The following is a 280,187-nucleotide window of genomic DNA, read 5'->3' on the forward strand; positions in this document are numbered from 1 at the left end:
CTTCGGTGCTCTTGTGACTAAGGGAAATAAAAATAACAGATGGTGCACAGAAGTAGCACCCCCCCCCCTGCAAATCACACCTTAATAGTGGCTTCTCCTAAAAAATAAAATGTTTAATGGTAACTGACGGTATCTGCTCCGCTTAGCGTATATAGACAGAATGCTCTACAAGCTCAACTACGAACCTCTCCTTGTTCATGGTCAGCATGCAACCTGGAAGCTAGCCAGCTGCTCTCCAGAGTCTTTAAACAGGAGCAAGATGGCCAATTTGGGCATTTCCCCAAATATTACTGTGTGAGCCCATGGTATATGTTATTTGCTTTTTCTGCATGGATTCTCAGAAAATTAATCACATCCATATCCAAATAGAACTATATAAGCATATTGCAAAACCCAGTTCATTTTTCGAGCATCCTAAAACTTGAAATAAGGCCCTTATTGTCCCCTCCTTGTGTTACTGTTGGTAGCCAGGAATTTCTACTTCAGCATTAGAAGATGCGACATATCCCCTTTTCCCCCTAAGATCACATGGAGTAAAAAAACTCTTTAGGGGTTCACGTAGTATGATTTCTGAGGTGTATTATGATTACTAATGGGTCTGTTCAGAATACAGGCAAAATTCACAAACACTACAAAAAGAACGTTTGTAAAGGCTATAGCTATCAGGCAGTTTATTTCATCATCATCATCATCATCATCACTAATAAAAGCCTATCAGAAATACATTGGGCTCGATCTTCTGCTGAGCTGTTCCTCAGGGAAGGCTCTGCCAGGGTAGTAATTCATCAAACATAGAAAGGAAGAGGAGAGCAGGATTGCTCGTTTGCCCGGGTTAAAACTTGCACCAGGTCATGGAGCCCTGAGAATAGATACAAAGCATTTTGTGATTTATCCTACCATTGCTGGTTTTGTTTTCTAAGTTGTTATTTCAAAATGATTTAAGATTTTACAGAAAAGTGCAAAAATACTGCCAAGATAAAAATAATTTTCCATGTATACTTCACCCTTATTCTTCAAAGGTTAACATCTTGCATTTGTTTTATCTTTTTTTTTTTTGTACAGATAGAGATAGGAGGGTATAATTATGTGTTTTGTACCCTTGGCAGTAGGTTATAGACATGATGTTCCTTCATAACTAAATGCTGGAGCCTTGTCTGTCCTAAAACCTCGGGCATTCTCTGTAGAACCACAATACCGTTAAAATTAGGAAATTAACTCTGATACAGGTAAATTGGAGGAGTAAGTCTGATTCACAGAGATCATGTAAATTTTACCAATCCTCTCACATATGTCCTATGAAGGGAAAGGGAGGGGGAGGAATCTGGTTTAAGGGTCAGTCTAGGAGCACAAATTGTTGTTTGGTTTTCTTTTCTCTTTAGTCGCTTTTAATCTGGAATCTCCAGTCTGATGACCTTGACACTTGTGGAGAGTCCAGGCCATTTATTTTGAAAAACATCAACTTGCAGAGTCTGCTATTTGCTGGTGATTAGGTTCACACAACGTGTTTTGGGCAGGAGTCTTCAGGAGATTATTTCAGGAAATAAATACATGGTGTGCATTTGTCTAGTTACAGATAATACTAACCTTGAACACTGTGGTAGTCTCCACTGTAAGTTTTCTATATTTTTCCCTTTGTCTTGTGTGGAGTTACACTGAGACTATGTAATAATATCCTCTTTCTCATTCAATATCTGACCTGTCATTTCTTGCCTGAAACAGTGATTAATTACCACAGAGATCACCAAATGGTGATTTTTCTAATTTTGTCATTTCTTCTACATTTAATACTGTATGGAAGGGCTTTTTCTTCCTTGCACACTTATTTGCCTATTTGTATTAGAAGAAACATGAACTCTTCTTTTGTTCAGTGAGTCACAAGCCACTGCCATTGTTGTTTATTTTGCTGCAGACATTGTTCTGAGGTGCGCTTCTGTTTGAGGTGAGCAGACATGTCACCTGCCCTGCATTTGTCATTTTGGCAGCGCTGGAAAGGGTGCTTGGGAAGCGGGAGATGGGAGGCTCAGAGGGAATGAGCGACGGGAGCTTCGGGTGTGGAGAGCTAGCATGGATTTCAGCGACTCTGGGAAGGCGGAGTCTAGTGACTGGGAGGGCGGGGTCCCCAGGCAGAGCAGCGGCTATGGAAGCAGGGAGAGGTTGCAAACAAAGACAAACTGGGCTTTTTTTTTTTTTAAGATTTTATTTATTCATCTTAGAGTCAGGAGACAGAGAGAAAGACAGAGAGAGAGAAAGGGGGAGGAGCAGGAAGCATCAACTCCCATATGTGCCTTGACTAGGCAAGCCCGGGGTTTTGAACTGGTGACCTCAGCGTTCCAGGTCAGTTCTTTATCTACTGTGCCACCACAGGTCAGGCTTTTTTTTTTTTTTAGACAAGCTGAGCTTTAGACGGGTTGAGCGCAAACCTCCAAGGACACGTCACGTGGGAACTGCCAGGCACTTGAGAATCGAGACCCAGGGCACAGAGGGGCAGGAGTGGCCCGCCCTGGGAATCGTCCCAGATGGAGGCCTGGGAAGTCGGTGCACTCACTCACTCAGCAGGTCCAGAAAGCCAACCTAGGAGAGAGGAGGGCCAATTGTAGGGAATGGCTGCAATAAAAATGTCTGTGAGAGAGTAAGGGAAAGACCCTACTGAGAGTGAGAAGAGCAGAGAACTTTGTGAGAAGTCATCAAAACTGAGATTAAAAAAAATATTTTTTTTTTTTTTTCAAAAAGGAGGGAGTAGTAGGTGGAGCCAAGTTCTGGGCTTGCACAGAATGATGGATGAGATGAGGCCCAAACGTGACCACGAGGAAGTCGGTGTCCTGCTGGGAGACCTGTCTCAGTTTAACTTACAGGTGGGTAAGGTGACGTGAGGAAGAGATGATAGTACCTGCCATCCATAATGTTAGGGTTCAGCAGTGAAGGGAAGCACAGGCAAGAGGGGTTTTCTTTGCCTGGAGGCCGTAACCGTGGCTTTCGTCTAAAAGGCATGGAAGGGGGCAGGAGTGAGGATGCCAGTGGCTCTCCCCACCCTCCCGGGGACCCTGGAATCCATCCTGGGCCTTCCAGGCCTTGGCCTTTGCAAAGTAGGAAGTCTCAGCCTACTGGGAAGGTGGGAGAGGACGTGGGTGGAGTTCCAGAGAGGTCTCTGCGGGAAGGGTGACTGTGGGGGGAGGCTGGTGGCCACATGGAATACCAGGTTTCCCAGTGTGGTTGGGGTGAAAGAAGGAGGGTGGATCTGGAGAGTGCTGAGGAGTGGGAAATGACTCTCAGGTCATGGGAATTAAACAGCCTACGGACACTGCAGGGATATCCCTGTAGAGATGAGACTCTGATTGAGGACACACCAGGTTAATGATGGCTGAGCACATGGGTGCCCCGAACCCTTTCCGGATCAGAGAAGAGAAACACAAGGGGATGGGAGTGTTGTGAGTATGCTGAGCTCCTTAGAGAGCAGATGTCGAGGCCGGATTGACTGTGCAAGAGGCTGACCAGGAGGAAATGCCTGTGAAGGGTGGAGGGGGGACACAGAAGGTGGGAGAGCCTCAGACTGTCTGGGTTTGACCTCTGGGAAGGGGAAGAGGGGGAGGAAGGAGCATTGGCCAGGAAGACCCTCAGATCTCAGCGCGGTTCTTAGAGGTTCAGCCAGGCCAATGGGAAATCCCGGAGTCAAAGTTCCCTGCGAAGGGAGGGCCCCATCTTGCAGAATGAGCTGGATTTAGTATGCCAGCCACGGATAGTCATGCTGGAGTGGCCGCAGAAAGCACGGGGTGGGCCTGGGGTCCGTCCAGAGCACAGGCAGCTCCGTGTGCTGTGCGGCAGGGTGTCTGAGTGGCACCGTCTCAGGCTGCCAAAGGGGCCTGTGACACACTGTTTATTTTCCAATATCAATTCCCTGGGAGCAAGGCGGTCACCTGATCATGGTTCCCAGCAGAACTTCAAAGACAGGCCAGGCTGCCCACCTTGGCCTGTGGGGACTTGTAGCCTCTCGTCTTTGTGACATAGGGCAGGAAGCCGAGGCTCGTGCATGGGCCCTGTTTGAACAGCTCGTCAAAGCGAGAGAACTAGAGCTGAGACGACATCCAGGTAAGTCACCTCAGGACGGCTCCAGCTCCAGCTCGGGGGACCTCCAGGCACCGAAGTGAAGTGGAAGAAGCAGGTGGGAAGGGAGCACTCCCTGCAGAGGCGCTGCACCAGTGTGCTTATAGAGTAGGAACAGGAGTGCTAGTTTGTGAGAACGAGAGGAATAGGGGTTCAGTGAGAAAGCCAAGGTGGCAGCTCAAAGACAGGTGGAGAGAAAGGATTCTTTCTTACCCATTCTGTGCAGATCTTCGATGGGACTGAACGAGGCCCGTCTTCACTGGGGAGGCTGTTGCTTTACTCAGCGTACAGATCGTCTGTTCATGTGACCTGGAAACACCCTCACAGACACACCCAGAAACAATGTGTGAACCACACATCTGGGCTCCCCATGGCCTGTTCAAGGTGACACCGGGGTGTTGTCAGTTGAAGAGTCTAAGAACAAGATTGCTCTCCCTCCCAAAATCTCTCCAAGCCTCCCCACCCCCGTCATTCCCTTCCCCCCAGGCATGGCACCCCTGCCTGCCTTCTCCTAAATTCCAAGGGCCCTTCTGCTACCTCCGTGACTTCCTAAATACACTTTCTCTTATAATTTGGGAGATAAAAAAATCTAAGAACATAAAATAAGTGTCAGTTCTGTGAATCAGCTATTTAAATAAAAGGGTACCTCCTTCTGATGCTCCCACGAAGACAACTTCCTCTTGGTGGCTCACGCTCACGGAAGAAAAACCCTGGCTCACTCCCAAGCTTCCAGAACGACAAGGTCACCCAAGTGAGACCATCCATAAAGGCAAGGCAGTAAAAAAAGAGAGAGCGCTTCCCAATTTAACACTCAGCGACCCTAATGGACATAAAAGACGCATAGTCGGTCAGTCCACCCCTGTCCTGGGTCAGGAGAGCAGGCTCAGCTCCGGTGACACGTTACTGTCCTTCAAGGTCGAAGCCAAGGGCAAAGCCAAGAGACTTTCATTTTCAGCTCCTGGTTATGTCATTTTAGAACAAATTCAACTGCTATATCTCACTCAGCATTGGACTTCTCGATCGACGGCTCTGAACGCAATCGTTGCTCGTGTGATTTTTGTGCGCACAATGGCTGCGCAGCGAGCACACAGGCACTGCAGAACTGCGCTCTGGCTTGGCCCCTGCTCTCCATGGGGCCATGTTCAAAGACGTGCAGGCCTAACAGCCCCCCCCCCCATCACCTCCCAGGAGTTTGGATTTTTATGTTTTTAACAAGTGGGTACAAAGCTCTTTGGAAGCCCTTCAGTTGAGAAAGATTTAATTTTTGTTTAGAAGATTCTGTTTTCAAGTTTTTTTAAATATGATATTTTTAAACAGGAGACAATTACAGCTTTGTTGTTTATAAAGATAATAGAACTATGGCAACATTTCTTCCTATCTGTTTTTAAAATGTTCTTTTTCAAAAAGGAGTTATTTTCTCATCTTTTTTTTTTTTTGCAAACATACCTTTTCTTTGATAGCATAAATGGCTAAAAACAATTTTTTCCCCACTAAATGCAGTCAGGTAAGATTAAATATAATTATTTCAACTTCTAAAAGGGGCCCAGTGAAGGTTGTGCTACATGGGAAGGTTGATTTCTGCTATTTTCTCTTCATTTACCTGCTCTTGCTCTCTTGTTTCTGCCTTTGATCCCAGATTTCTTTGCAGGAAGAGACCACCTGTGCATTTCGTGCAGACTAGTTAGAGTGAGATAATCCATTCTATAAAGCCGTGCATGTGGGAACTTGCACGTGCTGAAAAGAAGTATATGAACAGCTGGTTGACACCCCCACGCACCCCCTAATTGCCCTGTACCCTCTCAGGATCCATCCTGTGCCAGACCTGACATGTGACCCACCATCTAAGAGGCAGATGATCTCCATAGTACATAGTCTCACGTATCGTATCATTGGCACCCTCCCCCTGGGGACCCGGCTTCATCATGGGGTCACTTGTGGACCCATCACAATGAGGCCAAGGAAATTTCAACTTTGCCTCATGCGGAGTTTAGATTCTTCAAATCCTTCAAGACAAACAAGTCCTTCCTCTTCCTAATACCTGCTCTCATAGCATAACCTGGGTGCATGGTTTTGCTAATCCAGCCTCTATCTCTTTATTCCACCCTACTCTCAACACCCCCCTCAGTCAGAGTGGGTGGCGGGGAATGGGGACACAAGAGGAGAAGAACGAAGTCTTGACCTGCCACAGTATCAGGGTCCAGCATGTAGCATGTGCTGCACACTGGGTTGTCATAGTGATACAATTTTGATCTTTTCTTGTGACTTCATTGGGTCCCACTTCATCGGTGGCCCACACAGAGTTGGACTGGGCCTGTGGGACCGGCTCTGGTGCGATGCTGTGAGTCTGTCTGTGGGGAGAGCAGGTTGAGTGGCTGGCAGGGCTATTCTTGGGTGCCGAGTACAGCTCTGAGCCCCCCACCCCCCACCCCGTGTCTCATTCAGTCTCTGGTGGGTTACAGGGAGAGCTCCAAGAGACGGGCCTGCAGAAGATACTCGATCCCCATGAGAATTTGCAGCCCAGCACGGCAGGGAGCTAACAACATCAAATACTTCTGACTGGGAGAGATGGAAGCAGCTGCTTCAGTTGTGATGTACACAATGGACACAGCATGGGGGCGGGCCTCAAAAACACTGGAGGGAAAAGTGTGTCTATGAAAAGTAACTTCAAATACCCCACAGAGAGCTCAAATGCCTCACAGGCAGAGAGTGTACTGATCATGGAAAAGTTGGGGTCAAGAGAGCAACTCTGTGGCGTAAAGTTTGAGTCCCAAAGGAAGTTGTGCTCATCTCATGATATGTCCCTCCTCCTGCTCCTCTCAAACCCCCAAAACCCCAAAACTTCATGGCCACACACTAGCTGGTTAGCTTGGTCAGTGAGAGTGTCGGCCAGAAACGCTATGGTTGAGGGTTCACTCCCTGTTCAGGGCACAACTAAGTGGAAAGACAAATAAATGCTCCCACCCCCCTTCCTTTCTCTGTTTTTCCAAAGGCAATTAATAAATAATTTTTTAAAAATGTTTAAAAAGAACCTCATGGCCGAGGTTACCATGTCCATTCCAAAATCACTTAATCCCATAAAAGTGGACGAGGAGGATAGATAATCCTGATTCAGACCTCGATATTAAATTAAGGCGTTTATTTCTAGACGAGTGTTTCAGTGAAGCTCAACCTTGTGACTTGTTATGTCCAAGGGTGATGAATAGGGCAGATGACATCATCACCATGCTACTTTGTGAATGGAAATCTACCCGGCAACTCAAGGCAAGATTACTCTGAACTGAATCAAGAATGAAAATGATGGTATAAGCCTATGATCATCATTTAATATTAATTGTACCAAAAGAGAGTTATTTTATGTAAGGATCACATTCATCTCTGGAGGGGATAAAAAGAATTTTCTTTTAAATAAATAATATTTAACAAGTAAATCTATCTGATAGTGACCCAGAGCTCCCTAATTGGTGTTGAAGGAATAATTTTTCCTAATTGGGCAACTGGTGGGAAGTTTATTATCCTCGGTCTGTTTTATAATGTTGATCTCTAGACTATAAAGCCCTAGTGGATGATGGCTGCACATTTTGTCCAGAGATTTAATGGCCTCCCCATCTGGTACAGTACAAAATAAGTAAGACATTTTGGAATCACTTGGGATGCTTTCAGCTGGACTTAACTGAAAGCTTACCTCAACCTGCCGCAGGCATTCGAGTTCTGTATTATCTTACATAACAAGCAGTCCAGAGTTGGGAAATTACCAAGTGGCTCTATCCCATCATCAAAGCCCAAGCTTTTTCTGTCATCGTACTCTCCTGAGATCAGCTTCTGCTCGGCAGCTAGCTCTTTCCTCACGGTTGTAGGATGGCAATTAGTACCTGGCATCCTGTGCAGAGATGTCCAAGTCCAATGGGTAGAGAGACTGTCTCTTCCCACGCATCTAGTGCAGTGGTCCCCAGCCCCTTGGCCGCGGACTGGTACCGGTCCATTTGGTACTGGTCCGCAGAGAACGAATAAATAACTTACATTATTTCTGTTTTATTTATATTTAAGTCTGAACGATGTTTTATTTTTAAAAAATGACCAGATTCCCTCTGTTACATCTGTCTAAGTCTCATTCTTGACGCTTGTCTCGGTCACGTGATACATTTATCTGTCCCACCCTAAAGGCCGGTCCGTGAAAATATTTTCTGACATTAAACCGGTCTGTGGCCCAAAAAAGGTTGGGGACCACTGAGCTAGAGGACGGCCGCAGGGGGCCCGTTTTCTCTTTCAGTGGCAGGACTGGGCACACCAAGGGGAACCTGAGATGCCAGGTGTGCTAAGAAGAGGGCATGGGTGGTTAATGTCGGTGCACTCTCCTCAGTCCTGCCAGCCAGAAGCAGTCAGCTCATTCTGACAGAGAGACGACATGCTGTGCTTTTAGATGACCCTGACTTCTTCCTCCCCTCGGCCCCATCTGAATGAGAGCTGCTCCCCACAACCCGAAATGCGCTTCTCTCACTCCAGCCTCTTCAAGTGCACTTGACCTTGGATTGACAGCACACTGAGTCCTTCTTTGCTTTACTGCTTTTTTTCTGCTCTATGTCCACATTCAACTGTCTCAGGTTCTAAGTTGCAGGAATGTAGGCAGTGGGTGTATGTCACTGTCACATTAAAGAGTCATGCGAAGCCCTAGGTATAATTATGCACTTTGTAGATTTCTACAAATAATGGTGGTGAGGGACCCTGACATCTGAAGCATAGAGTCATAATAATAATCATGACCACAGACTGGGATTCTTAATCTGGGGTTCATACACTTAGAAGAAAATCTATTGGGTTTTTTTTTACTGTCTCTAATTGAAATTTATTAATTTCTTCAATTATTAATATAGGCAACAAGCCACAGAAGTACCAGCTGTCTATGTGATACAGATTTGGAGGGCATAATGGTTAGTTTTATGTGTCAGCTGGGCTAGGTCATGGTACTCAGTTATTTAATCAAACGCTGGTCCAGGTGTTGCTGGGAAGGTGTTTGGTAGCTGGGATTAGCCTCTAAGATCAGTGGCCCTGAAGGAAAGGCATTTTTACCCTGGGTGGAGTGGCTGGTCATCATTCAATCAGTCATAAGGCCCTGAGAGCAGAAACAGGTTTCTCCGAATATAACAAATCTGGCCTCAAAGCTGCAGTGTTATCTGCAACTTAAGTTTCCAGCCTGTCCTAAGGATGTCAGACTTGTCAGCTCCACGACTGCATGAACCTGTTACTTAAAATAGATATGATGGAGAGAGAGAGAGCATACACACACACACTCCATTTCAGTCTCTCTTCTGAGGAACCCAGCCTGTCCCAGGTGCTGCTGAGACAGATACTGCATTGTTTCTGTGTCTCCAGAGAACGACTGGCTGAGCTCAGTGAGACTGCAGGGGGCGGGGAGGGATTGGTGGGGGGAGGAGGGGTGATCTGTGATGAGGGCAGAGAGGTGGGGAGTGGCCAGGCGACCTTGCCAATTCCGATTCCGCAGAACAAGAATCCACGAAAGAGATGATAAACAATGGGTTAAGCGAGGAAAGAAATCAAACACTAACTGATTTAAAAATTAAATTCGGTTTCTTGCCTATCAGATAGATATCCCGAAGGGTGACAACCCGCTTTTCTGGTGTGGCTGTGTACAAACCTGACTCTGAATCCCTGTGCCTGGAGAGAAAGGGCTCAGCCCCCCATGGAGAGGAACTGGATGATATCTCACAAATACTGTATGGGTATTTATCACCGGGTTCAGCATTACCAACTCAAGGCATTGACCCTGAAGATGTACCTTCATGCATATGAAGAACACAAAAGCTTATTATTCTTTGCATCATTTTTTGAAATAGCAAAATATTGGAAGTAACCCAAATGCTTATGTGTAGGAGATTGGCTAATAAACTCTAGTGCATGCACACAGCAGTGTTCCACAGAACTATTAAAGAAAGAAGGACTTCTGTGTACAAATATGAAATGATTTCTAAGCTATTGTGCTAAGTGAAAGCAAGGGGCAAACGAATACCAATAGAATGCCAACTTTCAAATAAGAAGAAAAGGAACATAGAGTGTGTGTATGTGTTTGCTTATTTTTGCAAAAAAAAAAAAATGCAGGCAAAAAGAAAAAGGCAGGAACTAAGGAAATGGTTTCTCTGAGATAATTGAAAATATATATATATTTGTCTCTGCCCCCAGTTCCTGGCACAGGGCTCCTTAAACTCTTGTAACTTTTTAAGTGATAAGAACACTAGGAGCATTTCTTGTTCTAAATATTGGTCTTTGATCTGTGTTCCTGACACAGGGGTCCTGAAACCCTTGCACTTTCCTGGGTGACAGGAGTGGGTTTTTTTTGTTCTAATGACAGTGTGTGGGCTCCTGGATGGCTCCCAGGCGAGGACTGGTCAGAGGAAAGACTGAGCTGTGATCCTGTGATCCAGGCTTGCGACTTGAGCTCCACCCCCATCTCCAGAGAAGAGGGAGGGGCTGGAGATGGAGTTAATAATGGGTTCTGCCTGTGTGGTGAAGCCTCCATGAAATCCCAAGGGTACAGGCTTGGGGAGCTTCTGGGTGGGTGAACACGTGGGGGGGTGGGGGAGTGGAGCCCAGAGAGGGCACGGGGAGCTCCGCCCCTGCCCACACACCCTTGTCTTATCAGTCTCTTTCCTCCTGGTGTTCACCTTCTCCTTTATCACGTCCTCTTATTATAAACCAGTAAACAGAAGTACGCTGCCTTCCTGAGCTCCGTGAGCCGCTCGAGCAGATTAATCAGACCTGAGGAGGGAGTTATGGGAACCTCCGATCTAGATATCCCAAGGACACCACCTTAAATCATTATGTTGATGAGGTTATGTTGATAAAGATTCAGACACAAGAAGTGGCTGGCATGTGGAAGGCCTTCATGAACTACACCTGGGAATGTTTAGTTTCAGCGGTCCGGGTTGTGTTTGGAATGTCCCCTGGGCGGCCATCACCAATGACCGTCTCCTGTGCCTCCTTCCATGCAAAAGGAAGTGCATTCGCTGGTTGGCTTTGGGTTCGGAGGCCAGACTTCTCTGGCCCACAAACGGGGATGCATGGCTGCCAACTGTGGATGGAGCCCAGAGCCAGAAAGGGCTCTGCAGCAGGTCCAGGTGGCTGTGCAGGCAGGGCCGCCACTGGGTCCACGGGGTCTGCAGAGTCTGTGATGTGAGGGCATCAGTGGTAGGAAAGGCTGTTTTGTGGCTTTTGTCACAAGCACCAGCCAGAAACCCACGAAGAAGGGCCCCTGGGGTTCTAACGCCGGCCATGCCATCTGTAGCAGAAACTTAGTACCTGGCGTGCTGCCAGGACCCTGCAGAGATGGAACACCTGACCGTGGGGGACCAAGCGACCGGCATCTGGAATTGCCTCTTGCGGGAACTCACAAACCCATAAGATGGAGCAAGCCAGCCCCACCTCTCATAAACTGGAAGAGATGCAACTAGGATTGAGCATGATCAGGGCCAGGGACATAAAGCAGGTGCTAAACACCCGGACTCCTATGACACCCACCGCTGTTGGACCAGGGGGCCCTCTCGGATGGAGGAGAAGGAACATCTGATTCTGGTCTATGGATAGGCCAGCTCCATCTGTGGGTGCACGCCAAGACAGAGGACAGCTGCTCTCCCACTGCACTCAGACATGACCCTCAGCAGTGATAAGGGGACATCGTCTCAATGAGCAGAGGTCTCATGGGTGATGGCTTGGCCGAGAGGATCAGTGGTGAGGGAGTCTGGAATAAAGGTGTGTGGATGGACATATGGAAGTGTGCACAGGAGTAAGGATTTTTAAATCACATCCTAATGTCCACCAGAGAGCACCCATTGCAGGAGACAACCAAGTAGACGAAATGATTTGGCAGGTCGATGTCAGCTGGTCTGTTTCCGAAGGCTAACCCCTGAAATGACCTAGCAGGAGTGACACTCCTGTAGCAGTGAGTATATCTAGTTCACACAGCTTGGCTTTTAAAATACTCATCTCCATTAAAAGGAAGCAAGGCCTCCTGGGAGAAACAGTTGATTCTAGATTTGGGACAGAAAAAGTTTAAGGTGAGGCATTCTCTCTCTCTCTCTCTCTCTCTCTCTCTCTCGAGCACGCCCACACCTTCTTTCTCAGGTGTGCACCTTTGCCTTCTCCTGAGCTCCAGGGGCTCTTCTTCTGCCTCTATAAGTTATTTCCTGCATCCACACTGTCCAGAGGGCTCATTTCTCCTACCTTTGTGACTTTATAAATAAACTTCTTGCATTAGAAAAAAGAAAAACAACAACAACAAAAAACCATGTACAACCTGAGCCCAGAATGCATTCTCATACCAAAAAAAAGGCAACAAAATGCCCAAAAGGTCACAGAAGCCAGCTTGAATGAGTTCTTACTGGCCAACCTTAGGATGATTTAAACATCAAATTGGATCATGATGCTAGTCAATGTTCTTCTTTAGAAAATGGGGTGAGGGAGAGAAGGGGAAGCCCTTATCTACAGAAGAATACAAGCTAATAGATGCAATAGAAATGATAAGTAGGAAAAAAATCACCATTTTTTCCCCTTTAACGTTGTAGCAGGGTCCCTCTTTTATGAACCCAGAAGAGGTTCGGCTCTGAGATGTGAGCCGGGCGCAAACTGGGTATTGGAGATGAGTTACTGAAAAGCCAGCGTTTCCTAAGTCATTATAACTATGGCTTAAGTTTTAGAAATAAGTAGTTTCTCCAGATAGGACAGAAATTATGATACCTTTGCACCTACATCACTTTCTTCCTGTTACATTCCCCTCTCCTTATTAACAACATTTCTTCCTTAGCAAGTCAAAGTCAAGGTGGAATCAACCACATAACCTTCCCAGTTCACCTGCTCCAAGGACAGTCTTGCCCTCCACCGGTATGCATCAGTTACACTTTACATACCCATTCTTCTAGCCTCCTGCTCCCCACGATCACAAGCAAGACCACCATGAATATCTTTGGACACAGCGTATCAGGGCCTTTTAAAAGGATTTCTCTGGGGTACACCAAGATAGACCTTTGGGTCACAGAGGGTACACCAGCTTTGAGCACACTCTCATCGTTTCCAGAATAAAACTCTCACCAGCGATGCACCATTACTCACCAAACCCTGGGATCATTCATCTTTATAGTTTAGATAACAGTATAGGTTCACATGGCACTCCATGAAAATTTTCCATTTCTCTGGTTCCTGGTGAATTTGGGAGTCCTTCAGCCTGCTTGCTGGATGCTGGGTTTTCTCTCTGGATTCATGTCCTATGCCTGTTTTTCAACTTTGTCCCCACTTTCATTTTCCCTTCAATTTGTGTTCACATTCCTTTGTTTTGTTTTTGACGTTGATGATTCATTGGTTTCAAATAGTGCAAATATCTTAGTCACCTGTCAACTAAAGTTACTTGAACCAAAATTGTAATTTAAAAAAAAATTTGATGTTTGGTATCCTTTTTTCATCATATTGTTTGTTGTTAGGATGTTGTTTAGAAGGCCTATCCCCAACTATATGTCACAAATACATTTTTCTATCTTTTCTTCTACTAGCTCTGTTGTTTACCTATAGTCTACCTAAATCTATGGATGAGATAGGAATACAGGTGTATACTTCTTTATATAATGAATTAGTATTCCCTACACCCCTGACAAAAGGCACTTTCATGTCTCCATTGTTGTGTAGTATAAATTTCACATATCAATTAACACACACAGACACACACACACACACACACAGTTTCACTGGCTTATTTGTTCCTGCTTCAGTATCATATTGTTTTCACTAAATGCTTTGATTTAGTCTGAATGTCTACTAAGACATACCCTCTGTTCTTTCCTCGGGTTTATTACAATGCCCGAGGTATTAGGTATTTGTGGACTTTTTTAGTCAATATATAAGTTGTAGTGAGTTTTTGAGTTCCTCATACTCTCAGCTGCATTTATTGGGGGAAGGAGCTGCATTGACTTTATACATTAAATATATAATTCATACTGTGCTAAACCGAAACATTGTGAGCTCAGTTATCTCATCACTTCCTCAAATCTTTTATATCCTTTAAAATTTTGTTTGTAAAGATTTATACAACCTTTGGTTATTCCCTCGTTCTTGCTGGTTTTGTTAATTGTGTCCTCTTTTCTAGTTTGAATTGGTTAATAAAGGTATTATACAGTATTTATACACTATAAAAATCCAGTATCACTGCATTGGAAAGGAAACTAATTTTTGTAATAGGTTCCTGTTTGTAAAATGAAGGCACTAAAACCACTGAGTGTGTGTGTGTGTGTGTGTGTGTGTGTGTGTGTGTGTGTGTCCTGCCACTGGAAATCCCACACCCAGTTCTGCTGTTCATTTCTACTGTATTCAGGGTCACCATCCCAGCTTTCTCTCCCCAGTATTAAATGATGTCCTTTTACAGAAACTAAAATGATATGAATTCTCATATAACCTTCATAGTTATATACTTTGAAAGCTTTCATTTCTTTTGTATCTTCTCAAGTTGACTTACTACTTAACTCAAAAGAGAGGGAATTTCAAGGTATTTTTTCGGCCACAAAGCACACTTCCTGATTTCAATATCTACTCACATTAGTGTCAGCTGCTAGGGAGACAATTAGTTTATATAAACTGAGATGAATTATAATTTGTTGTTTTTTGTAGGAATTACATTAAAGTAGGGAAAAAATGGCTTATGATAGTGTGAATGGGGCAGTAATTCAATTAGATGTTATTGAAGTGGGAGTTTAGGGGACAGAAAATATCATTAGAGTTTAATAAAAGGATACATTAGAGAATTACATCCTTGATGCATGGTACGAAGTAAACAAATTACACTATTTTTTCCTAATGGAAATGCTGACACTTTGATTTGTAACTTTGATTTTACTTAGTAGTACCATAAAAATTGCTATTGAGAATTGTATCTATTGCTGAGAAGTTTTAGTAACTTTAGAATAATAATTGAATGGTTTGGATGTCCAACATTTAAACTTGCTTGGAACAGAGGAAAAAAATTAGTTCCAGAATAATAAAATTGGGTATATGTGTGCTGCCTGAAATACATTTCTCCTGTGCCATTTACGTAAAGAAGGCTGGACACCTTTTGCTGTTGCTCACAATGTTGATTCTGCTTGGGAGAAATGCTAGAAACCTTTAGTCAGATTTATTGGGATTTATCATTTTAGTTTGCATGTTTATTAACTCACAAAAATATAGTCAATGCTATATAGGTTTGCTGTCTAGATAAGCTCTCTCCTAAGTTCTCTGTCTCAAAAATGTCTATCTTTCCAATAACTTGCACTTTATTACCAAGAAATTATACGACTATTTCCCCTTGTATTTTTATCATTGAGTCATAATATATAGTTTTTTATATATTCTGGATACAAATTCCTTGTCAAAGACGTGATTATAAAAATGTGCTCCCATTCTGTGGGTCATCTTTTCACTTCTGATGACATTGTTTGCAGTGGACATAAACTACTTTGCCACCTGGAGTTGAGCCCCAAAGACAATGCACGGGCCACCCCAATACCTACGAGGAGAACTAGAACGTGGAACAGCCCTCTTAATCCATAACTGCTGGAGGAGACAGAGAACAGCCTTAACCGAGGACACAGTGAGCGTTGTGGAGATTGAAGGACAGTACAAAACAAATTGCATTACACCTGTCTTTAAACTCCTTAAGTGGCTTCCTGTTGAATTTAGCATAAATTCTAAATGCCTTATCACAGACTACAACCTTGATACTCAAGTCCGAGGGCGAGGAACAGCGACATTATCACCTGGGGGTTGTTGAAAATGCAGAACCTCAGATTCTGTCCCAGACCTTTAATCCAAAACCGTATTTTAAAACGATTCACAGGTGAGTCATCTATGTATATATTAAAGCACAAGGGGCATTGGTATACATGATCATAAAAAGGTCATTTAAACTATGTGGTGGTAGTCAAGGTATTTATTTTAGCTTAGAAAAAAGTCACTATATGTTAGATGCAAGGCTTTAAATCCAAGAGTGAGCCCAGGTGGGTTGGCTCAAGTGGTAGAGTATTGGCTTGGTGTGTGGATGTCTTGGGTTCAATTCCCGGTCAGAGCACACAGGAGAAGCATCTGTTTCTCCACCCCTCTCCCTCTCACTTCTCTCTCTCTCTCTCTCTCTTCTCTTCTCCTGTAGCCATAGCTTGATTGAAGCTAGTTGGCCCTGGGGCGTTGAGGATGGCTCTGTGGTCTAACTAATGGCTCTGGTTGCAACAAAGCAACGGCCCCATCAGCATAACCCCCTAGTGGGCTTTCTGGGTTGGTCCCAGTTGAGGTATGTGTGAGAGTCTGTATCTGCCTTCCCTCCTCTCACTGAATAAAAAAATTAAATCCAAGAGTGAAATCCCGCTGGTACAATGCCTCAAAAACACCCACATGCTTTTCATCAGAATTTGCTATGCCCCCAGCCGAGTGGATTGTCTTACCAATTCTTTTGCATGGTAGCTTTCCTTGCCTTAGGGTCTCTACACGTACTGTCAGAATTGTGCCCAGAAAGCTACTCCTGTCCTTCACACAATTGAGTTATTCTCCTCTTTCTGATCTCTCTTCAGATGTCACCTCCTCCTTGGAGCGACCTTTCCTGATCTCCCTCCCCAAAGCCTCCCACTCTTTCACCACTTCTATCATAGGCTTTAGTACACTGTGTAAATTACTTATTAATGTTCAATTTTTTTATATGGAAATGACTGGACTCACAGGAAGTTGTAGGAATAGTACAGAGTGCGTTGTGTGCCTCTTACCCAGCTATCCCCCCAACAGCATCTCATATACAGTACATTGTTATAGCGCCCTAGAAGTTTTGTTGGCTTATTTCTTCTTCCTGATTGCTCTATGAAAAATTAAATCTGGTCATTCTCTACTCCATTCCCTTGTTTTCCTTCCTCTGTGTGTCCATATCTTCATACTCACTATCTGAAACTAATTCATTTGTTTCCTTGGGGGTTGCATGTTTCTACTCCTAGGTTGAGGAATTTGTTCACCATGGCGTAGCCAGCACCTACAAGAAGTCTACAATTGTTCATTAAAAGCATGTATTTGCTTAATAAATATCGATTCAATAAATGGATGGATGTAGGCAGAGGTCCAAGAGTAGTTGAGGAATATGTTACAACAATTAATTGTAGGTGACTAGTAGATAGATAAATGAGTTCCAGAGCAGCATAGTGTTTATAGTCAACAATATTGCATTATATACTTCAAAGTTTCTAAGAGACTAGATTTAAATGTTCCCCCTCAAAAAAAAAATGGATGATTATGTGCCGTGATAGAGGTGTTAGCTAAAGCTACCATGTCATGTTGCAGAACATAAACGTATCAAGTCAACACGTTGCATATCTTGAACTTACACAGCGTCAAATGAAGATACCCCCTCCAAATTAATTGTATAATTCAATATTTCTGATGACCACATTTTATTGTTGTTATATGTTGAATGGTGGGTGGGAAACATATAACTTCAGTTACCTTGTCTACAAGAAAATATTCAGGAAATACAGTAAATTGTACTTTAAAAATTTCTCAAGTTGATGGCATTATCCTTTGTTGATCTGTTTGATTAAACATGTGTGAAAGGTCTTCAGAATGAGGATGGTATATACCATACTTCTGTAAAAGAATTTTTTCTGGCAGATATTTTTTAGCTCTGCTTCTTTTAAATTGGACACAGGTGGCTACTTTTTGAAACTGTATCAAGAAGCTGCTTTATTCAGACAAAAAGGAAATAGGCAGATAGGGAAGAAAAAGCATTTCAAGGAACGTAACTATGGTGTGCATTGAAAATAGTGTTTCTTCCCCGCTTTGAGTTTTATCGCTACTGGTTGATTCCAGTGTCTCTACAACGATAGTTATTGATGGATGTTTTTGTTTCCATCTTTATTTTAATAAATTTTGAGCCAACGTCTGCACTTTGGATTTCATGGTAAACTTGAATGTATCAATAACATTTTCTACTTAAAGTTTCATTTAAAATCTTCTTGACTAAACCAATTTTCACAGTAAATACCACAGAGTGTGTGTACCTGTTATTTTATGCTATGTGCCATTGACTAGAAGCTTTACCTTTTGTCCAATTTAGTCTTTGACCAGTATGTTTTTCAAGTCAGCTTATTGGTTTTGGTTTCTTATTATTTCTCACACACACACACACACACACACACACGTATTTTTGCCTTTCAACTTTACTTTTATAATGTACATTATAGATGATTTCATATCTGGGCATTGATAGTTATCACATTTTTTTTCACTTTTCTACAAGATGTTTCGTAAGTTTTTAACTAGTTTTTTAGAATTGAACATTTTTAGGTTAACAATCTTTGAGTTTTATAAACAATGTAGCATGGATAGTTAGTATATTGGTATCTGTGTATGATTTATTCTAGAAGTGCTTTGTTAAAAGAAATGTGCACTTCAAGTTTAAAAAATGTATTGCTCTATTGCTCTCCATTGAGGCTAATTACATAATTCACATGCCTACCAGCAAGGTAAAAGAGTATCTTTTTTCCAAACCCTTTCTAACTCTGTGGTGATAGAATAATAGTTCTGCCTCTTATTTACAGTGATGGTTTCCTTAACTTATATTTAATTAAAAAAAAGGTTTTATACATAGATTATACCCATGTCAGCTTCCTGGTGTTCATGTACTATAATTATAAAAGATACAAGCGTTGTGGAAAATTGGGTGAAAGGTACACAAAACCACTCTGCAATCTCTCTCTTTTTTTTTTTTTTTTTTTGCCATTTCCTGTGAATCTATAATTATATCCAAGTAAAAAGTAAAAAGAACCCATAAAAAAAATCATTAGAGGACTTCCATCATTAGAGCAATTCTTATTGAGTCCTCTGGATGGAGACAGCGGCTTCTGTGGTCTCTTTTCCTGACGAGCTGGTGAAAAGTGAAAGCGGTGGGAGATGGAAGAGGGACTCAGTCTGGCGGTGATAATTAGTGAGTCCAGTGGAAGGTCAGAGAGTTTCACGATCTCCACAGTATCAGACACGTTTAGAATAGAAGGGCTTTTAAAACAAACAGTTCATTTTGATGACGCTGTCTGGTGCATCTCTGTAGGTGCAAAGTAGCTCTTGGTTACAGGGACAGAAAGGAAGTAGAGCCAGAAACTTTCTGATTCCAAGAGTCTCCTCAGGTGTTAGATGAGATCTGCAGTGAATTTCAGCCCCTCTCCCCTCTGAATCCTTTCCCCTAGCTCCAGGGCAATTTAGCTTAAGTTTTAGTTTTAATTTAGTTTTGTTTTCTTCATCTTTAGTGTTTATTTTATTGATTTTAGGGGGAAGGAAAGGAGGGGAAGAGAGAGAGACAGAATATCAATCTGTTGTTCCTGTATGTGCTCTGACGGGGGATCAAACCTGCAACCTCCGTGCTTCCATATGATGCTCTAACCAGACTTTTTACACAGGGGGCCAGTTCACTGTCCCTCAGACTGTTGGAGGGCTGCCACATACAGTGCTCCTCTCACTGACCACCAATGAAAGAGATGCCCCTTCCAGAAGTGCGGCGGGGGCTGGATAAATGGCCTCATGGGGCTGCATGCAGTCCACAGGCCATAGTTTGGGGACCCCTGCACCAATCGAGCTATCCAGCCAGAGGGAGTTTGGGTTTTGGTTTGAGGAAACAGAACCACATCCACATAATTTCTAGTGCAGAGAACTTATCCTGGGACAGTTTCCCTCTTGAACCGAGTTGTAGATGGAAGGTAGCAAATTCAAATCCCTGTGGGGGTCCGGGAGCCTTACTGGGGAACCAAGATGAAGAATGATGGGATCCTTCCAAGCTTTGAAGAGACTGTTGGAATTAATCTCTTTGTAGAACTGCAGACATAAACTCTAAAGAGTTCGTTCAGATACGGGTGGTAGGAGTGTCCTGGTGGCAAGTGGAAGAAACTAAGGCACGCAGGCAGGTGTACGCTCTCCTCCTCTCGGTTTCCACGCAGCCCGTCCGTAAACCACTTCTGCCTGGGCCTCCCTTTCCTTACATGCAATGAAGGCTAATATGGTACCTCGTGGGTTTAAACCTTTCCTGACTTTTCCACTTGCTTTCATGGGGTACGAGTGGCACTCTTGTGTGGAAAAAACGTTAGAGGAGGGCTTCAGCTCAGGAAGGACGTCCAAATAGAGATTTTGACACAGAACTCACGAGGTAGTTTACAAGAATATTTGAGAGCCTGAGCTTTGGAGCCACATAGCTTGGGTTCAAACCCTAGCTCTCCAGGTGGTAACTTATTTTAACCTCGTTATACCTGACTTTTTCATTTGTGAAACGAAAATCAACGTGGATAAGAATGTTTATTTCCCAGAGTGTGGGGAGGATTAAGTGCTTAGAACAGTGCCTGGCCCCTACTTAACACTGTTCGCAATTGCGTATCTGGTTGTCTTATGTTAAGGTGACCAATCATCCTCCTTTAGAGTGGACAGTCCTTCTTTTGTAAGTTCTGTCCTCCGTGGAAAAGTGTCCTCCTACACGTCCTCCTTTTTGATATTGTTAGACTCATCTGTAAATGTCCATATTCAATCGACACGGAGTCGATCCATTGCATGTGATGTGACATATTTGTAACTGAGTACTTTTTTCTTACAATTATTAAAAATTAATAGGCATGTAAGCATAATTACAATATAAATTATAAATGTTTTTATTATGCCTTTATATTATAGTGTATTACTGTTGCAATGAATAAAATGTTTCTTTTATTTACGATCCCCCCCCCCCCAAGCCAGAAACGGGGAGGCAGACAGACTCCCACACGCGCCCAACCGGGATCCACCCGGCACGCCCACCAGGGGGCAATGCTCTGCTCATCTTGGGGCGTCGCTCTGCCACTATCAGAGCCATTCTAGCGCCTGAGGCAGAGGCCACAGAGCCATCCTCAGCGCCCGGGTAAACTTTGCTCCAATGGAGCCTCGGCTGCGGGATGGGAAGAGAGAGACAGAGAAGAAGGAAAGGGGTAGGGGTGGAGAAGCAGATGGGCGCTTCTCCTCTGTGCCCTGGCCAGGAATCGAACCCCGGACTCTTGCACGCCAGGCCGACAATCTACCACTGAGCCAACCGGCCAGGGCCACGATATTTTCTTTAACTTATTTTTGTCCTTTTCACTGTAAAAAAGCTGGTCACCTTACTTACCTGCATACTGCACATCTAACCCTCAAGCAATCGGAAAGCTTCTGCACAGTCAAGACTCTTCTACCCTACTTTCCCTGCGCCTCGCGGTGCAGCCTCCGCCCCCCCGCCCCGGGAGAGGGTGCGGAGGGACGGGGCGCCGCCGATTCCTGGGCGGGGCTCCTCTGGCGTGACTCCGGGCGCCGGCGCCGTGACGTAGGACGGGACCCGTTGACGCAGCCGCAGTGCCGCCGGGCCGCATATCGGAGTCCCCGCCCCCATCCTCCACCGCCTCCCTCTGTGTCAGTCAGTGGTTTGGGCCGGGGCCGGACCTGAGGCGGCGGGGCCGGACCTCCGGCGGCGGCCCGGGTAGCGGGGTAGAAGCTGTTGGATCCGCGCTGCTGCCGCTGCCCAGGGCCCTGGGCGTCCTCCGATGAGAGGCCGGATGGTTCAGGGCCGTCCCAGCGGTCGCCCAGGTGAGTGGGGGCGGGACCGGGTTGGGCTGGGTTCCGGTGGGCAGCCGTGTATGTGTCCAGAGTCCCTGGACCTCGGCCGGCTGGGAGCTAGGGAGGTTGGCTTCTTCCGGGCCGCCTGCCGTGGCGTCCTCTCCTCTCCTAGGCTCGTGCCCTCCTTACCTGCGGCACGGGGCCTGCCGTCCGGGGCTCGGAGGGCAGCGTGCAGCCGGCCGTGCCGGGACCCGGGTCCGGTGGGGCCCGGGTGCGGGGCAGGCGTGGCGGGCAGCGACGCTCCCGGTGTGTGGCCCGGGCGGGAAGGACGCGCACCTGCAGCTGTGGCTGCCGCCGGGCCCGCGCCTGCTTGCGGGAGGTTGCGTGCTGCTAGGCGGAGGGTCTCCCGACCCCGGCGCGGGGGCCTCAGAATGCCCCCTCCCCTCCCCGGGCACGGCGTGTTTTGTGTTCTAAATTGTTGCGCGCTGAGTCTGCACTAAGGGAGAGTGCACATTGCAGCGGAAACGTTATCTTGGGCCGAGGGAGGTGGGAAGAAGTTGATTTTCCTCTTCAGAGCCTTAGCTGGATCCCGCCCTGCCCCTCTGACCACTGCCCCCCACCCCTCCAACCGCTACCCCACACCGCCAACCCCTTCGACCGGTACCCCACCCGCCCCTCCCCTCCGACCGCTACCCCACCCCACCCACCGCTGCTCCAGTCCCCGCCCACCCACTGTCCCTACCCCACCCATCACTGCCCCCCACCCCACCCATCACTGCCCCCCACCCCCGCCCACTCACTGCCCCCATCCCACCCACCACCGCTCCAATCCCCGCCAGCCCACTGCCCCTACCCCACCCCAACCACTGCCCTGTCCCACCGCTTTGGTCTTGATTTGACAGTGGAAAGTTAGGGACGCTTGTTGAAAGAGTTCTTGTAAATTTCCTCTGTAAGGAAATCGTGATATTGGAACTGTCCAGGCATCTAAGTTTCAAACGATTTCACGTGGCTGCTTTTGCCCTATTTAGGGCAATGAAGCTGATGTAGTCTAAGTTGACTGGGCAAAGTATGAAAAACAGATGAATCTACCAGAATATTTTATTTTATAAAACTATTGAGTGGTGCATATGTGCCTATATGAACTCATTGAATCATCATAACGATGCTATCATGGAAGGTCTATCATTGTTATAATTTTGTACGTTAAAAAAAACAACTCATCCAAAGTCAGAGCTGTGATTTTAAACCAGTTGATCTGGTTTGGGTTACAGCCCCTTAATGAGAGTACTTTACCATCGCCTAAGCACCTGAAGATATTGCAGGGTGCCATTCTTTTGATAAAAAAAACATGCTAGATGCTGGGAATAGGAAGGACGCTGAGCAGCGATTCTTGCCAGTGGAGACCCAGCAGTTTGTGAGAACTTTTTCAAGGCCACACTCAGAATGTTTTAAAGGTAGGTTTGACCTCTAGAACCCTCTAACAAAATAATGCTCTTTCCATAAGTACTGTAGCTTTGAAAAGTTTGGAAGGCCGTAGTTTGGAAATTGTGGTGTTATTCTAGATTTAGGCGTATTTCTTGTTTGGAAACTTTAAGGAAGGAAATGCAGTATAGAACTAACATTAAAGACTTTCATGCAGGTGTAATCAGATCATTGAATTTGAGGCCCTGGCCGGTTTGCTCAGTGGTAGAGCATCAGCCTGGGGTGCAGGAGTCCTGGGTTCGATTCCCGGCCAGGGCACACAGGAGAAGCGCCCATCTGTTCTCCACCCCTCCCCCTCTCCTTCCTCTCTCTCTCTCTCTTCCCCTCCTGCAGCCAAGGCTCCATTGGAGCAAAGATGGCCTGGGCGCTGAGGATGGTTCCATGGCCTCTGCCTCAGGCGCTAGAATGGCTCTGGTCGCAACAGAGCGATGGCCCGGATGGGCAGAGCATCGCCCCCTGGTGGGTGTGCCGGGTGGGTCCTTGTCCGGCGCATGTGGGAGTCTGTCTGACTGCCTCCCCGTTTTGAAAATGGTGAAACTACTGGAAAGCCAGAAAATCTTGTCTAATTGTTTTTTTTTTGTTTGTTTGTTTTTGTTAAGATGTAACACTGCAGATGGGCCTTCTGAAGATAAGGAGAAGGAAAAACAACATTGAAGAATCTGGGGGGAAAAAAACCAGGTAAGTGTTTTGGCTAAGTTAGGGGGAAAAAATCAAATTCCCAATTAAAACGCAGATAGAGGAAATATTCTGACTTTCTGCTTCAGTTGTGTTTTAATCTGCTTACTCTGTCAAGAAATGGGGTGGGGTGGTGGTGGTAGTGTGTAACTTGACCAGCCCATCATTTTAATTGACTTTGGAATTACTGATACCTGGCTGATGGTTGACTCATGTGCTGAGCTTGTGTATTGGGAAGAATAAGGCCTCGGAAAACTTGGGCTTGCTTCTCTATTGAGTGTCACTGGTCTCTTCTCTTTTTTGTATGCACATTGATCTGCCCATGTTATAAAGGCTTTTAAAAAGAAATGAAGAAAATTGACTTTGAGTTTGTTCTTAGAACACTGTGTGTGGTTGAACTCAAGTCTGTTTTTTACTGTGAGTGCTATGGAGAATAGAAGATATGGTTAAACATGATTGGGAAACATTTAATTTCTCTGATAAATATTGGATAAGTACCAGATATCAGGCATTATTTTGGGCTCCTAGTCATAGAGTAGTGGTCATCACAGCTCTGAAGAGTGCTAGAGGAGTGAATGTTTTTCTGGAAGGTAAGGTTTTTGTGAACTCATCCATTTTCTTGATCTTCTATGCAAGAATGTTTTTGGTTTATGTAAAAGACTAGGAAAGAGGCCCTCTGCAACCATATGGTAGATGCTTGTATTTGTAACAAACCTTTCATGTTATTTTAATTAATAAAGGAAGGACTCTTAGTACTACTTGAAGGTACAGTGGGAAAGTAGGGTTCTTACAGACTTCATTTGAGCAGACTGTTTTTCTTGATAAAGCTAGCGAGAGTTTCAAAATGTCATGGGAAGTTGAGAAAGTTAACTCTTCAATATGAGAAAATTTCAGGGACTCTCCTTGTGACAAAGGGAAGTGATGTGGTCAGATAGGCAGTCTGGATGATGAAGGGAGGTAGATGAGCTTGGTAGGTTGGTCAGGTAGAAGCGATTGTAATAACCCAGGTGGCAAAGAGAACCAAAAGGAAAGCAGTGCCAGTGGGGATTAAGGGATGGAGCTGGACTAGAGAGATGGAAAGAAGACAGAGCAGGCAGGATTTAGTGGGCTTGAGGGACAGTGGAGTCACGGCACTTCGTCGTCACTGTCACGTTCCAGCACGTGATCTCTAATAAAGACTTGGAGGGTTGATGAAATGGTATCTGGCTTGGGAAACTGAGTGGATGCAGGGACCATTTCTGAATGGGAATGGAAAAGCAATGGATTTGGGACACATTGGGAGGAGTAAGTCCATTTGGCAGCTATTATATTTGAGGCCTATGTGTTTTCCACCAAGAAGTGTCCGAGTTAAGAAGACCCATCCTGAGATATAAATCATGGACTCTCGGTTTATAGGTGGTAGTTAAAAGCAGTGAAAATGGATGAGATCACTCGGGGAGGACGTGCAGAGTGCCAGAAGAGAGGTGAGGATGGGCACATGAGCACTGCAGGGGCAGGTGGAAGAGAAGCAGGAGGCGGGGTGGGCAGGGAGCAGGAGAAAGTCAGGAGCGCCATGGAAGTCAGTGGAGAAACTGAGTCTGGTGAAGAGGAAAGAGTATTAGACATCTGTGAGACACCGAGAGAAATGAGGACCACACAGGTATGCACTGGACATGTCAGTAGGAAGTCGTTGAGCTGAGCAAGAGCAGTTATGTAGGTGGAGCCAGTTCACACTGGGGACGAGATGAAGGCATTGAAATACTTAATGTCATTTACTCTTTCAGAAAGGTTGGTTTTAAGTGGAATAGAGAGAGGGTAGGTAGCTAGAGATAGGTGTTTAAGAGAGAGGGCTTTTGTTATTATTTATTTATTATTATTATTTTTTTATTAAGTGAGAAGCAGGGAAGCAGAGAGATAGGCTCCTGCATGTGCCCCAACCAGGATCCACCTGGCAAGCCCTCTATGGCACAACGCTCTGCCCAACTGGGGGTGCTTCTCTGTTGCTTGGCAACTGAGCTATTTTACCACCTGAGGTTAGGCCATGGAGCTATCCTCAGTGCCCAGGGCCAGCTTGCTCAAACCATTTGAGCCATGGCTACTGGAGGGGAAGAGAGAGAGAGAAAGAAAAATAGGGTGGAGGGGGAGGGGTGTCAAAGCAGATGGTCACTTCTCCTGTGTGTCCTGACCAGGAATTGAACCTGTGACTTCCGCACGCCAGGCCGGCACTCTACTGTTGATCCAACCAGCCAGGGCCAGCTTTTGTTTTTTAAAGGTGTGAGTAATAGGAATGAATACATTTAATCTTTATTTGCTGAGGATAAAAATCCATGAGAAAGAAAATATGAGGATAATAGGATGAGGAAGAATAATTGGGAAAGCATGGTCACTGACCAAGCTAAAGGGAGGAAGGTCAAAAGTACTTTAGATAGACTTCTACTGAGACAAGAGAAGATAAGGTGATGATGATTACAGATACAGGTAAATTGGCAGGAGGCAGAGTAGAGGTCACTTCATAGAGTCCATGCAGGAGACACCCACATATGGTAGAAAGAGGAAATGGTTTGTTCATGGAATTGGTAGCCTTTTTGGTGTGGGCTTGCTGACTTCTGATCTTTTGGTAAGGAAGGGGAGAGAAGAATGCGGGTAGTTTAGTTTAAGCTGACAAGTATGAACCATCCAGGTAGAGATGCTTTGTAGATACCTTGCAAAATTACCTTTCTTGTACTTAGTGTTAGTTATCTATTGCTGAGTAACAAATTATCCCAAAACTCAGTGGCTTAAAACACTGTGTTTCAACTGCCAGTCTGCAGAGGGGTCCATCAGAAATTTTGTGTTATTCTGCAAAAGTTTACCACCCTGATGTTGTATGAAGATTGCAGAGCCAATGATCTCAATCGAATTTGCTTATGCTCTGGGTGATAGCTGCCTTAGTGGTCCCCAAAATAATTCTTCTATTTTCACCAGTCCCCATATGTAAAAAGGTTGAAAACCACTGGCTTAAAACGTTATCTCAAAGTTTCTGTGGGCTCAGAACTTGAGAGTCACCAAGCTGATTGCTTCTAGCTTCGGGTCTCTCCAGAGGCTGCAGCGAAGATTCCGGCTGGACCCTCTGTCACCTGGGGACTCAGTTGGGCTGGGGGATTTGCCTTCATGATGGTTCACTCAGATATCTGGTTGGGGGCTGGAGGCCTCACTCCAGACATGGACCTTTCTAGGCTTCTTTGTTCTAACAAGGCAGCTGGCTTACCCCAGAACAGATGATCTGGGAGAGAGGGCAGAGAGGATGCTGCGATGCCATCTGTGATCTCGTCACACGCCATGGCTTCCACCGTGTTCTTTCAGAATTGTGTCCAGAATAAATCCAGCCCACGTTTGGGAGGGGAATTAGTTAAGCTCTCCTTCTTGAAGGGAGGAAGGTCAAAGACTTTCAGACATATTTTAAAACTACCACATAACCCCTGTCAGGTGTCGATTTCTTTAGGGGGCAGAGCTCTTTCACAATATGTAGACGCAGCCTTTATGGCCAGGTGAGAAGAAGCAGGAAAGGGGGTGACAGTTCGGTCAGCTTGGCTCACTACACACTGTGGCCTATTTTGCTGCTAATCAGGTTCCATAACTGTGTTACTGCTGTGGTTACTTGAAAAAATTACTGCTGATCTTTGTCTTAATGGAGGATCCCTTTTTTTTATTTTATTTTATTTTATTTTTTTTCTGAAGCTGGAAACGGGGAGAGACAGTCAGACAGACTCCTGCATGCGCCCGACCGGGATCCACCCGGCACGCCCACCAGGGGGCGACTCTCTGCCCACCAGGGGCGATGCTCTGCCCCTCCAGGGCGTCGCTCTGCTGCGACCAGAGCCACTCTAGCGCCTGAGGGAGGCAGAGGCCACAGAGCCATCCCCAGCGCCTGGGCCATCTTTGCTCCAATGGAGCTTCGGCTGCGGGAGGGGAAGAGAGAGACAGAGAGGAAGGAGAGGGGGAGGGGATGGAGAAGCAGATGGGCACTTCTCCTGTGTGCCCTGGCCGGGAATCGAACCCGGGACCTCTGCACGCCAGGCCGACGCTCTACCACTGAGCCAACCGGCCAGGGCAATGGAGGATCCTTTTAGGAAGAGAATTGCCATAGTGGGCAAAATAGGAATTTATTCTTAGCCAAAACATAAATTTTGGATATATTCGTATTAGCTCCTAAAGAGAATCTAGAGTAGGGATAGTCAACCTTTTTATACCTCCCGCCCACTTTTGTATCTCTGTTAGTAGTAAAATTTTCTAACCGCCCACTGGTTCCACAGTAATGGTGATTTATAAAGTAGGGAAGTAACTTTACTTTATAAAATTTATAAAGTAGAGTTACAGTAAGTTAAAGCATATAATAATAATTACCAAGTACTTTATGTCAGATTTTCGCTAAGTTTGGCAGAATAAATCTTTATAAAACAACTTACTATAGTTAAATCTATCTTTTTATTTATACTTTTGATTGTGCCGCTACTGCCCATCATGAAAGCTGGAACGCCCACTAGTGGGCGGTAGGGACCGTGTTGACTACCACTGGTCTAGAGCTAGGAGGAGGGAACTCATTTTTCCTAGAAAAGAAATGGAAAACCAAGGGATGGTTACTGATTTCTGTGAACAGAAATGATGGGAGACTGCCAGACAAAGACTCTAGTCTAAAGCCAGGCAGTCTAGCTCGTGGCCCCAGGTCGGCCCTCAGCTGGGTGTGCTGTGCTCCTGCCACAGTTTTCTCATCTGGGGTGGGGGGGAGACTTGTAAGTGCGCAGTTACACTTGTGAGGGTTAGATGAGGAAGGACACGTGAAGTGTTTAGAACAGTGCACTGCATGGCAAGCTGGAAGAATGCTGGCCATTGCGGTGGCAGTCTATCTGAATGCAGAGCTACTTCCAGGGAATTAGCATTTCAAAGAGTAAGTTAACATCCACCAAAATGTGCCGAGTCTAGACTTGAAACTACTGACCTTATTGTACTTTGTCACTTTTTATGCATATTAAAGTATGTTTCTGTGTAGCTTCATATCCATTTAAAGTATTGTCAGATGTCATCAGTAGTATTGTATAGGTCATATCCCCATAAAACTCCCTGAAGCAGTCTTTCAGGTTTTTTTTTTTACATAAAAGTTCAGTTTCAATTGCAGCAGTATTCTCAGTTCATAGGAATTGGCTATTAAATGAATGTGTTGCCTGACCTGTGGTGGCGCAGTGGATAAAGTGTCGACCTGGAACTCTGAGGTCGCCGGTTCAAAGCCCTGCACTTGTCCGGTCAAGGCACATATGGGAGTTGATGCTTCCTGCTCCTCCCCCTTCTCTCTCTCTCTCTCTCTCTCTCTCTCTCTCTCCTCTCTAAAAAATGAATAAAAATAAAGATAAAAAAAAAAAAGTACCTTTAAAAAAAATGAATGTGTTCATCTCTCTGCATAGTCATTTGCTAATAAAATATGTTTTCTTTGAACTTAATGTGATGAGAGTGTTTGGTGAACACACCTGGCCAGTTTCCTGCTCCCTCTCTCCCCATATCCAAAGACCCTATTTGTTGGGTGGGGTGTTTGAAGATGTATTAGGGATGGTTTTCTGACTGAAGTGACTTATGGTAGAAGAAAGTAGCTTAAGGGCCAGATACAAACATGGAAATAGTTTTTTTTACAAGAAACCTTTAGAATTTTACTTGGCTAATGTTTTTTAGTGTTATGCTTTCTGGTATATTTCTAATCAAAGTGGAAGTGGTATGTTGAATTCTTGATTAAAAGAAACTTGCAGAGTGTGTTTACCAGCCAGTACAAAAAGCAAAACAAAACCCCACAATTAATCAATGTATGGGATGTAGGGGTGGGAAGATTAAATCTTTTCAGTTGCGTGATTTCTGCTGATGGCTGACTATGTTGAGGACTGTGCTGACATTAGTAACCAGTTCTGGTGGACTCTTAAGGGTGGGCGCTATTTACATATCATGGTTTCTTCTAGGTTTGCAGAAGTTGAAGTCAGTTCTTTTATCCTGTTAGTAGGTACGTTTTCTACAGCTTTTTATGAGATTTTTCTGTTTCAATGTGTGTTTAGGTGAACCAGCCTAAATTTCTGGTTATAAAAGTGAGGTTTGCTATATAGAGTAACATTTTTGTTGGGTAGTACGATTTCTTAGGTGTTATAAATTCTTCCATGTATAACATGAAGAGCCATTTTTGTGGCCTAGATTATGATATTAAAAAGTACATTTGTTCAGTTTGTCGATTTACAGTGTTTGAATCATCAGTCACTGTACTGAATACTCCTTCAACAGTAATTCCTGGTGACTAACTAGTATACTTTGTTATCTGATCTGTTTCTATGAATCATGCTCATTGGTATTTGCACAAGGATGTTATTTATGTTCATTTTGTGATTTCTGCTACCTAATACTTTTTGAATAAAATTCTGTTGCTTAGTTAACTAAATGTTTTTTCTCTTTATACTGTAATGAACGAGGCACGTTTAGTCATTATCTACAGCTATGCATTTTATTCTTTTAGCTTAAATCTTTTCTGTTTAACTGATTTTTTTAAAGAACGTTAATAGTAGCTTAGCTACCACTGTTATAACGAGTTTCTTATCAAGCACCGTGCTGTGAGTGTCATACTTGCTTTGTGTTTCTAAGGCCTTTCGCATCTCGGAAAGGAGGAGATGGCGTTTACACTTTGGAAACAGGTTCTGAGAGATGAGTGACTTGCTCCAGCTAGCTGTCTCAGTGAAGGAAAGGATGGGATAAAAGTGAGCTTTCCTTTTTTAAAAACAATCAAACAAGGGAGCTTTCCATTTCAAAAAAGGGCTTTGGCATGAAAGCCTGCTCTGATTCCAACTTACCAGATGATTTCTGTTATTTCTGATCGAATGTTATTTTACCACTTAATTTTATTGGGCTTTAGAGTTAGTGAATAGTGAAATTATGTTTGTCATCTATAGAACCCTCGGACTTGAAGGGACCTGGAATGACTTGTAGGTAGGATTATATTTAATCTGTTTGACCAGAGAGAATAATTGTCTATTTTGTTTGTTTAAATGACAGAATGGGACATTAGATAATTTTGCTTCCTGCACATAACTGCTGACCCTGGCAGAATTGTTAAGGAAACTTAAGTTTGCTTTTGTTGCCCACCCTCTCCTTTTTTTTTTTTTTTTTTGTATTCTTCTGAAGTTGGAAATGGGGAGGCAGTCAGACAGATTCCCGCATGCACCCGACCGGGATCCACCTGGCATGCCCACCAGGGGCGACGCTCTGCCCATCTGGGGCGTCGCTCTGTTGTGACCAGAGCCATTCTAGCACCTGAAGCAGAGGCCACAGAGCCATGCTCAGCGCCAGGGCCAACTTTGCTCCAGTGGAGCCCTGGCTGCGGGAGGGGAAGAGAGAGACAGAGAGGAAGGAGAGGGGGAGGGGTGGAGAAGCAGAGGGGCGCTTCTCCTGTGTGCCCTGGCCGGGAATCGAACCCGCAACTCCTGCACGCCAGGCCGATGCTCTACTACTGAGCCAACCGGCCAGGGCCGCCCACCCTCTCCTTTTAATTTTTTTTTTTTTTGTATTTTTTTTTTTTTTCTGAAGCTGGAAACGGGGAGAGACAGTCAGACAGACTCCTGCATGCGCCCGACCAGGATCCACCCGGCACGCCCACCAGGGGCGATGCTCTGCCCACCAGGGGGCGATGCTCTGCCCCTCCAGGGCGTCGCTCTGCTGCGACCAGAGCCACTCTAGCGTCTGGGGCAGAGGCCAAGGAGCCATCCCCAGCACCCGGGCCATCTTTGCTCCAATGGAGCCTTGGCTGCGGGAGGGGAAGAGAGAGACAGAGAGGAAGGAGGGGGCTGGGGTGGAGAAGCAAATGGGCACTTCTCCTGTGTGCCCTGGCCGGGAATCGAACCTGGGTCCCCCGCACACCAGGCCGACGCTCTACCACTGAGCCAACCGGCCAGGGCCACCCTCTCCTTTTTAAGGTTTACCCCATCTTCAGGAATCGTGGGACATGTATGATGTTCTTGGGTCTTGTTTGTTAATGAAAAAAGCTGTCTAATGAATTAATTTACTCTAATAATGCATGATAATAATCAATGGTAGCTATTATTGGCACACTCTAAAGTTGTATTTTAAGAGAGAATAGTGGTTAGGACTTTGTTTAAAGGAATGGATGGTGGAATTTTAGGTCTTGTATCCTGATGGGTAAAATTTCTTAGGCAGAGATTTTCAAATCACTGTGTTCTCAGCGGGGAACACCAGCCATTGTATACGGACGGTCCAGTACTATCTTAGATGTGCAAGTTTACATATTCCTTTCCTGTGAGATGTTCAGTTTTGGTAGGTACTTCTCTATTTTGTGTGCTTTATTTGCATAGCATCATAGACTCAGAAGGAGCATACCACACTCATTGGCTTTAGGACATCTGCCTGTAGGTTGGTGAGTGCTTGGACTATCTGAGCCATTGTAGAAATAGTTCAAAGGAATGAAACATTCTTAAAACTTCATTTTGGATAAAAATGTTGTTGTGTCCTGCCTTCCAGCCACCGCTCTTTGTGAACTGTGGAGATTTTATGTGCCCATTGCAAAGCATCTTAGTAACGCCCGAGTATCACCCATGGTAAAGGTGAATGTCCTGCTCCACCGAATCTTTCCTCCCTCTGCTCTCCCTTGGGGGGGCCACGCGTGGCTCTGCTGATGAAGTAATGTATACATATACACACACGTGTATGTGTATATGTATGGTGCATATAAGTGATGTACATAGTGCATAGTCTTTTCACTTGAATGTGAGTGGAACACTATATACCTGTTTCTCAGCCTGCTCTTCCGCTGCTCACACTGCCCATATCCTGGACGTTTCTCTGTCACCCCGTCCAGAGCTCTCGTTCTTTTGGAAAGGCTGCATATTCTTTCACAGAAAGAGTATATCATAATTTATGTAACTTTTTCCTATACTTTATATTTTTCCACTTTCTCTGTATGTAACATAATACTGGCGTGATGGTCCTTAGGAAAACATTTGTGCCTTGGTATTTCTGAGAAATCAAGTCCTAGACCTAAAATATCCAAATCAAGGTGGGTACAGCTGTATGGGGTCTGAAAAATTGTTCTTCTTGAAGACAGTGCGGTCCCAGCAGCACACTGAGTGCCTGTGCACCCTCCTGTTGTCGGTGTGGTTGTTTGCGGTCTTTCTAATTGTCACTTAGCTGCCTAGTGGGTGATGAGTGGTGGCTGTCCCCAGTTGCCGGTGATACTATCTTTGTGCATTTCCTGCTTCTGTATTTCATTTTCCTATCTGATTATTTGTAATTTTTGTATCAGTTTATAGCATGGCCCCATTTTTGAAGGACCAAGTGGAGAATGGAATTCTACTTCTAAAAGTCTGTTGATGCAAGTCTTATGTGTTAGGTGATTTTATTTCCTTAATGTCAGGGGAGAGAATTCAATAGCTGGAATATAGTATTTGAAAAGACTTTACAAGTAATTCATCTTGAAAAGTCTTCTTTTTAAGAAATAGTTCTTAAGATGGAGGTAGTAGGAATGTTAATTTCAGAAGTTAGACGACTCTCTGGTTTTGTCTGTGTTTGATTAAACTAGTTCACATTTCCATGCTTTTCTTTGTATGACACTAGAATAATAATAGCCAAATTCATTTTTCCTAATGTGGACAGCAGTTGTGAAATTAATACCATGGATTTTAGGAAGAATGAAGAAAATATACATGAATCATGAAAATATTGAGAGAGCATATCTTAAAACATCTAGATCAGTATTGTTTTCTCCGATAACAGATGAAAATGCCATCTAACATAATATTTGAGAACAGTGGTTGTGCTGTAGTCCCTCTCCTGTGCTGTGGATAACAAGGTGACGGACACAGCTGCTGCTGGTTGTTGTCCAGCAGGAGAGAGAGGCAGCACAGGCTAGATTCGGGTTTTTCATCTTTGGCAGGAAATCAAGGAAGCGAGGCTGTGCTCTTGTAATAAGTACACAATCTTGGTGTATCCTGACCCTGCTGGTGTTTACTTTGATCACTTAATTAACTGCCGGCTTTCTCAAAGTTTCTTTCCCCCCCTTTGCCATTAATAATGATTTTGGGGGGAGTTGTTTGAAATGATATGGATACTTATTACCCATCAAAATTTAATTGATTATTTCTATTGCTATAGACTCATCTGTTCCTTTTTGTTAAGTGGGTTGTAGCCCATTACTGTATTTTATTTTGATGTTTATATTGTCCCCGATTTTGCCAGTGGGGGCCTCTTCCAGCTGGTTTGCACCCTTTTGACATATGCCCATCATTCTCAAGTGCTTTCCTTTCTGGAGAACAGGACTCGTCGCGACTTTCCTTATGCTTGTTGTGGAATCAGCCATTTCTTCAAGGTGCCTGTTTCTTCTTAGTGGAAAATTGTTTTTAGAAGCAAAGTTCTCTGTTCATTTTTACGGGGGTGTGGCTGTTCTCAGGACCAACATATCCATACACATACATATCCACATATCCAGTTACAGCTATATTATTTCTATATCCTTTTATATTGCGACCATACCTCCAGTTCTTATGCAGCTTTAATATGAACTTTCTCCCTTTATGTTCCCTCCAGCAGGGGAAAGCATGGCTCCCACTGTCTCCGGTATAGTTGCCTCCTTGCTGGACCCCTACCCCACACCCTGCCTGGCTCTCTCAGACGTTGGCCCTCCTTCTCCTGCATCCCCACACTGTGCAGACTGCCTGCCTCCGTGGACCTCTCGTCTCTCTGGAGTCTGAGGCCGCTCCCTCTGGTCTGACCCCTGCACCAGCCCGCCTCCCCATGCAGATGCCTGTTGCTGTGCTCAGGCACCTGGAGCTGGACTTCTTCTCCTGCCCCTGTCCCCCATCGTGGATGCCCTCTCCCCTCCGCTCAGGTTCCAGCACGCCTTGTCTGACTGTGCACAAATGGCCTCCTCGTTCCATGGTGGCTGTGATAACCTGAGGTGCTGCCGCTGTGCCACCAGCCTCTGTGTCACAGGTGGATTCCCACTCTGCCCTGTCCGCCTCTGACACCCACTCCACTGTGAAACTCCTGCCCTCCCTTTTGCACACACAGACGCTGGCCTCGCTCTGCACACCTTGGGGCTTGTAGACTGAATCTGCAGGAGGGGAGGGGAAGAGGAAACAGTCTGGCCCTGAGGTGTCATTTGCTCTGTGAAGGTGAAGCAGTAGGTTCTCCTCTCAGTCTCCAGCTCCTCCCCACTGAGGACTTGGTGGTGTCCCCTTAGCAATGGGCTCAGCCCCAGGGTGGCCCCCGTGCCCTCAGATTGTGTCTGTGGGTGCTTTACCCTGGAGTGTCCACTTCTCACCTTAGGGCCTCTATTGTCTCACCCTTTACTTCTCTACTTGCTTACGGTATGTTCTCTCAACTGTTGAGCCCTCATCTGTTGGCTTCTCTTCGGGATTTCGCATTAACTAGAGTTGGGCATGAAAGCTGCGACATTGCGGTGTTGTGCCTTTGCACCCTGAACACCGCTTTCTGCATTCTCTTGGCTGCCAGCTGTTAAGGTGATGGGCGGTGGAGATTAAGAAGGAGACTCTAGGTCTTCTCAGTTTATAGATCACTTCCCCTTGGGTTTGATTCAATACAGATTCCCTTTTCACATGGCGAGCTGAATGCCAAGGCACATCCCCCGTGGAATGTCCCAGGAGGCTGTAGGTGATCTTTCATCCCGTGTTATGCTGGCGTTACATCTGTAAATGGTAAAAATAACGTGTGAAATAAGTATAGGTGTTATTTTGTAATATCCAAACCATCATATGTGGCTTTTTGGTTTTAGATTAGAGGGCCTGATCTGTGGTGGCACAGTGGATAGAGTGTCCACTTGAAATGCTGTGGTCGCCAGTTTGAAACCCTGTGCTTGCCCAGTCAAGGCACATACGACATAATCAGTGAACAGCAACCAAAGTGAAGCAACTATGAGTTGTTACTCCTTGTTATTCCCTTCCTCCTCTCTCTGTTAAATCAATAAAATCCTTAAAAAAGAAGATTAGAGGTCTTTTCAAAGTGTTTTCTCATTTTTAAAATTTTTATTTTATTTTTTATTTTAAAAAAATTAAAAAAGGAAGAAAAGGAAAGCTCGTGTAAAGTTAGCTCTGATGTTTTAAGTTGCTGGTTGATGGATTTTTTCAAAACTTTGAAAAATGTGAGAATATTTTTTCCCCAGTTTTATTGAGATATAATTGACATGTAACATTGTATTTTCTTGAGGGTGAAAAAGATCTTTGGAAAGACTTGCTTCTCTTTGGCCGTAATTCATAATTATGTACTTTTATAATGATGCATTTATTTCATTCGAGTATTATCTTCCTTCCTTCTGCTGGATTAGTCAAGTAGTCTGACTTGCAAGGTGCATCTCTTCCTATTGGAGTCTTGTTATAATTGATGTCTTTTTGTTCTGGTGTGTAGTTGAGGCTGAGTGGGAGTGTGTGAGGGCTCCCCCTTCTGGCCTCTTCACTCCATGTTAAATGGGGTTTCCCTTTTTTAATTTTCACAATACTTACTCTCTCCTTATTGTCGGGATAAATATCTTTGATTTTTTTTTTAGAATAATTATGTCTCTTTCATTTGTATCTAGAGTACAGCAACTGAATCTGAGTCCTACTCATACTTACAGTGGTGAAATAAGGCCATTAAAAATATCATCTGTCTTACATTTTATATAGAAATGAGAACATTTTGTTGTCTTTTTGCATTCTTATCATTGGAGACAAGAATGTGACTTAATAAACTTTTCGTATTTATTAGATTCACCTTCTTCCCTTTACACAATTTTCCTTGCAGATTGATAATTATCTGGTTCTAAGTTTAACCTTTGAACTCTTTTAGACCCTTAGATGCTGCTCTGGGAAAACTTCAGTAATGGATCAAAGGAAGAATGAGAGTATCGTCCCTAGTATCACCCAGCTGGAAGATTTTCTCACAGAACACAACTCCAATGTTGTTTGGCTCCTTGTTGGTAAGTAGACTATATTTTCTTACACATCACTATTTCTTATGGATGGATTAACAACTGCCAGATTTTAAGCAGTGGTTGACTGAAGGTGGAATGCTTAAAATACCATTTGTTTATTTTTTGGAAAGAAGATTTAATCTCTCTTTCCATGAATATTTGCTCTGGGAACTGCTCTGGACAGCTCCTGTTCTTAGGCTGCCTCCGGACTGATTTAGAGGAGAGAGGTGGAGGAGAAGAGGGCAGCACTTAGCTTTTCCCTTCCATGTCCAGGTCCCCCCACCACTACCCCATTCACCCCTCCCCCCCCCCCCCACACACACACTCATGCACTTTTGTTTGCTTTGCTGTAAAAGTGGTAAATCCTCATGGTGAAATAGAGTGTATATGCCTGATTAACCTCATTTCTTTCCTCACTCGGCAGTGGGCTCTACCAGTCATAACTTTTTTGTCTAATACTCCAAAAGTTTTCAAAGGTGCATACAAATAATACAAAAGAGCGTATAATTTAATTATACACAGAGACAGGGACAGAATGTGAGTGAATGAATGTGTGTGACCAAATGAAAGAGAGAAATCCTGAAACAATATCCAGGAAGGAGAGATTCCCGTAGGCCATTATTACCCAGGGAGTTTTTGTGGAAGGATAGTATTTGATTTGAATTATGGAATAGGAATGAAGAGGTAGAGAGAAGAACAGGAAGGGTCAGATGGGGTGAGAGAGGAAAGCAGGTGTTCTTTTCCTTTGATTGTGTTGGGCATTGAGGCTCACAGGGATCAGGCGGCTGGGTTCCAGGCAGCTTCTCCTGAGTGTGTGCCCGCGCCTCTCTTGACACCACGGGGCGGGGCGTGTGGTGGGATCTCTGGAGGAGGACTTGTCATTGATGAATGACCATTTAGACTTTATCTGTTTTTCTAATGAGTAAGAGTGAATAATTGTAAATTATCATTAATGAGAGCCAACATAAAAGTAAAATGAAATGCAAGATATTAGTATGAAATAGGACTACATTAAAGTAGCATTGACAATGACCTTTTAGTTTAATTAAGGGAAGAATTCTTCCTTAATTTCTGTCTGTCCCCTCTGCAGAATTTCTTTCTTCTGTTTTATACAGCTCCTTTCTCTAGGAAAGACAGCAGCAAGAACCAGTGATTGTTTAATGCTGCTGTCCTATTAGTGGCCTTCCGGTAGTGAAGGGGGCAGGACATGGTGCTGTGGGAAGGCCACGCCTCCTGGGTTAACAGGAGAAACACTCTCTCTCAGCAGATAACTCTTCTTTTTCTGAATGGCCCGCAACAAGCTGCTGTTGACACTGTGATTTAATGTAAAAGTTAATACAAAGTGACTTATTATCAAAATACTTTTTCAAAATTGTTCTAGAAACAATATTTATGTACAGATCATCGCACTTACTACATCAAAACTATTACCATCAACCTCAGCTACCCTGTGAAATGTTGTATCAGTAACTGCCTTGTTTTATCTACATTAAATATTTTTTAAAAAGTTAAGAACTTATTTTGATGTTGCTAAAAAGTTACACATGTTAAGTTGCTTTATGTTACTTTGTTCTAATTTAGAAAATAGTTATTCTTTTTAAGTGGATAAGTAAAAAAATTATCAGAAATTGCTTTTGTGTGTTTTACCTTTTGTATATTCATGCACTTATTTTTGGGGGGAATATTATAAATTTTATATGTGACTATAAATTTCATGACTAATGGTCAAATTTAGAATATCATTCTAGTGTATTCAGTAAAAGTAGGCATTCTTAAAAGGTTATTGTCTTATCAATTATGGAAAAATAGTATAAGATATTCTATTTAATATAGATAAGCCTTCAAGTGGGCCAAATTCCTACTTGTTTCCATTACTTTTTTAAAAAGCAGAGAGAGTTTATTAGTATAAAAGATCAATGACTTTTCTCTGACTTAGAAAAATCAATTTTCTTTCTTTTTATTTGATTTTAGCCTTTATAGAATAACTCAGGAATGTGCTTTTAGCCTAATAAAGGTACATGTTTTTCATACTATTCAGAATTATGGAATTTTTCATCCCAGAACATCTTTACATATGCTTAATAACTAAAACAGTGCACGTCAGAGAAAAAGGAAGCGAGTAAAGAAAAGCAGAGGGCTTTGATTGGTCCTATCAGAATCTTCTTTTCTGGCAAGTGACTAAAGGAAAGAATGAGGAAAGTTGGATTCAGTAGAACCAACCTCTGATTTTAAAACAAAAAGTATTAAATCGTAGGAGAGCATACTACGATATTATCATTTCTGAATGTGGTGATTTTTTACTAAGTTTTACTAAGATATTAAGGTGATTGAAAGTGATACCTTTCTGCATTTTTTTTCTCCCAACAGCTACCATTTTGTCCTGTGGATGGATTATTTATCTCACATATTATAATTCTCGGAATGTTGGTCTTATTTTAACATTGGTTCTTAACAGATTATACAAACATGGCTATATCCATATTGGTGAGTTTGAGTAATCCTGCATGTTTTTCTTCTGTATAATCTTGAGGTGTATAGTGTACATTTATATTTTATAAATAAGTAGTAGCTTTAAAAATTAACCTCTGTTTCATGGAGATTAAACTCATCTAACTGGAATTTCTCTCATGCGGCACTCTGTGACAGATTATGTCCTTTACCTCATTCTTATTTCTTAAAGTGTTTCCATAGTTACTTTCTGACTTTTTTGTGCTTATAAAATATGCACATGAAAGTAATTTTAAAAATATAGGCAAATAGAAATTTCTCACGATTCTACCATCCAGAGAAAATTCCTAATGCTCAATGAAGTATTTACTGACTCTTTTTTTTCTTTAAGTAACATGTACTCTAAAAATCTGTAATTTGAAATCTTCTTGTGTGTTTTCTTTTGTGGCCTGCTATTAATTATGTTTCTGACTACTTGTAAGTGGGAAGTTTGCAGGTAGAGAGAAGGGTATGTTAGGAAGCTACATGCTCTGGAAGATCCCAAACCAGTAGGATCAGGGGGGAGGGTGGACACCGAGGAGAACCATTCTAACCTTGACTGGAGCTGAGTAGCTCTCTCTCGGTGGGCATGATTAAGCGTCTCTCACACATAAATAGGTGTTCCATTAATTTGGGGCAGTGACTGTTTCCTGGAGTCCCCTGAATTAATGGAGGAAAATGGTGAATTAGTCACTGCTTAGGGTTTATTTAACATCTGTGTATAATTAAGGGAATTAGTCATATGAAGCAGCTATTAAAACTAATATCCACATACGGTTATTTAGTCGCTCATCCATAGTGATGAGACTTATGGTACTTTGTCAGCAAAGAATGATAGAAATTAGTAATGCTATAAGGATATCAGGGAGTCAGAAGAGAACATTTAATTATTGAATAAATGGAATGCTAAAATTATTTTAAGCGTTAAGGGCTCTACCATCTATCAAAACAATTACATTAATTTTTTTTTTTTTTTTTCTGTAACAGGGTCCTTCTCTTTCTCTGTTCTTTCTGGAAAAGTCATGGTTCGTGAAATCTATTACATTACAGAAGACATGTCTATTAGGTAAAAAGCAAAAACAAAAACAAAGAAGATAACAGAACCTACCTTAACAAAATATTGAAAAAAATTTCTGATTATGATATTTTATTTAGTATTACTTACCTCTTCAAATGAAACCATATATCAAATATCATTTTTTTCTCCCAGGAAATCAGGCCTGATGAATTAATGTTTTACAGTGTTTCTATTAGTGGGTTAATTTAACTAAGGTTTAGACTAGCAAAAAGTTTACCAATAGCAGCTTATAAAAAACAATAATCTCACTTTATTCCCAGATAAAAAATTGAGCCATTAAACTGCATGGTCATTTCTGTTGTAAAATTCATGGGTGTTGTTACATAAAATAAGGATCAGAGATGCTAGTAACCCTCACTAGTTAGGTCCTTATTAGCTAATAAGTTTTTAGAATTATTTTGCATCTGTCAACAACTCTAATTTTACTTTAAGAAGAAACATAAATCTGTAATAAGAAATGAGAATACGTAAAATATGTTCTTCTCTAAGCCTTGAAACGATAACTCTATTTTTGTAATTTTCTTAAAATTTGTTACTTATAGAGCATTTGAAAAATTTTGAATTATTTGAGAGATGTCAGGATTTGGCAACACTTATACTTCCCTTAAAACAGTAGAGGCACCTTTTTTGAGAGTCTAAAATTACTTCTAATTTAAAAGCAAAAAGCAGAAGTTAAGATGCTTATAAGTTCATCCTTTTGGAGCATGAGGTGATAAATCACTACAGAAAGGAAGGAGTATCTTTTAAGTTTCCCTTGGTGTGCTGATGTCCCCCTTTAAAGATTGGGCTTATTTGTATGTCGTTTTTACCCCATTAAAAGTGTTGCTAAAAGAACAAGTTCTTCTGCTTGCACTTCGTTTTCCTGTGGTGCGTAATCTGGAGTTATGTCTTACCTGGAGAGAGGAGTCTAACTTAGGCCTGTGCAAAGACTGTTCCTTTTCTAACTGGAAGTCTGAAACATTTAGCAATGCCAGTGTTCTGTTGAGAATTTTTAGTATTTCCTTATTCATTATCAATTGCCATTCTTTTATAATAACTAATTAAGAATCAAGTTAAGTAAACTGATACTTAAGTTTTCATTTTTGTAATTTATCTTGCTTAGAATTCAAGATGGATTTATCATTTTCCGGTGGTGGAAGATGTATAACCCAAAGCAGAAGCAGCATGGTGAGTTGATCAATCATGTAATCTGTTTTCATTTATGGGCATTGAAATATTTCCCATTTCTCTCTTTTTTTTTTTTTTTTTTGTATTTTTCTGAAGTTGGAAACAGGGAGGCAGTCAGACAGACTCCCGCATGCGCCCGACTGGGATCCACCCGGCACGCCCACCAGGGGGCGATGCTCTGCCCATCCGGGGCGTCGCTCTGTTGCAACCAGAGCCATTCTAGCACCTGAGGCAGAGGCCATGGAGCCATCCCCAGCGCCTGGGCCAACTTTCCTCCAATGGACCCTTGGCTGCGGGAGGGAAAGAGAAAGGCAGAGAGGAAGGAGAGGGGGAGGGGTGGAGAAGCAGATGGGCGCTTCTGTGTGCCCTGGCTGGGAATCGAACCTGGGACTCCTGCACGCCAGGCCAACGCTCTACCACTGAGCCAACTGGCCAGGGCCTTCACATTTCTTAATAGGTAAAAATATCTTTAAAAGCTTTGACTTTACAAAACTCTGATTTTTATCACCAGTTAGCGGAAAATCCTTTAACAGCTTTCCTCTTGCCTGGCTAGTTTGGTTTGCTTTAGCTGATTATTTATTCCAGGGCATCCTCAGTATGACCCTGAGCCATATTTCTACCTTACCTAGTGTTACATCAACTGGTCTGGCCCACAGTGGGGACAAATGATCTTCCTGGCACCCTGTGTAATCAATCATTCTACTAAGCTGCTATTCATTTAAGTTACTTTAGCTGTGAAAAAGGACTCGACAAAAACTTGGACTAAGAACTTTTGTGTGTTTATGTGTATGTTATTGGTATCTGTAGATCCAAAGGCAGAAACCAGATTGTACATCACAGTCAATGACTTTGAATTTCATGTCTACAATCGCTCGAATCTTTATGGACGTCTTCAAGAACTGTTTGGTTTGGAGCCAACAATAATCCCACCCAAGAAAGAGGATGATAAAACACGGGAAAATGGAAGAACAAAAACCCAGTCCAAAATCGAAAGGTTCGTTATCACACTTGAATTTTATTAATCTCCAACATGCAAACATTCACTTCTTGATTTCTGGTACATAGGAAAGTGATCGACTTTTGTATGTTATTAACCTCGTATCCTGTAATCTTGCTGTAATCACTTACTAGTTCTAAGAGGTTTTTTTGATCAATTCTTTCAGACTTTCTACATAGACAATTGCGTTATCTGCAAACAAAGAAAGTCTTATTACCCTGTTCCCTATCTCTCCCTCTTTTACTCCTTAGGTTAGTGCAATAGCCAGAACTTCCAAAATGGAAAAGAGTGGTGAGATAGGACAGCCTTGCTTGGTCCCTAATCTTAATGGGAAATTGTCTAGTTTCTCACCTTTATTGTGATGTTAACTGTAGGAATTGTTGATGAAGATGAGGAAGGTTTCCTCTATTCCTCGTTTATTGAGAGATATTAATCATGAATGGGTGTTAGATTTTGGCATATGCTTTTTCTGCATCTTGTGATAGGATCATTGGATTTTTTGGTTTTAGCCTGTAAATGTTAATTGATTTTTGAATGTTAAACAAGGCGACCTTGCATAGCTAGTAGTTTTTTTCTTTTTAAGTAGATGATGAAGACATTTATTCTCAATTAACTGTTTTATTGACCTGAGGTACTGGTGATACTGGGAATATGATAACTCTTCTGTTCTGAGGGAATTTATACCCAAGTTTGGGAGATGGAGCCATTAATGGGCAATGTTAGTGCAAGAAGTGCTGGCTCAGGGACAAGAATAGATTCGTGGGGACGCACCTGGAAGGGTCAGGAGGGCTGGACCTGAGGGGTGAGTGAGTCAGGGGAAGTGATGGTGAAGAGTCTTCTGTGGACGTGACATATTGCATGCCATGGGGAGGTTACTCACTGAAACTGCAGTGGATCAGTTGAGATGGGGATAAATTAGACTAAAATGGTTAGCAGCATCAGGGGGATTAGCCCTAGGTCAATAACACTGGTGTGATTGGAGGGAGGGAAGACCAGGTGGAAGGGTGTGGTAACAATTTATCACTGGGTTGATAGCAAGAGGAAGGCGGAGTGCACAGAGCAAGCCAGACGGAGGCAGGGGAAGCCTGAGACAGTGGTGGGTGGGATGGGAGGGTGGGGAAGAAGAATGATCAACAATGAACCCAGATTTCTAACCTAAGCCCCAGTCATGCCTCATCTGGGAACCTCCAGGGAAGGGGACGTGAGGGTGGCAGTGAGGTCTGCTTTGAACTTAGTTTTAAGCACTGAGGGTCTGAGGGTCACTTTTGTGGGGATGGCTTCAGAAGTGTGATTTGGGAGATAATGGGTTATTGCAGAGATATGCTTCAGGTTTTCATTAGAAATTCTTAGTGAATTGCTGTGACATTTTCATTTTTTCAATTCTGTGTACTTTGTATATGGCCAACTTCTTTTTTTTAACTCTTGGCCTGTCATTTTTATTTTATTGTGAGGACGTGATTTTGGCACAAAGTTGTGGGAACAGGGAAGGAAAAGGATCAGCTTAGTTGTCAGAAATGCTCAGAACAGCAGAAAACATCAAAGTAACTTGTACCTTGGTCATTTGTTTTAATAATTTTGGCTGCCTTTTAAAATGTCACACTGCCTGACCTGTGGTGGCGCAGTGGATCAAGCATAGACCTGGAATACTGAGGTCGCTGGTTCAAAACCCTGGGCTTGCCCAGTCAAGGCACATATGGGAGTTGATGCTTCCTGCTCCTCCCCCTTCTCTCTCTGTCTCTCTTCTCTAAAACGAATAAATAAATAAATTAATTAAAAATAAATAAATAAAATGTCACATTGTAGTGTAATGGGCACAATAGTAGATGTAACAACAGTCTTTCACAATTTTCACTTCTGATATTGAAGCTTGTCACTCTGAAAACGTAGTTTTGTTGTAGCTTGCCAACCTAAAAATTAACACATGATGGAGTTCACTGCATGAGACACTTTAGGGATGTCGCCTTCCGTTGATGGCCAGTTTCATTTGCTGCGGCTGTAGATAGATGTATTTGGAAAGGTGCAGCTGGTAGTATGTCTGTTTTGAGGAAGTCAACTGTATCCTTAGGTGGTTCAGTTTTTCTTATATATGTCAGTTTCTGATTTTCTTCTTAGAGTTAAAGTTAAAACTGAATCTCAGGACCCCACATCTTCGTGGAGATCACTTATTCCAGTCATAAAGGTCAATGTGAGCACAGTAAGTAATTTTACTACCATTAATATTTGGTGGGGTAATAACAGAACCTTTTGTTTCTGCAAGCATAATTTTCACTTAAGAATGTAATTTTGTAGGTATTTTTGGTTTCAGTTTTCATAAAATGTGAAATGATTGTTTTAACACCAATACCATTTTAGCACAAATTTATTAAACTTGAAAGACTTTATTCATAAGTGCTTAAAACACAGGTTTAAATGGATCAGTGCAGTAATAAAAGTACATATAGGGAAAAGCAGACAGATTTAGTTGTTGCTTGGAAGTGTTTGTTATTAGGTCAGCAAAGGAAAAAAATATAGCCTGAATGGTGTGGCATAATATCTCATCCTTTTTTAGGGACGCCTGGCCTTTGGAAATCATTACCAACCTCAGACCCTGTGTATCAACTTTGATGACGCTTTCTTAACCTACACTACAAAACCGCCTTCCAGTCATCTCGACCAGTTCATGCATATTGTGAAAGGAAAGCTTGAAAACGTTCGAGTGATGCTGGTTCCTAGTCCAAGATATGTTGGTCTTCAAAATGACGAGTAAGAAAGCCATATAACAATACCTCTATGTCTATTACAGATATTAATTAGACCTTTAGCATCCTTTTAACTTCTTTGTTACAAATTGGGCAATAATAGGTATCCTTCCCTATTAATTCAATTAGCAGTGTAGTCCTGCTTTGTAAGATAAGTGGAAAAGTTATGCACTGGTAAACTTTGATTTTAAAGACCTTTCTATAAGATTATAACTATAATTTTTTACCCTTTTCTTCTTCTTACTGTATTTGGGAAACTCATTATGGTCGATTAAGCCCTGATATCTGATGTTAGAAAAGACATATTACAGGGAAGTTTTTATTTACAGAGCTATGGATAAATAGTAAATTCAAATTCATTAGAGTAGAGCGCCATTTTGAGTTAATGAAAAGTTGCAAGTTGTATCAATTACTCTTGGACGACTGTGGGAGTTAGGATGGGGCTTGCTGGACATGCAGGTCCTGGTCAGTTTCCACCTAGCTGTGCAGATTGTTTTCTGTCCGTGCAGTCACCGCTTGCTTTCTGGAGACGGTGTCAGTGACGCGCTGCAGACTCACCCTGGTGGTGGTGGGGGGTGCTTCCATGCAAAGAACTGGGGTGCTGAGGGAGCCGCAGACACATAGCTCCCCTCTGGCTCCTGGCCACGTGCTCATGGTGGGGCCAGGGCTCTCCTAATCTCTTACAGTGTCTGTTCTTTTTGTGAGGACCCTCTATTGTTGAAGTCATGTGCCTTACTATTCAGATGATTCCACTGTGTCCCACTGTTTATCTTTGTGTATAAGCAACATAAAGTCTATGAGGTCGTGAGAGGCATGATTATTCCTTTTTAGTTCCTCTTTGTTGCTATTGGCTTTTGCGGGGCCAGAGGGACAGAGAGGTTTCCCTTTGGAGTGCCCAGGAGCTTGGGGGTCGGCCTGGTCTCGCTCTTCAGCATCATGGGCTTTGTTGATCATGTAATGCTACTTGCAGCTGAAAGTTTAATACTGCATGAATTAATAAATCTGGACTTTGTGGAAATTACTATAGAGATGAAAAAGTGCTCTGCTATTAATTTGTATAAAAAGATTTAAAATTGTATTTTTCAGTCTTCAAAAGTAAAGACTAAATGATGAGATTAAACATTAACCTTTAAGATTTAATACATTTTCAGCGGTAGAGCGTTGGCCTGGTGTGCAGGGGACCCGGGTTCGATTCCCGGCCAGGGCACACAGGAGAAGCGCCCATTTGCTTCTCCACCCCCCACCCCCCCTCCTTCCTCTCTGTCTCTCTCTTCCCCTCCCGCAGCGAGGCTCCATTGGAGCAAAGATGGCCCGGGCGCTGGGGATGGCTCCTTGGCCTCTGCCCCAGGCGCTAGAGTGGCTCTGGTCGCGGCACAGCGACGCCCCGGAGGGGCAGAGCACCGCCCCCTGGTGGGCAGAGCGGCGCCCCTGGTGGGCGTGCCGGGTGGATCCCGGTCGGGCGCATGCGGGAGTCTGTCTGACTGTCTCTCCCCGTTTCCAGCTTCAGAAAAAAAAAAAAAAAAAAAAAAAAAAAAAAAAAAAAGATTTAATACATTTTAAGAACAAGATTGCTGAGTCTGTGTGATTATATGAAGATTGAGAAGTTAATTTTGATGTGGAAGGAGGACCCTGTGTTTGACAAAGAGAAAAGTTGTTAAAGCAATGAAAAGTGAATAGTCTGTGGGAAAGTGATTGTAGAGAAACAGTCCAGAATTTGGGTTCAGTATGCTTGCTTTAAATTTGTTTCAAGTTGATCAACTAAACAATTTTGGAAATAGGTAATATAAAGTTGTTATTCATATAAAATGGTTCAATTTCAAGTTTCATTTTAAATTTAGTGTTGTAAATACAGAATATACTTCTTCTATTCTGATGAACATTGTTTTTTTATTGATTTAATTAAACCTTGCATTAAATTGATTTCTATTTTTCACAACTTAAAATGAAAAATGTGAAACAATTTTTTTTGGTATTTTTCCTTATTGAAATGATTTACTGAGTGGAAAAATGTCAGTACATTTTATTACTTAGTCTAATACAGAATACAGCTATGGCACAAGTTACTATCTGCGAAAAATGTCTTCCCTTTTCAAGACGCTACACTTGGTTGCCGTTTAGGGTTCTCTTCCTTTCTGCTTTCACCTGTCACCACCATCATTTAGAGAACCTTGACCATCACTCGGTACTCTGGAGATGTACTCAGTTTGTTTTGCCTCCTTGCAGACCCCCAAGACTGATGGGAGACGGCTTCGTGGTGATGCAGTCAAATGATGTTGACATCTACTACTACATGGATGAGCCAGGTAGGACTTTGTGAAACTGGGGCTCATAGCTGCAAACCTGCTGCTACTGTGAAGTGAGGTAGCTAATAATATTTTCTTTCTCCTATTTAGGATATGTTAAGCATCAGTAAATGATAAATGTGGGTGGAAGTCCTGACCTAAAAATTACCTGTGTCATTGTCACAAGTTGAATATGACTTTAGTATGTCAGACCAAAATGAAGCAATACTGTGATCTTTACTTGAAATTCTATTTTACAGTCCTGGCCGGTTGGCTCAGTGGTAGAGCATCGTCCTGGCGTGTGGAAGTCCCGCATTTGATTCCCAGTCAGGGCACATAGGAGAAGTGATCATTTGCTTCTCCACCCTTCCCTCTCTCTTTTCTCTCCTTCTTTCTCTCTCTTTCTCTCCCACAGCCATGGCTCAAATGGTTCGAACAAGTTGACCCTGGGTGTTGAGGATGGCTCCATGGCCTCACCTCAGGCACTGAAATAGTTCAGTTGACAAGCAACAGAGCAGCGGCCCCAGATGGGCAGAGCATCGCCCCGTTAGGGGGCTTGCTGGGTGGATCCCGGTCGGAGCGCAGTCGGGAGTCTGTCTCTCTGCCTCCCCACCTCTCACTTAATAAAAAAAAAGAAATTCCATTCTATCAACTATACCTCAAAAATTGTGAATGCAAATGACCATGAGTGAAAAACCTTTGAGAACATGGTGATGGTTGAAGGTAATTCATGTTAGCTTAGGAAAAGAATCAGCGTGTTAGACTTGAGGCCTACAGTTTCAGGGTTAAGATCCAGCTACAGTGCTTCTTGGATGGTTCCAATTTTATAAAAGTAATTAACCATTAGATTCCTAGCCCCTCCCTTTTTAAAATTTTTGATCTTTTTATACCTTTCAGGGGGGTTATGAAGTCATAGTATTTTAAAAATGAAACTAGGATGCTGTTTGCCCTTTTCCCCGATGTTGATTATGTACTGATGGTGTCAAACCAGCAGTGGGTGAATCGGTGGTGCTTTAGCACAAATGCAGGCAGTGGTTATAAACTATAGGGGGAATCCCTGGCTGTCACTGCCACACGTCACAGTGAAACAGATGCCAGCATCACTTTGTTTAAGCAGAAAAAATTATTTTGATCTAATCCTGGCCCTTAGTAAACTTTTTAATATTCAGTGTGGTAAAAGGGCAGATCCCCAGGCACTTGTGCTGTGTCCGAGGGTGCATGTGTGTTAGGGGAGCATATGCGTGATTCAGTGCCTTGCTGTACTGTGGGCTTTTCTCGTGGGACAAGAGTTTTACTTGAAAGAGTGCCCAGGGCCGAACTGTGGCTTTGAGTCCCTGTGAAAATTAGTATTTTGGAAAATTGGGGTCTGCAACTGTGAGTTTGGTGATTTTTCTGATGAGGCCACCAGTGATATTAACAAATGAAATTTTTAAAATGTTTAATAATGAAATATATTAATATTTGAAAAAATACGCATGTCTTAGTTAACACGTTTTCCAAATGACCCATGCATGATGTTACCAAGTCATGCTATGAGTAAAAGATTTATTTAGAGTGCAAGAGAGGTAGCAAATTTTAATGTGGCAGGGTATGGAAAGTTCAGTGATACAGTTTCAGATTCCACCTAGTAACTAAACTTTAAGAAACTACTGCTTGTTGAATTTTGGTCTAATGAAGACTATCCAGATTTAGCAGAACAAGCTATTAAAATACTCCTTTCTTTTCTATCCACCTGTTTGTATGAGGCCTGGTTTTCTTCAAATCTGTGCGCAGCAGACATAATGCAGAGCGGCTGTGAGAACTTACAGTAATTACATAATTAAACATTTTATTATGTCAACGTATAATGTGTTTGTTATTTTAAAATAAAGATGTTTGAAATTGCCCAATTTAAATTTTGAATATAATAAATATTGATAGAGATAATACAAAAATACCCACTTTGGGTTCCTAATAATTTTTAAGAGTGTAAGGTATTCCTGAGATCAAAAAATGTTTAGAACTGCTGATCTAAAGAACACACAATACAGTGTATAGAGAAGTGTTGTACAATCAGGGCCCCTGAAACTTGTGTTATCCAGTGTCACCCCAACCAATTCAATTAAAAAAATAATTTAAAAAGAAATTAAAAAATATAAGGAATCATTTTAATGGTTACTTTAAGTAACTTCCTATATTCTGTGATGTAGGGCTTGTTCCAGAAGAAACAGAAGAAGAAAATACTGAAGGGGAAATGAGCAGTGAGGATTGCAAGCTACAAGATCTACCTCCGTGTTGGGGGCTGGACATAGTTTGTGGCAAAGGAACTGATTTTAACTATGGGCCATGGGCCGACAGGCAGAGGTATGTGAGTAAATTACATTTCTGATAAATCTTTCAGATATATTGAGCTAACACTATAATTTTTATTAAAACTAGCTTAAGCCCTGGCCGGTTGGCTCAGTGGTAGAGTGGTAGAGCGTCAGCCTGGCGTGCAGAAGCCCCGGGTTCGATTCCCGGCCAGGGCACACAGGAGAGGCGCCCATCTGCTTCTCCACCCCTCTCCCTCTCCTTCCTCTCTGTCTCTCTCTTCCCCTCCCGCAGCCGAGGCTCCATTGGAGCAAAGATGGCCCGGGCGCTGAGGATGGCTCCTTGGCCTCTGCCCCAGGTGCTAGAGTGGCTCTGGTCGCAACAGAGCGATGGCCTGGAGGGGTAGAGCATCGCCCCCTGGTGGGCAGAGCGTCGCCCCCTGGTGGGCGTGCCAGATGGATCCCAGTCGGGCGCATGCGGGAGTTTGTCTGACTGTCTCTCCCCGTTTCCAGCTTCAGAAAAATACAAAAAAAAACAAAAAAACAAAACAAAAAAAAACTAGCTTAATATTTTTCTAAGCTCTTTTATTACAGAAGGTTAAGATATTCCTAGACATTTTAATCCAAATAATAACTTATTTGTAGAGAAATTGACTTCCGCAGGTTCACTGCCAAGGAGGAATTAATTGATTAGAAAAATAGTGAATGAACAGCACATTTATTGGTTCATTTTTCCTTTGGTGTTTAATCAACAAATATGCCAACGATTATTGGGTCTATGCTGATTCAAAGAGAAAAGACATAGTTTTGTTTTAGTGGAGGAAGAAAAAAAACAAAAGAATTTTATTGCATCCTATAATAGAGGTAAGTAAAAACTCTTGAAAAACTTAGAAAGGTACTGAATTGGTTTGCTAAGGCTTTCACAACAAAGTACCACAGACTGTGCAGCTTAAACAACAGAAATTTCTCACAGTCTGGAGGTTAGAATTCTTAGATTAAGGTGTTGGCCAGGCTGGTTCCTTCCAAGGCCAGAGAGAAGGGTGTGTCTGACGCCTCTCACCTTGGCTTGAAGATCGTTGTCTTTTCCCTGCGCCTTCCCATGGTCTGTTTTCCCGTTGGTGTATCTTGTGGGTCTCTGTCCAAATTTCCTCTTCTTAGAAGAACACTGGTCATATTAGATTAGGGCCTGCCCAAACCCCCTCATTCTAACTGAATTACCTCTGTAAAGACTCAGTCTTTAAATATGGCCAAATTTTGAGGTTAGCACTTCAGCATAAGAATATTTAGGGGGTACAATTAAGCCCGTAAAAGGTTCAGAAATCATATTAGAGATTAAAGGAGAAAAGAATTGGGGGAGGCTTTTTGGTAGAGGGAACATGTGAGTTGAGTTTTGAACCATTAGTAAGAGTCAGCCAGGGGAGGAAGAATTTTAAACAAAGAGAGGACTTTTACCAGTACAGATGAGGACACATCTAAATTTTTACGTAAATAGATGTGGCTTCAAGTTAGCTCAGCTCCACCATGGTAGAAAACTGTCTTTGGTCTTACTGAGAGGAAATTATAGTAGGTGTTTGTGACTTAATTTTTTTTCTATTTTGTCTGTTTGTTAAATAAGATAGCAGTGATAATATAAAGTTAAAATACTGATTTTGGTCCCTTATCAGAGGTCATTCTGTTGGAATAACACATCATTATTTTTCTGCCTTCTAATATAGAGATTGTTTATGGAAGTTCTTCTTCCCACCCGATTACCAAGTTCTGAAAGTTTCTGAAATTGCACAACCAGGAAGACCCAGACAGATCCTTGCCTTTGAACTGCGAATGAACATCATTGCAGATGCCACAATCGACTTGCTGTTTACCAAAAATAGGGTAATTATGGAAATAACATAGAGAAAGTGATGGTTAGAATTTGAATATTATTTTTCAGGGCATTTTTCTGGTGACTAGACCTGTGAGCTTCCTGCCACCCCAGTAGTTGTAAATACAATTTTGTTACTTTCGTTAGGTGCCAAGCAGTAGAAGGGAGTTAACTGATAATAATAAAAACATCTATACCATAGTCTGGTTCATGTTCTCCTTTATATCGGCCCAAATTGTTCTTATGTGTTTTAGGAATAAATTTGAATTTTTGGTCTTAGGAACTTTCCATAACTATTTAACATCACTGATGGTTACATTTTGTTTGTGGTCATAACTGAAAGGTAAAGATGGGGGAGTAATGACAAGGAGCATTTTATGTGAATCCCTTTCTCCTTTTGGTAGGAGACCAACGCTGTGCACGTCAATGTGGGCGCTGGCTCCTATCTGGAGATTAACATCCCCATGACGGTGGAGGAGAGCGGTAAGCAAGCCCCGAGGACCCTGTCTGCTCCCAGCACTCAGCAGGGAAATGACAGATGAGCGATAGTTTGTTAATTCCTGTGAACTAAAATGAATTCATGGGGCTTTTCCAGCTTTTTATTATCGAGAGTAAATATTACATAATTAAATTGTTTGTGCCCCTAAGGAGGGGAACATTTTTTAAAATCAGGTCGGCTTTTATCATTCCGTGTTCTCATTAAACCCTGTATCTCTCTTGTCAGAGTGAGCATAACTTGCTTTAGCGTGTTTTTCCTGTTTCTCCGTGAGAGCAGGTGCCACGTCTTTTTCTCGCTGTGTATTCTGGATGTGGGGCCCAGTACCTGGCTGGTGGTACATGGCAGTCGTTGACTGAGTGACCGATAGGCTTCGTTTGAGGTTAGAGTAGAAGATTGTAGTCAAGGGGTAAACTGATACGGTGACCAGCATAACTGTAAGAAAGGAGAAGTTCCAGATTTCAAATATAATAGCTATAGTTTCATCTCAGCTGAAATAATCTAATTCCTTATGCATTTGAAATTTGGATTCTTCAGCAAGTTAATCAACAGCATGTTTAAATACTTTGGGTTGAAAATTGACCAAAATATTACATAGCCGTCTTCATTTTCCTGCTCCTCGTCCTATATTACATTTGTAATTGAGAGCAATTAATATGAAATTCTGCTTTATTTATTCACTTCCTTGAGCATGCAGAGAATAACAACTTACTCGTATTTTTAAGTCACTAAGCAGCAGTGTTGCTGTTGCTCAGGAGAGAGTCATTTTTGTAGCATTCCTGGCCCTCTGTTCCTGTTCCTGTCACTTACTGTGCTGACTGTATGGGAAGAGAGCAGACAGAGAGGACTGCTTCCTTCACTTGCATGGAACAGAAGTGGCCGGTCGGCCTGCTCAGAGACTCACCTGATGCAGGGACCGCGTTGGCAGAGGGGGTCTTGCCCTGGAGCCCTGGGGCACTCGACTGAAGAATGAAACCTTGTTTTAGCTGGTTTTAAAGACGTGATCCTGAAAAGAGTTGCAGCCGATTCTCTAGGATGGCTGATCAGGGCAGTGAGCTGGAAGAAACCCGGTGGGGACAGCCTCAGTTACAGTCCATCCTGGGGAAAGGCAGGGCGGGGCCCGCAGCTGGGGCAGTACGGCTGCGGTTTACGCTGGCGCTCCACATGGGCCATTGGATCCGTACAGCAAAGTCACACAGCTCCTGGTGCATGGGGCGGGTCACCTTAGGGCTGGGGTCTTGAGCCCTCCGGTTAGGAGTGGTGGGCAGTGCCAAGCATGCTGGCTGTGCCTCTGGGTTAGCGAAGGGCCCACGGAGAGCCCAGCCAGGTCCTGGTGCAGGTGAGGGGCTTGTAAGGTGACTGTGTGAGGGGCAGTGGGCTTAGGTCTGAGACAGGAACTAAAGAGAACTCAAATACATATAAAACGCTTTTTCAGAGATTCAGGTGTTTGAAAAATACTGCCCAGAGCCGAACGCCTGGTAAAGTAGTAATCTGACTATAGCGTCAGTGCTCCTAGACGGGCAGACCGCCAGGAAGGAAGTGGAATCCTCTGAACTTGGGCGCTCTTGTTCAGAAAGGACTGCGTGGTTTGGTGTCACAGTCACTGTGTAAGGAAGAGCTGCTGTGCAGAAACTGGCAGTGCACAAGGACTGGTTGGAAATGATGAAAATGTGTCCGCTTGAGTCAGTGTGAGAAGAGAGAACATGAGAGCTGTTCTCAGTAGTTCAGACTGTCATTAGAGAACAGACTTGTCGCTTTGCACCAGACTGTGGGGTCACGACAGAGCTTTTCCTCCTTCAGAGGCGTGCAGAGAGAAAGGTCGCATGTTAGGGAGTGGGCCCCTCCCCATCTTTGGACTGTATTGAAATGGTGACTGATCATCATTCTTCAGGGAGTTCTTTTTTGGGGTGGTGGTGGGAGTTGTTTCCAGTCTAAATTTTAAAATTTTATATAAATTAAGTATAGATATATGTTCTTAATTTTCATGTTCTCAACTTATTAGGTTACACCCCGGCAATTAAAGGACAACTCTTACATGTTGATGCCACCACCAGCATGCAGTACCGGACCCTTTTAGAAGCAGAAATGTTGGCGGTAAGTTGGGAGTATGTGATGATATGCATAGGTGCATAAAATACAGATGACCAGGAAGCCACTGGATGGTCCGTCCCTTGTTCAGGCACCACCAGGGGCTCTCGGCCCTCTGGTGGGTGGAGGAGTAGGTTTCCTGTCCCAGGGACTCGCGGGCGTCGCTGCCGCGTTGCTCCGAGTGTGCGGGCTGAACAGCGGCAGTCAGATGTGCGGCTTTGGCCTTTCAAATGTGAACAGTAGTTTTAAAACTTCATATGGCTGGGCTAACTCTCTCCAATGTGGTAACTAAGACCTTTTTTTTTTTACTATGTTTTCTGGCCCCATTGGATTCTTTCTCCAGGTTTTTTACTTGATGTATAAGGTAAAAGGAACACAATCTTGATACCCTGGATTGCTCTTATTACAAATGCTCATGACCAAAATTTCAAATTGGGACTCAGTAATCAGGAAGATATGATTATTTTTTGTTAGCATCAACAGTAACAACAACAATAAAAGCCTCTTTGTGGAGTGGCTGGTATTTAGAGAGTATTCTTTCTTATAATATGATACCAATGGGTCTTTAATTGCTTTCTTAAACAAGTTGTTTACACATAATATATATGTAGATTAAGAGGAACATTTTGCAGTTGACCAAAATAGGTCCCTAAATTGACCACATTGAACACCATAAATATTTATTCATCCGGCCTAGTCAGCATTTTAGTGATTCCTGAACTATTGTTGATAAATACAGCTGTGCAGAATGCTAGTCCTGGTCAGGCAGCTCCTGCGTTTGCAGATGTGTCCAGCTTTGCAGGTGAAATACAGACCTGTGATGACCGTGCTGTCAGAAGGGTCCCATCAGGCCCTGGACCAGACCTGTGCATAAGTACGCGCCGTTCTGCACCCTCTGAGCCCGAAACCCTCGCTGACTGGGTGTGCATGCAGAGAGTGAAGGGTGTTGGCTGTTACTCTGTGAGTTTAGCTCAAATGCAGTATTGAAAATGTTAACCTGATTGTTCCTCAAGTTTTCCGACCATGTCATGGCTTAGTGTTTCAAGGAACCGGACTTAACCATGGGTACTGGCTTTGAGCCACAGCAATATTAAAATCTCGAAGGGACCTTCTGTCCCACTCAGTGGGAAAATAAGTATCAATTACTCACCGGTGTGTGAGGGTTTATTTCTACTGCTGTTCACACGTTTTAAGCTCTAACATGTTGACTTGACATTGGTTTCCAGTTCCACATCAATGCCAGCTACCCTCGAGTGTGGAACATGCCCCAGGCGTGGCAGTGTGAGCTGGAGGTGTATAAAGCCACCTACCACTTCATCTTTGCACAGAAGAACTTCTTCACAGGTGATGTTCTAATAAACACAAGTGCAGTGGATTCGTCACACTGAACTGCTTTCCGTTTAGCAAGTTTGGTTTTAGATTCAACATGGGGATTTGATGACACAATTCAGACTTTTCTTATTTTCACAACTTTTGGGCTAAGAATATTAAAGGAAAAATTTAAATATGGATATTTTGTGCTCTCTTCTTACCCAAAAATGGAAATTATGAATAGAAAATTGAGCTGCGAGGAAAGAAAAGAACCCAGCTTAGGCTGGTGCTTTGATTCGGTCTAGAGGGGAGTGTGGTGGAGAAGGAGAATTTGTGTTTTTCTCTTTATGATTTTGTTTTAATTATTATAATCCACAAACAGTCTATTCAGATAGTCAGATATGTTTATGTTGGGAGCTCTTACCTTCTCCTTTCCACTGGCCTGGATAGTTTAGTTGATGTTGTCATTAGTCAGAAACATTCCTTCATTTCTTGCAGCATATTATGATAGCTACACATATTTTATGAGTATGGGAACATGTGGTCTTTGTTTCTAGTAACATAAATATTACTGTATAAAAACAGGTAGCATTTATTGAGATGTCCTGTGACAAGTTTAGACAAACAGAGTTGGTCTGAGTTGCTAGGGTCAGTGACTCTCCCAGAGCACCTAATGTTGCTTGACTGATTGCTGCAGTTATCCCTCCATCTCCCGTCTCTCCATCCTCCCATCTCTCCATCCCCCCATCCCTCCAATCCCCCATCCTCCTCCCCCCTGTCGCATCCCCCAGTCCTATCCGCCTGACCCCCCATCGCCCTATCCCTCATCACCCTATCCCCCCATTGCCCTATTCTCCCCCTGTCCTCTTGTCCCTCCCTCCTTCCATCCCTTCCTCCTTCCACCCCTCCCTCCATCCCTCGTCATTGGAAAAGACATTTAAGAACAATTATTTGACTATAGACCCTGTGCTCTCTCTAAAGTATGATGATGATGTTGTTAAAGATGGTTAAGAGTTTTCCTTCAGCAGAGAGGATACCAAAAAGGGTATTTATTTTAGATAGGATGAATAGTTTGAGTAAAAGTGCCCATTCAGAAATCTTTATGAGAGAGAAAAGTGAGAAGATTGGCTTGGTGAATGATGAATTTGTATCGTGGAGCTGGGTAGTTCCAGAGATGGCTTTTGGGCATTTCTCAAGTGCTAGCCATTGTGCTAAAGAATACAGTTAGAAAGTAGGGCTGGAGTCTGGTCAGTTAGGGTAGATGGCGTGGAGAATTATGTATAGATATTCTAAGGCCTGATGAACCACTGTGATTGCTTGTTAAATGAGTAAAAATATATTTAAAGTAAAATTGATGAGTGGACTTCTTTCTCATTCACGGATCAGGTTAATAGCCATCTGCCTCATATTGTTGACATAATAAAACTCTGCATCTTATTAATTTTAATTTAAGTGATTATAACTTGATATTCAAGTATTATTAGAAATTCCCCTTAGTAAAATATCTTGCACAAGCTTCTATACATTGAAGCTAAATTTTAAATGGGTTCATATGATATTATATAAGATGAATTTGACTTCTGATTTCATTATTGAATTTAATATTTTTCAGTATAAATTTCCATTGACACTTAAAGAAAATGACTTTAAATATTTATTTTTAACTATTATTTTCATTAGAATATTTTTCATAACAAGAAACCCATTGTGGAGTGCCTCCCCTGTGGAGGTCACTGTGCTAAAACATCACACGTGCCATCCCAGTCACAATAAGTCTGTGAAGTTGGCCCCATTTTGTAAAAGAAAAAACCCATAGCATTTAAGACATTTGTTCAAGATTCAATAGCTAATAAAGTGAGAAAGCCAGAGTGTACACCAGGACTGTCTGGTGCCAACGCCCATGCTCTGACCGTCCTGCTTCCACCAGTTCCTCTCTCTCAATGCACACTTCTGATTCTGTACGTACAGCACTGTGCCAGGGCCTGTGGGTGTAGAGATGACCCTGCTGAGTGCCTCACACAGGGGACTGGCCATGGAGAGACCTCACTGCTGGGATTGAGCAGTGGGTATAAATGGTGGGAATACCAGAAGGACAAGGCAAGGACACCATTGTGATGGCCCAGGGCTGACATTCTCTGAAAAGACCTTTTATATGATGAGGTAGAAAAAAAATTAAGATAACCAAAGGATTAGCACACAAGGTATAGGAACATAGTTTTAAAAAGCTACAATGGGGCCCTGGCCAGCTGGCTCAGTGGTAGAGTGTCGGCTCGGCATGTGGAAGTCCCAGGTTCAATTTCCGGTCAGGGCACACAGGAGAAGTGCCCATCTTCCCTCTCTCCTTCCTCTCTGTCTCTCTCTTTCCCTCCTGCAGCCAAGGCTCCATTGGAGCAAAGTTGGCCCAGGCACTGAGGACAGCTCCATGGCCTCCGCCTCAAGTGCTAGAATGGCTCTGGTTGCAGCGGAGCAACACCCAGAGGGGCCGAGCACTGCCCCCTGGTGGGCATGCTGGGTGGACCCTAGTCAGGCGCATGCGGGAGTCTGTCTCTCTGTCTCTCTGTCTCTCTGTCTCCCTGCTTCTCAGTTTCGGGGGTGGGGGGGAGAGCTACAATGGAACCATACAAATCAGCAGTCGGCAAATATGATTGACTGTAAATTCTTAAAAGGCCACATCTGTGTTTTGTTCACTCACATCTAGAACAGAGTTTGACACACAATAGGCACTCTGGGTATTTGGGTATTTGTTTAATGAATAAAATAACATGAATAAATGGTCAACCCTATTGTAATTAAGAAAATTAAATGAGATGCCATCGTCTTATTGCCAGTAATTAAGCTGTACCCTCCTCCAACCCTCAAAAAAGATAGGGGAGAGAGAGAGGTAGAAAGAAATATACAGGAGAGGGTCCAATGAAATATATAGTCAAGCATAATTTCTGGTAGGAATATAGAGGATGGTGTAAAAATCTACACAGAAAAAAACTAGAAAGAAATGTATCCTCAGAGATGTGTGTTTTGGGCAAAATATCAGGTGCTGTTTTCTCTTTAATTTTCTAAGGTTTCTTTAAAAAATAATTTATGAAGTGCATACATTTTTTCTTATTTGGAACTGTGATTAGTCAGTGAACATCTGGCTGCTGTTAAATCATTTAACTATATCTTAATCACCTTTTAATATTTTAGTATAAAAGGTAAGTTATAAATGAAAAATTCCTTTTTGACTGGTGTTAGAATCTTTCCATTTTGTTTTCTGAATTTCAGTTAATTTTCATTTGTCTCCTATGCCGATGATTTTAGATTTAATTCAAGACTGGTCTAGTGATAGTGCTCCAGACATTTTTTCATTCGTTCCGTATACATGGAATTTTAAAATCATGTTTCATCAGTTTGAAATGATCTGGGCTGCTAATCAGCACAACTGGATCGACTGCTCCACAAAACAGCAGGAAAATGGTAAGAACTTGTTAAAAATCAGGGTAAGTGTTCTGTTCGTAAGACAAATACCAACAAATTGGCATTGATTTTATAGTTGTAATAGGTGCTGGAATTGCTCTTTTTTCCCTAATTTTGTAAGATTCTCAGAAGTATTATGGAGTTTGTGGTGGACTAATCGTATGGTCTATAATTTTGTTTACGTGTGTATTTAAGGCAATTTTATGTAAAACTCTGTTGAAGTAGAGAGTAAATTACCATTTTTTCCTTTTTCTGTAGTGTATCTGGCAGCCTGTGGGGAAACGCTGAATATCGACTTCTCCTTGCCATTCACGGACTTCGTTCCAGTCACATGTAGCACTAGGTTCTCCCTGAGGGTACGTGCCGTTGGATGCATTGTCTGTTCACGAGGCCTGTTAGTACGTTGGGTTTCCCCAAACCTGTCTTTACCCCCACCTCCAAATACAGCCCTCTGGCCGCCCTGAAGCAGGGTAGCTTTGCTCCACTGCCCACTAACTTCCATGCCACAGACTTGCCCTGGTTTCTTTGTTGCAGTTAACTGCAGTGTTCAGCTGTTCCCCTGCTCCTGGGAAGTTAAGCAATAAAGAAATAGCTCCCTGAGTTCCTTTCTACCCTCTGTGATTGATCTATGTCCTTCTAAGCACCCCCACTTGCTCTAATGTTTACTGTGTCTGTGGACTAGACTGTGTACTGCCCATTATGTCATTCCTCATTGAAACCATGAATTCGGGCAGTCGCTACAGATCCCTTCCTCCCTTTTCTCTGAAAGCCAGCTCTTATGCATTCAGACTTTTGTGGAACACCTACTTTTAGGGCATGGGCAATCAGTAGTAGTTGTTGTATTGATGAAGGTTACGGTGGTAAAAAAGAGCAACGACAATAAGAACAGCTCACAGCTGTTGATCGTTTTGTATATGCCGGACACTTTTCCATGCTTCTGTGTAGTCACTCATGGAATTCTCAGAGCAGCCCCCTAGAGGCAGGCATTGGTATTGTCCACCTTTATGGAGTAGGAAACGGAGGACCGAGTGGAGTCACTTGTCCTGTAGCTATCCAGTGGCCAGTGTAGCTATCGAGTGGCCAGGTGGAGTTTGAACCCAGGCGGCAGAGCTTAGGGCTCTGCTCTCTTGTGCACGCACTCTACTGCGCTGCCTGTCGGGAGCCAGGCATCAGGATGAAAAAGACGGGACAGCGGACAAGAGCAAAGCTGAACGAGGGTGCTTTCATACACACCAATTCAGAATTCCTAATCTGAGACTTATTAAAATCAAAAGAAACAATCATGTTTTAAAAATTAATAAAACTACAGAACATGTTCCCTCTGAGCTTGTATCAGTGAGACAGTTTTTTACTTTTATTTTTACTGAGTCACATGCAATATTCACTTATACCCACAGAGTGTCATCTTTTCACTGTTTTGTGGAAACAGTGCTATTTATTTCCCTGACCTTTTTCTTGACATTCTAATCAGAATTTAGTTTTAGTCAATGTTTTAAAATCTTATTCCAGTTATTTATGTGACTGCTCAATGTTAAATCTGCCTTTCAAAATTTATGGTTCCTTTCTTTTGAATTTATTCTCAAGATTATTATAGAGAGGTTTGGCTGTAAGTAGTAGCCTAACATGTTTTATGTACCTATTTTGATACTGTGGGTTATTATAAATTATTTTTTAGGGAGAAGATGTTGATCTTCATCTGTTTCTACCAGATTGCCACCCTAGTAAATATTCATTATTTATGCTAGTAAAGAATTGCCACCCAAATAAGATGACTCATGACTCTGGTCTTCCTGCTGAGTGTCAGAGCAGTCAGAAAACGGTTAAACCAAAATGGCGGAACCTTACTCAGGAGAAGTGAGTACACAACAGGAGTGATTTGAGTATTTTGTGTCTATATGTGGAGAAACTATTCTTCAGTGTCTTTCAAAGAAGAAGAATAAATTTGATTATTTGTACCTGTTGTTTGTGTACAATGACTAGAAACTTTATTTGTACTCTTACAGAGCTGGTTGGGTTGAGTGCTGGACTGTCCCAAGTGTTGTGCTTACGATCGATTATACATGGCACCCCATCTACCCACAGAGAGCAGACGAACAGCTGAAACAGTCATGTGAGTGCTTTTATACAATTTGTACTTTGAAACATCTGGTGCTATGATTGACAATCATCAAAATACAAGAAAGAAGAAAATGCATCTATTCTTTTGATGTACTTGTATACATTTAAAATCTTTTAAAGGCCCTGGCCGGTTGGCTCAGCGGTAGAGCGTCAGCCTGGCGTGCGGGGGACCCGGGTTTGATTCCCGGCCAGGGCACATAGGAGAAGCGCCCATTTGCTTCTCCACCCCCTCCTTCCTCTCTGTCTCTCTCTTCCCCTCCCGCAGCTGAGGCTCCATTGGAGCTAAGATGGCCCGGGCACTGGGGATGGCTCCTTGGCCTCTGCCCCAGGCGCTAGAGTGGCTCTGGTCACGGCAGAGCGACGCCCCAGAGGGGCAGAGCATCGCCCCCTGGTGGGCAGAGCATCGCCCCTGGTTTGCGTGCCGGATGGATCCTGGTTGGGCGCATGCGGGAGTCTGTCTGACTGTCTCTCCCCGTTTCCAGCTTCAGAAAAATAGAAAAAAAAAAAAAATCTTTTAAAGATTTTAGTATGATAATAGCTAACTTTTATTGAGCATTTACTTAATATCAAATACTAGGCCAAGCTGTTTTCTGGCTTACGTTATCTCATTTAATCCTTACGATATCTGTGAAATAGAGACTGTCATTCCTATTATTGTTGTATGAGTTGAGTTAATATGCTCAGAGGAAATAATTACATAGTTTTCTCCAGGTCTGCCAGTCTAGAAGCAGCAGAGCTGGAACATCAAACAAGATGTATGTCCATCTATATATTTACAGTACTTCATTCTGTGAAATGTTAGTTTCTTTAATGCATTTGATAACTATCAGTGTTACCCTGAAGTTTATATGCCTATAACTGGGGTCTAAAATTGATTTAGAGTCATGATATTTTCTTTGTATCTTTGTATTTTTCCAGTGATTTAAGTTTTAAACAATAGTTTCAAAACTGTTGTTATGTATGGAGCTTGATAAAACCACCCTGTATTTGAATAGTAGTTTATAGAAAACAGCTGTGCATTGATGCCCAAGTATAGTTAAAGCCTAATTGTGACCCAGATTTATATTGCAAATTTTTCAATGATTTGTGCAGTCTGATTTATGTATTTCTACACGTTTCTATGAAATTTATTCTGTTGTGTATTCTTAATTATTAGTCTTTCGGGTATATTTTCATTACATACAATAGGTATTATTTCAGAGTTAGTTGCTTTCTTTCTTTTTTTTATTATTTTTATTTTTTTATTGAGAGGCAGGGAGGCAGAGAGACAGACTCCTACATGTGCCCTGACTGAGATCTACCAGGTGATGCTCTGCTCATCTGGGAGCCATTGCTACATTGCTCAGCAACTGAGCTATTTTAGTACCAGAGGCGAGGCCATGGAGCCATCCTCAGTACCTGGGGACAACTTACTCGAACCATTGAAGGCATGGCTGCAAGAGGAGAAGAGAGAGATAAAGAAAGAGGGAGAGAGAGAGAAGGGGAGGGAAAGGGGTGAAGAAGCAGATGGGCGCTTCTCCTGTGTGCCCTGGCCGGGAATCAAACCCGGGACTTCCACACGCTGGGCCGACGCTCTACCACTGAGCCAACTGGCCAGGGCTGGTTAGTTGCTTTCGTATTTGCCAAATAGAATTTCTTTGTGATTAGTTCCTTGAAGAACTTCTAAGAGCCCTTTCCTTCTTTCAGTAGAGTCTTTGTTTCTATTCTATTCCAGTGTCAGAAATGGAAGAAACCATGCTGTCTGTGTTGAGGCCATCCCAGAAGACGACAGACAGAGTCGTTTCTTCCCCGACCACTTCTTCCCGCCCACCTGTCGATCCCTCAGAACTTCCCCCGGATAAGCTGCATGTAGAGATGGAACTTTCTCCTGATTCTCAGATTACCCTCTATGGGCCTCTGTTAAATGCCTTTTTGTGTATAAAGGTATGATCTGTGAAAGAGCTTGCATATTTTTAAACATACGGAAAGCAGTTAATATCTAATTGAAATTGAGACCATTTGCAATAGCCAGCTGGATCATATAAAGTGTGGAGAATATGTTATATTAAGTATTATATATGGAGTATATAGTACTAGACTCAATCACAAAATTGTTTATTAAAATTGTGTACTCAGTTCATCATGTTTTGAGCACTTAGCATGTTCTAGGAGTTGTGCTAGTCGCTAGAGACAGAGATGATTTAGCATGTGCTCTCAAGGAGAAAAGCCAGCGGGTTAAGCAGGACAGACGTGTGTGTATGTTAGCATATTGTGATCAATGCAGCAAATACAAGAGAACCTTTGGTTTGTGGGTAAGTGGTACCAGGAAAAGTCTACTTCAAGCAACTCCATTACAAGCAGACAACTTCATTTCAATGGTAAATAATAAGCAGAGATTTGTTTGAAGCTCCATCTTAAAAATTGAAGCAAATATATGAAAATAAATTCATTTCAGAGTATCACAAATTTAGGTTCTGGGGAAATAAGCACTTTTTGTTGGGCAAGGACTAAATCAAGTGTTGATTCATTTGGGTGTAATTTTTTTACTGAAGCAGTTTGATTACACAGTACAAGATGGATGTCTGTAGCATGATTGTGAAGAGAGGCTGTTTTAAGAACAATGTTTGAGGACTTCCAGATGTCTAGATGTCACTCTTATTCTTTTGTTATTCAATTCATAATTTTATAAAGTCCCCCACAAGTCATCAGTAATTCTTACTGAGTGACTCTTCCTTGTGGGTAACTGATCTAAGCCTTCCGGGTCCTCACTTACCTCAGGGAGCTCTCCCTGTGACTTGAGCTGTTAACCAATGAAACTTTCAGCAACTTCATGAAATTTTGCATTTTTCCAGGATTTTGCAAATGCACTTTGCTTTAGATTTTCACTGTACTGTTGGTTGTTGAGTGTATCTCGCAATCAGAGACTGACTGTCCCCGCCTCGGGGGTCGTGAGCAGCAGGGTTCTGTGTGCAAGTCTGGTTTTATCTGCTTCCTCACGCGCTTCCTACCGTGGGGTCAGGGCCGCAGCGGCCGGACGGTGAATGCTGAGCTGATGGAATCGGAGCGGTTAGTTCTGGGAAGGGCCCAGTGTGATCGGGCTGGTCAGGGAAGCACAGTCTAGCCGCAACTGGAGGAAGTGCTTGCTGAACAGGTTTTGAAGGAACCTAAAATCTCAGTATTTGAGTTATGGTATTCTATTTACTAAAACCTACTACATAAAGCATTAGACGATATAATTTTAGATAAAAGATGCAAGGAAAATGAGCTTAGTATTTGTGGAAACATATAGTTTCTGCTTGAGTTTAGAAGAGATTCCTAAAGGAGTAATTTGCAGATTCAAATGGAAGAAACACACATATACGCCTTTTTTTCTTTGATCTAAAATATTTTTCAAGTATTTCCTTCAGTATCTTATTTTCTACAGATTGCATGTGAATAACTATGTAATTTTCAAGTTACAGTTTCCCGGAAGAGGCTGAATTATAGTTCACCCTTGAACAACATGGGTTTGAATTGTGTGGGTCCACTTACACACGGATCTTTCTAAATAAATATACAGTTGGCTCTGCATATCCCTGGTTCTGGCATCTGTGGATTCAGTCAGCTACAGATCAAACTGTTTTTGATTTGCAGTTGGAAATTCGTGGTTGTGGAGGGCTCATGGCATGCATTGGTCTCTGTCCTTTTATACACATAAGGGACCGAGCATCTAGCGATTATGGTCCTTTTGGAGTTTGGGGGATGTTCTGGAGCCAGTCTTCTGTGGATACTGAAGAATGGCTATAGTTACATTTTTAGGGAATGAAAAATTCTACACAGGTTTTTAACTGTGTGGATTGGTACCCCTACCCCCCCTTGTGTTGTTCAAGGGCAGCTGTATATTTTAATATAAATGTACATATGATTCAGTTAGCAGGTTAGGGTTGTTATAATGGTATCAAATACTGCTAGAGAGATAGTATTCTGGATCAATTCTGCATTTTGCATTACAGTATGTACATCAGACCTCAATTTTTTAAAGATTTCATAGCAATATATATTCATTAAAAATATGAGAACTATAACAAGAATATAGAGAAAGAATTATTTGCCTTTATTTAAGACTTTGTTATAAATACTACTCCATCAGTGTAACCTTTGCCGATAGTCTATGTTTTGAGGCAGACTTTCCTGTGCATTAAAGATTTTATGTGTTTTAGTTTGTCAAAAATATGTTGCAATGCCTGACCTGCGGTGGCGCAGCAGGTAAAAGCGTCGACCTGGAACACTGAGGTCACTGGTTCGAGATCCTGGGCTTCCCTTGTCAAGGCACATATGGGAGTTGATGCTTTCTGCTCCTCCCTCCCTTCTCTCTCTGTCTCTCTCTCTCTCCTCTCTCTAAAATGAATAAATAAAATCTTTAAAAAAATATGTTGCACTAAAGATTGTATTAGTATTTGCATTCATCAATTAGTTCAGAACTTGTATGAAGTGTCTACTAAGACAAATTTTAAAATTTTAAGTTTTGAAATGTTTCAAATATCTAAATAAAGCATTATAGGCAAAAAAAAAATGTTCTAGCACAGTGGTTGGCAAACTCATTAGTCAACAGAGCCAAATATCAACAGTACAATGATTGAAATTTCTTTTGAGAGCCAAATGTTTTAAACTTAAACTATATAGGTAGGTACATTCCTTATTGAGGTAGCGCCCTCACGTGGTATTTTGTGGAAGAGCCATACTCAAGGGCCCAAAGAGCTGCTGTTTGTTTACTGCTGTTCTAGCACAGAGCTGTATGCTTTTTTGATTAGGAATATCTGGAACTCCTTAAGTTTCTTTGTTTTCTTTTTTCCTCCTTTTCATCCTCCTCCACCTTTACCTCACAGCAATGTTTGGAATTTATTTTTTTTTTAATTTAATTTTATTTTTGGGCAGAGTTAATTTAAAGATAGTTTAATTTGGCACGTTACACCATAAAATGGAAATGGAATTTTATGTGTATTTGTACATTAATCTTAAACCACCATAAAAGTTTGCCATAACACATTTTGCTTGCTTTTTACTTTGTTCAACCCTTTGGTAATTTTATTTTTTAGTGAATCTTTAAGAAATTGATTCTTACAGATGGAGTTTATATATAAAAAAACTTAAGTCTGACTGGTAGTGGCACTATGGATAGAGCATTGACCTGGGACTCTTAAGGTCCCAGGTTCAAAACCCCGAGGTTGCTGGCTTGAGTGCAGGCTCATCTGGCTTGAGTTCAGGCTCACTAGCTTGAACACAGGGTCATCAGCTTGAGCGTGGGATCATAGACATGACCCCATGGTACCTGGCTTGAGCCCAAAGGTTGCTGGCTTGAGAAAGGGGTCACTGGCTCGTTTTGAGCCCCCTGGTCAAGGCACATAGAGAAGCAATCACTGAACAACTAAAGTGACACAACTATGAGTTGATGCTTCTCATCTCTCTCCCTTTCTGTTTCTCTCTCTCTTGCTAAAAACAAACTAACAAATAAAAAATACTTAAATCAGGCATCCAACATTTAACATTAGGCTAGCTTTTTAAAGAAATTAGTACTGAATATTTTAAAATTTCATTTTATTGATATTTAGAAGGTACAAATGTGTTAACTCATAAAATACTAACATTTTATAACTTTAAAAATAGCCAATGACACATTTAATAAAAATTAGCAGATGTCCGCTACTATTTTGAGGATTCAGTGTTCCCCATAGAATTTCATATAAATTGTTTTTGTTTCAGATAATTAAGTGCAAATTAGTTTAGTAGCAAATTAAACATTAGACCCAAGAGGATTTTTTAAATTGTAATAATCTATAGGAATCTCATTTTTTTTTTAAATATTAAAAACTTTTGAGTGACTAGGAGACTACAAGGGGCTCTTTTTAAAATAAGAGATTTGTAAACTAAGATTAAAAAAAAATAGTTGAAATATGTATACCAGTGGTCCCCAACCCCCGGGCCGTGGACTGGTACTGGTCCCCAGAGAAAGAATAAATAACTTAATTATTTCTGTTTTATTTATATTTACATCTGAACGATGTTTTATTTTTTAAAAATGACCGAATTCCCTCTGTTACATCCGTCTAAGACTCACTCTTGATGCTTGTCTCATAAGTTTGACAATTATATTTAAAATACCACAATTTTTACGCCAGTCACATAATTTTATTTTGTGCGTTTATCCATCCCACCCTAAAGGCCGGTTCGTGAAAATATTTTCTGACCTTAAACCGGTCCGTAGCCCAAAAAAGGTTGGGAACCACTGATGTATACTGTATTTCAAATGACCCATGCTTAATTCTTGGTCTGTTGAAAGCTGATAAACGTGAGCAGCGTACCTTGTTATACTCAGATCAGGTGTGTGGCAGGAATGTGGGGCGGAGATGAGCAGGCCTCAAGGCCTTTTGCAGATAAAATCACCACAGCAGCTGTCCCATTTTGCTCCTGTCTCTGGACTCTGCACGCATCGCAGACCTCCCAAACCCAGGACCCAGTGGATTCTGAACACATGATCTAAAGGAGAACCACCACTCTAACTACCTCTAGGTTTTTATGTTGATTGAAATCAATTAGACTTATTTTTGGTTTTAGAGATTTAATACTGGGATATAGGATAAAAACCAATGTTTATTTACCTTATATATTTGCGCTTGTATGTGTTCGTGCTTCAGAGCTGTCTAATAAGTGCAAGGCAGAAACCGCGGGATGAACCAAAAACACAGGCTGGTGTGTTCCAAAAGGAAAGTTTATTTTAAAAATGCCTGAATCCAAGCATGCAGGCAGGCTGAGACCAGCAAAGTGTCAGCCCCAAGCTGAGCTGCAGGCGGGAGTGGTAGCTACAGGGGTTGTTGCAGGGTTTGCTGGCAGGGGTGCGTGTACCTAGGTCAGCTCAGATTAGCTATCGGGGGTTTCTGTGGCCTTGGTTACTGATCTAACAAGGGGAATTCTGCTGCAGAGACACAAGTTCTTTGATGTAGCACAGACTTGGTGTCCTTGATAAATTCTGAAGACACCAAGAGGTCAGTTTCCCAGGAACAGCTGGGGGCCTGAGTCTGTCACTAGGCTTTCACAAACAACTATTGTGATTTAAACTCCCCTGATGGTCAGGTCCCTCCTCAGTGCAAGCTTTCCCTGACATTCCTGCAAAGGTAAACTTTTTGCTATATTTCATAGTGAAGGCCAGGCAGCTTTTAGGAGAGAGAATAGAAAGCAAATTAACTACAGCCTTACAGTGGGAGATTAAAATGTTCTGTTTTTAGCCCAGGGAAGAAGTTGGGTGATGGGAATTTGAGTTTTACAGGAGCTGATTTAACCCGAACAATAAGGACAGTTACCAAAATATGAAGCAGGTCCCGAGTCGGACCCTTGTTGTTTAGGGGCAGGAAGCAGTGCAGAGGGAAAGCACCTGTTCTCTGTGACCAGTGGATTTGGGGATTTAGTAGTTCTGCCACTAATTAACTGAATGACCTGAGGCCCTCCAACATCCTGCCCAATAAAGAGATGTTAATTGACGTGATGTCCAGTGCCCTGGTCAGAAAATAAATGTCAATAACTAAAATGCAGAATTGTTTCTAATATTGAACACATATAGTTAACCGTGTTAACAGGATGATTTTAATTGTGAATATCACTGACAGATCAAATAGACAAAATTTAAATTCAGAATTAGTTTGACCAAGTGGTGGCACAGTGGATAGAGCGTCAGACTGGGACGTGGAGGACCCAGGTTTGAAATGCCGAGGTAGCCGGCTTGAGTAAGGGCTCATCTGGTTTGAGCACAGCTCACCAGCTTGAGCCCAAGGTCACTGGCTTGAGCAAGGGGTCACTCGATCTGCTATAACCCCACCCCCCCATCAAGGCACATATGAGAGAGCAACCAGTGAACAATTAAGGTGCCGCAACAAATTGTTGCTTCTCATCTCTTTCCCTTCCTGTTTATCTGTCCCTATCTGTCCCTCTCTCTGTCTCTCTCTGTCACACACATACAAAAAGTAGTAAGTTGAGAAGATACTTAGTTTACAAATTTTGGTCTTTAAAGTGAGAATTTATTGTTACAGACCTCTTGATAATAGTTTTCTTAATGTTTATAGGAAAACTACTTTGGGGAAGATGACATGTATATGGACTTTGAAGAGGTTGTTTCGAGTCCTGTTCTGTCACTGTCAACGTCGTCCAGCTCTGGGTGGACTGCTGTCGGAATGGAAAGTGACAGGAAGGAAAATGAAAGTTCAGCCAAGTCAATCCATCCGCTGTCCTTGCGTCCTTGGGACATTACTGTCCTTGTGAATTTGTACAGAGTTCACGGGCGTCTTCCTGTTGTAAGTATTTACATATCAACACGGTCTGGAGTACCCTGTGTGCTTCACCCAGCATAGGACCCTGTATGTGTTACACCATTATAAAAAAAAAAGAAATTCACATTTGGAAACTTCTGAATTTCTCCCTTTGTCTCCATAGAGCTCACTTGCTATTTTTTTTAGAATGTGGTGACCTGATCATTGATAATTGTACTATGTTTTCTCCTTTCACTTGAGTTTCTGCCTCGCTGCTCTGTGTGACTGCAGAGCACTTTGACTCAGAATTGAGGGGCTTTGTGGATAATCCGCCTGATGGGTGTTCTAGGGCTTTCCGTTTTCTTAGTCTTTATCTCCGACTCCAGGCCAGTTTGGGGCTTTAGGGTGCATCTGTTACAAAACCAAGATTCAGGCTTGACCCTGGAGGTTGAATTGTGTCCCCGGAGGTTTGGATCCAGGATTGAATCCTGAATCACTCTAAGGATGCATATGAGCCTGTCAGGAAACTTAGAACAGGACTGTATTTCCCACAGAACCAGGTCCCTGCCAGGCCCGGAGTCAGATGGCCCTGAGCCCTGTGCGGTATACTGCCTCCTTGTGAACCCAGGGTTGCTCAGCAGGGAAGTCACCTCTGGTGCTAGTGGACCTGATGTCCCTACTGGGGTACATATAACTCATGTTAGTCCATAAGCACTGTTTCTCTTTTTAAAAGTCAAAATTTCTTAATTATGTAAATATAATTATTATTTTCCTAAACTTACTTGGTCCCCCCCGTTCTCTGTACCCTGATGATGGTCTTTTATCTGACTTCAGCACGGAGCTGCCGATGGTCCTGAGTGCCCTGCAGTGTTCTTGGAAAGACTGTGCTTTGAAATGAAAAAGGGGTTTCGGGAGACCATGCTTCAGCTTGTCCTGTCGCCCCTGAATGTGTTTGTCAGTGACAACTACCAGGTAAGGTGAGAGTGAGTGTGGTAGAGATATAGAGGTTTCCTGTTACTTGTTAGGGAGTTAATACAACGTGTTAGCTGCAGTGCCCGGAGCACTGGGCCCTGTGAACCGGAGATGTTGCACTGAACCGCAGTGAGAAGTTTTGTGTGTGAGAGCTTTTCAAGAATCATTTTCATTTTCCTTTTCTTTCTGCCATTTCCTGTTTATGTAATTCCCAGTTATATTTTATATCTATTGTTTTTTGAAATGTTAAGAAATACTGTTGAACTTTCTCATTTATTTGTGGAAGGGAAAAATGTAGAAAATGTTGATGGATTCTGCTAAAAATCACAACCTAAGTATTGCTCATACCCAGTGCCACAAATCTTCAGAACAGGCGTATGTGCATGGCCAATGACTGATCCTTTTCACCCAACATCCCTACTTTGTTCATTCTTTCACAGTGTCCCTGGAGCTCTTTTGGAAGAGAACCAGTGATGTTTATCAAATGGTAGTCATTTACAACCTTGGGTAGATCATCACTTTATAATCATTATTTTTTAATGCCAAGTGGCTTTTTTTTTTTGCTACCACTACTTTAGGGCCCTTCCCTCCTTTTAGGCAGGTTGTGTGCTTTGGAAGTACGAATGGATTTGTACAAGGCCAAGTGAACATGTAAGTGGGAACGTGAATCTGATTCCCCAGATCATCAGGGGATGGTAACTTACTGTGGGTTCTGTGTAGTAGCTGATCATCTTATTTCAGTAGCATACCTCCTTTTTACTTTTTTTGCTATAAATTATTTTTTTTCTACATAGAATTTCATTTTCTTTTTTCACATATATATTTCACATAGCTGAGGTCACAGTAGCTGAAACCTAACACTGTCTGCTTGTTTTGCCACAGAATGTGCTTCCTTTATTATGAATCTTTCATTCAAAATAATAATAGACTCACAGGAAGTTGCAAAGTTAGTACAGAGAGTCCCCGTGTCATCTTCCCCCAGTTTCCTTCAGTTGACCTTTTACATAATTATAGTGCAGTGTCAAAGCCAGGAAGTCGACATGGGTGCAGCACGTGTGTGTCGCGGTATGTCTGCTCACCACATGTGGACTCCTGTGGCTGCCACAGCGGTCAGGCTGCAGGGCTGCTCTGTCACCACGAAGGCCTCACTCACATAGCACTCCTGTTGTAGCTGACCAGAGAAACCTTAACAGTGACTCTGTCCTTCTCTCTCTAATTAGCGGGTCATGAGCCTGGGTTGGTCTTTTCTCCGGGAGGAGAGCGTGTAGAGAGGAAGCCCACGTCCTTGTTTTCAGTCTGTTGAGGAAATTAATGAAGGTGAAAAGGCAGTGTCCCTGTGGCTGAGTGCTAGGGTCTCAGCTGAGTGCCTGCTTGCTTATGAGGACCTGATGGCCCTTCAGCATTTGCCTCAATCACTGTTCTCTTAAAAAGCTTGCCCAGATAGAAAAACATGCCATCGAGCTCCCGGTGAGAGCTCACATTGAGCGTAATGACTGCGTTATTGACAGGTCTCTACAGGGACGGGGTGCCAGGCGTGGTTTACCTGGGGCTAGAGAGGAGCAGGTGGAGTGGAGCGCTCGGGGCGCAGGGTGATGGGCGGCGTGGCTGCCGGCCGCTGCCCTGTGCTGTGCCCCTGACGACTGGGCCTGTCTGCTCCTTCGTTTGCTCTTCCTGAACTCACCTGCGTTTGTGGTGCGGGCTCATCCGTTCCTCAGCCCTCTTCTTCCTTTGTCTCCTTACTCCTCATGTCCTCTGTGGTGGCAGGCTTCCCATTTTTATGGTCTTCATGGTCTTTATTGTTCCCTGTTCTTTTCTTCTTTTTAATATTTTAATCTCATGATTTCTGTCTTCGCACAAGAGCTTGGCGTTCCTGCCCGTCAGAGCAGGAGTTCCTCCACTCAGAGATCTGCACCCCTTTGCCCTCTTGCTTTGTAGTTGGGCTCTCGTGGGTAGTGTCACTGCATATGCTTAGCTCAGACTGCTCTCTGAGTGACTGTGTGTTAGGAGCTTGTGGAGCCTGAAGCCCTATTTTCCAGATACGATAGCATGTTTTTACTGTCTGTCCCTCAGCAGAAACAACAGGAAATGATATGTGATTTTCATGTACTTCTTGCTGTCTGTTCTTGTTTTCAGCAGCGACCCCCTGTGGATGAAGTGCTCAGGGAAGGTCACATCAGCTTGTCAGGTCTGCAGCTGAGAGCACATGCCATGTTCTCAGCAGAAGGCCTCCCTCTGGGGAGTGACTCCCTGGAGTACGCCTGGCTGATTGATGTGCAGGCTGGCAGCCTCACAGCTAAGGTCACAGCACCACAGGTACGTCCAGTCCTCGTGCGCTGTCTCCTGCCTGCCCCCCCCCCCCCCCGCCTGCCCAGCAGCGTGTGTTTGCCCTGGGCATGTCCACTGCCTTCTGCTGATGGCTCTCTGTTCCTGGCCTCACAGCTCTCCCAGCAATGGGTGAGTCAGGTCTCACTTCTCTGAGCCCTGTCACCTGTCAAGTGTCATTTCATGGGTCTTTAAAGCATAATGCTTTAAAGAATTTCAGACTTTCTTTGGGAAAAACAGTCTGAGATGCATTACACACACAAACGTATAAATATTAAACCTATGTTAGTTGGTTCTCCACTGTGGGAACAATCTTCTTTTCCCAGAGCAGAGAATAATTTTCTACAACTTTGCTTTTTTGTGTATTTCTTAAGTAGGATTTGAAAGTAGCATTTATGAGATTAAGGGTTAGGTAGCATGGTGCTTTACTTGTCACGTCCCAAAGCAAGGTGACACCACTGCACCTGCCGTTAGTGATTGGCACTGGTTTAAAAAAATGAACATGGGTTTCCTTGTGAGCGAGCCTGGTTTGGAGTGCAGATTGTGAGCCTTTGGGTCAGTTCCCCTCCCTCCACCATCCGCCCCTCTGTGTGCTTGGAAGACTCGGAGGCCTTAGGGATTATCTAGTTCTAGAATGGAGCACTCAAATTCAGCTGAGTAGCCATTTTACCAAACATTTCACCTGCTGAGCCACATCTTTATGATAATATACATGCTTATCTCAGCATTTCAAAAGACTGGAACATGGCAGAAATGACCATATTCAATTTTAATTAAAAGTTACAGAGTGGATATGAAACATCTCGTTGAGAGGCAGGTAGTAGCATCAAAGTTAATAAAGACTGTAAGTACCTTCTATATTTGAAAAAAATTATTGGCAAACAGTGAAAGGTAAAATTGTAGAAATAGTAGGAAAATGAATGAACTGCAGAGGAATAGTTTATATAAAAATGGATGAAAATAAATATATAATGGAATGTATTAAAGTGGATGAGAAGAAGTATTCAGTGCTCTCCCTATTATCCACCATTTTCTGTCTCTACATTTACAAGTAAAAACTGAAGCACATAATAAAAACAGCTTGTTTTCTTACAAGCCATGCTAACCCTTCAGGACACAGGCCTTTAACCTGAGGATTGCTAGAGGCTCATGTGTTTATAAATTGCACTTAGAAGAGGAAACATTTTCTTCTGCAGCAGAATCTTGACCTCAGTGTTTCCTGGGAGGTTCATGATTCAACAAGTGCTTTTAATATTTATGCCATTCTTTGTATGTTTTTTTTTGTTTGTTTGTTTTTTTTTTTTTTTCTGAAGCTGGAAACGGGGAGAGACAGTCAGACAGACTCCCGCATGCGCCCGACCGGGATCCACCCGGCACGCCCACCATGGGGCGACGCTCTGCCCACCAGGGGGCGATGCTCTGCCCATCCTGGGCGTCACCATATTGAGACCAGAGCCACTCTAGCGCCTGGGGCAGAGGCCACAGAGCCATCCCCAGCGCCCGGGCCATCTTTGCTCCAATGGAGCCTTGGCTGCGGGAGGGGAAGAGAGAGACAGAGAGGAAAGTGCGGCAGAGGGGTGGAGAAGCAAATGGGCGCTTCTCCTGTGTGCCCTGGCCGGGAATCGAACCCGGGTCCTCCGCACGCTAGGCCGACGCTCTACCGCTGAGCCAACCGGCCAGGGCCCTTTGTATGTTTTAAAAGTGAAATTCATGTTTCCCAGGAGTTTAAATTATGTGCTTTTTAGGTGGGGATAACACTGAGTATACCCATGGGTTCAGTGTTTATCAACAACTCTAATCAGTTGTAGAACTAGGGGTTTTTAACTAAAGATTTGATGAAGAATTGATATATATTTACATAAACAAAAGTACTTTAATCTTCAAAATACCCAATTTCCCAAAATTGTAGTTTAATTAAGTACTCAGATTTCACACTAGAGCTTGGTTGATTATATGCTGAGGATTCTGATTAGTCGTATGGAAAGAAAGAGATAACCTTCAGGAAAAGTACTTGTTTTAGAAGTTGAACTTTTTAGTTGAAATGAGTTTTCACTTGGCATTGTATTTTGCCAATCACAAATGAAAAGGGTCACAAGCTTATCAGTGATGTCCAGGTGGAAAGACCCTGACTCTGGCTCACAAGTGACTATGCAGCAGCAGCAGGTGTAAGACGGAGGCGTTTGCGCTCTTTTGAGCTCTTCATGTTGTTGGTGAGTGTTTGAGCTCTGAGCACCTGTCCAGTGTGATGACACTACTGCCAACCTGTCATGTTCGTTTGCAGCTTGCCTGTCTGTTGGAGTGGGGGCAGACATTTGTTTTCCACGTGGTCTGTCGGGAGTATGAGCTGGAGAGGCCCAAGTCAGTAATACTGTGTCAGCACGGGATCAACCGGCGCTTCTGCGACTCCAAGGTGCGTCAACAAATAGATCAGCAGTGTTATAACATGTATGGATTTTTTTTAAAATGACGAATTGAGATATCAGCTTTAAAACAAATGCACATAGCCACGAAGTAAACACTATAGTTTGGTTTTTTTCACTTAATAAAACTATTTTTGCAAAATCATAGCCAGTTGTTATATAGTGGCAAATACCTAAAATACAAGGTAATTATTAAAACATGCATTCACAAATAGAGGTAAAAAAATTATATCTTCTCTCTGACACTTCTACTGTCGACACTCAAATCTTATTGCATTATTGCACCCAGCCTTGGGATCTGGCTGTGTATTTATATAGAGACTTAGAAATTAAAGCAGCAGGAAGTTAGATTCCTTGCACGACATTGTTGGAAAACCCCTCTCCTCTCCTGTGGTGTGACTAGTGATGGTGGCCATTTGCCAGGCCTCCTGACTTTACTTCCTATGTTCTCTCCCCACCATTGCATGACCTCAACTCAGGGTCATTACAGCACCTTCAAAACCAGGCACAGTGGGCCTGACCAGGCAGTGGTGTAGTGGATAGAACTTTGGCCTGCGACATAGAGGACCCAGTTTCGAAACCCTGAGATTGTTGGCTTGAGCGCGGGCTCATCCAACTTGAGTGCAGGGTCACTGGCTTGAGCCCAGAGTCGCTGGCTTGAGCAAGGAGTCACTGGAGCCTCCTGGTCAAGGCACCTATGAGAAAGCAGTCAATAAACAACTGAGGTGCTACAACTATGAATTGATGCTTCTTATCTCTCTCCCTTCCTTTCTGTCGGTCTGTCTTTGTCTTCTCGCTAAAAACAAAACAAAAAAACCAGGTGCAGTGCTGTGAAATGCAGACTGTTATTTTGTAGTCAGCACTGTTCCTTATGAATTTGGTGGTGGGGAGCAGGGAAGAAGTATGCTCATTTTAGAAAACCCTGAAAACATGGCAGTTTCAAAGGAGAAAAGTAACTTCCCCCAGTTCTCCAGCACAGAGATCACCATTGTTAACAACTTAGTTTTTCCATTTTCTTTCCTCAGGGTCTCTCCTCTCTTCCTTTCTTCTTTCTTTCACTATACAAACTATGCCTGTTTGCTAATGTGTACCATAAGGTGAGCGTAATTCATCCTGCTTTTAATTTTATGTCCGCCCCCCCCCCAAATCTATGATTTATGCTTATTTACCAACAATAAAGGAAACAGCTACAATTTTGATGATAAAAATTAGTTTTCTTGTTATGCGCACTTTACAAGCCTCAGGAAATCAGTTCCTTCATCATTTATCAGCCAGTCAATCTCTCCCAGAAAATTCACACAGGCTTAGAGGTGCCTGCTCCTTTCTTTTTTCTTTTTAGGCTCAAAGCTTTTATATTCCATTGAAAAATTTTAAAACTCAATTCTATTGAGGCATGATGTACATACAATAAATTCACCCTTTTTACATTGTACAGTTTGAGTTTTGACAAATGTGATGTATACTGGGTCACCATTAGCTCCAGCGAGGACCTGGAACATTTCTGTCCCCTTAGACAGTTCCTTCCTGTCCCTTTGCCATCAGCTGCTGTGCCATGCAACCGATATGCTTTGTCGTTTTAGATAAGTTTTTTTAGGTCCACTTTATGTAGAGGAAATATATTCTTACTGAGCATGGGCCACTGATAAGCAGTGACATGTTGGGGCCAGTACTTGCTCAGGGGGCTGTTTCCCCAAGAAGCTCCTTGAAGTGGGGTATGTATGTTTTGTCCATGCTAAACATGACCAAGTCTGTGTGTTCAGAGTAAAGCAAAATTAAATCTATGTGGCTGTCCTAGATATTATCATAAAACTTACAGTTGATATACTTGTGGGTGTGTGTAAAAACAAGTGTGTATGTGCATGTGTTTGCGTGTGTGTGTGTATAGAATACTCATGAAGAATATTACAACTTTAAATTAGTTCTTATAAATGTATAGCATTGACTCTTCCTTGAATTTCTGTAAGAAGTTACATTTTTTCCTGTATTTTTCTGAAGCCGGAAACGGGGAGAGACAATCAGACAGACTCCCGCATGCGCCCGACCGGGATCCACCCAGCATGCCCACCAGGGGGTGACGCTCTGCCCACCAGGGGGCGATGCTCTGCCCCTCCGGGGCGTCGTTCTGTTGCGACCAGAGCCACTCTAGCGCCTGGGGCAGAGGCCAAGGAGCCATCCCCAGCGCCCGGGCCATCTTTGCTCCAGTGGAGCCTCAGCTGCGGGAAGGGAAGAGAGAGACAGAGAGGAAGGAGAGGGGGAGGGGTGGAGAAGCAAATGGGCGCTTCTCCTGTGTTCTCCTGTGTGCCCTGGCCGGGAATTGAACCCGGGACTTCTGCACGCCAGGCCGACACTCTACCACTGAGCCAACTGGCCAGGGCCTATGAGTTCTTTTTAAACTTACTACTTGCCCCTTTTGAATGAAAATGGTACATGTTACTTATGATTGTTTTCTAATTGGTAGGTCTTTAATTGCTGATGATTTTGTTTACCATTATTAAAAAGTGAAATTTAACCTACCAATTTTGAAAAATACACACACGACCGGAACTATTCCATCTTTTTTCATTTTAGTTGAGTTGTATTCCTGGGCTGTGTCCAGCGTCAGATGACTTGAAATACACTATGACTCGTTTGGCTGTGGACGGAGCTGATGTTTACATTGTAGAACATGGCTGTGCCACGCACGTAAAGGTATGTAAAGGTTCATCTGGTTTCTGGCCAGTGTCGTTTTTTTTCCATTTTGCCAAACCAGACCTCTACCTTGCCTACTGCAACACATTTTTTATTTGCATCTCACCAAGTACAACAGAATGCTAAAAGCTAGCTTTCTACTTTTTACTCATTCATGTTCCCTTCCAGTCTTATTTATTTATTTTTTCTAGTCTTATTTGTTAAGGCACACCTTCCCTGACCTTCCACTCTAACTAGCCTAGCAGTATTGTACAGCAGAGGCACAGGCGAGAGCTTGCTTTGCAACAGGGAGTGGATCCCTGATGTTTCTCAAAATCGGATTTTGAATGCCTTTATGTTTTATACATTTGTGGCTCCTGCCTGGCCCCTGAAAACATTTGTTTGCCACCTCTGCTTCAGGAGTGACTGGTTAGAGTCCAGCTTTATTATGATCTGTGACTCCTTTCCTTATCACCCTCTGACTTTTTCCTCTTGTTTTCCTTTGGGCTTAATTTCTTTTCTTTTGTCTTTTTTTCAAAATTAAATGTTTTTATTCTGTTGCATTTGTTTTTTCTATTTCTCTTTCCCCTTTTTTCCTTTCCCTTTCTTTTTTTCAACTTGATATATTTCCCCATGTATAAGACGCACCCCTTTTCAAAAAATTTGGGGTCTACATACTAGGTGTCTTATACAGTGGTTGTAGTTTTTTTATTTGTATTTCCCAGTTTTTCACGCAGAGGAGGATTTATATGGATTTTATGATGAATAAGACTTGAGTTCAATTACTTTAATGTAATACATTTTTTTTTCAAATTTCGGGCCCCAAAATTAAGGTGCATCTTATACATGGGGAAATATGGTATTCTGTCATTTCCTCTAAGTTGCTGAAAAACTGCAGATACCAGAGTTTGGTCTCATTGTCTTTATTCCCCTTCAGATGGGTGCAATCCGAGTTGCAAACTGTAACCTCCACAACCAGTCGGTGGGGGAAGGGGTCAGCGCGGCCATTCAGGACTTGCAAGTGCGACAGTACATGGAGCAGTTGAACAGTCCCAGAACGGGGCTGCAGCCCACGGTCCTGCGGAGGGCCTGCTGGCTGGAGGCGGGCTCAGCCAGCCTGGGGCTGGTCACTGTGGATGTGGCCCTGGCGGCCGACCACCATGCCAAACATGAGGCACAGAGACTGTTCTTAGAAACTCATGATGCCAGGACGAAGAGGTAAGTGGAATTTAAGGGGAAAATCGCTAGATAACTGGAGGCAGTTCTGTTGGGAGCAGAGTAAGAGCATTCTAAATAAGACCTGCTATGACTGTGTCCCTGCGTGGTGACTCAGGGACCTTCAGCTTTGGGTGCCTTCGTGGATATCTGTTTCCGAGGAGTTTTGGGAGCAGGTGTATTCATTTCTGGATAAAACCAGAGAAGTTACTGACCACGTAGGCTATTAGTGTATTAGAATAGTGTTTCTGGAAAGTATAGTTTCCAAATCACAAGCACCAACATCTCCTTAGAACTTGTGAGACACGTGATCAGGCCTCCCAGTCCTCCGTCAGAATCAGGGGTGGGCCCTGGCTGTTTATAGTTTGTTTAATGAGCTGCCCAGGTGATCTCGTCAAGTTCAAGGGTGAGACCAGTCTTGGGTTATGTGGGGCTGAGGCAGAGAGCTGACCTCTGCCATGTAGCCCCCGTGGACATGTTTGTCTCAGGCACTTTTCACGTGTGATACCATTTCATCTTCACAACAATTTTGTTAGGTGTATCAGACCATGATTCTACAGGTGAGGAAACTTAGGCTCAGAAATCTCACTAGGCCCTGGCCTGTTGGCTCAGTGGTAGAGCATCAGCCCAGCATGTGGATGTCCTGGGTTCAATTCCTGGCCAGGGCACACAGGAGAAGCACCCATCTGCTTCTCCACCCTTCCCTCTCTCTCTTCTCTCTCTCCCTTTCTTCTCCTCCTGCAGCCATGGCTCAATCGGAGCAAGTTGGCCATGAGCACTGAGGATGGCTCCATGGCCTCTGCATCAGGTGCTAAGAAGAGTTCTGTTGCTGAGCAATGGAGCAATGCCCTAGATGGGCAGAGCATCGAACCCTAGTGGGCTGGCCTGATAGATCCCGATTGGGGCATATGTGGGAGTTCATCTGCCTCCCCTTCTCTCACTGAATTAAAACAAACAAACAAACAAACAAAAAACCCAAAATCTTAACTGGCTGTCCAAAGTCCTGGCGTTACTAAGTGGCACAGCTAGAAGCCCAGTTGGAGTTGGAACCCATGTCTGGGGGACTGCAGAGCTTGTATTCTATGAAGCTTTTGCTGTACAAATGAAGTAAAAATTGTGGAATAGATAAGGCCTTTTATTTTGATAGTGCTTTACAGTATTTTTGCTGAATGACTAAATCTTAACACTTTAAAGTAGATAAGTGATTTGAAATTGATAGCAGCTAATTAAAGCAATTCCCCAAACTCTCCCTCATCCTAAGGCCTTCTCACCTAGTTTTCCTCGGTCTCCCCTGCACTAATGTTCCACTTCTAACTTGGTACGTTCGTTCTAGCTCATCTTAAACATCTCAGATACTTCTTGTTGAAAGATTCCCATTTTCTTTGTCCTAACACCCTGTTCTGTACCTCACAGCACTTGCTGTAACTTACGCTTAGATATTCTAGTCTGTGGCCTGTGTCTGCCGCTGTGCTCAAAACTTCACACGAGTGAGACTTTGTGCCTAGGCACAGTGCTAGGCACATAGTAGATCGTCAAGAATCCAGGTGAGCCTGACCAGGCGGTGGCACAGTGGATAGAGCATCAGACTGGGATGCAGAGGACCCAGGTTTCAGACCCCGAGGTCGCCAGCTTGAGCGCAGGCTCATCTGGTTTGAGCAAAGCTCACCAGCTTGAACCCAAGGTCGCTGGCTCGAGCAAGGGGTTACTCGGTCTGCTGAAGGCCCACGGTCAAGGCACATATGAGAAAGCAATTAATTAACAACTAAGGTGTCACAACGAGAAACTGATGATTGATGCTTCTCATCTCTCTCCCTTCCTGTCTGTCTTTCCCTATCTATCCCTCTCTCTGACTCTCTCTCTCTGTCCCTGTAAAAAAAAAAAAAGAATCCAGGTGAATGAGTATGGAATGGAAATGGTAGTGCTGATTTTGTCGTCCTGTGAGGGCCCAGATGCAGTGAGATGATGCATGTGAAAAGGGGCCACAGCTGTAACTCAGATCTGTGTTACAGAACAGTTTTTAGGAAGGGTGGGGAGCTAATACTGCCAGATGTGTGTGGGGTTTTCTCCGGAGCCTGAGAATTCTGAATACATTTTCTCTATTGTCTCAATTCTCAATACTTCATTTAGAATACTTATTACAAAATTATTATAATTTTTTTCTCTAAAATGTAGCATAGTGCTTTAGTTTGGTTTTATTGAAAAATAATTTTTACTTACCTCATATTTATAACATTTGGGTGTATTAAATTGGCCATGTGAAATAGGCAATTTTATTGCTAAAAGTAATGGAATTATCTATTAAACATCCATACTAATAGTTTTGTCCATTTTTTAAATTAATGCTTAAAATTTTTAGTCCTTTTGAGAATATTTACTGTTGCTCTTGAACTGGATTTAAATTATTTTTAAATTTGCTTCTTCTTAGCTCTTTGGTTTTTCTTTTTCAATGTATGCTGTATCCTCTCTTATTATTCAAAAGACATACCACCGTAAAAATCAACCTTTGTGTTATCTTTTACGAATATTAACAGTGAATTTATATGTGACTGTATGTCAAAAAGTTTTTTTTTCTTAACAAGTTTGTGTTACGTTGCTGTTTCTCATTTGCTGTGTTGGGGGTTCTGTTCAGGCTGTGGTTTCTGTGGCCCGACGACACCCTGAGGAGTAAGAGGTGCAGGCACAGGTGTGGCTGTCTGGGTGGCTGCAGGTTCTTTGGTGGCACGGTGACGGGCCTGGACTTCTTCAAACTGGAGGAGCTGACCCCATCCAGCAGCTCTGCGTTCTCCAGCACGAGCACAGACTCCGACATGTACTACGGACAGTCTCTGCTGCAGCCAGGAGAGTGGATCGTCACCAAGGAGGTCCCCAAGGCTGCCGAGGGTAATGGTGTGTGTGTCCATCCGTTCTTCGTCCCCATCCTCCAGTTACTTCCTCCCGGTGCTGTTCCAGGGGAAGTTCTGCGTTGCTTTGTCCAGCTCAGGTTTTTGAGCTGTCTTGAGGTAGGATTTGATAATCTGCCTTTGTTTGGGAGGTGATTTAACTAAAGCCAGATAAGAAGTGAGTTTTTCAGATTTACGCAAGGCAAAAAGTACATCCACTATTCATCCAAGCTTATTCTAAGATTTCCTTCCATGTCATTATTTTTGTAGAAGCCAACTTCCAGAAGTACACTGTGGAATAGTTATGCTTCAAAGCAACAGTTGTTTTACCAGTTTTCTTTAATAGGGAAACCATCAATAGTAATATTTTTACTATTGCCCCCTTTTACAATAGTCTCCTTATCACTAAAATTGAACATGTCAAGAAGTGAAATGGGGTCTGTAGGATAGCCTGTAAGATAACTGCAAACGCATGCATTTGGTATGAGCAGTGAATGGTGTATTCATTATCTGTTAGATTTAGATTTATCTTGTCTCTTTTGTCTGAAGACTTCAGAAATGGATTTTCCTTTGGGCCTTTTAGTTGTATATTCCTACAATTAAGTGCGATGTTTACTGCTTAAGTTGCCATGCTGTCAGCAAGTGAAATGTAGAAAAGTCTTGATATTTCACCAATATTTAGCCTTTTCCTTTGTCCATTCAAAAACATTAGTTTAGCACTGCCTTTTGTGAGCAGACAGGTGAGAAGAGTCACTCTAAGAGCTTGTGGGGTTATTTACCATGTGCAAGGAGCTTTCAGTGGAACGAGCTGGCTTGTACATCAGGTCCCTGGTCAGGTGGGTTTTCACTGAATATTAAGTCAGATGTATATGAATTATTTTTAAGGTTTGGTTTCAGTAGTTTTGCTTGTAAGAGCAGATTATCTCATAAAACCAACACCAAAACTTCTTGATGTATATAGGGAAGAAAGTGACTAAGTACAGTTTTAACTTCAGAGCCTCCTTTTAATATTACTTTCTTATATTTGAGTAATTTTGTTTTCAAAGCTTTTCACAGGCATTTTCCCATTGAATCCCCATGGTACCATGTGAGTTGTATATCATCCCTGTTTATAGTGAAAAAATGGAGACTCCTCACCAGACGAAGGTGCATGAAGTCATTCAGCCAAGTGTACGGCTGAGCAGAAACTAGAATTGTCCCTCCTGCCCCCTCCCCCCATTTTGTAACGTCACAGGGCTCTTATCACAGGCCTGAGACCATGCTCCAGATTAAAGAAGACGTGACAACCAAAAATGCCACAATATATGACCTTAGATTGGATCCTATACTGGGAGGGCAAGAGTGCCTAAAGGACATCATGGGGTCAGTTGAGAAAGTTGGAGAGCACGTGGTGGATTAGCTGGCAGTGCTGTACAAATATTAAATTGATTACGTCCATGCCTACACAGTGGTTATATATTGTTCTTAGGAATTACTGAAAATTACTCTCAGATGGTTTGAAAAGTATTATGTATATTATATATACAGAGAGTAAATGGGGCAAAATGTTTAAAATAGGTAATTCAAGTGAAGACACATGGTGGCTTTGTGCTAGTCATGAAAGTTTTCTGTAAGTTTGAAAATTTTCAAGTAAAAAGTCAAAACAATTTACTGTCTGTGGACTCTGGGTTCACACTTAGGTGGATACTCCACTTTGTGAAGTTACATACCTGCGCTTTTAAAACATGATTGTACTTAAAAACGGAGTTGAATTGAGTTGCCGTGTTTTTCCTAAGTTGCTCATGGAACGACTGCACCACATGACCAAGTGTTGTTCGCTGGTGTAGGTGGTGTGAGCGGCACGAAGAGGAGGGACTGGGAAGGCAAGGCCGTGGGGACAGAGGCCGACAGGAAGGCCCAGCACCTGAGCCTGCAGGTCCCGCTACGCTGCCACAGCTCATCCTCGTCCTCGGACGACAACAGCAGCTCCAGTGCGGCCCAGCCCCTCCTGGCCGGGGACAAGGAGAGCCCCTCCTCTGTGGCTGAGGACCGTGTGCTTCCAAAGGAGTTCCTTCACGGGACAAAGAGGGAGGACAGCCAAGGGAGGTCAGTATTCAGGTGGTGTGGGAACCCGCCCCATGGGGTTGTAATTGCTTGAAATTGTGGCCAGAAGAACTTCTTTCCTCAACTCACCCACCAGAGGGAAGCTTTTCTTCTCCTGAACATGCTTTTAACTGTCCACTTGCTGTTGTTTTTTTTATTATAGAAATTATATATTCATTCCAGATGTTAGAAAAACACAGAAGAGTATAATGACAGGAAAGATTTCCTGTCATCTGACCCCTCAGAGTGAACCATTGTTAGGCATTATCCAAGACTGGTGAATATCTTTTGTCCTCTTCTTCCTATAATATATAGTTCCCGTTTCTTAAAACATGCCTTGCTCTTGACCGATGGCACATTTCAGACCCCACCCCTGCTCCCTGGCTGTGCCTTCTGGGGCTGTTTCCATGGCCTCCCGTTGTCAACCCTCTCCCCTTTCCTTCCCCTCCCAGCGGCTGTGTGTCCACAGTCGGGCGCTGTCCCCCAGGCTCCGTGCTGTGTCCCGTTCTCTGTGCTGTGCCCCATTCTCAGTGCTGTGCCCTGTTTTCTGTGCTGTGCTTTGTTCCTCACGCTGTGCCCTGTTCTCTTTCTTGCGCTGTGCCCCATTCTCCTTGCTGTGCCCTGTTCTCTGTTCTCCTCGCTGTGCCCTGTTCTCTATTCTCTGCACTGTGTCCTTTTCCTTGTGCTGTGCCCTGTTCTCTGTTCTCCGTGCTGTGTCCTGTTCTCCATGCTGTGCCCTGTTCTTTGTTCTCCGTGCTGTGCCCCGTTCTCCATGCTGTGCCCTGTTCTTTGTTCTCCGCGCTGTGCCCCGTTCTCCGTGCTGTGCTCTGTTCTCTGTTCTCCTCGCTGTGCCCTGTTCTCTATTCTCTGCACTGTGTCCTTTTCCTTGTGCTGTGCCCTGTTCTCTGTTCTCCGTGCTGTGTCCTGTTCTCCATGCTGTGCCCTGTTCTTTGTTCTCCGTGCTGTGCCCCGTTCTCCGTGCTGTGCTCTGTTCTCTGTTCTCCTCGCTGTGCCCTGTTCTCTATTCTCTGCACTGTGTCCTTTTCCTTGTGCTGTGCCCTGTTCTCTGTTCTCCGTGCTGTGTCCTGTTCTCCATGCTGTGCCCTGTTCTCTGTTCTCCGTGCTGTGTCCCGTTCTCCGTGCTGTGCCCTGTTCTTTGTTCTCCGTGCTGTGCCCCGTTCTCCGTGCTGTGCTCTGTTCTCTGTTCTCCTCGCTGTGCCCTGTTCTCTATTCTCTGCACTGTGTCCTTTTCCTTGTGCTGTGCCCTGTTCTCTGTTCTCCGTGCTGTGTCCTGTTCTCCATGCTGTGCCCTGTTCTTTGTTCTCCGTGCTGTGCCCCGTTCTCCGTTCTGTGCCCTGTTCTCTGTTCTCCGCGCTGTGCCCCGTTCTCCGTGCTGTGCCCTGTTCTCCATGTTGTGTCCTGTTCCCCGCGCTGTGTCGTTTCCCACTCTCTGCACTGCTTCTCCAACAGTCTCAGTCACTGTTTGACTTCAATTATGATTTATAGCTAATATCTTTAAACTGCAGCCAAAACCTTTGTCCCTGTAAGCCTGGTAACCTTCTTGGTCTATTTGGATGTTTCCCGGAGACCTTGGACTTGACGTGTGACCTTGTGCCTGTCACAGGCAGCTTGTTCTGCCTCTGCAAATGGCTCTTCTGCATCACTTGCCAAAGCTAGCAGTATTGGCGTTACCTGTTCTTTTTTCTCAACTTCAGGGCCCTTAGGTAATCAAAGGGGCCTGGTACATTTTCTTGGAAAAACTTGTAAAGGACATAAAAAGAACCTTGATGGATGCATTCATGTTCATGGGTTACAGATAGATTATATTCAGGGTTTCTTTAAGTTTTAAGCTTCCTCACTTTTGCTTTGGAACTATATGGGATATGAACACATTGTGTGGTTTTGTTATATTGTAGGGTTATTTTTTTTTGTAAAATTTTAGATGTTCATTTATTTGTAAAATGAATGATTAGAATCACTGAAGGGATTTATAAGTACTCCTGTTTATGCATATTTTCTGAGTAAATTATATGGTGTCCCATAAAGGTTAAGGGCTCTGCTCTCCATTTCAGTGTTCCTCCAGAAATCTCAGGAAGCAGCCCCATGTCTCCCAATACTCAGGAGATGTCGGCAGGGCAGTCACCACTGCGGTCGCCCCTGAAACGACAAGCCTCTGTGTGCTCCACCCGCCTGGGCAGCACCAAGAGTCTCACGGCTGCCTTTTACGGGGACAAGCAGACCGTTGCCGTTGGCGTGCAGTTCAGCAGCGATGTCTCACGAAGCGATGAGAACGTGCTGGACTCACCCAAGCAGAGAAGTTTCGGCTCTTTCCCCTACACGCCGTCGGCAGACTCGAACTCATTCCATCAGTATCGGTCGATGGACTCCAGCATGTCCATGGCTGACAGCGAAGCCTACTTCTCTGCCGCTGAGGAATTTGAGCCCATCAGTAGTGATGAAGGCCCTGGCACTTATCCCGGCAGAAAGAAGAAGAAAAAGCAAGCCCAGCAGATTGATTACAGCAGGGGCTCCATATATCACAGTGTGGAGGGGCCACTGACTGGCCATGGGGAAAGCACGCAGGACCCACGGGCGCTGCCCTTCAGGACTCATGCTTCCCAGGCCTCGTTTGTGTCTGCACTGGGTGGAGAAGAGGACGTCACAGAGCACTTGTATGTTGTGGAAGGCGAGAGAATGGTAGAGCGCGAGCAGATGACTTCTCAGCAACCAGCGATGGGCTCTTACCAGACTTACCTCACTCAGTTCCAGGTGATCAACTGGTCGGTGAAGCACCCAGCCAACAAAAGGACCTCCAAGTCCTCACTGCACCGTCCCCTTGACCTGGACACACCAAACAGTGAAGAGAGTTCATCGTCGTGCGAACAGCTATGTATTCCGACTTTTAAGGTATAAACCAAATCAGGAGTTTCCACTCATGTATTTATTTAGAAAAATAGATTTAGAAGATGTTATCAAAATTATTCTCATTTTAGCTACTTTCTGGAAGACAGATTTTCTGAAGTTAGGGCTTCCTGTGCAACAGGAGATCTCAGGGTTATTGATGAGAATTACAAAGGTTAGCGTATCAAATTGAGGGGTAGTTGTAGTCATCATGTTAATTAATGTAATGGGCTCTACATGCTATTCTAAAGATGAGGATCAAATCTCTGTGGAGCCATATTTTCTATGTCTTAAAAATAAATTTTGAAACTGCTTTTAATTCCTGACTGCTTCTGTGCTCACCCAGTCCCCTCACTGGATGTCTGAGGTCTTACAACTTGGCCTCCTCTGTAATCTATTCTTGATGGCTTCTTAAAGGAAAGCTAAAAATAAGCCAAAATAAATGTAGCCAGTATAAAAAGTACTTTTATAAAATTGTACATTTATAAGAGAAATAGTTATTTTAAAGCCCAAAATTATGGAACTGGTGACATAGACATACACACTTACTTAAATGTATGAATGTGTTCCTTCTGAATTTCTATGTTGTGTACCACTCTGTGCCCCACATTTATGTGCCTTTGTGAGGGGAGTGGCCATGAGCACATGGTTTAAGGGGTGGGAACAGACAATTCATAGATAAATAGAGGATTCTGTGATTACAAATTTAAGTCTTATGAAGATAATCAAAGGAGACAGGGATGAAGAATAACAGATGGTATCGACAAGGTAGTATTTAAATTGAAACTTAAAGGATGAGGAAGAGTTGAGGACGGGAAGGCCTAGGACTGCGGTGTTCAGGGCACAGGCATTGCCTTGCTGAACTGCTCAGTGAGCAGGAAACGTGGTGAGTTGGCAGAGACCTGCTCCTGCTGAGCTGGAGATGTGAACCAGGGGGGAGCGCAGCTAGCCATAGAGAGGGGCTTATTGTAATGTCGCTGGGAAACTCTCCAGAGCTTTAAGGAAGTCATGTCATCCCGCGTACTTTGGCTACTAAGTGGGGTTGTCCTTTAGCAAGAAAGGAAATGGGGTGACCACTTAGGAGGCTGTGGCAGCAGTCTGCAAGAGATGACAGGGGCATGGGCTTCCGTAATGATGGAGACTGGATAAATGGAGTTGAATATTCTTACAGATGTGTAGGTTTATGTATATGTGAACAATATAGATGGAAGGAAATGCAAACATTAGGGCTAATAGTTTAAAAAGTTTTGGTTTTAAGCTTATGCCTGTTTCTCTTCTTGCCTGAGATAAATTGCTCATGCTAAGATTCCAAAATGTTCTCTGTAATCCATGTGAAAATAGTGTGGTATATGAAATTTCCAGTATAAAATTGAATGGTACTTGTGCCGAATACTACCTGACAAGTTAGAATTAATTCAGGATTAATTCAGTGCTCCAAAAACTTGTATAATTTTGTTAACCGGTTTGATTGGCAGTCAAATGTCTGGAGAAACTAAGTCACGGAATTCATATCTTTAGATCACTTTAAAAATAGAACATAGGAAGTAAGAAAGTTATTTTTTTCCATTAACTCTTAAGTACTGGCTAACATCTAAAAGCATTAAGTTTGGTAGTTCAAGTACGTTACTTGTATTATTTATCTTTTACGGATATAAAATATGGTGTGTTTTTTTTGTAGTGTAATGTTTCCTTAGGTTCTTTCCACTTGAAAGTTGACTATGCTAGGAAAAGACTAAAATTAGCTTCAAAGCTGCATTTAAAAGCAACTCGGGAAAAAGGACTTTTGAAAGTCTTGCTTTCAGCTTTTACTTACTGCCGAGTGCTTGCAGCCCTGCCCTGGCTTTTGTCTGAATATACTGAAAATGAGACTGCCAAATACTTTTTGTGATTTTTCTCAATTTGCCAAATATTTATGCCTGTCAAAATTAATGAACAAGATAATCCAGATAGTCACAAATAATAGAGAATGATTAATGTTAGAGAATAATTAATTATTATTCTGCATAATATTATAGAATAATTAATGTTAATATTCTAGACTATCAATATCTTTTACTATTCTAGGTTATCAAGCAGGGGCTCACAGCTAATTCTTTACTCGACAGAGGACTGCAGCTTTCAGGATCAACCTTGAAGTAAGTAAACATTACATACTTTTAAAGTGTGTCTTTTTTTACATTGAATTTATTGGGGTGATACAGGTTAACAAATTATACAGGTTTTTGGAGCACCATTCTACAACACATCTCTGTAGTCTGTATTGTGTGTTTACCACCCTTCAAACTAAGTCTTCCTTCATCACGATCCATCCCTCCTCTACCCTCCACCACCTCCCCCTGATTGTGACTCTGTATTTGACTATAAAGAATGAACTAACCATTTGACTGTAGAATTTACTTTATATATAAATTACCCCAAATAATTCAACTGTCTGTCATGGTTTTGCCAATATTTGTAAGCAGTCAGTGACATTTCTTTTAGCCTACTATGCAAGCTGAACTTGGCATATCAAGACTGGGAGCTAACAAGAATTCAGAAATAGTAGTTTTCATATTTCGAAGAAGTTCTGTCAAGTAAATATCACAATTTTTTTTTTCATTTGATACATTAAGCATCTTTGGTCAGTTTGTACTTTAGTACCTCCATTGTCCTGTCTTTGAAAAGTATTTGGGACATTAAATGTCAATCCAAACTTTCAGTTGAAATAAATGTAGGTTTAAGTGCTCATGCATTATAAGGAAACTCCGACTTCTGTTCTTTTTCATGGTCTTTGTACATATACTTGGCTTGCTTCATTGTACAGAACACCATATACTCCTCTGGAAAAGAGAGCCGCTGAAACCACAGATGACGAAACAGTCACGGAGGAGTGGACCCTGGACCAGCCGGTCTCCCAGACCAGGACAACAGCCATTGTGGAGGTCAGAGGGGCCATCGACGTTGTTCTGACTCCCCTGGTGGCTGAAGCATTAGACAGGTATTGATTCTGTCTAAAACTCTAGCTCTTATTTTATAAAATGATAACTGTATGTTATATGACAGCGTGTATGATACAGGATCATAAGTAAGAATGTGGATGATGGCTGATTGAAGAAAAAGGAAGATACATTTTGAAAGGTCTGTGTTTCACTTAGTTTATCATTTGTTATTTTTTCAGCCCAAATAATTATATTGCAATGTTATTAGAATTATATTATAGTTTTCATTGTTTTTGCTTTTGGGCTGATGAGCATAAAATGATCCAACACCCAGTAACTAATTACTGTGTCTGATACTCTTACTACCATCCAGTTCCTGGAGGGATGAGGAGAATAATAGGTCTCTGTCCTTCAGGAAGCCTGTAGCTTATCTAGGGGGACAAACTGACATGAATTGAGTCTGGACGGGAATGTAATGGAACAGTTCTGCTGAAGTGTTCACCTGCCGTGTCTCTGCCACAGGTACATCGAGGCGATGGCGCACTACACAAGCACCAGGCACCCAGCCGCCATCGTGGATGACCTCCATGCCAAGGTCCTCAGGGAAGCTGTCCAGAACAGCAAGACCACCTTCTCAGAAAACGTGAGGACTCATCATACCGGAGAGTGTGGCACACTGAGTAGCTCCATGTGTACATGATTTTCAAACTTGAAACAATGGAGCACACTAAAATTGTACTGGTCATTTAAATTGGAACACATAGGCATTCTAAATATCCTTTATGGCCTCCTTGGCTCCATAAGAGAGGGCCTACAGAACCGTGCTATGGATTGAATGGTAGTCCAATCTTTATTAACATGTAGCTGTCCTTTTTCCTCTGGTTCAGAAGTAGCTTAATTCCCGTCCTTCCCGGGAGAGCTCTGGTCCTAAGTGAGGAAGCGTTCTGTAGGACGGCACACTTGTCTCTGGAGAACGCAAAGCTGTGTGCTGTGTCGGCTTTCCTCCATGATCAGACAATGTGTCTCAGTATTTTTTAGATTGTTTTTGTCACTTCACTGTGTCAAGTCACTGCGCTGTGGTGTGTGACTCTCTCCCTGTACCACGGTCCGAGCCGCACAGCCCTGTCGCAGCCGTCTCATCCGGGTGCTGCCATGGCGCCTCTGCACTTTCCAGCTGATCCGGGTCCTGGTGGGGGGGACCAGAGGTGAAGTGAGAGTGAGGCTGATTGTTCTTAGTGACCCAGTTGTTCCTGGTATATTGGTAGTTAGGGTAGAGGAGCACCAAATCTGCCCTCCAGCAAATAGAAGTTGGTGATCCTTAAAGAATACCTGTTATTGTTATGATCACCATTTTTCTGTTTCTCTGTAGGCTGGTTCCACTTCACTGTGTATCATTTCTCTCCACCCCAAAGCTGCCTGTCTGTTTCATAAGGTTTGGGCTCTAAGACAAGGGTGGTCGTGGACAGCAGGGGCACCCGGGCATGGAGGAGCAGAGGGACCGCAGGGCGCTGTGGTGGACTGTGTGAAGTGATGGGTTGTCTGTGTAATAATGCTGCTTCCGCTCTCTTCTAGTTATCTTCCAAACAAGATGTTAGAGCAGCAAAAACTGAGCCCCCTACTCTAGGAACGACCAACCAGGGACTGGCACAGACGAATCTGGTGAAGCAAGACAACGTGATGATTAAAGGTCTCCAGGCGAATGTCAGCATACCGAAGGTGACAGCTTAATAGTTTAAAAATCATCCTGAAGGAGGAGAACATTGCGGTGATTTTGTCCTTTGTATTCATTTTCCTCAGCGATCTAGTGTAAGAATCAATGTAATGTAAATAAGTTTACTTTAAGTAGAATATTGGGTAAGATATACTGAAATAATTCACATTTATCCAGTAAAAATTCAGTTACAATTATTTTGTGAGAGTCTTTATGTATAAGACTTCATAACCTCCGATACATATATATGCTATTCCTGACAGTTTTTTCATTTTTTGTATATCTTCTGTTTGATCATTTTCACTTTTCAGCTCTACTTTTATGCCATTTTCCATGTTAGGTGAACTTGTGTTTGTTGCAAGCATCAGTGGAAGAGTCTCCAAGCACAGCTCTCAGCAGAAGTGTGACTCACGTGTCCCTGGTCGCACTGTGCTTCGACAGAATTGCCACACAAGTTCGTATGAACAGGTAAGAAAGAGTTCATTCATTTGAGTCATGATTATCTTGTCATACGGAAAAGCAAGGCTTAGTCATTTTCTTACTACAGTTCTGAAAGTCCTAATGTTAAAACTCAAAACTGGTATTGGAATTTCAAATCTCACTGGAGGTATTTGAAAGTTTTTATATGTTCTATTTTTTAGTAAATACTGACAAATTTATTATTAGCATTGGTTAATTAAAGAAGTGGAATTTTTTAAACCACTTGTTAAATGTTTTTCCTGAACTATGTTTTTTGTGTTTTTTTCATTTGAATGTTAACCACCATGCTTGCTTGCTTTTCCATGAAGAGGCGTGGTTGAAGAGACATCAAACAGCACTGAGCCTGGCCGAACATCCCAGTTCGATAGGTATGTGCACGCCACGAAAATGCAGCCGCAGTCATCCGGGTCTCTCCGATCGAACGCCGGAGCAGAGAAAGGCAAAGAGATTGCCGCCAAGTTAAACATTCATCGGGTTCACGGGCAACTCAGGGGTCTCGATACAACAGGTAGGATTCTACAACAAATAGTTTTTTCTTTGACATGTATACATACAAGAAGACTTTGGCAAAATGAAACATTTCCTTTGAATATTGCTACAATTTGAGTCTTTTATAAGAAAGAGAAAAGTATTTCTGCATATATTGAACACATGGTATGTATTTCACTGTTCCTTACTCGCATTGGTTGCAGAATGGAAGGTAGACTGGTAGGGGAAGTAAGTGGTGTGGCCCCAAATGAGAGACCTGCCTGTTTCATGGTATCTGCTGCTCATTATACAACAGAGAGAACATGGTCTTTATAGCCTTTCTCACTTTTGTAAATCGTTCTGTTTGCACAACTTTGTTAAAAATTATCAATTATAATTCCCAAAGTAGAGAGTCAGGTGTGTAAAACACAGCAGCAGCAGGAGTGGTAGCCACGGTTGTACCTCTTCAAGTCCCTGGTGCGGGAAGAGATAGAACCAGACACGTCACCTACCAGGAAGTATTTTTGACTCAACTCCATGCCTCTGCTCATTTAGAGCCTTAAGTGATCTCAGATTGTCAGACATTCAGTCCAGAAAACAAGAGTTTCTAGTCTCACCTAAGATGATTGCCAGGCTGAAATCTTCGTGTGGGACAGGTGACCAGTGCTGAATGAACGAGTCATTTCCTTGCACTTGCTCACTGTCATGTTGGGCCTCTGCAGGTTGTACAAGTGCCATCTGCGTTCTGGGTCTGTGTGAGGCTTTCTCAAGGCTGCTCCGCCATCCTTGTGTTTGAGGCCAAAGCATTTGACCTGAGGATTTCAGATGAAGAGCTTATTCACGACTCCCCGAGCTCTGCAGTCTTAGCCCTGTTGCAGAAGACTGCACCTTGAGTGTAAAATACTTCCCTCAGCTCTGTAGTTTGCACTGGGAACCAGTGTGCATGTGGGTGTGGTACAGAGCATCAGCAGTAACTAAATATAATTTTGAAAGGCACATTATCTGGATAAAACTCATCAAAGACAAAACTCTCAAAAGAAATTTTAAGGAGATCGTTGTATAGAACTGTAGAGAAAAAATGTATATGTCTTTGCTTATATGTATATAAGATTGCTGTGAAAGGTTACTCAGTAATCTAATGACATTTGTCACCTATAGGGAGGGAAGTGTATGGCTAGGGGCTTTCATTATATACCCTTTTGTATTCTTTGGGACTTTACATGACTATATTACCTAATCTAAAGATTTAAATAAAATCGAACTTAAATCCTCACCTTATACCATATTTCAGAATAAGTTTATGGAATTAGATAAATGTAAAATAATTAAATAATGAGAAAACTACAGAAAAAATATAGGTGAATATTAACTCTCATTTCTAATTATAAATGCAAAGTATAGTAGTTTTAGGATGGAATATTATATAGCTATTAAAATAATACCTTGGGAAAAATTTTAATAACCTGAGGAAATTGTCATGGTTACTGTTGCATGAAAATTGGGAACCTTAAAAGCTGAGTTTGTAAAATCTCTAAAGGGCTAAAAGGAAACTTACTTCAAATGTAAACCAATTGTCTCTGGATTTTTTTATCTTCTTTTTTTTCCCCCTGCTTTTCTATATTCATTAGCTGTAATCAGAGAAATTTTAAGACATGAGGTAAAAAGTAAGAAAAAAAATGCCAGGAACTTGGGATGTTAATTTCCATATTGCATATTGTAAGTGATGGAATATGGCAATGTCCATGATGAATTATAGTTAAATAGACTGTGTTAGCATAAAGCAATCTTTTAGTAAGAGCTCTTATTTGTTTTTTGGAAAATAATGTTTTCCCTAAGGCAAGGTAATTAGAATAGTTTTTTCTTTTATAAAGTGATGAGAAATTATTTTAAAATAGTTTACCATGAAGCTGAATTATTCAGGAGCTTTTTTTTTTTTTTTTTTTTTTTTTATTCATTTTAGAGAGGAGAGGGAGAGACAGAGAGAGAGAGAGAGAGAAGAGACAGAGAGAAGGGGGGAGGAGCTGGAAGCATCAACTCCCATATGTGCCTTGACCAGGCAAGCCCAGGGTTTTGAACCGGCGACCTCTGCATTTCCAGGTCAATGCTTTATCCACTGCGCCACCACAGGTCAGGCCTCAGGAGCTTTTTAACTTTAGATTTTTAGAGTATCCTGTAATACTTCAGCAATGAATCTATCCTGTCTTTGGGCAATTATTTGTTAATTATGGAATCTTTTATCCCCCTTCAACATGATTCTGGTAATTGGTATAACATTAGGCAGCATTATTTTCAAAGTCACTTTGTTAATTTGTTTATTTTTTTGGACAGACTAAGATATCTTTTGAACACAACCACTGTGCCAAATGATTACACTATTCGTTCTTTAAAAAAAAAAAATCAAACCTCTGTCTTTACAAGGGGTGGATTTGTTCTCTTTGGGTAATAGATATCGGTACCTGTGCCATCACAGCCATTCCCTTTGAGAAGTCCAAAGTCTTGTTTACTCTGGAGGAGTTGGACGAGTTCACTTTTGTGGATGAGACTGATCAACAAGCCCTTCCAGACATGACTCGAATAGGTCCCAGCCAGGAAAAATGGGGCTGGATAATGTTTGAATGTGGACTTGAAAATTTAACCATAAAAGGTAGGGTATTTTTTTTTTTTAATTCTGCTTACAGGAAACAAATTGGCCCCACTTTCGAATGCTTGCGTCTTTGGAAACTGGATCTTTGATTAGCAGAACTTTGCCACATGGGATGAAAATGTTGCGCATCTTTTATTCAGTGAGACAGAGACTGACTTAAAATTCTATTTTTCTTTTTTTCTTCTTCTTCTTTTCCAAATGAGAGGAGGGGAGATAGAGAGACAGACTCCTGCATGTACCTTGACTGGGACCCATCTGGCAACCCCCGACTGGGGCCGATGCTCTGCCCATCTGGGGCCATGCTCTCAACCGAGCTATTTTTAGCGCCTGAGGTGGAGGCTCCATGGAGCCATCCTCAGTGCCTGGGGCCGATGAGTCGAACCAGTTGAGCCATGGCTATGGGAGGAGAAGAGAGAGAGAGAAGGAGAAGGAGAAGGATGGAGAATCAGATAGTTGCTTCTCCTGTGTGCCTGACTGGGAATTGAATCCGGGACATCCATATGCCTGGCCGATGCTCTACCAGTTAGCCAACCGGCCAAGGCCTATATTTGTTTTCTTTTACATTAGTGAGTAATATATCAAAATAGGAAGGCTGACTTGTGTCTAACACTTTTAGGTTTAGTCGTATTTACCAGTAGTTGTATATGCTTAAATTGCTTAATTGATAATCTAATCCTCTATCACTTTTACAAATAAGGGCACGATTTGGTGAGAATAAAAAAGATCTTTACGAGCTTTTATTTTATCTGTATAGATTTGGTAGAGCACATCACTGAGACACCGAGTGTTTTAACAACTACGTTTCTGTATTTGTATAGGAGGAAGACAGTCTGGTGCTGTTTTGTATAACACTTTGGGAATGATGGGCAAAGTGAGTGTCTCCGAAGGGGGTGGAGTTCTGACATCCAATAATTCTTCTGACTCCCCGACCGGCAGCGGCTATCACACCGACGTATCCGATGACGGGCTTCCTTGTGGTCGAGCCAGCCCTTCTTCAGACTTAAATGGACATTCTGTTTCCGATGAGCAGGTTGGTGAGTTTCTAATAATAATGCTTTGGAAAACAATGTAGAAAAACGTACCAACTCAGAATTAATTTCTCGAGTATATATGCTTGTCTTCCTATAGTTTGGATTTTGTTTGAATGGGAGTCAGGCATTTCGGTGATTACTCTTCTAGAGTATAATTTCTGTAGGCATTGTACATAGATGTGTTTATTTATAGCATAGTACCCCACATAATACCGGGTTTACATTAGCCACTTAATAATATTTGCTGAATTAATAGAACTTCAAACAAGCAGGCTTTGTTTTTATGTCTTTTGAAGGATTTTAGCAAGGTTTGTTTTTTAAATATTTAGTCTTGTTACCGCTAGTATTTTGTGTAAGTTCTAAATATCTTTGTCGCTACTGTCCATTTCAGTTAGAGGCTTGAAGAATACCTGAGGTGCCACTCATTTGTTATTTTCAGTGTGGTAGAATTTCATGGTGGTTAGTCCAGGATCAGCAGGAATGGAAATACTTAAAATTCTAGATGACAGAAGCTTTTTATCACTACCACTTGGTGACCAGGGACAGTACTTCCCCGCCTCTGTTTCCTCCTGGGCCACAGGTACACTGTGAGGACCGCGCTCCTGTGCAGTTGGGAAGATAGCAGGAGGCGGTGCCTATGCAGGGTTAGCTCAGTTTCTGCCCCAGGGCCGCAGGATCGGAGCTTGGTCAGTGTGCTCAGACATGTACGTGCGCGCAAACTGCTGATCCCTTGAAAATTAGACCAAATGAGGAGGAAAGAAACCACCTTTTAGGAAGGCCCATTAGATTATCATCAGATTTCTCAGCAGAAACTCTACAAGCTAGAAGAGAGTGGACCCCAATATTTAAAGTCCTGAAAGAGAGGAACTTTCAGCCACGAATACTATACCCATCAAAGCTATCCTTCAAATATGAAGGAGAAATAAAAACATTCACAGATACAGAAAAGATGAGGGAATTTATCATCAGAAAACCCCCACTCCAGGAATTACTAAAGGGGGTTCTCCAATCAGATACGAAGAACAAAAAAAAAACAGAGCCACAAGTAAAAGCTCCAAGAAGAACACAATAAAACCAAATTTAAACTGTGACAACAACAAAAAGAAAGGGGGGGAGAAGATGGAGATTAACAGTAGCAAAGGATGATGGAGTGCAAAAGTACTCACAAAATAGTTTGCTACAATGAACAGGGTAGGGACCCTTTTCATTACTCAAAGGTAACCACCACTGAAAAAACCACCACAGAAACACATGAGATAAAAAAGATAGCAACAGAGGAAAGATGTATGGAATACAACCAAATAAAAACAAAAGATAGAAAAACGAAAGAGAAGGATCAAACAAGACACAAAACTAACAGAAAGTAAGATATAAAATGGCAATAGGGAACTCACAAGTGTCAATAATTACACTAAATGTAAACAGATTAAACTCACCAATAAAAAGACACAGAGTAGCAGAATGGATTAAAAAAGAAAATCCAACTGTATGCTGCCTACAGGAAACTCATGTAAGTAACAAGGATAAAAACAAATTCAAAGTGAAAGGCTTGAAAACAATACTCCAAGCAAATAACATCCAAAAAAAAGCAGGCGTAGCAATACTCATATCGGATAATGCTGACTACGAGACAGGAAAAGTACTCAGAGACAAAAATGGCCATTTCATAATGGCTAAGGGGACACTGAATCAAGAAGACATAACAATTCTTAATATATATGCACCAAACCAAGGAGCACCAACATATATAAGACAGCTACTTATTGATCTTAAAACAAAAACTGACAAAAATACAATCATACTTGGAGACCTCAATACACCGCTGACGGCTCTAGATCGGTCATCCAAACAGAGAATCAACAAAGACATAGTGGCCTTAAACAAAACACTAGAGCACCTGGATATGACAGACATCTACAGGACATTTCATCCCAAAGTGACAGAGTATACATTTTTCTCCAGTGTACATGGATCATTCTCAAGAATTGACCATATGTTGGGCCACAAAAACAACATCAGCAAATTCAGAAAACTCGAAGTTGTACCAAGCATATTTTCTGATCAGAAAGCTTTGAAACTAGAATTCAACTGCAAAGAAGAGGAAAAAAATCCCACAAAAATGTGGAAACTAAACAACATACTTTTAAAAAATGAATGGATCAAAGAAGAAATAAGTGCAGAGATCAAAAGATATATACAGACTAATGAAAATGACAATATGACATATCAGAATCTATGGGATGCAGCAAAAGCAGTGATAAGAGGGAAGTTCATATCACTTCAGGCATATATGAACAAACAAGAGAGAGCCCAAGTGAACCACTTAACTTCACACCTTAAGGAACTAGAAAAAGAAGAACAAAGAAAACCCAAAACCAGCCAAAGAAAGGAGATAATAAAAATCACAGCAGAAATAAATGAATTAGAGAACAGAAAAACTATAGAAAAAATTAATAGAACAAGGAGCTGGTTCTTTGAAAAGATCAACAAAATTGACAAACCCTTGGCAAGACTTACCAAGGAAAAAAGAGAAAGAACTCATATAAACAAAATCCAAAATGAAAGAGGAGAAATCACCACGGACACCGCAGATATACAAAGAATTATTGTAGAATACTATGAAAAACTTTATGCCACTAAATTCAACAACCTAGAAGAAATGGATAAATTCCTAGAACAATACAACCTTCCTAGACTGAGTCAAGAAGAAGCAGAAAGCCTAAACAGACCTATTAGTAGAGAAGAAATAGAAAAAACCATTAAAAACCTCCCCAAAAATAAAAGTCCAGGCCCTGACGGCTATACCAGCGAATTTTATCAAACATTCAAAGAAGACTTGGTTCCTATTCTACTCAAAGTCTTCCAAAAAATTGAAGAAGAAGCAATACTTCCAAACACATTTTATGAGGCCAACATAACCCTCATACCAAAACCAGGCAAGGATGGCACAAAAAAAGAAAACTACAGACCAATATCTCTAATGAATACAGATGCTAAAATACTAAACAAAATACTAGCAAATCAAATACAACAACATATTAAAAACATAATACATCATGATCAAGTGGGATTCATCCCAGAATCTCAAGGATGGTTCAACATACGTAAAATGGTTAACGTAATACACCATATCAACAAAACAAAGAACAAAAACCACATGATCTTATCAATAGACGCAGAAAAGGCTTTTGATAAAATACAACACAATTTTATGTTTAAGACTCTCAACAAAATGGGTATAGAAGGAAAATATCTCAACATGATAAAGGCCATATATGATAAACCATCAGCTAACATCATATTAAATGGCACTAAACTGAAGGCTTTCCCCCTTAAATCAGGAACAAGACAGGGTTGTCCACTCTCTCCACTCTTATTTAATGTGGTACTAGAGGTTCTAGCCAGAGCAATCAGACAAGACAAAGAAATAAAAGGCATCCATATCGGAAAAGAAGTAAAGGTATCACTTTTTGCAGATGATATGATCCTATACATCGAAAACCCCAAAGAATCCACAAAAAGACTGCTAGAAACAATAAGCCAATACAGTAAGGTCGCAGGATACAAAATTAACATACAGAAGTCAATAGCCTTTCTATATGCCAACAATGAGACAATTGAGAACGAACTCAAAAGAATAATCCCCTTCACGATTGCAACAAAAAAATAAAATACTTAGGAATAAACATAACAAAGAATGTAAAGGACTTATATAATGAAAACTATAAACCATTGTTAAGGGAAATCAAAAAAGATATAATGAGATGGAAGAATATACCTTGTTCTTGGCTAGGAAGAATAAATATAATCAAGATGGCTATATTACCCAAAGCAATATACAAATTTAATGCAATTCCCATCAAACTTCCAATGACATTTTTTAAAGAAATAGAGCAAAAAATCATCAGATTTATATGGAACTATAAAAAACCCCGAATAGCCAAAGCAATCCTAAAGAAAAAGAATGAAGCTGGGGGCATTACAATACCTGACTTCAAACTCTATTATAGGGCCACGACAATCAAAACAGCATGGTATTGGCAGAAAAATAGACACTCAGACCAATGGAACAGAATAGAAAGTCCAGAAATAAAACCACATATATATAGTCAAATAATTTTTGATAAAGGGGCCAACAACACACAATGGAGAAAAGAAAGCCTCTTCAATAAATGGTGCTGGGAAAACTGGAAAGCCACATGCAAAAGAATGAAACTGGACTACAGTTTGTCCCCCTGTACAAAAATTAACTCAAAATGGATCAAAGATCTGAACATAAGACCTGAAACAATTAAGTACATAGAAGAAGACATAGGTACTCAACTCATGGACCTGGGTTTTAAAGAGCATTTTATGAATTTGACTCCACAGGCAAGAGAAGTGAAGGCAAAAATTAATGAATGGGACTACATCAGACTAAGAAGTTTTTGCTCAGCAAGAGAAACTGATAACAAAATAAACAGAAAGCCAACTAAATGGGAAATGATATTTTCAAACAACAGCTCAGATAAGGGCCTAATATCCAAAATATACAAAGAACTCATAAAACTCAACAACAAACAAACAAACAATCCAATAAAAAAAATGGGAAGAGGATATGAACAGACACTTCTCCCAGGAAGAAATACAAATGGCCAACAGATATATGAAAAGATGCTCATCTTCTTTAGCTATTAGAGAAATGCAAATCAAAACTGCAATGAGATACCACCTCACACCTGTTCGATTAGCTATTATTAGCAAGACAGGTAATAGCAAATGTTGGAGAGGCTGTGGAGAAAAAGGAACCCTCATACACTGTTGGTGGGAATGTAAAGTAGTACAACCATTTGGAAGAAAGTATGGTGGTTCCTCAAAAAACTGAAAATAGAACTACCTTATGACCCCAGCAATCCCTCTACTGGGTATATACCCCAAAAACTCAGAAACATTGATACGTAAAGACACATGCAGCCCCATGTTCATTGCAGCATTGTTCACAGTGGCCAGGACATGGAAACAACCAAAAAGCCCGTCAATAGATGACTGGATAAAGAAGATGTGGCACATATACACTATGGAATACTACTCAGCCATAAGAAATGATGACATCGGAACATTTACAGCAAAATGGTGGGATCTTGATAACATGATACAAAGCGAAATAAGTAAATCAGAAAAAACCAGGAACTGTATTATTCCATACGTAGGTGGGACATAAAAGTGAAACTAAGAGACATTGATAAGAGTGTGGTGGTTACAGGGGGGAGGGGGGAATGGGAGAGGGAAAGGGGGAGGGGGAGGGGCACAAAGAAAACTAGATAGAAGGTGACAGAGGACAATCTGACTTTGGGTGATGGGTATGCAACATAATTGAATGACAAGATAAACCTGGACTTGTTATCTTTGAATATATGTATCCTGATTTATTGATGTCACCCCATTAAAAAAGTAAAATTATTATAAAAAAAAAAGAAAAAAAAAAAAAGAAACCACCTTTTAATTAAGAAATGTATCCTGGGTCACCAGTAATCATTTGCATAATCACCTGTGAACCCTAGGTTTTTAGGAATTTCTTTTGAAACATTTATTTTGATTTGATGCCTGGTTCAAGAGTTTAATCTGATGGGGTCTTTAGATGTTTTCGGGGGCAGGTGTGGATTAGCACTTTGGTAAGGATAGTAAAGGTGCAATCGCCGCTCCTGGACAGAGGTGCAGGGCAGAGCCTGGCTGAGGTCCCGTCCCCTTCCTCCCCTCCCCTGACAAGGCACCTGCCGGATGCGTGGGCGGCCACCTAAATTCTGGTCCTGCTCTCCTGCTGAAGCACCCATGTTTTTTAGCGGTTTGGGGTTCTCTGGCTTCTTTGGTCCACTTTCTTCTGCCCTTGTTTGTTCTCACTGGTGTCTCCCGTGTCTGGTTTTCCTCTCTCCGCCTGACCAGCTCCACCACTGATGACACCGCTCTTTCCCATTGGCTTGCCTCTAGCACCAACCCGTCCTGTGCTCGAGGCCTGTCCAGTGGCCTTTCGGATGCTCCGTTTACGTGTGCCATAGCGCCAAAACCCACCCAGTCTGAAGTGGAGCTTATTACTCTTCGCTTCACCAGCTGTTACAATTAGTTGCTATTGTCTATTAGCCCTCTCCCGTTTTGAAATTTCAAGTTCCTCAAGACTGTCTTACATGTCTATGTACGCCCAGTGCTTGGCTGACAGCCCTTGTCAGAACCCATGGCCAGATGTATCGGAGAATTCATGTTTTCAAAGAGCGGTAATGTGTGTGTACTATATGTTACATAAGCTCCCAGTGGAATCTGAAGCAACTTCATCTTGAAATAAAGATTTCTTTAGCACAATTTTGATGATACCAGGTGGGATAAATAGCTTCTCATCAGATCACATCAGGCTTTGATGCCACATTTACAGAAAAAAATTTAGAATTTCAGAAAATCGTGGGCTTTAGAATTGTAGGTTAGGGAGTGTGGACTTCTATTCTGTAACACTTAGGACGCAAATCTGTTTTGTGAGTATTCTTCATTCCCTTATCACAGCACAAGAAAATGCCAACCTTTTCTTTACCCTGAGCAATGATATCTAAAAGTGATGTAGAGACCTTGAACAGATGTCAGAGGCAGGAGACCTTTCTGTTTGTTCTTAATATTATGCTTCTTACCTTCCTGTGTTCCGGAGGGCAGTGATTACACATGTAAAAATATCACTCCGTTTCCTAAGGCAGCTTTATATTGCTTGCATATAGGATGACTAAAAATGTTTTGTCAAGTTTTATTTATTTGAATAAATAGTTACAAGTAAGTATTATATTTCTTGATTTGGAAGTGTGAAGTATTCTGTTTTATGAAAAAGATCGCAGTGGGAAGCAGAAGACCATCATTCCGTCACTCATTTTGTGTAGTCGTGTGTGACTTCTGGCTAGGTCTAAGACCTCGTTCTCTCTCTTTCTCCATCTGGAAAAGATAACAGCATCTGTAAACAAAACGTTCTGGGCATTGTGTTCCACGCAGGATGAAGGTGTTGAGTCAGATGATCTGAAGAAAGACGTGCCTCTCATGCCACCGCCCCCCGATTCCTGCAGCATGAAGTTGACCATTCAGGAGATCTGGTTCAGTTTCGCTGCTCCCACCAATGTGAGGTCCCCTGCACATACCTTTTCTAGGTAAAACACTTGAAGGGGTGTACTGCTGTCACTCACTGTTTATTTTGAGTGATGTGCAGTTTGTTCCGTATATGTTTTGAATTGTGTCTTGGCTATACCTACTGTGAGGGCTACCACCTTCCCTCGTCTTTCATACCTTGTAGGCTCTGTCCACTTTATTCTCAGCTTGGTTGACCCTTTTTCTTTTTTTAGGGCTTAGTTTACTCTTACAAGTTACCTTGCCCTGAACTTTTTATTTTTTTCACCTCTAATCAGCTTTTTAATATTTTTTTCTTTTCTATTATCTGTTCTTTACATCATAACATTAGACCATATTAATTTATCTGGTGGTCAAAAGGAAGAGTAATGTCACCTATATAAAATAGCCAATGAGCACAGCAGATGTGGAAGATTGTTTGGAATACAAATCTTGACACTTGTTCTTTATCATTTCTTAAAACAAATTTGAAGGCAACTGAACCTTTTAAGCACTGCAACCCCAGCTGTCGGTGCGTGGCTTGTTCCCATTGATCAACTCAAGTCGTCCTTGAACAAGCTGGAAACGGAGGGGACGCTGAGACTCTGTGCTGTGATGGGATGCATCATGACGGAGGCACTGGAGGTAGGCCTTCCGCAGTACAAGGTCGATGCGCACGTTAGTACTGAAAATGGTCTGCTCATTCATCAGTGTTGGACACCATCAGACCTGCATGTTCTTAGTTACTGAGTATCTTTTATTTGTGCTATCTTTGATACATCATTCTAAGCCTGTTGTTTTTGCTTCGCTTCAGAATAAAAGTATGCATTTTCCCCTGAGAAGTAAATACAACAGACTTACAAAAGTTGCCCGCTTTCTCCAAGAAAACCCTTCATGTTTACTCTGCAACATCCTCCACCACTACCTGCACCAGGCAAACTACTCTGTCATTGATGATGCCACAATGGTGAGTGCCTGACCGTGTACTCGCTCTGAAGGAGCCTCCGTTCTGTTGAGGACCATTGCCCCACAGTGTTTGAGATGCATGTGGGCAGTCCAGAGAAGTGCAGTTAGAAATATGGGCCCACAGACCACAGCGGGCTCGGATTATTGATTTGGGGGTTGATGGCATGAGGGAGTTAGAAGCCATGGACGTGGCTGAGACTTCTAGGGATGCAGTGTTGGCTAGGAAACTGTCAAGGCAAGGATGGGTCCCTGAAGAATACCAATGTTAGAGGAGGTGGGAAGGGTGGACAGAGGTACACAGAGTGCCGAGGAGGGAAAGGAGAACCGGGAAAGAGGTCTTGGAAACCAGAGGTCTAGAGGGTTTCAAGCAAGAGAGTAGTCACCAGAGTCACAGTGAACAGCAGTGTTTAATGAAGTGACGACTAATGATTGAAGGGAGAAAATGTGATTGTACTAAACACAATAATCTCTGCCCCTGAGCGGCATTTCGGAAGGTAGCATGTGATCAGGATGTAGTCCTGGAGGCATGCCCTTCTCCTGCCCAGCTTCTGGTCAGTGGAGGATACACAGGAATTAGGGGTCAGTGGATCTGTGTTGGTAATGACCACTCAGGTTCATGTTCACCTCCAGTGACAGAATCGCCAGTACATATGAATTTGGAAAAGGTACTTGGCCTGAGGCTGGTGTAGCTCCTCTTTCTACTCCCACCTGGGATGCAGGGGCGGGGAGGCCCACAGTGCGAGGCTAACCTGCCGGTGTAGCCATGGCCAGAGACCAGAACAGAGGATGACTGAATGTCCTGTGGTGGGGGCTCTGCCCAGGGGTGCTTTCCACGGAGGGGGCAGGATCCCAGGATGCCCTCCTGCCTTGAGTCTGGGTTGAAAGGGTGGGCTCACAATGTAAATGAGGTGATCCCCACTGTCTGGGAGATACTTCTTCCAATCAGAACCGTTTCTCCTAACACAGGGAATTGGAGGAAGGGGGATGGAGAGGAGTTGGATATTTTCTCCCTAGGCTGTCTCCACTAGGAAAAATAGCCAAGTTTCCTTTCTTACGATCACCACCATATGGAATGAAATATATTCTAAATTCTGTAATTGTTAATACATTTAACTTTCAAAGCATTTACAAATCCATCTATGTCTAGCATTTACCTATAGTAATTTATTATTTTTAATGTTAAATATACTCTTTGAAGGGGAGTAATTTCATTCCGTCTTTGGATAATGAATATTCCAGGTTCAAAATATGTTTGATTCTTCAACCGGGTAAAAAAGGTAAAGCAGGTTGAATGCTTCTTTAGAAGAACCCCAGTTCTGCACCCACACTTAGTCTCATTCTCCTGGAACTGCTGAGTGGTTTATAACAAGATGAGACCTCATGTTTAGAGATTGAGTTCTATAATCAGCTTGAAACACTGAGTCTCTGTGTAACCTTGCACAAACTACTTAACATATGAATTCTAGTTTCCTCATTTCTAAGTGGCGGCTATGATATTTAAGTGAATAAAGTATGCAAAGCACTTACATGGTAGCTGTTGTTCGAGTAAGGTGCCCTTGCTGTTATAGAGTGACGGACTCCCTGCATTGGTAACCTTAAAGAAAGGGCTAGTGGCCCTGGCCAGGCAGTGGATGAAGTTCATTGTGGTGACACCAGCCTTCAAGGGGGTCAGCTTGCATCGGCCCGCACAGCCCCTGAAGCCCCCGGCAGCTGTGGACCAGGACCATGAGGATGGCCTTGGGCTGGACAATGGAGGTGGCCTTCAGAGCGATACCAGTGCTGATGGAGCAGAATTTGAATTTGACGCAGGTAGTTTTATAAATATTTATCTAGTTATTATGTGCCTGGTAACCTAGTACATGCGATAATTTTAATAATTTGAGTCCCAGATTTGAAATTTTGATGTGTCATGCTTAATTCTTTAAGTATAATTTGTATTAGTCCAAACAAATGATAACAATGTTGCAATCTTATAGTGACTGGATTCTTAAATTTAATTTTGTGAAATGTAGTAGACTTCTAATCTATTCACTATAAACAATAGACATCTTTGTAGAACTAGAATAGTTTGAGTGAAACACATCTCCATTTAAAAATTATATGTGTCTCTTTGTCGCCTTGCTCTATGCCACAGTCGTTTAAAGGGGCGTTTGAACTTTACGCAGGGCCTGGTGGATCTGCATTTGTATGACGTTTGCAGGCCTGCGCTCGGCGCAGGATTCCTTCAGCATGGCGGCTGTGCCCGGGCACCAGCGTGCGTGTGTGCATTCACAAGTCCACGTGCATGCTTAGTGCTTCTTAACAGTTTAATTTTTATTGTTATCATGAGATGTACGGTTCTTAGGAGAGTTTGAAAAAACATTAAAGGTACCATTGGAATAGACAGTAGCACTAAAATTAGAGCTTTCAATCCTTTTGTTTTTCAAAAACTTTAAAATTATATTTAGTAAATGAATGTAAATGTGTTATGAGAGATAGTCTGGATTTTATTATTTATTTTGATAATTTAAAGTTGACACTGAAATTGAAAGAACACTGTAGCAAATATTCCTCCTAATTAATTATCGGCAATGCCTGCATTCACCTGTCAGAGTTCTGTGCTTTCTTGAGCTCCGTTGAGTTGGTTTTTGGTCTCCCACCCTTTGGGTGGCATTATGGGAGATCCCACAGTTAACTTGCCAGGGGATGCGGAGAGCTGCGTGTAGCTGCAGCCCCAGGAGCCTGGAGCTGGTGCTGTGGCGCGTGTCTGGTGGCCTGCAGCTCCTGTCCTTTGGCACCGTTGCAGCCACGGTCAGCGAGCACACGATGCTACTGGAGGGGTCTGCCAGCCGGCCGCCACCCGGCGGCTCCGGGCCTGTGAGTGGAGCGGAGATAATGAGGAAACTGTCCAAGACGCACACCCACAGCGACTCAGCACTAAAGATAAAGGTACCTTTTTGCTGCTTCTGCTTGGCTGTTTAAACTTGCAGAGAATACCTAAACTTGGGCTCTCTCAAATTTAAGTTCTATGTATTCACCCTCAATTATTAAATTTAGTAGAAAGAGTATTTTTTGTTGAAAGAACACAATTAGTAATGTTTAGTGTAAATATATCTTGGAAATTATATCATCAGTAGTAGTTAGTATTGAATAAGGACTACCTTAACACCAAGACTTAGAGCTCTACTTTGTTTATTGAACATTGGATTCAATAACACGCAGTACTGAGAATGTCGATCATGTGATTGTGTGTGATCAGTGTGCAGTTTGAGCGAGTGTCTCGTGTGTTCTCGTGGCACTGTTCTGGGTGGTACTGTGTGAGCCACAGCGGGCGCCAAGGGTCGCAGCAGGCATGGCTCTTGGCTATCACGGTCACGTGTGTAAGGAGGGCCCTTGGGCTTCTTCTGCAGGGCATCCACCCCTACCACTCTCTGAGCTACACCAGTGGAGACACGGCCACGGACTCCCCAGTGCACCTGGGCCGTGCAGGGATGCCGGTCAAGGAGAGCCCACGGAAGGAGAGCCTGCTCAGCTACCTGACCGGGAGCTTCCCGAGCCTGCACAACCTCCTGGAGGGGACCCCACAGAGGAGCGGCGTGGCCGGGAAGAGCAGCTCCCTGACCAGGACAGGTGAGGCTTGGTGGAGAGCTGAGCCAGCAAGCACAGGGTTAAACTTCTCTAGATGCATACTCTGGATGCATAACTACGCTCTCATATTACACCTGGTCTCTGAGGATTTCGGGAGACTTCTATTTGTAACCCATTAGTGTCTTCTTGCCCTTAGTTTGCATTTTTAAATCGTAGCATTTGACATTACTGTCAACCAAGGTGTGGTGTGGGTTGCTGTCTAGACCAGCTGTCCACGCATTTCCTGGGTATAATAAATAACTTATTTATTAATACCTGAATAGCCAAATACCAATATCATACAGTGAATTTGAAGACATTGGCTCGCCCTGGCTGGTTAGCTCGGTTGGTTAAGCAGTGATTTTCAACCTTTTTTGAGCTGCGGCACATTTTTTACATTTACAAAATCCTGGGGCACACCACCTACCAAAATGACACAAAATGACACTCTAACACAGTACATATTATACATATAGTTAATAATATAGTTTCTAAATGTATTTATACTCACTTAGTGTGAAACCTGGGCCTGTTTCGATGAACACAAAAGGGATATCCTGGCAGGAATGGTAGAAAGACACACACGAAGCTCTTCTTCAACAGTTCTCAGTCTCTCTCTGCTTTTAGTTTTTATCTCAGTCAAGCTTGAGTAGCTCAGCTCACATAGATATGTGGTTGAAAACGGGAGCAATGTCAAAATAGCTTTGTTGGCCAGAATGGGGAACTCCTTGGCAACAGATAACCAAAAACTGTCCAAAGGAAGATCAGCAAACTTTAGCTTTAAAGTTAGATATCATTATGATGCATTGTTTATCACCCTCTGCGGGGCCTCTTTTAAAAATAAAAAAGGTCAAATATCTATATACACCATCAGGATAGACATAACCAGCTGAGGCTGAGGCTTCATCTAGTGGTGGCAACATTTACCTCCAGTCCTGACCAGGATTAGAAATCGGGACCATGGGGAGGAGTAGCAGCTTCAACTACTCGCTGCCGCCACACAATGACAAATGCGCGGCAGCCGGAGCAGGGACCTTCCTGGGTGTGGATGAGAGGCGGCCTACTATTGGTTCATCGCTAGTGGTCGGGATGAATCCTAGAAGGTGATTGGTCAGTGAGCGTTCCCTGTGTCTCTACTCTTCCTGTCGCTGATAGCTGGAGGGATTGTGAGGGGAATGTTTATGTTCAGATGGAGACGGCTGGCAGCGGGCCGTATCTGGCACGCGAGCCATAGTTTGGGGACCCATGTTTAATTTACCCACAGCATACCTGACCATGTCTCACGGCACACTGATTGAAAAACACTGGGTTAGAGCAGTGGTCCCCAACCTTTTTTGGGCCACGGACCGGTTTAATGTCAGAAAATATTTTCACGGACCAGCCTTTAGGGTGGGACGGATAAATGTATTACATGACCGAGATAAGCGTCAAGAGTGAGTCTTAGACAGATGTAACAAAGGGAATCTGGTCATTTTTTAAAAATAAAACATCGTTCAGACTTAAATATGAATAAAGCGGAAATACTGTAAGTTATTTATTCTTTCTCTGCAGACCGGTACCAAATGGCCCCTGGACTGGTACCGGTCTGCGGCCTGGGGGTTGGGAACCACTGAGTTAGGGTGTCAACCCCAAACCCCAAGTTTGTGGGTTTGGTCCCAGTCAGGGCACATGTGGGAAGCAACCAATGAATGCTTCTCTCTCTCTCTTTCTCTTTTTTTCCCTCCCTCCTCTTTCCCTCTGTCCCTTCTCTCCTTCTCCTCTCCCCCTTCCTATATCTGTCTAAAATCGATTAATAAAATTAAAAAAAGAGAAAACATCTGCAAAAATAGATGTTTAAACATGACTTTTCAAAAAAAATTACGTAAGTCATATTTTCTGTTCCTTAGTACATAAATAATACTAGACTTAATAAAACTGAATTTTCAGGAAACACCATGGCCACGGACATGCTGTCTGAACACCCCTTGCTGTCTGAGCCATCCTCTGTGAGTTTCTACAACTGGATGTCCAACGCTGTGGGCAACCGAGGAAGCGTGGTCCAGGAGTCACCGGTCCCCAGGTCAGGACACAGCAGTCTCCCCACAGGTACGCACTTGTCATGCTGCTTTGCTTAACTGTCCATGGGATGCCTGGACATGTATTGCAAAATCCTGTTTTTCAGAGGAGGATTAAAAACTCTTCAACTTTTAAATGCTCTTTAGTTGAAATTGACCATTTATGGAATGCCTTTGGTAATTTGCAGTTGAGGGAGGGCGTCATAGGCAGTCACTCAGTGTTCCTGGGAAAGTCAGATGTGCCAGATGTGAGAGTAGATCACCTATGATTTAAAGAGTTTAAAACTTCCATTTAATGTGGTTTATTTAAGTCCTAGAACACCAAAGGGAGGTAAATAAAATGTGCAGTATATGATTACAATGTTTTATACCTACATTACAGAAAGTGTTTTCATTTTATCTAGCTTTCTCTGGGATACAGTAACTATTAATAGCATTCTTATATTCTTTATAGTTACTTAAATATTTAAGTACATCTGAGGGTGTACTAAGAGGAATAAAGTGAGATTCTTGTCCTCAAAGAAGGAAACAAATGAGGGCAATTTATTAATTTTTAAAAGACTATGAGGCCTGACCTGTGGTGGCACAGTGGATAAAGCTTTGACCTGGAATGCTGAGGTCATGTTTGAAACCCTGGGCTTGCCTGGTCAAGGCACATATGAGAGTTGATGCTTCCTGTTCCTCCCCGTCTCTCTCTCTCTTCTCTCTCTAAAAATGAACAAATTTTTAAAATCTTAAAAAAAAAAAAAAAAGCATTTGATTTTCAAAAAAAAAAAAAAAGAATACGTAGAAGCAGCAGGAGGAGCATCAGGGAATTCATAAAGAAGGGGGTGGCTGTCTCCGGAAATGTAAGCAGAGTCACCCTTTTTTTCCAAGTTTACTAGATATATGGTTTTGTGGGTTTTATTCTTTTGGGGGTAATTTTTTTCTTTAGAAAGAGTATGTAAGGTAGCCTTTGATTCTAGTTATGGAAGGCAGCTAAGCTTAATCTGTGTAACAGTTATTAGGATCACTAGTAAACTCCATTCAGACAGAAAATATGTGAGTGCTCTGTCCTTTTCCTTGTGGGTGTGTAGCCACTTCTGCACCTGCAGCCATCTGTCCACACCTCTGTAGAGGGAGGGGCACAGCTCATCCGGCCATGGCTGTCTGCACGGGGCTGTGACCCTGCTGTCCACAGCTCTGTACGGGGGGGGGGGGGGGGCACAGCTCGTCCAGCCACGGCCATCTGCATGGGGCTGTGACCCCGCTGTCCACACCTCTGTACAGGTGTGGGGCACAGCTCATCTGGCCATGGCTGTCTTCACGGGGCTGTGACCCCGCTGTCCACACTTCTGTACAGGTGTGGGGCACAGCTCATCCGGCCATGGCTGTCTGCACGGGGCTGTGACCCTGCTGTCCACAGCTCTGTACGGGGGGGGGGGGCACAGCTCGTCCAGCCACGGCCATCTGCATGGGGCTGTGACCCCGCTGTCCACACCTCTGTACAGGTGTGGGGCACAGCTCATCCGGCCATGGCTGTCTGCACGGGGCTGTGACCCTGCTGTCCACAACTCTGTATGGGGGGGGGGGCACAGCTCGTCCAGCCACGGCCATCTGCACGGGGCTGTGACCCCGCTGTCCACACTGTCGACACCTCTGTACAGGGGTGGGGCACAGCTCATCTGGCCATGGCCGTCTGCGTGAGGACTGACTGCTCTCCTGCAGACTTCTTGTGTGAGGACCACTGATGTTTTCTGAAAATTTAGCTTATTTCACCTTTTATTAATCACATCTGGAAAATAACCTAAAAATGCGCACTGTTTTTTTCTCTTTAGTTAAGTGGCCCAGTGATACTGCTCCATATGGGCTTTGTAAGTTGACTACGTGCCCCTTCACGTCTCTTATTTTCCTATCATTTAGATTTCATTCTTGCACATTTTTCCTGTTAGGTGTTGCACCCAACCTTCCCACAATACCCTCGGCCTCAGACTTCAACACCGTCCTGTCCAGCGACCAGAACACTCTGGATGGGACGCACTCCCAGCACAGCACGAGCCAGGACGATGTGGCGGGCGTAGAGGAAGCCAACCAGGGCTTCCCTGCGGTTCAGCTGGCCGACGCACAGGTGAGCCTGTGCCCTGGGCTGCGGCGGCCTCCTGGGGCGGCGCTCGGCCGCTGTAGCCCGCTTTCTTGTGCATCGGGGCCTTCAGTGAGAACTTCTCTGTGCTTTCTGCCTGAAGCCTTCATGCACAGAATGGGAGCCTTCAGAAAGTACTGGGGTCCATTAAGTACCATCTATATTCATTAAGCAGAAGGCTGGCCCAGTTGTCTATCTAATACAGTGACGTTCTTGTTGTCTGGAGATACAGAATCGCTAGAAAGATAAATTCAGTGGTATTCTTTAGGCTTCACTGCTGTGTTGAGATTTCTGAGTGAGCAGTGGGGAAGCATTGAAGAGTTTAGAGCGGAGGAAGGATGTGACTATGCTGGACATGGGTAGCAATGTGCTGCGTGGATTGAAGGAGAGAAAGGAGAGGTGAGAACGGGCATCACTGAAATACACAAGTGATAACGAGGCTCTTAGCGTGGATGGCTGTGGCTTTGATAAGGAGGTAAAGGAGAAATAGTGTCAAGGTCTCATTGAATGGATTATGTATGGAGGGTGAAAAGCGAAATTTTTGATAACTTTTTAGTTCAAGTGAGCAGAAGCTGAGTCGGAGCGGGTCCCAGGCTTTGAGAGGTGTGTTTGGTGAGGAGAAAAGAGACGTGAGCATATTACCATGCTTAGGAGGAATTAAGATGGTCCTGCCCCAGAAAAGAGGGAAGAAGGGTAAGCTGATAGAGCCAGACTCAGAGAAGGACGGGGACTGCTGGGGTTTAGTCATTGGTGCAGAGAGATGCTGTGGACTACGGTATGTTTTCTCTGAGAGTCTTGGGACAGTGACAGCTCACAAGTACACAGCAGGGTTTGTGAGCTGTTAGCTTCAGGTTTCTCTTACAGGAGGAAGTCATTTATGTTAAAAAATGTAGGCCCTGGCCGGTTGGCTCAGTGGTAGAGCGTCCGCCTGGCGTGTAGAGGTCCCGGGTTCGATTCTCGGCCAGGGCACACAGGAGAAGCGCCCATCTGCTTCTCCACCCCTTCCCCTCTCCTTCCTCTCTGTCTCTCTCTTCCCCTCCCGCAGCCGAGGCTCCATTGGAGCAAAAATGGCCCGGGCGCTGGGGATGGCTCCTTGGCCACTGCCCCAGGTGCTAGAGTGGCTCTGGTCGGGGCAGAGCATCGCTCCCTGGTGGGCAGAGCGTCGCCCCCTGGTGGGCGTGCCGAGTGGATCCCAGTCGGGCGCATGCGGGAGTCTGTCTGACTGTCTCTCCCCGTTTCCAGCTTCAGAAAAACACACACACACACACCAAAAAAAATGTATTTGGGCATTTAAGTTTTCTGAGACTTGTCTATTACATTAGAGTTGTTTTGGAGGTCTACTTTACTTTTCTTTAAAAGGGAGAATGAGAAAAGAAATTATATTTTTTGTTCTGTCCTTTATAATAGATTCATTGTATTTATTAGCATTCAATGCACATTCTTAAAGAAACCATACTATTTTACATAGAAAACTCAAATATCTACCTGGAACATGAATATTAAGTAATACAGTGGAAACTTGTGAAAGCTGGCGTAGGCATCTGCACTGAAGTGTGAAAGGGAGCTCTCACCACAGACCCCAGGGGGCAGCCGGGCAGTGCAGAGGTTCATTTAAGAGCTTAGGTGGTGTTGGAGCACCAGTGAGTGCGTTAGCATCATTTCCTGTCATTGTCCTTAGCAGCCCAGCAGTAGGAGCAGGGGAGCATTGAACCAAAATGGGCGTAGCAAGAAAAGTCTGGTGAAGATGTGCAGGTAATAGGCACTGCAGCAAGTGGCTGAAGCAGGGTTTGAGCCAGGGGTCCAGGGGAAGAGGCAGCCACAAACTCGGGGGCTGAAGTGCTGGTTCTCTGCAGGACCAGAGAGGTCGTTCAGGGCGGTAGAGTGGGTCACAAAAGAATGCAAGGAGGTGAGTCGGGAAGCAGGTTCCCTGGTCGGTGTGGAGGGTTAACCAGGCCCATAAGTGAAAGATGGCTTGAACCTGGAAGACGGAAGCGTTTTTCCATTTGTATGAAATAGCAAACCAGGAAAGAGCATGCCAACCAGGTCACAGGGAGAGAACATTAATTGGAAGATGAGGGGCACATAATAGTGCTCCAAATTATAGTTTGGTTTTAAGTAAAATTATATTATTAAATTATCTGGCAATTATTAAATTATGTTCAAGTTATATTGAATATAGAAGACCTTTCCTGTGTTGCACACGACGTGATATGAATTGGGGTAGGGTGAGAAAAAGCCACAGTAAGTGATGGATTATCAAGGGCGCTAATGTGAACATGTTGTGTCCTCAGGTTGTTTTCAAGCCTCTCCTGAGTCACACAGGGATCCAGTCCCAGGACGCCATGCCGCTGTGCTACCGAATGTACTTTGGGGAGCACCTTTCCTTCTCCGGGACACTGGACTGCCTCAGAGCAGACATCGTGGACTCGGACACGGCCAAGGAGAGGAAGGGCAAGAGAGCAAGAAGGTGGTTCACGTTGTTGTCTTCCTGGAACGTTTGTACAGAGTTGTAACACTTGTGTGTGTTTAGTTCTGCTTTCTCCTCCTGCTACTGAGAAATAATTTTAATATCTTAATGAGAAGATAATTTTCCTTTAACAAATGTAGTAGCCAGGCCTGACCTGTGGTGGTGCAGTGGGTAGAGCATCGACCTGGAATGCTGAGGTTGCCGGTTCAAAACCCTGGGCTTGCCTGGTCAAGGCACATATGGGAGTTGATGCTTCCTGCTCCTCCCCCCTTCTCTCTCTCCTTTCTCTAAAACCAATAAATAAAATCTTAAGAAAAAAAAAACAACAGTAGCCACACAGAGAGGACACGAGGCCCACTTTTAGGCCTCTTTTTGTACCATGTTAGCACATGCATGGAGTCAGCCACAGGCACATGGTGCGGTACACTTAGCACTAATGACTGGCACTAGTTAAATTTCTATGATGTTATAGATTCGAATTTTACACATTTTACTTAGAATTTATTCCTAACCTCCTTTCTGAGTTGACTTGTGGTGGTGGTATTTTCCGTTAGGAACACAGTAGAGGTCACATAGAGCCTAGCCAGCAGACACAGAGACACAGGAATGCTAAATGTAGTGTGGTGCAAATTAAGAACCATCTCTTACTGTCGTTCTTTATTGTCATGGGCAGTTCTTCAGTTTCTTCACTGTTTGCATAGGAAATAATATGCCCGCTAATAAGATTGGGCTAATCTTCTGTGAACTTGCATTTTACTGTGGGTGAGTCTTGCTGCAGTGTGTAAGAATAATAGGGTATGGACAGTGGAGGGATTCAAATAATTTAACAGCCGGTTCTCTGCCCTAACGACCTTTTTAAGTATAAAAAAAGATATACCGAAAGGTAATTATTTCATGCATTTAATACTTAAATAAGAACAATAAAAGAGGTACACAAAACTAGATTATGTTACAAGAAGGAGTTTTAAAATATTAAATAATACCTGACAAAAAATACAATAAAACTGTTAAGCTATTTCTAGCCTGACCAGGAGGTGGTGCAGTGGATAGAGTGCAGTGGTTGCTGTACCACTGAGCCAACCAGGCAGGGCTGTATTTTTCTTCAATGTTATAAGGAGGCAGCACACTACATACCCCTGTCTGGGTGTGAAATGCGTGACAAATGTTCATTGACCCGTCACTGATACACTTAATGTAATTGGTTACTGGTCCTTATGCCCACTGTTACTTATGTAGTGACTTGTGGATTCAGGAGCTAGCAGCAAGTCTGCTTTGTGCGTTTATTCACAGTAAACTTCAGTTACAAATTTGAAGCATGTGGTTGGGGGACTGGTGCTATTTAAGCCATGATAACGAAACCCCATCACGTTGGAATCATCAAATCTAGACACCAGATGTGAATGCTTACTTACACCCCATTAGAGGTAAAAGCTCTGAGTTAAGCTTGTATTTCCAAATGTAACAGCTGACTTTCATATGACTATATAAAATATATAGAAAAATATAGAAAAGTATATATTTGCACCCATATCGTGTATATATTGTCATGTATAATTAAGTTATACATAGTTATATTTTCTGTATATATTTATACATATATGTATATGTACGATTGTGTGTGTGCATATGTATGACTATAGTTAAACCTACTTATTGGCCTACTACATGGCATGTAATACTGCCGCGGACTAGAGGTTCCTCTGACCACACACCTTCCTTTGCCTCTGTTTTCACAGAGACTCTGAGTGGCATTGAACTTCCTGCCTTTGGTCTCCCAAACTTAATGTTCCTTTAATTTTTTTACCATCACATCAGCTCTGAATGCTCTATATTCTTACTAGCTTTTATTTCTCAGATTTCCTGTAATTTCATCTTAAAGTCAACTTTACTTGGAGACCATTGTGACAGTACACTTTTCCTGGTCACTAGTTTCAGTCTTGTCTGGGCTTTTTTTTGTAGCACATTGTTCGTTAGCTAATGATTGCGCCTTAGTGCCAGGTTCTAGTTTCTTATATAAGCGCGCGTGTAACCCTCCAGGACTGTGAAGCCAGGGCAGGTGTTTAATCATTCAGTTCTGGCACCTAGTAAGTCTTCATAAATACTGATTTCCTTATGACTTAGGGGTCTACAACCAAGATAGTTGAACATGTTAGCGAGTAAATATTTTTAGATTTTAATTTCCCCTTTGACTCTGTAGTTGCGGTACCAGCTTATACTTGCTGGGCTGCTTCTGCCGTGATGGCTGCCTGATTCTGCACGTGTGGAGCTCCCCTTCTATGTGGAGCTCCTCTTGTCATGGCTCTCGGACCTCCCTACACGTTTTCAATGCTTGTTCTTGTAGTTGTGGGTTTTTTAAATCTCTTTTTGAGTCTCTTCTCCTGTCTTAATTCTCACAGTTCAGTTTTCCCTCCTCTGACCACAGGCTTAGCATTGCTTGTAGGCTTACTGTGAGCTTGTACATTTTCATGAATTATACAACAAAGTATATTTTTCTTATCAATAAGAAATGCTAATCATGTAGGAATTATTCTTCTCTAATTACAGATTCTTTAAGTTCAGTTGAGGCCACAAAAGCAGCTTCTGTGTTCTAATAGAAAAGAAATCCTGTAAAATTTTACCTATATGGCTACACAGTCATAGTGTGCATGGAAAAAGAGGGAGAAAATGGCTTTTTACAACTTCAGTGCCTGAGATCTGTTGTTATTGGTAGTTGGTTTATGGAAATCAGAGACATTTTTGGCTCTTTACTGTTGAAATTGACTGTAATGTCCCTGCATGAAAAATTTTAGATAAGAGAATTTGCCAAAATAATATTTGTAAAGGTTTAGTTTTTAGTATGCAGTCTCTTTTTTGGTTTAGTTTTTCTCACTACCTTCAACTTTGCAAAGTATGTCAACAGGGTTTTATTTCAAATAGCAAACAAAATTATAAAAAACGTGATGAGATTATATAAACCACGTATTTAACATCAGTGGAGAGAAGGATTAAGGGGGAGGTATCCTAATTGGCCTATAATTGGCTTTCTATTCCAACACCGGTGTGTGTAGCATCAGATGGCAAGAAAAATTGCTGTGTCCCTTCCCTGAAACCATTACCATAAACCTGATTGTGACCAGTCGGTGATATAATAAGATCAAGAAGGAGACTTAAGGCCCAGTTTCCTCCTTCTAGAAGCCTGGCTTAGTGAAAAAAGTAAATTCTATATACTTGATTTCATGCCTAAAATTATTTAAATGGCTTATAACATATATCACCCTTGGAGATTATTTTGCTCCTAAATTACTATAATAAAGGTTGTATGATTCTAGCAAAGAGGAAGTAAAAGCTTTGTCACGTTCCTTCCGTTCTTTTCCCACGGTCAGGCAAGGCCACGTGAACCTCCCACCCCTGGAGTTCAAGCCGGCCTTGATGCTGGAGACGTTCAGCATCAGCGCAGTGGTGATGGAGAAGTCCGTGTGCACCCCCCAGAGCTCTGCCAGCGCACTCTCCTTCCACGACCTCAACAAGCGCTACTACAACACCTTTCACTGCAACTTCACCATTTCCTGTCAGTCCATAAGCCAGCATGTGGACATGGCGCTGGTTCGTCTCATCCACCAGTTCAGTACGATGGTAGACGACATCAAAGCGACCCAGACCGACATCAAGCTGAGCAGGTACACCGCAGGGTCTGCCTCGCCCACACCAACCTTCAAAACCAGAAAGCACCGGGACTTCCGCTCCTCCGACTTCAGCCGCAGCTCCCGGGGCAGCCTCAACGGGGGCACTCGCGTCAACAATGTGAAGAACAAGCGGGCCAACAGTGAGAATAACAAAAAGGAGCCTCGAAACAAAAACTCGCTGGGCAGGTCTGAGAGGAGGACGTCCAAGGTATCCCGGAAGGGCTCCAAGGACGCGGTGGATCACATGGCGATTCCGCTGGACGACTCGGACTCCATCACGGTGTCCGAGCAGAGTGAGCCGTCCGCTGAGTGCTGGCAGAACATGTACAAGCTGCTCAACTTCTACTCGCTCATCTCCGACCCCACAGGCATCCTGGAGAAGGCCACAGACACTTTTGGACCAGTGGGTAAGGATGCTTGGTGGTTGCAAAGTTTCTGTTTCAAACCGCAGTCCTACCAGTGAGGCAGCAGTGCTTACTGTGTCTTCCCTCCACCATACGTGGGTCAGAGAGGCAAAGAAATCGGCAGTGACTGCAGGACGGGCGCAGTCATGGCAGTCAGACTGCCCATGCCCTCCCGCGCCGCGTCCAGGGCGCTGATGGGGCCTGCACACCTGCCGCAACCACCTAATGGCTCCTCTGTTTGCTTTGCTTTCAGTGTGCCCAGTGAGTGCACACGAGGAAGCATGTTAACAATCACGTTGGTGGGGAAGAGGAGGGAGGGGCTGGTTAGGGAGGGGAAGGACAGAGAGGCCTGGGTGAGTCAGGAGCTCCCTTTCCCTCGCGTCTCTGTCCACTCCCGCAGGCGTCCGGAGCCCCACGGAGCCCACCTGTAAGGTGGTGTTTGAGAATGAGCAGGACAGCAACAGTGTGACCAAGACGCAGCGGAAGCGCAGCTTGGTGACCGTGGAGCCACAGCACGTCACCCTGATTGTGTTTGGGATCGGCATGGTGAACCGCACTCACCTGGAGGCGGACATCGGCGGGTTGACCATGGAGTCTGAGCTGAAGCGCATCCATGGCAGCTTCACGCTTAAGGAGAAGATGAAAGGTGTGGCCTCCCGCCCCGCCCCCGCCTCCGGCCCCACAGGGCTGCCCCTCTGAGCCGGTCCTCCAGGGCCTTGGCCTTCCCTGTGGCTCAGGAAAGCTAGTTTATGTAGTTTCTTTTTCCTAATCATTTTGTTTTTAAAAAATTTTCAGGTGTTCCACACTAGGTATTACTTTGCAAATTTATAATGCCGTTAGGCTATTTCATGCCTTTATCTGTAGTGCATGATTGTCATGTTAAACCGAATAGTCAGCATTATTCCAATTTTGACATGTACTATGTCGGTATGTATGAATACATAGAAATAAATGTCAAGGAAAATTTTAAAAGTAGTTTCAAAATATGCTTTACATTTTATTGTAGCTTTAAAATTATCTTACATCACTGAACATGTTATGAATAAAATGGAATTTTAATATGAAGTGCAATTATCTTATTTCCAGAATTCATATAATTGTTTTTCATCCCATTGTAGATGTTTTACATCAAAAGATGACTGAGACCTGTGCCACTGCGCACATTGGTGGGGTTAATATCGTGCTGCTAGAAGGGATCACACCAAACATACAGTGAGTGTGTGGATTTTAGTATCTTCTTAAATTTGGTTTAGTTGTTGAGGAAATTAAAAATTGGAAAGATCCTACACCTGCTGAGTTTTGAGAATTTATATGCTTAATGTTCCAGATACTGTTATTCTGTCATTAAGTATTATCACTCAATGAAATGTTTTCAGAAAACTGACTTTTCTTTTTTTTTTTTTTTAGAGAGAGAGAGAGGGAAAGAGAGGACAGATAGGGACTGCCAGACAGGAAGGGATATGAATGAGAAGCATCAACTCATTGTCGAGAGAGAAAGAAGGGGGAGGTAGAGGGGTGGAGAAGCAGATGGGCGCTTCTCCTGTGTGCCCTGACCGGCAATCAAACCCAGGACTTAACATGCCAGGCTGACAACTCCACCACTGAGCAAACCGGCCAGGACCTATATAACAATTTTTTAAGAGTATTATATAGTTGATTTCTTTTTGCCTTTCGGAAAAAGCCCAAGAAAGATCTTAACTTTTATATTTGAAATACGAAAGTTATTAGGCCAGATTTCAATAGTGTTAAGTGTTTGGTTTTTTATTTCCAATTTTAATTAAGAGAGAACAAAATAAAACCATAGGTTAAAAGTGGGAAATGAGAAGAGCTTTCAGACGATTGGTCGCAGTGTCGCTGATAGATGCATGGATGTTCACATGCTGCTTTCTTTTTGTCTTCCTGCTTTCCCTTGAATCTGCATCTGCAGGCTGGAGGACTTTCCTACGTCTCCTACAAGCACAGCCAAACAAGAGTTTCTGTATGTCTTACTCTTCTTCTTCATGGCTTTGTGGCTAGCATAGTATTGAACACTTTCAAAGATAGTATTATCTGCATGGCTGGGAATGTATGCGGTTATTTTATTGTTTTGCCATAGACTCTTATAAGTTAAAGCTTACTGATATCAAAAAGAACACAGGTAAGGACTACCTTTTTGGTAATTGACAGCTTGTTTTGTTGTTGGAAGATTGTAAGTAACACTGTGCTTGTATGTTGCTTGTACTTTTTTTAGACAAGTTACTGTTTAACATTTCTATCATCACACATCTTGTTAATGTCTGACGTGATAGCAGGAGCTAAAGTGTTTCTCTTTGCAAAAGGTTTTTCGCTAGTTGTAAAAATAATCATTAAAACACTAACATTGGAAATATCTACACTTATAATTCTGTTTGTAAGATGAACATTTACTGCTCTGATTGACAGATTTTGTGTATGGCTTTTACTATATGTGCTTTATATTTTGAGTGCCTTGATTTGACTCATATGTATCTGATATTTTGTGGTAGTGAGCTATACTAACTGCTGTATTTAAAATATATATCACATGAGTCTTAACACCATGACAGATCAGTATGTTACTTAGCACAGGTTTGAATGTGCTGAATAAGTGTATGAACCTGTATATTATGTTCCATGCTGCTAAGATTATCATTCTTGGTGAGATTTGTTTCATTGCATATTGATAATAGGCCATAGACAAAACATCAACTACCAGCCCTTTGTTGGGATTTATGTGATCTATGTCACTTTATCAGCCAATTAGAATACTAAAAAAGAAGCACTAATATTAAATTAGAGAAATGACTTTTCTAGAAATCACTTCTCCATATTAGTGTCATCATCTTAAGAGGTATTGAAAAAAGTCTAATTCTACTTTAGTAGTCATAGTAGCTAAAGAAGACTTCATTTCCCTTTTATCACTAAGTTATTTGGATGTATTACAAAAATAATACTATATGACTTTAGAGGGGATGCTTTTAAATGGCTTAAGATGACATTTTCATCCACTCAACAGTTGTTAGTTACATGGTATGTTCTGGGCACCGTGTCTTCAGAGATGTGAGAGTCAGCAAATGGGAGGTGGTCCCTGCAGTGACATCACTCACAGGCCACCCCTCTCCTCCTTGGCTTCCTGCTGGTAGAGTTAACATATAAGGCACAGCTGCCAAATGGGAAGGGGGGTTCTAATGACTTTTAGTATTTGACTTAATCACAGGAGATCGCCACATTCCCCAGGCCCAGTGCAGAGATTGTCAGGCACAGCTGAGCTGAGGCAGGCAGCACAAATCAGTCTGCTTCCTCGCTGGGATGCTATAGCCTGACCTGCATGCTCGAGGGGATGGGTGGGGGTGGAGATAAATACAGTGAGACCCTCAAGTCATTCGCTCACCCTGTTTTATGGACAAGGATGGCTGGCCTACCTTTAAGGCCCTGTTGCCTGGACACAAGTGAAAGAGGCTGGGAAAAGTTGTTGCCCAATAAGGCACTGTGCCCATTGTAACTGAGGCTCATGGTGGACCTAGTCAGCATCCCGGAACTGGCCAGGCCCTTACCCAATGCTGGCTAGACCCATTGCATTGAATCCTTTTTTCTTTTTGTAGTCAGTGATTAGCTCTGGGAAGCAGTTGTCTTTATAGAAGAAAGCAATTTAATTCTCTAATAGCTACTTGTGAATTTTATGTAATACCTAGATTTCACTGTTCATGAGTAATAAGACCTCTGATAGAGAGCTACTGTGAGGCTTCTCAAGGTTTATTCTAGCAGAAGAATAAATGTGATGGGCTGATTCTTTAGGTCCTTGAGACTATAAATAAATTCTTCATGAATCTTCTCTGCAGCCTAAGTAGAGATAAGATTTTGTGAGCTGACGTGTTAATATGAAATTGCATTTTGCGTGTTTTGCTAAATCTATTTTTGAGAATCCTTTGCTCTTTGAAAGATATTATTTGCATCAGAAGCTATCCTTTTACTCCCTGGGCCTTTGCTGGTGCAGTTCATTGCCAGGGACCTTTCTTGTGTGTCAGAGACTGCTTTGTCATGGCTTCTATGTGTGTAACCTGTCACATGCTGTCTGTGCAGCGCCGCGGTCGCCGAGCTGAGTTGTTCTCCTGCTACATGCCTTTCTGCTTGTTCGCTTCGCAGCATCTGGGTACTGCTCCAGCTGCTGCAACGGGAACGAGAAGTCAGGAAGTGGCGTATCTGCTCTGTGTCTGCACCAGTAAAACCCTGCAGTTTTCACTAAGCAGTAGTGACTCGTTGTGAATTGGACTTCTATCGTTTTTTCGTCACTCACTGAAAATGGAAAATCCAAGCTAATTTCTTCCTTCCTGTTAATTTCTCTTAGTACACTTTAATACAGTAGATTAGTTTTTCTGATTAGATCTTAAGAGGTATATTGAGTATTTTTATCTTTTCACAGTCAGTGTCTGTGCTTTCTCAGTGGTTGTACAGATCTCTAAAATAAGTTGGGGGAGAAAAGTGGAGTTCTGAGTGGAGATAAAAAATGAAAATGGAATTTTGTGTGTTGTATGTATGTCATGTGTCACTGTGCATGCTTTCATTTACATGTGATCACTGACATATTATTCCATATAGTATTTATTACAATAGAATAGTTGGTATATCCAGCAAACACTGTAGAATAAATATATTTCAATATCTTTAGAATACTTATTGCTTTAATATATGACAAACACATGAGAAATCTTAAGTCGTTCAGTTTAATGCATAGTTTAAAAGCATCTGTCTTGCTCTCAGAACTACTTCTTGCAGTTTCTCTTTATTTGGCTGTATTTTAGTGGTTCCCTCCTCTGTCCCAGGACCGTGGTGAAGTGCAGCATTGCCAAGTCCCAGGCCCTGTACAGCGCCCAGCGGGGGCTGAGGACAAACAATGCCGCCGTGGTCAAGGTCGGGGCCATCAGCATCAACATCCCCCAGCACCCTGCCACCTTGCACAGCATGATGGTTCGGAGCTCTCACCAGCTGTCCAAGCAGATCTCTGACCTCATCCGACAGCCATCCACAGTGTGAGTTACTATGTCACGTTCTGCCATTCTCTGGACCACTTCAGGTCATTCTTCTCTGTGGAAACAGCTGTGTGGGGGAAGACAGAGGGTTTCATCTCAGTGTTGACCACGCTGGATAGTGGGGCAGGCAGAAAGAAGCCACACGTGCTCGTGGATGACACTGGGCATTGCACGCTGTCACAGGCGCCGTTATCGGGGTTCTGCGCTGCGTCCGTAGTGCTTCCCGGCCTAGAGATTTGTGGGCGTCACAGGAAGTGCTAGTAGAAAGTGAACTGACTGCCACTCATGTCCCACACGTGACATGATTGTACGTGGTTCAAGGCAGAGTATGATCATGCCACATAAATGTTTTAAAGGGCAGCAATCTGGACCTTGCGTGTTACCTTTATTCCCTGTGTCTGTAGCCCTTGTACATGGGTCTGTGTTGCTTACTTACCAGTCTGCAAAGCTATAACTAATGAATAACTGATAAACATATAAGTAAAAGAATGAAAAAGTTTTTTTTTTCTTATCCTACAAGATAAAAAAATTAGTGTGTCTGTTGGTGGTATCCTAAAGCAAAGATTTTTTCAGTTCTATATAGCTCTTTAATTCTGATATAATATTAATTCATTTCTGAAGTTGCCTAAGTGTTAATAATTTGTATGTTTCTCCTGACATTGGAGTATGAAATACAGAATGTGTACATGGGTCTTAGTTTATACCTGAAGGAATTTTTCCTTGTCCTGTATTGCCCACAAATTGTTACAGTTAAAAAGTCAGGCTCGGGCCCTGGCCGGTTGGCTCAGTGGTAGAGCATCGGCCTGGCGTGCAGAAGTCCCGGGTTCGATTCCTGGCCAGGGCACACAGGAGAAGCACCCATCTGCTTCTCCACCCCTCCCCCTCTCCTTCCTCTCTGTCTCTCTCTTCCCCTCCTGCAGCCAAGGCTCCATTGGAGCAAAGATGGCCCGGGCGCTGGGGATGGCTCCTTGGCCTCTGCCCCAGGCGCTGGAGTGGCTCTGATCGCAACAGAGCGACGGCCCGGAGGGGCAGAGCATCGCCCCCTGGTGGGCGTGCCGGGTGGATCCCTGTCAGGCGCATGCGGGATTCTGTCTGACTGTCTCTCCCCGTTTCCAGCTTCAGAAAAATACAAAAAAGGAAAAAAAAAAGTTAAAAAAAAAAAAAAGTCAGGCTTGGGAGTCAGACTGACTTGAGTTCAAATCCTGGTTTCTAGTGTTACTGCTTTCTGGCTGCTCTTCCTCATTTACAAAATGCAGCTAAGAGTGTGTACTCAAAGAAGCTCATGAGAGGAGTGGTGTGAAACACACAGCAGTCTGAACAGGGCCTGGCACTCGGGTACCGTGGGGGTGGGCGTTCCCCATTAGCGGTGGTTGTGACAGTCGTGGCAGTGGGAGCGACAGTCTTCAGTCAGCACAGAGGGTGGATGCTGAAGTCCTGGAATCCAGAATCAGACAAGCCTGGGTCCGAGTCCAGTCTCACATTGATGGTGTGAGCAGCCGGGGCATTATGGCATTCCAGTTTCTGTTGCTATTCCTTGTTTTTGTTTAATTCTCTGGGTCATCGTTTTTCAGTGGCTATTTCTACAAAGTCTTTGTATGATCTGATTCTAGAAAGAAAACATCTGTTTACAGTATATTTTTGCTACTTTTCACTGAGAACTCCAGTAATTTTATATAATAAAGTGGTAATCATTATGTATCGTTTTGAAGTGGTATTATTTTTTGCTCTGTAGGCCACAGCCTGTAAAGGAAGATGTTGCAACGCCCCTGCCTTCTGAGAAAACTCCCACGAGTGTGAATCAGACTCCTATCGAAACAAATGAGTTTCCTCAGCTGCCCGAGGGCCTGGAGAAGAAGCCGCTGGTCCTGAAGTTCAGCACCATGCTGGACGGCATCGCCATCGGGGCTGCGCTGCTGCCCTCGCTGCGGGCTGAGTACAAGATGGGGCGCATGCGCAGCCACGGCGTGACAGGTAGCCCGTGTCCTGGTCAGCCTTGCGCACGGCAGTGCAAGCAATTAGCAGTAGGTTGGCAAAGAGGGAGATTTGGTTTTATAGGTGTTTTGTGAAAATTTAAGTAATTCTAGTCGTAACACTTTCATGTTTCATTAATGATGTTCCTCAGTCAAGTACAAACTGTCAGCATTCCTCCTTTATTCTGTTAACATGATAAATTACATTAATAATTTTAAAAACATTCATATGTGCGCTCATGAATCCATGCGTGTGTCTGTATCTAGTGTGTGTGTGTGTGTGTGTGTGTGTGTGTGTGTGTGTGTGTGTGTGTGTGTGTGTGTGTTTATTCCCACCCCCAGCATTTCAGATTGTCTTTACCGAGGGGTTTTTCTGGACATCGACGTCTCTTTGTTATGGGACACAGAGGCACTTAAAAGCGCGTTTTCGGGACTTGGCGGTCCCGGTGTGAGGCCTTCAGATACTGGGTCTGTAATGTAGGCTCATCTCGGTCCCTCATTCAGGGCACCCAGGAAATACAAGAGTCAACAGGAGCAGCAGCTACAAAGCCTATTCGGCAGTTGAGAACTAGGAAGATGAGAACACTTAGGAGCAAAGTAGATGTACTGTCAAATATCCAGACAGGTCAGGACCTGTCATTCTTCTTGAAGTGAAGAAAAGGACAAAAATAGTAAAAGCGTGGCTGCACTAGTTATAGGGATGACCTGAAGCTCAGGGCTAGGTCAGCCGTGGTCTCTACCTGGTGTTGCTGGTGGTGGTCACGGTAGCGGCAGCTGCTGCGGTGGCCGGTCCCCACTCCGGGCGGCCTGCCAGCGGACATCAGGGAGGCACAGGACTGAGTTGGGGCATCAGAGCAGGCGGGACCTCGGTGGCCATCCACGGTAGCACCAGTTGGTGAGACAGTTTTCTGTTTGTGGCTAAGTCATCCCTGGTACACACATCACTGTGTGGTGAGTGAAGAAGGAGACTGTGTCATAAAGGAGGCGACTATTAGTATGATATTTTGAAGAAAAATTATTTTTGGCACAATTGAGAACATTATGAGTAGATAACATGTTGATGTTTATATTCATGTATGTAGGCGAGGTAGTCTCTGTAATGGTGTTTAAGTGGAGAGAGTTGGTAATGTACATTGTAGAGAACAGGATCGTAGACTTGGTTGGCTGGAGTGGGGCATGTGTATATAGTACACGGCCATGTGACACTTTGTGATAGATGTTGGTTTTACTAAGGCGAGTGCTACGTCCTGATGCAGTCTTCTTGCACTTGACTTATTTGTCAGAACTCTTTGTAATAAGGGAAATTTTTTTCCTTTCTACCTTCTATGTTTCTCTAGCACCTAACACAATGTTGGGCACCTAGGAGGCTTAATACGTAATTCTTGCTGGCCTCATAATACTTATTGACTATAGTAACCATGTATTTAAAGTAGGAAATACAAGCAAATTTAGAACATTTCCCCACGTCTTTCAGTGTACTGGGTTTTGAGACGTGTACATTTTCCTTAGGCACCATTATTGAGTAGATTAAGGCATGAGCATGCCCAGGAGCCCTGGAACAGAACGAGTGAGCAGCAGTTTCTTCCTTCCTGCAGGTGCTCAGACCAGGTTCACGTTTGAGCTGCCGAATCACAGGCTGCGCTTCACTTCGAAGGTTTCTGCCACAGATATGTCCACCATTCCTCCTTCTGCCAGCCTCAACCTGCCTCCTGTCACCATGTCCGGGAAGTACGTAATGGAAGAGCATGATAGTTACTCTGATCAGGTGTGGAGCATTGACGAGCTGCCTTCAAAACAAGGGTACTACTTGCAGGGAAATTACCTGCGCTGTGTGGCAGAAGTAAGTTCATGCCTTCGTTTTCCTCCTCTCTGTAATTAGACGTCTTCTGACTTTAGGTATGCCAGAATGATGTAGTGACCCAAACTTTTAAGGCAAATGATTAAATCATTCATCCTATAGAACTCCATACCGCGCGTGTGTGTGTGCATGTGTGTGGGGGGGTGTGTCTGTCTCTCGCCCTGTTGGGTTATTGAAATGTGTTTATTAGTCATGCTTAAATTTATTATTTCTCACACTGGGTTTCACATCCCCCTGCAATCTTTTCATGGTTCATTTTATTATAAAGGTATTTATTTGTGGTTCAAATAGTATAGCAGTGGTCAGTAAAAATAAATATAACTCTAGATAAAATTTCAATTTTGAAATTAGCAGGTTACACAATTTAAGTATAATTTTTATTTATTTTCAAATGATTTTTTATACCTTATTGGCTACTGTTATTTTTTTTAATCAGGAGAGTGGCCCATAATAGGCCAATAAAATATTGGGAAATCTGTATATTGTTAACCCTTTTTCAGAGTACTGTGAAATAGTATGTAGATAATTGTGTACAGAGTTTGGGATTGCTTATGTGAGCAAAAGATGCATGTAAAACTAATTCAGTCAGTCGTGTTAAACTAACATTCTGATTTGTTTTGGCAGGTTGGTTCATTTGAACATAATCTCACAACCGATCTTCTAAACCACTTGGTGTTTGTACAGAAAGTGTTCATGAAGGAAGTGAATGAAGTGATACAAAAAGTCTCTGGTGAGCTGACCTGCAACACTTAGCACAGAGCGTAGTGCAGCGGGGTTCTGTTCTTCCTGGACGTGGTGGTCTGTGGGTCAGTGGTGTGAGTGCTGATCTTGTCGTTGGGATAGAATTGTTGAGGGACTCCCTGAAGACAAGGTATGCCCGCCTCTCCTGGCTCTCCTGCCTCTCCTGCCTACAGAGTCTTTTACTTACTGTTTTTGTCATGTGTAGTATATACGTCCATGACTTATAAACCTCACAGAGCTCCTTTATGCTTACCTTCCAAAAAAGAAAGAGAGAGAGAGAGAAAGAACTGAGTGTATGCCTACTAACCAACCTACTCTGACTTAGTTGGGAGCAAAATTTAGATCATTATAAAGATTGTCACCTTAACCTGTATCCAACGGTGACCATATGCTGGCTCCATGGTGGATTGTTTATAGCAGCCCTTATATTTTGCTGTCCCTCAAGTGTAGATTACATTTGAGCTTTTTAATCACCGTTTTACATTTTAACAGGGAATATAGATTTGGTTGACTTGTAATTCACAAGGTGAGGTATTAAGAGGAATTACGGTAGAAAACGAGATGGCACTGTGTAACAATTCTTGAGGCTCTATCCAGTATCAATATGATCATGTCAAAATAATAGTTAAGCCACATTTATAAATTTAATTCATAATGAGGTAAAAAAAACTGTGGAATTAATGTGACTAATATAATAGTGTCTGATATTTCTATAAACCAAAATGATAATTATGCAGTACATTTTATAAGAGGTAGAGTGTTTCCTTTAAAATTTTAAGAAATTTTTTCTGACACTAGGTAAAAGTGAAGGTAGTGATAGAGTAACACAAAACAAATAGAATTTTTACAAATTGGGTGGGTTTTTTTAGGTAAAATTGATATATATTAGTGTATTAGTGTCCAGAATACAACATAATAATTTGGTATTTGTATTCACTGTGATCACCATACTAAATCTAGTTACCATCCATCACCATACAAAGTTTTAATTTTTTTTTTCTTGTGGTGATAACTCTTAAGATTTACTCTCTTGGCAACTTTCAAATATGCAGTCCAGTTTTATGATCTGCAGTCACTATGCTGTCTATTATGTCCCCACAACTTAGTTATTTTATATCTGAAAGTTGGTACCTTTGCCCACCCTCTCCTTTCACCCATTTTGCCCATCTCCAACTCCCGTCCCCTCTAGCTTCCTTCCATCTATCTGTTTTATGTATCTGTGAGGTTTGTTGTTTTAGATTCCACGTCTAAGTGAAGTCATAGGGTATTTATCTTACTCTGTTTGACTTATTTCACTTAGCATAATACCCTCAAGGCCAATCCATGTTGTTATAAGTGCAAGAGTTCTTCCTTACAGCTGCGTACTGTTCCATTGTGTGTGTGTCTGTCTGTCTCACATCTTGTTTATCCATTCATCCATCGATGGACACGGTTGTTTACATATTTTGGCTATTGTAAATGCTGCAGTGACCATTACTTTTTTGTCTCAAATATATTCTCTGAGGTGTAGAATCACATTTGGTTTAACTAAATAGATAATGTTTTAATTTAGTCCTTATACAATGTTCTTAAAACTGTGTACACAGCATTATCCCTGTCTTACATGCATCTGCATCAGGGAATGTAACCTGTTCAAAAGATTGGGTTTATTATCAGTGCAAAGAAAATAACTTTTTTATGGTAGTTTTTTTAATGCACAAAATAGTAATTTTCCTTTCAAAGAAATGACCTGGAACCCACAATTGTTTACCTGTTTCAGGTGGGGAGCAGCCAATCCCTCTCTGGAACGAACACGAGGGAACCGCGGATGGGGATAAGCCTAAGATTCTACTCTATTCCCTCAACTTGCAGTTTAAGGTGATATATCGATAACAATGCCATGCTTAGGATTTTTCTAATTAACCAGTGCATGCTTGTTATAGAGAGTTCACGTCATACATAAATATGCCAGATAGAAAATAAAAATGAAATATATCCAAAGAAAAAGCTTTAACAATTGTTTGAATATCCTTTAGGACCTTTTTCTGTTTGTATGTAGTCTGCATTTTCAAAAACCTTGGATGCCCTTCTGTGCAGAACATTTAGATCAGCCTGCAAGAAATATTTTGTACACTTGTCCAATTAATAGTAATACTTGCCTGACCAGGTCATGGCACAGTGGATGGGGGTATGGGACTGGGATGTGGAGGACCCAGGTTTGAAACCCCGAGGTCGCCTGCTTGAGCACGGGCTCATCTGGTTTGAGCAAAGCTCACCAACTTGGACCTAAGGTCGCTGGCTTGAGCAAGGGGTCACTTGGTCTGTAGCCTCCAGTCAAAACACACATGAGAAAGCAATCAATGAACAACCAAGGTGTGGCAACAAAGAATTGATGTTTCTCATCTTTCTCCCTGTCTGTCCCTATCTGTCCCTCTCTCTGTCTCTCTCTGTCTCTGTCACACACACACACACACACACACACACAAATAGTGATACCTGCTAGAAACCTTAATATTTCTAATATTTAAGACATTAGTGTTCTTAAAAATAAATTTTTTTTTTACCAAGTAGTTATTTAATTGTAATTTATTTAACCCATGGAGAGTCTAGATTTTAAATACCAAATACTGAAATGAAACTTAATAGCTAAACAAGTCCCTACTAACAAGAAATTAAAGAAGGTTGGCCGTTTTATCAGTTTATTAGACATCCTGTACATGTTTTAAAACATCCCATTTTATCATATATTGAAAGTTTTCATTTGAGCAGGTGGACATTGTTGACTTAATAGTTTTCTTTTCCTTCTAACACTTAATCTGTTAGGGTATTCAGGTAACAGCTACAACTCCATCAATGAGAGCAGTGAGATTTGAAACTGGGTTGATTGAACTGGAACTTTCAAACCGACTGCAAACCAAAGCCTCACCAGGAAGTAGCAGCTACCTGAAACTGTTTGGTAAATGCCAAGTGGATTTAAATCTGGCATTAGGACAAATTGTCAAACATCAGGTAAGTGTGGAATGTGTTGACATTAGAACTGTGGCTTTTAAATTTTGCACATCAATTTTAAATACTTTAAGTATCACTATATTTATGAAAATATTTAGTTTAAGTTGCTAAATTTCTGATTGTAAATTCTAATAGAAATTTATTTATGAAGGCCTTTACAATTTTAACTTGGTATTTAACTGAGTATTTTAGTGGTATATTGTTACAGTTTAGTGCAGATGCAATCATATGAATCTTAATCCCATGTCTTCATAAATATTTGCTTATAATTTCTCTTTATTTTGTTAAACATTGTTTTTATTTCAGTGCTCTTTGCTGACATTGGTTAGTTCTTAAAATGTTACTAAGTTTCTTAGCTACTCCATGATATTGGCAAGGTTTGCATACCGTAATGTTAAACATGTAAGTTTAAAAAAAAAAAAAAAATATATATATATATATATATATATGTGCAGCAGTTCATCATACTGCATTTCATAAAAATTATTCACAACCTATAGGGGTATTTTGTTTTTATTTTGCTAAAATTATGTAGATTTTAAGCTTTCCCCTTCTGCGATTTGAAGAACCAATTAAAAAATACTAGTCACGTTCTCAAAATCAAATGCCTATATTAAAGAATGCATAGGGGAATAAGTGAACAAAAATTTCTTGTCATCTCTAGGAAACAGTAATTTCTTTAAATAAAAACATTTAGAGGGGAACGAGGATCTAATGATCTTGAAACATTTAATACGTTGCCATTCACAACATAGACTTTATTCTAGATTTTATGTGAACTTGATTGTTTGACTTTTTACTTCTTAAATACCCACTCATATTGTATATTAATTTCAGGTGTTGATGGAGAGTATAAGGTACATATCATTGGTGAATGAAATTGAGAAAAATGTACTATAGTTGTTGTGGTGCACAATATCATTAATGGTGTTAAAACTGTTTCTTTAATTAAAACATTTTCCATTATTTGATTTCATTGAACTTTTCATTTAGGTTTATGAGGAAGCTGGTTCCGATTTCCATCAGGTTGCCTACTTTAAGACCAGAATTGGGCTAAGGAATGCCCTCCGAGAAGAAATCAGCGGCTCTTCAGACAGGGAGGCAGTGCTCATCACCTTGAACAGACCGATCGTGTATGCACAGCCTGTGGCCTTCGACCGAGGTGAGCGAGCCAGGCAGGCTGACCTGTGGGAGCAGAGCGGCTCTGGTGATGCCAGGTGACAGCCACCAGCGGTTCCCCTGTGAAACCGTCTCCTCCGTCCGAAACGGACACACCCCAAGACTTTCTCGCTTATTCTCATTTTACTTTTTCAAAGTACTTGCTTTCTATCTACATGGATTGTAATGCTGAGATTTCTGGTTGGAGGTAACTAATGCACCGTCTGTGTGGTGGTGTCCTTATTCACTTACTCTCTAAGCGGGTATTGTGTGCTGTGTGGAAGTGGCCGCTGGATAGGGAACTGGTACCCTGCCCTCCGGAAGGAACCACGGTCTGGTGGGAGGAGCCAGGTACACACAGAGCGGAGATAGGGATCTGTGTTCTGGGGTCTCGGGGAGTCTCCAGGTTCACCTGTACTGCTGAGAGGAGATGCCAGTTCTTCAGATTTGACTTGGAGTCGGGAGTTCGCCAGGGAGACAAGGAAACAAAGGCTTGTCTTATTTGCCTCTGTCTCCAACGGCCTAGAACATGTACAGCAAGAACTAAATATTTGCCAAATGAGAGAGAGTGTAAACGGATGTATCTGAGCACAGAGGTCTAAGAAGTACAGCAGCGCCTTTCATAGAAGAAAGTAACAGGAGATAGGCTGAGCAGGTGGAGAAGGTCCATTCGCGCGTGCTGGGAAAAGAAGCTGGCAGTGTGCTTTAGAAGTAATGAAGAACCATTGGGAAGTTGCTTAAGGTTTGAGTTGGTGGTGGGCATCGGCTGGTGGTAAGATCAATGTGAAAGCTGCCCTTTTGGCAATGGTACAGATAACATTTCATTCCACTACATCCGATCCAGTGCCTGCTTTTCCATGTCTCAGCCCACCAGCCTCTCTTAGCAGCTGAAGTACTTTCTATTCCTCCTGTCACTGAGGCACCCTTGCTTTTCCCTGTCCTCAGGCCCCTTTTTCTTCACCTCCTCTTTAGGCTCCTTGTACACATCGCCTGCATTAAACAAAGGCTCTCCTTCAGAATGCATTCTGGTGACACACTCCGATGTCTTTGACCTCTCTCTAAGCCCCGCCTTTCTGACTATGCTCCTCTGACCTCTCTCTAAGCCCCGCCTCTCTGACTGTGCTCCTCTGACCTCTCTAAGCCCCGCCTCTCTGACTGTGCTCCTCTGACCTCTCTAAGCCCTGCCTCTCTGTGCTCCTCTGACCTCTCTCTAAGCCCCGCCTCTCTGACTGTGCTCCTCTGACCTCTCTCTAAGCCCCGCCTCTCTGACTGTAGACCTAGATTATCTTCCTCTTCCTGCTGTTTTGCAATTGTCTGCTTTCTGCTTCTTTTGCTCCTTGTTCAGGTCGACCATATCTTCTTAGATCCTTTCCAGTTCTAAGACTATAGTTTTCTGGCAGAAATTTTTATCGATCCATGGGACTTTGCAGCTCGTGAGATTGACCTGCCCTGTATCTTCACAGTTTTGACTTATAATTTCTTTTTGCCCTGCCTTACTCATCAAAAGCTGTGCTGTTCTGGCTGAACTACAAGGCTGCCTATGACAACTGGAATGAGCAGCGGATGGCTTTGCACAAGGACATCCACACGGCCACCAAGGAGGTGGTGGACATGCTGCCTGGCATCCAGCAGACCTCCGCCCAGGCCTTCGGAACACTCTTCCTGCAGCTCACTGTGAATGACCTTGGAATTTGCCTGCCTATCACAAATGCTGCCCAGGTGCGAAGCTCAGATCACCGTTGGCCACTCAGAGCCAGGCTTTTCTGCTTCCAGTCCTAGGGAGATAGAGTATCTCAATAAATTTTCCATGACAACAGCTTATAACTTGACTTTGGTAGATAGCAAGTAAGATTGAACCCCTTCATTCGTCTACAATGTATTCAATGCGAATAGCATAAGACTGAGGCACCCATGTTCCTCAGAATAGTGGGGAGACTGACACTCCTCTGATAACTCTGAATTTTGATCTTGGCCAATAAGCAGCTCAGTTTTCAGAGTCTTCTTACTGTTCATGTTGTTTTAGCAAACAGGCCTTTGGCATATACTTGTTAAAAAATAGAAACAGAACATTTAAGACTACTATTCAATAATGTTTAATAACCTCATCTAACATAGGGTAGGGAAGTGCAGAGTGCCTTTAAGCTGATGTTTAATGGTAATGAAACTTCCATGGCATGTGTTCACCTGGATAAAACAAGAATTTTCTCTTCATAATTTGGCACCAATTCTCAGAATCACATGTTTGCACGCACATGTGTGTGAGAAAAGACAAGAAACCATGTCAGACCAAGAAGTTATAACAAGTACAGGGGCCTATAAGCAGTTGCTGAATGGATTTACCTTTTAGTATTTTGTTTGGAAGATGATGTTAGAACAAGCTCGGGGTTGAGGGTTAGCAATGTGTCATATGTTTGTCTCTGAGGAGTTGAATGGTAAGGGTTCAATGACATAATGGACGTGATGCAGGAAGGCTCTGCACACCAGGGTGGTGGTCAGAATGAGACCAGCACTCTCCACAGAGAAAACAGGAGCTTCTGATAGAAAAGCAGATAATTAGCCTTTTGCAAACTTAGTTTAAAAAAAAAAGTCATTTCACTTGAGCAATCTAATTTTTAAAAGTAGGCATCTTTCTACACTGCTCTTTAATGATGCTTTCTGGTTTGACCCTTTATAGATCTTTTTTTTTTTTTTTTTTTTTGTATTTTTCTGAAGCTGGAAACGGGGAGAAACAGTCAGACAGACTCCCGCATGCGCCTGACCGGGAGCCACCTGGCACGCCCACGAGGGGTGACACTCTGCCCACCAGGGGGCAATGCTCTGCCCTTCCGGGGCGTCGCTCTGTTGCGACCAGAGCCACTCCAGCGCCTGGGGCAGAGGCCAAGGAGCCATCCCCAGCGCCCGGGCCATCTTTGCTCCAATGGAGCCTCAGCTGCGGGAGGGGAAGAGAGAGACAGAGAGGAAGGAGAGGGGGAGGGGTGGAGAAGCAGATGGGTGCTTCTCCTGTGTGCCCTGGCCAGGAATCGAACCCGGGACTTCTGCACGCCAGGCCGACGCTCTACCACTGAGCCAACCGGCCAGGGCCCCTTTATAGATCTTTATGCCTGTGAATTCTACATGAATTTCTAAATTTAAAGAGCTGTCACCTTTTGTCCTCTGCGATATGTTTTGCAGTCTAACCACACTGGAGACCTCGACACCGGCTCTGCCTTGGTGCTGACCATCGAAAGCACCCTCATCACCGCCTGCTCCTCGGAGTCTCTGGTTAGCAAGGGGCACTTCAAAAACTTTTGCATCCGTTTCGCCGACGGCTTTGAGACATCGTGGGACGACTGGAAACCGGAAATCCGCGGGGATCTCGTGATGAATGCCTGTGAGTGTCTTTTACTTGCTGGCGAGGTTTCAAGTTTTAAAAAATTTTAAAGGAAAACAACAACTAATACCTTCATTGGTACGAGTAAAGGGTGTTCAGATATAGGAATATTATTGGCCTTTGTGAAATGAGGACTATCTCTATTTTAAAAGATCAGACAGAGCATATCTGTGAAGAGCGGCAGTGTTCAGCGGTGCTGGTATGTGGACCAAGCTGCTGCTCAGGGCTGCATTGGGAGGCTTGTGTTCTCCCTTACCTTTCCTGCAATTGATTCCCAAGTGACCAGATGAAGTATCTGTGTCTGTGGGGACCTCGAGAGAAAGTGTAAAATCCAGTTTGTCCTGTAAAATAGAACACTTGTAGGTAACCAGGAGCAGGAAGCTAGCCTTCATTAATGCTGACGTGGATAAATCCATGTTTGTATTATGCAGAGTGTAAATTGTGTGAACTCCTTCGACTCTGTAATTCCCAAGATCGGAGAGAACTAAAGCTGTGTTTGCAGCTATTTTGAAGATGTAGGGGTTTATTTTTTCTCTTTTAGTATTTCAAATGTTATGGCAGAGTTACTAAGTCATCATTAATCTTAATAATGAAGAAAATTATGTTTGAAAAATAAAAGGCTGTAACCTAAAATTCCTGTCAGTTTTGTGAGCCAGAATTAGTATTTGATCACTTGCTCATTAATTGCCGTTGTTTATACAGTTTTTCCTCCTCTTCAGTGAAAGAAAATCTTTCCAATTCTGGGTTTTCTTAGTTCATGACTTTGTAGTTTTTTTTATTTTTTATTTTTTTTCCCAGTGAGAGTAGGGGAGATAGAGAGACAGACTCCCAGATGCACTACAACCAGGATTCACCCGGCCACCCCCATCTGGGGCCATACTTGCAACGAGCTATTTTTAGCCCTGAGGTAGAGGCTCCTTGGAGCTATCCTTAGCACCTGGGGCTGATGTGCTTGAACCAATCGAGCCATGGCTCCAGAGAGGAGAGAGAGAGAGAGAGAAGGGAGAGGGGTGGAGAAGCAGATGGTCACTTCTCCTTTGTGCCCTGACCAGGAATCGAACTGGGACAACCACACACTGGGCCAGCGTCTACCACTGAGCCAACGGGTCAGGGCCAAATCTTAAAATTCTAAAATAAAATACTTTGAGATATTAAGTAGGTTCCCTGGGTCCTCTCAGGCAGCCCTTTCATTCTGCAGGTTAGAAACTGAAACCTGGAGAAGCCTGTTTATGTTTTGGTAATAATACTCTCTAGGTCAGCAGTTCTCAACCTGTGGGTCGTGACCCCTGTGTTTTGGTTGTTCGACCCCCGCCGGGGTCGCGACTCACAGGTTGAGAACCGCTGCTCTAGGTGAACAATTGCAGCACAATATTTGATCACAAGCGTAACTTCATTGAAAATCATTTGGGGATGCTTTCTGTGCAGGTGTGGTTCCCGACGGCACCTATGAGGTGTGTTCCCGGACTACAGGACAAGCCGCAGCTGGTGGGTGCACGTTTGGCATTACTTTGCTACATGTCAGGGGGAAGCTTGCCATTATATATTTTCTACCTTTACATTAATGGTGAAGGTATCTTTTAACGAAAGTTATTCTGGTATTCCTAAAATTTTAAAAACATTTGTAATAATCATTAGCATATTTTTATTTAACAATTATGAATAATATACCTGGGCTACACAAGATCGATGCAATGTTTTAGGGAAGACAGAGATGAATAAGATATACTTTCTATATAAATATAAGTTTTAATGATATAGTTAAGGCTCTGTGGCATAATTAAACTAATGCGAATGAGTCCAATAAAATAGAAAATTCCAATTGCTACAGAAAATTATAGGATGGAGAGAACACTTCTCAATTTGGAAGGATGCTAGGATCAGAGAAAGATTCATGGAAGAAAAAGTACTCAAGGAGGAACTTGAAAGATGGATCAAGTTGTTGTTTCTTAAGCAAAAACAGGGAGGTACGAGTCAGGAAATTCAGGTGGAGAATGTCACAGCTCTGCAATGTTTGTGATGGCAAAACAGAGTCTAGTTAGAGTTGTCCAAGTTGGCTAGAACAAAGTTAGGTGAAAAATAAGATGAGGAACATCTTAAATCCCAGAGCAAGGACTTCAAACCTGATTTGGTGGACAGTGGGAAAGCCGCTGAATGTTTTTGAGCAAGAAAGCAGATGGTGGCAGAACCAGAGACACTTTCGGAACGAGAGAGGAGGAGACCCGAGGAAACCAGTGAGGGGATAATTGTAGAAGAAATAAATTCTCTCTATACTGTTTCGCTTGGTGTAACATGAAGCTGAGCTGAAGCAGACAGTTATGAAAAGGCTTTTAAGTGTCAGGAGGCTTGGGAGCTGAAGGGAGCTGTAGGTCTCTCTCCCCCCTCATTGCGCCCCCCCCCCCAAGCCAGCCCCAGTTATGCCCGGGTGATGGTCCCTGAGCGGAGCGCAGTGCAGCACAGCAAGGTGATGGCCCCACAGACAGCGGGCGGGGAGCGCGGGCGCTTTCCCGAGCGAGGTTAGAGGAGGGGGATGACCGAGGTGAACATACGTGTTGAGACAAAGTCCACAGCAAAGGCTTTGTCAGGACTGTTAGTTACACGTGACGAAAGCCACTCAAACCAATCTAACCGACAGTGGGAACGTTAGCAGGGCATTTGCAGAGCACAGTTGAACTTGGGAACGGCTGTCTCACTGAGAAGGAGCCGGGTCGGTTCAGGGCCCCGGGAACTGCTGGGACAAGATCCTCGTCACAGGACCATCCAGCTGCCGTCCTCCCTCGGGGCTTGGTTTCCTCACCGAGGACCTGGCACGTGGCCAGAGACGAGGCTGCCGCAGCTCAGGGCCCAGTCCCTTGTCACTGGAGGAGGACCAGTCCCTCCCTCCAGGGAGGCTTGCTGGTCTCCCAGCACCGACTCTCACCCTCACGGACTGGTGAGGGGCACTGTGGCGGTCCACACTCGGCCGTGGGAGGGGGCCCAAGGTTCCTGGGAGCAGGGTGCCCCCGAGGGAGACAGTGCAGGCTGTTTGTCAGCACACGGTGCTGTGGCCCATGCCCTCACAGACGTGGTGTCCCTGAAATAGGGAATTACTTAAATGTCCACACTCAGGACTGACCAAAAATGTCACTTCTTCATTCAGAGAGCAGTAGTGCGGGAACCTGGACCCTCAACGTCCTGTGGAAAATGTGTGGAATCGATGTGCACATGGACCCCAACATCGGCAAAAGGCTGAACGCCCTGGGCAACACCCTGACCACGCTGACGGGGGAGGAGGACCTGGACGACATTGCCGACCTGAACTCTGTGACCATAGGTGACCTGTCAGACGAGGACGAAGTGGACACCATGTCTCCCACTGTCCATACGGTGCGTGAGCTCCTGACCAGCCCCTCCCCTGGGCGGGGTGCTAGTAACTCGGTGTTAGTTGTTAGGTGGTAGTTGCTATTGTGCCAGAAGGAAGGCAGTGGTAGTTCCTGTGTCTATTTCATAATATTGTTTTTAATTTCATTATACTGTCTTTTCACTGAGTTCCTTGTTTCATAATAATGTCTGTCAAGCAACTTGTGCCTTAACCTGCAGGTCACAGTGACACTAAGATGCAGGCAGTCCATAGAGACGGAGAGTAGACTAGTAGTTTCCTCGGGCTGGAGCAGTGGGGGTTGGGCGGGGGGACAGACAGTGCGGGCCCTGCTAGGGGGGTGAAAGTGGGGGAGTGAAAGTGTCCGGGAGAGGGACGGAGGCTGCATGACTGCGTGCGTGCACTCAGCTCACTGGGTGTACGACGCAGAGGGCCGGATAGAGTGGCATGTCAATCATATCTAATAGAGATGTCAGAAGGTAACCCTCAAAAGCAAAGTACATGCATACAAAAGGTATACATTTGAAAAATACATGTTTCCGTCTACACTGTACATTTTATAGTAGGAAAGTACTTGATAGCTAGAAAGACACTGAGTCTATTCTGATTTTAATTTTACAACCTTTTAAAATCACCTTTCCCCTGAATGTTGCTGTTTGTCGTCTAGAGCTCCGACGGAAGCTCAGTAAGTGGAGATGGCCACAGGCTCACCTTGGGGCAGCGACTTGTAAACCACCTGCTAGGCCTGACGCCCCCCCACCAGCGCTATTCTGTGCCTGCAGAGTACCTGTGTGACCCCGAGCGGGGCGACCCCCCTCAGCCTAGCCAGGCCCATTTGAAAGTGTGCAGAGCTCACTCGTGGGGAAATGTAGGTGGTCCCCAGGTTCCCCTGAACACGAGGGCTGCAATCACTGGAGAACCCAATCACTGTACTCAACTAGATGCCTGTGATTCTTGCATGCTGCTCTGATTGGTGCCTCCTTGGGGGTAGTGTAGGTTTGCTCTGTGACCACGGGCGGTGCTGATGGGCTTGCTCTGATTTCCCAGGAAGCTGTAGAATACCGAAGACAAGGAGCATCTGGTAGCCAGCCCGGAGAACTGAGGGGAAGAAAAACTCTGAAGCGCGTAGTGGACATCAGAGAGCTAAACGAACAGGCCAAAGTCATTGACGATCTTAAGTATGTGTCCTGATTTTTGACTGGATGCAGTTCTCCCTAGTAACAGAGGCAGAGGGGTGTTAAATGTGGGGGCCCTGGGTGTGGGCCAGGACTGCCATTAGCTTCTAGCTGAGATGGGCAGGGCCAGAGCAGTGCGCGACCTGCCTGAGATTGTGCATGCATTGGCTGTAAGTCAGGCCTGAGGTCTGGCTCCCATGCCTGTCACGCCTCATTTCTGAGCGGCGTGTGACTTACCTTACAGCATATACGCACGTCCACACTACATGTGCACTAGCATGTATCTTCACATGCATAGGTAAGGAGATGCACATCTTTTGCTAATATTAGTATTTCAGGAATTCACATCTATTTAAAAAATTTTTCCATTGATTTGAGAGAGAGAGAGACAGGAAGGGAGAGAGGGAGAGAAGCATCAACTCATTCCACTTAGTTGTTCCATTTACTTATGCATTCATTGATTGCTTCGTGTGTGTGCCTGAGCGGGGATTAAACCCATGACCTCTGGCGTGCCAGGTCAGCACTTTCTCCATTGAGCCTCCCCACCAGAGCCAGGAATTTACAGTTTTGAAAGGGGAAACAAATTGAACGTTTATCAACTACCTGCTGTGCATTTGACATGCTGTCTCAGTTTAGTCTTCACAGCATTGCTATGAGGTAAGATGGCATTATCCAAACTACATAGTTGAGAAAACTGGGAGGGAGAAGATGGAGAGTTAGACTTTGGACTTGTGTGGTCTGACTTCCAAGTATGTGCCTATTCTGCTTGCCTGTGTCAGGGCCTGTCAACCCGGGAAGGGCTTGGTGTGAGGAGCAGGGAGGATGTGGTGGCAATTTACTTCCTGTTCTGTTGCCGGCTGGACAGTACTAAGTATAAGTAACACTTCCTCTAGGAGGCTGTGCTTCTTGGCGAACTTTGAAATTTTTGTTTCCCCAGAGTGATAGTCATGCCTTATCCTTTTTAATCTTCATATACCTTTGCTTGTGGATTTTTGCATTCCAGGGCTTTACCCAAATATATGCATTTTGTACAGTGAAAGGTATTACCTAAAAACTTGTCTATAAATTAATTATGATACAGTGATTCATATTTTCCTGTTAACTTACATTACAGTTTGTTTTGTTCTTGGAGGGAAAAATGACTTGAAGCAAATATATACTTCCTCCCCTAAAATCTTGCTTGAGGCTTAAATTACAGGTAGAATTTTATATGCACACATTGTTCTGCAGAGCGGGTACATACCTTTCATAAGAAGGTCAGAGAGACTCTATGCAGAAATGAGTAGGAACTATGTCCTAAAACAGTAGAGCGAGCTTGTTTACAGTTTGCCGGCATGCGTGCAGAGGCTTTTGGCTTGTTCATACATAACCTTTGATATTCTGAAAGGTGAAAGAATGAAAAAGGGGCAAGTAAAAACCAGCCTTACTTTGTGACCTCTTGACATTAATTACCATATTTGTTTGGCATCCAGAAAATTAGGAGCAAGTGAAGGAACCATAAACCAAGAGATTCAGCGCTACCAGCAGTTAGAGTCTGTCGCTGTGAATGATATTCGAAGAGATGTCCGGAAAAAATTGCGGCGGTCCAGTATGAGAGTGAGTACACATTTACCAAGCATTTCGTTAAAGCAGACTTGCCCTTTTCCACTTTATGAAAATATGTAAACATAAGTGCCATCCTCTTTCTTCCTGCCTTGCTGTGGTAATAGGACCCTGTCTCTGCACCTCACGTCTGCTGTGTACAGCACTCTGTGTGCAACAGCCCATTACTCCTCCTAACAGCCCTCTGGGCAGCTATGTCATTTTAAAGATAAGGGATCCGAGAGTGGTCACATACTTTGGCCAAAGTTTTACACCGGCAGTCACTGTGGAGCCAAGAATCACACCCAGACAGCGGGACTGTGCAGTCTATGCCCTTAGTTACTGGGTTTTGTCTGCCTTTCACGAGGTCATACTCGCTCTCCTCTGATGTGAAGTCTTCAGAGATGTCCGCTCTGCCCCATGCCCCTCCCCACAGCGGCCTGCACCTCAGCGCTTCATTCTCACTGACCATTGGCTTGCTTAGTTGCCCTTACTAGAGTTGGAGTCTCTTAAAGAACAAGTTATTTGTCTTTGACCCCACTATCTGCCACATTTTTGGGGATTTAGTCCAATAGCTGAATAATTGAAATAAATATACAGATATGCTATATTCATGTAGTTGAAAACAATTCTAAAACTCATGCAAATGGAGGTAGATTGCTTTGGGTCAAGGTGGTCTTGTTAGTGGAAAATACACTTTTTTAAAAAAGATCAATGGGTTCTTAGTCAATTTTATTTTATTTTATTTTTTAATTAATTAATTTATATTTTTTTTACAGAGACAGAGAGTGAGTCAGAGAGAAGGATAGACAGGGACAGACAGACAGGAACGGAGAGAGATGAGAAGCATCAATCATTAGTTTTTCATTGCGCGTTGCAACACCTTAGTTGTTCATTGCCCTCCCATATGTGCCTTGACCGCGGGCCTTCAGCAGACCGAGTAAACCCTTGCTGGAGCCAGTGACCTTGGATTCAAGCTGGTGGGCTTTTCCTCAAACCAGATGAGCCTGCACTCAAGCTGGCGACCTCGGGGTCTCGAACCTGGGTCCTCTGCATCCCAGTCCGACGCTCTATCCACTGCGCCACCGCCTGGTCAGGCTTAGTCAATTTTAATAAACAGTAGAACCCTCTGTCGTTTCTTCTTAGGCAGAATGAGGTTTTGAGTGGCCCCCCTGTGCACACAGACAGACTGAATTGGAGCTGTTGGGTCGGAGGAAAGGGGAGGTCCAGAGACCCAGCGTTTATTGGCTTGAATTCTCTTTCTTTGGTCACCCCTGGAGTCTCACTGAAATCAAAGATAAAACCTGATCTGACTTGACACTAATACATGAGTAGTGATCATCCATAATGCATAATTCTGTATTACAACTTTTGCTGTTACGTACCTAAGAAATAAGACAGTTAAAATAGCGCTTGTATAGTATTCAGAAGGTAGCCTACACTCGGAAATTGAGCAAGGGCTGAGGACACTGGTGAAACAACACATGTGTTCCCATGGTGGTCTCACTCAGTGTTCCCCCCATGTCCTGGTTATGCCCTCTGGCTATGCACACACGTCTCTGCGGGGTTGGGCTCCTCACCTCCGCCCCTTCCACTTTTAGGTGGAGGGGACTGGAGGCCAGAAGAGTTCCAGTCCCCACATCCTCTCGTGGCGGGCAGTCCTGTCGCAGGGACCCTTGGGTGGTGCTTGAGATGATGATATTGTTTTCCTCTTTTGTAATTCTCATTTCCTTTTTTCCTCCTTTTTAATCATTTCCTTTCTTCTCACCTTATTTTTCTACCCCTCTTCCTCCATCTTCTTCTCTCTCCCTTCTGGCTGCTGGTGGCAGTATTTTCACCGTTCTGCTCTCCCAGTAGACAAGGACTAGAGTAGCTGACTTATGCTCTCCTTGGGTCCTCTACCCTAAGTGACATTGAAGGTCACTTGTCAGTGGCCTAGTTTATAGTGGTTTGTCATCACCCTTTTCCTCTCCATTCCATTAGGCTGCGTCCCTGAAAGATAAGTGGGGTTTGGGCTACAAACCGAGTTACAACCGATCGAAGATGATTTCTGCTTCTGGGAGACCCCCTCTGAAGCGGATGGAGAGGGCCAGGTGAGGTTTATTCCCAGCAGCACTCCCCGGGGACCGGGCTCCTCACCATGGCAACCACACCCCTGCTGATCCCTGTGCTCCACCCTGGAGGTGATCAGTTGGACCTCAGTAGTGCTGCTGCTGTCAAACTCGGAAGTCTGTCTGAGGGATTCCTCTATCACATTGCTGCTACAGGCATCGTGTGCTTCTTGAGAAAGAGGCACACCGCTCTTTACACAAGTTTACATGGAACTCCCAGGCTCTCCAAAGAAGCGAAAATGTGCCTGTAGGCAGCCGCTGCTCTAGGGTGGTCGTTTTAGAAAAGGTGTGATTTCAGACACATTTCACATGTGAAAAATGACAAATTTTACATATTAAAGGAAAATACTGTTTTGCTAGTAATTAAATATTATAAAGTAAAAATTCTAAATTGGTTTGTTTATGGTTTAGTTTTAAAAGTATCTTGTGTCCATAGAACATTGGATGTTTTCTATGGATGTTCAGAAGTGCATACCAAAAGCTCAGTCCTTGGGGAAGGTAATATTTAGAAATAGAATGTGATATCATTCATCATTCATCAGAGTTCAAGAAAATCCAGGGATTTTTAAAAAACAAAATGTTCCTGTTCTTGAACCTCCTGTTTTTCGTGCAGTTCTCGAGTGGGTGAGCCTGAGGAGCTCCCGGAGATCCGGGTGGACGCGGCATCCCCAGGGCCCCGAGTCACCTTCAACATCCAAGACACGGTAGGTGCGACGTTCTTTGTCGGATATGCAGGGCTGAATGAGTATGGAACTAGAATAGCTGTGCGGTTTCAGAATGCTAACTTCGACCTGCCAGTGCAGTGTGGGCTGTGGTGGCTGAAGTGTCCGTGCGTGAGCAAGTTGCCTGCACTGCCTCCGTGTTCACGTTCTGCATGTAGAATAAAGACCCCGGCCGCTTACTCTCAGGTAGAGATGTCTTGTTGAGTAATTTTTCTTTCAATGACGAATCCACATTAAACTAGGTCTTATACACAAATGTAAATGTGGGATATTTATACTTTATATATTTATGTATCTTATTATTTATGTATTTCAGTGTAGAATATATGGAGATAGCAGCAGACACCAGCAGTAAAAAAGTTAGCATCGAAAGTTGTATTCTAATTTTATCACATATTAAAAATCTTTGTTTTGGGGGGTGTTTTTGTATATTTGTTTACTTTTAAACCATTGTTTTTTTACTTTCTGTGAGTTTTTATCAATTTTCTTATTATTTTAAGTTGAAAAAAAGAGTATGGGGAAGCACACCACAGTCCAGCTGTCCTGGGGAAGGGTATTTCCAGGTACTTCTTAAGAACAACCTAAATTCTGCTTTACAACTAATTAACCCCCTGAAAATCTGCTTTCAGAATGTCTTCCTCTCGTTTCATACTAAGTGCAACCCTCAAAAATATTTTACATAGAGGTTTAAGATTAAGTTATATAAGCTGTCACAGCTTATATATAAGTGTGTGTATATATATATATATATATATATATATATATACACACACACAGTATATATTAGTTTTACACATCTTTATAGTTTAATGATTTAACCTTCTAAATTAAAAGGCTAAATCAGCTTACAAAATCAACTCAACCAAACTGTAAACCGAAAAATACAATTTTATTAGTTATTTGCTAATCCCTAAATGAATCTTTCTCCACATTCAACCACAAAATGAATATTTTCTTTAAAAAAAACTGAACTAGTTCAAATTAAAATTCAATGTATCTCAGAACAACAAATTAATCATAGAATGTTATTTCTTTTGAGTCACTGATATAAAAAAATGTATAGAAGCAATTCATGCAGAATATTATTCTCATGTTCAAAACAGTATGTAGACTGTGCTATACAGAGATTATCAGTCAAATCAGCATTTTTATGAGCCAGGTGTTTTCCCTAAATATGTCATAAAAATAAAATTGAATTTTAAAAATGTACCTATATACCAATTATATATAAACCTTTATCTGTACATTTTCTGTTAAGTTACTTTTAAAAAACTGGCACTTTTTCCCAATATATTTTGTATCTCTTCCCCAACTCTTTTATGCTACAGTCTCAATACGTATCCCGTAGTTCCGCTGAATTTTGTTTTAGAACTACTAGATTGTATAGTGAGCTTGAGAAACATTTCATTTTCAAAAAATAAACTTGGAAATAAATAATTCATTTATAGTGAGTTAAGTAGATCCTACTAAGTTGATTTATTTTCCTGTCCAACATTTTTAAATGGATTGACAGGAAACATTATTATAATTGACATATAACATTACATTAGTTTGTGACTATATTGGGAAATGATTAAGTGATTCTTAAATGCATTAATATTATATTGATTCAAGTCCTATTTTTAAATAGCAGTGAATACTATTTATAAAATACAGCATATGAAATGATAAACTACAAAGTAGATCGTTAGCATCATCAAACAGAAAATAGATATAAAACAAAGGAATGTTTATCTACATATATACCTTAGTTTTAAAAGTTGAAGATGTGCTGATAACTAAAATCTGATATACTTGTTTACCTAGTATCATGTATATTATAAACAGTGAAGAAAAGCAAATGGCTGAAATTTTGAATTAGGAAAGTAGAATTTCACTAGGTATCTAATAATAGTAGCAGCAGTAAATTACTTACCTTGCACATTACACTTGACAGAGGCTTATCACCTCAGAGGATAGTCAGGCAGCTCTCAAAACTGGGAATCGAAAATTGTTTCTTTAACAATTTTCGAGCTACTTAACTGCAATGGCCACGAGATGCAGTCCTCAGTCAGTGACATGGTGTTGATGCACACTGTTTACCCCATGGGCTAGCATTCTTGAGTTTGAGTAATGTGTTTATCATGAAGCTATTTGCTCTCTTCAGTCGTTGGGGCCTTGTATGTACAGGATACCCCGCTCCTCCCCCCGCACCTGCAGCGCTGCCCCTGCACGCGGGCACCCCCCCACTCACGCACTCGTGCCCTCTCATGACAGCTGATCACTGCTCCTTCGCCTCCACAGCATGTCTAACTTACGCTTCATGCTAATTAGTATGATGATTGGTGCTTACCAAGCCGAGTTTCACTCTAGTGTTTCGTATGTTGGCGGTGTGACTTTCTGTGGTTTGACCTTCCGTTTCCTTCCTTGCTGCGCCATTTCATAAGTTCATAAATCTGACCTTTCTCTCTGTTCAGAGTGAGGGAATTCCACTCTAAAACCATTTTTAAATGCTTAAACATGAGCTTTTCCTTTTTTAATAGAGAAGAGATTCATGATGTGAACCTGATTCATGTCTCCTTTTTGGATGGTTAGTTTCCAGAGGAGACAGAACTGGACCTTCTGTCGGTAACCGTGGACGTCCACTCCCATTACTCAGCCAGCAGTGAAGGGTCGCATTCTGTGTTCAGTTCTCCCAGAACCCCAGGCCTGCCGCCAGGCGTCACCTTCCACCCTGAAGACAGCCGGCGCGATGACAGTCTGTCTTCCACAAGTGAAGACTCTGACAAGGACGAAGACCACGACAGGGAGAGGTTTTACGTTTATAGGAAACCCTCGTGAGTAGCCTTGTTTTGAGATCCTTGGGTAGCATTTCTGAATCTGGGACTGAGCTTAAAGCATTATGTACTGTTGTTAAATTTCATAAAAACAAATCTGAAGGAGCCCAGCGAGTGACACTAAGAGACGTGTCCACAGTTTACAAATGTCATTGAGCTTCATATGGCATTATTTTTCTTTTCTTGTGCTTCTGTCTTTTAATAAAATCTAGGAAGAGTTTCAAAATTAGCAAAATTTCATCTCTCCCAGATGTCGAGAATGGTGTCCACACTCGTATTCGGTTTCCTCGGCACAGTGGCTGTGCCCATGTCCCCGTCACTGGTACTCGCTGGGCACAGTCACACATCTCAGAGCATAGCTGTTGAGGAAAGTGTGACCCCTCAAATGAGGAAGAATTCAGCTACTATGAACTGGTTGAGTGTTCTGTGTGAATTTATAAAATAGCATGATATATTTACAGACTGTTGCTCACATAGCGTGCTGGGGAATAGTTTATTAGGAAGTCTGCCCACTTGATTACAATGAGGTGACCACTTGTTCCTTCTGCAGACATACGTCCCGTAAAAAAGCCACAGGCTTTGCCGCTGTCCATCAGCTGTTCACAGAGCGCTGGCCCACAGCGCCTGTCAACCGGAGCCTCAGCAGCACAGCCACAGAGAGAAATATCGACTTTGAACTTGACATACGGGTTGAAATTGACAGTGGGAAGTGTGTGCTTCACCCAACCACTCTCCTCCAAGAACACGATGATATAAGCTTGAGAAGGTGAGAAACTGGTCAGTAGGGGGCACACGTGATTTCACTTGTTAGAAATACTGTCTGGCCTGACCAGGTGGTGGTGCAGTGGATAGAGTGTCGGACTAGGATGCGGAGGACCGAGGTTCAAGACCCCAAGGTTGCCAGCTTGAGCGCGGGCTCATCTGGCTTGAGCAAAAAGCTCACCAGCTTGGACCCAAGGTTGCTGGCTCAAGCAAGGGGTCACTCGGTCTGCTGAAGGCCCGTGGTCAAGGCACATATGAGAAAGCAATCAAAGAGTGTCGCAACGAGAAACTGATGAGTAATGCTTCTCATCTCTCTCCGTTCCTGTCTGTCTGTTCCTATCTATCCCTCTCTCTGACTCACTCTCTGTCTCTGTAAAAAAACAACAAAAAAACTACTATCTGTATAGTATAATCCCTCCCCCAGACTTAAGAGTACATTTAATCATAGTTATAATGTTTGGTATTTGTATAGTATACTATTTCTTTTTTTTTTTAAGATTTTATTTATTGATTTTACAGAGGGGGCAGATGAGAAGTATTGACTCATAGTTGCTTCACTCTTGTTTATTGCTTACTTGTCGTGCATGCCTGACCAGGCAAGCCCAGGGTTTCAAACTGGTGACCTCAGAGTCCCATGTCCACACTCTGTCCACTGCACCACCACAGGCCAGGCTAGTATACTATTTCTTTAGACAAGTGTGTAATATATTTTGGCAACCAGAAATGGATGTCTGCTTTAGATTCTAGAAAATGAATGCAGGTGGTTACACCTCTGGAATTCTGCATTGGTCTCTGTGCCGTGCACACTTCTGTTGTAGGAGCAGTGCAGTGCTCAGGGGTGTCTGGTTGTGGAGAGTGTTGATGTATTCACAGAGAACTGAGAAAGCCTAGGTCAGTCGCACCCAGGGCTCTCATGTACTCCAGGGACGATGGCAGCCCTACCATTTGCTCCCCTCAATAAGTAATCAGCACTGCGAACAGGCTTGATGTTACAGTATTTTTTCTTTGAATTTTTGTTTTGCCTTTTTTTCCTAATCAGAAAGAGAATTATGAGAAGATGATAAGGATCGGCAGGTGGGTGGGAATGTGGACGGAGCCAGGGGGCAGGGGCTGACCGTCCCAGAAGCGGGAGACTGACTACGGGCCCACCTCACCGTCTGTCCCCTCTTCCTCAGTGTGAAACATCCCACCATAGAAGGTCTTTAGCAGTCTGTGTGTCTGAGGAGGCTTTTATAAAGTCACAGGATGAAATTAAATTCTTACAAAGGTGGTAGTGATGATCAAAAGCTGTTTATTTTGGGTTGGCACTAGCTGTTGCTCCAGTGTTTCCCTCTGTGAACGGCAAGTTCATTTGGTTCAACTTCCCGTGTTCACGTGAACCAGCCATACCCTCGGTGGAGAAAACGGTGACTGGCTATGCCCTGTGGACCAGGGAGAGACGGTGCTCGTGCACAGCCTCCGCGGGGGCTGGGGACCCCAAGCAGCTTTACCCTCTCGCCTGCGCTGATGAGGGATTCCTTCCCTTTCATGTGTAAATAATGGTTTGATTTTAAATGGAAGGAAAGGAGAGAAATGCCATTTTTTAAAAAAGATAAAACAGTTTTCTCTTTACAGGAGTTATGATAGAAGTTCCAGGAGTTTAGATCAAGATTCTCCTTCAAAAAAGAAGTTCCAAACTAATTATGCCTCTACCACCCATTTAATGACTGGCAAGAAAGTGCCTTCATCGCTGCAGACAAAGCCAAGTGACTTGGAAACGACAGTGTTTTATATCCCTGGAGTGGACGTGAAGGTATGGAGCCTGTGTCCGGGCGTGGGGCCGGGTGACCAATGTCTGTGGTGGTTTTCTGTCAGGCGTGCCCTTCCCTCACCAGCTGTATGAAATAGGCTTTCTAGCACTTTCTCTAACAGGTAGACGTCTAAATCACAGGTTGTCGCTCCTTTTAGACAGCTTTTCCCACAGAATTTGGGCAGAAAGAAATGAACTTTTCATACATTGATATTATAGCATGTCTGCTAAGCCTTGCCCAGTGCAACTGTATTAAACAACAATTTTTTGATTCCAGAATTACAGAAGCCTGGAATGTTAAGCTAGAAATAACTTTCAGTATTATCTAGGTGACCTTGTAAATTTTAAAAATGAAAGAAAGCTAAGAAATGTGCTGGGATCACAGTGCTAACTTGTAAGCGTGAGACCTGGCTCTTGTGACTCCATTTCCCTGCATTTCTTGGTTTCTCTCATCTGGGTGATTTTAACTTTAAAAGTTTATTATTTTCGATACAGTTGCATTACAATTCCAAGACACTGAAGACAGAGTCGCCTAACGCCTCCCGGGGATCTTCCTTGCCAAGAACGCTCTCCAAAGAGTCCAAGCTGTCTGGTATGCGAGACAGTGCTGCCTCCCTCCCTCCTTTACCCTGCACGGCCCAGAGCAGGACTCACACCTTACATCCTCCCCAGCCCCCACCTCTGCCCGCAGGTACTCACAGCCACGGCCGGCTCTCCCTGTCCCTCCACAGCCTCATGCTCCGTCATCACCTGCTTGCTCTGCTGAGACTGTCACATTCACAGTTCAGAAAAAGAGGAGGCAGGTCCAATGGCTGTGCACGGTGCACAGAGGGACGCGTGCGGCCACTGCTTCGGGCTCCTTTTCAGATTGACGTTGCCTTAGCATTGGTTGTGGAACTCGGTGCACTGAATACTTAGTATCTGTAGATCCATGCATGGTTAGAAACAGTGATATGTAGCTGCAGTTTGGGAGCTGGTGATCTAGGTGGAAACATCAGACTACCCGAGACAGGGTGAGTGCAGTGGGCCTGACCACATAACAAATTACCCAAAACTTGGTATCTTATAACTTCCAGCCTAGTTTCTGTGGATCACGAATCCAGGAACAATTTGGTTGGGTGAATCTGAACTCACAGTCCTTTATGAAGCAACTGGTGAGACTCCGGCGCGGGCTGTGCCGTCCACATGCCTGCTTGGGCCTGGGGCGCCGGCAGTGTCCCGTGCCGTCTTCCGTGCCTCAGTTCTCCAGCGGGGGTGTCTCCACCTGGCTGTGGGAGTGCTCTCGTGTCAGGGCAGCTGACGTCCCTGAAAAGGACTGACCCTAGACACAACATGGCTGAAGTGGCCTTATTTTTTATGGCCTGTGAGAGACTTGGCAAAGTATAAGCTTGAGGAGCCAAACCAAAATTTGTGAACTAGAGCAAGTAGGAATCACTTGTGTTGTGTACGTCATCAGTCAGCTTTGTATTCTACCGTCAATACATCATCTCTGTCAGCCTACTGTCTCCATTCCATTCTTGTGTGGTTTCACAGTACACAGTGCTTCACCTGCTTCAAGTGTCATAACATTCTGATGTCTCACAAAATTGTTGTGTATTTTATTAAACTCACCTCACATTTGTCAATGTTCTAGCCAAAGGAAAAGGAAGTGGGGGAGTCAAAACAGCCAAGCTGTACGCCTGGGTGGCACTGCAGTCCTTGCCAGAGGAGATGGTCATCAGTCCCTGCCTGTTAGACTTTCTGGAAAAGGCTCTGGAAACCATCCCAATTACACCGATTGAAAGGAATTATACAAGTGAGTATCCTCCTCATGGACTCATTTCCCAATCACATACATTTTGGGGTACTAGTACTTAGAAGGGTCTTGTAGTGGCATTATATGTTATTTATAATAGTTATATGTTATTTATAATAGATTCAGTGATAATATAAAAGACTTATAGAACTGGAAAAGAACTTGAGAGATCAGCTAGTCCTCTTTTATAAGTAAAGAAACCAAGTCCTGGTGAGGTTATAGGACTTTCCCCTAGCCACAGCTAATCATGAGAAAATCCTATCCTTAGGTCCTGGGGCATCTCTCAGGCTGGACAGCCCCCAAGGGCGAAGGTGTTTCCCTGGGATGACCAGTGTCGCAGTGTGGGGTCGGGGCTGTTGCGATGAGCAGGAGGTTGCCCTGGGGAAGGGAGGGCTGCGTGATGGGCCACAGAACCAGCGCTGCTGTGCGTGCATGCGTAGCCCTGAGTGCAGGACTGGCACTTGTCCTAATGATGGAACTTGAAACTCACTGTTCTAACAGCTGTCAGCTCCCAGGATGAAGACATGGGGCACTTTGACATTCCAGACCCTCTGGAGGAGTCCACGACATCGCTGGTGTCCTCCTCCACCTCTGCCTACTCCTCCTTCCCCGTGGACGTCGTGGTTTATGTCCGAGTGCAGGTGGACACTTCTTTACCCCTTCTATTCCAGAGAAAAAAATGTGTGGCTTGCGTTGATTTGAACCTTTCCGACATTAGTCCCTTTCCATGGTTCTTCCCCTGGACGCCCGGACCTCGTATGTACCGTGCCTGAGAGGTTGCGGAACTCCCAGGGACCCGTGCAGTTTTATATGTGTTCACTTTTCTGCCAAGGAGGGTTTTCAAAGTTTAGATCTCATACTTTTGTGGAAAAAAGAAAAATACATAAATTAACCCCCCCTCTTTTTTAGCAGTGTGTGTGTGTGTGTGTGTGTGTGTGTGTGTGTGTGTGTATTTTTTGCCATTGTGGTCCTTTTGGGGCAGATATAAAGTGTAATTGAGATATGAAGTCAGAATAGTGCCTTTGTTAGATTTCTGCTAAGAGTCATGTCATTTTTATTTTCTATTTTATTTTAAAATACAGTCCTGTCAGTAGGTCTTTGGGAGTATATTGGTAGCTTCTGATTGAGTTCAACTAAGCAAGAGGATTTAAAAACTACACATATCTAAACCTGAAGGTTTAGTTTACCGTCAATTAAAATCTTATAATCAGTCTCAAAATAAAAGAAACCCTCGTGATCACTGACCGAACCGTTTCCTCCAGGAGCAGTTTGGCCAGAGGGGCTTCCTTCTGGTGTTCTGCACCAGCTTTTCTCAAGATCTGATTAAATGTGCAAGGGGGGGGGGGGGGAGGTGTCTCGGAAGTTTATAAAACTTTTATTAATACAAGTCTTTCTAAATTTTAGAATAAGGGAAATTATTTCCTTTAAAAGACTTGATTATGAACAAGTATGATGTGAACATAACATCTGAATTATCTAAATACCTAAATATTTATCACTCGGAGCTCTTCAAATTCTTTCGTTTTTAAAAATGATACCATGATGTTAATACGTTGCTTACTATCTCCTGTGTCTGTCTGCAAAAGCTAATACAGTGAACACAAAATCCTTTTATGTGTCAGTCAATTTGGTATATGCAGACTGAAATGGAAATGGGAGTTTTGGCATCCAGTGTGAAATGGTTTAGCCCAGAACATTTTCATTGGCTTTCTGCACGTTAGCCCTCACAGATCAAGTTCAGCTGTTTACCAGTCTCAAGAGTAGAATGCATGCTGAAGCTACCATCCCTGGACTTGGTGTTCTCTTCAAACCGGGGAGAACTGGAGACTTTAGGGACCACGTATCCTGCTGAGACTTTGTCCCCTGGAGGTAATGCCACTCAGAGTGGAGCCAAGGCCTCTGCAAGCAAGACAGGAACGCCAGGTAAAGAAACCTCCTTTTACCCACCCATATAGTGCCAGGCACTATCTAGTGCCCTGTTCAGATAGTCGCCTAGGGTTTCTGCTTAAAGCATGCTGGGAGTTAGCCTGTTCACCCACAGTAATTTTTGCCACTGAGGACACTTGTTCTTTAAGAGAGATTTTTAATGTTTTGCTTTTTTTTTTTTACATTTCTGTAGGGTTGTTTTTTTTTTAATTACAGTCTACATTCAGTATTATGTATTATACTGCTCACAAAAATTAGGGGATATTTCAGAATGAATATGAAGCGATAAAAAAGCATTTGACTTTTTTATTAAACAAGAACATCAGAAAAGCAAACAAGTCAAAGAAAGTTGTTTGATTATGCAAATGAGATACAAAACCAACTTTTATTTCATTGGTGAAAACGCACTAGACAAAAGCTGAGAGTACTGGGGTGTCTGCATGTTCCCTGGTCCCCTCATTTTTGTGAGCAGTATAGTTCCAGTGTACATACAGCATAGTAGTTAGACAATCATATACTTGACGCAGTGATCCCCCCAGTATTTCTAATCCCTACGCGGCACCATGCATAGTTATTATAGTATTACTGACTGTGTTCCCTGGGCTGGACTTTAACATCTCTGTGACCATTCTGTAACTGCCAGTCTGTACTTCTCCATCCCTCCAGCTCGTCACCGGCCCAAGACCCACTCCCCTCTGGCAGTCATCAGTCTGACCTTTGTAACTATGCGTCTGTTTCTGTCCTGTTCATTTATCCTGTTCTTTAGAGTCCACATAGAGAAATCACATGGTCCCTGTCTCTCTCTGAGGGACTTGCTTCACTGAACATAGTGTCCACCAGTGCGCCCGAGCTGTCACAGGAAGTGGAACTGCATTTGTGCACCTTGCTGCTTCCACTGTTTCTACTAGAATGTGGATCCAGCTGTTTGGTTTAGATTTGTTTACAGTTTGTCCAGTTTGTTGCCTACTTTGCTGAAACCCCAACTATCTGTGCCTCTTCCACAAAGGAGAGAAGAAACAGGAAGCTGTGGAGTCCACCAGTCTCATGTATAAATGATTGTTTCAGTGGTCAACCCTGGTTTACCAAGTAGATTAACCGGAATCTATTGAGTTCATGTTTGAGTTCTTCTATTCTCTGTTCAAGTCGTGTTTGGCTCCCAGACTGTGTTAGTGCCGGGCTTTCTGACTTTCTGTGGCTTATAAGGCCTGGGGGTCTGTTGGCTGCAGGCTCGTCGGGACTGGGCAGCCCTCTCGGCAGGAGCCGGCACAGCAGCAGCCAGTCCGACCTGACCACGTCCAGCAGCAGCTCATCCGGCCTAAGCTTCACCGCCTGCATGTCCGACTTCTCCCTCTACGTGTTCCACCCCTATGGTGCTGGCAAGCAGAAAGCCACCGTCTCCGGCCTCACGTCGGGCTCTACGGGCTTAGGTACACTCTGCACATTTGCCTTTATCAACTCTATAACACTTTCTTTTTAAGTGGGAGGAGGCAAGATAAAGACAGACTCCCACAGGTGCCCCAACCAGGATCCACCCAGCATCCCCTATCTGAGGCCCAAGCTTGCAACTGAGCTATTTTTAGCACCTGAGGTGGAGGCTCAATGGAGTCATCCTCAGCGCCCCAGGGCGATGTGCTCGGATCAGTCAAGCTATGGCTGTAGAAGGAGAAGAGAGAGAGAGGGAGGGGGAGAGGAGGAGAACCAGGTGGTTGCTTCTTTTTTGTGCCCTGACCAGGAATCTAACCCAGGACTTCCACACACCGGGTCAACACTCTACCACTGAGCCAACTGGCCAGAGCCAACTGTGTAGCACTTTGCAAGCTTTGGTCTTTTCAGAAGTTGTGACACCTTTAATAATGGATAGAAAGCAAGATCAGAAACTTTAAAATTTTTCCTCTTGGTAATATCTATCCTATCTCTACAAATAAGTAGAAATATGAAGTAATTAAATCAGGTAAATGAATTATACAAGAATTTGAAAACTCAGAATATTTTATAAGTGATATACACAGCATAATGATTTCTTTGGATATAGGTTTATTTGTATAAGAAATTCTATTCTACATGTAGTAAATTTTAAAAGTGTGCGGATCATGTTTGTTCATTTAAAATGAGACATTATTATTATTACTGTTAAGTCAGAGAACTTAAGTTTCACTGGCATTTTAAAGTGTAGATTTATCACAAAAATGCTTATTTGTTCATCCTGCTGAAATTTTTGCCTCACTTAAGTTTTTTTTTGTTTTGTTTTGTTTTTTTTCAGAGACAGAGTCAGAAAGAGGGATAGACAGGGACAGACAGACAGGAACGGAGATATGAGAAGCATCAGTCATTAGTTTTTCGTTGTGCATTCCAACACCTTCATTGTTCATTGATTGCTTTCTCATATGTGTCTTGACTGCGGGCCTTCAGCAGACCAAGTAACCCCTTGCTCGAGCCAGCAACCTTGGGTCCAAGCTGGTGAGCTTTTGCTCAAACCAGATGAGCCCGCGCTCAAGCTGGTGACCTCAGGGTCTTGTACCTGGGTCCTCGGCATCCCAGTCCGACGCTCTATCCACTGCGCCCTGCCTGGTCAGACTCACTTAAGTGATTTTAATTGATGTGTTTAATTCCAGTGTTCTGGACAATTTCATGGATTGAGGGTGTGTGTGTATGTACACATGTATGTGCGTGTGTTTTTTTAAAGGGAACGTGGATGAAGAACCCACTTCAGTCACTGGGCGAAAAGACTCGCTGAGTATAAACCTTGAGTTTGTGAAAGTGAGTTTGTCTCGGATCAGGCGTTCAGGAGGGGCCTCGTTTTTTGAAAGTCAGTCTATAAACAAGTCTGCAAGCAAAATGGATACCACGCTAATAAATATATCTGGTACTCAATTTTATAGATTTTTATCTAAATATTGTTTTCCAGAATTAAATAAGGACCTCCTTTGTAAGTTTTTGGATATTAAATTTATTGAATAATGTTAGGCTCTTCGTAATAAAGGAGAGGAATAACATTTCAGGCTAGTGTACACTCTCAGTCCAAGTAATCAATGTCAGAAATATGATATCTAGATAATACATGGAAATATCACTCAAGGGCTTAAAATACGCCTATTTAAATCACTGAAAACTGCTTTTATTCACCCCTCTACCATGAATTGGTAAACTTCCTAATTTTTTATTTGATAGAGGAATGAGTTAAAAATGTTCTACATACATTTAATTTTAAATATTCAAAATTGGTCTGCCAGTAGTTACAAAGCTGGTTATAAAGCTAACAGTACACACATACGACTCGTATGCCGGGCTAGAGAGCCTGAATCTGGGGCAGCGAGGCCGGGAAAGGTCTCTAAGAGACAGGATGATAGCATCGTCCCCAGAGATAACACATGTACTACATTGTACACTGTGTGTTGAGAGGATCGATCTGATCTGAGATGCTCCAACCATAAAAGAATGATCAGATTATATATACAGGATAAAATAACCATCTGTGTGTATATACTTCATTGTAAGTACATTGTATGTACACATCCAGATAGTGATATAAAACAAATGGGTATTTTAGAGAGAATTTGTGGCAGCATTAGAGATGTGTGAGGGGCTGTTGAGCTGGACCAAGCAGCAAGGCTGGAGGCCGGGGCTGGGACAGGAATCAAGGGGAAGAGAATCAACCGGCTTGGAGACAGATGGCCTGAGCAGCAGCAGAAAGGACAGGGGGCCTCAGACTTTCAGCCCAGGGACAGAGGGACAGAGGTCACTGACCTAGGTAGCAAGTAAAGAAGGAAGTGCCCACGGGGCACCTGGGGGAAGGGTGGGGTGTACAGCTGCTTCTGGGCCAGCCAAGGGGCTGCAGCAGGAACAGAGAGCAGGTGTGGAGAGGCAGGCAGGCAGGCAGAGCCCCGGTGCTCCAGAGGGGAGGAGCAGGGCAGGAGCAGGTCTGCCTGTGCAGGGCCCAGCTGCTGCTCTGCCTGGGGGAGAGTAGGTCCTCCACAGGCCGCTTGGCCTGCCACCGCTCTGAGGACATGTATATTCCAGCTGCCCCACTCGTTTGCCGTGTTTGAGAAAAGCTGTGTCAAAGTCAGAGGCTGTCCGTGAGTTAGAACCTCTCCAAGACGTTCATGACAAGGAGATCGTTCCAGTGTCCCTCACATCAGCGAGCAGTGGATTGACCATTAGGATGCTCCCTTTTTCTCATTTGTGGAAGGAACGCAGTATCATTTACTAATCACATTGTGCAACTGATTTTGATATTTCATGAATTGTAACAGTTATAATTCAGTTGTGTAGTACCATGTCGTATTATACCATGTGAAAATATTAAAGGTTTTGCAAAGTTCTGTTCTAACAGATTTTCTTTCTTTATGTATCAGCTGTGTGTGATATAGGATCCGCTTCCTTTAAATATGATATGCGTCGACTTAGTGAAATTCTGGCGTTTCCAAGAGCCTGGTATAGGAGAAGTATTGCAAGACGCCTCTTCCTTGGAGACCAAACTATCAATTTGCCAAGTAAGCATGTTATGTGATAGATTGTGCTTAGTTAGATTCTTTAAATTTTGGCTGCAGTTGTAACAGCCTCACGATTGGTAACACAAGCCGTGTCTTACTGGGTAAGCAGTACCGTGCAGTTCACTCCCTCGTTCAGCAAGTGTCTCCCGAGCCCTCCACTGACCCTGGGCGGTGGGCACAGGCGTGGGCTCATAGGCAAGCCTGCTCAGAAGTCCCATTCGGCTGACTTTTCCTCTGTAATTTTGTACAATCTGGAAATGCAGAAACACATTTAAGCAGTCAGGGTTATCCTGGTGAGGAAGGCATGGGAAGTGGAGGCTGTTGGGGGGGGGGGGTGTGGGGACTGCTGCAGGATTGTGGCGTGTAGGGGAGGCCTGTTGGTGTGATGCAGTACAGGATGGACGGGACCCGGCCCTCCTCAGGGCTTCTGTGGGAAATACACTAGCCAGCAGGGATGCCCTGTGCCAACTGCAGCTTCTGCACGCTTGTCCCGTAGAGAACTAGAATTAGTCCTGTGACTAGCTGTGGAAGAGTGGCAGACTTTCTAACATGCCGATTTTATCATTGAGTAGTTCTGATTCTGTTGACTGTGGTTATTTTCTTCTAGCGTCCGGCCCCGGCACGCCTGACTCCATTGAAGGGGCCAGCCAGCATCTGTCCCCGGAATCATCGCGGAAGGCTTACTGCCGGACCTGGGAGCAGCCCAGTCAGTCGGCCTCCTTCACCCACATGCCGCAGTCACCCAATGTGTTCAGCGAGCACATGACCAACAGCACCATGTCCCCTGGGGCGGCAGCGCAGAGCCTCAAGTCACCAGCCTCCGTAAGGTCCAGGAGTGTGTCTGACTCTTCAGTGCCCCGCAGAGGTAACTCTGCTTTCTCCCTCACCAGGAGCCCTGCAGTGCTCCAAGACAAAACTCTCAGTTATTCCTGGAAGAGGGTTGGGGGGACCCCAAAGCCAACAGCAGACTCTCCAGGGGCTATGCCGGCAGGAGAGGCAGCAGGACCGGGACAAGAGCAGGCATGTTGTTAGCGTGTTCCACAGGGGACAATTTTTAGTTCTAGTTTTGAATTACAGGGGATATAGCGGCTTATTTTGTATTGCTCTCAAGTATGCAGCATAGTGGTTAGAAAGTCCTGTACTTTACAGAGTGGTCCCCAATATTTCCAGTCGCCACCCAACCCCTTACGTAGTTCTTACAGTGTGACTGACCATAGTCCCCATGCTGTACTTGACATCTGTAGCTACCAATCTGTGCTTCTCAGTGGTACAGTTATCTTTAGAAATAGAACAAACCTACAATGTTGTTCAGGTGGTTTGCTACCAAAAAGTTAAGCTTTGTATTCGTTCATTCTTTTATTTACCTCGTGGTTTTTTAACTCTTATGTACTCAGCACTACTTGTGTCTGAACATATAACAGTGAGGGACGTAGTTCATGTCACAAGGTAAGGTTAAAGTGTAGGGAGCAGATAGAGGAGTCACAATGTGGGTGCCTTCGGGAGACGAGACGGGCACACAGCAGCCTCTACCGCAGCCCAGGCCCTGCCTTCCGGCCCTGCTTGCCTGTAGGAGGCTGGGGTCTCCTCCTTTGTTGAGAAAAGCCCAGGGCAAAGAGCGGTCCTTCCTGCATATCCCATGCACACAGAACTTTCTGCGTGTGAAACAGAGCTCCTGCAGAACTTCAGAGGCTCTCGGCGGTGCAGCTGCCAGCACCTACTACCCGGCCAGTCAGTGAGAACTTTCTAGAAGCCGTGTGACAGCTGCTTAGTGTTAGGCTTCAGAGCAAGGATATCATATCATATTTTCAGTTAAGAGTATAGTGATGAGTGGTTTTGCTTTGTAATCATTGAGCATCTATGTGAATAAATGTGCACTGGATTTTTCTATTTTCAGATTCACTTTCAAAAACATCAACTCCCTTTAACAAATCCAACAAAGCAAGTCAACAAGGGACCCCGTGGGAAACACTTGTGGTGTTTGCCATCAACTTGAAGCAACTAAACGTGCAAATGAATATGAGTAATGTAATGGGGAATACAACGTAAGTGACTCAGATACAAAGAAAATATAGTTAATCATTAGTTTTAATTCTTCCTATTTATTGTAGTAAAGCAGTTCAAAACTTTTTTTAATGCTGAAGTGTTTGAGGCAGTAAAAATAGATAAAAGATGTAAAATTGCTATATCCTGTAAATGGCTTAATCTAATCCTAAAGATACTATAAAACAACATGAAATATATGTTCTCAAAAGAAAAAATTATAAGTAAAATGGCATAATTTTCTAGCTGAGCAAAAAGCCTCATCATAAATGTTAATATTTAAACATTTACTGATTTTCATAGTAAAGATTTTTTTAAAAACCTTTTGAAATCATCTCTTAATTCATGACACTGGAAGCCATGTCTAATTAATAACCTTTTTCTTTGTTTCAGTTGGACGACAAGTGGTTTGAAGAGCCAGGGCCGCCTGTCGGTAGGAAGTAACCGTGACAGAGAAATCAGCATGTCCGTGGGGCTGGGAAGGTCCCAGTTAGATTCTAAGGGCGGAGTCGTTGGAGGGACCATAGACGTCAACGCTCTGGAGATGGTCGGTATGTTGAAATGTTACAGTTGATATATTAAAAAGGAGTTCTTTTCCCCATTAGGCATTTCTGTGAACAATAATTACCATTTCTGTTTTAGCTCATATTTCTGAGCATCCAAATCAGCAACCCAGCCACAAAATCCAGATCACGATGGGCTCGACAGAAGCCCGCGTTGACTACATGGGCTCCAGCATCCTCATGGGCATCTTCAGTAACGCCGACCTCAGGCTGCAGGATGAGTGGAAAGTGAACCTGTACAGTGCCCCGGACTCGAGCACGACTGACAAGAGGTACCGGCGGCCACGCCCTTGACCCTCACGTGGCTGCTTTTAGCGTATTTTGTCACCCAGGGAGAAGGCACAGACAGGTCATCTTCTTGGAACGTGACTCTGTATTACGCAGTTAGTGTGAATGAAGAAGTGAGGTGGGGAGGAGAATTTCCTTGTACTTTTCAACTGTCTCCTATGAGATCTATGTTAAGGACTCTGTTTTATGTTCTAGTGAAATTTTTGTCCACGGAGATTTGAAGTGGGACATTTTCCAAGTGATGATATCAAGGTCGACCACGCCAGACCTGATCAAAATAGGGATGAAGCTGCAGGAGTTCTTCACACAGCAGTTCGACACCAGCAAGCGGGCGCTGTCCACCTGGGGGCCGGTCCCTTACCTGCCACCTAAGACGACGGCCAACAACCTCGAGAAGAGTTCCCAAGAGCAGCGTAAGAATGAGAGGGGGCCTGCGTGTCTTCTCTTGCAAGAAATGCATCACAGCCTTCATTTAAAGTAACAGTGCATGGCCCCCACTGACCCAGCAACTGCAGGCTCTCTTGGAGTGCTCAGCAGCCTGCCTGAGTGCTGCCGCCGGCAGGTTCCTGCCTACTGCAGCCGGGGTCCCTTTCCCGCCCCCCTCCCCCCCCCACACACACACTGCAGTCCTGAGCACTGGTTATGACAACGCCATGCTTTAGGGCATTGTCATAACCAGTGACATCTGAGCGGGAATTTATCAGTTGTGTCACACTAGGCAGGTGATTGCTGTCACTCATTACCTCGGTCAGCAGGTATTTACCCAGCTGTCTGCTGTCCTTGCAGTGCTGGATGCCGCGCACCATCGCCACTGGCCCGGAGTGCTAAAGGTGGTGTCCGGGTGCCACATATCGCTGTTCCAGGTCCCGTTACCAGAGGATGGGATGCAGTTTGGAGGATCAATGAGCTTGCATGGAAATCACATGACACTAGCTTGTTTTCATGGTCCAAATTTCCGTTCAAAATCCTGGGCCCTTTTTCACTTGGAAGAACCCAACATTGCTTTTTGGACTGAAGCTCAGAAAATCTGGGAAGACGGTAAGCGGCCCCAGTTCAAGCTTTTCCTCTTTCCTGTCCTGATGCGGTTCCATGCCCATGGCAGCGATTTTTCTTTTATTTTTTTTGTATTTTTCTGAAGCTGGAAACGGGGAGAGACAGTCAGACAGACTCCAGCATGCGCCCAACCGGGATCCACCTGGCACACCCAACAGGGGTGATGCTCTGCCCACCAGGGGGCGATGCTCTGCCCCTCCAGGGCATCGCTCTGTTGCGACCAGAGCCACTCTAGCGCCTGGGGCAGAGGCCAAGGAGCCATCCCCAGCGCCTGGGCCATCTTTGCTCCAATGGAGCCTCGGCTGCGGGAGGGGAAGAGAGAGACAGAGAGGAAGGAGATGGGGAGGGGTGGAGAAGCAGATGGGCACTTCTGTGTGCCCTGGCCGGGAATCGAACCTGGGACTTCTGCACGCCAGGCCGACGCTCTACCACTGAGCCAACCGGCCAGGGCCCAGCGATTTTTCTTGTTCATGTCTCTTGTCAGTTTTTTCTTAAAATCCTTCTGAAGTCCATCTCTACTTGGCATGATGTGCCTGGCATGTCAGAGTTCACTGTCAATGAGCTGACATCTGTGGACATGGTCAGGGACTTCCTTCTGAATGTGCCGCCTACTCTTTCTTGTTCAGGCAATTAAAGTATCGGCCGCCGTTCCTAGCCGTCATCTGTGTGACAGCAGTTGTTGCCCATATACTTATAGAAATATGCCCGGGAGAGACGCGGTGCCAGGGGCAGGAGGCGACCTGCCAGTTCAGACTACACCGTCAGACTTGGAGGTAGTCTGACTCTGCCTCTGCTGTATTCACAGCAGTGAACCCAGCTCTTTCTGGCTCTCACTTCCTCCTCAGCAGTTTCTCGATGGCAAAAAATGGCTGATGCTCTTCATCGTCCTGGAGATAAATCCAGTCATAACTAAGAGAGAAGAATTACTTGTAATTTATTTTTTACCCATTTTCACAACCCTCTCTATGATGCAGCAAAATTTGCTGCTCCAAGGCCACAGCTGTTTTCGCATCTACATATAGTCTGTTGTATTAAGAAACTTTTTTATTTTCCTCTAGGCTCTAGTGATCATTCTACATATATCGTACAAACATTGGATTTTCATCTGGGCCATAATACCATGGTTACCAAACCGTGTGGCGCTTTAGAAAGTCCTATGGCAACAATAACCAAGATCACGAGGCGTCGCCATGAAAACCCACCCCATGGAGTAGCGAGTGTGAAAGAATGGTTCAACTATGTTACAGCCACAAGAAATGAAGGTGAAAAGTTTGATGTTATAGGAAATACCTATTTTTTTTTTCTATTTTGAGCTCTGCTGACTGTTTAGAATTTAAGTAGAGGGAGAATTTTTCATTTCTTCAGTTAAACAAGTTTCATTCTCATACTGACATGAATAACAATATTAGTACATCATTTCACTATCCTGGTAATGCAACATCTCCTAGACTTAAATTATTATGGATATAACTGAAAACATTCAAAATAAAATTGGCTTAAATAAGTGAAATTAAGTTCATGGTAACTGGAAAAAGATTTTTGTACTACTGCTGAATGGAGGTTTGGGGAATTGATTGTACAACTAGGTAGTAGAATGCCACAAACTTAAGGTCTAGATGGATGAAAAAAGTAAAACTAAGTATTAGTCCCATGAAGTCTCAGAAGTTTAAAGAGAATGGTTTTGATGAGTGTTTTCATTTAATTAGATTCACCAGTCTTATAATGTTATGGTCATGAACACTTTTATTTTTTGGTTGTTTTGCGTTCAAGTCGACAGTACTGTTTTTACCAGTCATTTCATTTGCATTGGAAAACTGACTGGATTGAGACATGTTAAGACTTGAATGTTTTATTTAAAGGTGACTTTTCAAAATGGAAAAGAATATGGCTTGGGCCCTGTGGGAAACAGGTACTATGGAATAGGCAACCCGAGGGATTCAAGGCTGTTCTGAGAACAAAGGAGTTAGATAAGGAAGCAAACTAGAAGAGAAATAGTCAATGTATGCAGAACTCTGAGATTAATGAAACTCTTAAATTCAGACACGAATTCAGTTGAGAATAACATTCATTTTAAAGTCAACAAACAAAAACCAAATGGATTGGGTTTATCCAAAATCATGTAATAAAGGTTCAGTCTTGAGAATAGTGGTATGAATCACTATTTATATATGTGTATATATATATAAGTAAAAATCACTATATGTGGTATATTAACATATATCCCTATATTTATATAAATATATCTATACACCTAGCTATAGAGAGAGAGATATAACTATTCTCAAGACCACAATGTTATATGGCTTTATTTTTTCAAATGTGAGTTTATTTCCCAACTTTTGAAATAAAAGTCCTTGTATCATAGTGTCATAAAAGCTATAGGTTCATCAGTGCCTACTGAATTAATTTGATTCTTATTGTCTTTATCACTATGCATGTAGAGCTAAACCTACTTCGTAACGTTGATGCTAATAACAGTGAGAATAGCGCTACAGTGAAGAATTCCAGTTTGCTGAGTGGATTCCGAGGAGGCTCTAGCTACAATCATGAAACGGAGACTATCTTTGCATTACCAAGGATGCAGCTTGACTTTAAATCCATTCATGTTCAAGAACCACAAGAGCCTTCACTACAGGGTATGTAGAAAAACAACCCTCAGTTTCTAAAGTTACTACAAAAACTCTTTTCCCACAGGTTATTTGTGTAATTATTAATATAATCTGATGAAACTGATTTCCTGGGTCAAATTGATTGATTTTTCTTACCAGCCATATAACCCTATAGCAAGTTATTTAATCCAGTGATTTTCAACCCTTTTACGCTTGGGTCCAGTGAAAATGGAATTATTTTGGGGACTGCTAAGGCAGAAATCACCCTGAGCATTGAATTTGACTAAGATCGTTGGGTCTGTAATCTTCGTACAACATCAGGGTAGTTAACTCTTTCACAGACCAGTACAAAATATCTGATGGACTGGTCAGCAGACCAGCAGTTGAAAAACACTGATTTAGTCCACTTGTACCTTTTTCTCCTCAGTAAAATGGAGGATAATAATACATAGGACTTTATTCATGGGGTTTTGATGAGGAATGAATGGCATATACTTTAAAGTGCTTAGTAAACTCTCGTCACTTTGTAAATAACATAAAGAGACTACTCATTTCTCTACTGTTGCATTTAAGTGGATGTAGATCCCTTCCTGACAGGAAGAGAAGGGGACTTACTGTTTCATGAACTCTTCACTATGGGAGAGCTTTGCCCCTGCAGATGCCAACCTGAAGCCCAAGGTGGAGTGCAGTGTGGTGACGGAGTTCACTGACCACATCTGCGTGACGATGGATGCAGAGCTTATCATGTTCCTCCACGACTTGGTGTCGGCTTACCTTAAAGAGAAGGAGAAAGGTGGGGGCACATTCTTGGGGGTGGGGGTTTCCTTCTCAGCTTCAGGGGAGGCAGCCGTCCACTATTCAGGTAGATTTTTATGGACTAATGATGAGGAGACTGTGTCTCCTTCCTCTATGCATTGCAAATAGAAATAAAATAATGAAATAACTATAAATAATCTATTAGTAAGACTGTGCGACAGACTATCTGCTGGCACACATGACACTAACCATGCCTCACACTGAATGGCATGTGACACCTCACAGAATGTTTCCATGTGTGTATGGACACTGTGAGGAAGGCCTTGTAGGGGATTCTCACAAAGAAGAAAAGAAAACCTCTAAGGAAATATCACTAGTCAAGTGAAATGACTAAGAAACAACTACATGGTAAAGTAGCATGTCACCTATCATATAATCACCAACTGAGAAAGACTTCATCTTTTATAAATCTTGGAGTGCTCAACAGTGAAAAGGCTGCTACATAAACAGCTTCTAAGTTAGTGCCACTGTTCAAATATATACATATGTATATATAGCCAGTAACATACTAAAGTCATTGAGTTGTACACATTGAAGGAATAAATTATATCTCAATAAAGGTGTTAAAATAAGACAGCACCCACAGCTATTCTGCAGAAAACCTACAGCTGACAATTTCAGTGCCGTATGCCTACCATCAAATAAATCGCAGCATTTTTTCACCTTTAGTTTTGGGCCCACAAATATGTGTAAAACATATGCTTTTACTCAAAAATAAATGAGGACATTATTTCCTTTTTTGTGTGTGTGTGAGAAAAGAGATAGGAAAGGAGAGAGATGAGAAGCATCAACTCATAGTTGCATCACTTTAGTTATTCATTGCTTCTCATATATGCCTTGACCTGGGGGCTCCAGCCAAGCCAGTAACCGTGGGCTTCAAGCCAGTGACCATGAGATAGTGTCTCTGATCTCATGCTCAAGCTGGCAACCCTGCTGTCAAGCTGGATGAGCCTTCACTCAAACCAGTGACCTTCGGGTTTCGAACCTGGGACTTCAGCATCCCAGTTCAACACTCTATCCACTGCACAACCACCGGTCAGGCAGACGTTATTTCTAATTGTAAGAATAATGCAATAACTATGACATTGTCTTTCTTTAAGCAATATCAATTATTGGCACTTATTTATGGCTTATTTAAAAATATTACTTTTTAAGAAATGTAATTAAATTAGTCTGGCTAGTTGATAAATAAAATGATAAAATGGAGCCAATTATTCTGTTTGTATGATTTAAAATAAGCTTGTAAGATACATATTTGCAATATTAACCTATTATTTTCATTATAGCCATTTTTCCACCTCGGATTTTATCTACTCGACCAGGACAGAAAAGTCCAATTATTATACATGATGAAAATTCCTCTGACAAAGACAGAGAAGATAGCATCACTTATACCACTGTGGACTGGAGAGATTTTATGTGCAACACATGGCATCTAGAACCCACTCTTAGGTAAGCGGTGGGTGTATATATCTACCTATATTCTATGGGATCACTAGGTAAAAAAGTTTATAGATTATGTATTAGGTTATTAAATGCTTTTTACCAATATATATATTTGGCAGTTAGCTGGTTGTAACCTCACTGGTAATGTCTGACGCTACTTTTGCAGTTTCTTTCTGCCTTTGCAAGTGTTCTGGGCTAGGCAGAAGCCCAAACGCTGAGAGTAGCTCCGCGCCGATTAGCTGTCCATTGTGTGACATCTGTCATTTAACCACTAAAATGAGCAAGTAACTCCACTTCCATAATGGCTATTATTTTTGCACCGTCTCTGCAAGATGTTATTTACAGGTGCATCAGATAGCTACAGTAAACTTCTGTTTTAGTTTGGGAAGATGCAGTAGGAGTCAAACATCTTTGAGGAAAATCACAATTTCCCACATACGTCATGACAGTGTAACAGAACAGATTGTGCTGCATTGTTTCTTTGTCTGCGGAGGAAGCCATGTGCAACCCCCCTGAAATGTCAAGTTGATGGCAATAAGTGATGAGACTCAGGCGCCTTCCCTGAGTCGTGTTCTGTGAGGGCTGGGAGCCCAGTTACATCAACTGGATTCCTATCAAAATTTCAAAAGTATTTTGTAATTGTAATTATTTTTATAATTGCTGCTATAGCCAGCAGTGCTGCCTTTGTATGTCCTTATTTGTGATTAATACTCACAACCTTCCTATTACTTTTCCTTTTCCTCTCATCTGCTTTGTTAATCATTTATCACTGTCTGACTCATGGAATAACACTCTTAAAAAGTCCTTCACACTCAATGCTGCAGAATGATACAGATTTCATTGATATAAAGTTACTATTCCGACATATACCAAAATAATCCCATACTAACAAGAGCTCTGTTATACAGTGGACTCCTGCAGAAGCAGAAAGTGACTGTTTTAGTAATTTGTTTTCAGTGAAATTTGTTGTAACCAACTCAACAAAACACTTGGGTATTACATGAGCACATGAGAAATATTAACAGTGTCAATACTCAGGAACAATCTGAAAATATTGCAAAGGTCCTAAATATAGAAAACTATTTAGAAAATCTGCTTTGTACTTATTTATTTAAATAAATATAATTGACTACTTAAATCATCCCTTAATGTCAATATAATGAAACCATTTTCCCATAGGCTAATTGATATGAACAAGAGTTAAGTTCCTATAACATTATAAAGAAATGATATTGTTCAAGGACTTTTGTATCTTTAAAATGAGCATAAGATAGTTAAATTTGCCATAAATATATTCCTTCCTTTTTAGCAAGCTACCACGAGACTAAATATGGTGTAGTGTTGGATAGCATGGTAAGAGCAGTGGCTGTAAGCCCTGCTTACTAGGCTAAGTGACCTTGCCCAGAGATCCTATAACCCCTTTCTGCCTCAGTTGCCTCATTAGAAAAATTTAGAAAATGGTATTACCTACCTTGTATGGTTAACAATGGTTAACTAAGTTAATTAACATAAATGCTTCTGTTAAGAGTTTTAGCAGATCAATGCTTAATACTGCCTTTTTCCTAACTGAAATAGTGGGAAAGAGGCAGCTGGAAATCAAATATGACATTTTTAATACTGGTAATGCTGAGAACAGACAATGTGCTTTGGATGGCTAGCAAGAAGCTTCCTCCACGGAGTCCAGGTGGACTTTCCCACAGGTCTCTGCATTGCAGAACTTACAGGGGGCCTGGGTGGAGTCGTGCAGTCAGCACACTGGACTGACCTAGCCACAGGCAGCCATGAACAGTCTTGGGCTTAACTGTTTAGCGGTCTGTCCTTGAAAAACCTATGGCATAAACAAACAGACCGAAATGAATGTTCCTCCACTAATTTTCCAATCAGATAAACCATCAGTAAGGAGGCAGATGAAGGAGTGTTTCACTGATGGCTGCTCCTCTATATGGAAAGAAAGACCAAGGAGAAAATGGTTCTTCCTTTGAACGTGTTTAGCACATAGCAGATACTCTGTATATTTTATCCGTTTCCCCCCACATACTTGTCCTCTTATGTTTTTCAGCTTTATTGAGGTGTAACTGACAAAACAGAAAGATATTTTAACAGTATGATATCCTGACTTGATATACATATAACTTGTGAAAGGATTTCCCTCACCAAGTTCATTAACATCTTTCAGAATGAACTAAATGTCCTTTAAATGTTTAAGATAACTGTGTAGCTTTAGACTTAAAAAAATCAGAATAAAATTTACTAAACTCCATTACTGTGTATAGGCATAGCAAGGATACTCATACACATTTTTAAATGCTGTTACAGTGAATACAGGAATTGTAGGTTAGATTATTCAAATGCCCTACTGAAAATATTTTATCTTGAACACATTATGGAGTGAGCTTCTTGAACTTACCTTCAGGACTATGCTGTGACTCTGTATGCCTAATTATTATTTATAATTATTTTAGATTAATTTCTTGGACTGGAAGAAAGATTGATCCAGTCGGCGTTGATTATATTCTTCAAAAATTGGGCTTTCATCATGCCAGAACTACTATTCCTAAATGGCTTCAAAGAGGAGTCATGGATCCACTGGACAAGGTTCTGTCAGTTCTTATTAAAAAACTCGGTACTGCACTACAGGATGAAAAGGAGAAGAAAGGAAAGGAAAAAGAAGAACATTAAAAAAGTAACTTGATCTGTGAACAAATTAGGATTGTGTCCATTAAGTTTTATTACACTGGAGGGGTTTTATTTTGTACATTAAAATTATTTAAAATATAACTTTAATATCATTCTAATTTTGTGGCCATTATATTGAAGGTTTGTAAGTTAACCTGTTTGTTCTGGTTCCACCGTCTGTATACAGTGAAGTATTGCATGATAATGTAAATTTTATGAAAAACTTGATTAAAATATACACATCTACTCAGTAGAGTTTATAATTCTATCATGTGCAATATGTTTCCTGCATCTTAAAATACTTTAGAATAACTGAATTTCCTGTTATTGGCCATACTTTTAGAAAAAAAATCTTGTTCATAATGTGATTTTTTTGATTAATTGCTTTGTCTTTTTTTTAAATGTAGACTTGTATAAATATCTATTTGTACATAGTTTGAGTAATTGTGATATGATTAAATACCACTAAAATATTGTTTGTAACTATTGTAATAAAGTCACAATTGGTTTTAGTCTGTAGTTGTTTTATGTTATTTTTTCCTTGGATAGCTTATTTTTAAAATTAATCGATGCCCACCCTGTATCAGTTATTAAATATTTTCATAGAAGATAATACTTATAAAAATTAAATCTGTATAAAAATTAGCTCAAGGACCATGTAATCAGGGAGGCATGGCAGACATTTCAGAAATATTAGGTATTGTTCTATTTCTTAAGTTAGTGGTGAACACACACAACTGTTTTATTATAGTATATTCTTTATGTATGTGTTTTTAGGTATTATTTTGTGCATATGTGTTGGCCAGGACGTTGAGAAAAGGAAATACTTGTGCACTGTTGGTGGGAATGTAAACTGGTTCAACCATTATGGAAAATAGGGTGGAGGGTGTTCAAATTATTAAAAATAGAACTACCATATGATCTAACAATTCTACTTCTGAGAAGTTATCCTAAGTAAATGCAAAAACTACCTTGAGAAAACATGAACCCCATGATCACTGCAGCATTATTTCCAACAGCCAAAATATGGAACAAGCTAAATGTCCAATCATGTGTAAATGGATAAAGAAGATGTGTGTACATATATAATTCTATATATTATATATATGCAGTGGAATATTAGTCATCCATATGAGAAAGGAATTCTTGCCATTTGTGACAACATTGGATGGACCTTGTGAGTATTATGCTAAGGGAATAAATCAGACAAATATAAATACCAAATGATCTCAGTTATAAGTGGAATTAAAAAAATGAACTCAAAGATACAGAGAACAGATTGATGGTTGCCAGGGGCAAGAGGTGGGTGTGTGGGTCAAAAGGTACACATTTCCAGACATAAATTAAGCCCTGAGATATGACATAATGATCCTGCATTGTATATTTATAAGTTCCTAAAAGAGTAGATCTTAGAAGTTCTTTTCTTCTCCCCCCCCCCCCCCACAGGGACAGTCAGAGAGAGGGATAGATAGGGACAGACAGACAGGAACGGAGAGAGATGAGAAGCATCAATCATCAGTTTTTTGTTGCGACATCTTAGTTGTTCATTGATTGCTTTCTCATATGTGCCTTGATCGTGGGCCTTCAGCAGACCGAGTAACCCCTTGCTTGAGCCAGCGACCTTGGGCTCAAGCTGGTGAGCTTTTTGCTCAAGCCAGATGAGCCTGCGCTCAAGCTGGCGACCTCGGGGTCTCGAACCTGGGTCTTCTGCATCCCAGTCCGATGCTCTGTCCACTGCACCACCGCCTGGTCAGGCAGAAGTTTTTATCATGAGAAAAAAATTGTAACTGTGGTGATCAATTCACAAGATACACATTTACCAAATCATTATGTTGTATACCTGAAACTAATATACCAATTATATGTCAATAAGGAAATTTAACTGAGAAAACATTTTTTAAAAAGACCATCATAATGATAGTTGCTTTAGTCAGGATCAAAATGGTGATAGAAGGAGACTTGACTTGGGGTGGTGAGCGTGTGGTACACTGTTCAAGAGATGTACTTTGGAATGGTACACCCAAAACCTATGTAATTTTATTAACCAATGTGACCCCTATAAATTGAATTTAAAATAAAAAGATAAAAAGATGAATGAAAATCACTGAACTCCAGGGTGAAATAAGACATTTACATAGCCTCAAATTATCTCCTTCAGAATATTTGTTATATAGTGGTTTAAACATAGGTCCACGAATTCTGTGATACTCCTCTTTCCAGATGTCTCTCTCCCCCTCTTGTGTGCATATTGAACTTCCTTCCAAAGGAGAGTAGAAAAGAGGAAACAATGACTTCACAGTGGAGAAACCCAACAGACACAATCTAACCCAAGTCCAGGTTACCACCACCAGTAATAGTTGTTGATACTAGGTACCCCCTCACATGCTATGAGAAGTACATGTCACCTCTGTAGTGGTCATCCCCAATATCTTAATTCTTTGTGAACCATGAGAAAACAGGCTAGTCCAAACTGAGAACCATTCTACGAATTACCCAGTACCTTTCAAAAGTACCAAGGTCATGGAATACAAGAAAAGACCAAAAAACTATCACAGCTCATAGAAGACGAGGGAGTCAGGACAGCAAAGGGCAATTGCGGTATCCTGGACTGAATCCTTGGAGCAGATGATGGACATTACTGAAAAGCTGGGGAAATCCAAATAAAATGTACGGTATAGTTAGCGCTGTACAATGGTGATCTCTTCTGTTTGATAAAGGCACTATGGTAATGCAAGATGTTGACGTTGGCCCTGGCCGGTTGGTTCAGTGGTAGAGCGTCGGCCTGGCGTGCAAGGGGTCCCGGGTTCGATTCCCAGCCAGGGCACACAGGAGAAGCGCCCCTGCTTCTCCACCCCTCCCCCTCTCCTTCCTCTCTGTCTCTCTCTTCCCCTCCCGCAGCGAGGCTCCATTGGAGCAAAGATGGCCCGGGCGTTGGGGATGGCTCCTTGGCCTCTGCCCCAGGCGCTAGAGTGGCTCTGGTTGCGACAGAGCGATGCCCCAGAGGGGCAGAGCATCGCCCCCTGGTGGGCGTGCCGGGTGGATCCCGGTCAGGTGCATGCGGGAGTCTGTCTGACTGTCTCTCCCCGTTTCCAGCTTCGGAAAAATACAAAAAAAAAAAAAAAAAAAAAGATGTTGACGTTAAGGGAAACTGTATGGCAGGCTATAGAACAGGGGTCCCCAAACTACGGCCTGCGGGCCACATGCGGCCCCCTGAGGCCATTTATCTGGCCCCCACTGCACTTCGGGAAGGGGCACCTCTTTCATTGGTGGTCAGTGAGAGAGCACAGGATGCATCCTGTGTGCTGTATGTGGTGGCGCCACAAAGCGCAGCGATGCGGGACGCACGCGTCAGGGCTCCGGAAGCGCGTCATATCACTTGTTACGGCTAGCATTGACAAATATGGAACCAGACACTAACCATCTCATTAGCCAAAAGCAGGCCCATAGTTCCCATTGAAATACTGGTCAGTTTGTTGATTTAAATTTACCTGTTCTTTATTTTAAATATTGTATTTGTTCCTGTTTTGTTTTTTTACTTTAAAATAAGATATGTGCAGTGTGCTTAGGGATTTGTTCATAGTTTTTTTATAGTCCGGCCCTCCAACAGTCCGAGGGACAGTGAACTGGCCCCCTGTGTAAAAAGTTTGGGGACCTCTGCTATAGAAGAAGTCTTTACTATCTTTATAATTTTTCTGTACATATAAAATTTCAAAGGAAAACATATATGCTTTATCTTTGAGTCATTTTGACCATTCCTTTTATTTCTTGAGCTTCTATTTCTATTCCATGTCCCTCCTGAAATATGATGCTGATATAATTATATATGTTTGTACCTAAAAGTTTTATTCATCCTCCTCCTCCTCATTCTCCTTGGCAACATTTGAATTTTTAAAATTTCCTGTGAGCAAAAGTTTCTAAATGTAAAGAATTCTGGATTAAGTTTCATGATCAAAATGACACATCAGCACATTTTGATGATCTCTAAAGAAGCTATCTATGCTTTTACTGCAAATGTGTGGCTTTAGTGAAAGAACTGAGGCTGATTTTTCACCTAGTTAGCCCAGGTATTTGTGGATTACTTCCTGCTCTAATGAGGTACAATACCATCAATTAATTCTATTGCTACTTATTTTTTTCCTTTTTTGGTTGAAGTGATTTAACTCTTTGGAAAAACCTTGTCCATCTCAAAAAAATAAAAAGTAAAGTAGAGGGGCCCTTCACTTTGTTATAACAATGTCACTCAATTCCTTGAATTTCTTCTGGGCTACGTGCCAAAACTTATTTAGTAATTTACCATGAAAAATACGTTCAACAGTCTTATCAGCTAACACCTCCTTCCATGTTTAGGAGAGCAGAGAACTGAAGACACTCCCCCTGGGCCGGTCGAACAGACTGCAACTCGTCAGTTCTTGACGCCCCATCTGTTTTCATGATTGCCCAATGGAGGTCCACGTGGTTTTCTCTGTGAACACGGGACACCGGGCTCCATGGAAGTCGGGCAGGTCCACAGGCGCCGTGTCAGCGCACAGCTGGGGTATGATAAGACGAAGGGCATCCTCGAAGCCACGGTAGGTAAAGAGGATCGTAGACTAGGAGGCCCCCATCCGGGGCTCTACAATTCCCGTGGGGTTATCAGGCAATAGAGGGAGTGCCCGGGGCTGCCTGCACCACCTGCTCTGCCGGGAGTGTGGCAGTGCACCTGCGCCCTACGTTCAGAGTGCAACGCCGGCTTGCCCGTGCCCACAACGCACGTGACGTTGGGCGTCTCCTCATGCTCCGGGACGCAGGTGCATGTGCAGGGGCGAGGCGCAAGTGCAGAGACGGTTGGTGATTGGACGAGGCCCGGGGCGGGGTGCGCGAGGCCGCTTTTGAACGTCGCGACACCGGCTGCGTGGCTCTCACGCACGCACACGGTGGCCTGAAGTGAGAGGTTGAGGTGGAGGAGGGAGCAACGGCGACAGCAGGCGAGACCCACAGCCTGTGGCTGGGCCTCAGCTGTCTGCCCGTGGAGTCGGGCCGGTAGGGCCGGAAGGAAAATCTCGGTGGGTGGGAGTGGGGCGGGACGCGGGAGGCCGCCCCCGGGGTCCCCACGGGTTTTGGGCGTGGTTTCCACCCCGGGGCCCCTGCAGGTGGCGGGGCCTGCGTGCGGGGTGAGCAGACGAGGGGTCCCCGCTTCCTGTTGCCAGCCCAGAGCAGCCTAGGCGGGCGTAGGTTACGGATGTGGCTGGAGGTCCATGTGTCATTTCCCGCCAACTCTCTTCACGCTTCGCTCCCGCAGGAGAGGATGTCGGCCAACAATGGCTGGTTTCAGAGCTCCCGGGTCCCCAGCTTTGCTCAGATGCTGAAAAAGAACCTGCCGGTTCGGCCACCGGCCCAGATGGTGACGGCGACAGCGATGCCACCGCCAATGATGCTCTCAGCGCCGCCCTCGGAAAGTGACAGCCTGGCCTCCAAGGTCACACCGGTGACGGGTAGGGCCCCTTCTCCGCCCGCCTGCAGTGGCGCTTGCGCTCTCCGAGGTCCCGGGAGGGCCGGGCCGGGCCGGGGCCGGGGTCCCCGGGGTTGTGCTCGCCCGCCCACCTGGAACCCGGCTCCGACTCCAGACCCGACCCGACCCAGGAAGCCCTAAGCAGCCCTGTTACCTTGTACCATGTCGAAGTGAAACGGTCACCCCTCTAGGGACAGGGCCGGACCCCTACTAGCAGGACAAACACCCTGTGCAAATTAGACTGAATTCAACGTGACCACTGATAGAAAATGACCCGCGGTAAACCGGAAACGAGGGTCTGGTCCCAGGGGTGGGTTTTATTGCGTTCTAAGCCTTAATGACGTTTTGTATAAAAAATGGACTAGAGAAACATCCGAGGACCTTGCCGTTGCTCAAGTTCCATGATTCTTGGGTACCACTTTAACGTCTTGACAGCTGTAGCCCTTATGTGCAGAATTAGTCTCAGTTTTCCAAAAGGTATAGACATTGTACTAAGTGACAGGTCGCACCTGTCGTTTGTGTTAAAATTGTTTAGTCGAAACGTGTGTGGGTAATGGAAAGCAGGTATGACTAAGCATGTCAGGGACACGCTTCCATTTTAGAGGAGGGATTAGTGATCTTTCTTCCCCCCCCCCCTCCTTCCTCCCTCCCTCCCTCCCTCCCTCCCTCCCTCCCTCCCTCCCTCCCTCCCTTCCTTCCTTCCTTCCTTCCTTCCTTCCTTCCTTCCTTCCTTCCTTCCTTCCTTCCTTCCTTTTTAGGTAACTATCCAGAACCATTGCTTTCCAAAGGGCTTTCATCTATTTCAAATCCTGTCCTTCCTCCAAAAAAAATACCTAAGGAGTTTATAATGAAATACAAACGTGGAGAGATCAACCCTGTATCAGCCTTGCACCAGTTTGCCCAAATGCAGCGAGTTCAGCTTGACCTTAAGGAAACAGTAACAACAGGCAAGTACACAGTTGTATCTGGTTATTCCTACAGGATGGGAAAATAGAGCCATGTAAGTGGTACTAAATTGGGTTATTTTCTATATTCACACAGCATTGGGGTTGGATGACTACTGGTATTTTTGTGTGCTTCAGAAAATTGTGTGTGTGTATATATATATATATATATATATATATATATATATATATATATATATTAGCCTTTTGAGAATGTGGAAATAACCCATTTACTGTTTATAATCATGGGATTTTAATTTTTTGCATATGGCTCGTTGAACAAATCTCATCAGCCTTGTGCATTATTCCATTCATATTGAAGTTTGAGAAGCTGGGTATAAACAGGATGAAGAACTCGGACACAGTGCTTATTAACAGGTTTTTGTTTTGTTTGTTTTTTTGTATTTTTCTGAAGCTGGAAACGGGGAGAGACAGTCAGACAGACTCCTGCATGATCCACCCGGCACGCCCACCAGGGGCGACGCTCTGCCCACCAGGGAGCGATGTTCTGCCCCTCCAGGGCATCGCTCTGTTGCGACCAGAGCCACTCTAGCGCCTGGGGCAGAGGCCAAGGAGCCATCCCCAGCGCCCGGGCCATCTTTGCTCCAATGGAGCCTCGGCTGCGGGAGGGGAAGAGAGAGACAGAGAGGAAGGAGAGGGGGAGGGGTGGAGAAGCAGATGGGCGCCTCTCCTGTGTGCCCTGGCCGGGAATTGAACCCGGGACCTCTGCATGCCAGGCTGACGCTCCACCACTGAGCCAACTGGCCAGGGCCGCTTATTAACAGGTTTGATGAGTATGATCTCACACGTAATCGTCTGGGCCACTTCCTAAATATACAGATATTCTCAGGTGAAATAAATTCAGATTGGAATCCAGGTGGCCGTGGAGGAAGAAAATTGGGAAATAGGTCATAGAGGAGGGGAGGAAAGCAGTTCTCCCAGATGCAGTCAGGCACAGCTTGAAACCTTGAAGTGCTTCTTCAAAAACAAACAAAACAACCAGCACTTAATGCGAAGTATGAGAGCATGAGATAATAATAATGAGGCTTATATGGAGTGACATCGTACTTAGCCATCCATGACCAGAGTGGAGATCGGAGTTCCCTAAAGGCCTCCTGAAAACTTGAACTGACTCTTTGGCCTCAGAAATTAGGAAATGATTCCATTTCTTTTTTTATCAGGCAAATAGGAAAACTAGTAAAAGTAATTGTGTAAAGGTAACCTTCTAGGAATTTTGGATGACTGGACATTCAGTTTCCTTCTCTGTTTTGTTTGTTTTGGTTTTCCTTGTGAATCCCCCCTCATCCACCTGCTGTCCGACTGTGATGGTTGCACTGCTTATTGTAAGTGTGACTCCCGTGTTGGTAGGTGCACAGGATTTCTTCAGAGGGATCCCTTCTGTTGCGGAGCTTTGAAGACTATCATGATACTTGGAGGGAGAATTTCAATTTTATTGGTATTGAAATTTGGAAGAAGAGAGGTGTTACCAGAGGTTTCACGTTTCGCTTGTCCTTGGTCATTTGATAAACACTTGAGTGTTCACCATTGCTGAGCATTCATCAGGACGTTGTCTCTCCGTGTGTGGCCTATACTGTAAAGCTGGCCCGAGTGCGCATGGGGGAGCAGAGCCAGCCGGGCTGCTGGAAGGACTCCTCAGAACTGCCTCAGGGACCCCAGGTTGCCTCTGACTGGAATTGGCCCTGCAGACACTGGCAGGCCAAGACAGCTCGCTTGCCCTGGTGTTGTGCTTGGATGTTTCCTTGTATAACATAGATTTTGCAGCATTGCACTGTGAAGTCCTGCAGCATTGATTTTGAGTTCTTTTTCAAGGTAACGTTTTGGGACCATATTTTGCTTTTTGTGCTGTGGTGGATGGTATTCAGTACAAGACTGGATTGGGACAAAATAAAAAGGAGTCCAGATCCAACGCAGCAAAACTAGCTCTGGATGAGCTTCTACAGCTGGATGAGCCTGAACCGAGAGACTTAGAGACAGCAGGTAAACGCACTTGATTATCTATTGTTTGTAAAATGTAGTAGCACTTTTAGAAGGAATCACAGGAAACATTTTATGTTAAGGAAGAGATACTTGGCAGCTACAAGGTGGAAGTGGCAGGATTTGAATAATTTTCTTCCATTGCTGTCTGGTTGCAGATGTATTTAATCAGAGTTAAAATTGTTCTTGTGTATTTCAGTCCCAAAAGAGAAAAACATGTTCCTAAACTCGCTGATAACTTATCAGAGTGTCAGGGGGTTTGAGTCCCAAAACATGCTTTTCTCTGTAATTCACTGGATTCTTTTTTGTACATTTAACGCTATGCATTTAATACTCAGAGATTAACTAAGGTTTTATGAAGTTGGCTGTGTTAAATTTAGTAAAGCTAGAATTCTTCAGAAGATAGCATAGCAGATATGCTGAGAGTGTAAACTCCAGAGTCAGGTTGCTCGGGTTGGAATATTGACCCTGGACAGAGAAGCCATCAGCCCTCTAAGCCTAAGTTTTCATCATTTGGAAAGTGGGGACAATGATAGTACCTACCTCCTGTGGCTGTGATGCAAAGCCTTTAAGCAGTGCACGTGAATAGTACATATTCAAGTGATGGTAGTTTTTACTAAGTATCAATGTGAGGAACATGTTAGCATGTTGTATATGTTAACATAGTTAGCAGTTCTGTTAGTATTCGTTTCATGTTAGGTAACCTTAGTGTCATGTTTTCTTGTTTTTTCTGGATTTCCTAATTTTGAAACCAAATTGCAAAGCCATTGCAAAGAATGGGACTAAAAGCTTTGAAAGCTTTGAAAACTTTGAATATAGTTAGTTCCCTAGAAAACACTCTAGTAAAATAGCATTAAAACTATTATTTGTACTTATTAAATTTTAATAGAGTATTAATTTAATTTTTTTTTTTTTTTGGATTTTTCCAAAGTTAGAAGCAGGGAGGCAGTCAGACAGACTCCCGCATGTGCCTGACTGGGATCCACCCGGCATGCCCACCTGGGGGCGATGCTCTGCCCATCTGGGGCATTGCTCCATTGCAACTGGAGCCATTCTAGCACCTGAGGTGGAGGCCATAGAGCCATCCTCAGTGCCTGGGCCAACTTTGCTCCAATGGAACCTTGGCTGTGGGAGGGGAAGAGAGAGGTAGAGAGTGAGGAGAGGGGGAAGGGTGGAGAAGCAGATGGTTGCTTCTCCTGTGTGCCATGGCCAGGAATCAAACCTGGGACTTCCACACGCCAGGCTGATGATCTACTGCTGAGCCAACCAGCCAGGGCCAAGAATATTGGTTTTAAATATCTTACATAGTATTACTATAAATAGAAAATTGTTCCTAAGCCTCTAAAGCATGGTTTCATTTTAACCTCTTTAGAACATTGCATCTGTTACAAAGCAAGTCTATAGCAGCATAAGATTAGTAAACCCAGAAATGTGTTTGTATAATTGTTTTCAAATAGGAAGGACATTCATTGAGACTAATCTAGTGGGTATTTGATGGTCGAGAGTCGGTAGAAGTATACAGAAAAAAATAATCATTCTTGGATTGCTATTTTATTACAGAGTAGTAAGGCACCTACTCTTTAGAATGATGAGGTTTGTTTCCTTATGTGTTTGTTGTGTTTACAGGTCCTCCTCTCATCCCTGCAGAGCCTGTTGCTTCACCTGAGCCAGCATATGTTTCAAAAGTGCATTATGGTAGGAACGTCCTTTGTGGTGTTTCTTTTGTTTTGTTTTGGAAGAGTAACCCAATTAAAAATTACAACAACATATAGTCAAAATATGCACAGGTATGAAAATATACATTAATATTTTATCATTCAGACCTGTCATACTTGCACAAAGAGAATTTCCTTTCATATGCTGCTAAAAATTAGAGAAAATAGGCAATGGAGAAGAAAGATCAAAGAAATGCCTTTTTTCCTAGAAGGAGATAGTTCATCAGTTTCATGTACCTGTTTTTTTGAGAATTCTTTGCCTTGGTGGGCTTGTTATTAATAAGAACCAATGGCTTTCTGGTGCTTGATGGTTGGAACATTCATGTCAAGTAATTTATTCACTTTTTTCAATGGTAGTTATTTGCCATTCAAGCCCAAGAAGACTACAACTGCAGTCAAAGTTCCTAGTTGTATGAACTAGGAACATTTACTACTGTCAGCACTTAATTTCTCCATCTTTAGCAAAGAACTGTTCATTGACATTCTCTGTGTCATTTTATTCGTTGTTTATTTCCAGTAATTTGTCAGAGCACTTTATTTCCTCAGCATCCAGCATTCACTTACAGAGAAAATAGCATTGCCTTTGCTCCTGATTCCTTTGCACATGTGCTGATGAGATACGTTTACTAAGATCTGACTTATGTTCACAATTTGCAGTCCTTAAACACTGAGGAAGATCAAGATGTGTATCTGGTGTCGCTAACTCACAAATGTTCTTTATGATATGAACCTTTTTAATGTGCTGCAAAACACTTGTTCTGTCAGCACTAATTGCTGTGTATTTTTCTATTCTATGTCATCACACAAACCAATAGCTGTATAGGATGTAATTAAATTATAGCAGAGTACTTTCATTCTACAGAACCATTAAGAATAATGAAGTAGCACTAATGTCTGCCTTTGAACAATGTCTGTGACCAAGAAAATGCAAAAAGGGGGTTTTAGCATGCCCCAGTTTCTTTTTTTCTTTCTTTCTTTTTTAAGTGAGAGGATGGGAGATGGGGAGACTGTTGCATGCACCCTGACTGGGATCCATCTGGCAACCCGTCTGGGGCCACAGATGCTTAAATCAACCAAGCTGTTTTTAGCACCTGAGGCCAATGCTCAGACCAACCGAGCCACTGGCTGCGAGAGGGGAAGAGAAGCAGATGGTCACTTATCTGTGTGCCCTGACCAGGAATCAAACCTGGGACGTCCATATGACAGACAGACACTCTATCCACTAAGCCAGCCAACCAGGGTCCCCAGTTTCTACTTTTGAAACTGACATATACTTATATTTATAGATTGATTTTTCAAAATTTTCATAACAAACTGGTAATAGTGTTTGCATTTGGAGAGGGAGACTTCTGAGTGTATGTCTCTTGTATTGCTGTTCAGTTTAAAAAAATAGTTACATTTTAAAATATTAAATTGAATATTGCTTCTCCTATATCTCCTAGTGGTAAGCAGAGCCAGGTTGCTGAGTCCTTCTTATTTATATATTTACTACGTAAAGAACAAAACCAAATTTACACACCACACATTGATGATTTTGACCAAATGAGTGAAATATATGCTAACATGTGATAGTAATAATAATATGCAACTCCTCATGGCACGCTCAGTGATTAGATAAGAACATAGCCAGGAATTCATTTGCCCCCCAGAACTTCATCTTGTCATTCTGACTGTTCTTTCACTCTTTTTGATAATGTGACTTGCCTTGTTTTTTTCCAAGAAAAGAGCATTAAAAATATTAACAAAGAAAAATTCAAGTTCAACAATATAAATAAAAACATGTAAATGACCTAACAGGAATCCAGTTGGTAGAATATTAGCTGAGACTGTGAGCATCGAACTTGTATTATTTGTGTGCCTTTTGTGATGATGATTAAGCAGGTAAAAGGAATTTCTGTGAATTTATGATTGACTACACATTTCACATGTATGTAATGCATGAGAGCAAAACAGGGTCATTGCTTTTCTGCTCTGAAAATATCAAGTGAACTTTGAACCCCTTTAAAGACTACTTAGAAGCCATCTTGAAACATCAGAAACTCTCAGTGGTTTACGACTAGACTTCACCACACAGTCTATTAAGTGATTCTGCAGCCAAGAGGCACACTAGCTTATTTGCGCATAAGGCAACAGAAGCCAGGCCCTGTACAGAATTTTAAACTCCTCCTGTTTTTAAAACAGAACATGGCTTTTGATGTATATTCTTGGTTGTAAACTGTTTTGTAGTAATCCTAGTTACCTAAGACGGTCTTTATCATCCCCTTTCAGAGTTAGGGGCTCTTTGGTGGGGGACTTGGAACTACATCAGCAGTCTGAGTGCTTAGTGCTTGGCAGTGCTTTTCAGCAGGGCAGACACTCAGGATGGGTGTAATGGTCACATGGTTGGGGACGACGCCTGCATTCAGTGACATGCTGGCTATCTGGGCAGTGGGGTCGGTGCTTTGCAGCAAAGAACTGTCTTGTGTCCTGTATGACTTTTGAACATTGCATCAAATGTAAATCAGTAATTTTGTAATATGTAATACTTTTATAAGCAGTTATATTAAAAGTTCAGTAATGTTCTTTTAGAATTAAATACTTTAAAATATCAATAATGATATAAATACATTCTTATATATCTTTATACATTATTAGCTCATTCAGTTGTGAGATTATCATAGCAATAATAGAAGCCTCTGAGAGAAAGCACAATGCTGTTCAAATTCATATTGCATTTGATTTTTTTTCTAGAAGGGAGACATATGCAGTATGCAAAGATTTCTCAGATTGTTAAAGAAACATTTAATCACCTGATTTCTAGTCATTCAGAATATGTGAAATGTAGCAACTCATTGGCTGCCTATGTAATTGAAAGAGGTAAGTCTATAAATATTTGTAATGTGTTGATATATAGAAAAACTATTAAATATCTTAATGACCTGAACTATACTATGATAGTATTTTAATTATCTTTGTTCCTATTGTTTTTCTTGTGGATATTATATGATTCCAACTACATGTTATATTTTATTTACTCTTTAATGTTCTAGGTTGATCATTAAAGTTTGAATTCTATAATCATCTCTAAGTAAGATATTAAAAATAATATAAAACAGTTTAATTTTTGGTTTCTCTCTTAAATCTAAGATGATAACAGTTAAAAATTGTTTTTGTGATCCAAAAATGCATGAAAATTTATAGATAAGAACTGATAGGGTTAAAATCTTTGGGAACAGATGAGACTTAAGCTGGATCTTCAAGGGTTGATCAGGTTTGGATAAAATAGAGGAAAAGAAGACATTCTTAGAGGCAGAGAGGGACGAGAGTGGCAGTGAGAAGACTGTGGGACGGGGGATGCCCTGCTGCGAGTGCACAGGGTGCATGTGAGGAGTGATACAAAATCCTTTGACTGACAGGCTGTGACCGGACTAGGAGTGGCTCAAAAGCCAGTCAGATCTGGATTTAGTGCGGTTGGAGATGAACTCAGAGGTTTCCGAACAGGGACTGACTGTGTACTGTAGTTGTCGGCATGTTAGCATCAGCCGGCTCTGCTACTTAATGACTCTGGCCAAGGTGAACGCCTAACGTCTCTGCCTCAGCTTGCTGCCTGTTTCTTCAGAGTAGAGATTGTAAAGTCACAGAGTTGTTAGGATTAGATAGGACAATGTACATAAAATTTTTAGTCCAGTACTTGGCATGTAGTAAAAGCTTAATGAATTTACATTTGTGACGATTAAGGTATTTGATGTTTAAGTAATAATGGATGAGAAAAAATTTTTTAAATACTACAAGGGTTGAATCTGAATTAGGGAATGACAGCTAAGATGGTTGTGATGGAGTACCAACATTAGAACTGAGATAGACATGAACAGGAAGAGAAAAATATGTTTTTAAAGAACATTATTTGAAGTTTCCGTGGAGAAGGGTGTTTTCATACACACGGGAAGCGGGTGTGAAGTGTGTGGAGAAGAGTGTGAGGGAGGAGAGTAAGTCTGACCTTAGACACGTGAGAGCCTGAGGAAACTTAGCACACGTTCCTGGGCTGACTCCCACCTCAGTGCCTACTTAGAATGTGTTATTAGACACCCAATATGGGTGTGCCTCACTGCCCAGCCAGCCCGTCTGCAGGGGGATTGGTCACACACTCCCTGTGACAGCCAGTTCATACACCCCACAACCTCTCTCTTATCCTTGCTGTCACCCAATGGCTTTGCCTTATAATTTTTAATTGGTTCTGTAAGAAACTACCAGACCCAAACGTGCTCACATCCTCAGCCAGCAGATGTATGTGCTTTCCTGTCCTTGCGTCCACCTTCTCTATTCTCTATCTTACAGTGAAGGGAGGATCTGTCTTCCTAAAGACTCATCCCTTCCCTTAAATTCTGAATCCATTCTCCCTCACCACTCCGTAAATTCCTTTTGGTTATCCCCTCTTTTTCCTGCATTATCAAACTTGAGTATCTGCCTGAGACATTCATTGAAGGTCGTATTACAGAGCTGAGAAAGCAGCTCAATTCTTGGCCTCACTGTCACCTGTATAGGCCAGAACTTACATCTCCATCCCAGAGCTTTTCCTTTGACCCACCCGCCCCTCACCAGAAGGAGCAGCTACACTGGGGGGAAGGGAACTTTCCCCACCTGCTCCTACCCTCTAGCGTTCTCCATCTCAGTAAGTGGCATCCACCCAGTTGCTGAGCCAGACTGAAGATCTAGGTCATCCATTCTTTATCCCTTTCCCTAGCACCCTACAATTTATCTCGTAGTCCTTTTGATTATATCCCCAAGCTCCGTCTCAGATTTGATCATTCTTCCCCATCGTTTGAGACTGAAGTCATTTAGACTACTGTAACAGGGCCCTAATTCAGCTTCTTGGATCCTGCATACCACATTCTCCCTACACAGAATGTGACCACTATGCTATTCGCTCCCTTTGGTATCTTTGCCATAGGTCTTGGACGAAATCCACAAACTCCTTAGCACAGATATGATGCTTTTTGTAACCGCGTTTTAAGCCATGCCAACCACACTGTTCTCTCATAGCCCAGGGTCTGCATGAGCTATTTCTTGTGACTGCAGTACCCCTTCCCTCCTGCTTCCTCCTCATCCTGAAACTTGCATTTCAGTTTCTCAGGGAGGGACTCTGCAAGTAGTCTGCAAGAGGTTACACATCCCCTGCTATTCTTTACATTAGTCCCATATTTGTTTTCTTCCAGTCCCTTGTCACAACTTGTGATTTGTGTAGTCTCTTCTGGCATGTTGCTCAAGGTTTTACTCCAGTGCCTGGTACTTGTTAGGACCTCAACATTTGACTTAATAGAAGTCCTTTAGGTTGTTACAAATGTGAAACTGAATTCCATTTGAAAGACTAAGAGGAGGGATTTTTCTTAAATCTTCAACACCAAAGTAAAAGACAAATAAGGAAGATATTCAGAGGAGAAAATTTAGAGAAAAAAGAGCAATGGACTACTGATGAGCGTCTAGAAAGACCCATGACCCCATAGCTAGGATGTGTGAGGAAAGCAGAACAGCGTCTTTTCTGAGCAGAGTCAAGGAACCCTCCACTGGTACGCAGCAAACAGTAAACAGAGCAGAACTGCTGGGAAGGGCAGAAGGTGCTTGTTTCTTCAAAGTAAGCAGTTACAGTAGAGCAAATTAAAAAAAAAAAAGACTAGAAATTGGTTTGTAGAGAGTTTGAATAAAGAAAAATTATAGGCACTATATATTATTTGCTTACTACAGAAGTAAAATGGCAAATGAAGTCTCAGCAAGTCAGATAAATCTAGATGTAGAAGTTAGATGCATATTTAAAAACCAAGGATATCTGGTTATTCTAGTGCTTGTAAAAATTTAGGTGAAGTATCATAAATTTAACATGCTGTTTAAATTGAGCTATTGAAGCACTTTAAAAAATTTTTGCTTCTTAGAAGACAAATTCTTATTTGAAATTGTAGAATTATTTTTTCATCTTTTTGGTCAGTATTTTACTAACTTTAAATCGAAGTTTAAATGGAGGTTAAATGGAAAAGGATCGGGAGAGGGCAAGGGCGGTCAGAGTAACCTGCTGCTGTGACTGACCCCTGCAGCTGGACAGCACGAGGTCGTGGCCCTCGGCACAGGCGAGTGCAATTACAGCCAGTGCATCAAGCCGGACGGAAGGGTGCTGCATGACACTCACGCTGTGGTGACGGCAAGAAGGTCCCTCCTCAGGTAAGGTCACAGACATTCTTGGTGCCAACCAACATCAGTGCTTTTGGCCCCGAGGAGCCACGTGTGTCTTCATTCACAGACAGGGAATTACTGAACTTTGAACCGAGCATGTGACAGTCTCTTTCTCATCCAAGCCATCTGATCTGATTATTTCAATTTTGGAAACCTTGTCATAGTAGCTGCAATGTCTAATTTGTGGGTTTTATTGGCTTGTATTATCAAAACCTTTTTTTTTTTTTTTTTTTTTGTATTTTTCTGAAGCTGGAAACGGGGAGAGACAGTCAGACAGACTCCTGCATGCGCCCGACCGGGATCCACCCGGCACGCCTACCAGGGGCGATGCTCTGCCCCTCCGGGGTGTTGCTCTGTTGCGACCAGAGCCACTCTAGTGCCTGGGGCAGAGGCCAAGGAGCCATCCCCAGTGCCTGGGCCATCTTTGCTCCAATGGAGCCTCGGCTGCGGGAGGGGAAGAGAGAGACAGAGAGGAAGGAAAGGGGGAGGGGTGGAGAAGCAGATGGGCGCTTCTCCTGTGTGCCCTGGCCGGGAATCAAACCCGGGACTTCTGCACGCCAGGCCGACGCTCTACCACTGAGCCAACCAGCCAGGGCCTTATCAAGACCTTTTGAATCCAGTTTTAGTCCTACAACCTTTTTTTAAAGATAAAAATACCATCTTTTTACTGATGAAAGTAATTGGAGAGTATAGTTTTAAATCTAACCCAAACAGACTTGGTTGTTTTCACCCTGAATTAGCCATACTTAACCGAAGCACCAGTAGAAGCAGACGGAGTCCCACTCCTGAGGTCTGGGCACATTTACCGTATAACAGAGTGGATAGGTAATGTTAGGCTGGCAGAGCTGGGGGGAGGGGGGAGGAAAGCGTGCCTAGTTTCTTCTTTCAAACTCCTCAGCCAGTCCACTCCCTACAAGGGGGGTGAAAACATGAGAAGTGGGGAGTAAGTGTTACTTTGTAGTGTCCACTAGCTTTTGGTTCTCTTGCCCCATTAAATTTACTTCACATAAAACTTTTTAATAGAAATCCCCATGTACTTATAAGTGAAAATAGGATAATGAATTCCAGCATTCTGGTACCAATATCAAATTATCAGTATATGTAGAATTCTTTTTTAGCACGTGAGAGAGAGACAGACAGGAAGTGAGAGAAAAATTAGAAGCATCAAGTTATTCTCTTCAGTTGTTCACTGATAGCTTTCACATTTATGCCTTGGCTGAGGATGGAGCTCCAGCTGAGCTAGAGACCCCTTGCTCAAGCCAGCGACCTTGGGGTCATGTCTGTGATCCCGCACTCAAGCTGGTGAGCCCACACTGGAGCCAGATGAGCCCGTGCTCAAACCAGCCACCTTGGGGTTTCAAACCTGAGTCCTCAGTGTCCCAGGCTGACGCTCTATCCACTGTGCCACCTCCTGGTCCAGCAACTCTTGCATTTTTTTGTCTTCACAGTCTGGGAAAGGAGGGAGGTGGGTGTGATGTCCACAGTCAGAGGAGGTGGGTGTGATGTCATAGGAAATGATAGCAGAGAACTTGTGTGAAGTGAGAGTGGAGTGGTGGCCAGGGATGAGCAGCACCTGAAGGAAGGCCATGGGCAACTGGGCTCCAGGGAGGGTTGCTCATTAAGTAAGGCTGAGATGATTTTGGGAGTTATCAACATCAAAATTATTTTTTATAATAATCATTTTTTAAATAATGTGACTTGATAAAGTTATAACTCATTTATTTTAGGTACTTTTATAGACAACTTCTGCTCTTCTACAGCAAAAATCCTGCTATGATGGAAAAATCAATATTTTGTACAGAGCCAGCTTCAGATTTACTCACTGTCAAACAGAATATCAACATTTACCTCTATATGAACCAGTTGCCTAAAGGATCAGCCCAGATTAAGTCACAGTTGTAAGTACTATAGAAGCAGTTTTTAAAAGCCAGTGGGATGGTCATGTCAGGTAGTCAGAGTCCCTTCAGCAGCAGAACAAGTAAAATTGTGTCTTCACATCCCCTCCAGCCTTCACGTGCTACTGGGAGACAGCAAGGGCCACGGAGTCCGTCTCCCTCCCCTCAGGGTGACCTGTTGCTACTACTTCAGTATTGATGTGCTTCGACACATTCTTTTCTGTGCTATTCATAATCTCCTTTCTAGTTTGAAGAATTCATAAACTTTATGAAAGGATAGATTTATGTGCTCTTAACATACTAATACAAGAGTTAAGGAATGCATTTATTTTTCTGGTGAGTGAATGCCCAAAACCTCATTATTTTGATGAATGGGAAGCCTTATTTAGGATGAAAATGAAACAATACAAAGAAACACAGAGCAAAAAGTGAAACTCACTTCAAGTCTGACCATCTAGAGATAACCACGCTTAACATTTTGCTAAAAATTCTTGTGACACCTTTGGAAACAAGGGCAACAAATATTCCTGGAGAATAGATTTTATTGTTGTAACACTATTGGAGATAAATCTTGAGTACAGATAGTTTTCCATTTTTAATTGCCTCATTTTAAAGTTTTAAATATTTATATAGAAAAAATAACTCAGACTATGGTAAGAACAAAAGATTAGGTTTTCATTTTATTCTAAGACACATCAAGAATAGCTATATGAAATTGTCTGTGTCTTGGTTCCTTTCTGTTTGGAACCAAGTTTTCCATTCCAGCCTTTGGGTTTGCATCTACATCTGTTACTGGAATTAAATGTACACTGGCCAGTTCAACGTTTGAGAACAGTTCTTAGGTGCATGTAGCTTTCACTTTGTCAGCTTTGTTTTTTTTTTTTTAATGAAACAGTTTATTCTTTTATTATTATTTATTAATTATTGTATTATTTTCTATATGAACATATATATTTTTCAATGACAGTTTACATTCAGGATTACAGTATTTTGTATCAGTCTCTGGTATACAGCACAGTAGTTAGACAATCAAACACTTTACAAAGTGACCCCCACCCTAGTATTTCCAGTCCCCATCTGCTGCTGTACATAGTTATTAAAGTATTATTGACTATGCTTTATGCTGTACTTTACATCCCCATGACTAGGAGCAGCTGATTCATACTTCTTTATCCCTTCACCTTTTTCACCCAGCCCACTTTCCCCTTTCTCTCTGCCATCCACAGCCTGATCTTGGTATTGAAGAGGCTGCTCGTTTAATTTACTCTCCTTTTTGAAAAAAAATGTGACTTTTCTCCAAATCTGGACTTGCACTTATGTTCTCAAGGCTGACACCATAACGTGCTTGCTGCGTTGTCATCGGAGGCTTGCTTGTTGCCAGTGGCTCTCACATGCTTGTTTTCTTTGCTCAGCTGCCAGCTTTGTTTTTTAAAGGAAGAAACTTTCTTTTCTTTTTCCAGGCGTCTTAATCCACATTCGATATCTGCATTTGAAGCCAATGAAGAACTAAGTCTCCATGTAGCTGTTGAAGGCAAAATTTATCTGACTGTCTACTGCCCTGCAGATGTTGCCAATAGAGTGAGCAGCATGTCCTCCAGTGACAAACTGATGAAATGGGAGGTGCTCGGTGTGCAGGGGGCACTGCTGAGTCAGTTCATACAGCCAGTTTACATCAGCAGCATCCTCGTGGGTGAGTGCAGCCTGGTCCCTCCTAGCGCTTTCACAGAGATACCCTGTGCTTATCAGTATAAAAGCAGGTAGCCTCATGTGTACTTTATTTAAGGGAAGAAAACAGATCCACTGTTTTGTTGAGCTTTTCATTTCATGGTGATTTGTAATCATGCTTAGTATAATGTGACTTTTGTCATTAGAGACCAAGATCTAATATTTTTAGTTAACCAATCAGATGTATTCTATTCTTGAACTTATACTTTAGTTTGCACAATATTCGGTTTTCACCTTTCTTTTGAAAGCTGTTTCTTTGAACTTCTCATATCTAATAGCTTATATTTAGTTATCCCTGAAATAAGAAAGATACTAAATGCCCATTTTGGTTTTTTCCTACCCTTATGCTTTTTGCATACATTTGCTCATGGTCTCGATCCTCTGAGTAGGAAGTAAGTAGAACACAAAATCAATAAGGTGAATTAGTAAAATACCTTCCTTGATGGGGGATATGACAGAATGCTGTATTTAATGGTTTTCCAGCTATTATTTCAGTGACAGTTTGAGGGCTCATTTCTGTAGTTCCCATAAAGTCCTGGTTGTTTCAAAGCCTTAGGTACTCCTGTGAATCAGTTGAAATACTACCATTGTTTAGCTCTTCTGCTTACTGTTAAATTTTGATAACAATTTCACATGGAAGCTTTGGAGCCTCACCTGGGTATTGTCTTTGTTTTTAGGTGGCTATTTCTATTATTTCTTCTAGTTTTGTTTTTTTGTACTTTTGTATATTTTATACCCATTTCTTCAGGAATTTCTTGTATAGGTGATGTTTTAATGCCACCCCTATAAATTTAATAAAGTAAATAAAAAGAAAAGCTGTCAGTCAGGTGGATTTATACTAAGCATGATTACAAATCACCATGAAATGAAAAGCTCAACAAAACAGTGGATCTGTTTTCTTCCCTTAAACCTTTGACTTTAACCTTTGAGTTTCATGTTAGTATTTCAGATCATTTTGGAGAAATCAAATCAAAACTTCTCAATTATATGACTTAATTTTTGAGATATGTTTTTTTAAAATAATTTAGACTCAAGATATAATCAGACTCATACAGATAGAGTTAATAATTAAAACATACATAAGGGAGAAAAGTAAACTTTCTAATAAGATATTAATATACCTGATTTCTTTCTATTGAATTAGATTTTGCAACACCCCATTAAAACATCTGGTGAGACAGCTGGTGTTGATGGAATCTTGTACAGAGTGTGACTCATGAGGTTTTAATCCCCAAATGTTTCCTGCTCCTTTAGGCACAGCCAATGTCATTTCTTGTTACAGTTTCCCTTAGTCTGTTTGGGCTGCTACAAAAAAAAAAAAAAAAAGCATCGTCTGGGTGGATTAAACGACAGACATTTATTTCCACAGTTCTGGAGGGTGGGAAGTCCAGCATCACAGCGCTGGGAGGTCCAGTGTCTCAGTGTCTAGTGTGGCCACTTCCTGTGTGCTCACTGTGTCCTCATACAATGGGAAAGAAGAGGGGCTCTCTTTTATAAGGACACCCATTCCTGAGGGCTCCACCCTATGGCCTCATCATCTTGCTAAGGCCCCATCTCCAAACACTGTCATGGTGGGGCTCGGGCTTCAGCATGGGAATTGTGCAGGGACACACTTAGTCTGTAGGGCAGTGTCTAATGAGCACATAACATTTTCTTTTGAATTTATGTCTTCTTTTCATTATAGGTACAATGACTTCCACAAACCTTATGTTTTCCCAACTTTTTTTTTGTGCCCACATGCACCTTTAGCCTTCATTTGTCAGTGTCTCTTGATTTGGAACTTTCAAAGGAGTGCTTAATAAAAAGGTGTCAGAGAAACTCATGTTTTTTTACATCATATTCTAGTTCCCAGATAGTCATAATGAATGTGAGTCCAGTGGCTAAGTCAACACCTCCAGTGAAGTGGACCCAAAACTGTGAAATGTGTGTAGTGGAACATAACAAGTCTTTAGTGAGAACCTCTAACCCTTGAAGGCAAAGAGATCTGTAGAGTTACTAATTTTTAAATAGGAATGACTGGTCCCTAACTTCTCTATTAAGTTTGACGCAGCCCTTATACTAATAACATTTTATCTTTTTTGAGCTCTTTTCAACAATTATTTTAAATGAGAACTCTAAGCTTTTAGTATTGCCCAGAGCTTTAGGTCATTCTTAAAACAAAACAAAACAAAAAATACTTTGTGTTGTGAAACTAGAACATTGTGGTATTGAAACAATTGTAGTTTGTGGCCCTCAGATATGGAAAAGTAACATACTTTCACAAACTTTTTCTCAGCCATATTTATTTGCTGCAATTTTTGCTGGATTCTGAGAAATCCAGACAGACTGAGCCACTTCTTTCTGGTGAACCCTGTAAAAAATACCAGTTTCCTACTGGGTCATCTCTGGCTCTGCTTTTATTCACTGCAGTGCACACTGCTTTCTGTAGAAGATTTGTCTTTAAATGGAGCTTCTGGCTGTCCTTGCCTTGCCCTGCTTCTGGTAAAGAATATAGAAGCAGCTTCCCAAGAGGAACCATGGGAGAGGGAAGGCTGCAAGGTGAAGGATGCGGAATGAACTTGAGACTCACCAGTCCTTGGACTCTGTGCTCTCTGACATTGATCTGTTTATTCTGCTTTTGCTTCCTAGGGGATGGGAATTGCAGTGACACTAGAGGCTTGGAAATTGCTATCAAACAGCGTGTTGATGATATACTCACTTCAGAACTTCCCATGTTTTACTTGGTCAACCGACCTCACATTAGTTTAGTGCCTTCTGCCTTTCTGCTTCAAACAGACGTGAATTATAGATCGTTAAGTCTGAACTGGTCACAAGGGGACATTTCTTTGGAGATTGTAGATGGCCTAAATGGGAAAATCACCGAAAGGTCAGCATAACTAATTTCTTTAAAAACTGGGTATTACTTAGGTAAAAGAATACATTTTAATGCAAGTTTTTATTCTAGCTTGTTTTGGATATAATTATTTGAATTCTGAGCAGTAATAATAATAGATATCATTAATTGGATATGACTATGTTGTAGACATTGTTTCTGATAAGACAGGCCTGGAGAAGTTCTGTAACTTATTGAAGTTACATAGTAAGTGGAGGAGCCAGCATTCAAAATCAATTTCCAGAACTTGTGTTTCTCCAAGTGTCATTTTATGACCATTAAAAAGTTCTCTAGGTTCTGAAGATTAGCTCAGTCGGTTAGAGTATTATCCTGAAATGCCAAGATTGTGGGTTTGATCCCGGTCACAGCACATATGGGAAGCAACCAATGAATGCCTAAGACAGTGGAACAACAAATGAATGCTTCTCTCTCCACCACCCTCCCCTCCTCTGTCTCTCTAAAACCAATCAATCAATAAAAAAAGTTTGCTAACTTTACGCTCAAAGAGGAAGTATAAAGTGAAACTGCAGAATATTTAGAAAAGAAAGGTTTCCTTTAATAAGTCTCACCTAGAACTTGGCAGATCTATAGCTAAAGCAAAGCTGACTGGGAAACCAGTACTTGAAATGTTTGTATCAACAAGTAATGGAAATAAGCAGGATGAAGAAATCAATAAAACTAGAAATGTGAAGATGTAGAAAACAGAAAAAGAAGTAATCATAAACTGATTTTGTGAAAAAATTACTAATCTCATAAAAATAATGGAGTAATTACTCAGAAATAGAGAAAATTAAAAAATCATAAGAAACTTCTTTGCTCAGTCAAGCAAATGTATTTGCAAATCTGAGTTGAAATGCATAATTTTTTAGGAAAAAATATTTCTAAAACTGGTAATAGGAGGGAAATATCTAAACAGGTTATTTTCATGAGAAAGCTATAAAGGAGGTACCCTAACTCTTCCTCAAAAAAAGCACCATTCTGAGGTAGTTAAGAGAAATTTTAAAGACCTTTAAAGAGCAGGAATTTGTAGCATTATCTAAAAATGATGGAAAATATTCCAGTGCTTTTGTTAGTCAAGTATATCATTGATACGTAAATGTGTAGAAGAGTGCCACTCAAAAGTTACAGACCAAGCTCACTTTTATATCCAGGCAAAATTGCTAATAAAATATTAATTAGGAAACAGAATCAAGCAGTACATTAAAATAATAATGTATTTTATACAGCAGTACCAATTGGGTTTTTTTCTAGGAATGTGGGATAGTAACATAATAAAAATAATACCAGGTTAGAAACTCTTATTGATGTAGTAATTTGTCAGATTAATTGATTTCGGGAAACATACCCTATCTATAAATTCAAAGAAGGCATGCAAGACAGCTCTACAGTTATTCTAGGTAAAGATGCTCAGTGAAGCCTGACCAGGTGGTGGCACAGTGGATAGAGCATCGAACTGGGATACTGAGGACCCAGGTTCAAGACCTCGAGGTCGCCAGCTTGAGCGCGGGCTCATCTGGTTTGAGCAAAAGCTCACCAGCTTGGACCCAAGGTCGCTGGCTGGAGCAAGGGATTAGTTAAGTCTGCTGAAGGCCCGCAGTCAAGGCACATATGAGAAAGCAATCAATGAACAACTAAGGTGTCGCAATGCACAACGAAAAACTAATGATTGATGCTTCTCATCTCTCCGTTCCTGTCTGTCTATCCCTCTCTCTGTCTCTGTAAAAACAAAAAGATATGCTCAGTGAAGCAGGAATAGATGTTTTTGTTAAGGACTAATAAAAGTGTGTCTTTATTAGTCCAAAAGTTGATGAATCTCTAGAATATTTTCACTGACATTTAGACAAGCATGATTGTTTACTGTTATTGTTGTTATTCAGTATTTTACTTAATGCCTTTTAGACAAGAGAAATAAATGAGGTATAAAATATTGGAAAGGAGAAAGTGAAGTTACCACTGTTTGCATATGGTATCACTTTATAACTGAAACGCCCAAGAGAATCATCTGAAAAACTACTAGAATGTGCCTGACCAGGAGGTGGTGCAGTGGATGGAGCGTTGGACTGGGATGCAGAAGACCCAGGTTCGAGACCCCAAGGTCGCCAGCTTGAGTCCAAGGTCTCTGGTTTGAGCAGGGGATTACTAGGTCTGCTGAAGGCCCACAGTCAAGGCACATATGAGAAAGCAATCAATGAACAACTAAGGTGTCGCAATGCTCAACGAAAAACTGATGATTGATGCTTCTCATCTCTCTCCGTTCCTGTCTGTCTATCCCTCTCTCTGACTCTCTCTGTCTCTGTAAAAACACAAAAACAAAAACAAAAAAAACCCCAAAAAACTACTAGAATGAAAATCGTGGTGGGAAATTAATATATAGAAATGAATAGCTTTTATACACAAGAGCATATGGTAACCATTGCTGCATATAATCTCCCTCGACACTTAGTGGCTTAAAACAGCAGCTATTTATTACTGCTCACAAGTCTTTAGGTCAACTGAGCTGACTTCGTTGGGCTCCCCCATGCATCTGGGATCAGCTCTAGGCAGACTTTAGAGCAGTGGTTCTCAACCTTTCTAATGCCGTGACCCCACAATACAGTTCCTCATGTTGCGGTGACCCCAAACCAAAAAATAATTTTGGTGGCTACTTCATAACTGTCATATTGCTACAGTTATGATTCAGAACATAAATACCTGATATGCATTATGTATTCTCATTGCTACAAATCAAACATAATTTAAACATAGTGATTAATCACAAAAACAATATTTAATTATATATTGAGAAATATTTATTACTAATGGACTTCCTTACCTAGTGTATTGGGGCTACCATTCCGTAAATAGCTGCTTAACTAATGGATCTGTTTTTTCCAGATTAGTGGCAAGTTTTCTATATAGAACGGTGTGAACTACGTCATAGGATACACTGCAGTTTCTGCACAGCATGGTATCTTTCAGGGCTCTTTCACACTATAAAGCAGTGGTTTCTGTGTGGAATCCACATCTCCTTTACTTCAATGGGAGACCCATGGATTCCGCAGAAGAGAGATCCGCCACCCCCAATAGACTTCTATAGGAGGCAGATCTTTTACACTGCAGAATCCGCACAGCAGATTCCTCAGTGTGAGGCCTCTTTCAGTCTATTGGGGGTGGCGGATTCCACCTTTGGAATTTTTCTGCTCTAGGAAAAGTTCTAGCGTGAAAAAAATTAAGCAACATGCTCTATATTTGAGCGGAATCTGCTGCGGCCTCCCATTGACTTGAATAGGAGAGGAAGAAATGTGTCGGAAACTGTCATTTCTCCGCCTCTTATTGAAGTCAAAAGGAGTCTGCGGTGGATTGTGTGGTAACCCGAGATTCTCGGGAGCTCTCTTCCACAAAATCCGCCGCACTCCCAATGAAATCAATAGGAGGCGGATTCAATGCCGGAAACCGCTGATTTCAGCAGTTTCCTCATTCAGAATATGGGAAAATAGTGGGAGATATGGGAGATAATTATACATTGGGGAACAGTGTGAACTACATCTTATAGTGGTCTCTTATAGTATAAGACCAATGTAGTTCACACTGTGTAAATGTATGGTGCTTTGTGTAAGTGTAAGCTGCTTTGTGTACTGTGTAATGATTACACACAAAGCACCTTACACTTACACAGTATTTTGTGTATGGTGTGTGTACTGTTTTTACATTATTAACCTTTTTTACACCAGCAGGCTGTCTCACAGGCTCTCTTGGCTCTCCACCTCTTGCCTCTCCACTTCCTAGGCTTCTGTCCTCCAGCGCTTGCTGCACCTGCCCGCTGATGACGTCAGCAAGCGCCGGACACACATAATGCGCTGCTATGGACTGTGGAGCGTACCCCCTGCTTCCCCTGCCCCTTAGGCCCCGGACGGATGATGCAATCACATCTGCGCATGACCGCAGGCATTCAGTTTGGAATGCACGTCCATAACGGCGTGCGTTCAAGCTGGACAGCGCTGCTGCAGACGGTAGCGTGGCTTCTCAGCGGCTAAAGCCATCGGAAATAATGTATTTTCTGATGGCTTTAGGCAACCCCTGTGTTTTGGTCGTTCAACCCCTGACGGGGTCACGACCCACAGGTTGAGAACCCGCTGCCTTAGAGGGATGGACATCAGGCCTCTGGTTCTTGTGTTTTCTCAGCCCCTAGTAGCCTGGTCCCAGCTGGCTCATGTGGCAGAGGAAGGAGTCCCAGGAGAACGAGAACACAAAGCCTCCAGAGGCTTGGCCAGCATGGGGGTGTAGTCTGCTCTGTTCACTGAAACAAGTCACAAAGCTAGCCCACATTCAAGGGGCGGGGAAGTCAGACGCAGCTATTGACAGGTGAATCTGAAAAATGACACTGTAAAGAGCATGGAGAAGAGAAATGAAGGATTGGGGCAATTTTTATAATCTATCACAAGAGCAAGTAATGAGAAGATATAATGAACGGAAGGAGTTATAATAGCAAAAAAGTTGATATGTGGGTCCACTTTTATTAAAAACATAGGAAAACTATATATCTACATGTGCATATGTGCACACATATATAAGGAAGGTCCGGAGGACGTTGGTGTGTATATTTGACCTTTGTAGTGAGTTAAAATTACATACAGTGAAATACATTGGACAATTTCATGTATTTTTACATGTACATACCATGTAACAATCACCCCAGTCAAAATGCAGGACATTTTTATCATCCCCAAAATATTTCTGTGCCCTCTTCTGGTCAGTTCTTCTGGTAGAACCACTGATTTAATTTGGATCACCATAGGTTAATTTTACTTAAGCCAAAAAAAGTTACAAATAGTATCCATCTTCTACTTTAGTTTTTAATGCAACACAGTGATAACAAACTATCATTTCAATAAAGAAATTAACTTCAGGAACAAATTGAATATCCTAAATATTTTTATGTAAAAAATTTTCACTATATGCATTGCACATAATTGAGATAAGTATCCGTTGATTTTAATCCCTTCAATTGCCGGTATAAATCGTTGAATAATGATTGCTGACTGTTTCACTCCTTTCTACCTCAGTTCCCCATTTAAAAGTGGTTTGTCCATGGCAAGCCGACTGTGTAAGGCTGCGATGTTAAGTCGATTTAACCTGCTTGCTGGCGAAGCTAAGAAAGACGGTGTACTTGAAGCTAGGACATACCATGCAGCGAAGGTAAGTCCTTAAAGGAGTGCAGTTGATCATAGGAATATAATTTAAAACAAAAACAGTATAATAATTATGTTACATAGCAAAAATTGGTTGAATAGTTCCTGAATATAGGATATTGCCATGAATCTTGAACTTCTTAAACTTAATTTTTAAATGAACATGCAAGAAACTGGATATGTAAATAAGTATTGCCACCTCATTATGTATGTAGTTTGACAACATTGCTCAAAACTTGCTGTCGTGCCCAGAGAAACAGAACGTAGTAGAATTCTTCTGTGTAGAATACTAATGGTGCCAACTGTAGAAGTTGATTATTCTAAAATAATTGAATAAGGTATTCAAACAAATTAACTTTTCTATTAGAGCTATAAACAGCTTTAATTTCAGCATGTGATCTGGGCCTGATTTAACTAGCTGATACACATAACCTTTTTATTTCTTTAAAATATTTTTTCTCTTTTTAGTATTACATAATGCATGTTCAAGTAGAGATTTGGCAATTTTTAAGTGCAGATGAAAAATATGACTTGTAAAACCATCTACTGGTTGTATATAATATTCATAATCTTGTCACATAAGCATGCTATTTCAGTTTCTTGTCATATATACAAATTGTGAGGTACACGTAACTTTAAAGTACTAGATCATCCTGGGTATCTTTTTTGATGTGATTTTTCATTCAACATAATATGATATGAGCCATGATCTCATAATATGGAATATCCATGTTATTGAGTTATTAAATATGTAAATTGTTAATAGCAAATAAATACACATTATGATGAATATACATTAAGATGAGAAATATTATAGAGACAAAGCAACATGGTGAAAAGGTTACTACATGAAGAACATATATAACAATTATATATGTATATGGGTGTAACAACAGATACATTTTACATTTGGAAATTTACCTATGAATAATTCACGAGTCAGAAGAAATTGTAAGGGAAATTAAGAAATATCTTGAACTGAGAGAAAATGAAAATATAACATTAAAATTTATGGCCCAACCAGTGGTGGCGCAGTAGATGGAGGATCCACCTGGAATGCTGAGGGAACAGATTCAAAACCCCAAGGTCACTGACTTGAGCACAGGATCATCAATATGATCCCAAGGGCACTGGTTTGAGTCCAAGCTTGCTGGCTTGAGCCCCACCCTCCCGCCTCCCCCCCCTGCCTCCCCCCCCCCGGTCTCCCCCCCACCCCCCATCAAAGCACATAATGAGAAGCAATTAATGAACAACCAGACTGACACAATTATAAGTTGATGCTTCTCATTTCTCTCCTCCCTTTCTCCCATCATGTCTGTCTCTCAAAAAAAAAAAAATGTATGGAATATAATCCAAGAAGTGCTTAGAAATTTATAGCTTTAAAAGGAAGAAAATCATGAGTTATTTGAGGTTTCACCTCAAGACATTAGAAGAAAATATAAAAACAAAACAAGAGGGAGGAAATAATACAGAATAGGATAATCAATGAAATAGAAAACAGAAAAAAATTTAAAAATCAATAAAATGAAAATTGGCTCATCTTGGCCAGTTGCTCAGTGGTAGAGCATTGGCCTGGCGTGTGGATGTCCCAGGTTCGATTCCCAGTCAGAGCACACAGGAGAGGGGCACATCTGCTTCTGCACCCTTCCCCCTCCTCCTCTTGTTTCTCCCTTCCTCTCTCTCCCTCTCTCGCTCCCTCTCCCTCTCCTCCTCCTCTTCTCTCCCTCCCCCTTTCCCCCTCCCCCTCTCTCCCTCCCTCTCTGTTCTTTCTCATAGCCATGGCTTGATTGGAGCAAGTTGGCCCTAGGTGCTGAGAATGGCTCCATGGCCTCCACTTGAGCAATGGAGGAATGCCCAGATGGGAAGAGCATCGCCCCCTAGTGGGCTTTCCAGGTGGATCCCAGTTGGGGTACATGTGGGAGTCTGTCTCTGCCTCCCCTCCTCTCACTGAATAAAAAGAAAAAAATTGACTCACTGAAAATATAAACAAAATTGATAATCCTTTAGCTAGACTGAGATAAAGTAAGATAACACAAATGATCAAAATTTAGAATGAAAGAAGTGTCATCACTACAGACACCAAAGAGCTAAAATAATTATAAGAGCATCTTATGAACAACATTTTGTCAACAAATTAGACAAGTTAGATAAATGGATATGTTCCTAGAAAAAACAATTACAAAACCTGACTAGACAGAATATCTGAATTGAACTAAAGATACTGAATTACTAGTTAAAATTCTTTCTGTAAAGTAAAGCAGATATGGCTTCACTGGTGAATGTTTTAGCAAACATAACACAGAAATAATACAAATCCTATTAAAATTATTTTATAAAATAGAGGAGGAAAAAGCACTTCCCAGCTCATTTTACAAGGCCAATGTCTCAGGAACATAAATGCAGAAATTATTAACAAGATATTAAGAAACATATAAAGGGAAGTATACCTTGACCAAGGAATATTTCAGGAATTCAAGGTTGATTTAACATCAGACAATTATTTGATAAAATATATTGTATGAATAGATTGAAGTTCAAAACCCACATAATTATTTCAAAAGATGTACAAAATTTAACACCAAATTACAATAAAAAACACTGAACGAGTAGGAAATAAAAGTTAACTTCCTCAATTTGATAAAGGGCATCAACTAAAAATCTACGATTGACATTACACTTCATGATGAAAAACTGATTACTCTTCCCTTCCCCTCCCCCTCAAGATGGGGAGAAAGCAAGAATGTAAATCTCACCACATCTGTTCAACGTTGTTCCTGTCAAGACAAAAAGAAAGAAAAGGCATCCAAGACTGAAAAGGAAGAAAAACTGACTTTCTAAATGATATAATCTTGTATATAAAATCTTATGGAACTTACAAAACAAAATCCATATGTGTGAATTTAGCACACAGTATAAGAACAATATAGCAAAATAAATTGTGCGAACAAAAAATGTAATGACTCCAAAATTAAAATTGGAAAAACAGTTTAACTCACATTGGCATAAAAAATACTTAGGAAGTAAATTTAACAATATAAGTATGCGACATGTACACTGAAATGATGAAACATTGCTGAAATTGAGGAAGACCTAAAGAAATGGATGTAGCATTTAATAGATTGGAACACTCAACAATCTGTGGATTCAATGCAAACTCCATCGTAAATACAGCAAGCTGTTGTGTAGAATTGGCAAGCTGATTCTAAAGTCGGTATGTAAATCCAAAGGACAAAAGAACTAAAACATTTTCTTTTAAAAGAATAAAATTGGTAGATGTACCCTACCTGGTTTCAAAATCTATCACATAGACATAGTAATCAAAACAATATTGGTATACTGATAGAGGTATATAGATTAATGGAACAGAATAAGAATCCAGAAATAAACCCACATATTTATGGTCACTTAATTTTGTACAAAGGTGCCAAGGTAATTTAATGGGAGAAAGAATAGTCTTTTCAGCAAATTATACTTTTACCAGTCTTGCAAAAAAAAAAAAAAAATCTCAAAATTGGTCATAGATCTAAAAGATCCAAAACTAGGCACCTTCCAAGAAAAACAGGAGAAAATATTTGTATTTTTAGATTAGGGAAAATTATATTAGATATGACACCAAAAGCAGAAACTATGAATGACAAAACTTAGACTTCAAAACTTAAAACTATTTCAAAAATCATTAAGAAAATGAAAATACAGACTGGAAAAAATAACTGGAAATCATGGATCTGACAGAGGTGTTGAATCTAGAATATTTATAAATTCTTATAACTCAGCATTAAGAGTGGAAACAATTCAGTTTTAAAAATGGCACAGAATGTATCTACAGGGCGAATAGACATGTAAAACGATGCTCAGCCTCATTAGTTGTTAGGAAATGCAAAATCAAACCACTGTGAGATACCTTTGCACACCCACTGAAATCCGGAAGATTGACTCCACAGGTGTGGAGCAACTGGAATGCTCCTGCTCTGCCAGCAGGAACGTGAATGGTATGATCGCTTCCTACAGTGGTAAACATATGCTTACCATGTGACCATTACTTCCACTGGTATCTAGCAAGGGGAAACATACACGTCCTTATGAGACTGGTATAAATGTTTACAAGTGTTATTCATAATAGTCCAAAACTGGAAACAATTCAAATGTTCTCACCAGTGATTGCATAAGTCAGGGATTGGGAACCTATGGCTCGCGAGCCAGATGTGGCTCTTTTGATGGCTGCATCTGGTTCGCAGACAAATCTTTAATAAAAAAAATAATAGTTAAAAATATAAAACATTCTCATGTATTACAATCCATTCATTTCCTACCGCTCATGTTCATGGTTGCGGGTGGCTAGAACCAATCACAGCTGTCCTCCGGGACAACACCAAATTTTTATTGGATAATGCGTAATGTACATGGGTCGTTGTATGGCTCTCACGGAATTACATTTTAAAATATGTGGCGTTCATGGCTCTCTCAGCCAAAAAGATTCCTGACCCCTGGCATAAGTGATGTGATAGATATATCCATACTGTGGAATACTTATCAGCAATGAAAGGGAGCAGACTACTGTTATGGGAAACAACATGGATGAATCTGAAAACATGCTAACCTAAAGAAGCCAGACACAGCACTAGGGTCAGTAGATCGTGGTTCCCCGTGGCTGGGCTGGGGATACAGACTGAGTACAGGTGGTGGAATTGTCTGACGACTGGACTATGGCTGCGCACATGTATAAATTCACTAAAAAAACATCAAACTGTATATTTAGAGTGGATGAAGTGATGGTATGTAAATTATACCTCAGTAAAGTTTTTAAGTTCAACTAGATGTTCATTTATAAAAAATGAAAGGAAATACCAAAATATTAATAGTGGTTATTTATAGTTTGGGGATTACAGATGATTTTTATTTTATGTTTTAGCTATTTTTCAAGTTTTCTTCAATGAGTCTGATTACTCTTTTAATGAAAAATGTTTAAGAAGAAAATTTGTGTTATAGGAGTGTTGGGAAAGAAACTTTGTAGTTTCAAAAATAATATTGAGAAAAAATAGGAATTCAAAAAGTTTTTTAATTTTTAAATGGTGAACTAAAGAGACAAGATTTAGGGCTACTTATTTTTCATTAGCTAAATTCTGCCTCTATTCTATAATTGTGGTTTTTTTTTTTCTTTCTATAGTGTATGTCTGGATCCTATCAAGAAGCTAAAACTTTGTTGAAATCCTACTTACAGCAACATGGCTATGGCTCCTGGATTGTGAAATCTCCCTGTATAGAGCAATTTAGTATGTGAATTAGGCGATCTATTTTCACATTAAAAGTATTTTCTTTTTTTGGTGTGTTTTGACTAGTAAAATTTGTTTTAAATATTGGTCATTTTCAGCTTTCAAAATTAGAATCTGGCAACAGGAGTGGCTAGAAATTGCTGAAAATTTGTAGATATTCATGTCAAATTACATTGAAACATTAGGGTTGTGAGGTTTTAGTTTTTCAAAAAGAATTACCTGGCCCTGGCCGGTTGGCTCAGCAGTAGAGCGTCGGCCTGGCGTGCGGGGGACCCGGGTTCGATTCCCGGCCAGGGCACATAGGAGAAGCGCCCATTTGCTTCTCCACCCCCCCCTCCTTCCTCTCTGTCTCTCTCTTCCCCTCCCGCAGTGAGGCTCCATTGGAGCAAAGATGGCCCGGGCGCTGGGGATGGCTCCTTGGCCTCTGCCCCAGGCGCTAGAGTGGCTCTGGTCGGGGCAGAGTGACGCCCTGGAGGGGCAGAGCATCGCCCCCTGGTGGGCAGAGCGTCCCCCCGGTGGGCGTGCCAGGTGGATCCCGGTCGGGCGCATGCGGGAGTCTGTCTGACTGTCTCTTCCCGTTTCCAGCTACAAAAAAAAAAAAGAAAAAAAAAAAAAGAATTACCTGATTATGTAGCCATTATATATATATATATTTACAAACATTATAATGCTATTACCCTTTTTGTAGTTTAAAAGAAAATTCATTCTTTAAAATTTTTGTTTTAAAGCTATTTATAGAACAAAAGACAATTCAACATTGTGTTCTAGTATCTATCTCACTTAAATTTTTTTAAATTAAAAATTAGAATCCAAGAATGCAAATAACAATTTTTACTCATTTGTTGGTTAATTCCCCATTCTAGTACCTAATATTTGCAATCACCATGTCATGTGATAGTAAAAAGCAGTAACTGAAACATCATTTCCTCACGTTAAACTGTACATGTGAATGCAGAAAAATGTTAAACATATTGGAAATAATTTGACTAATAGAATATTGTCATAAATACTTTAAATGAGATTGCTCATTTTCAGGTTTCTTCTAAGATCCATCCAAATGTGATTTAATTCTTTATAATTTAGATGAGTAGGAATTTGTAGTAATATCAATAAAAGATTGTTTATATTTATATTTATACATTGCTGAGAAGAAAAGAGAAAGTTGGTTACTCCTGAGTTAGGATGTGTATCTTCAGTGAAACTGAGTCCATTCCATTCCTTTAGTCTCTTCCCTTGTTCCTTAGTTTCTGTCACAGGTGAATTAATTAAACATTATTGGTTCTCAGACTTTATCTTTTTAGCTGGGATCTTTATTAAATTTATAAGCTTCATGCCACCCCATATGAACTGTTAAAATCCCTTATGAGGTTGATATAGGGTTTTTATCTGTCTATTCTAAAAGTATGGCAGTTTAGTTGATGAGCATTAAAGTTGTTCTAGGAAGACATACATGTTTTTTTCAGTAGACTAGATATTAATATTGGGTTCCATGTGAAATTGCCATTTTTATAGGTTAAAGGGGTCAAATATGGGTGGTTTTATATGGATCAACATAAATTTTTATTGTTTTATTTTTATCAGTTAGATAACATTTATTGCTTATTTCTCTAAACTGGCATTTTCTTGGTCTATTTTCTGAATTGTTTCTTTCCACAGCTGATTTCCAACCCTTATTTCAATTATTTTTTGAGAGTAACTTTGCCTTTGAAAATACAAGATCTTTTACCTTCTCTTGGCTCTTCACATTTGTGGGTGTTTTGCTTTGGACTGACTTAAATGGTGAGAAAGGGCACCAAGTGGTCAATAGTTGCCTCTGAAAGTTTTGCCTACATAGCAAAGGCCCTGTGCTGGTCACTACCATGGGACTCAATAAAGGACAACTTATTTTCTCAAGAAAGTCAGTTTAAAGAGTAAGATAAATATACCTGTTTTACAGACAATCTAGTAAGTAGCTCCTTATTTATCCAACATAGAGTCACTGATTATGTGTTGTATCTGCTCAGTTATACTATTTTGGTTTAGAGGAAGAAAAGATCATATCTAAAGAGGGATATCAAGGGATGTAAAAGATGAAGGAGAAGGCATTAAGTAGAAGACATTCATTTAATAAAAAGCACAGGAGATGGTGTAAAACCCAACATTGGCCTTTGTGACTCTTATTTAACCTCTTGGCTCAGTTTTTCATTATTGTAAGGGTGAAATTGATACTGGTGGTTGTCATTATTTTTCAGGAGTGGAAACCGGATGGAAAGGGCTCCGGGCTGTCCTACATCAAAGTAAAACAATGCTTCTCATCTTATTTTAACTGTTATGTGTCAGGGTTGGACAACATGGTTTACTTGAAGAAAAGTAAACTACTTAATTCAGACATCTAAACTTCAACTTCTAATGTTGTTTAAAAACCACTAAACTAGTTGCATCTAAGTTGAAGTCCTCTTTTAACTCTGAGGTTCTGCTGTCTGAACAAGCATTGAAGGATGTGTAAAATTTAGAAGGCTGCAATGGGAGAGAGAATTCATACTCATTGGATGTAATAAAGCAAAGATTACAGGGCTTTACTCTCCATATGTGAGGCTAGAGTATAGAACTCTTGATAAGTTGAGAGTTGAGTCTGGCATATTTTCTCAATATGAAAGGCAGAAGAGAGCTCTTGAAGGTTTTTGTGTAGAGAAACGACACTATTCCACATTTTCTTTACTTATTACGGAAATTTGTAAACATACAAAAATAGAATAGGAAATGAATCCCCATGTACCAGTCACCAAACTCAATGTTATTTTAAAATGGCAATTTTGTTTGATATATACCTCCCCAAACTGGTTTATGTTAGAGCAAATATCTCCAACATGTTATTTTATCTGAAGATACTTTGATGTGTATCTGTAAAGTATGAGGATTTCTTAGTCCACTCATGTATAACCACAATTTAGTTAGCCACTTAAAGATTACTAGTAATGCTCCCATTATCTCATGAATGTGTAGATTGTTAGAACCAATATAAAAATCACATACATTGGAATCTGTATGTTTGTTGTTTTAGCGAGAGACAGAGACAGACAGGGAGAGAGATGAGAAGCATCAACTTGTAGTTGCAGCACCTTAGTAATTCATTGATTGCTTTCTCATATGTGCCTTGATGGCAGGGGTGGGAGGTGGGGGTTCCAGCCAAACCAGTGACCTTGGGTTCAAGCTAGTGACTTTTGGGCTCAAGCCAGCAACCGTGGGGTCATGTCTGTGATCCCATACTCAAACTGGTGACCTCAGGATTTCAAACCTGGATCCTCAGTGTCCCAAGTTGATGCTCTGTCCATTGCACCGCCACCTGCTCAGGCTGTATGTTTCTTAAATATCTATTAAAGTATATTTTCTCTCACATTTTTTTCTTTTAATTTTGGTTCTTGAAAAAAACTGGGACTTTTGTTTGCTGTGACTCACAAGGTCATTTTTGTTATATGATATCATTTAACAGGTTCTTTTGTCCTCTGTATTTCCTGAAACAAATAGTTAAAGCTAGAATTTAAGTTCAAATTTTTAGCAAGAATATTTCATAGACTGTTTTGTCTACTTTCATCAGAAGACACAATACTGGATTATCTTTCTTTTTGTGATGTTAGCTGTCATTGATAATCATTGCTTAATTCCATTATCTAATTAGGGATTCTAGGTGATCATCAGATTCTCTCATTAGCTGCAATGCTTCTATTAAATGTCCACTTCTGTATTATTTGATTACCTGGGTACGGCTGGTAACAGAAAAGGCTGGATTGTTTCTCATTATTCTGTTTTTGAAATAGTTGGTTCACTGTCATCTTCTAAATTTGACCAATGAGAATTTTTTAGTATAATAAATTTAAGCATTTGTGTTTTAGTCACTGTAATTCATAGTCAGATTCAGATTGTTCTCTTTTGCCCATCGGAGCTTTTCCTAAGCATCTCGGTATTTTTCTTCTAGTTGATGTTTCTAATGCTATTTTAAGTGCTATCATTTTGTATATTTTATTTTCTGTGTATTTGTTGCTGACGTAAATATACAGATGATTTTTTATGTTGCCCTTATATCCAGTGACCTTGCTAAATTAATGCTAGAAGTTTCTCTAGAGTTTTTTGGATTTTCTTCATACACAGTCATGTCATATGTGAATAATGATGAGTTTTTTTCTTCTTAGTTTTCTGTGTCTTACAATTTCTTTTCCTTCCTTCCTTTATTTTTTTGTTGCATCAGCAACCGCTTTCCCAGTACAATGTGAATAGAAGTAGTGATTGATGTCCTTGTCTTCTGTAGGAACCATGTCATGTTGCTGCCTAGATCTGTTGAACGTGATCCCAGTAGTCTTGTTAGCTCCATTTCTTCACTGATGACAGTGTTCCTGCCTTGCTCATCTTGTGCATTTGTTGCCCTGCAGTCGGAATTGGCCCTTTCTCTGAAGAAGCCTCATTCTTTTTTCATAGGAAGTAGGGTTTAGAAACCAGAGTCTGGATGCTAAGGGTAGGTACCCTATTAACATTGGGTTATTTTTCCCTGGGTCTTTCTTTTCAGAGAGAAGAGCTTGGGAATATGCATATTAATTTCAAATTCAGGTCCAGAGGGTTTTTAGTCAACCTGTTAAATCTTACATGTTATCACCTTTCTCTCACACCAAAATCCTGATTCCTATTAATACCAACATAATTTCTTCTTTTTTCTGCAACACACACATAATAGTCTCAATAACTGTATCATCACTATCATCAATAATGTGATTTCTGAAAACAATTTTAAATTGTTTTTGTACTTAGGCTCTAGCCTACCATATATGTACAACCAAGTAATATAACTTTAAAAGTAACTTTTAAAGTAACTTAAAATAACTTCTTTCTATGAGTTATACCTCCAACTCAACCCACAATTCAGATTGTTCATTTAATTTGACTCCTGCTATTTAGAAATTGAGATTTTAAGTTATTATGTAAAAATATGACAAATGTATAATACATAATATATGTAAAGAAGTGTTTTATCTCTGTTCTTTGTGGGCACGTGTGCCCACACTTGCCTTTTCTCTGCCTTCAAACACACATATAGAAATATAATGTCATTTAGGTTTTTCACTTATCCTTTAATTATTTTTAATGTAAACCCCCACCCACACACACAAATTTACATATGCATAGACATTTGAGGTTTTTCCCTTTTTTTTTTTTTTTACTGTTATGGTTTTCTAGCAGCAGGTCTTTTGTGTTTTTTTTTTTAATATTGTTTAGAGAAAAGACTGGGAAGCCTAGAGGCTATGACAAGAGCCTGAGTGAGAGAAATGACCTCAGTCAGGGTTGTGGCATTGTTAGAAAGTCCAGCAATGGTGGGAAGTAGGACCTGGAAGTAGGCAGACTAGATGACACCACGGGGCTGGACAGGTCAGAGGTGGCGCCATGGATGTGAGCCAAACAGCTAGAGGTGCGAGGAATAGAAGTGGACTTTTGGAGAAAATCAGTTTGGCTAAAAAGACGAAGTTTTGTCGTAAATTTTTAAGGTGATAAGATTGGTGGAGATACTCATTAATTGAAAATACAGTGATAGAGACTTTGAAAGTTTTGGAGTAAAGATAAATCACAAATCACTTGCAAAGAGGTAATTAGATTGTGGGGGAAAAGGTTTGCCTCATCGCAGGGAGAATGAAAGAACACTAAGACCAGAGTATCAGGGACACTTCGTGTTTATTTTGGAGAGATAAGAGCAAACACATGGAATTGTTGGGCGAGTGGATGAAGGGCAGAAACAGGAATTTCTAGAAGAATAGAACAAGCATTCTCTGATGCTTCAGGAGGGTCAAGGAGAAGGGGCCCAAAAACATCTTGGGGTTTAGCACCCAGGAGTCCTCCGGTGACGAAAACAGTGGCTCCCAAACCCACCTGCTCAGGAGAGGCCCAGGCCAAGTCCTGTGAGCTCGTCTGGGAAAGGCCCACATCTGCGTGTAACGAGTTATCACAGACAACACGGTGCAGGTGGGACCGCGCCCTGTTGGGAAGCACTGCCCTGCGAGGTGATGAGCGGCTGGCGTGGCGGAAGAGGAACTGGTCGTGCTTCGGCGTGGACGGGAGCCGAGGACAGGGAGGCAGAGATTGGGCTCTCTTTCTAGCAGCTTGGTAAGAAATGAGGGCTGTGCTTGGTTTTCTGTATTTATAAAAGTAGGAGATTTAGTTGATGTGCGTGTGTTTATCCAGCGCTTCCCACTGTGATGGGCGTATACGACTTGTTGGGGCGTATAGGGTGTTAGCAGGTCTGGAACGGCCCTGCCGTGGGCCGCTCTGCGGAGGGAAACTCGGGAGGTGTGACCGCGGCACTGAATGTTACTGAACGGCTACGTCAGAATGGGGGAGTACGCCACAGGGAAAGGGAAGAGCCCAGTGGAAGTGAAACTGGAAAAAGGGCCCACAGGTCTAGCTGCCTGTTGCCATGAAAACCAACGACGGGACACAAGTGCTATTGGAAGGCAAGGTCTATGCAAGTGCTGGCCACCTGAGAAGGTGGTGGACCCCTGTCCTCAGACACCCGAGTCCTTCCTCTGGGGCAGGCAGGGGCTTCTAAAGGGAGGGGAATGGACAGAAATAGGACAGAGGAATCCAAGGAGGGTTTTGAAAGTTCTTTGCTGAAGGGACTTAGCACAAAGTTCATCCCATTGGTTACAGGCTAGCAAGTAACATAAATAAATTAGGGGTTTTGTTCCATGTAACAAGTCTCCTCAGCTTCCCACAGTGACATTGTCCTTTTGGCCGTGAGCCATTGAGTAGCAGAACTGCCAGCCCCAGGGTAACCAGCATGAGGGGAAGGGCTGGAGGGCTCTCGTGCTTACTCTTCCTGCTGGGATGTTAGCCCTTGTTGTGCCTCAGCCTAGGGGAGCAGCTTCTAACTGTAGTGAGAGCTGGTCAGGGAGAGAGTGCAGGATTAATTACAATACATTTGGTGGGTTATAGAATACATAACTGATTACTAAGCTAGTAATAGTTAATCATGGCTAGAAGAGCAATGAATTGGATTTTAACATTTTACAGGAATCCTTTTATAAACTTGGTTAGTACATTCTTATTTAGCTCTATTTTATGATTAGTCAAAATAATAGGAGTAAATCAGTAATGTACTATATTTAGTCCTGGTTACAGAGGCAGTGAGGTTGCATTGAGGAAGGAAGAGGCAGATGTGAGAGAACAGGAGGGTGTGTCCAGGGTTCTTTCCAAGTTTGAATTCTTAGATTTAACTCTGGCCTGTGTTTTGTCATGCTCCATTCACCCTCAGTCTAACTCGATCATTGGGGGAAATAGTCCAATAGTTACAATATTGGCGTGAGTGATGGCTAGTGAGCGAGGAGATAGAGTGGAGTTCCTTCAGCCTTTGAGGGGTCCATACGGGGTAGGGACAGCTGAAGCCCTGGACAGGCAGTCTGGGCTTCGACAGCCTGCTTTTAACCCCCATCTTCAGTAACTCCATGCTCTTATCTGTGCCGTGGCCTAAAATGTCTCTTGTGTTCATCATGTGCGGAGTAAAACAGACATTTTATTACCTGTTAGAGAAACAGGGTTTTTAGTTGGGAGGTAGTCTCAGATAATTACATTTCATTTTGCCATGAAATGAAGTGAGCATTATTTTAAGAGATCCTCAGATAAAACTTGGGAAAAATAATTTGAGTATAATGTGTGCATGACATACATAAAAATGCTTGGAGAACATTGATGGAGACTGGGTATGAATGTCGTCAAGCTTTATAACATTAATTAATGAAGGGTCACTGTGACTTACTAAGACAAGTTTATTTTCTTTGAGAATGAGCTGAAATCGATGGTTCCTAAAGATAATTATTCTTTGATGTGAGAAAGGAGAAAGAATATTGTTAAGTAAACAGGAAGCATGAGAATTTCCTCTTTAGAAATCTTTTGATTCTGATACATCCTATAAATTAACTTAAAACACAACTTATTACCCTGTCACTTCTTGTGTTATGATAGATGTCAAACAGATTGTGTTTAATGGTTTACTAGTACCATAGGACACCATCTGTCATCTTTGGTCCTGAGGAAGAAAAGCACCACAGAATACTAGTGGCTGCTGGTGTGCCCCTTCCTGGTGCACTTTTAAGTGTCTTCCTGGGCGAGGTGTGAGGACCACATACTGAGTCCAGCAGTGCCCTTTTTGGGTCCTTTGAACTCTTCCATGGGGAAGCTCTGCTGCTTCCACATCATTAGAAGAGACCTCTTGAGCCAAGCACTGACTCAGTCAACTATTAATGGCATTTGTAAGTTCTCTTTAAATTCTAAATTCCAGGGAGTTGCACTCATCGCAGTTAAATCAGCCCAAACATGACTTACATTCCACCACTGTCAGTCTCTAAAGCCTTGTGTCTCACTGCCCAGCAATGCTGAGATCTTAGCAGCTCCCATTTGGGGTCTGGAGGCAGTGAAAGCTGGTAGCCGTGAGTTCTGGGGAAAATTGCCTTCAATTTGTGAGTCATTGGAGTCTTGAAGGAGAAGAGTGGTTTTCTTGGAAGAGACACAACTAAAGAAAAGGGGTTCCTGTTGTCAGCAGGACACACCAGTCTTGTCAGCCTCTGTGTCCACCTGTCGCATTTCAGCGTTCTGCTTCTGCCAGCCCTCAGTGTGGGAGTCCTGGAAGGTCTGACTGCATCTTTGCAGACCTTACATCAGGCTCTGCCCTCTGCCATGTCTTTCCTGTGACTTCTATAGAAATGGACTATTTCAAAACTGCCAATTAGGACTTCCACACACATTTTAAATTGTATATTCATAACTTTAATCTTCCCCTTTGTTCTGTGTCTGAACCATCAGGAGAATCTGGTGATAATTGCAGTTTTTCTAACTATCGTTGCTGTAGCAATTACATGTCATGGTCTTGGGCTTCACATCGTGGCCTCCTTCTGCATTTCATCCTCTGCTAGCAGTGATGGTAACTTAGTGAGGATGCTGCTGTGTCCGTAGAGCTCCCCTCCTCTACTAGTACTATGTTCCTTGAATATATGAAGAACCCACTCCCAGAAGCCTGAGAGTCTGTTTCTTGCTATTTATAGTACAGGTCAGGAAACAGATGGCCTACTCAGAATAATTCAAGGGCCTCCTAAAGAGATGATGTATAATACAAAGCCAGGGCACAGGGAGCTACAGGGGCTAGTACATTGCTGGGGCTGGTAGGAGAAGTGCAGCAGCTTGTCTGGAAACAGCAGGGCCCTGTGGAGAGCCAGAGGGCAGGGAGCCTCCTGAGGGTGGAGAGCAAGGTGGGAGGTGTTGGAGAATGGGTGGAGAAGGACACCAAACTATATGAAGAGCTGCAGGAATGTTTGTGCTTGGCATCTTGTTTAAGGCATGCCCTGGAGAAGAACATCATATAATTTGGTGAGATTTTCTCAGACTGAAACTAAGGAACCGATCACCTCATGGTGGGAGAAAGCAAGCACTCTGAGAAGCCGGTTTTTCTATTCCGCAGACCTCTGCTGGGAGGAGCAAGTTTTATAAGCATCTTCCCCATCTGGGAGGTCACATGGTACTTGGGAAAATTTTAGTGATTAGTCTGTGCTATTCTCAGAATAACATCTGGGCTTACTGATATCCATCAACTTTGTTAGATAATTTTATTTACTGGTCTACATATACATTATATTTAATAATTCAATATAAAAATAAATACTTTGGGATAAATAATTTACGTACATTTTAGAACCCTTAGGGCTTACAAAAAGAATCTTAAAAGATCCATATTTATCATCTGAAGACTAATAGTTACAAAAGGTAGCAAACCATACATCAAAAATAAATATAATTTTTAAATATTTAAATAAATAGCCTGATAAGTTTTAAATGGAGGCACTTAAGGCAATGTTGAGAAGATGCTTTGACAAAAAGTAATCCATTTGTTCAGGAATTCTACGACAGTCGCCTCCTCCTCATCATAGTCACACTTAAATCTTGTTTCGGTTCCCTAAAAAACAAAAATTTAAATTGTGTTTTTTTTTAGTCCAGGTTAGTTTGCCTTAGGTCTAATTATTCTCAATTGAAGTACTACAGGCTTATAGCCGTTATTTTTAAGTAGGTTAAACACATTAATCATATGTTCTTGAAATGATCAAATTGGCATGCTGAAATTATGTTATGATACCAAGTGATAGTAACACATAAGCTGAGACTTGCCCCACTTGTTAATTCTGTTGATCTCCATAAACACAAGACTTTTTCCCTGACTTATATACCAGTACACATTTTAAATAAAAACAGATCTAGCCTGACCAGGCGGTGTCGCAGTGGGTAGAGCGTCGGACTGGGATGCAGAGGATCCAGGTTTGAGACCCCGAGGTCGCCAGCTTGAGCACAGGCTCATCTGGCTCGAGCAAAAAAAAAAGCTCACCAGCTTCGCTGGCTCAAGCAAGGGGTTACTCGGTCTGCTGAAGGCCCGCGGTCAAGGCACATATGAGAAAGCAATCAATGAACAACTAAGGTGTTGCAATGAAAAACTGATGATTGATGCTTCTCATCTCTCTCTGTTCCTGTCTGTCTGTCCCTATCTATCCCTCTCTCTGACTCTCTGTCCCTGTACAAACAAAACAAACAAACAAAAAAACACCAGATCTAGACAAATAGCTACAGGTAAAAGAAACTTCTTAACTTTCCTCTGGGTGTAAATCTATATCTGTAGGTTACATGTGTGCAACAATATACACATTATATTTTCTTTTTTAAACCTCAGGTCTCCTATTCTACTTGAGTGAATCTCTTCATATTTTACCAAACTAGGTAGAACCAGCCAAGAGTAAGTTAGGAGAAGCTTTTTTGTTTGGGGAAAGTTTTTGTGAAGAACAGTTTCATAAACACTCATACCCACCCCACCCTGCCCTCAGTACCAATCAAGTACCAACTTTTGAAATTCTAAACATTAAAACTTTTGTTCTCTGGACTATTTGAAAATCAACATTCTGTGCTGATAAGAGCTATTTCAACTGTGCCTCTAAGGGACAAGCTGAGAAAATATTCTGATATCTAGTAAGATAAAAGAGGCTTCCCACATTTGAAGTAATTCTTATCCTGGAAATACACCGAGTAAGATATACACCGAGTAAGATAAAGTATTCGCTTTAAATAAACCGTTGTAGTGTTATATACTTTTTACATATAATTGAATATTGTAACCACTTAGAGGGTTAGTTTTTTTTCTTAAGTATTGGGCTTTTGAAACTCAGAATCTCTGAGTTTCACAGAATTTTATCTTAATTTTACATCAAGAATTTAGAGCTTTTTGATGTTGGTCAAAAATTTTAGAGCAAACCTGTTGACCTGCATGAGAAACAGAGTAAGTGACATTGCTCTCAATGTATTTTTTAAAAATTGAATGGAAAAGAACAGTCTAATAAAATGACTCCTATTTGGAAATAACTAAAGTTAACATTTTTAGAGCCTTGGTTTTACTACCATTAGAATTATGCTGTTTATTTAGGGAAACTGCTGAGTCATGGATTCTGAACTTGGGCAGCTGGAATGAGAAAAGAGGGCCATGACTCTCACATCACCAAATCCCTTGTAGATTTCATTCTTCTTATGTGTTTGAAACTACGTAAGGTTCTGAAAGTATTGCCTCTAAATAAGGAGTTATACAGTCCATTGGCCATTTCAGTGGTTGCTGTTTTCTAGATAAATTTCTTAGTCCCTCTACCAATGGTAGGGAAACTGCATTTAAAAGGACTCTTAGATAATCAGTGTTGGCTATTGCAGAAAATTATCTGAAAGAGTTTTAAAAATATATAATGGAACCTGCCTGCTTTCTGTGAAATTAAACTCAGTGTTTTCTCCTATTTCCGGTGTTGTGTCCATTGAGGGGTAACAGTGCAGGGGTCAGGGCCTGTCCCCGCAGGGTAGGGGGTAGAAACCCTCTGGCTCTTACCATTACCCCTCACACTTTCCAGCTCCTCATGTCTCATCCAACACAAAAACAGTTCATGTTCACAGTGGACTTAGAATGGGTGAGGACTCCACGAAGAACCAAAAATGCTATCCCACTTTAAAATGCCCCTCCGTGAGTTTCCTTCCACGTGAGCCAATGAAGTAATGCCTTACCTTGAGTTTCAAAACTAATACTTTGATATTGCTCATTAATTCCTCGATGTCTCTCAAGGTAAAGTCTTTGCTTTGAGCTAAATTTACTGCCTCTTCCAGAGGTTTGAGTTCTTCTGCTAGACATTGCAGATGGTTCAGTTTGTTGGCCTTCAATAATAAAAGCAATGATTAGAAAAGGTCAATCAGAAAGTAATCTCATTTTATGAGTGTATCCATGACTTGAATTAACTTTCAGTTAACAAATAATGAATCATTCATTTCAACCTAATTTGGCTTTGCAAAAAGTCACCGTTTCTGCACCGGATTGCAAATCACAGTTAGAGGCTGAATCCTCTCCCAGTCTGCACAGAAGTTGGAAGTTATTAGGATCAGAGTAGTCCGAATGTGTAAGTATGGGATCACATTCCGTGATTCTAATATTTCATGGTTTAAGAGTTGAGGATCATAGAATGTAAAGGACAGAAGGAGCTTTTGGGTGCCATTGGTCACAGTCCCAACATTTTGTATGTTAGGCAATTGTAACTATTTAGTAATGGCACTCAAAATAGCGAGTCACATATAACTGCATCTTAATTGTCTACTTTTCTATAATAAGCACATTAAGATGCATTTTTAAAAATTACACCAACCAAATAAACTGTTGCAATATTGGAAGGATTTGGGGAGGGGCTTCCTGATTTTGACACACACATAATATTTCACACTTCAATGGTACATTATAGTTTCAAAGTGTTTTCTCCTCAATAAGCTCAGTTAAGTCTCACAGCACCTCTTGAGATAGGCAAAGCAGTGTTACCTCAAATAAGGAAAGTAAATCTCAGAATTCAAGTATCTTCCCTAAGGTCACATGACTGGGAGGAGCCAGGATTAAATTTTTGGCTATTTTCTTTATAGCATTAACATAGCATCCTTTGAATTAAATGTTTTCATAGTTCCCTGAAATCTTTTAGAAACATGGGATGGTGGTAAAATGAACAAGTGAATGGAGTTGATCACATTACTTTTGGTTTCAAGTAGATCTTGAGTTGTCATTTAGAAACTGTTAGATTTCAAAGAATCTACCACCTTCTAAACTTTGCACACACCCCATGTTATCTTTCTAACAATCTTCAGAGGGAAAGAGGGCTGCACCACATACGTCTCACTACATTTTCATCTGCTGGCCTCTCGACTTGCTACTGCACATTCTGCAAGTTCAAGGCTTGAGTTTTCGGCATGAGTGATGTGGACCTGGTCCCCCAGAAAAATCTACTCTTTAAGGTGCTGGTAAAGGTAAGATGTATGTGTGTCTGATTAAGCTGGAGGAGATCTCTAAGTTACTTCCTTTTTATCTTTCAAAAGAGTAACCTGAAGCATAACTTAAGAGGTAGATCAATGGAACTACATCTGTGATCTTTTAGGTCCCATTTTCTGAGCTTGGATTCACCCTGGGACAGGCTCTTCCCAGCACCCCTTCTGCCCGTTCTCTGTTGACCGGCACAGCTGTAGCAGTCCTCACTTAGCAGTAAGAGCTTGGATGAACTAGACTCCTCTTAACTGCCTGAACCCCCAAATCAAGTGGAGCTCTCAAACTTGGAAAATTAGCCATATAGCATAAGGTTTGGCATAAAAGATGTGTAAATCCAAAATTGTACTTTATGACCTCCCAAAAGAATTGACTTGACGTTCTACAGGAAGAATTTTGGCCTTCCTAGTTACTACTAATAGCAAACGCTTGTACGCGGCTTACCATATGCCAGCTGCCTATGAATCCTTTACATTGACTCCTTAATCCTCGTGAAACTCTACAAAGTCTGTACAGTTATTCACAGATGTCAGTAAACTCAGTCACAGAGAGAGTAAGTAGCTTGCCCAAGGTCACACAAGCTAGGACGTGGCAGAGCTGAGATTTCAGGTCAGATAGTCTGGCCCTTGTGTCTGAGCTGTGACTTAGTTCTCTGCTGCTTCCTAAAGGCAGACAGACCCTTAGGAATGTCTCCTAAACAAAGGCTTTATTTTAAAGTGGGCTCCTCTGACAGCAGTTTTGATCATTTGCATGGTAAAAGTATACAATAGAACGTCTCTAGAGTTTTACATTTTCACATGAAGCAGTCAACATAATCTTGTTGAAGACTATCCCAGCAATATAGCAAGAATACTATTGCCTTTTTTTTCTTCCCATTCCCTTTCCCCCAAACACAAACAAATACTTATAAAAAGCCCTACTATCAAACTTGGAATTTTTCAAAAAAAAAAAAAAAAAAGAATTGAAGTTATTAATTCTGTTTCTCAGGTGAGATGCTACTAATATAATCAGTGTGCAAACTTCCATTTTACTTTGAATCTTAATAAAATACAAAATGAACTCAGAAAGTGGTACTTACCTCCCTGGGCACGTAAAATTTAAATGCGAGCATCACGGAAAGCTTGGAGTTCTTGTAGTTCTGAGAAGGCACACAGACGGTTATTAATTACAAAGTGTGCCCAGGGGGGAGGCCAGCACACCTGTGTGGGCAGCGGGGTGTGGGGATACTCACACTGACTCCCCTCAGGAGCCGCCCCAAGTCCAGCAGCAGGTGCTCCAGCTGCAGCTGCGTCTCACTGGCAGTGTGCGAGGTAGGCGCGCCCTCTGCAAGGACAGCAAGTGTCAGTGCAACGCAGGACAAGAAGTACACCTTGTGCATCGTGGCGGGCGCTGAGGCGGCTGCGAGTAGTGATTGGAGAAACTGATAGGGAGCTCTCAAACATGAGAGGCAATTTATACTGCTAATTCTGGAAAAATACTCTGGGGGTGTCAAAATATTTTACATATTACACATATTTTCAAAAAGGTTTTACCTGTGTGGCAAAAGCATTACCTTTATTTTTCCTCTTCTGATGACTCTTTGGAATTTCTTTAAACCCCCATAAGCTGACTGAATGGATGTAGGTGAAATCCCTCTTGGTGACACTAGCCCACACTCTGTGGCAGTTCCAATGCATCCGCCTAACGCCTTCTGTATGAAACAGTTTTTCCTCCTCTTTCATTCAGGGGGTGGGGAGACTGGAGTGGCTCATGAAAGTTTTCTCTTTGTTGTAAAACTCTGCTGCATGTGTGGTGCACCTTGTGGTGGTGGACAAGAGCCGGAGTGAAGAGTTGAAAAGAATAAATTTTTAGATTTGTTGATTAGACAGGAAGAATATTGGTTTCCTGTTTCAGGATGGTTTTGCCTTTTCATCTACACAATGCCTGAACTAATGCACACAACATGATAGATTGCTTCTTACATAATCAGCTGGAGAAATGCTAAGTGGAGGATGCCTATCGTGTTCATTGATCTTGAGATGCTATTTCAGGCTCTTTCATTTCAATGTGTTTCTTGTCTCTGCTTAAATCTCTTGTTTGTTGTACTCTTAAAAAACAGTGTTCAACAAACAAATACTTAGAATCATTTTACATCCAAGGGTACTGATTGTGTGTGTGTGTGTGTGTGTGTGTGTGTGTGTGTGTGTGTGAGAGAGAGAGAGAGAGAGACATTTATTTTTGCTCCTTTATTATTTTGCTGGGCATTGTGGGGATATAACAAGAGTTGGAATGTTGCCAGACTCAGGGATGCTTTTCTTCCTCCTGGTTTTGCAGGGACCACCTGAGCTATTAACGCCCACCCCAACACATTTCATTTTTCTCTCTTTCTCTTTTTATTGAACAGACAGCTTATATTTCTTTCAATATAAGACAGAAAACAAGCATAACAATAGAGATCCCCAAGTTTGTCTGAAGGAAGCTTACTACTAATGGATTGCCGGGCACCATTTGTGCATTCTTTAGAAGATGATGTGCTCTGGCCAGCACGCAGTGCCGATCCTGGCCCATCAGTGTGGCTAGCTGACAGAGGCCGGGGGAAGAAGCCCAGGGGGCTAGGGGTGTGTGTGTGTGTGCACACGCCTCGTGGAGTGAGAGCTGTCTCAGCAGGGGTGCCTGGGCTCATATGTTCCAGGATGACTCTTCTAATACAGCAGCCAGAACTCTGTGACAGAAGTTACTAAGAGAGAGAGCCATTATCATTCCTGGAGCACCTTTGTGAAAGCTACAAACAATTGTAACAAACGAATACAGAAAAGGGTTTGCATTCGAGGGCGCTGTGCCAGGTTTCTAATGGACTGTGCACTTGTCGTATGTAAGCCAATCCCTTTGTTCCTAGTTATGTCTTCTCTTTGACAGATTTGCCTTCATCCTCTAATGGTCCCAGGACACTATGGGTATAACAATAACAGTTATGAAATAAGGTCAGTGTTTTTTTAGTTGGTACACTGAATTGGGTCCTTAGGATATGTGTTCATTTGTCCTCATATAATGAACTAACCACCTGAATGACAATAGAGGTCTATACTTCACATTTCAACTAGGGAGAATTCAAGATACAGTTCTTTCCTTTCTCAAAGTGATTGCTTGTAACTCCTCCATTTTTCCTAACGAACTCATTTTCTGTCCCGTCTTTAAGCAGACATCTACCGAGCACCTACAGTGCCCGCAGAAAGAGAGAGAGAGAGAGAGGGTCGCTGTGCTAGCGCCCAGTCTAGCTGAAGCCTTACAGTGGGCCTGGTGAGTGAGTCTTTCCACTTCGCAGGTTAGGAAGTGGGAGCTCGGGGAAGTTAGGTGACTTCTTCCGGGCCACCTGGCCCTCATGCGGGAAGGGGCGGTACAAGGGTTTGAAAGCAGAACACTCTGACCCCGAAGTCCACTCTCCCCATCTGTATTCTCTCTGAAAGAACACATGTGCATGTGGACCAGGCAGTCCTGGGCGCGAGGCCTTTGGTGCTTCAGGAGAGGTGGACAGAAAGAATTTTGATGGAGGAACAGACTTTAAACTGGGTTTTGACAACATGACCAAACTGTAGCCATGCCACTTTAGGGTTAAGAGGGTGGGTAGGCAGGCAAGGTCAGGCGCTCTAAGGAACACTGAATAAGCCTGCTTGCAAAGAACAGAGAAACAGTTTGGTGCCATTTATCAATGCATTAGTCAATATTCTGAAGAACAGAAACCATCTTAGTAAAATTTAGAAATAAGCATTGTAGTTCCTCAGGTGGAAAAACATGAAGGAAAGCCAGATTAGAGACAAATGATTTTTTTTTTAAGAAGGGAAGTCATGGGTTAGAGACAAATGACCATGATCTTTTCCTTTTATTACTGAAAAATGCAAAACACCTCTCTGTACCTTTCAAATCAAAACCACAGGGTTAGCACCAGTTCTGCGGGAAAGGCTCCTTCGTGATCTCGTTCCACTTCTCTCGAGACTTGGGTGTCTCATCCCAGCACCACCAGCCCAGGCCTTCCTCCGCCCTTCCAGAGTGGAAGGGTCGGCCCACGCCTTTCTCCGTGTGGGGGCTTTTCCAGCAAGGCCTTTGATCTTCTCCGAGTCTTGATACCTACATCGCTCCAGCTATTTCCGCTCGAGAATGGGTCAACTTGGCCACATTTATGGGACTCTGTAGAATAGTATCGTGTAACGGGCGTGTGATGGAGGTTGGCCTGGTTTCTTTCTTGAGATGGCCAGAGAGAAAGCTGCCCTATGCTCTGGCTGCTTTCACTTTTTCATAGGTCTGACACATGCGCTGGCCTTTTCTGGCTGCCGTGGTGACAGCTAGCACGAGTCACCTCCCTGCTTCCTCTTTGAAAACGGCATTGTTGTTTTTTTTATTCAGTAAGAAACGTACTAGCATTGTGGTGACTCAGCCTCTTAGACTCCAGAGCAGCCCAAGTTCTGTCAAGAAGGACAGCCCTGTCCCCGGGGCTGCGTCAGGAGGCTGGTCCGCGAGGGGCACACACCGTCCCCCCCATCAAAGCTGACTCTCCAGGACTCGTCCTGCCGCAAGCACTCCTCCTCTTCCTGATCCCCCTTACGGCTTTGTCAGCCTGAATTCGGCCTGCTGCTCCATGCCTGTGTCAGTGCCTCTCTTGTCAGCTCCTCTGGAGACCAGTGTCCCCGCCCCCCCCCCCCCCCAGCCCCGTGGTCCTGCGTAACATGACACTATCCCTGTGAGTCTGTCTGTGCATCACGGTGACATCTCACGCACGTGTGCTCTTTTGCGTGGCCAGTTTTAATGGTGTTCCTAACCTTTGGGATGGAAGAATTGTTTTCTTGTTACTTGTCAAGCTGCAGGTGTTCAAAGTCATTCTTTCAGTGAGTCACATTTTACTGGTAAGAAACTTGATGTTTGTCGAGACTGAATGACTTGCCCAAGGTCACCTTCTTAAATTAGAGCAGAAACCCAAGGCTTCCTGTCTCCTAATGATCTCCCATGATTTCCATGTAAGGTAGTGATGGCAAAGCTAGGCCCATGAGGCCGCTGAGGGAAGGCGGGATTCATTGGCCTTTTAACCCAGCTCGCTTCACTGTGAGCACCACCCACCTTCACCTAGCCCCCCCCCCCCCCGCTCCCCCCCTCCCCCCCGCCACTTTGAGATTCCCAAAAAGTTAGAGCAGCTGAGTTTACAGCATAGCTACAAAAGCTCATGTTTTGAATCTCTTTCTGGGGTCTTTTAACAGCATCTCAGATATAAAGGAAGAATTGACATGTCCACTGTGGGTGAAGCTGTGTTGTGTTTAGGGGTGCAGCGGTCTAAAGCTGACATGGGGCAGCCAGCCCAACTCACTACATGGCTGTGATGAGAAGTATCTTCCATCTCTTTGGAAACTTACTTTTTGTATCAACATGAGATCCCTGTGATAAGTCGCACAGCAGTTACTAGAGGCAGAATGTGATCATCTCCTGACAGTACTGGTAATAGATCTGCAAAGCACTTCAAGTTCATAAAGCACTTTCACTTCCATTCATCTCATTTCAAGGCAACATGGTTAAATGTCCTGGCTGTATGTATTTCATGAAGAACTTGATTTTCTTCATACATTCAGAATTAAGCCATGCAACTATAGATAAATATTAGCTTCCTCCTCAGTGAAGATAAATGTCTTCACTACCGTCTTATGAAAATACAGTGATTTTTTTACATTTAAGCTTATCTTTGTCTAACTGCTTTTCCTGCCTTTGTTTCTAAGTTCTCTGTTGAGTGTGTGGTCTTTCTTCTTCCACCGTAGATTCGGATGTGTCGTGGAAAGCCCATTGTTCCATCATTCCTATTATTATAAGATAAGCAGAGGCATAGTAAACATTTTAAGAGCTTCTTTTGAGTGAAAATGTGTTCTAACTGGATACCATCCAATCTGGATGATGGAAGGGAGCTGGGAGGAGCTGTACAGCATAAAAGACTTTGATAGCCAGAGGGAGCAGAAATAAGAGTTCAGGTGGGAAAGCTGGTTGGCTACTGCAAGGTCACTGTCCTGTGGGTGGGGGCAGGGCCCAGTCAGGCAGATGACCTCACCAGTGCTGACCAGGTGACTCTGATTGGTGCAAAATCCCATTGCTTGAAGAGCCAGAAGTGGAATTAAGCCGTGGTTTGGTGATGCAGTGCTTAGCATTAGTGACTCCTTTTTGGGCCTGTTGTCTTGTTTTTAATATTAAATAATATATCTTTTAAAGAATATAGCCTTATTTTCAATTTAAAAATCATAACATTTTTAGGCCCTGGCTGGTTGGCTCAGTGGTAGAGCGTCGGCCTGGTGTGCAGGAGTCCCGGGTTCGATTCCCAGCCAGGGCACATAGGAGAAGTGCCCATCTGCTTCTCCACCCCTCCCCCTCTCCTTCCTCTCTGTCTCTCTCTTCCCCTCCCACAGCCAAGGCTCCACTGGAGCAAAGTTTGCCCGGGCGCTGAGGATGGCTCTGTGGCCTCTGCCTCAGGCGCTAGAATGGCTCTGATTGCAGCAGAGTGATGCCCCAAGAGGGGCAGAGCATCGCCCCCTGGTGGGCATGCTGGGTGAATCCTGGTCGGGCGCATGCAGGAGTCTGTCTGACTGTCTCTCCCCGTTTCCAGCTTCGGAAACATACAAAAAAAAATCATAACATTTTTATCTAGTTTTTAAAATAGTATATATTTATTATACAACATTTTAAAACTACAAAGAAGCTAAAAAAAGTTAAATAAAAATTAACTGTGGCTCTGGCCAGTTTGCTTAGTGGTAGAGAGCGTCAGCCCAGTGTGTGAAAGTCCCGGGTTCAATTCATAGTTAGAGCACACAGGAGAAGTGACCATCTGCTTCTCCCACCCCACCCCTCTTACCTCTCTCTCTCTCTCTCTCTTTCTTCCCCTTCTGTAGCCATGGCTCTATTGGAGCAAGTTGGCTCTGGTCACTAAAGATGTCTCCATGGCCTCACCTCAGGCGCTAAGAAGAGCTTGGTTGCTGAGCAACAGAGCAATGCCCCAGAATGGGCAGAGCATCGACCCCTAGTGGACTTGCCAGGTGGATCCCGGTCAGGCGCAGATCCCTGTCTCTGCCTCCCCTCCTCTCACTGAATTAAAAAAAAAAAGTTAACTGTAATATTACCAGGTAAAGGTAACTTTTATTATCACATATTGATATATGTTCATCTAGTTTTTTTCTCTGTGTTCTTTTTAACATTCTCTTTCCCTATAATAATGTGTTATAAATATCTCATATTAAGTGTTTTTCTAAAACATTAGTTTTAAGAGTTGTAGAATTCTGTTATGTCACTGTATTCTTTATTGGAATTTACATTAATTCCAATCACTCACGGCTATAAATAGTACTGTAATTCACTAATCTCTTTTGCACATAAATATTTGTGCAAGTTTCTAATTACCCTCTTAGGTTAAAATCCTAGACATGGAATTTCTGGGTTGACGAATATGGACATTTTAAGGTTTTTGATGCTTATTCTGAAAGATCATAACAAACTTACATTCCTTATCAGTGGTTTGAGCTTATTTTTCTCTGCTGCCGACCTAGTATCCACATTATTAACTAGAGGCAGGGCAGAAAGGAGAAAGGAGAGGGTGTGGTGAAATGTATGCTGCCTGGGGGTCGTGCTGACCCACTCAGGTTGTCATTTGGAATTGGGAGTAGGTCAGGCCTGGGTGCAAGTTCTGTGTATCACCCTCTGACTGCAACTTTGAACAAATGACTGATCTCCCTGACCCTGTTTTTTCATTTCTAAAATGACAGTTTGGATGTCACTAGACTCTTATGAATGACAAATAAGAGAGGTTAAATTAAAGCACATGATACTAATCTGTTAACTTTGGATGAATGAGCAATCTTATGACCTGCTCTGATATGCTATACCCTCCCCCTTTCCATGTAAAATATTTTTAAATGATGGCATTTGCTCTGTGCAATTTCTTGATATCATCTACCTTTACCAATCTGCCTCATTTAAAGACTGAGAGGGAAGCAGGTAGAAAAATTTACCATGCCAGCATTGCCCAGATTATCACATTTTTCACTCCATAAAATGCACTTTTTCCCCAAAAAGTGGAGGAGAAAATGCCCGTGCATCTTATGGAGTGAAAAATACGGTTTTTTATTAAATATTTTAACACACTATTTGGTTCAGAATATTTTTTTTCTTGTTTTTCTCCTTAAAACCCTAGGTGTGTCTTATGGTCAGGTGCGTCTTATGGAACAAAAAATACGGTAAGCTCAGGGAAAAATCTAATTAATTGACCAAATAATTTTTTTTTTTTTTAACAGAGATAGAGAGAAAGTCAGAGAGAGGGATAGATAGGGACAGACAGACAGGAATGGAGAGAGATGAGAAGCATCAATCATTAGTTTTTCGTTGCGCATTGCGACACCTTAGTTGTTCATTGATTGCTTTCTCATATGTGCCTTGACTGTGGGCCTTCAGCAGACCGAGTAACCCCTTGCTCCAGCCAGTGACCTTGGGTCCAAGCTGGTGAGCTTTTGCTCAAACCAGATGAGCCCGCACTCAAGCTGGCGACCTCGGGGTCTCGAACCTGGATCCTCTGCATCCCAGCCCAACGCTCTATCTACTGTGCCACCGCCTGGTCAGGCCCAAATAATTTTTAATCATTCTATGGTTGCTAGATGTATGTGAGTAACAGAAATGTTATTCTATAACACATCAGTCCCATCCAAAGGGATCCCTGTCCCTTGTAGGGAAGGAATAATCATTTTCGCTCTACCTTTCTGGGTGCTTAGCTAAGATCAACCCTCATCCCCTGCCCCCCAAAACTGTAATAAAAGAGAGCTTAATAGAAGAAAAAAGAACATGTTTAACTACATACATACATACCTACAGGAGGCCCACAAAAATACAGTATCTGAAAGGCAGCCAGACAACTGAGAGTTATATCCCACCCTAGGCTAAGGAGGGGCGAGGGGTCTGCACCTTCAAAGTGGAGAAGGCCATTCAAAAAAGGTGAGAAGGGGTAATATTTGGTAAACGGCCCTGCAGAGGAGCCTCTCAGGTGACAAAGTTATCTCTGGTAACAACTCTCTCTTCCTGGTGCAGGCTCTCTTCCTAATATAAATTTCCTTTATAAATGTAGCTTTCCCTTATGAAAGGGTTAACCTGTATTTTCAGAGCTTCTCCTACCTGCAGTTTCTCAAAGTAATCAATGCAAAATATAACCCTTAAGCCAAAGAGACATATTTTGAGGTGGCATATTCTGCTACCCATCCCACCAAAACTGACCTGTCTTGATCTGTAAAACGGACATATAGAGGGATGCTTTAATGTAAAACAGTGACTGCGAGGGGATGAGTAGGTGGTTAATTGTCAAGGGTAAAATTTTATAGCTTTCACTGACATAAGTGTAGACATATAGATCCATGGAATAGAACTGAGAGGCCAGATATAAACTCTTACATTTCCGGTCAGTTGATTTTTGACAAGGTGCCAAACAATGAGATGGCGGCGGAAGGGTAGTCTCTTCTGCGGCTGGCACTCAGACAGGTGGGTACCTACGTACAAAAGAGTGAGGTTGGACCCCCTACTTCACACCACATACAAACATAAACTCAACATGGACTACAGACCAAATTGTAGAGCTTAAATTATAAGACTTAAAATAAAACATAAGAGCAAGTATTTTTTACTTTGAGTTAGGCAATGGTTTCTTAAATATGTCACTAAAAGCAAAATTAATAAGAAGAAAAATATTAATTGGACTTCATGAAAATTTAAAACAACCCACAGAATGGGAGAAAATATTTGCAAATTGTGTATCTTGTAAGTTTTTTGTATCCAGCCTGTAAAAAGAACTCTTGCAACTCAACCACAGAAGCACAAATAGCCCAATTTAAAAATGGCCAAATGATTTTTTTCTTTTCTTTCTTTTTTTTCTTTCACCCTGTCACACCACGATTGAAGTGAAACACGACCACACACTGCTGCTTCACCCAAAGCTGTGTTTTTACTTTGCCCTTTCTTGATGGCTCAGTGAGTCATTAGCAAAAGACTCAACGAATGCTTTAAAAAGGGGTATGGCCAAATGATTTGAATAGACATTTCTCAAAAAAAAAAAAAAAAAAAAAAAATACACACACACACACAGATGTGAAAAGATGCTCATTATCATTAATCATTAGGGAAAAGCAAACCAAAATCACCATGAAATGCCTCCTTTAACCCATTAGGATAACTAAATAAAAAAGACAGTTAACAAATATTGGCAAGGTTGTGAAGACTTTGAAACCATGATGCATTCCTGATGAGAATGTAAAATAATGGTACAGCTGCTTTGGAAATCAGTTGGCCAGTTTTTCAAAACATTAAAAATCAACTACCATATGACCCAGCAATTCCACTCCTATGTATTTACCCAAGAGTAATGAAAACATGGCCACACAAAAACTTGTACACAAATGTTCATAGCAGCATTCATTAACCCAGGCAAAATTGGAAGCAACAGAAACCCCAATAACTGCTGCATGGATAACTAACAGGTAGTGTGTCTGTGCAATGGAATATTATTTGGCAATTAAAATTCTGAGCTGGTGATGCTTTCTACAACACAGATGAACACTGAAAACATTAATTTCAAGAACCTGATCACAAAAAGCCAAATAGTATGTGATTCTATTTATGAAATGTTTAGAAAAAGCAAATCCATCAGGGTAGCAAAGCGGAGGAATTGTCTCCAGGGACTGGGATAAGAGGAAAGACAGAATGGGCACAGGCATGGGGTTTCTTAGTGATGAAAACGTTCTTTAAAATTTAATGGTGATGCCTGGCCTGTGGTGGTGCAGTGGATAAAGCGTCAACCTGGAAATGCTGAGGTTGCCGGTTCGAAACCCTGGGCTTGCCTGGTCAGGGCACATATGGGAGTTGATGCTTCCAGCTCCTCCCCCCCGTCTCTCTCTCCTTTCTCTCTCTGTCTCTCTCTCTCCTCTCTAAAATGAATAAATAAAATTAAAAAAAAAATTTAATGGTGATGATGGTTGTACAACTTTATGAATATGCTAAAAAAAAACCCACTAAATTTTACACTACAATATGTAAATTATATCTCAAAGCTGTTAATTTTTTTTCTTTTTTTTTTTTTTTGCTAGCTTCACAGTTGTGGTTGAAAGATAGGCAGTATGTTTTTGGTTTGTGGCTACAGTGAAATAAGTAACATCCCAAATGAAACTATATTTCTAAGAATTGCGCATATAACCCGTGTGTAAAACAGCTGTATTATTACAATTAGATAGAAGGAACTAAATGAATTAAACTGTATAATGGTCCTTACTGTTAAATAGTGAGGTACCACATGGCATTCAATCACTACTTCTGTTACCAATGATCACCACCCAAATTAAGTCCCAGATGTTGAAGGAAGTGGTGATGCTTTCTTCAATTCTTAAATGAAAATGCCAACCTTCAACACATCAGTATATTTCAGTGTTTGAAAACTATATTCTAAGGCAGATAATGGTATGAACAAATATAGAAATGTGGAAATGGTTCCACAAAAGTTGATTCTACAACCTTCCCTATCACCTGTTAATGGGCTTTTAGTGTTACTTGGGCTTAAATTTTCTATCCAAATCATAAGTCAGTAGCTAGAATTATTAAATTAACTTAGTGGAAAATGGTTAACCTCCCACTGTCTCAAAATTTACTTCTTAATCTGAATTATCAACATCATATTTCACCTATTTCTTCAGATAGACAACAGGAGGGCTAGGGGTGTGGAAGAGGGGGTAAGCATCAGTGAGCTTGGGGATAAACCCATATTCCGCACTCCAGTTTAACCTCAGAGATTCACTTTCTGAGAAAACGCAACTCTTTCCCCAATTTTAAGTCAGTGCAAGATCATAGACGGAAAAGACAGAGATGAAAACACAAACCTATGGCACACAAGATAGAGTTAGATACTCCATGAATGGGCAGTCACTGAAACAACCATTATCTTTGAATTCTGTCTGCAGCCTATGTGTGATTAAAAAGTCTTCTATAGCTAGAAAGTTTATGGACAAACACTTTATTAAACTGGAAAATTATTTTATATTTTATGATGGGCCATGTTAAAGAGAAAGTTCAATTATATCTGAACCTAATTTCTAAGAATACAGATGCTTTCCAGCATTACTAATTTTTTCACAGCTTTATTGAGGTATAATTGATATACAAAAACTGCATATATTTTATGTATACAATTTGATGAATCTGGGCTAGCCATATCCATGAAACTGTCACCACAGTCACATTCATAAGCATATCTATTTTGTACTCCCCTTTTTATGGTAATAATACTTAACATGAGATGTTCGTTGTTAGCACAGTTCTTAAGCACACAACACAGTGTTGATAAGAATAGGCACCAAGTTGTACAGTGGATCTCTCTAGAACTTACTCATCTTATACAAATAAACTTTATACCCAATGACCATCAGCTCCCCAGTACCCCACTCTCTACCCCTTGGCAACCATTCTACTCTCTGTTTCTTTATGAGTTTTGCTGGGTTAGATACCCCATGGAAGTGGAATAATGTAGTATTTATCCTGGGACTGGCTTATTTCACTTAGCAGAATGTCCAAGTTCATCTATGCTAGTGCATATGGTAGGATTGCCTTCTTTCTAAAGACTGAATAATATTCCATTCTGTGTGTGTATGTGTGTATAAAACATTTTCTTTATTCTTTTATTTTGTTGATGGATATTTAAGGTTGTTTCTGTACTTTGGCTATTGTGAATAATGCTGTAATGAACATGGGAATGAAGATATCTCTTTGAGATCCTGATTTCACTTCTATTGAATATACCCGGAAGTAGAATTACTGGATCATAGGTAGTACTAAGGTGACGGAAAATGATTGGACTTTGGTTAATGCATATACAACATAATCAACTGTTCAAATGCTATAGAAATGTTTACCTGAAACCTATGTACTCTTATTGATCAATGTCACCCGGTTAAAGTTAGTTTTTTAAATAAAATTTAAAAATTAAAAAACATTTTTTTTTGAAGAATCACCATCCTGTTATCCATGGCAGCCGCACCACTTTACATTCCCATCAACAGTATACAAGGGTCCTGATTTCTCCACATCTTTACTAACATTTGTTATTTTTGGTTTTGTTTTGTTTTTCTTTTTTTTTTAAATAACAGCCATCCTAACATAACAGGTATAGGGTGATAACTCATTGTGGTTTTGATTTGCATTTCCCTAATAATTAATGATGTTGGGCATCTTATCACATATATGTTGGCCATTTCTATGTCTACCTGGAGAAATGTCTATTCAGATCCTTTGCTCATGTTTTGATTGTATTATTTGTTTTTGTTTATTCTATTGATCTGTAGACGTTCTTATATATTTTGGATATTAACCCCTTATCAAATATATGTTTTGCAAATATTTTCTCCTATTATCTATATTGCCTTTAATTCCATTCATTGTTCTTTGCTGTGCAAAATCTTTTTTAGTTTTGATGCAGTCTCCCTTATAGATTTTGGCTTTTGTTGCTTGTACTCTTCATGTCGTATCTAAGAAATCATTGCCAAGATCAGTGTCAAAAAGCTTTTCTTCTAGGAGTTTTATAGTTTCAGGTCTTACATTGAAGTCTTTAATCTATTTGAGTTGATTTTTGTGTCTGATGTAAGATAAGGGTCCAGTTTCATTATTTTGCATGTGGATATTCAATTTTCCCAACAGAATTTGTTGAAGAGTTTATCTTGTCCCCATTGTGTAGTATTGTATCTTACCTGAAAATCAATAGACAGAATGTGCATGGGTTTATTTCTGGGGTCTCTGTTCTCTTCCCCTGGGCCATACATCTGTCTTTATACCTCTATCATGCAGTTTTGTTTACTATCACTTTGTAATATATTTTGAGATCAGGAAGTATGATGGCTTCAGCTTTATTCGTCCTTCTTTGATTTGGCTATTTATGGGACTTGAATGGTTCCAAATGAATTTAGTATTCTTTTCCATTTATTTAAAAAGGAGTCATTTGAATTTTGATGGGGATAACATTAAATCTAAAAATTGATTTTGGTAATATGGACATTAAGCAATAATAAGTCTTCCAATTCATGAACATGAGGTGTTTGTTTGTTTTTTTGTCTTCTTTAATTTCTTTTACCAATATGTTATAATTTTTCAGTATATGAGCCTTGGTTGTTTATTCCCAAGTGTTCTTTTTGATACTATTCTTTTTGATACTATTGTAAATGGAATTAAAAAGATTTTTTTCAGATAAGTCATTCATAGTGTATAGATAATGCAGTTGATTTTTATATGTTGACTTTGTGTCCTCCAACTATACTGAATTTATTTTTTAGTTCTAATAGTTTTTTATGGAATCTAGGGTTTTCTACATAGAAGATCATGTCATCTGCAAACAGAGATAATTTTGTTTCATCTCTTACTATTTCGATGGCTTTTATTTCTCTTTCTTGACTAATATCTCTGGCTAGGACTTTTAGTATTATGTTGAATAGAAGTGGCAAGAGTGGACATTCATGTCTTAATAGTAATCTTAGAGAAAAAGCTTTCAGTTTTTCACTGTTTAGTATATGTGGCCTATATTATATTGAAGTCATTCCTTCATTATTTCTTTAAATAAGCTTTCTGTTCCTTTCCCCTCTTTTTTTATATTCCATAATGCATAGATTTGTTCATTTGATAATGTTGTCCTTTAGACTTTCTTCACTCTTTTTCGTTTTATTCCTCTGACTGAATAATTCAAATGATTCCTCTTAAGTTTGCTGATTCTTTCTTCTGTTTGTTTGATATTGAAGTTCTCTGTTGAATTTTTCAGTTCAGTTATTAAATTCTTGGGCTCCAGAATTTGTTTGGTTTCCATGTCTGTTGATATTATCATTTTGTTTCTATATGGTTTTTATGATTTTATTTAGGCATTGTGTTGTGTTTTTTTTTTGTTATATACCAAACTATTTTAAGACAATTGTTTTGAATTCTGTTATAGAAACTATATAGATCTGCATTTCTTTAGGGTTGGTTACTTAAGATTTATTCTTTCTTCCAGTTTTGTTGTGTATCCCTGAATCTTCATGCTTCTTGTAGCTTTGCATTGGTGTCTGCACATCTGAAGAAACAACTACCTCTTCTAGTCTTTCCTTATTGGCTTTGATAAGGAAAGACCTTCACCAATCATTCTGCCTAGAGTTCCTAGGGCCTTTCTAGCCTTCTCTATGGATGTGCACTCTCCACCCTTCTTTCTCCTTTCTGGGGATAAGTCTGTAATGTCATTTGGTTTGTCTGGTTTCAACATGCAAAGCTCAAAATTACTGAATTCACAACAAACTTAGATTATAGGCCATAGACAGAAAAGGCCTCTCTTGAAAAAGATCTATAACAAGAAGCAGCTGACCCATTCCAACATTCCTAATTTTTTTTTTTTATTATTTCCTCAATGTGACACCTTTAGTAGACATATATCTTTCTCCCAAGGTAAATCAGTTGTACCAATTGTTTCTCAAACAAGTTTCTGGAGTCTACCAACCAGCAATAACAGCACGATGCCCATTGCCATTGGTTCCACTTTCTCCATTTTTTTTTAATAAATTTTTATTAATGATAATGGGATGACATTAATAAATCAGGGTACATATATTCAAAGAAAACATGTCTAGGTTATTTTGTCATTAAATTATGTTGCATACCCCTCGCCCAAAGTCAGATTGTCCTCCGCCTCCCTCTATCTAGTTCTCTGTGCCCCTACCCCTCCCCCTAACTCTCTCCCTCCCTCCCTCCCATGTCCTCCCTCCCCCCACCCCTGGTAACCACCACACTCTTGTCCATGTCTCTTAGTCTCGTTTTTATATTCCACCAATGTATGGAATCATGTAGTTCTTGTTTTTTTCTGATTTACTTATTTCACTCCGTATAATGTTATCAAGATCCCACCATTTTGCTGTAAATGATCTGATGTCATCATTTCTTATGGCTGAGTAGTATTCCATAGTGTATATGTGCCACATCTTCTTTATCCAGTCTTCTATTGAAGGGCTTTTTGGTTGTTTCCATGTCTTGGCCACTGTGAACAGTGCTGCAATGAACATGGGGCTACATGTGTCTTTACGTATCAATGTTTCTGAGGTTTTGGGGTATATACCCAGTAGAGGGATTGCTGGGTCATAAGGTAGTTCTATTTGCAGTTTTTTGAGGAACCACCATACTTTCCTCCATAATGGTTGTACTACTTTACATTCCCACCAACAGTGGATGAGAGTTCCCTTTTCTCCGCAGCCTCTCCAACATTTGCTATTACCCGTCTTGTTGATAATAGCTAATCTAACAGGGGTGAGGTGGTATCTCATTGTAGTTTTGATTTGCATTTCTCTAATAACTAATGAAGCTGAGCATCTTTTCATATATCTGTTGGCCATTTGTATTTCTTCCTGGGAGAAGTGTCTGTTCATGTCCTCTTCCCATTTTTTTATTGGATTGTTTGTTTGTTTGTTGTTGAGTTTTATGAGTTCTTTGTAAATTTTGGATATTAGGCCCTTATCTGAGCTGTTGTTTGAAAATATCATTTCCCATTTAGTTGGCTGTCTGTTTATTTTGATATCAGTTTCTCTTGCTGAGCAAAAACTTTTTATTCTGATGTAGTCCCATTCATTTATCTTTGCCTTCACTTCTCTTGCCATTGGAGTCAAGTTCATAAAATGTTCTTTAAAACCCAGGTCCATGATTTTAGTACCTATGTCTTCTTCTATGTACTTTATTGTTTCAGGTCTTATATTTAGGTCTTTGATCCATTTTGAATTAATTTTAGTACACGGGGACAGGCTATAGTCGAGTTTCATTCTTTTGCATGTGGCTTTCCAGTTTTCCCAACACCATTTGTTGAAGAGGCTTTCTTTTCTCCATTGTGTGTTGTTGGCCCCTTTATCAGAGATTATTTGACCATATATATGTGGTTTTATTTCTGGGCTTTCTATTCTGTTCCATTGGTCTGAGTGTCTATTTTTCTGCCAATACCATGCTGTTTTGATTATCGTGGCCCTATAATATAGTTTAAAGTCAGGTATTGTAATGCCCCCAGCTTCATTCTTTTTCCTTAGGATTGTTTTGGCTATTCGGGGTTTTTTATAGTTCCATATAAATCTGATGATTTTTTGTTCCATTTCTTTAAAAAATCTCATAGGAATTTTGATGGGAATTGCATTAAATTTATATATTGCTTTGGGTAATATGGCCATTTTAATTATATTTATTCTTCCTATCCAAGAACAAGGAATATTTTTCCATCTCATTGTGTCTTTTTCTATTTCTCTTAATAATGCCTTGTAGTTTTCGTTATTCTTTGTTATGTTTATTCCTAGGTATTTTATTTTTTTTGTTGCAATCGTGAAGGGGATTATTTTTTTGAGTTCGTTTTCTAATATTTCATTGTTGGCATATAGAAAGGCTATGGACTTTTGTATGTTAATTTTGTATCCTGCGACCTTACTGTATTGGTTTATTGTTTCTAATAATCTTTTTGTGGAGTCCTTCGGGTTTTCGATGTATAGGATCATATCATCAGCAAAAAGTGATACCTTTACTTCTTCTTTTTCGATATGGATGCCTTTTATTTCTTTGTCTTGTCTGATTGCTCTGGCCAGAACTTCTAGCACCACGTTAAATAAGAGTGGAGAGAGTGGACAACCCTGTCTTGTTCCTGATTTAAGGTAGAAAGTCCTCAGTTTTATGCCGTTTAATATGATGTTGGCTGATGGTTTATCATATATGGCCTTTATCATGTTGAGATATTTTCCTTCTATACCCATTTTGTTGAGAGTCTTAAACATAAAATTGTGTTGTATTTTATCAAAAGCCTTTTCTGCATCTATAGATAAGATCATGTGGTTTTTGTTCTTTGTTTTGTTGATATGGTGTATTACGTTAACCGTTTTGCGTATGTTGAACCATCCTTGAGATTCTGGGATGAATCCCACTTGATCATGATGTATTATTTTTTTAATATGTTGTTGTATTCGGTTTGCCAGTATTTTGTTTAGTATTTTAGCATCTGTATTCATTAGAGATATTGGTCTGTAGTTTTCTTTCTTTATGCCATCCTTGCCAGGTTTTGGTATGAGGGTTATGCTGGCCTCATAAAATGTGTTTGGAAGTATTGCTTCTTCTTCAATTTTTTGGAAGACTTTGAGTAGAATAGGAACCAAGTCTTCTTTGAATGTTTGATAGAATTCACTAGTATAACCGTCTGGGCCTGGACTTTTATTTTTGGGGAGGTTTTTAATAGTTTTTTCTATTTCCTCCCTGCTGATTGGTCTGTTTAGGCTTTCCGCTTCTTCATGACTCAGTCTAGGAAGGTTGTATTGTTCTAGGAATTTATCCATTTCTTCTAGATTGTCGTATTTGGTGGCATATAATTTTTCATAGTATTCTACAATAATTCTTTGTATATCTATGATGTCTGTGGTGATCTCTCCTCTTTCATTTTGGATTTTATTTATTTGAGTCCTGTGCCTTTTTTCCTTGGTGAGTCTTGCCAAGGGTTTGTCAATTTTGTTGATCTTTTCAAAGAACCAGCTCCTTGATTTATTGATTTTTTCTATAGTTTTTCTGTTCTCTATTTCATTTATTTCTGCTCTGATTTTTATTATCTCCTTTCTTCGGCTGGTTTTGGGTTGTCTTTGTTCTTCTTTTTCTAGTTCCTTAAGGTGTGAAGTTAAGTGGTTTACTTTGGCTCTCTCTTGTTTGTTCATATAGGCCTGAAGTGATATGAACTTCCCTCTTATCACTGCTTTTGCTGCATCCCAGAGATTCTGATATGTCGTATTTTCATTTTCATTTGTCTGTATATATCTTTTGATCTCTGCGCTTATTTCTTCTTTGACCCATTCATTTTTTAGAAGTATGTTGTTTAGTTTCCACATTTTTGTGGGTTTTTCCCCCTCTTTTTTGCAGTTGAATTCTAGTTTCAAGGCTTTGTGATCAGAAAATATGCTTGGTACAATTTCAATTTTTCTAAATTTGCTGATATTGTCTTTGTGGCCCAACATATGGTCAATTCTTGAGAATGTTCCATGTACACTAGAGAAAAATGTATACTCTGTCGCTTTGGGATGAAGTTTCCTGTAGATGTCTATCATATCCAGGTGTTCTAGTATTTCGTTTAAGGCCACTATATCTTTATTGATTCTCTGTTTGGATGACCGATCTAGAGCCGTCAGCGGTGTATTGAGGTCTCCAAGTATGATTGTATTTTTGTTAGTTTTTGTTTTAAGGTCAATAAGTAGCTGTCTTATATATTTTGGTACTCCTTGGTTTGGTGCATATATATTAAGGATTGTTATGTCTTCTTGATTCAACTTCCCCTTAATCATTATGAAATGACCATTTTTGTCTCTGAGTACTTTTTCTGTCTTGTAGTCAGCATTATTAGGTATGAGTATTGCTACACCTGCTTTTTTTGGGGTGTTGTTTGCTTGGAGTATTGTTTTCCAGCCTTTCACTTTGAATTTGTTTTTATCCTTGTTGCTTAGATGTGTTTCTTGTAGGCAGCATATAGTTGAATTTTCTTTTTTAATCCATTCCGCTACTCTGTGTCTTTTTATTGCTAAGTTTAATCCATTTACATTTAGTGTAATTATTGACACTTGTGGGTTCCCTACTGCCATTTTATAAATTGCTTTCTGTTAGTTTTGTATCTTGTTTGATTCTTCTCTTTTGTTTTTCTATCATTTGTTTTTGTTTGTTTGTGTTCCATACTTCTTTCCTCTGTTGCTACCTTTTTTAAGTCAAGTGTTTTTGTGGTGGTTTTTTCAAGGGTGGTTACCATTAAGTAATGAAAAGGTTATCTACCATATTCATTGTAGTACCCTATCTTATGAGTATTTCTGCACTTCATCGTCCTTTGCTACTGTTAATCTCCATCCTCTCCCCCCTTTTTTTCCTTTGTTGTCACAGTTTAAGTTTGGTGTTATTGTGTTCTTGGTGGAGCTGTTACTTGTGGTTTTGTTTTCTTTTGTTCTTTGAATCTGGTTGGAAAACCCCCTTTAGTATTTCCTGGAGTGGGGGCTTTCTGCTGATAAATTCTCTCATCTTTTCTGTACTTGTTAATGTTTTTATATCTCCTTCGTACTTGAAGGATAGCTTTGATGGGTATAGTATTCTTGGCTGAAAGTTCCTCTCTTTCAGGGCTTTAAATATTGGGGTCCACTCTCTTCTAGCTTGTAGAGTTTCTGCTGAGAAATCTGATGATAATCTAATAGGCCTTCCTTTATATGTTGTACTCTTCTTTTCCCTGGCTGCCTTGAGAATTTTTTCTTTGTCATTGGTTTGTGTCATCTTTATTATGATGTGCCTTGGAGTGGGTTTGTTGGGGTTAAGAAAACTCAGAGTTCTGTTTGCTTCTTGAATTTGAGGCTTTAGTTCTTTCCACAGGCTTGGGAAGTTCTCGTTTATTATTTGTTTGAGTATATTCTCCATTCCATTTTCTTTCTCTTCTCCCTCTGATATACCTATTATTCTTATGTTATTCTTTCTGATGGAGTCAGATAATTCCTGTAGGGCTTTCTCGTTTTTTATTATTTTTGAGTCTCTTTCTTCTCTCTGTTGTGCCTCAAGTTGTTTGTCTTCTATTTCACTAATCCTATCTTCTATCTGGGCTGTTCTGTTAGCTAAGCTTGTTACCTCATTTTTCAGCTCGTGAATTGAGTTTTTCATTTCTGTTTGATTTGTTTTTATAGTTTCAATTTCCTTGGTAATATATTCTTTGTGTTCATTGAGTTGTTTTCTGATCTCCCTAAATTGCCTTTCTGTGTTTTCTTGTATATCTCTGTGAGTATTTTTAAGATTTCTATTTTAAATTCTCTGTCATTTAGCTCCAAGGCTTCCAATATGTTAAGTCTTTTCTCCATAGATTTTTCCACATCTATTTGTGTTACCTCTCTTTCTTTTGTATCCATAATATTCTATTCCCTCTTTCTTATTGGCATCTGAGGGTGGTCTTGTTGATAGCACTAATTAGAATTAATAAAGAGTAAAAAGTAAAAAAAAAAAAAAAAAAAGGTAAAACACCACCCAAAAAAAAACAGTAATAATTTATTATTTCCCCCTTTTTCTTTCTTCTCTTTCCCTCCTCTCCCCTCCTCAGGGAAATATCGTGATGACCTGTGAATTATATTATGCTAAATGGAACAAAAACTGCCTATAATGGAGGGCCTGATTTGGGGTGAAGAGTTCAAGGGGCAAAAAAAAGGGAGTAGGGACCTACTAAATGCAAAAAAAAAAAAAAAAGGAAGAAAATCTTAGACAAGCATAAGATGATTTGCTTGTAAGTGATGGTCGACTAAGAGATATAATGAGAGGGATAAGAGGAAACCAGAAAAAAGGAGAAAAAAAAAAGAATAATAAAGAAGAAAAAAATAAAAATAATAAGTAAAAATCTGTTGTATTAAGTGGAGCGAAGACTAAATACAATGGAGACCTTGGGTTGGGAGGAATGCTAGTGAGTTAAAAAGCAACGTAAAAAGTACCCAAAATGCCACAAAAATAAACAAACAAACAAAAAAAAACAAAAACAAAAGCGAAAAAGAAAAATAAAACCAAAAAATACCCTTGAGTCCCAAATTAACTAATTTGTTCGTGATTGAGGATTAAATGGGAGGAAAAGTAAAACGAGAAAAGAAAAAACGAATAGAAAGGAAAAAATAAGAAAAAGAGAAAAACGAAGGAAGAAAAAAAAAGGAAGAGAAAAAAATAAAATAAAGCAAAACAAAAGAGGAGAGAGTGAGAGTTAAGTGTTTTGGAGTATAACCTTAAAGGAGGGTGAGGATGAAGAAAAGAAATAAAATGTAACACTCATGGGTAGTGTAGTTCAAGAAAAGGGAAGCATAAGATGGGCAGAGAATAAAAGGACCGAGGTGGAGGAAATAGAAATAATAATAATAAAGGCAATAAGATAGAAGAAACAAACAACAACAAAAAAAAAATTAGTGGAACAAGTTGTAAAGTCTGTGGATTTTTCTTGATTTTGAGAGGTTAACTTCCTCCTTTTTCTTTTCTCTCCCTCTTCCTGGTCGGTGACTCTGTACCCCAGGCTCTGCCCCTGTGTCACACTTAGGTAGGGATTTGCAGTTGATGGGATTCTATGGCAATGTCATATAATTGGCTTTAGTCTTGCTGGTAGTCAAGGCTTGTTTGCGTTTGCAGGGTCCAACGATGAGAGAGTTTGCTTTCCAGGAGTCTCTCTCCTAGTCCCCCCTTCCTGAATTAGCAGCCTGGTGATCCAGCTATAAGGCTGCTACTGCTTCTGCCTGGGGAGTAAGAGGCTCAAAGAGCTAGGAAATCCCCACTCTATTCCCACTCAGCGCAAGGCTTTGGGAAAGGCTCTGGCAGTCAGAGCCTCCAGTGTAATCAGGCGGGGGTGTGAGTCAATTGTTGTCAAGGTGACTGTTCAGCGCCTAGCATTCAGTTGGACCACTCAACCCAGGCTTTCCACACTTTGTAGCCTGTTTTGGCTGGGAAGAAGAGGCACTAGTCTCTGCTTGCGACTAGTGTAGTAAAGATCCTCTTATCTGCCAAGTCCCTCTTGTTAGTGTTTATCCCTGAATATGGAGGCTCTATCAATCAGAAGTTGCCCCCGCCCCTTTAGCGAGAGGCACTAAAAAATATCACGCTTCTTGTCTTGGATCGCTGAACTGAGAGAGATCTTATCAATTAGAGCCCCGTGGGTGCGCAGATTCCATGGGTTAATCTAATTTCAGTGATTGGATCCGCAGCTGTGCTCCCGAAGGTATTTCAGGCTGCCTGCGCGCCCCTCCCCCAACGCTTGATTGTTAGCTTGAATGGCTGGGTGAGGTGCCCCGCCCACGGAGAGAATCTCCCAAGTAGGGAAGACCGCCCTGGCGCCTCTCCCGCTCGCCCCGCCGCTGGCGGCTGGGGCGCACCGGTCGCAGGATAATGGGGCACCCTGGGTGTGCGGGCCAGTAGGGCGCTCTGGGCGCGTGGGATGCCCAGGGCACGCGCGCGAATGGGGTGCTCCGGGCACCGGTGGCTGGGGACTCTCACTCGCAGTGCGTGGGCCGCTGGGAACGTTAGCGGTGCTTGCTCTGCAACCAGACCGGGCGCGCGCGCCGGCGGCTGCTTGCAGCTCCCGAGTGTGGGCCGACTCACCACAGGCGCACTCCCTCCGCAGCTTGAATGAACGTCCCTGTGGTAGTTAGCTTCCTCCACACCCTCGTCTCTCAGATTCAAGTGATAACAGTCCTTTCGCTTTCAGTTTGTGTGGAACTCCGGAATGCTCCAAGGATAAATTTTTCTGTTTCTAGTTGATAAATTTGTTGTGATTTTGGGGAGATCTGTCGGACGCGCTGCTCACGGTGCCATTACTGTGACGTCACTCCACTTTCTCCATTTAACAAATTCCACATCATGTTTTAGAGTCTGAGAATTGTAGCATTTCAGTTTCAGGTACCAAATAAGATACTCCCAGCCAAAAATAATGGAGGCTCTGCTTTGAATTGACCTTAACATTAAGGACATTTATTTCATATATTAGGAAATCGAAAAGTAAGGTAGACTCCAGAGCCAACTGATTTAGCAGCTTAGAGATGTCATCAAGGACCCATTCTCTGCTGCCAGAGCCAGCATCCTGCTAAGACTCATTACTCTTGTGGTCATGGTCATCCTGTGGCTATTGGCCACAACTGGAAAAAACATACTTCCTGTTCGTATCCAGCAGAGGGAAGTGAAACTAGCTTCTTGTCCAAAACATTTAAGTAGGTCCATGACCCAAATTGGCTTATGTCCGCCAGCCCCTAATTAACCAGTTCCAAAGCAGATAGTCTTAGCATGACTGGCTTACACTAATCTTCTGAGATTTAATGCATGTTGGAGCATTAGCTCCTATCTCCTCTACAGCCAAGCCTATTTCATTGTGCACTCATACACAAACAACTGCCTCTTCTCTCAATACTAGTTTTTCCATGTGCTCTCCCATACCTACTGTCTTAGAGTGAAGATTCTGGTACATGCTTGAGGACATGTTGCTAGAACAATTGTTTGACCAAGCTATGCATTTTTTATTTCACTTTTGGCTTACATCATTGTCAACAATAACACTTTAATAATTCAGTAAAGCTAGCTGGACTCCATGTATCCTTTAGGAAAGCTTTCATGTTGAAAGTAACATAACCCAAATATTATGCTGAAACAAACAGGATTTGATTTGTGTCACATAAGGAATCTGGTTATATGTACTTGTTGGTATTGGCTTAGTAGTTTGAGAGTGTCAAGTTCAATGTCTGTGACTCTTTGCCGCACTTATATATGTCTGTCGCCTCAAGGTGACAGATGGTTCCTGCCATTCCAGACATCACATTTCTATTTTAAGCAGGAAGAAGGGGAAAGTGTGGGATGTGACCATGGAGAAGGTGTTTGGGTAAACCAAACACCACGTCAGCCACACACTGCAGACTGTATAGAGAATAAAAGTATGTGTAGTTCAGTGCAGAGTGATTTACTTTCTTCCAGAAGCTGGAAGTGAATCTATAGGTGGTGACAAGCAGAAGGATCTAGATGTGCCCATCCTGTAGGAGTGCTTCAGAGTGCCTGCATGGGGCAGCTCTCCTGGGCTTAGGAGACCGTGTGCCATCCACATGTTCCTGTTACCTTGTGGTTTTTAGCCCAACTTGCTGGCTTCCTGTCCAGAGGTGCCCAGTGGGTCTGGAGAATTTAATTGCAACTGAGGCTGCAGGAAGCTGTGGTGTCCTTGTTCCTTGCTGCCCCTCGGACAGCCCACGTGATCTTATTCTCATAACATCTTTGCAGCATCCAGGTGAGAGGTAAGACATTCCTCCACTCTCCCTTTCCTCCTCAGCCCCTAAAAGTGGCTTTTGTCACTGTGGGACTGGCAAACCCTGCCAGACGGTGGGGAGAATGCTGCCTCCTCGCTTGAGCCTCAGAGTGGTCCCCTGCTGTGCTTCAACGCCCTTATCTTCTCCCTTGTCACATCTGCAGCTCAAGGACAGTGGGTGTGAGGAGGCTTCAGTGAAAGAGAAAAGGCTTATAGCAAGGGGGGCTTCACTTTGACATCCATTAAGTACTGCTCTGTTCCTATAGCGTCTAGAAGCCGGATGCAGAAGAGGGAGGCCTAGCGGACCCACTTCCCACTCCTGCCCCTGTCCCCAGCCCCATACTAGTCCCACTCTGCACAGAGGGAAGATGGAAGCCCCCCTGGTGACCCAAAGAGAGCCAAGCCTCCTTGGAGTCCCAGAGCTACTTGGAGCCAAGGCAGCGAATAGGAGGTGACTGTCTTCTGTTTCATCCGTTCCATCCTCTTCCCTGTGGGAGCAGCCTCACCCTCCTCCATAACACCTCCCAGCCTCCTGCCACAGAACAGCCCCCTCCCCTCATAGATGCCAGTGGTTCTGTCCTATGGCCGACAGACGTAGAAAGTCACTCGAGTCAGCTGACTAAGGTGTTTCCACAGTTGGAGTTTGAGGAGAAATTATGCATATTTTCATTTTTGGACAGAAACTGGACAGTCATACAGAGAAGCGGTGTAAGGTAGAAAGTCAATGGCAGAGAGCCGCATGGAAGCCCTACGAACAGGTGCAGTGGGGCTCAGAGAGCAGAGCTGTCCAGATCTCGAGAGACTCTGATGCCAGCCTTTCTCCCAGGCCCAGGACTCCCCTGCGCTCCCACTCCTCACACTTCCCGTGTGGCCACGAGCCACTGATGGTTTGGGAGGGCAGAACTCTTCCAAGAGCCTTTCTTGTTCATCCCAGTGCTGAGCGTGTGGCTGCTTGTTCTACTCAGAAGCAGCCCTGTGTTTTCTAGACCCATCGGCAGCTGTTGGGCGCTGACAGGGTCCTGCCGGTGTTCGTGCTGTTTGTTGTTGGGGATGTGGGATGTTCTTGGTTGGAAAACCCATCCCTGATTTTATGAATAGGGCACAGCTGCTCAGCAGTGACTCTTAGAATGCAGTAGAGGAAAGGGAAGAAGATCCTGAAAGTTGTTTGGTTTGTTGTACCATCTCCAGAAAGAGCCTGGCCTTGACCAGGGCAGGGTGAATCCCCCCTTCCTCAGCCTTTTCTGTCCAGACTTCAGGCCGGGTGAGGCCCGCACACACCGAGGAGGGCAGTGTTCAGGCCAGGTGAGGCCCGCACACACCGAGGAGGGCAGGCCGCTTTCCTCAGTCTACTGCTTTGATGTTACTTTCACGCAGAAACTCTCCCAGACTCTCCCAGAACAATGTCTGGCTCAATTCCTGGGCACCCTGTGACCCAATCAGGTTGACATATAAAATTAACCATTGCAAGCATTTTCCATGATATATAGTTTCATAATTTATGTAGCTGTTTTGGATTGCTATATTTTTTAGAGTTTTTTATTTTCCCCACTTATAAACAGCACCATGAGTTTCCTGTTTATGGTTTGAATTCCTCAGTATTTTAAGCTATATCTTTGCAATAACCCCCCCCCCAGACGGGTTTTGTTTTGTTTGGGGGTTGGGATGTATGTTCCGATTCCTAGGGCTCCTGCAGCAAATCCCACCCACTGGTTGGCAAATAACAAAATTTATCCTCACAGGTTTGGAGTGTAGACCTCCAAAAGCAGGATTGCAGCAGGACTGGATCTGACAGAGAACCCATTCCTCACCTCCGTCCTCGCCTCTGGTCCTTGGCCATCCTCTGTGTGCCTGGGCTGCGGTCATCTCCTCTGGCTCCACCTCTGGACAGGGCGCCCTCTTCTCTGTATTTTCACGTGGCCCTTTTCCAGGACCCCAGTCATTGGATTTAGGGCTCACCCTAATCTGGTATGACCTCCTCTTAGCTAATTACATCTGCAAAGACCCTGTTTCCTAATAAGGTCAGAGTCGTAAGCTCTTGGGGCTAGGACTTCAACACATCATTGTAGTGGACACAGTCCACCCATTGCAGAGTATCTGGCTATTCCTGATGGGTGCTGTCAGATTGTATTATAAAGGGTCTGTGTTTGTTTGAAATATGCCAATAGGGTAAGAGAGTATGTGTTTTCTATTATAATAGTTACAGGCATAACTTGGAGATATTGGGAGTTTGGTTCCAGATCACTGCAATAAAGTGAGTCACATGAGCTTTTCAGTTTCTCAGTGCATATGAAAGTTATATTTATACTGTACCATAGTCTACTAACTATGTTATAGCACTATATCCAAAAAATACAATATGCATATCTTAATTTTAAAATATTTTATTGCTAAAAAAATGCTGACCATCATCAGATTTTAGCTATTCATAATCTTTCTGCTGGTGGAGGCTTTTGCTTTGATTTGGTGGCAGCTGATTGATCAGAGTGGTGGTTGCTGAAGGCTGGGGTGGCAGTGGAAACTTTGAAAAACAGGACAACTACAAAGTTGAGCACATGGGTTGACTCTCCCTTTCAGAAATCATTTCTCTGTAGCGTGTGATACGATTTGATAGCATTGTATCCTCAATAGAACTTTCAAAATTGGAATCAGTTCCTTCAAACCCTGCCACTGCTCTGCTAACCAAGTTTATGTCATATTTCAAATTCTTTCTGTCATTTCTTCAGACAGTCTTCACAGCATCTTCACCAGGAGAATATTCAATTTCAGGAAACTACTCTCCAGGCTCATCTGCAAGACGCAACTCCTCATCCGTCATTCAGGTTTTGTCAGGAGATTGCAGAAATCCAGTCCCGTCTTCTGGTTCCAGTTCTAATTCTAGTTCTCTTGATATTTCTACCTCATCCACAGTTACTTCCCCCACTGAAGTCTTGAAGCCCTCAAAATCATCCATGAGGGTTCAAATCAACTCCTTCCAAAGTCCTGTTAATGTTGCTATTTTGACCTATTTCCACGAACTACGAATGTTCTGAATGGCATCCAGAATGGTGCATCCTTCCCAGATGGTTTTCAATGTACTTTGCTCAGATTCATCAAGGGAATCACTGTCTATGGCAGCTTTAGTAAATATATTTCTTAAATTATAAGACTTGAAAGTAAAAATTACTCTATAGTCCGTGAGCTACAGAATGGATGTTGTGTTAGCAGGCATGAAAAACACTGATCTTGTTATTCATCTCTATCAGAGCTCTGGGTGACAGGTGCATTGTCAATGAGCAGCAATATCTTGAATCTCTTTTTCAAGTAGTTCTCAGAGGTGGACTTAACATACTGAGGAAACCATGTTATAAACAAATGGGCTGTCAACTAGGCTTTGTTGTTCCATTTATAGAGCAAAGGCAGAGTGTATTTAGCATCACTCTTAAGGTCCCTAGGATTTTCAGAATGGTAAACGAGCAGTAGCTTCAACTTAGTCACCAACTGCATTAGTCCCTGATAAGAGAGTCAGCATGTCCTTGGAAGCTTTGAAGCCAGGCATTGACTTCTCCGTAGCTATGAAAGGCCTAGATGACCTCTTCTTCCAGTGTAAGGCTGTTTCGTGGACATTGAAAGCCTGTTTAGTGCAACCACCTTCGTTAATTATCTCAGCTAGATCTGGACAACTTGTTGCAGCTTCTGCATCAGCACCTGCTGCTCCATCTTGCACTTCTATGTTGTGGAGATGGCTTCTTTCCTTCAGCTCCGTGAACCAACGTCTGCTAGTTTCCAACTCCTTTTCTCCGCTTCCCCACCTCTCAGCCTTCATGGAATTGAGGAGAGTTAGGGCCTTGCGCTGCACGGGGCTTTGGCTTAAGGGACTGTTGTGGCTGGTTTGGTCTTCTCTCGAGACCGCCAAAACTTTCCCCATAGCAGCAATGGGCTGTTTCACTTTCTTCTCAGTCCTGTGTCCGCTTTTAATTTCCTACAGGAACTTTTTGTTTGCATTCACAACTTGGCTAACTCTTTGGCAAAAGAGGTCTAGCTGGCAACCTGTCTCAGCTTTTGACACTCTTTTCTCACTAAGCTTAATCATTTCTAGCTTTTGATTTGAAGTGAGAGTTGTCTTCCTTTCACTTAGAGGCCACTGTAGGGTTATTAATTTCAGTCACTGTAACAAATATCATAGCAAAGGAAGCATCTGAAACATTATGAGAATTACTCAACTGTGACACAGAGGCACAACATCAGCAGATGCTCTCGGGAAAATGGCGCCGGTGGGTTTGCTCGATGCCGAGTGGCCACAGACCTTCAGTTTATAAAAAACGCAGTCATATGAGGCAGGTAGAGCGAAGTACGATAAGACCAGGCGTGCCTGCACATCCCATTGAGGCTTTGACTCTTCACTTTGTAATGACCCATATCTCAAGTAGGGCTTGTTGGCAGGACCAGAACTGCCCAGCATGTCCTTGTGCGGGGAGGGTGGATAGGCTCCCTGGCGCTGGTCAGTGCAGGGACAACCAGCGGGAGGGTACGGGGACCCCAGCCCTTCGAGCCACATAGCACTGTGTAGATTATCCAACAGACAGGGGATTCTGCTAAGAATGTTTGGTAAGCCAGGGGCCCTTGGGCGCAGCCGCTGCGCGGTGCTGGCACCACTGCTCACGGGGCTCCCCTGTTCCTTACAGCTTGCTTTCTCATGCTTCTCCTCCACAGGGCTACAATTCCTGCCCCACCCAGCGTCTCTCGGCTTCTGGGGTCCCTGCCCCGCCCGGCGTCTCTCGGCTTCTGTGTAAATCATTGTCTGCTGGTTGTGATGCTGAGTGTTCTGAATTCAAACTCCCCAGTCTGGTGTGGTTCAGACCAAACTGGCTGTCCTTCCCTCTGCTGAGCACAGAACTAGGTTAGAGAGATGGCGTATGCCGGCCCCCTGGGTCAGCACCAGCGCATTGATGACTGTCTTTGATCTGCTGGTGCAGTCAGCTCTAACCGTGGCGGTGCATCGGCCGTTAGCAATGTGCCAACTCGGGCCAAGGAGCCTCCCTTGGCATGGGTCTAAGACACTCTGAGGCTCTCACAGAGGCATCGGTGCCGCTGGCATGCATTGGGCATGGCCCATCCCTCTGCAGCACTCAGCCCAACCCAGGGAAGACGCTCTGGAAGAGATAACTGGAGGACAGAGTCTTGGAGAATAGAGTTGAAAAGGGAGGGACGGGAAAGCCCAGCAGAGGACACAGTGAGTAACGGCATAGATCCATGAAACATCACGCCCTGTGCGGGGACTGCAAGCAGCTCAGTGCTGCTAGAAGGGTGGTGGAAGCCAGTCCGGGGAGGCTGTGTAAGGCCCCATATATGGGGACCTTATTGGCCAAGTTACAGAGCTCGGACTTGCAGTAAAGCAAGTCACTGAAATGTTTCAAGCAGGGAAATAGAATAACTTTTCCTAGTCCAAGTGTAAAATAGAGGTGTAAGAGGAACTCAATTAGCCCCGCATCAGCTGGTTAGGAAGTTGGTGAAGAGAGCGAGGGCAGCGGGGTGTAGATGGAGGAGGTGGAGGTGGGAGACTTGCTCCCTGCCTTGATACAGGGAGGGAGTGTCAGGAATGTCTTCAGAAGGACTCGCAGGCATGTGACACGGTAACCCAGGAGAGCTCCCTTTAACCCAAGTTCAAGGGAGAAGAAGAAAGGTACTGAGCTCAGTTCTGGACATTCTGAGTGGCAGGTGCCCCAAGTACACACATTGGGTTACATATGTCCAAGTTCAAGTGTCATTTCTGCAGAGTGCTTCTCTGACCAGTTCCAGGGCTCTGGTAGATCTGCCTCTTGCAGCGTCCTACACTTTCTGTTGCTCTCAGTAACCCATTATGTACTTAACTGTTTCATGGAATCTTCTGGAGGACAGGCTGTATTTCCTGGGCCCAGGCCATAGTGGGCATCAGTAAATACCTACTGAACGGACGCTGGGGCTTCTCAATGACCTGAGAGCTAGACACAGTCACCCGCGCCTCCCGTGTGTAGAGCTGGAGATTGCGAGAAGTAAGGTACGGTGTGTGGCCCCACCAGGCGTCAGTATAAGGACGCCAGGTTTAGCAGCTAAAAGTCAGGAAGTCCAGTTAATGCTGCATTCCAGAAAAACAACAAACAGTTCTTGGGTGTGATCACGTCCCACATGTGGCATGGGATACATTCGGGACAGAGCCTAGGCGAGGAGCCCCTGATTCAGAAATGAGACCGCCAAGTCCTCTCTCTCTCCTCAGCTGCTGAGAGGAGGTGCGGGCCCTGCCCCAGCGCCTTGTTGGGGCTTGTGCCAGCCCTGACCCTCTCCTCGTCAGCAAAGGCTTTGTTTAGTTTCATCCTATGTTGGTATTTTTAATTACTGATTTGGTGGAAAACAAGTCAGTTTGTCCTGAATGTAGACCAGCAACTAATGGGCTCCAGAAGTTCTGTCAGTCTCTCTGGGGCCTTCTCCAGATGCAGGGGTGAGCAAACATGCTTGGACTCTCTGCAGCGTGAGGCCGGGAAGTGAGTGAGAGGACTCCCCACCCACACATGTGGTATGCTAAGCCACTAAGGAGCCGAGGCCCCTGTCAGAGGACGATGTACGTCAGAGACGATGCTGCGTCCTGTGTGTTTCCTCACCAGTGTTCTGAATTGTTCTGGAAACAAGATAACAATGTGGTTCTAGCAATTTTCCTGAGCGGTCTTTAGGGCTGCCCTGTGTGGTTAATTTGATCTGTGGGGCTGCAGCGTGATGGGTAATTTTGAAACATGGGGTTTGCTTATATGTGTGTCTTCCCTGGTGACAAAACTGAGTCGCTGGTTCAAGGGGCAGCACCAGGCTTTTCCTGAGGGACCTGGGATGGGTTGTGCGCGGTCTGTCTCTCCCCCTCTGTCGGTGTGTCTGTATGCGTGTGGAGGGACACTTGCAAGGTTTTTTACCAGACTGTTAATAGTGATTATCTTCCAATTAATGTGATTTGGAAATCATTTTTATTTTTTCTTTACATCTTTCCTATATATTTTTTGAAATCTTGACATGAGCAGTATTACCTTTACAATAACAATAAAGACTACTACTCTCTCTCTAGGAGAAAAACAGTCTCAGCCAGCCCTTTGTAGCTGTGAGTTATCCTCATACCTGATACTCTGCTGTTTCTTCTTCCTCTTATCTACTTACAAAGTAAAAGTAAAAGAGAAATAAGATAAAGAAAAATGAGATGACCTTCTTAAAAGATAATTCAATAAAAAAGCAAAAAAAGTCAAACAGCTCATAAAAATGAAAATATAATATTGGGCTAATCTTCACAGACAGCAGGTTTAAATATAAGCAATGAAAGCATATGAGCTCAGGATTTGATATACAGGTCTTTTCCAGAGAAATCTGTGAGCAGATGATGAGACTTGTGTCTAGTATGGCCTTTCAGGGCGGGGCACCCGGTGGGACCTTGAGCCTCAGGCTGGACCCATGTTTCTGCGGACAAGACAAAGGATCTCCGTCATTCGGTTCCTAATGGGTGATTCTTACCCAACAGGACAGACCCATTCTCTACATTGATTTCTCCCCCTACTGTGGTCCCCAAGCTGCTGCTACTGTTTAGAAAGATCCCTGTCAAATACTGTGGTTCTGGAAGCCTTTTAATCTGTAGGAAACAGATGGGGTGCAGAAGACCCGGCGGGCTTCCCTGGAGCAAATAAATGTTCAAGCTCCAACTCTAGTGGAGTCTGCGTGTCCCAAACCTAGACCAGGGTACAGCAGAGTCAGCACACCTGTCACCAGCAGTGTTGTTCCTGCTGTGTTTCTACCTGCTCTGCAGACACTCCTCCCAGCCAGTTCTGAAGGAGCCAGTAGGAGGTCACCCGTGTCTGCTCTCTCATGCTGGCTGCCCTGCGGCTCTTCCTGTCCCTGTCTCCACCCCCCACACACACACACCCCACAATGGATGCTGGGCGGGAGGCTGCACACGCCATCAGGTCTTGCCGGCCATGCCCGGAACTCAGGGAAACTCCCTGCTGCTTTGGGTTTCTTAAGGTCTATAAAGTTTAGTGAAACAGCTCTTTTAGTGTTTTGGGGTTTTTTCCACCTTTCTTGTAGCCCCTTCCACCTTAGACACAGGCGTTGAATCCATGGGAGTAGTAAAGGCCTTGGTCTGTGCCCTCCTGTCCCTGCCCCCCCCCCCCGCCCCCAGCCGCTTCTTCATGTTCTTGGGCCAGACCTGAGCACGGGGACTCCTGTGTCTGCTCTTCCTTCCTCAGGCCCGTCCCTCCTTGAGGCGGAATAGCCCGCGGCGTGCCCCCTGCTGGCCTGCCTGTGCGCAGACATGCCCAAGTTCCAGGGTGAGCGTGCACGAGCTGTCAAACCACCCTGCTGTCCGTGGGTGTCCGTCTGGGCTTCCGGGTGTAGCAGAGTGCTTAGTGGGCTGGCAGTGGCAGACCCTCTGCCAGCATTGAGGCTGCTAGCCCTTCCTGGTACAGATGGGCACAGACAGGAGTGTGAGTGCTCTCAGATGGTCATGCAGACAGAAGGACACACGCACCCACAGCCCCGGGGAATGGTAGGACGGACCGTGGTGGCCTGACCGTGGACTGTTGCTGCCCCCAGACGTGCAGGGCCGGCTGCCAGAGGAGAGGGAGCTGATCGGCACAGTTGCCACGCACTCTCTGAAGAGAGAGGGGTGGAGAGGCTCTCAGCGTTCTGTTCACTGGGCACTTGTGGGTGAGGATGGGCCTGGCAGGGATGACCCCGCAGACAGGAGAGTGGGCACCATGAGGGCCGAGGGGCCCAGTCTGCAGGGCTCACAGGCCAAGGGGCAGAGCTGCACCCTGAGTCCGAGCCTGGAGGGCCTGCCCGAGGGGCACCTCCAGCCTCGAGCTCAGCCTTCAGAACTGAACCTTGGGCGTAATTACAGCCTGGCTGGCTCTCTCTGAAACCACCGTGGCGGTACCTCGGCCTGGGCCTGTCTGAGACAGCACAGCTGTCGGCTCCCCGGCAGACAGTGTCTCCTGGCCGGTGTGGGACCCACGGCAGAGGCGAAGCGGAGTCTTCACCTGGTGCTCGGACTCAAGATGGACCTTTTCTAACTGAGTCGGTACTTGGCTGCCTCGCACTGGGAACTGAGGACATAGGAGGGCTCACGACTGAGACACTGGGCTGTGGGGCTGAGGAATGAGTTGCTAAGATGAGAGCAATGACACAGCTCTCGTGCCTCTAGGCTGGAGAGCCCGTCTGATGGCACGGGTTCTGAGGACAGAGGGGCTCACATACGTTGGTTAATTTTAAGATTATTGTTTACTGCACTTAAGGCACAAATGAGGGTCCACATTTATATTTTTAACTTTAATTCCTAATATATTCAATAATTCTAGGCTTTAAAAGTAGAAGTCATCATGATTGTTTGGCCTACCCTGGTCTCCTTAATAAGCTAGGCCTGTTGCCTGGCCAGCAGTAACACAGTGGACAGAGCATCACCCTGGGATGCTGAAGACCCAGGTTCGAAATGCTAAGGTCCCCAGCTTGAGTGCGGGCTCATCTGGTTTGTGGGCGACATCTCTGGCTTGAGCACGGGATCATCAACATGATCCCAAGGTCACTGGCTTGAGCCCAAGGTCGCTGGCTTGAATAGGGATTACTGGCTTGGCTTGAGCCCCCCAGTCAAGGCACAAATGAGAAGCAATCACTGAACAACTTAACTGACACAACTAGGAGTTGATGCTTCTCATCTCTCTCCCTTCCTGTCTCTCTCTCAAAAAAGAAGCTGGACACATTCACACAGGGCTCTGGAATGAGTCCAGACCCTCCCCTTACATCTTGCCCTGTGGCTCCTGGTTCTTGGATTTGAGACCATGTCCAGACCCCAGTCTCCTGGCTGGCCCGGCCCTCCTGACAGTTCTGGCTGGAGCTCTTAGGCTGGCAGAGACATGCCTTCTCCAGCCCAACCTTTGCCAGAGGCCTCCTTTCCTCTGCCCTCAGCCCCCCTCTGAGCTGTCTCCTCGTGGGTGGAGGAGGGTGAGGGGGCCAGGAAACAGGCCCAGCCTTCCTCCAGGGCCACAGTCCTTGGCTGCCTGGCCATGGGATGTGGGGATTAGCTTAGGTCCTAGGTGGTCCCACTGCGTGTTGTGAATGGGACCAACACAGCTTTCTGTGGCTGCAGTGGCGGTGTTTGTAATAACCTTGATATGCGCCTACAAAGAACCATTTTCTTCCAATCGAATGTAACTTTTTGCCCTGGAGTATGCATAGTGCATTTTCAGCTCAGATTCTGACAGTGTCATGAGCATGTGGACTTTTTTTTTAAAGTTAAACCCTTGAAAAAAGAAATGGCAAAGTTGAACAGGTTACAAAGCATTGTATCAAACAGTGGTATGTATTTCCTCTTCTGCAGAGGGAAGTGGAGGTTGATTAGAGAGTTGATATAATGGAAAAATAAAATGCTGAAGTCCTGGCATTAATTTTACCTTCGGAATCTAGAGTGTTTATTCACATCCACTTGATAATACATGCAGAAGTGATGGAGACATCTGCCCAGGCCTCAGTCTTCCCACCTTCATTCAAATGACTGCCTGTGTGACTTTCCGTATTTTCCCCGGGGAAGACTGAGCATTGGGGAGGGGCGTGCCGCAGCGGCTGCGCTCAGACCTTCCTTCGCCCAGTGAGGATGAGCAAGCAGTTTGTTTTTCCACACTCACAAATGACACTTTCTCCAAAGCTCCGTTTTTAATGGCATTAACACTAAAGGCAGTCACCAAAGGCAAGGATGTTTGCTGTGGAGGATGTGAAATTCCTTCTTGAATCACAAACCCCAGATGGTTTGATTGTATCAGGAACCCCTGGCCAGTTCCTCACTTGTAACATCTTTTTAGTCAGGCCAGAAGGTGTGTGTCTCCTGCACACAGTCACGAAGAGGGTTTTAAAATCCAGTTCTTAAAAGGCTTGGTAGATTAGGACTACCCTTATCTTTCTTTGAGGTTCTTTTGACAGGAGTCATTAAACTACAAAACCTTTTGAAGATTTCAAACCTGAAAAGATGGTGTTTAATTTTTTTTCTTCAGGAGGCTGGTTAGTCAGTAGACAGGTCTATTTCTTATCTTTAGTGAAATCACGATGAGTAAACTGAAAGGAAGATTGGGTTGGGTTTATGCAAACACAGGTTCTTCCTCTCTCCCCTCCTCCCCTGCTCTGCCTGCCAGAGATTTACCTTTGCACCGTGAGGCCCCCCTCCCTTCGTTCCCAGAGCGCTACTCATCAGTCCCGGGCAATTCCAGCTCTTCATGTATAAATCTTAGATTAGAGGGACATTTCGTAGGGCCCGCCTGTAAAAGCATTCTCCAAACTGAAAAATGTGAAAAAGCTCACTGTTCATTCAAACTGACACAGGCAGGAATCATTCAGAGCTTTGTGGCCATGCCTATCAAGAAATATTTATTATGGAGATGACGTAAGAGTAATGGTGGGTAGGAAGCGATACCGATAAATCTCCCCCCAAACTCAACAAGATCTTCAACCAGAAACAGAAAAACCTATCCTTGGAGCCTCCAGACATTTCGCAATACACCTGAAGGTATGGTCGAGCGAAAAATTGGCTAAATATATAACCAAACCCCGAAAGAAATAGGGAGTAAGAAATGCTCCGCCTTCCTCACTAACCTAAACAGGGCGGCTTTCTCTGGGATCCGTGAATATAGAAACTGAGGCGGGCAAAGGGGGTGAATAGATCCAGGCCGCGGCACAAACGGCCGAACCAGGATGTGGCACGGAGATCCAAGCCGAGGAAAAACTGATCCTGTGGCAACCCGGGCAATACAAGCTAACACTCGCGCCAAACCCAAACAAAGAAAGACAAGCGGGGCAGCCATTTTACCCGATCTCCTGGTCGGCGTGCGAGAGATTTCTTCCTAAGCCCCGGGAATGGGTGTCTGTGTTACCCCACAGAGAGGCAGAGTCAGAGGCCTTTCTGTGGGCTGAAAGCAGAATCTCTGGGCAGCCCCAGTGCCCTGAGAAAGCCGCACATGGGAGGGAGTGAGAACTAATTCCAACGGTGGAACTTTTCCGTGCTGGTAGGGGATTCACTCAGAGGGAAACGCGGCCGGCCTTATATCCTGGTCTGCGCGCGCAGATAGTGAGCGAGAGATTCCTCCGAGTGCCTCGGCAGTGCGCGCCCGTGTTATCGCACAGAGGGGCAGAGTCAGGGGCCTTTGTGTGGGCCAAAGCGGAATCTCGGGCCGCCCCAGTGCCTTGCAAAAGCCGCGCACGGGGACAGAGCAAGAGCCAATTCCAATGCTGGAACTTTTCCATGCAGTTCGGGGTTTCACTCAGAGCGTGAGACTGCTGGCCGGATATCCTGGTCTGCGTGCGCAGATAGTGAGCGAGAGTTTCCTCCAAGCGCCCCGGAAGTGGGCGCCCGCCTGTGTTACCGGACAGAGTGGCAGAGCCAGAGGTCTTTGAGTGGGCGGAAACCCCGCCTGATTATGCTAGCAGCTCTGACTGACTGAGCTTTACCCAGAGCCCTGTGCTGAGTGGAAATAGAGTGGGGAGTTGCCAGCTCTTTGAGCCTCTTACTATCCAGGCAGAGGCAGCAGCAACCCCATAGCTGGATTATTAGGCTACTAATTGAGGAAGGAAAGACTAGGAGAAAGGCTCCAGGAACACAGACTCTCTCACTATCGGAGCCTATAAATGCTAATGAGCCTCGACTGCCAATGAGACTAAAGCACAATACATGACATCGCCATAGAGACTTATCAACTGCAAACCTCTACCTGAGCGTGCCAAAGGGGCAGAACCCGGGGTACAGAGTCACCAACCAGGAAGAGGGAGAGAAAAGAAAAAGCAAGAAGATAACCTCTCAAAATCAAGAATAATCTGCAGACTTTATAACCTATCCCATTTTATTATATTTGTTCATTTGTTTCTCTTACCTTCATTCTTGATATTCTTTTTCCTCCTCCACTTTGGCCGATTAACTCTCTGCCGGTCTTACTCTCTCCTCTCCTTTGAACTACACTACCCATAAGTGTTACATCTCCCATTATCTTTTCTCTCCTCTTCCTTTCTCTCTATGAGGGTTGCACTCCAAAACCCTTAACTCTCTCTCTCTCCTCTTTTATCTTTTTTCTTCTTTTAGTGGTTCCCTCTTTTTTTCTCTCTCTCTCTCTTTCTTTTCTCCCTCTATATTAGTTTCTTCTTTTCTCCTTTACATCTCCTCTCATTCAAACCTCAATAACAAACAAATTATCTTATCTGGGACTCAAACTTATGTTTGTGGCATTTTGGGGGGTTTTTACTTCACCTTTTTAACTCACTAGCAGTGCTCCCATCCCTGGCTCTCCATTTTATCTAGTTCTTGTTCCACTAAATACAATAGTAATTTTTTAATTTTTCCCCCCATTTTTCCGTTTTCCTCTTATTCCTCTCATCATAACTCTTAATCAACCAACACCTAAAAGCAAATCATTTTATTCTTGACCCAAATTTTTTCCTTATTTGCTTTTTGTGGGTCCATACCCCCTTCTTTTTTCTTTTTTCTTTTTTTTTTGCCCCTTTATTACTTTTCCCCAATTCAGGCCCTCCATTACAGGCATTGTTTGTTATAATTCACATTTCACCACAAGATTTGCTCAAGAAAGAGGGGAGAGGAGAGGAGAGGAAAAAAGGAGGGGGGAATAATTTCCTTTTTTTAAAATTTTTATTTTATTTTATTTTTCTTTATTTCATTATTAATTTTTTTTAAAAAAAACAACTCTTTTCCATTTTTTATTTTTTTAACCTTTTATTCTTTATTAAATCTCATTAATACTATCAACAAAACCACCCTCAGATGCCATTAAGGAAGAGAAAATCAAATATCATGGATACAAAAGAAAGAGAGGTAACACAGCTAGATGAGGAAAAATCTATGGAGAAAAAATTTAATATATTGGAAACCTTGGAGCTAAATGACAGAGAATTCAAGATAGAAATCCTAAAAATCCTCCAAGATATACAAGAAAACACAGAAAGGCAATTTAGGGAGCTCAGAAAACAATTCAATGAACACAAAGAATATATTACCAAGGAAATTGAAACTATAAAACCAAATCAAACAGAGATGAAAAACTCAATTCACGAGCTGAAAAACGAAGTAACAAGCTTAGCTAATAGAACAGGTCAGATAGAAGAGAGGATTAGTGAAATAGAAGACAAACAACTTGAGGCACAACAGAGAGAAGAAGAAAGAGACTCAAAAATAAAAAAAAATGAGATAACCCTACAAGAATTATCTGACTCCTTCAAAAAGAATAACATAAGAATAATAGGTATATCAGAGGGAGAAGAGAGAGAAAATGGAATGGAGAACATACTCAAACAAATAATAGATGAGAACTTCCCAAGCCTGTGGAAAGAACTAAAGCCTCAAGTTCAAGAAGCAAACAGAACTCCGAGTTTTCTTAACCCCAACAAACCTACTCCAAGGCATATCATAAGGAAATTGATATAAACCAACAGCAAAGAAAAAATTTTCAAGGCAGCCAGGGAAAAGAAGAATACAACATATAAAGGAAGGCCCATTAGATTATCACCAGATTTCTCAGCAGCAACTCTACAAGCTAGAAGAGAGTGGACCCCAATATTTAAAGTCCTGAAAGAGAGGAACTTTCAGCCACGAATACTATACCCATCAAAGCTATCCTTCAAATATGAAGGAGAAATAAAAACATTCACAGATACAGAAAAGATGAGGGAATTTATCATCAGAAAACCCCCACTCCAGGAATTACTAAAGGGGGTTCTCCAATCAGATACAAAGAAGAAAAAAAAACAGAGCCACAAGTAAAAGCTCCAAGAAGAACACAATAAAACCAAATTTAAACTGTGACAACAACAAAAAGAAAGGGGGGGAGAAGATGGAGATTAACAGTAGCAAAGGATGATGGAGTGCAAAAGTACTCACAAAATAGTTTGCTACAATGAACAGGGTAGGGACCCTTTTCATTACTCAAAGGTAACCACCACTGAAAAAACCACCACAGAAACACATGAGATAAAAAAGATAGCAACAGAGGAAAGATGTATGGAATACAACCAAATAAAAACAAAAGATAGAAAAACGAAAGAGAAGGATCAAACAAGACACAAAACTAACAGAAAGCAAGATATAAAATGGCAATAGGGAACTCACAAGTGTCAATAATTACACTAAATGTAAACGGATTAAACTCACCAATAAAAAGACACAGAGTAGCAGAATGGATTAAAAAAGAATATCCAACTGTATGCTGCCTACAGGAAACTCATCTAAGTAACAAGGATAAAAACAAATTCAAAGTGAAAGGCTGGAAAACAATACTCCAAGCAAATAACATCCAAAAAAAAGCAGGTGTAGCAATACTCATATCGGATAATGCTGACTACAAGACAGGAAAAGTACTCAGAGACAAAAATGGCCATTTCATAATGGCTAAGGGGACACTGAATCAAGAAGACATAACAATTCTTAATATATATGCACCAAACCAAGGAGCACCAAAATATATAAGACAGCTACTTATTGATCTTAAAACAAAAACTAACAAAAATACAATCATACTTGGAGACCTCAATACACCGCTGATGGCTCTAGATCGGTCATCCAAACAGAGAATCAACAAAGACATAGTGGCCTTAAACAAAACACTAGAGCACCTGGATATGACAGACATCTACAGGACATTTCATCCCAAAGTGACAGAGTATACATTTTTCTCCAGTGTACATGGATCATTCTCAAGAATTGACCATATGTTGGGCCACAAAAACAACATCAGCAAATTCAGAAAAATCGAAGTTGTACCAAGCATATTTTCTGATGAGAAAGCCTTGAAACTAGAATTCAACTGCAAAAAAGAGGAAAAAAATCCCACAAAAATGTGGAAACTAAACAACATACTTCTAAAAAATGAATGGGTCAAAGAAGAAATAAGCGCAGAGATCAAAAGATATATACAGACTAATGAAAATGACAATACGACATATCAGAATCTATGGGATGCAGCAAAAGCAGTGATAAGAGGGAAGTTCATATCACTTCAGGCATATATGAACAAACAAGAGAGAGCCCAAGTGAACCACTTAACTTCACACCGTAAGGAACTAGAAAAAGAAGAACAAAGACAACCCAAAAACCAGCCGAAGAAAGGAGATAATAAAAATCAGAGCAGAAATAAATGAACTAGAGAACAGAAAAACTATAGAAAAAATTAATAGAACAAGGAGCTGGTTCTTTGAAAAGATCAACAAAATTGACAAACCCTTGGCAAGACTTACCAAGGAAAAAAGAGAAAGAACTCATATAAACAAAATCCAAAATGAAAGAGGAGAAATCACCACGGACACCATAGATATACAAAGAATTATTGTAGAATACTATGAAAAACTTTATGCCACTAAATTCAACAACCTAGAAGAAATGGATAAATTCCTAGAACAATACAACCTTCCTAGACTGAGTCAAGAAGAAGCAGAAAGCCTAAACAGACCTATTAGTAGAGAAGAAATAGAAAAAACCATTAAAAACCTCCCCAAAAATAAAAGTCCAGGCCCTGACAGCTATACCAGCGAATTTTATCAAATATTCAAAGAAGACTTGGTTCCTATTCTACTCAAAGTCTTCCAAAAAATTGAAGAAGAAGCAATACTTCCAAACATATTTTATGAGGCCAACATAACCCTCATACCAAAACCAGGCAAGGATGGCACAAAAAAAGAAAACTACAGACCAATATCTCTAATGAATACAGATGCTAAAATACTAAACAAAATACTAGCAAATCAAATACAACAACATATTAAAAACATAATACATCATGATCAAGTGGGATTCATCCCAGAATCTCAAGGATGGTTCAACATACGTAAAATGGTTAACGTAATACACCATATCAACAAAACAAACAAAAACCACATGATCTTATCAATAGACGCAGAAAAGGCTTTTGATAAAATACAACACAATTTTATGTTTAAGACTCTCAACAAAATGGGTATAGAAGGAAAATATCTCAACATGATAAAGGCCATATATGATAAACCATCAGCTAACATCATATTAAATGGCACTAAACTGAAGGCTTTCCCCCTTAAATCAGGAACAAGACAGGGTTGTCCACTCTCTCCACTCTTATTTAATGTGGTACTATAGGTTCTAGCCAGAGCAATCAGACAAGACAAAGAAATAAAAGACATCTATATCGGAAAAGAAGAAGTAATGGTATCACTTTTTGCAGATGATATGATCCTATACATCGAAAACCCCAAAGAATCCACAAAAAGACTACTAGAAACAATAAGCCAATATAGTAAGGTCGCAGGATACAAAATTAACATACAGAAGTAAGTAGCCTTTCTATATGCCAACAATGAGACAATTGAGAACGAACTCAAAAGAATAATCCCCTTCACGATTGCAACAAAAAAATAAAATACTTAGGAATAAACATAACAAAGAATGTAAAGGACTTATATAATGAAAACTATAAACCATTGTTAAGGGAAATCGAAAAAGATATAATGAGATGGAAGAATATACCTTGTTCTTGGCTAGGAAGAATAAATATAATCAAGATGGCTATATTACCCAAAGCAATATACAAATTTAATGCAATTCCCATCAAACTTCCAATGATGTTTTTTTAAAGAAATAGAGCAAAAAATCATCAGATTTATATGGAACTATAAAAAAACCCGAATAGCCAAAGCAATCCTAAAGAAAAAGAATGAAGCTGGGGGCATTTCAATACCTGACTTCAAACTCTATTATAGGGCCACGACAATCAAAACAGCACGGTATTGGCAGAAAAATAGACACTCAGACCAATGGAACAGAATAGAAAGTCCAGAAATAAAACCACATATATATAGTCAAATAATTTTTGATAAAGGGGCCAACAACACACAATGGAGAAAAGAAAGCCTCTTCAATAAATGGTGCTGGGAAAACTGGAAAGCCACATGCAAAAGAATGAAACTGGACTACAGTTTGTCCCCCTGTACAAAAATTAACTCAAAATGGATCAAAGATCTGAACATAAGACCTGAAACAATTAAGTACATAGAAGAAGACATAGGTACTCAACTCATGGACCTGGGTTTTAAAGAGCATTTTATGAATTTGACTCCACAGGCAAGAGAAGTGAAGGCAAAAATTAATGAATGGGACTACATCAGACTAAGAAGTTTTTGCTCAGCAAGAGAAACTGATAACAAAATAAACAGAAAGCCAACTAAATGGGAAATGATATTTTCAAACAACAGCTCAGATAAGGGCCTAATATCCAAAATATACAAAGAACTCATAAAACTCAACAACAAACAAACAAACAATCCAATAAAAAAAATGGGAAGAGGATATGAACAGACACTTCTCCCAGGAAGAAATACAAATGGCCAACAGATATATGAAAAGATGCTCATCTTCTTTAGCTATTAGAGAAATGCAAATCAAAACTGCAATGAGATACCACCTCACACCTGTTCGATTAGCTATTATTAGCAAGACAGGTAATAGCAAATGTTGGAGAGGCTGTGGAGAAAAAGGAACCCTCATACACTGTTGGTGGGAATGTAAAGTAGTACAACCATTATGGAAGAAAGTATGGTGGTTCCTCAAAAAACTGAAAATAGAACTACCTTATGACCCCAGCAATCCCTCTACTGGGTATATACCCCAAAAACTCAGAAACATTGATACGTAAAGACACATGCAGCCCCATGTTCATTGCAGCATTGTTCACAGTGGCCAGGACATGGAAACAACCAAAAAGCCCGTCAATAGAAGACTGGATAAAGAAGATGTGGCACATATACACTATGGAATACTACTCAGCCATAAGAAATGATGACATCGGAACAATTACAGCAAAATGATGGGATCTTGATAACATGATACGAAGCGAAATAAGTAAATCAGAAAAAACCAGGAACTGCATTATTCCATACGTAGGTGGGACATAAAAGTGAAACTAAGAGACATTGATAAGAGTGTGGTGGTTACAAGGGGGAGGGGGGAATGGGAGAGGGAAAGGGGGAGGGGGAGGGGCACAAAGAAAACTAGATAGAAGGTGACAGAGGGCAATCTGACTTTGGGTGATGGGTATGCAACATAATTGAACGACAAGATAACCTGGACTTGTTATCTTTGAATATATGTATCCTGATTTATTGATGTTGCCCCATTAAAAAAATAAAATTATTATAAAAATAAAAAAAAAGAAATATTTATTAGATGCACATTTATATAGAAAACTGAACTAAGTAAAATGCAGTGACTATACCATAAGCTAAGTCCTGACCCTCAAAGGCACAGTTGATAACAAGTGGAGGTAATAACAACACTTCATGGGTTCTTACCAGGTGCTGGGCTCGTATGTTGTCATGTATTCTCTACAGCCACTCAGATAACAAGAGATGATCATGACACTTATGTGGTGAAGGACTCCGAGGTTAGGCAACAGTCAGTGATTTGCCCAAGGCTGTGTGACACATCCTGGCCTTGTCCCTGAGGGACACGCACTGGATATCATCCCCTCGAACCTGAGTGAAGACAGCACCTGCTGGACTGGAGGCAGCTCCTCCCCCTGTGTGCCTGAGGGCAAATAGACAAATGCATGGGGGTCTCAGATTCACCAGGAGAGAGGGGGAATAGCTGAGTCACTTCTGCAGATGGCCCAGCAGTCTGGTCTCCTGCAATGACTCCTGAGAGAGAAATCAGGACAAAGCAGATACTAAAGAAAGCATAACATATCGGTATCCTTTTTTGGGGGGAGCAGGGCGTTTACAGAAAGAGAGACAGCTAGTAAAAAAAAGTCAATACAGAAATATTTAAAATAATTCCACCAGAGGCCCTGGCCAGTTGGCTCAGTGGTAGACCATCGGCCCAGCATGTGGAAGTCCCAGGTTCAATTCCTGGCCAACACAGGAGTAGTGCCCATCTGCTTCTCCACCCTTCCTCCTCTTCTTCCTCTCGGTCTCTCTCTTCCCCTCCTGCAGCCAAGGCTCCATTGGAGCAAAGTTGGCCCAGGCGCTGAGGGTGGCTCCAGTTGCAACAGAGCAACGCCGCAGATGGGCAGAGCATCACCCCCTGGCGGGCATGCTGGGTGGATCCCGGTCGGGCACATGCAGGATACAAAAAAATAAAAATAAAATAATAATAATAATAATAATAATTCCACCGGAGAAGGTTGTTGTTAATCGCTTGTGTATATTCTTTTAGAATTTTCCCACATATAAATATATAACTATTTAAAAATAGGATCCTAATATGCATACATACTTTTTATCTAATAGTGTGCTATATAATTCTTTTCATATCTTAGTATCATTTCCCTCCCAGGACTTCTTAATATTTCATTGTGTGTCTGTACCACAATTTATTTATCTAATATTTCTATTGGTTTAGACATTTAAATTTGTTTTCATTTTCTCATTTTGACAAATATTCTACAACCACTTTTTATGCACACATCTTTGGCCAAACATATAAAATCAGTCCCTTGAAGTGGCCTTGTCAGGTCAAAGGACAGGCGTATTTAAATGGTAAGGACTGGTGTCAGACGCTCTCTGACAGAGGGTACCATTTCATCTTTCCAGCCTCCTGGGGGAGAGTGCTCCTTTGTCTGCACTTTTGCCAGTACTAGCTATTATGTATCATTTTAGCTTTTGCCTGTGTGATGGGTGAAAAGTGTATCTTGTTATTTTGCTTTGAAGTTCTTTCATTGTTTTTAAATTACATCACCTTTTCATGTATTTATTTGACCACTTGTATTTTTCTTCTGTGGATTCCTAATTTTATCATCTTTTTGAATTGGGAATTTAATCATTTTCATATAGATTTTGATGTATTTTTTGTATTTATGGATAGTTTAGCATTTGTCTCCTTACGTATTTAAAATATTTCCTAGTTTGTCTTTTGACATCTTCATTTTCTTCTCTTCCTCCTCTTCCTTCCTCTGTCTCTCTTTCCACTAAGTAGATATTTTTGATTTTCACATAAAATGTTTTATGTTTGGACTTCGTGTATTGATTAGCAAGGCCTCCCGCAGTCCCCACGTGTGCAAGCATCAACATGTGCTTTCTTCTAGTACTTTATTCGGTTCTCAGTCAAATGATTGATTTGAACACTTGAATTCATTCAAATTTAGAGAGGAATCCAACTTTTCGTGTAAAATTATTTGCTTTAAAATGTCTGCTTTTACATATGTAAACCAAATAAAACAAACTTGGTGGCCAGATTTGTCTATGGACTGCCAGTTTGTGACTTCTAGTTCTGAAGAGTCCAGATAAGAAATGAAGCAGGCCCAGACTGTTCTGTTACATTGCTGGTTGAGTAAGTGCAGTGTGTAATACAACAGGGAGAACTGACATTACCTGCAAGCCCTGTCTCCCGAGGGACATCACTTAACCTCTCTGTTTTCCCATCTGCAAGATGCAGACAAGAACAGGCTCTGGGGAGTGTCCCTTGTGCTTGGCCTTGTGTGGGGTCTGGCGTGTGGGATAAACCGTTCAGGGCTAGTTATCACGAGGGGCTTTAGGGAACTGCGGAGACGGTCTCTGCCACGCCCATAGCAGCTCCATGGCTTGTTCTAAGTTTGCTTCCAAAAGAACTAACACAAGTGGCGATTCCATTAGAGTCCAGCGGTGCTGAGGGGTCCCCGATCTGTGTATGGCAGTGACAGGCTCCATAGGAGACATGCAAGAAGCCATAGACATAACCTTAATCTCCAGAAGTCTCCACTTCGGTTGGGTAAGTTAGGTTTTTACTGAGAACCAGGGAAAACATTGTAAGGACACTATAATGAAGTTCCAAATTGATCCAGATGAGATGTGTGTTAGCTCCAGGGGGTACAGACATTTGGGGGATGGAGCTGAGGGCTGGAAGGATGACTAGCATTTGCCTGTGCTGAGCCAAGGGCCTTCCGTGCTTGGGAGACAGCGTGAGCAGACACACAGACACGGCACTGAGCCTGTCGCTGTGCCCGAGCGCTGATGGTGGGGCGCGAGAGAGGGTGCGAACGGGCACAGAGAGGCAGAGGCACGGCCAGGGCACAACTGTGAGGCTGTGTGGGGGCAGACATGTTGAACTCGACAGACACAGAAGGTCACGGTCATGGACTGAGGATGTTGGAGGAAGAGGCACGAGAGTCTGTGGTAAGGGCTAAGTGGTCATTGAGAATTACGAGCATTCGCATGGAAGTTGAGTTTGTGACCACAGGTGTGAAAGAATGTTAGATCAATATTAGCTATTATGTATTGTCACTAACATTATCAATAATATGTTACCAACATAAAACAGTTTCAAGAATGTATCTCATCAGCCTGACCTGTGGTGGTGCAGTGGATAAAGCGTCGACCTGGAAATACTGAGGTCACCGGTTCGAAACCCTGGGCTTGCCTGGTCAAGGCACATATGGGAGTTGATGCTTCCAGCTCCTCTCCCTGTCTCTCTCTCTGTCTCTCACTCTCTGTCTCTCCCTCTCCTCTCTAAAATGAATAAATAAATAAATAAAATTAAAAAAAAAAAGAATGTATCTCATCACTTAAGTTGATAACTTAAACATTACAGCTGGGATAATTGAGGCTCTATTGTTCTTCTCATTTCTCAGTAGAAAAAAACAAGGTGTAGCATGGCCGAGAGACCGGCTCCGGAAGAGAGATGCCCTCAGCAACGCTAACATGTCCCTCACTTGGGGATCTTTCTTAGAACAGCCACTCATGAAAACAATCCAGAGGTCACATTTTAAAGAGTAGACACCAGGCTCTCGCTTTCTTTTGAGTGCACCTGAGGACATAGATCACTAGGCAGGATGAGGATGGGGTCACAGTGTCTCAGTGACATCTGTATCCTCACTGTGTGATAGATCCAGCAACCCTTCAGGGGATTAGAAATTAGTGAGCAGAGCCAGAGACGTTCTATTCACGTGAAAAAGTATTCACTTTTGACTCATCGATTTTCTCTGCTCGTTGAGTCATGATTACATCATACTGGCAGGAGCTTGAATAATTCCTTCTTTCCCTTTTTGACTATTAGGTACTTTCTCTCACTTTTCCTTTTCAGTTCTGGGGACTTTTCAGACTTTATTTTGCTACCAGGCAACAGGGGGAGAGAGAACCATTGATTTATAACTATTTAATGTTTTGTTAAATCGAGTCACAGAATAATCAAGAATCTTATCCAAGACAACAAAATTGATCTGTTAGCAAAAGGACTACATTGTCTTAGCATTTCTCTTTGGATCTTTATTATGCAAGCACATTTTAAACATTAGTTTGTGGGATATTATGCTAATTTCCTTCCTGAGAACCAGTAAACGCAGCTTTTATTTCTCAAGTCCCTAAAGCAAGTCATCCTCTTGACACCACGAGGCTAATTAAGTGGCCTGGTAGAGAGTGGAGAAGTCAGGCCTGCTGACCGGTCGCTTATCCTGAGGTGCACCTCCTGAAAAGGCAATTAATTCTGGGGAAGTCCTTTCATACAACGAGTAGAAATCTGCTTTCTGGAACGTGGACTATGAAGCTAAGGCTGAATCACAGCCCGTGATTAAGCATGTGGTCCCAGAGAGAGCCCGGGGCCCCCGTCGCCTCCACGGAGCAGAGGGCGCTGCCCGTGGCTGCCCGGAGGGCCCTTCCCTGTTCGTGTTTTCAGACCGTATACAGCCGGCTGCTTCCAGCCTAGAACGGGAGCAGCGCTCCCTGCCAGTGCAAACAGAAACTGCTATAGATTGCTTTGCATTGTTTAAAAGACAACAAAAAATCTATTTATTTGATGTGCTTATGGTTTGCATGAAAATGCCTCTTTCTGGTTTGATAGAATTCGTTAATACACGCATATTTTTTTTGATAGGTGATATGTCAGCAAACTGTCATTAGCACCTCATAGTAAAGCTCAGATTATCGCCTTGTCTTCAGCCCCACCAGGTCTGAGCCATCACTGTCCTCTCTAGCCTGGACCGCTACCCTGGGGTTCTAGCAGCCAAGATGTTTTTAAATCAAAGGCCACGGCTCAGTTCAGCCTGCTCCCGACCTGCCTTTGCCTCCCTTTCTGGTCTTGTCTTTTCTTGCCCCCACCCTCTGGCCTCTGTTTGGTCAAAACACCCAGGCCTCCCTCCCTGCTGTGGCCCAGAGGGTGTTCTTTTCCTGGAGGCCACCTCCCACCCAGTGTATGGGCCATCGGGTCACCGGGCCATGGCTCTCTCCTCCTCAGACCTCAGCCTGGTGTCGCTGCCGCAGGGAGACCCTCCCCACCGCCCTGCTGCCAGGCTGCCATTTTTACTCCACGTCTCTGTCTCATTTGTTTCTTTTAGAGGGAGTGTATTAATTGATCTGCTTGGTTCCTGTTTACTATCTGCCATTCTCTGTAGAAAGAGTGAGAGCTCTTTAATAGCAGGGATGGCCTCTGTTTGTTCACAGCCACACGCCTGGCACCCCGTGGGCTCTGCCACACACCGATGTCCGTGTGCTCCGAGAGGAACTTCAGTGCATTTTTGCCAGTCATTTCTTGATAACATAAGAATAATGTGTTATCTGATTGTTGCCAACAAGCTTGACTTTGAGACGACCAGCAAGACTGGCGGGCAGGGCTGCAGGCAACGGAGACAGGCCTGTGTGTCCCTGCAGACGCCACTCTCCGGACCTAGTGTCATGGCACCCTGTTGTTCATCAGAGGTGGCGGTGCCCACCGTCAGCGTGCCAGGGCCTGTGGCACACTCTGGTGTGTTCACAAGACAACCGAGATCAGGAAGGGTCTGGAAACCACGAAGCTGTTGAGGAGGATGCACAGAGGAGGGGACGGAAGATGAGGGTTTACTGTGTGCTGGGGAGGGAGCTGTAAAAATAGAACAGCGGCATGCACATCAAAGGGCCGCCATGATGGAGAGATGGCAGAGTGATTCTGCGTTGTCCCAGAAGCTCTGAGATCAGGAAACAAGACATGTTTTAGACACTCATAAAGAAAAACGTGCACAACTGTCCAGAAACAAAGATAAGCCCCCTTGTGAAGAACGAAGCTTCTTGTCAGGACAAATGTTCAGGCAAGACCAGTAACATCTGCAAAGTTTATTCATGTGAAAATTCTTACACATAGTGACTTGTACACAATAAGCACTCAATTCATGCTGGTAAATAATTGTAACCATGTGGAGGGAGGGAGATTTTAATTGACGTGATGTGGGAATCACTTCACAACTTATGCATATGTCAAAATATCATGCTGCGCCCCTTGACTATCCCTGATTTGTGTCCATTGTAACTTCAGAGAGGGTTCTGGGCAAGGTTAGAGCTGGGCCCACGGCACTCGAGACGATGCCAACACTGGTGTGTCCAGTGCCCTCTCTGCTCGGAGTGGGAGACGCAGGGGAGTCCTTGCCTTCCAAGTAGTGGACAAGATAAAAGAAAGGCTTGAAGCAATGGGAAATTGTAACAAATTGTTGTAGGGAGGATTTTAGGAAGGGTGATACTGCTGAGTGGGGCAGTTTTCTTGGAGGAGGTGCCAGGGTTGGTCCTCGAAGGCTTAAGAGAAAACAGAATAAAGAAAGGTGATGTTTCAGAGAACCAGTGCAAAGGTTCAGAGGCAGAAGTGAGCGTAGCACGGGTCAGCGATCAGACACGCAGCTCAGAGGGATGTGTCCCTGGGGCAGGCAGGCAGGCAGGAATGAGGCCGTGGGCGTGCAGGAGTCCGATGCAGGGGACATGCCGGGGACCCGTGAGGCCAGAGGAGATCGCAATGACTATGTGAGAAACCCCCGCCGGAGGGGTCCACAGCAGACAGGGTAGGGCTGTGCTTTTCTAAGTGGTGGGTCCAGCCCTTCACATTCACAAGGAGCCTGCATTTTACTCGAAGCTTTGGGGGTAGATCATTTAACCTGTAAATAACTAAAGACATTATTTTATATTAAATAAATCTGATCAAGCCCAAGACTTGAGAGAAATGACGTCCTTGCTGGGAGTGCTCTCAGGCTGCGCTCTGGGTCTGCGGGCTTTCCGGAGGGTTTGGAGCAGACGGCCCTCAGGGGGGAGGCGTGCAGACTGAGGGGCTAGAGGGCACACTGGCAGAAGGACACGCTGCCCTGAGCAAGGTGCGGGCCCACGGGGGCTGTCCACCTGCTGGGGGCCAGGTGGATAGACCAGGAACGTCGGGACACTGAGTGCAGAGGCCATGGGGGACAGAACAGAGGCCAGACCCAAGTTCTGTGCAGCTGCTGCTCCCATAGAAGGAAGGGCGTGAATGGGGCCCACGACCGTGGCTGCTCCTGCCCTCCTGTGTGCAGTACAACCGAGAGCTCACGTCTGGGAAGAAAACAGCACTTGAAAAAGACAGACACCCACTTAGAGAGCCTGTTGTTGGCGCCCACACGTCTGACCGTACCCCGCGCTCACCCACCTGCTGGGTACACGAGCTCATTGCCATCGGTGCTTCTGGGACCCAGGTTCTAATAGTTTCCGGTTTCCAGCTTGCCCTGCCTGTTGATAATGAAGCCAGTAAACAGAACTCTAGATCACCTTTTTAGTAAAGAACCCTGAATCCCGTAGCTCTTACTGAGGATTAGAACACAGATCTTCCAGGTCTGGAATATGCCTTGCTGAAGTTGGTACTTGAACTATACACATGGCATGGGTTTTCAGGGGGTTTTTTTCCAAAGAAAAAAATTGTAGCAAATTCAAAATATACAGTTTCTACCTTTCTTATGGAGAAGTAGTTTACATTGAAAGAATCAAATCAAATTGAATACCAGCAGCACACTGATTAAATGAAGTCATTTGTTATTCATAAGAATTTTCAAATAATAAGCATAAGTAAAGGAGCTGTTGCTACCAGCTGATGTTTGTGGGATGTTCAGTGCATGCGAGGTGCTGTTCTAGCCCAGAGACCTCACAGTCCGAATTCGGTGGATGTCATGATTGTTCGTGATTTGTGGACGAGATAAATGAAGCCCAAGAGGCCAGGATGTGTGTCCACAGGAAGTGCAGACGCATCCGGGCCTCCGAAGAACTCCAGAGCTTAACTGCGTAAGCCCCGCACTTCACTCTGAGCAAGGTGATAGTCACCTCAAATGATGTATTTATTTTAAATGGTCATTCATGTGTGGCTGTCTCAGTGGACAGTCCCTAAGTAAGAGAGAGAGGGAGAGGACATGGGTCACAGGAGTCATAGCCATCTCTGGTGGACCCTGGGAGCCTGGGGTACTCAGGTCCGTTACCTGGGGATGCGTCTCAGTGGAAAAAGGGCTTCAGGCTTCTGCCACAGACAGTGAATTGAGGTTCAGTTAAATTCTGCTCCACGTAGCATTTGAGAAAACTCAGGGCACAGCTCTTTTCTGTGTGTTGCCAATAAACAGCAGGGTGTGTGTGACACATCTTTCAGAACATGTATCCCAAAGGAGTTCAGAAAACAAGGTCACCTTTCGCTGGGCATTTCCTGCGATCAGCACGTGGCCCGCAGCAACTGGTGCTTTGGAGACACCTCAGGGCCAGTTTTCGCACCTGCCCAGATAATCCCGCTCCGCGTGCTCTCGGGAGCCTGCTGCTGGTCCGTGGCGTGCCCTGGCCACCACTGCGGTCACCCCGTCACCCAGCACCACTGTGCCTGCTGTGAACTCAGAAGGGATCTGACCGGCCCTGCAGAGGCTCACCCTCCCCCCCACCCCCTGGTCTCAGATGAAGCCCCTTCCTGTAAGGCAAGGGGCCTGACTTCCCCCGCAGCTGCCTGGGCAGAGGGGGTGGTGCAACCAAGAAGCCTGTGGCATTCGTGTGCCCCGTGGCAAACTAGTCACTTAGGCATGGGAGGTGCCAAGGTGCCCGCTGGCAATTCTTTTCCAGATGGATGGTGCCGCAGCACGGTGGTCCCAACACCCCTGTTTGCAATACAGCCGGTGTGACTGAGCAGTTGCTTGTGTTTTCTCGTGAAACAGGCCAACGGCCAGCTGCAGCGACTTGTACAGTGTGTCTGTAAAGTCATGGTGCACTTTTGACCAGTCACACGAAAGCAACAAAAGATGACAGAAATGTGAAATCTGCACCAAATAAAAGGAAAACCCTCCCAGTTTCTGTAGGATGATGTGGCAGCATGTGTGCATGCGCAGATGATGACGTAACACCGTGTATACAGCGGAGCAGCCCACGGCCAAGCCAGTCGAGATGTGGACGGTACAGAGGAAAATTCAGTGTGTTCTGTGGCTTGCTAAATTCGAATCCGTGACCAAAGTGCAACATGAATATCGGCGCGTTTATAACGAAGCACCACCACATAGGAATAACATTATTCAGTGGGATAAGCAGTTGAAGGAAACCGGCAGTTTGGTGGAGAAACCCCGTTCTGGTAGGCCACCAGTCAGTGATGAGTCTGTAGAGGCTATACGGGATAGCTGCCTAAGAAGCCCTAAAAAATCTGTGTGTGAGCCCACATCAAACTGCACTGAATAGATATGAAACTGGGAGAGTTTTCCTTTTATTTGGTGCAGATTTCACATATCTATCGTCTTTTGTTGCTTTCCTGTGACCGGTCAAAAGTGCACCATGACTTTACGGACACACTGTATTTGCCCTCTCTCCTTCCCTGCCTCCCGCCACCTCCCCATGCACTTGCTGCACTGGGATTGCACCTCCTAAAAAGTTCCTCCACGTAAACTTCCTCTCAGATCCTGTTTCCTGGGGAACGCGGCCAAGTCAAACTGATTACTCACTACTGACACGGTTCCTGGTCTTAGGCACACGGGCGCCTTCAGATCATCTCGCTCCTCAAGAAACTCTGCTCCCGACACTGTATGATTTGTTTCTTCTGTTGGAGCCACCCCCAAAGTGTGGGTGCACAGGAGCTAAGTAAGAGATGACAAAAAGCTTTTAAGATCGTTGGGTAAGGAGTGACGTTTGGGAAACACACCGGCTTCAGAAGCCTGGTAGAAAAACCAAACAGAAGTGGGAAGAGTGTATACACGTCCTTGTCTTGTTCCAGATCTCATGGGGAGGGTAGGCAGTCTTGCACCGTTAAGTGTGACCGTGGACATAGATTTCTCATAGATAGATGTCTTCTATTGACATGAAGGCCTTCTCATCTATTCCTTGTTATCTGAAAGTTTTCATTGTTAATGGTGTTGAATTTTGTCAGATATTTTTCCTGTATCTCTAGGCATGATCATATAATTTATTTCTTTAGTCTGTTAATATGGTGACTTACATTAATTAGTTTTTTGAATGTTTAACCAGCCTTGCATTCATGGGATATACCTCACTTGGTTGTGATGTATTATTATTTTTATATATTGCAGGCTTTGATTTGTCGATATTTAGTTCTGGGCTTTTTGCATTTATGTTCAAGGTGGATGTTGGTCTATAATTTTTCTTGTGATGTGTGCCTGATTTTGGTATCAGAGTAATGCTGTTCTTATAAGATCAGTTTGGAAGCATTCCCTGCTCTCCACTTTTGTCAAAGAAATTCTTTTAAATGTTTAATAGAATCTTCCAGCGAAGAAATTGGGCCTGAAATTTTCTTTATAAGAAGGTTTACAATTACGAATTTAATTTCTTAAGTAGTTTTGGACTATTACTCAGTTTCTTATTTCATCTTGTAAGGGTTTTAGTTATTTGTGTCTTTCAATAAATTTATCTATTTCATCTGGTTGTCCAATTTTTTGGCATAAAGTTGTTTATAACATTTCCTACTTACCCTTTTAACTGTATTGCTATCTCTTTTTTTCATTTGCGAATTTGGTAATTTGAATTTTCTCTTTTTTTGTCTTGGTCATTATATCTAGATGTTTGTTAATTTTATTTTATTTTTTGAAAGAATTAGCTCTTGGGTGCTTTTTTGTTTATTTTTTTGTGTGTGTGTGTGAGAGAGAGGGACAGACAGGAAGGCAGAGAGCTGAGAAGCATCAACTCATAGTTGCAAACACCTAAGTTGTTCATTGATTGCTTTCTCATATGTGCCTTGACTGGGGAGTCCAGCTGAGCCAGTGACCCCTTGCTCAAGCCAGCGACCTTGGGCTTCAAGCCAGTGACCATGTGGTCATGTCTATGATTTCACACTCAAGCTGGTGACCCCGCGCTCAAGCTGATGAGCCCGCGCTCAAGCTAGCGACCTCAAGGTTTCAAACCTGGGTCCTCAGAGTCCCAGGCTGTTGCTCTATCCACTGCACCACTGCGTGGTCTGGTCAGGCTTGGATGTATTGATTTTTATCTGTAGTTTGTCCACTTTATATCTGTTTGATTTCTGCTCTTATATACAATATTTGGTATCTCTTCCTTGTTCTTACCTGTTAGGAGCAGTGTTTAAAGGGGAGACTAGTGGGTCCATTTGCATCTCTGAGAAAATCCTGTGTCTAATATGACCTGGGCTTTTGTGAAAACAGATGGTGTAGTTCTGATTATCTGAGGAACTAGTATTCTGACCATGGTAAGGGCTGTGTGAATGCTGTATCCTGATGCCTGTTGCAGTTTCTGTTCACACTCATGGGACTCTGGCTGACCGAGTAGGCGGAGGACGGACCACTGGTGATGTGTAAACACACACCCTGCGGAATGACCGCCCTAGTGAGTGTTAGCATACCTGTCACCACATGCTTGTTGTCTGTTATGGTGAGAACATTGAAGACTGACACTTTTAGCAACTGTCAAGTGTAAATACAGTATCGTAAACTGCAGTCACCATTCTGTACGTTAGACTGCATGTTTAAAGGTTGGAATTACAGCAATGGTGAGTGTGGGAGGGAGGAAGACTTGGGCAATAAGCTGCTGATGAAAATTAAGTTTCTAAATACTATAAATTTATTTTTCTTAAGCTCTTAAAAAATTTTGGATTTGGGGTAAAAAATAAACAGTATTCCCCCTAAAAGTTCTGCATCTAAAAGAGGTAAGCTCTGTTACTGTCTGTCTGTCCCTATCTATCCCTCTCTCTGACTCTTTAAAACAAATAATAAAAATAAATAAAATAAATAAAAATAAAAGAGGTAAGATCTCCTAGGTCCCCCTTTCTGTTACTGTTGGTTTTTAGAATGACTTAACCCGGCTAAATCCCATTCAGCTCCAGTGACTTTTGGACACACGGCTTGCTTTCTGTCCCCACTCTCCCCTCACTGTCATCCCCTCCCAGACAAGAAGTAGATGTTTACAAAGATGACAGCAGAACTGAAGGCAGATCCCACATTTGCCTGGGGAGTGTCAGCAGATATGGAGGTGCTGATGTCAAGCTGGCGGCTGGGAGCCAGCTGGGCTGAGTGGCCTCAGGCCAGGACCTGCCCTCCCGTGCTCCAGCCCCTCACACTGGAGCAGTGTGATCACCTCAAGGTGGCTATGAGTTCCTGTGCCTAACCTGGTGATTGAGGCCAGTGCAGGAAACCCCCGGGAGGCCACGGTGCTGGCTGGGAGAGGGACAGCGGACCGTGTGACATTTGGGCAGTGCCTCATGTGGCTGACTGGTGCCTGCAAGCTGTCAGACCAGATCAGGAGCACCCCGCTGCCATCTGACAGCGCGGGCACAGCGCTGCTGTGACTTGCTGGGTCAGCGAGAGCCCAGGGAGGCCACTCGGACCCCGTGGTGCTGGTGGCCGTGGTTACACACTCAGCCCCTGCTGAGATGCAGGGCGCCCCTGGGGCTGTCTCTCAGAAAGGGGTAGTTCGTGGTGGGGTGGCAGCGCTTTGCTCTGGGTCCCCAGTGTGGTTCCCCTGTAGCCGCTGCCAGAGGCCCCACACAGCGTCCCCACCGGCTCTCAGTGCGGCAGGGCACCCGGGGACCTGCTGGCTCACAGGGCCCAGAGCAGAGCAGCTGTGCAGCAGCCTGGACCTTGTTCTGGACCCCACTCAAAACTAGAAGCTCTTTGGGCCACTTGGCACGTGGGCCACAAAAACTTACCCGCATGGGGGACACGTTGCCTCCACAGTCCATGGGGCCACCAGGCATTGGACCTCTCTGTTGGTTGTAGGAGGAGCCAGAACCAATAGCACCCCTTCCCTCAGACGTGGTATCTCAGCAGGCCTCACACCACTGTACCCCTAGAAACTTTGGAGGCCCCTACACTTCTATCAGATTTATCTCTCACCCTCTGGCATGCAAATGTCTTACCCATAAGTCTAGAATAGTTGCTACTTCTTACTCCCTAAGCCTAATCAGCATAGGGCCATCCCTGTAACAGAACGGTGTGATACCTTGTGGAAGAGAGAGGCGATGCAGGTCCCTGCAGAATAGACTGTGACATGGGGTTGAAGAGTGAATTCACCGCTGAGATAGGACAGGGCAGGTGCACCACTGCCTTGCCAGGTGAAACCAAGGTGTCCTTGGTGCCAGGGCTGGAGGGGGGCACTGAGCAAACACATGGCTGCTGGCCAGGAACCAGAGTGTTAATCTGCTCCAACAATGAGACCACGTCCAGCACAGAGCCTCCAACTGGAGTCACCACCTGGTTAAGTTAACAGTCATCAATGTCATGTTCCAAGGTTCATCTGTGTCCTAAAGCAGCTAGCCGGGAGGGCTGGATGGAAGTGTGGTAGGGGTCACCACCCCTGTGTCTAAGGCCTTGGTGGCACTGATGCCTGCAGTCCTTCTAGGACCGTGGTGGGTGTCGCTCTGGTTCACTCTTTTCCCAGGTAGAGATGCTTCTGGTAGCTTCCACTTGGTCTCTCCCACCATAGTAGGCCTCGGTCCACAGGCCAAGGAACCAGTGTGTGGTTCTGTCAGCTGCTAAGTCCGTAAGGGTTCTGGAACAGGAAAAGTAACCATGAGTTCAGGGATACCATGGTCCCTCTGTGAGACAGACTGGAGCTAACACTCCACTGATCACCTGACCTCTCTAAGTCCCCACTCTGACTGGTAGGAAACAAGGATGTCCTGGGTCTCCTGTAATGAAGATTAGTAATTGTTCATTTGATCTAGAACTTTTCTGCTTACACCTATCAAGTAAGAATTTCATGGGTTTCCTATCTATTTCACTTCCAGGAATAGCAGGATCCACTAGCCAGCTTCATAGGTCTGTGTGAGTTGAGCTATTCTGAGCTCTGCTCTACCACCCTGACTTTGGGCATTGAGTGCCACGCGAGGATCCCATGATGCCCATGTGTTTACGTTTCCCAGTTCAGAACTGCAGTTCCCACTGAGGTCTGGCCCACAGAGGAGAGCAATCAAAGAGCTCAGGCGTTCGGGGGCACCCCTCCCAAATTTGTTTCTCTCAGTATTGGTGAAAGACCAATCTTCTACTGTCCCCATGTGGGCAAGTAGGTCTTAAAGGACAAATCCACAGGAAAACTCCAGTCTCCCCAAGCCATTGAATTCCTCCTTCTACATTAAACCAAGGCTCATCTGGTATTTCCAATTTCCTCTCCATGGGCTTCTGTCTGGTCCGTATTTAGGCCGACCACCCAACCAAACTGTCAGAGCCCTTTCTGCCTCTCTGAGCTGGAACCGTAGATGCAGACTCTCTGCTTACTGAGCGCGTGTCCATACATTCTTCCTGATTCGGTTTGTCTTTCTTCCACATTACCCCACACTCCCACCAGCCATTCCCACACCTGTTCCCTGGGTTTCTTTCTGTATCACTTAGAAAACTCAAGTAGTTCTGTTCTAGTGGAGCACATCTCCTCATGGAGCACATCTGGCCACATTCCTTAGGGCTGTGCTGGGACAGGAGTCCAGCTGTAGGTCTGGAAGCGAGGGTACGTTGTGGGCAGCGCTGGGGAGAACCAGCATCACTTTGTGTGGCAGCTGCTGGAGGAGAGCTGCCGCCATTCGCTCGGGCCGGGCAGGGCGATCCCCCAGCGGACTTCCCCCGGGACTGGGGCTGTCTCTTCCGCTGACAAACAGCAGTCTCCAGCACTAAGGGACTCAGCGCCCCAGCTTCACCAGGGCCTCTCCACATGTCTCTATTCCCACTCTCAGGGTCCTCCTCCTTCTCCACCAACACCCTCACTTAAACAGTGTGCACCACCCGGGGCCGGGGTTCCTCTTGCTGTGCACTCAGCCAGTCCCAGAGGAGATGCGCTGGATTTTAGCAGCCTCGGCCCTTGGCAACAGGAGACAGGGTCTCTTGCAGGGCACAACAGAAGCTTCCAGGTCATCTATGGGGAGCTTGGCTGGGAATTTGCACCCCGGAGCTCGTCCTTTTCTCTCCTCACTTTGTCCAGCAGCGCTAGGAGCCCCCGCCAACCTCATCCTGTCCATCAGTGTGCCGAGATGTGCGAGAATACCACGTACACAGCCACCCAGATTCTTGCTTCTTCTTAGTGGTTGGTTAGGAAAATTGAGCTGTGATGTGTAGCCTATCTCTTTGTTGGGTCACACCGTAACATATCAGTGCTCTCTTTACTAGAGTCTTTAATCAGATTAGAGAACCAATTCCAGAAAACGCAGAAACAATTGAGAAAATGCATCCGTAATATTTTGATGGTGCTCTCAGTACCAAAATTTGTATTAATTGGAGTTCTCCAGGGGAACAGCACCAATAGGAGATGGATGGATAGATAGATAATAAGGAATTGCATCACACAAATGCAGAGGCTCAGAAGTACCCAGATCTGCAGTTGGCAAACTGCAGACTCAGGAGAACCGACGTGTCAGTTCCAGTCTCTAGGCTAGAAAAGACTAGTGTTCCAGCTTAGTCACGCAGGGTGAATTCCCTCCTATCTCCACCTTGTTGTTCTGTTCAGGCCTTCAATTGACTAGATAAGGCCCAGCCATTCCATGGAAGGTACTCAGTGTACCAGTTCAAATCTTGACTAGAAACACCCTTCGCAGGCTCACCCAGAATAATGTTTGATCAAATATCTGGGTACCCCATGGCCCAGTCAAGTTAATGTATAACATTAACCATCATAGCAATCTTGCTATTTTCATAAATATTGCTTCTAACACTTGTAGATTGAATCTAGGTCCTCATTATATCTCACCTAAACTAATGGAACAACCTTAAAACTAATTTCATGATAGCCAACTTCTTCCTTGCATTTATCCCCTAAACTACCACCAAAATTACAATACTTTTTAATAATCCAGGTGGGTGGTGTTTCCTACCTCCCTCCCTCTGCCAGAGCACATGGCACCTTCCAGTGGCTCTCCTGGGCTGCAGGACTCGGCACCATCTCAGTAATGTGGCCATGAGGACTTCTCGTCATCTTCTACTCTACTTCCCCCCATGGGAATGCCACCTTATGTCACCGACTAAAGGGGTCCATTCACCTGCACACATCAAAGCCCAATCAAATGCAAACACGAGTTTGCCACAAAGAAATTAGAGGTTTATTAGTTGAGGAAATGGTTGAGTCACAGGTAAGCCAGTGCTCAAAGGCCGGGCTCCCCAGTGGCTTCCAGGGTGTGGGTTACACAGGGGAAAATCACTAATCATGGTGACTAAGGGAGTGGGTTCTGGCCTCTACTGATTGGTTGGGGCCAGGGTAGGAGGTAGTTGATCCCCGCATCAGCTCCTGATGTCAGTGGCATTGTTCTGTCCAGTTTCCTGAGGGTCTATAGGGTCCTCCACTCCCATGGGCCTGGTGCTGAAACACAACTGTAGCCATGATGTCGTCTGTAGCTTCACCAAAACTCCGTGTCTGTGATCATTGTCCTTAAGAGAGTTTGATGCTGACCAGCGTCTGATGTCCTTGGGGTTTTAATAATCACGGAAGGGCACGGACGGACAGAAGGGAGAAAGGGTCAGGTTACAGAAACGGAGTTTCTGTGTGGTAACATTCATTCTTCTGATGATAAATCAAAGCAATACAATAGTAACCTTTGGTTGAACCACACAAAATTGCCATTTTTGTAGGTTAAAAAATGGTAAATTGGCAGAATGCGATGCCGTTTGGTCCAGTACTATAAACGGAGTATATTGAAATGTTTGAGGAGCAGGGCCCTGGTCCTCCATCTCGGGGTGCCCAGTGGCAAGCGTGGGCTTTGGTACGTCACAGGCCCCTAAAAAATGTTCACTGGACTAATGAACCATTTTACACTTCAGATGCAAAAACTTTGCAGTATATAATGAAGTTTCATCATCTTGGATTTTACTCTGACTTTACACACATGACTTTACCTTTTTATTAGAATTGTGTTCAAAGATTCAAGGTAGAAAACTTGAGCTAAGTTTTACTCTGATCACTGCTTGTGGCCAAAAAACCCCAAAACTCCCTTTTGAAAGTAGCACTTGGGGGGTTGTTGGGATTTTTGGGTGAATTTTTTTTTGGCTTTAGAAAAATGCTTAAAAGATAACATTGAACTCACGGGGAAAGGGAAGCATTACGATCAGATAGAGCCTGTCCAATACATGAATGCACTGGAAACATTTGTTTATTTGACAGGAAGTAGAAAGTTCTTCAGTGGGTGACCTCTCTGAGCTAATTAGAATCTACTTCTAGAAAGGAAGCGCTGGCAGGGACTTCGGGAGACCTTCTGTCTGTCTCCTCTTGTAACCATCCCCTTGTAACCTTTTAAAAGGTCTGTAAGCCTACAATCAGTTAAAAGTCAAGATTATTTTGGAACTTCTTAAGCAGAAAGAAGGCTGATGTGAAACGGCAGTGATGGTAGTTGGAAACATCAGAATGAGCTTGTCTCTGGCTCTTTGCCAGGATGGGGCATGGGAACCAGAAAGTGACCCCCACCCCCAGACTCCCAACCAGACCTCCCAGCCTCCAGAAACACCAGGAAAGTGTGAAGTGTTTGAATACTGGATTCTGCCTGCGGGAGCACGGGCACCTGGGGGTGATGAAGCCCAGCTGGGCAGAGCCTGGAGCAGAGCCCACGCCTCCCCTGTAACCCACGGACCTCAACATCCATCTCACCTGCTTTGAGAAATAAGGAGCAAGAACAGCAAAAAAAAAAAAAAAAAAAAAAAAAAAAAAAAAAAAAAAAAAAGAAAGAAAGAAAGACATTTAAAATCATAAAACTTCTTATAGACTTAAATAAATAGTATATTCCCCCACAGGGTTTGCCAGTACGACTAAAACTAACATGTGAAGTGCCTGGGACATAAATAAGCAGTCAGTAATTATTGGTTGTAATTAATTTTGCATGATTCAGATGGCCATTAAAAAAAATAAGTATCTTCCTGAGACGAAGAAAATGTGCTTCCCTCAATTACAAAGAGCAAAGTGTAGCTACTTAGCTCTGCGATTACTTTAGAACCGGATGGCACAGAGGAAACCCTGGAGAGACACCCTCATGGATGTGGGGTTTTAATTCTAGCTCCCCTAAATTTCTTCTTCTTCAAATGAGGACAGTTGGACACACACACCTCGCTTGCAGGACCGTTGTGGGGATGACATATATTGCTCATGAAATGCTTTGTACAATGCCTGCCCACTGGGGCCCGTCACAAACAGTTCCTATGGACAGTGCTAGCCCTCGGCGTCAGCACTGACATGTGCCTGCAGAGGAGGGAATGATGACTGTCCTGTCCAGTCCGTCTGTGCGGTGACAAGCATTGCCACTGGGAAGGTCTCACGTCTGGCGCTGTTCTTACTAAAGCCAGGTGTTCACAAATCAAAGATGTTCGAGGGGACGGGTCAGGAGGCCACAGACAGCTCACCCTCTGCATCACTGTAGGGAATCTTCTGAAAGTACAGATGCTGGAATTCCAAGTCAGACCCAGAAAATCAGCAACTTTGGGGGTGGGGAGAAGAAGGAAGGAATCTCGTATTTAAAAAAAGAAAGAAATAATAATAAAAAAGAAAGAAAGAAAGAAAAAGAAGCCTATTTGATTCCCATGGTAAGTCAGTGAGAGGACCTCTCTATTCCCTTAGAGAGATTTAGATTCTGTGATTCTAATAACACCTTCCAAGTGAGTCAGAGCTCAATTATTATGCAAAATGAGGTAATTTGTGGTTTCCTATCTTTAGATTATGACAGAGGGAAGTATCACATAATGAGTATTATCTGATAAACTAGTGGAGATTCGCTCTAACACAGAAAAATGAAAAGTTTTCCATTTAAACCCTTAAACTTTAATCCTAATATTTGATCCCTCGTATTCTAATGAAAAAAATGAACAGTCTAGATTTTAACATGAAAACGCTGACAGAAAAGGAAAACTGCCAGGAATGAATACTGGAACAAGCCCCAGTCGAAGGAGTGACGGAGGTTTAAGGTCAAGGTAATAACAGACTGAGAGACTCCTTGTTCTATCTCACAACAGAACACCTGCCCTCCTCAGGCTGAATCAGTAAAGAAAAAGAGTAAGTCTTTGCAAATTCAATTAAAAAAAATGAAGTCTTTGCAGGACCAGAGTGATATTATAAAGAGTTAGGGGGCGTGATTGGCATCTGGGGTCCGTCCGGTCCAGGGCAAGGCTGTGAATTCAGTGCCTACACGTGTCTGATTCGGGCACAGGGAGGAGCCGCCTGCCAGCTCTGTGGTGCGTCAGACTGACGCAGCCGCCAGTGACCCCAGAACAAGTCACTGCCAGGGACTCAGAGCAAACTCCTATTTCCAGCACCGTATCTGGCTTCCAGGAAGAAACCGGTTTTGATCATGGCTGTCGGGTTCCAGAAAGCAGAGAGAATTCTCAGTGAAGTCCCCTGATTCTGGGGAGGAGGGGACAGGCCTGCCTTCCAGGCCAGACCCTGCAGACAGAACTATGACATGGTCACTGTGGTGCCACCCCTCCCATTTCCCTGTGGCATCCAGGTACATAAGGGCAGCTCCTTGTGCCTGGGGTGGTGCTGGTCACACCAGGCACTGACCTCAGAGTGACTGGGTGTCCTGAAGGCCTCGAGTCCTAGCAAAACAGGAGAACCACACCATACTTTCAACCAGGTATGTAATTTATTTATTTATTTATTTATGACAGAGAGACAGAGAGAGGACAGATAAAGACAGACAGATAGGAAGGGAGAGAGATGAGAAGCATCAATTCTTTGTTGCGTCATCTTAGTTGTTCGTTGATTGCTTTCTCATAGGTGCCTTGACTGGGGGGCTACAGCAGACCGAGTGACCCCTTGCCCAAGCCAGCAACCTTGGCTCAAGCTGGTGAGCTTTGCTCAAACCAGATGAGTCCGCGCTCAAGCCGGGGACCTCGGGGTCTTGAACCTGGATCCTCCACGTCCCAGTCCGATGCTCTCTCCACTGCCCACCGCCTGGTCAGGCTGTGTAATTTATTTTTTAAATCTCATTACACAGTCCTCAGTTTCCAGCCACAGGGGCCTAACACCCTTTGGATAGGGCAATCACCC

The 280,187-nt window shown here is 42.7% G+C and overlaps 3 protein-coding genes, 1 long non-coding RNA gene, 1 other non-coding gene and 1 pseudogene across 13 annotated transcripts; 2 read left to right on the forward strand and 4 right to left on the reverse strand.

The window, feature by feature from the left end:
• Positions 1–2,237: 2,237 nt before the first annotated feature.
• LOC136389125 (uncharacterized) lies at positions 2,238–21,405 on the reverse strand. Its single transcript, XR_010748275.1, has 4 exons — positions 21,263–21,405; positions 4,745–4,918; positions 4,312–4,418; positions 2,238–2,571 (listed from the first exon to the last, which is right to left on the reverse strand). It is a non-coding gene; the product is annotated as an uncharacterized lncRNA (long non-coding RNA).
• A 98-nt stretch (positions 21,406–21,503) lies between these two features.
• BLTP1 (bridge-like lipid transfer protein family member 1) lies at positions 21,504–169,952 on the forward strand. Of its 9 annotated transcripts, none has more exons than XM_066384658.1 (88): positions 21,504–21,714; positions 23,766–23,844; positions 36,667–36,796; positions 39,158–39,274; positions 40,265–40,343; positions 41,458–41,522; positions 42,330–42,516; positions 44,632–44,713; positions 45,068–45,261; positions 47,481–47,560; positions 49,729–49,882; positions 51,543–51,699; positions 52,093–52,171; positions 54,187–54,278; positions 55,499–55,616; positions 58,881–59,036; positions 59,295–59,392; positions 60,712–60,890; positions 61,040–61,146; positions 62,869–63,077; positions 69,224–69,451; positions 70,241–70,378; positions 72,512–72,691; positions 74,982–75,110; positions 77,689–77,808; positions 78,725–79,005; positions 81,632–81,888; positions 83,708–83,966; positions 86,036–86,870; positions 88,929–88,999; positions 89,668–89,841; positions 90,305–90,425; positions 91,355–91,498; positions 91,834–91,961; positions 92,282–92,481; positions 94,888–95,085; positions 95,904–96,115; positions 103,113–103,264; positions 103,715–103,865; positions 104,035–104,187; positions 105,755–105,995; positions 106,972–107,114; positions 107,576–107,795; positions 109,719–109,877; positions 111,778–111,953; positions 114,257–114,432; positions 117,795–118,501; positions 118,899–119,144; positions 119,617–119,710; positions 120,426–120,476; positions 123,316–123,522; positions 125,255–125,493; positions 127,088–127,332; positions 127,975–128,080; positions 129,851–129,948; positions 130,894–131,079; positions 132,073–132,241; positions 133,745–133,956; positions 135,409–135,607; positions 137,033–137,092; positions 138,744–138,970; positions 139,630–139,830; positions 140,010–140,140; positions 141,610–141,733; positions 143,702–143,811; positions 144,443–144,533; positions 145,052–145,114; positions 147,126–147,367; positions 147,918–148,133; positions 149,744–149,921; positions 150,414–150,510; positions 151,552–151,713; positions 152,215–152,354; positions 153,435–153,636; positions 154,866–155,066; positions 156,323–156,502; positions 157,992–158,129; positions 158,737–158,994; positions 160,024–160,171; positions 160,563–160,720; positions 160,812–161,004; positions 161,216–161,433; positions 161,807–162,058; positions 163,132–163,335; positions 164,515–164,709; positions 165,341–165,475; positions 166,785–166,950; positions 169,407–169,952. In XM_066384658.1, exons 3-88 carry the CDS (start codon positions 36,700–36,702, stop codon positions 169,621–169,623), a joined length of 15,162 nt encoding a protein of 5,053 aa, XP_066240755.1. In that variant the 5' UTR covers positions 21,504–21,714; positions 23,766–23,844; positions 36,667–36,699; the 3' UTR covers positions 169,624–169,952. The 9 variants fall into 9 exon arrangements, with proteins under 9 accessions (XP_066240755.1, XP_066240807.1, XP_066240783.1 ...); XM_066384710.1 differs by having other exon boundaries at positions 139,630–139,647; XM_066384686.1 differs by having other exon boundaries at positions 94,912–95,085.
• Positions 169,953–174,143: 4,191 nt separating this feature from the next.
• On the forward strand, positions 174,144–202,906 carry ADAD1 (adenosine deaminase domain containing 1). Its single transcript, XM_066360902.1, has 12 exons — positions 174,144–174,188; positions 174,899–175,091; positions 175,867–176,055; positions 177,883–178,050; positions 179,674–179,742; positions 182,493–182,618; positions 185,825–185,948; positions 187,688–187,858; positions 189,316–189,545; positions 192,209–192,446; positions 197,495–197,627; positions 202,785–202,906. Exons 2-12 carry the CDS (start codon positions 174,905–174,907, stop codon positions 202,896–202,898), a joined length of 1,749 nt encoding a protein of 582 aa, XP_066216999.1. The 5' UTR covers positions 174,144–174,188; positions 174,899–174,904; the 3' UTR covers positions 202,899–202,906.
• Positions 202,907–212,708: 9,802 nt separating this feature from the next.
• IL2 (interleukin 2) lies at positions 212,709–217,631 on the reverse strand. Its single transcript, XM_066360903.1, has 4 exons — positions 217,485–217,631; positions 217,332–217,391; positions 214,969–215,115; positions 212,709–212,845 (listed from the first exon to the last, which is right to left on the reverse strand). The coding sequence occupies exons 1-4, from the start codon at positions 217,629–217,631 to the stop codon at positions 212,735–212,737; spliced, it is 465 nt and encodes a 154-aa protein (XP_066217000.1). The 3' UTR covers positions 212,709–212,734.
• An 8,527-nt stretch (positions 217,632–226,158) lies between these two features.
• LOC136389860 (small nucleolar RNA SNORA21) lies at positions 226,159–226,292 on the reverse strand. The gene has a single exon (XR_010748421.1). It is a non-coding gene; the product is annotated as a small nucleolar RNA SNORA21 (small nucleolar RNA).
• Positions 226,293–243,499: 17,207 nt separating this feature from the next.
• Positions 243,500–272,925, reverse strand: LOC136388201 (tigger transposable element-derived protein 1-like; annotated as a pseudogene).
• Positions 272,926–280,187: the final 7,262 nt, after the last annotated feature.

The sequence above is a fragment of the Saccopteryx leptura genome, chromosome 1 (assembly GCF_036850995.1).
Source record: "Saccopteryx leptura isolate mSacLep1 chromosome 1, mSacLep1_pri_phased_curated, whole genome shotgun sequence".
Taxonomy (NCBI): Eukaryota; Metazoa; Chordata; class Mammalia; order Chiroptera; family Emballonuridae; genus Saccopteryx; species Saccopteryx leptura.

Excerpts from the sequence above, each read along its gene's own strand:
- BLTP1 (XM_066384658.1), top strand. The coding sequence starts at position 36,700 with ATGGATCAAAGGAAGAATGAGAGTATCGTCCCTAGTATCACCCAGCTG. Across the intron at positions 42,517-44,631 it reads ACCCAGTCCAAAATCGAAAG|AGTTAAAGTTAAAACTGAAT; the intron begins GTTCGTTATCAC and ends TTTTCTTCTTAG. Across the intron at positions 47,561-49,728 it reads CTACTACATGGATGAGCCAG|GGCTTGTTCCAGAAGAAACA; the intron begins GTAGGACTTTGT and ends TCTGTGATGTAG.
- ADAD1 (XM_066360902.1), top strand. The coding sequence starts at position 174,905 with ATGTCGGCCAACAATGGCTGGTTTCAGAGCTCCCGGGTCCCCAGCTTT. Across the intron at positions 179,743-182,492 it reads TGTTTCAAAAGTGCATTATG|AAGGGAGACATATGCAGTAT; the intron begins GTAGGAACGTCC and ends TTTTTTTTCTAG. Across the intron at positions 192,447-197,494 it reads AATGGGAAAATCACCGAAAG|TTCCCCATTTAAAAGTGGTT; the intron begins GTCAGCATAACT and ends TTTCTACCTCAG.
- IL2 (XM_066360903.1), bottom strand. The coding sequence starts at position 217,631 with ATGCACAAGGTGTACTTCTTGTCCTGCGTTGCACTGACACTTGCTGTC. Across the intron at positions 217,392-217,484 it reads GGCTCCTGAGGGGAGTCAGT|AACTACAAGAACTCCAAGCT; the intron begins GTGAGTATCCCC and ends GTGCCTTCTCAG. Across the intron at positions 215,116-217,331 it reads AATTTTACGTGCCCAGGGAG|GCCAACAAACTGAACCATCT; the intron begins GTAAGTACCACT and ends TTATTATTGAAG.